This window comes from Phascolarctos cinereus, unplaced genomic scaffold, assembly GCF_003287225.1.
Source record: "Phascolarctos cinereus isolate Bilbo 61053 unplaced genomic scaffold, phaCin_HiC Scaffold_9;HRSCAF=440, whole genome shotgun sequence".
NCBI lineage: Eukaryota > Metazoa > Chordata > Mammalia > Diprotodontia > Phascolarctidae > Phascolarctos > Phascolarctos cinereus.
In genome coordinates this window covers 5639074-5920321 of record NW_027556402.1, presented here as the reverse complement: position 1 = coordinate 5920321, position 281248 = coordinate 5639074, and the positions used below count along the sequence as shown (strand labels likewise).

The 281248-nt window shown below is 43.9% G+C and overlaps 5 protein-coding genes, 1 non-coding gene and 1 pseudogene across 16 annotated transcripts; 3 read left to right on the top strand and 4 right to left on the bottom strand.

Annotated features, from left to right (window-relative positions):
• The first annotated feature begins 20905 nt into the window (after window positions 1–20905).
• Window positions 20906–21005, top strand: LOC144455574 (U6 spliceosomal RNA; annotated as a pseudogene).
• A 16684-nt stretch (window positions 21006–37689) lies between these two features.
• Window positions 37690–114921, top strand: PRSS12 (serine protease 12). Of its 3 annotated transcripts, XM_021008240.2 has the most exons (13): window positions 37692–38113; window positions 60142–60280; window positions 65958–66139; window positions 69249–69399; window positions 72570–72748; window positions 78180–78321; window positions 81235–81431; window positions 86411–86552; window positions 90955–91160; window positions 99263–99341; window positions 100861–100983; window positions 111448–111728; window positions 114227–114921. In XM_021008240.2, the coding sequence occupies exons 1-13, from the start codon at window positions 37768–37770 to the stop codon at window positions 114532–114534; spliced, it is 2475 nt and encodes an 824-aa protein (XP_020863899.1). In that variant the 5' UTR covers window positions 37692–37767; the 3' UTR covers window positions 114535–114921. The 3 variants fall into 3 exon arrangements, with proteins under 3 accessions (XP_020863901.1, XP_020863899.1, XP_020863900.1); XM_021008242.2 differs by lacking the exons at window positions 111448–111728; window positions 114227–114921 and adding an exon at window positions 107381–111392 and having other exon boundaries at window positions 37690–38113; XM_021008241.2 differs by lacking the exon at window positions 100861–100983.
• A 1314-nt stretch (window positions 114922–116235) lies between these two features.
• On the bottom strand, window positions 116236–129361 carry LOC110222948 (endogenous retroviral envelope protein HEMO). 3 transcript variants are annotated; one of them, XM_078148517.1, is made up of 5 exons: window positions 129258–129361; window positions 128638–128676; window positions 128324–128494; window positions 126956–127958; window positions 116236–118687 (listed from the first exon to the last, which is right to left on the bottom strand). In XM_078148517.1, exon 5 carries the CDS (start codon window positions 118333–118335, stop codon window positions 116836–116838), a length of 1500 nt encoding a protein of 499 aa, XP_078004643.1. In that variant the 5' UTR covers window positions 118336–118687; window positions 126956–127958; window positions 128324–128494; window positions 128638–128676; window positions 129258–129361; the 3' UTR covers window positions 116236–116835. The 3 variants fall into 3 exon arrangements, with proteins under 3 accessions (XP_078004643.1, XP_020863902.1, XP_020863905.1); XM_021008243.2 differs by having other exon boundaries at window positions 127821–128494; XM_021008246.2 differs by lacking the exon at window positions 126956–127958.
• Window positions 128754–128884, bottom strand: LOC144455521 (small nucleolar RNA SNORA24). Its single transcript, XR_013484242.1, has one exon. It is a non-coding gene; the product is annotated as a small nucleolar RNA SNORA24 (small nucleolar RNA).
• A 657-nt stretch (window positions 129362–130018) lies between the features above and the next one.
• POFUT3 (protein O-fucosyltransferase 3) lies at window positions 130019–158909 on the top strand. 4 transcript variants are annotated; one of them, XM_021008311.1, is made up of 6 exons: window positions 130019–130208; window positions 138922–139252; window positions 144126–144417; window positions 149457–150292; window positions 153859–153938; window positions 154664–154753. In XM_021008311.1, exons 2-5 carry the CDS (start codon window positions 139172–139174, stop codon window positions 153892–153894), a joined length of 1245 nt encoding a protein of 414 aa, XP_020863970.1. In that variant the 5' UTR covers window positions 130019–130208; window positions 138922–139171; the 3' UTR covers window positions 153895–153938; window positions 154664–154753. The 4 variants fall into 4 exon arrangements, with proteins under 4 accessions (XP_020863970.1, XP_020863966.1, XP_020863968.1 ...); XM_021008307.2 differs by lacking the exon at window positions 153859–153938 and having other exon boundaries at window positions 154664–158909; XM_021008309.2 differs by lacking the exons at window positions 130019–130208; window positions 153859–153938 and adding an exon at window positions 130333–130876 and having other exon boundaries at window positions 154664–158909.
• Window positions 158910–199331: 40422 nt separating this feature from the next.
• Window positions 199332–202042, bottom strand: CLDN23 (claudin 23). The gene has a single exon (XM_021008316.2). It carries the CDS (start codon window positions 201594–201596, stop codon window positions 200763–200765), a length of 834 nt encoding a protein of 277 aa, XP_020863975.1. The 5' UTR covers window positions 201597–202042; the 3' UTR covers window positions 199332–200762.
• A 27304-nt stretch (window positions 202043–229346) lies between these two features.
• On the bottom strand, window positions 229347–241046 carry LOC110223017 (uncharacterized). 4 transcript variants are annotated; one of them, XM_021008347.2, is made up of 7 exons: window positions 240895–241046; window positions 238724–238933; window positions 238425–238599; window positions 238196–238287; window positions 235836–235962; window positions 234376–234474; window positions 229347–230978 (listed from the first exon to the last, which is right to left on the bottom strand). In XM_021008347.2, the coding sequence occupies exons 4-7, from the start codon at window positions 238226–238228 to the stop codon at window positions 229483–229485; spliced, it is 1755 nt and encodes a 584-aa protein (XP_020864006.1). In that variant the 5' UTR covers window positions 238229–238287; window positions 238425–238599; window positions 238724–238933; window positions 240895–241046; the 3' UTR covers window positions 229347–229482. The 4 variants fall into 4 exon arrangements, with proteins under 4 accessions (XP_020864006.1, XP_020864005.1, XP_020864003.1 ...); XM_021008346.2 differs by having other exon boundaries at window positions 238771–238933; XM_021008344.2 differs by lacking the exon at window positions 238425–238599 and having other exon boundaries at window positions 238771–238933.
• Between the last annotated feature and the right edge of the window lie 40202 nt (window positions 241047–281248).

Genomic DNA, 281248 nt, shown 5'->3' with positions numbered 1-281248 from the left:
TCTTGAAAGAGGTGATTCTTTAAAATCCAAAGACAATTGCACAAGAAATGTGAGGCAAACACAGATAATCTTGAATTAGGAGTTGATTTGGGAAGGTTTTCTGACACCATCAGCTAGGCATATTTTAATTATACACTTTAGTAAAAAAGCCTTAGTTTTCAATTCATGAATTGCCTTGAAGGTTGACTATTGGGTCTATCAGGAGAAGAACACATTTAATACACAATATTCCTCCTCCCCATTTTTAATCCTGATGTAATATATATCACCCCATAACAATGTGTAACCAAATGTTGCTCTATCAGGTCTAATATAACAGGGGCAATCCCTGTGTTTATTAAGGATCAATAATTGTAGTGTCGGTAGATGATAGGGGTAGAAGCCAGATTGCAGAAAGTTGAATATGGATAGTTGAGAGTAAGTAGTGAATAGAGCTATAACTTGGGTAAGGTTTGGTTCTAGGCTCCACCATCTGTGGGGGGGAGGCTCATTTATTGGATGAAGAGAGTACATACTTCCTCCTCACTGGGGCTCAGTAAGTGCTGTCCCTGCACCTCTGAGGATTCTACCAGCTGATACCCCAGCAAGCCTTTCAGGGAAAAGTGTCCCATGAAATTAGAGGAGATGATGGGAGTGTGGTAAGGATATTTAGGTGTCCAAGGGACTACAAGGAATAGAAGCTGATTTATTTGGGGAGGTAGAAGGGTTTCTCTAGACTTGGGCTCCTTGAGGAAAGGGGCAGCAAGCTTTTGAGAAGTTCAGGACCAAGCGGCCAACTGGGTTCCAGAGGTTCTGGGAAAAGTGTAGCCCAGTGATCAGTTGAAGTCTGGGGCTAAGGGTAGATTTCCTCATTCGCGATGGACCCACAGAGAGGGGGGCATTTCAGAGGCTGCCACATGGCACTCACCGTGTGGATGAGGTGCAGTAAAACTTCAAAATGAAAGAGAGACAGCAGCCGTTGCCATGCCTTTCCATGGACACCTTCAGAACTATAAGTAGGGGAGAATCCAGCTGGGTATTTCCCAAGGATTCCATCAGCCCTTGCAGTAATTTAGCAGCATAGAAACAACTGAATTTAAACAATGCTTTGTATTTAGTAGGCACTTAATAAATATTTTTTCATTCATAAATTCATCTAGTCACAAAGAATAATGACAACCTAGGAAGCTACACGATGTCCCCTTGCTCCTTCCATTGGCTTCACCCCGGGTAAGATCTTCCCCTGAAGCTTTCTGGTGTCCCAGAGTCTCTTCACCTTCCCCCTCTTCTGCCACAAGGGCACTCTTTGTATTGCTGTCCATGAGTTAGGCATAGACAGCATTATTCAACATGTGAAGGAGAAGAGGCCTTGGGAATCACAAGCTTCTTCAAGAAGAAAAACTGAAAATGAGTAGGGAGGAGAGCTGGGAACTATCTGTAGTAGATCAAAAGAGACCTTTTTTGTTTTGTTTTGTGAGTACTGGAGATGCTTGAACATATTTGTAGATAGATGGGGATGATCTGGTGGGGGGGGAGAGTTTGAAGATATGTGGATGAGTAGGTATAACTAGTGAAGTTAGTTCCTGGAAAAGTTGTAAAGGAACAAATAAATAAGTGAGTGAACGAATGAAGGAAAAAATATTAAGTGTTCATTATGTGCAGACACTGTGCTAAGTACGATAGATACAAATACAAGTAAAAAAGACAATCTTGGAGGTGATAGGAGCCACCATAGTTAACAGAATGAAAGGGGCGGGGCATAATATGGTCAGGCCTCCATTTTAGAAGATCAGTTTGATGGCTGAATGGAGGAAGGACTGGGGTAGGGAGAGATTTGTGGCAGATCTATTGCAGTAACCCATACCTGAGGTGTGAAGAGCCTGCATGGGTGATGTCAGCGCCAGAGGAGATAAGGGGGCAAATATGAGAGGTGTCAAAAAGGTAGAAATAATAAGATTTGATAACTAATTGGATGGGGTGGGGGGATGCTGTGAGAGAAAGTGAGGAGTTGAGTATGTCCCGTAGGTTTCCATCCTGGGAAATTGAGAGGAGGGTAGTACCCTTGACAATGATAAGGAAGTTAGGAAAAGAAGAGGGTTTGGGAGTAGAGATAATGAATTCGGTTTTTGACATGTTAAGTTTAAGATGTCTATGAGATACCTAGTTTGAAATGTCCAGTAGGTATTGGAGGTATGTGACCATCCAACTAGAGGTCAGGGCTAGATAAATATATTTGAGAAGCATCTGCCTCAACATGATAGTTGAAACTATAGAAATTGATGAGATCACCGAGGGAAATGATACAGGGGGAGAAGTGAAGATGACCCAGGAGAGAGCCTTGGGGGACACCCATGGTTGATGGGCAAACCTTGGATGAAGACCCAGCAAAAGAAACTGGGGAGGAATGGTCAGAAAGGTGGGAGAAGAACCAGGAGAGAGCTATGTTATTAAAAAAAAAAACCTAGAGGGAAAAAGGTATTGAGGAGAAGAGACTGATTGGCTCTCTCAAAGACTTCAGAGAGGTCAAGAAAATATGTGGCTAGTAATACCAATGCTAGTTTAAAACTATGCATTCAGGTTTTGAGACCGAGTTGATGGGGTGGGGGGTGGGGGTGATGACAGGGACAGATCTGTGCTTTAGGAAACTCACTTCAATAGCTGAATGGAGGATGGAGAGAGAATTGTGGCAGGCAGACCAAATAGCAGGCTACTCAATAAGACAATTGGTTGGTTTAGCCTTTCCAGGAATGGTGGTGTTGATTTAATTATCGTTGTCAGAATTAGGGATGGAAATGGGCAAAAAACAATGCATACAGGTGACAGGAAGAAGATGGTGAGTGGGCATCCATCCATAAGCATGATAATTAACGCTCACTAACCAGAAGCTGAGGGTCCTGGGATGAGAGTTTCAAATTGGAGCTAGAGATAGAAGCTGGAGGCCAAGTGGCCTGGCAAGGAGATGGCCCATTTTTGTGGCCAGTGAGAAGGCAAAATAAAATAAACTAATATAGACATTTGTATAACATTTTATAAATTTTGAGGCATGAAGAGGCAGATTCAGGGACCTCATTTCAGATGGCATCAGTCTTTTTAGGGATAAATTAGGCAGGGTCCTTTGCTCTAATCATGGAGGGTGGAGTGTGGGATCTAAAGGAGGAGAATTAGCAAATCTGGCATGGTTGAAGCCAGTCTGTTCTTTTAACTTTCTTCCTTGATATCCAGCAACCCTGGAGGAGAAGTGTAGAAACTAGGCAGTGGGGATGGCCAAGGGTTAAGGATTCCCAGGCCAGGAACAGGAAAAGGTCATAGAAAAAAAGCTCCAAGGTAATATAAGGTGAAACAGTAAATAGCTGAACCATGGAGTCAAGGCCAGGAATAGAAGCAAGTGAACCCAGAGTTGGGGAAATGGACAGAAAATAGGGTGGGCCAAGGGAATAATCACAGGGCAAGGAGTAGGTTTGGTTTAGGTGAGAGAATGGAAGAGGTAGAAGGGTAGGAGGCTGTTGTTACAGAAGGTGCTTTCAAAGTTCTAAATTTGAATATTGCTAATGCCAAAGGATTGAGAGTTGGGACATTGATCTGTACCTATGGTAGCGGAAGGGGGTGAAAGAAGGAAGTCAGTAGAACTAAGGTTGTCAGAGGGGCTGTCCAAATGAATGGTTTAAATTCTTAAGGATAATGACAGGGTGTGGAAGAGGATAATGAAAAGGAGATTGTGAACCTGATATTGTTGTTAAGAAAGTTGGTAGAAAGACCTAGAGCAGGTGTTCAGTCCTTTACGTTTGTGTGTGTAATAGACTCCTTGGGCCTATTACAAGGTAATAGGTGAAGCCTATGCTATGGACCCCTTCTCAGAATCAGGTTTTTAAATGCATAAAATCAAGCATGTAGGATTACAAAGGAAACCAATTATTTTGAAATAATTATCAAGATACTAAGAAAACTAGTTCTGAGAGAAATGATTATTTCTCTCTCATATTAATAACCAATTATTAAAATTGGGGAAACTCATACTTTTTGTCCCTGTCCTATTTCCTTGTCCAGTTTCTCCAGGAAAGGGCTGATGGAAGATCAGATTTCTAATCTAAGGTGAAACTCTTGGCCCATTGTCTTCTGCTCAGGCTTGGGTTGGGGATATAGATTCTTTGTTTAGATTGCCCAGCGCTGGCTGTAATTTATAAGCAAATGCCATAATCAAAGTTCATTAGAATAGGTCCAGCCCATTGCTGTAATATTCATTCTCTCTCATTACTTATTAACTAATCAGAGTTGTTTGTTACCCTCTGGAATACCCACTTTACCAAGGCCATATAAACCTTTAGCCTGCTGCCATGAAGGTCTTTGGCATTCGAGAGAGCTACTGACCTCTTTCATTAAAATGCTAGTGTTATTAATAAGATGATTAATTACCCAGAAATTTATCTCTTAAATTTTTTGGACACCATAATTCACAGACCCTAGGGCAAAAGGCAGTAGAGATGGATTGTATGGACCTCAGAAAAGGAGAGGCCACAGAAGGATGGACTGGTACCCAAGGAGTTTGCCCCCACCACCTCCTAACTCTTGCAAGTTAAATAAGGCTGTCCTAGGGGAGTGTTGTGGTTGTAAGGGACATGGTATCCTGGGTGGTGGTGGGGAGGGGATTAGAATTCTGTTAAAGTAAGGGAGAAGGGAATGTTGGTTGTAAAGATCAAGGATATGCTCTAGGGGAGTTTGTAAGAATTTCATAAGGACTTCAAAGGGTGGTGTAATGGGCCTGGCAATGGGCATATCCAGGACTTGGGAAAGCACATAGGGCTAACTAGAGTAGGGATGAGAGTTCAGGAGGAGATACTGAGGACATGAAGCTTCATCTAGGGCTGTGAGATTAGAAGACCGGGACTGGAGAGATAATATGTCTCATGCTCTGGTACTACCCTCACAACCTTTCACAAGTACTGAAGAATGTTAAGCAGCTAGCTAGAAGGAAATGAGGAGCTTGACACAGATCCCTAATAGTGGAGGGACCTGGGGGCTTGAGCTGATAGCAGGAGATGAGAGATAACACCCACAATACTCCAGGGTATTCTGGAACTCTGAGGGAAGATCTGGCTGGCCTAGCCTTGAGAGAAGAGCATGTGAGGCAGGTAGGTGGCGCTGTAGATAGAGCATGGGCCCTGGATTCAGGAGGACCTGAGTTCAAATCTGGCCTCAGACATATAACATTTACTAGCTGTGTGATCCTGGGCAAGTCACTTAACCCCATTGCCTAGCAAAAAACAAATAAAAAAAAATAAGGGAGAGAATAGCATGATTGCTTAAGAACAGCTAGCATTTATATAGCACCTACTATGTGCCAGGCACAGTGTGAAGTGCTTTACAAATATTATCTCATTATCTCATAACAACCTTAAGAAGTTGTTGTTCAGTCCTTTCAGTCATGTCTGACTCTTTGTGACCCCATTTGGGGTTTTATTGGCAGAGATACTGGACTGGTTTGCCATTTCCTTCTCCAGTTCATTTTACAGATGAGGGAACTGAGGCAATCAGGGTTAAGTGACTTGCACAGGGTCACATAAGCTAGTAAATGTCTGAGGCTGGATTTGAACTCAGGAAGATGAGTCTTCCCGACTCCAGGCTGGGTACTCTATGCACTATGGCGCCACCTAGCTGCCTCATAGGAGACCATGACTAGGATCTAAGCAAGGTACAGAGAGGATAGGAGGGGAATGGCAGCAGATCACCTCAATCGCGTATTATTGGGGTTGATCGCATTCCTTCTCTCTCTCACCACCTTCTTGTTCTTTGTAATGCAGAGTGTTGGGGTCAAAAGAAAAAGTATAAAAGGATATGATGGAGGGAAATATATAAGTAACAGTCATAAGAGTGAATGTGAATGGGATAAACTCACGTGTAAAGGAGAAGATAGCCAAATAGCTTAGCAGACAATCCCACAACGTGTTGTTTATTGGAAATAAAGATTCACACTGAGTTAAGATGAGTGGCTGGGCCAGAATTTATTATGCCTCAGACAAATTTAAAACAAAAACAAAAGTAGTGATTATCATCTCAGACAGGACAACAATAAAAATAGATATGGTTAAAAAAGAGGGGCAGTGAAATGACATCATGCTTCAAGGCACCATAGATAATGAAATAATATCAGTGCTTAATATATACACCAAACTAAATAGATTGAAGTAGTTAAAGGATAAGTTCATTGAATTTCATGGAGACAGAGTCAGGAAAACTGTAATAATGGGAGACCTCATTTTGCCCCTTTCAGACTGAGGCAAAACTAATAAGAAAGAAATTGAAAATATGAATAGAATTTTAGAAAAGTTAGCTATGATAGGTCTCTGGAGATTAATGAAGATAAATGGAAAGTAATATACATATTTCTCAGGCAGCCACAGTACTTTTATGAAACTGACCATCTGCAAGGACATAAATTGTGGTAGAGGATTAAAGACATTCTTTGTGACTAAAATAAGAAAATTATAATCACTAAATGACCTTTTGAAGAAAGGATCCAAATATAAATAGAAACTAAATAACTAAATCCTAGAAAAATTTGATGTCAAAAAATAAATCATAGAAACAATAGATAATTATAGTTAAGAAAATAACAAGCATGAGACTGCATACCAAAACTCTTGGGACACATCCAAAACAGGCCTTAGGGCAGAAGTTACGTCTCTCAACATTTTCATCAGCAAAAAAGAAAAAGAAGAGATAAATCAATTAGGCGTACAATCAGCCTAAATGAGCAACAAATAGAAAACTCCTAAATGAACACAAAAATGAAGTGTGAAAATCAAAGAAGAGATACGCAAAACGGAAACTAAAGAACAACAATAACATCGAATTGATAAATACAATTGAGATCTGTGTTTTTAAAAGCTAATAAAATCGATCAGTGGTTAGTCACCCTCATACAAGAGGGAGGAAAACCAAACTGCCAGTATCAAAAATGAAAATGAAGAATTAACCACAAATGAAGAAGAAATGTTAAATCTGTTAGAAAGTTTTACCCAATTATTTTCCAACACATTGACAACAAATAAAATGATTGCATATTTACAAAAATATAAAACAGCCAGTTTAACAGAAAAGGAAATAAGCAGTTTTAAATGGCTCTATTTCAGAAAAAAAGAAATTCAAAGGGCCATAAAATAATGCCCAAGATAAAACTGTAAGACCAGGTAGATTTATAAGTAAACTCTACCAAACATTCAGATAACCACTAATGCCAGTATTACAGAGATTTTTGCAAGAATAGGAAAAGAAGAAATCCGATGGAATTCCTTTTATGAACTAGAGATTGTTTTGATACCTAAACCAAGGAGACATAGAGTAAGGAAAGAAAATTATCAACCAGTATCCCTACTGAAGATTGACACAAAAATATTGAATAAAATACCAGCCTAGAGGATGTAGCAACAGATTGAGGGTTTTTTGTTTGTTTCAAAAGACTTTGATTTGTGGTGCCCCCAAAATCAAAGTATCAGAAAACTATCCAATGCACAGATTGTTGTTACACAGTCATGAGCAACTCTTTGTGACCCCATAGACCAGGGGTGGGGAACTTGTAGCCTGGTGTCCACATGTGTCTGTCTAGGTCAAAACTTGAGGACCTAGAGGGCCACATGTGAACTTGAGGCCAAGGTTCCCCACCCCTGCCATAGACCATAGACTCTGTGGACCAGACTGTGCGTAGGGTTTTCTTGGCAAAGATACTAGAGTGATTTGCCACTTTCTTCTCCAGTGGATGAAGGCAAACAAAGGTTACATGACTTGCCCAGGGTCATATAGCTAGTAAGTGTCTGCAATTAGATTGGAACTCAGGTATTCCTGACTTCAGGCCCAGTACTCTATCCACTGAGCCACCTAGCTGCCTCACTGCAGAGATAACATTCTGTAATAATTAGTATCTGTATCCCTTTCTTTCCATATAGTATATATGCTTTGTCATATGAATATTTAGGGACAGGTTTCCATGTATAGATATGGTTGTTCATCCTTCATTTTTGAAGAGGACTGATGACATCATGGGTGATGTCTTGACTCCTGCATGAACTGGATGGAAGTGAAGCAGAGCTGCGCTAAGTCGTCTGCCTCACTCTCTTCCGGAGTCATCAAAGTCCAGTGGCAAGATGACTGGTGATAGCCCAGGATGCAGTAGATGACCTTGGCCGCTTCAACCTGCTTCAGATACCTTCATGGCTGTTGGAAGAAATTGTTCTCATGTGCCCATTCCACCCAAGGAAGTCTTCACATGCTTGGAGTAGACATCCTCCTAACTCACCAATGGCTTGGAAGCCTGTCGGTTACCCTCAACCTGGTGCAGCCCGTCTGCAGAGATGGTTTACCAGGACGCGGCTGTGGCACGTGCTATACCTTCTCGGAGCCACAGGTGAGAGTTGAGTGACAGGTGGACACCAAAGACTCAGGAGCCCTCACGCCAGAGGGGCTAGTCCTCCCCAAACACCGCCCCCCACCCCTATGTGCAGATAAATGACATGTTTAAAGAAACACCCGTAATCATTTCTTCTACCATTCTATGCTTCCTAGGCAGTCCCTAAGAAACTTACTCTGTATTCTCAACCACATGTGCAACATTGCATAAGAAGTTGTATGATTTGTGTATCTTTTTGGTGACTAGATAGATTCTTCAGTGGAGAGGATTTAGAAAATTATGTGACCTGCAGTTGAAGAAAATTGTCAGCTGTAAAAACTCAGCCATTTGTCGTAATTGCTGTTTGCTTGTAGATCTCACAATTTTAGCCTCCCTTTGTCTTGCAAAGCTCGCAGAGTGAACAGCTAAAGAACCTGGGTTTATATACTGTTGGTGTGACCCTAGGCAAGTCATTTAACTTCTCTGTGGCTCAGTTTCTTCCTCTGTATAATAATGAGATTAGAATGGTGGCCATTCAACTCTAAGCCCATGACTCTAGACCATGATGGTGCTGTGAGCACTTGGTTGCTAATCTCAGCTCCCGCAGTACACAGGGCCTTCACGTAGGCAAAGCTGGCATTGCTCTGGCTAGTTCGAAAGGGCAAGACCACTTCGCCTGCTGCGTAAAGTATACCTTTCCTGCTTCCGGCAGCAGTTTGCAGGGAGGTCTTGGACCTGGAGGCCCAGCTCCCACTGGCTCAGTCGGACAGAAGAGAATCTTTGTAACTTCCTCAGACATTGGTCTCCTGAGTGAAGCATTCATGTCTGTGCTGATTTTGGAGTAAGATGAAAGGAAGTGACCGGAAGCTTTTGTGTCGGATGTCAGTCACAGCTCTTCCTTTCACGTGGTTTTTGATTGGCCGGCATGATTTAGCGTAATCACAGTAGAAAGAATAGGGATGTCCCATAGGGGAGGACAGGCCTGCTTCCCTCCTCTGGTTTCTGCATTTTGAACAAAGCAGCTTGTTGACTCATTGAAACTTCTTAGAAAACCACCCACACCATTTAAAAAAATGCCTTGCTGTCCCTTCAAGTCGATTTCAAGAGACACAAAAATACAGTTGCGTGGTGGAATGAGTGCTGAACTTGGCATCGGAAGACCTTGGGAAATCCATCAACCAACAAGTGTTTATTAAGCTCCTACTGCATGCCAAGTGTCGTGCTAAGCACCGGGGCCAAAAAGACAGGAACTCGTCGGCCTCTGCCCCTGGGAAGATGTCTGTTGTTGCTTGTCCTTTGCTCCCTAAGAGGGCCAGTGACATCAGAAGGGCTGTGTCTTGACTTGCAAGGGAATTGGGTTGAAGCGAGGCCGGGCTGTGCAGAGTCGCCAGCCTCACTCTGTCCTCCAGCGCCATCCGGGTCAGGCGGCAGGACGCAGGGCAGGGCCGCTGGCGACGCCCAGGATGCTGTGGGCCAGGCCTTTCCCAGGCAGGTCTCAGTTTGTCTGAGGCAGCGCCCACTCAGCAGTTACAGGCTAGGTAAGAATGGAGGCAGAAGCCGCCTAGTTTACTTTTACAAAAGAATCATTCTGGAGGCGGAAGACCCTCAGAGTTTCTGGCCGGAACAGAAACAATTGCTGTTACATTCTGTAAAGGACGTATACAAAGACTGCGCACACAAGTACATACATCAGTCCGTACAAAGGCTATGTGAAGTAAGCACATAAAAAGGTAACGGAGGGAGCGAGGAGCTCGAGCAGCGGGGAGGGGTGGGGGCGGTCAGGAAAGGTCTCGGACGGTGCTTGAACTGAACTTGGAGAGAAACTGAGGGTTCTGAGACACAACGAGGAAATGGATTGTGACCCCGCGAGATGCAAAAGTGTGGAGAGAGGAGATGCGATGTTATTTGTAGGAAAGGAAGCAGGCCAGTCTGGGACTTTGAAGCCTTGAGATGAGGAGAGGAAGGGAAGAGGGTGGTTGTTCAGTGGTATCGACTCTCCATGGCCCCCTGGGGACTTTGTTTGCAGACACTGGAGTGGTTTGCCGTTTCCTTCTCACTCTATCCACTCTGCCACCACACTGCTGAGAGAAGGGGGACTTTGCCTCAAATGCTCTCCATTTCCTTGGTGAAGTATGAAGCAAGGCTCATGCTATACATGGTGGCAATAGGGACTGTTAAAAAGTTGTGTTTTTTTGTAATACCTCTTGTTTTTGTATTCCAGTCCTTTCCAGATACACACTATGTGTCCCTCGTAACAACAATAACAAAAACAAAAAGCAAAAGCAACTGTCAGTGCCTGACCTTGTATACACCATTCCCCGCCCATAGTCCTCCACCTCTCCAAGGAAAGGAAGGAGGTGCACTTTCTCAGATCTTGTCTGGGGTGAGTTGTGAACTTCTGCCACGCAGTATGTTTCTTAAAGAGTTTTGAACATTTAAAAAACATAAATAATACAGTCCATTACCTGTGCCTCATAAAAGAATGAAAAGAAGATGAATGAGCACTGAGGAAGTAGTTGTATGTATCTGCCTACAGCATAGGATGTATATCATCTGAAGGGAGTATTTAGTGGGCAGCACACAGGAGGTATTAACTCCATTCACTAAGGGAATTTCTATCAGTTTTCTCTCAGAATGCCAGAAGGTTTAGCAGGAAATACTACAAGTGCCCAAGCAGTATTGTCATTGATAGCTTGTAAACAGTTGGACTTGGAAAGGGAAGTGGGGCGGGGGGGAAGCTGTTCTTCCCCAGTGATGGGCCACGTTCTCTAGCGTGAGCCATTATATTATTATATTGTCTTTGTATTCTTCAGGATAATGAATGACGATGGCGTAAAACTGACACAGCACTAGAAAACTATGTCACAATTCACGAAACATTTCTTCCCATTAGAATGTCAGCAAATACGTATTTAGGGAAAAATTGAAATGCCTTCAACAATTTCGTGCAGATATTCAATAAGCACCTGCCAGGTAGCCAGGGTCCGAGGTAAAAATCAGTCCAATCCTCTTCCTCAAGGAGCTTGTATTCTGTTTGGGGGAAGGTGCAAATAGAAGTAAATACGAGGTAATTTAACGAGGGGAGCTCACTAGCAGCAGGGCGGCTTCCTGGAGGCAGGGGCCCCTAAGCTGAGCCTTGACACAAGATAAGGATTCCAGCAGGCAGAGATGAGGGGATTGCACCCAGTGCGATGGACACCATCCCCTTTGCCCCTGCTGCTCTGCCTGGTTGCAACCCCACAGGATTGGAGGAGGCTTATCACTCCTATACTCACCCCCATGCTGCTAATGCCAGCCTTGATTGACACCTTCTCAGTCAGCCTCCTCTCCCTTCTGTTTGGAGGGGCTGGAGGGCAGAGCACTCCATTCCTCACAAGGCTTCCCTTTATAGAGGGCAGAAACTGGACTCTCAGAACACTGCACTTTGTATCTACTGCCCTGCCTGGTTTCAGCTCCAGAGAACCAGATGCCCCTGGCCCAGTGCCCAAGCCCGTGTCTCCCCACCCCACCTGCCTTCCTGCCTCCTTTTGTGTATTGTCTCACCCTTCAGATTGTAAGCTTCTCGAGGGCAGGCACTGTCTTTCTTTTTATTAATTTTGTCCTCAGTGCTTAGTGGTATTATCTATATCACTCATTCCACGAAGCCATTGTTGAATCGGGAAGAAGCTGTATTAACAACCTGGGAAGGCTGGGCTTCCCCCATGTGAGAGCACGTGTGTCGACAGATGTCGACAGACACCTTTTTATTCCCTATTCCCGATTTGAATTTCCTTCCCCTGTTTCCCCACTGGCTAGATACTAAACCTATCTGAAGTGCCCAATCTCCCCACATGAGTCTCTGTCTCTAATTACATCTCTCACTCCCCACAATTCGACTACCCTAGCCCTTATTTACTTTTGCCCTTATTTGGGTATGCCCACACCCCCTCTGCCTGGGACACGGATGTGTCAATCCACACCCAACCTTAGAACCGGCCGTCAATGGCCAGTCCATTCACCTACCAGTTCTACTCCATGGCCCTAACCCCCGGACTGCACCCCTGTGCACTCTCTCCCAGTGCAAAATGATTCCAGTGCTGTCCCACAGGCATCCACCCCTTGACTGAGTGACATGCAGAAGCAACATCCCCAACCATTTTCCACATTAGCATAATCCCTGGCATTTTGTCAGCACTTAATAAATGGAGTGGGTGCCATTGTTATTGCCATTTTACAGATGAGGAAACGGAGGCAGCAGAAGTTAAGTCCCTTGTCCAAAGTCACACAGGTACCAAGAACACGAGGTTGGATTTGGACTCAGTTTTTGTTTTGTTTTGTTCTGTTTTACTCCAAGTCCAGGGCTCTATCTACCTGGTGCCTCATCCTTTGAGCTGTAGAGTCCCCTTATTGGCCACAAAGTCAGAAGACCTGATACAGTAACCAAGTGGATGTTTGAAAGGGATCACCCTCCCACCTCTGGCCTCTCTCCGTTTCCAGCAGCAGATTGTGGCAGACTTCTTTCACACGGCTTCCTAAGAGGGGGTCAGCAGAAGGGACTCTTGCCCTGTCACGCATCCCAGCCTCTATATGACTGTGATTACATATCCCATCTTGGTGAGCCAGGCCTGGACTGGGGCTACGTCTTTTCTGTTTGTCCTTTCCTTTTAGGCAAATATTAGCCCAAAAGGGATACTGCCAGACTTGGAGGTAACCTTGGAAGTTTGAGAGGTCTGAACATCCTAGGTCTCAACCTCCATGCTCCCTGTAGCTGGAGGAGTCTCCAATGAGTCCCCCAGAGCTCCTGGAGATGATTGCTACCAATGAGAGCTTTGGCCAAGCCTGGCCCAGTACTTATTTGGAGTACAAAACCCAGCTATTTCTAGAAGCTTACAAATAAGAGGGGGGCAAGAGGATGATGGCTGTATCCTTGTTTTAGAGAGGAAAGGAACCCAACCTTGCTCACTTTTCAGATGAGAAAGCTAAGGTCAGGCGTGATGGGGTCGTGGCTCATCCAAAGTCACACAGGCAGCCAGAGGCAGAGCTGGTCAAGTACAAGCTTCTTGTCTTGTTTTTAAAGAATGAAGGGCATCCAGGTGTGTTTTCAGGCAGAGGAGAAGAATCGAGTGGATAGAGACTGAAGTTGGGAAAGAAGGAAGGGATGATAATGAGGGAAGGAGGGATGGGGAGACAGAAGAGGCAGGCAGAGCCAGCCTGGGAAATGAGAAGGGCCCACCTCTTCCTCGGAGCCTGAAACAAAGGAGAAGGACAATACTGTGGTGTGGAGTAAGGAAGAGAAGGGACCTCACCCCATGTGGCTGTGCTGTCCCAGGAATGCAGGTTAGGTTCGCTGCTGAGAGAGTGGGGCCGGGAGGCGTAGGATGAGGTTTGAGCAGAGAAGAGAGGATGTGTGATAGCCACTGTGAGGAGGGAGATAGGGAAGCTCTTAGAAAGTAAAAGGATTTCTGTGCAGAGTGAGAGCCTAGTTTTAAAAAAGTGTATAAAATACACCATCCTAAGTGACTTCTAATAACTCGATCCAGCAGTCCATGATTAGGAGCAGACGAAGGTGGTGGGGGTCACCCAGAGATGGAGTTTGTTTGTCGAGATGTCAGCAGTGAGAGGTCAGGCCCAGCAAAGGATTCAGAAGTAGAAGACAATGTATGGTTAACATGGTGAACAACCAAATGGAGACCAGGAAGGGAAGAAAATGAGGTGAAGCAAGGATGATGTCCTGGTAGAATAGAGGGGATGGAGGAGTTGGGTGTCAGGGGAAGGACAAAGCTGAGATCAAGAGGAGTGAGGCACAGAGGGACGGAAGGGGACCGAGGCCCAAAGGCAGTAAGTGACACTAAGTGTGGCTACATATATGTGGCAAGTGACAAATCAGGGCTGGAATTGTTTTTATCGATTGTCTAGACGTAAGAAAATATTAGCAATGCAGATTAAACTTAGACACGTATCAAACTTCCACTCTCCCCCCAGCCCCAGTCAGAGAGCCAGTGGTTAAACATTTACGAGCATGCCCCTGACCCAAGCCCACTACACTACTTCAGGGCCATCTCCAAGATTTGTCACAGTAGGCTCACCCTTCCCTTCCCCCTCCCCAACACTACTGCCTTCCCGTAATAAGCATTGTCTTCCCATTAGAATGTAAGTTCCCTGAGGGTAGGCAGTATTGCGTATTTGTTTTGTTATCCCCCAGCGTTGCAGAGTGCCCAGTATATGGTTGTAGCTGTGTTGGTGGTGTCCTTTGTCCCTCATTCTTGAAGAGGACCATGACATTGAAAAGGAGGTGTCATGACTTGCAAATGAATTGGATTTAAGTCAGTCAGGACTGTGCAAAGTCCCCAGCCTCACTCTCTCCTCAGGACTGGAAATGGCCCCAGGTGCAGTGGGAGACCTAGCCCTTTTTAAGCTAAGGTCTTTAATGGTCTCAGTTCCACTGAGGCAATGCCCATTCAGTGATTAAGGCTAGGTAAGAAATGAGGCAAAGAATAGCCTCTTTTACCTAACAGCCCCAAAAAAATCAGCCTGGGAGGGAAGTATATAGTAAGCACTTCATAAATGCTTTCTTCTTTCATTCATCTATGCATCCATCCATCTGAGACTTGTTTCCATGACCACAGGCTGTAATTCTGTGACTTCAGAAGCCCTGGTTGGGAGTCTGGCAGCTTTCCCAAGGACATCTGCCAGGGCACAACTGATTGGTGACAGAAACGAATGTGACTCTCTATTTCTGTGCTGGAGTCAGGAATTTGCCATTTTAAATGGACTCCGTGATGTATTTTGGAAAGAATGTGTATATCATGGCTAATGTCAGACCTCCCACTGTGGGAGAGACAGACTGTATTTTGTGCGTACCTTTTTTATCCATGAACCCCATCGTTCCGCATCCCTCGCTCTTAATCTCTACCCTCACGGAGTTCTCTTTTTTTGGTTTACAAGTTTAGTTGTATCTTATCAATAAGCACAAAAGCCAGACAGGCTAGAGTCAGACGTTTTGTCTTTACATCCTGATGGACAAGCAGACATTTCTTGGCTTGTCTTGGTCCCGGGAAACTCAAACCAAAAGAATAGGACTGATGCCCCACTTTTTAGTTTTAAATTCTGATTCACCATCCTTTTTCAAGAATAATGATACAATTCACAATAATAATAATAATAGCTAGTATTTACGTAGCACTTTACAAATATCTCATTTGATCCTCATAATAATTCTGGGAGGTAGGTGTTATTATTATCCCTATTTTACAAATGAGGAAATTGAGGCAGTGGAGATTAATGACTTGTCCAAGGTCACCTAGTCACGGTCTGAGGCTGGAGTTAAACTCAGGTCTTCCTGCCTCCACGCCCAGTGCTCTATCGGCTGTGGCGCCACCTAGCTGCAAAGGCCATGGCACCTGTTCCAGAGCTGCCCATCCCTACCACTTCCCCTACCCCCAAACCAGGGTGGGGAGTGGGCGAGCTCGGTTGGCGACCTTAACCTCCTGGACACACTAGACCCAGCACCTGAAATGCTTACCCAGAAATAGACTTCCCCATCTGCAGTTATCCAGATGCATCTCTTCCATTCAATTTAATTCAATACAGAAGCATTGATTTAGCACTGACCAGGTGCCAGGTGCCATGCTAGGCTTTGGGAACAGAAAGACAGAAATGAAATATGTCTGTCCTCAAGGCACTTCCGAGAGAGTCAGGGAGACAAAGAGAAAAAGGGACAGAAAGAGAAGGAGAGAGAGCTTTCTGAGGACAGGGACTATATCTTTTGTGTGTATATGTCTATATACACACACACACACACACACACACACACACACACACACACACACACACATATTCTTATAGCTCAGCACAGCTCCTGTGATAAATAGGCAGTTAATAAATGTTTATTAACTATTAAATACATTTAATGAATTTTTTTCATTTAATGAATTTATACGTGTGTTAATATACGCCTCTACAATATAAATATACTTGTATTAAACAGACATGCTATATGAATATATTTATGTTCTACAAAGCACTTGACGTGTTTAACGTCATTTGACACAACAACCCTACGAATCAGGTGCTCTTATTCTTGTTTTACAAAGGGAGAAACTGAGTCTGAGATAGGCTTGTCCAAGTTGCTCGTCCAGGGTTACATAGCCAGTGTGTGAGGCAGAATTCACACTCAGATCTTCCTGACTCTGGTGCTTCTCCTCGCAGCCTGCAGCAGCTTCCTCCTGCACTCGCTCTCCTGTCCAAGACGTCCTATCCTGAGGCCTCTGAGGCAGCATTGCAGGGTCAGAGGGTGGGTGACCTGTCCAAGCTCAAACAGGCGGTCAGTGGCAGAGTTGGATTTTGCACCCATGTCCTCGATTCCAAAGCCAGCTTCCTTCCTGCTGTGCCAAGATGCTTTCATCCTCCCTGCTCAATGCTCAGTGTCTATTAAAAACCTATCAGTCTTTGTTTTTATTTCCTTTGTGCCTTCATTTGCACACTCAGCAGACCTCCAGGGTCACCTGAGTTCTATTACACAGCCTGCCCCCCTGATGCTGCCGATAATGGAGAGTGCACTGGCCACCTCATCAAGCTTTCTCTCAGAAACCCTCAGGCCACTTCTTATGCACAACCCACCGTCCTAAGCCGGGCCGCAGCCTACTCACTGTGCTCTTCCTCTCAGAGACAAAGACAGCCTTCTTCTCCATCGTCTCAGCCCACACCAGGGTCAGGCAAATCGAGCTGGGCGGGCTTGTTTTCTGGAGAAGATGCCAGGATTAAATATTATTGCTAACCATAGGTTTATATCCTCAAGATTTTGTGGGCTGACTTATTGCAGTGAGAGGGCAGGAAATACTGTAGGCATTTCCCTTGTATGAACAGTTAGATTGCAGATAAAGTATTTCATAAACATATTAGTTATAGCCTGATTCCCATGCTGGAGACAAATGATGTGGTCACCGAATACTTATTTTAAAAAATCATGTTCTGTTGTTTCTAGTATTGTTCTCATGATGATTTTGCTTTAATGGAAACATTTCACTCATTTAGCTATGTCCTCTAGTGGGGCTTCTCCTAAGCCTACCATACCTCAACCTGTGTGACTCTGTATTTTCCCATGAATCCTGACACTTCCTCTCTCAGGCTACCTTGAATCTACTCTGTATGAATCTTATATGTGCTGATATAGCAAGATTAGAGGTGTGTGTATATATAGGTATATGTATATATGTATGTACATATATAGTATATGTGTGTTGGAAAATATATACATATACACATACATTCATAGATGTTCAAATGGAAACTATATAGCATATATAGCAGATTGTGCGTTATGTATTACATATACAAATTTTCCCTATTTGAATGTATGAAACTATAATATGCAATATCTGTTTGTTATATATTATATAGAATACATGTAAATATATAATTTATTTTCCCTATTTGTATATATGGAAAATTTGCATATCTAATATATGTAACATTTTATGGTATATATATTATTCCCCCTATTTGAATATATATGAAACCACTTGCAAATATGTAATATATTGTGTATATATACACAAGTTGCTTTTTACTACTTGAATATCTACAAACATATGAAATAATTTGTATGTATACAATATATCATATATTGTATATTTTTATTAAATATATTGTATATGTTTATATGTACACATATAAATTGTTTTCCTCAGTCGAACATATATATGTATATGTATGAATATGGAAAATAACCTATACATATACACAACATATATTACATATAGCCTCACTCTATATACACACACACACCTTTTTTTCCATTTGCATATGTATACATGTATATATGGACACACACATACATATTGGGCAACAGTACATTGCACTGCATGAAGTTGTTTTTCAGTATTTGAATTTAAGGGACTGTTTTCCCTTTTTTCTCATATTCCTAGCACTCTACGGGGCAGCATGGCATTATGGATAGAGATCGGTCCCCCAAGCCAGCACAGACCTGAGCTCAGGTCCTGCCTCCAACCCATACTGCCTGGTTGTCAGACCCTGAACAACTCCCTAAGACTCTCAGGAGTTCTAGGAAGCTTTCTAGGATTATAAATAGCAGAGAAGGTATCAACCTGCATTGGTGGAGGGGCTCCCTCTCCTGGGAGTTCTCTATGCATTGAAATCACAGACCCAGTCCATATCCTTCTCAGCACTTAACATGGAACCTGGCACATGTAACTACTTAATAAATGCTTGGTGATCAATTGACGATCAAACATGCTGGAAGCTTCTAGGTCTTCAGTTAGACCTTGTTCTTCATATGTGACTGCTTCCCTTCTCTGTTTCTAATCACATGTTTCCAGCTTGATGCCACTTTGTCACATCTTCTGCCTACTTCACTGACAGAAATGAGAAGCAGTGGAATGAAAGTCCCTGTGTGTCTGTCTGTTGTCCTTGGGATCACAGAAGCCACCGCTTCTTCCCAGATTGTGGACTTGGATGGTTCCCCACCATTTAGCATTGCCAGGAGACCACTGGTGTTAAAGAGGCAATTGCCCTGAGAGGTTGACAAGGCCCTCCTGTGATAAGGTTCGTTCATTCCTTGTTAAGGCTGATTCCCAGTGAACAAGGTTGAGACTGTAAAGCCAGGTGTGAACAGATCTAAACTAGAAAGAAGTGTTGATGCTTGCAAGAGAAACACTGGATGGGGGCGAGAGCTGATGAGCACTTTGATAAGAGACACCCACCAAGACTGAACCCAGACCTTGGAGCAAAAATCATTCCCTGCCTTCTTGGAGTTTACGTTATAAAAGGAAGGGGGTGGGGTGGGGGCACCCCATATAAATCAGACCATTGGAGATATACGGAGCAGATGCGAGGTAATCTGAGAGGAGATGGCACTAGCAGCTGGCGGAGGCCTCCTGGAGGGTGTATCAGAGTCTTAAAAGAAGACGAAATTCTAAGAATTGAAGGTTGGGAGGGAGAGGCTAACAAATATGGGGAACAGCTTATGCTAAAGCAAAGATTGGAGACATCTTGTGTGAAAGGATCAGCAAGTGGGCCGGTAGGGCTGGATCACAGAGTGGAAAGAGGGGAGCAGAATGTAAGGAGACTGAAAGGTAGGAAGGGACCAGATTGTAAAGAGGGCTAAATGCCAGAAAAAAGGACTTGCTCTGAACCTGGGTGTAATAAGGAGCCACTGTAATTTATTTAGTAGGAGGGTGATACAGTCACATCTACACTTTAGGAAAATCACTTTGGTAGAGGGTAGGTTAGAATGGAGAGAGACGAGGCAGGGAGATCAATGAGAAGACTTTTGGAATATCCAGGCAAGGGTCTGGACTGGCATACTGGCTATGTAAGCAGAAAAAAGGAATCAGGTGGGAGAGATGGTGTTGAGAAAGAAATGACGAGGCTTGATTAAGCATGCGGGATGTATGAAAGGAAGGAATACAGGATGACACCAAGGTTTGGAACCTGGATAATTGGAAGGATGGTGATGCCCTCAACAATAAGAGGGAGGTTGGGGTGAGGGGAGGAGGGAAGAGAATGAATTCTCTCCGGGTCATGTTGAGTTTAAGATGCCTGAGGGACATTCACTGTGAAACGTCCAGTAGACATCTGGGGACATGTGTCTGGAGCTCTGAAGAGAGACTCAGGCTGGGTGAATAATCTGGGATCATGAGCATAGAGATGATTCCATGGAAACTGATGAGGTCACAAGGAAGGTAATAGAGAGAGAACACAGAAGAGGGAACAGGACGGAGACTTGGACACCTACAGTTACAGAAAATGCACTAAAAGTGACTGAAGAGACAGGTAAGAGGAGAACCAAGAGGAAGGCTGGCCAGGAAAACCCAAGGACAAGACAGTATCCATGAATAAAGAGAAAGTGATGCTTCAGGGAAGTCAAGAGGGATGAGGCTTGAGAAGAGGCCATCAGTAACACTGGAGAGAGCAGCTTCGGTTAAACGATAAGTTTGGAAGCCAGATCCAAGAGGATTTAAAAGAGGTTGAGAGGAGAGGAGGAGGAGGTGAGGAGAGTGGGCACGTTAGGATCTGGTGAGGTGGAATGCAGAAAATATCTTTGCATCAGATTTCTCAGATAGGGGTTTTGTATGTAAGATATATAGACAACTGTTACACATGTGCACGCTATATAAGTATGTGTGCATATGTGTGTATATGTTTAGATGTGTACATGTGTGTATCTGAAACCAAAAGTCATTCCCCAGAAGATAAAAGATCGAAGGATATGAACAAATATATGTCAAAAGACTTGTAAAAGTGTTGGAAACTGTATGGAAGAATGCTGCAAATCACTAAGAATAAGAGAGTGCAAGTCAAAACAACCCAGAGATTTCACTTCAAATACAGCAAACTGGTGATGACAAAAGATAGGAATAGTCAGTGTTAGAGGGTTGTGGGAAGATAGGCATTCCAGGGGCATTGTTGGTGAAGCTGTGAACCAATGCAACCATTTTGGAAAGTCATTTCGAATTGTGCAAATAAAGTGATTAAATATCCATACCCTTCAATCCACAGGCAGCATGACTAGGCATGTGTCCCGAGGTGACTGGCAAGAAGAAAGCATCTGTGCTTGCCGTGTCCGCACATATGCTAAGATACTAAGAGAAGATTAGCATGGCCCCTGCGCAAGGGTACCGTGCAGATTTGTGCTGTGTTCCGTATTTTTGCACTGTTGGTGGAGTTGTGAACTGACCCAACCAATTGCTCTGAAGAGCAAACTGTGCATACACTTTGTCCCAGCAACATCGCTTCTAAGTCTGTGTCCCAAAAAGATAAAAAATAAAAAAGGGAAAAGAACCTGTTTGTACAAAACTATTGATAGCAGCTCTTTTTGTAGTGGCAAAGAATTGGAAATTGAGGAGATGCCCATCAATTAATTGGGGAATGGCTGAAAATTTTGTGGTATATAATTGTAGTGGAATACTACTGTGCTATAAGAAATGCTGAGTAAGATGTTTTCAGGAAAACCTGGAAAGACGTGCATGAACTGATACAAAGTGAAGTAAGCAGACCTAGGAGAATGTTGTACACAGTAACAGCAATGTTATACAATGATCAACTGTGAATGACTTAGCTATTTTCAGCAATACAACGATCCAAGACAATTCTGAAGGACTTATGATGAAAAATGCTGCCCACCTGCAGAGAAAGAACTGATGGAGTCTCAATGCAGATCAAAGCACACTGTTTTTTTCTTTTTGTGTGTATGTGGCTTTTTGGAGGTCTGTGTTTTCTTTCACAACACGACTAATATGGAAATATGTTTTGCATGGCTGTGCATGTATAATCTATATCAAATCTCAGTGAGGAGGGAGAAGAGGAAGGTAGGGAGAGAATTTAGAATGCAGAATTTTTAAAAAATGTAAAAAATTGTTTTTCCATGTAAGTAGGAAGAAATAAAATATGAAAAGAAAAGAAAAAAGAAGAAAGTGCCTATATTCCCAAAAATATTAGTAGCACTTTGGTAATAGCAAAGAACTGAAAACAAAGTAGCTACCCATCGATTAGGGAATGGTTAAACAGTGGTACATGAATGTAGTGGAATGTTACTGTGCTGACAGATATGATGAATATGCAGAAGCATGAGAAGACTAGCATGTACTGATGGAGAATGAGGCAGAGCCAAGAAGACAATACACACAATGACTCCAACGATGGAAACTGAAAGGAGCACCACCACTAGATAATCAAGAGTGAATGTGCAAAATGACCAAGAGCCAGAGCAGCCCCAAAGAAGAGATAAGAGAAGCACCTCCCCCAGCCCCACCTCCTTTACAGAAGTGAGAGGTCCACCAAAGGGGAATGTTGCATACTTTTCAGACTTTTTTGGTGCATTGATTAGTTTTGCTCATTTTTTCTCTCTTCAATTTTCTTCCTTTTTTTCCTCTTAAAATATTATTTGATGTATAAGACAGCTCAGTGGGTGGGAGTAAGATTGGAGGGTACTGGGGAAATTTTTGGTAATGTAAGAGCAAAACGAATTTGTTTCTAAAAAGAATGGGGGAGACAAGAGTATGTTTGTGGGCAGCAGAGAAGGAAGAGAGCATGGTTTTATGGTGGGGGGTGCAATCTGCTGGAGAAGACACAAAGAGATGAGATAATCTACTGGAACGTGGGGAATGAGATCAAGGGGTTGGCCTTGGCAAGCAGAGGGGCTACCTCATCATTAGAGACTAGAATGAGGGCGATAAGGAATGGGATGATGTCAGAGGGATGGGAGGAGCAGGAGGAGGAGGGGTAAAGAGGGAGCCTTTGGCAAATAACCTCAATATGTCTCAGTGAAATAAGAGGTGAAGTCCTTAGCAGAGAAGGTGGAGGGAAGGAGTGATAGGGAAGGCTTGAAGACAGAAGACTTTGGAACAACTGCTGTGGTAAATGGGTTAGGGAATCAATTGGGTAGTAAGAGAGTATTTGCCTTGCTGTAATGAGGGCATAGTCGAAATCAGCTTTATTTTATTTATTTATTTATCTGCTTGTTTGCTTATTTATTTATTTCATGAGGCAATTGGGGGAGATTAGCTTTAATAAATTTGTAGTGGACACAGCATGGTTTCAAGATTCCCTCCAGTTCCAGCAGCACATGACTGGGAGCAAAGGAGGAGGATGGTGGGAATAATCCAAGGTTGGGTTTTAACAAAGTGTGATTGGCTACAGGACAAAGGAGCAAAGAATTCAAGAGTAGGGAATAATGTAGAGTTGAACTGGTTCACCAAGAAGTCAGAATTAAAAAGGGAAAAGAGTATGGCCAGAGCAGGGGAAGGGATGGCCTGGGATAGCACGAGGAGCAGAGGGAATGGAGGGAAGGATGAGGACAAGGATAGGTTTTAAAGCTGCTGCTGTTGTTGTTGTTGTTGTGTTTGTCCTTCGTTCTTGAAGAGGACCATGACACAGGGAAAAGATGACATGACTCGCCATTGACTTGATCTGAGTGAGGGGGCGCTGTGCAAAGTCATCAGCCTCACTTTCTCCTTCAGAGCCATCTGGGTCCAGTGGCCAGATAGTCATCAGGACGACTGCAGATAGCCTATGATGTAATGGGAGACCCTGGGCCTTTTAAGCTAAAGTCTTTTCAGGTTCTCAGTTTTAGTGAAGTAATGCCCATCCAATGAATAGGCCCTTTAAGAAGTGAGTCTAGGGGTGGTCCCTTTAATTAAAAAAAATCAAACTGGAAGCGGAAGATCCTCAGGGTTGCTGGCCAAAAGAGCAACAGTTACTATTTACATTCACTCTGAGCCAGGAGGGCCCAAAAAAGAACCATGAAGTGGTGCTTGGGCAGGGACCTCTTGTTGTCCAATCTATGAGCTTCAGAGTGAATTGGATTTAAGGCTTGCTACGGAGGTTCTAGGAAGGAATTCACCAAACTGAGTTGGCCTCAGGGTGGATGAGCATAGCATGGTTGTGCTGGTATGCGTGTAATAATAGAAGAACCAGAGGAAAGCCGAGAATATGTTGGTTTGATCCTCCATGGAGTGCTTTTGGGAGGATCTCAAGAAGGATCACACAGGACGAGAAGGCTCAGAGGCATCATAACTTGCACTGGTGGAGAGTACACACACTGATAAAATCACAACTGCATAAAAGTTTCATTACAGTATTAAAAAGTCTCTGTGTTGCAAATATGAATAATATGGTGGCACAGTAGACCAGATACAAGACAGAAAGGGCTTTCCTCCCCAGCTTAATTTGGATGTATAATTAAGAAATAAAACCACCAATGGAAATGAAGACACATCAGAGGTTTAGGTTTTCTTCTTACAGAAAGTCTGGTTTTTGTCTCCCTCCTTACCCAGAAGCATAAGATGAGAAACAGACACTTAGCCACTTTCATCTTTTTTTTTCCCTCCCTCCCTCCCCTCCTGAAAGGCAATTTTTTAGAAATGTAATATATTTCACAGAAGCCTTAAACTTTAAAAGAAGAATCTTTTTGATGATAGGGCATTAACATAGGGAAAGAAAATTCAAAATGAAGAATTTTAGACCCATTAGCATTTCAAGGGAAATTAGGGATAATTTATTGGTGTCATGAATAGAGCACTGGCTTTGGAGTCAGCCAACCTAGACTTGAATCTTGGCTCTGCCACTTACTTAACTGCTTGTGCAGATCTGGGCAAATCCCTTCCCTGTCCTGGTCCCAAGTTTGACCAGATTCAATACATTATACCTCTATAGGCAAAGCAGGTTGGGCCTACCCAATGTGGTTTGATCCGCTCAACAAAGCACCTAAGAAAACACATCTTTCTATGAGAGTGCTTGCCTTTCTGTCTTCCACAAATTTCCCTCTATTAGAGTCATACCTTTCAGTTCAACAACATGTGTGTATATGGTCTTCAAAAAGCCACAGTTCTGTGAAGTCTGGATTCAGTGAAAGGGCCAAGCTTGAGGACCTAGAGGACCACATATGACCTCAAGGCTGCAGGTTCCTCACCCTGTGCCTACACCTATCCAAGTTAGGGTGGTTTTTCCTTGAAAAGTTTTGAAACCATCCTCCAGACTTGATTGGCTCAGGTAACGGGCCACAGCTGTTGATATTGTTTCCTGGTTAGCTGAGGATAAAACAACTGTTAGGAGCTTCACGAACTCTTCTTGATGACTGGCTACTGGACCACCATGGCAGATTCTGAGACAGGAGCTTGGTTTAGCTGGCTCAACTTGGGGAGCCCCAGTGCTCATCCTTGTTGAACACTGTTTTCTGGCTATGGTTGAGTAAATTTATTTTTGTTGTCTATTGAATGACTTGTGAATGGCTCATTTTTTTTAAATATAAATTTATGTATTTGTAGTTTTCAATATTTACTTCCACAAGATTTTGAGTTCCAAATTTTCATCCCATCTCACCCCCCCATCCCAAGATGGCATGCATTCTGCATATCCCTTCCCCTAGTCTGTCCTCTCTTCTATCTCTCCCCGCCTTCTCTTATCCCCTTCCACTTCTACTTTCCTGTAGGGCAGGATAAACTTCTGTACCCCATTTCCTGTATTTCTTATTTCCCAGTAGCATGCAAAAATATATTTTTTTAAAACATATGTTTTTAAAACTTTAGGTTTCAAATTTTCTCCCTTCCTCCCTGTCCACCCACCCTCATTGAAAAGGCAAAGAACGCAATATAGGTTATACATGTGCAGTTATGCAAAACACTTCCAAAGTAGACATGTTGTGAAAAACTAACTCTATTTCCCTTAATCCTATCCTGCCCTCCCATTTATTCTATTCTTTCTTTTGACCCTGTTCCTCCTCAGAAGTATTTGCTTCTGATTACCCCCTTTCCCAGTCTGCCCTTCTCTCTATCATCCACCTGCTCTCTTGTCCCCTTCTCCTCCTATTTTCCTGTAGGGTAAGACAGATTTCCATACCCCATTGAATGTGTATGTTATTCCCTCCATAAGCCAAATCCTATGAGAATAAGATTCACTCATTCCCTCTCACCTTCCCCTGTTTCCCTTCCAGTATGAGAGCCTTTTCTTTTCTGTTTTTTTTTGTGAGATAATTTACCCTATTCTACCTCTCCCTTTCTTCTTCTCCTAGTATAATCCTCTCTCATCCTTAATTTTATTCTCCAGATATGACCCCTTAATCTTCAACTCACCCTGTGCCCTCTATCTATCTATCTATCTATCTATCTATCTATCTATCTATCTATCTATCTATCTATCTATCCATCTATCTATCTACATACATACATATAATTTTTTCCTCCAACTACTCTAATACTGACAAAGGTCTCATGAGTTATAAATATCATTTCCATGCAGGAATGTAAACAGTTCAACCTTAATAAGTCTCTTATGATTTCTCTTTCCTGTTTACCTCTTCATGTTCCACTTGAGTCTTATATTTGAAAGTCAAATTTTCTATTCAGCTCTGGTCTTTTCATCAAGAATGCTTGAAAGTCCTCTATTTCACTGAATGACCATTTTTTCCCCTGAAGGATTATACTCAGTTTTGCTGGGTAGGCTCATTTTGTTACAATATCCAATGTAAACTATCAAGGGAGTGACCTGGGTCAGATTCAGCCTAGAACATCCGCTTTCAAGGACCATAAGTAAAACATTAAGGCCAAATGCACCAAATAGCATAGCTTCCAAATTCTTGAAGGAAAAGTTAAATGAGTTATAGTAAAAAATAGATCGTAAAACTGTGCTAGTGGTGTACTTCAATTTACCCCTTTCATATCTAACCTAACCATAAAATAAACAAGAAAGGAGTTAAGATGAATAGAATTTTAGAAAAGTGAGATAAGGTAGACCTCTGGAGGATAATGAGTGGGAATAGAAAGGAATATAACTATTTTCAGTTGTGCATGGCACCCTCACACAAATTGACCATGTATCAGAACATAAAAATCTCATAAACAAATGCAGAAAAGCAGAAATATTAAGATAAGAGAAGATTCACAGTGTGGATTGAATAGCAATGGATATGAGGTCCCTGGAGGAAGCAGGGAGTAGCTCAGCCCAGTTACACAGTCAGAACTAGATTAGGCAGAAACTAGTGGCTGCTGTTGATGAGATGAAGTGGATTGCAAGTTCCCGGCTTCTTTCTTCCTCTGTTTCCATAGGCTGCTTTGCTGAAGAAGCTCTTGCTATTTAAAAGTAAAACAAAACTGTTCAATCCCCATTTCTTCCCATTCTCTTCAGATCAGTTGAGAAGCGGGAGAGGGCAGAGTAAAAAAGAGGAAGAGGACAGAACCAACGCATGCTTCAATGCTGGTGCAGCCTGCTACTTGAAGCATGGTTCTGAAATGTTTATTTGAGTTTTCTGTGTTTGTGTTGTTAGCAAAAATATCAAAAGATGGGAATAGTCATTGTTGGAGGGGCTGTAGACGTAGAAACACAATAATACACCATTGGTGAGCTGTGAATTGATCCAACCATTCTAGGACACAAATTAAGAATGAAAATTGCTAAAATGATCATACTCTTTTACCCAGAGTAACCAAAGATAGAAAATAGGTGTCATCTATACCAGAATATTTAGAGCAGCACATTTTGTGGTGGCAAAAAATTGAAAACAAAGTAGATGCCTATCAATTGGAGTATGGCTAAATAAATTATAGTACATGAATTTAGTACACTGTTCCTGCAACTATAAGGAACAACAATTGTAAGGAACACAGAAAACTGTGGATAGACTTTAATGAAAGGATGTTTGTTGTTGTTGTTCAGTTGTTTTAGTTATGTCTGACTCTGCGTGACTCCCTTTGGGATTTTCTTGGCAAAGATATTGGACTGGTTTGTCATTTCCTTCTCCAGCTCATTTTGCAGATGAGGAAACAGAGGTAAACAGGGTTAAGTGACTTGCCTAGGGTCACACAGCTAGTGAGTGTCTGAGGTGAGACTTGAACTCAGGAAAAGGATTCTTCCTGATTCCAAGCCCAGTACCCTATCCATTTTGCCACTTAGCTGCCTTATGAGAGGATGATCACAATGACTACAACAATATAAATGGAAAGAAAAAAGTGAAAACAGGATACTTTGCAATTATAATAACTAACCTTAGTTCTGAATAAGAGATTTTAGAAAAGGTACCTCTCTTTTTCTGTAGTGCTGAAGACCAAGGGCATGAAATACTGTATGTGCTATTCGATTGAGTGGTTGATGTACTGGTGTTGAAGAACTGATTTTCTTTCTTTTTTTATTCTGTTCTATAAGAGATGAATCTAAGAGTAGAAAAGGGATGTATCAAGAGATGACAATAATGTAAAAAATATCGATAAAATAACTAAACTTGGGAGGGAGGAACCATATAAATGGGTAGTGCTCACTGATTAGCTGTGAAGTGCATTTTTATAAAGGAATGTGATCCTACAATGAAACAATCTGGCTGGGTTACCTGAAACACAAAAGTGGGGGGTGTTGTTTAGGGGGCACCTGCAATGTGCTGAGGGATAGTGAGGGCTAAGTTTGAGTTGAGTTTGCATCATGCTCTGACTTCTTCCCTCTGTGAGCTGCACACCAAAAGCTGAGTAAAGCTATATCAAATGTTCACCATCAAAAATAAATAAACTAATCACATAGTCGTTAACAGTGAATTGTTAAATCCTGTAGGTATGGGGGCTTCTGATTCAGAAAATTGAGATGAATTAGAGAAAATATCAATTGAGAAAAATAGGGACACAAAACAGTAGTAGTTGAAATTGTCACTGAATAAGTGTTTAGAACTGTGGTTAGCATCATACCACCAACCAAAAAATAATTTAGATAGGGACACTTTCTGGTTTTGGGTGGGAGGAGAAATTTTTCCTTTTCTTAATCACTTTTCTTTTAAGCAGGTGTAAGGAAGGTTGAATTTCAGTGTGTGTGAGGTGGTTTTTTGTTATTCTTTCTTAGACTTTTCTTTCCAGTATCCATAGCCATACCAATCTCTACTTCCCAGGTGTTAGATATGAGTTCTCTCAATCATGGTTCAAAACAGTTTCTACCACGCTTGTGCAGTAGATATAGGGATGAGGTGATGTAAAATTGTGAGGCTCTTGCTGGCAATATGCCTTCTTTTTCTGTTACCCTATAAAGCAAGTGGGCATTGGTCAGTGAGTGGGGACCCCCATAGGGGTGAATGTGCAGGCTGATTGCTGTGGGTGCCTTGATCAGCCCCCATCAAGGCTTGGGAGGGGGAATCTATGTGTTTGCTTCAACCGGCCCCCATTGAGGCTTGAGGGGATTTAGGGGAGTGCACAAGCTGTGCTGGTCTCAATTGACCCCATGAGAAGCGGGGTAGTTGCCTCCCCCCCCTTCACTCCAGCCCCTGTGAGAAGAGTTGTCAGGGAATGCTGTAGAAGTTGGAGCTCCCATTATCAGAAACTCCCTTTGAGAAGACTAGATTAGAATAAAGTGAGCTTATTGAACCCCTTATTATGACTTCATTCCTTCTGATGGGATCAAAATTGAACCTGCTAGGGAGAGAGGTGCTAGACGCCCACCTATGTCTCCTTCCTAAGAAATGGTGCAGTGGGTGTGTTTACTTGTCCAACAGCAGGTCTGCCTCAGTAGCACAAAAATAATAACTGAGGATACCTTGTAAAAAATATTTTTCTTCAATGATTTTGAGTTTTAACTAGAATTTTAGGTCAATTCCTCTCTCTTTTTTTCTGGAATTTTCTATTTTTGTTTCTTTCAGATGCTCATTTTAGAAACATTTTCTTGGAATTGTCTTTCAGTTCTGATTTTATTTTGTTTTTATCTAGCTTTCTTATTGTAATTTGTTATGTTGTCCCATATATATTCTATAAATCACAATCAACTCACTATACTTTGTAGAATTATAAATATAGACTGTGACTGCTGGAATGATTGATTCAGTAAACTATGTATTTGATAGGCTGCTGCTCATTGGCATGCAGTTTTGAACTACTGGTCTATTTATATGCTAATTTTTTATATCTACAGAGTGATGTCATCTACCTTTGCAAGATTCTGTTCAAGTGCCTTTAGAGCGTTACTAATTTGAATTACAGTGAATTACAGTCTTACAGTGATATTTGCTACATCTAAATCATAAGCTACCATTGCTTCACTCTTTTGTTACACATTTATTGTGTGCTTTGGCATCATCTGTTGCTGAATAATATTTTTATGAATACTTGAGCAAAAATAGAGGTCGATTTTTGAAAACTATCGTCATGTGAAAGGAGGTCTATCCACCTGGGTCCTCCCCAGTACACACAAATAGGTCAGGCTGTTTTTTCCCTTAAAGATGCCAGAGCTGTACTCTGGGTGTGAGCTAAGGCTCAGGTAATGCCTCCCTTGACTGCAGATTCCTGGTGGCTGTACTGATGTGGCTTCCTACTCACCCAGGGCATAAAAAGCCCAACCACCTGTAAGCAGCATCTCCCCAAGGTCCCAAGAATCACCAAGTCCTGCCCTGTTGACCAAACACCCAAACTAAGTGTGGCTGTATCTTTGCTAAATATCCTTTCTGTGCCATGGCTAAGTAAATCTCCAGTTGTTACCTGTTAAAAGACCCGAAAGTGCCTCATTTCATTCCAATATTGCACTCAAATTAACAGGAGACCCACCTATTAAATCATGTAAAGGACATAGGGACACATTTAGTCTCTAGATCTGAGGAGTAGGTTCTAAGTGTGAAACTGACCTTTCCGCCATCTCCTTCACAGGTTCCTTCTCATTTTAAATCTTATGATTTCTTCACCTTTAGGACTTTAATCTTAATGCACTGGAAGGGCAGATCCTGAGTAAGAGGTTCAAATTGAGGCCAGGGGAAAAGGACTTCAGTGAGCTAAGGAAAGGACAACAAACAGGGCAGCTGCAAACACTCCTGGCTAATTGGTGGAAAGCATGTTGGGGAGTCAAAGGAGACTTTTAAATTTCATTAAAAAATTTTTTTTCTGAACTAGACAAACATTATCAAATATTAGCATTTCCACATTCCAGGAAGAACAGAAAAAGAGCATTGTGCATTAAATTGATTCTCCCTTATGTACGGTTTAAAAAAGCAAATAATAAATTCAGCATATTGCTTCCAAAGGTATTCTACTCTTTAGTGTTTCCATCTGAGCCTCCCAGGGCTTAGCACCATGACTGGTAGTGCTTAATGTAGGTGCTTAATGAATGTTGATTGGCTGACTAAGCCTCCTTTCTGTGCATTTTTAACATTCCATTGACCCAAATCATGCCTTTCTCTTTTTTTTTTTTGCATCACTATCACTAGTCCCTCTCTTCTACCCAATTCTACCTCCCCAAATAAAAAAAACCCTTCCTTATAAACAGTAAGTACATTCAAGCAAAACCAAGTTTTAAAATATCTTTAAAACACACTTGTTTCATTCCACAATTCTCATTGCTATACCAAGCCGTTTTTTGAGTATGTGTGTTCAACCCTTCTTTGTTTCAGATAAGGGTGAAATTCATTGGAAGGCCACACCCATTGCACCTTCCTCCATGTTTTTATACTCTTCTTCCCATGCCTTCCAATTATGAAAAATAGCAGGTTCCCAACTTCTTCTTCCTCCTTTATGCACTAATACATTCATATCCAGTGGTCTGCTGGTAAATGTTTAACAACTGACTCTCCAGAAAAAAAAAAGACAAGAAACACTTAAATTTAATCTTCATTATTAACACTGTCCTAAGTCTAGAATCTAGACAATCAGCAAAACAATAAATTAAGCCCTGATTTGTAACTTTATGATTTCTGAGGTATAAATGTTCACACTCCTTCCAAATGTTCATATATATTAACCTTCCTAGTGTAATGGGGAGGGGGTCTGGTACATGCACACGGGGCTTCAGATGCTACCTCCATGTGCAGATGAGTGAGGAGCTGCTACCAGGAGAGCCATGATGACATGAAAGAGAAGTGCCTTGAAGAGATGAGGCAGTGTCTAATGGCTTCCAGTTGGCTAAGTGTGGTTAGGAAGAACAGTTTTGGACTGGATGCATAGCTGGAACTGAAAGCATCCTTAATGCCTGAGTCAGCACTGGCTAGTTCTTTTTCTTTGTTCTTGTCTGGGGGAGCTCAGTAAATCTTTTGTTCACAGTGTACTGGAGTAACTATGCTGTACTGGGAAAGGTCTCATGCCATATCATCTGATATTCCTCTGATGTCATATGGTTCCTGAGAAATGGGTCTGGGTCCTTGTCCTTTTTTTTTTTCGGTTCTATTCTAGGCACAGGGAATAGAGGCTCCAATTATGGGAGAGTGAGCTCCAGGAATTAGAGGAATCAGAATGCAGGCTGGTGTTTCAGCCAACCCAGTATCAATGCCTTAAGCAACAAGAAGCAATCTTTGAGAGTGACCTTTGGGTGTTCAGCAAGACTTATGATTTTGGACATGAACTTAGTAGTACCAAATGCTATGAAGGACCTGAGTTGTTCTGATTTGCTCCTCTGGAGGTTGAGATAGTTTAGGAGAGTGTATGTCCTAGAATAATTGGGGAAAATGCTTTATTCTTTTTATTGTTATGTTTTGGAAGTAAATGTCCCATTGTGAAAGAAATGTGATATTAAATGACTAAATAGCACAGAGGCTGCTGGTCACTGGCTCCTAGCCAATGGGGCAACAGAGGTCATCGAGGACTGAATTCATGGTTGTAGAGAAGAGATGCTCAACAACCTTCCAGTGTTCCTGGTGCCCTGAGGGGTGATGTGACAAGCTTGCCCCCGAAAGAGTGGGTCCAGAAAACACTTGTGATGCTGCTTCTCTGCACTCCTGTGCTGGTATTTCAAAGTTCTTACACAGCTCTAGTCTTTTCATTTGAAATGCTTGAAAGTCCTCTAGTCCGTTAAAGATCCACTCCCCCATAGTGGAGGTTATACCCAATCTTTTATTCTTGATAAATCTTTATCTTTTGTCTTTTGGAATATCTCATTCCAAGATTTTCTTTCTTAAAAGAATAGCTGTCAGGTCTTTTGTGATTCTGACTCTTGTTCTGTTATACTTGAACTCTTCCTTTCTGACCCTTGCATTCTTTTTCCTTTGGCTTAGAAGACCCATGTTTTAGCTGTGAGATTTCTAACAGTTTTCATTTCTTTCACGAAATGACCAGTGAATTCTATTTTTACTTTGTCCTCTGTTTTTAAAAAACTGGGTTGATTTTCATTTATGATATTCCTGTGCTTTTACTTTGAAAAACAAGAGCACAAACATTTCTTCCCAATATCCCGAGGATCGTCTCCCTCATAGCGCTTCAGTCTCTGGGGGAGGGTGGGCTCAGACTTAGCAGTTTCTATGTGGGGTTGGTCTCACCACGTTTAACTCTTCATGCAGCACTGCTACTGGAGAGTAGTCACCTCCCTTACTGCTACACTGGTCCTTGAGGTTGCCCCTCACTCTGGGACATTGGTCCTGGGCCTGTGGCAAAAGCCCACATTGCCTGGACCTGTAAACTTGCCAGGCTGCCAGACACTCAGCTGCCTGGACGGATGGCTCTCCAGACCTTTTGGAACTCAGAAGATCAGAACCTCCAAGTTAATGTTCTTTACCTAAAACAAAAGAACAAACAGAAACAAAGGACAGAGGCTCATTTTCACATTGCCAAATGTCAGCCTAGGGGCATAGGGGGCCCAAGTCCTCTTTGCCTCTCACAGGACACTATGGCTCAGGAGTCAGACCAACAGCACAGACCCACCAAGAGCAATCAGTGGAAGAGAATGTCATGGTTTTCAAGGAGTCTGATAATCCTTTTTTAATTTTTTAATTAATTTATTTAGATTTATCAACAATCACTTCCATACACTTTTGAGTTTTAAATTTTTCTCCCCCTCCCTCCCCTCTCCCTCCTCAAGACAGCATGCAATCTGATTTAGGCTATTCATATACATACACATTCCTATGAAACATATTTTCACATTAGCCATGTTGTAAGGAAGAATTAGAATCAATAGAAGGAACCAACAGAAAGAAGAAACAGAACAAAACAGAAGAAAAACAAAAAGAGCAAATTGTGTACTTTGATCTGCATTCCAACTCCATTGTTCTTTCTGTGGATGTGGAGAGCATTTTCCATCATGAGACCTTTGGAGATGTCTTAGATCCTTGCATTGCTGAGAAGGGCAAAGTCTCTCAAAGTTAGTCATCAAACAATGTGGCTATTACTGTTACAACATTCTCCTGGTTCTGCTCACTTCACTCAGCATCAGTTCATACAAGTTTTTCCAGGTTTTTCTGGTCAGCCTGTTCATCATTTCTTATAGCACAATAGTATTCCATTACATTCATATACTACAACTTGTTCAGCCGTTCCCCAGTGGATAGGCATCCCTTCAATTTCCAGTTCTTGGCTTCCACAAAAAGAGCTGCTATAAATATTTTTGTACGTGTAGGTCCTTTTCCCATTTGTTTGATCTCTTTGGGATACAGCCCTAGAAGTGCTATTGCTGGGTCAAAGGGTATGCACATTTTTATGGCCCTTTGGGCATAGTTCCAAATTGCTCTTCAAAATGGTTGGGTCAATTCACAACTCCACCAACAATGTATTAGTGTTCCAATTTTCCCACATCTTCTCCAACATTTATCATTTTCCTGTGTTGTCATATTAGCCAATCTGATAGGTGTGATGTGGTACCTCAAAGTTGTTTTGATTTGCATTTCTCGAATCCATAGTGATTTAGAGCATTTTTTCATATGACTATAGATGGCTTTAATTTCTTCATCTGAGAACTGTCTGTTCATATCCTTTGACCATTTATCAATTGAGGAATGGCTTGTGTTCTTATAAATTTGACTTAATTCTATATATATTTTTGAAATGAGGCCCTAATCAGAGACACTGGTTGTAAAAGAGTCTGATAATTCTTAAATTGTCTTTCTGATGTGTTTCCCAGGCCATTTGTTTTTAATGGTGTATACCTTATGTTTTCTTTTATTTTTTCAGTCTTTTGAGTTATCTTATTATTTCTCGTTGCCTTATTGCATCACTGAAGCTCTGTTTGGGCTGTTCTAACTTTGAAGGAATCTATTACTTGGGTAAAGTTTTGTGTCTTCTCCTCTAAGCTATTTGTTCTCCTTCAGATTATTGCCTCTATAGCTTTTATCTCTCTTACAATCCCATTTTTAAAAAATTTTATTAATTTATTTTGATTTATCAACAATCACTTCCATATGCTTTTGAGTTGAAAATTTTTCTCCCCCTTCCTCCCCCCACCTTCCCCAAGACGGCACACAATCTGATATAGGCTTTACATTTACCTTCCTACTAAACATATTTTCACATTAGTGAAGTTGTAAGTAAAAATTAAAACCAATAGGAGGAACCATCAGAAAGAGGAAACAAAACTCAACAGAAAGTAAAAATAAGTGATAGCGATTCGACTTCCATAGTTCTTTCTTTGGATGTGGACAGCACTTTCCATCCGAGGCCTCTGGAGATGTCTTAGATCCTTCTTCTTACAATCCCATTTTTTAAATATCTTGCCTCATTTCTTCCAGTTGTGTCTGAAATCCTTATGGCCAAACCATTGTTTTTTTTTAATGAATGAAAGAAAAAAGTGCTTGATAGGATGTTCACTCTCTTTGACCTATGCTAAGCTCTGATGATACAAAAGTAAGACAGTCCCTGATCTCCAGGAATTCCCATTCTAATGGGGGAGACAGCACATAGGGCAGGTGCAAGTCAAGTCCCATGGTACTTAGGGTACAGCAGCAAAACGCATCCAAGCCTCTTCTTTCAGGTCATTTTGCACCGAGGGAATCACTTCAGTTCCTGATGGAGAATTTGTTTTCTTTCTCTGAGGCTCTGCTTGTAGTAGATGTAGATGGGCATCTTTGCCTATTAAGAGTGTTCAATGTCTATTTCCATTTACTCATACCTCCCACCACACTACCTGACTTAGGACTATGTGACAGGGTCAGGATCCACACTGTCTCTCTCTGGGCTGGCATACTTTGGTCCTGACCTCCCTTCCCCGGTTTCCTGGAAGCTGGTTGACTTCCCCTTCCTTGGTGTGCCTGTACCCAGAATGCTGGAAGGATCCGAGACCTCAGTCACTGCAATGGAGTTGGTTGTGCCCTGTCCAGGTGGTGCTTTCCAGGGCTTCTCTGGTCAGGACCCTGCCAAATCTTCCCCATTTCTGTGGCCGGCCTGTGCTTCCCGGCTGCTGACCTATGCTGCTGTTGGCTGCACCCGAAGAACCCCCTTTTTTTAAGCATCAGGAGTATTCCGATTCCTTTATGTCCAGTTCTGGGCTGGATCCAGGAGTTTCCTGGTGTTTCTTTTTGGCTTTTTTTTGTTGCTGTTGCTTTTAAGTCTGGTGATCTTTTGACATCTCTCAGAGTAAAAGTCGGGCTCCCCTGGTACCTTTCACACCACCATCTTAATTAGTAGACTTTGTGAAGAACGATCTCTTGGGGGATGGAGAAGAGGCCACAGTGTCTGCTCAGGACAGAGAGGAAACTTGGTACTAGTAATGCTTCATTGAATCCCCCTCATAACCAAACAGTTGTTGTTTACCTAGGCCACTGGGTGGAGAGTGGGAGGCCAGGAAGGAAGCAGCAAACTCCTCAACAGCTGCTCCTTCTCCAGGGGTGCCCATCCCCCATGGCTAATTTGGGATTGCCTTCAACCTCCCCCTTGCCTGTGGGATCTTGGAGTCCTGAGCTTGGACAGGAGGATGTGCTCACCTCTGGCTCCACTTCATCTGTAAATAGTGCAAGAAAGAAAGAAAAGGGGGCAATAGAGACCCCCTGTCTGTGTCAGCCCTAAGGTTCAGGCTCAGGAGCCCGATTTTGGAGTCCCGGATAAGGTATAAAATGGCAAGGGACGGGGGTGGAGGTCGAGCTGAGTGGAGGTGCCTGAAAAAGCATTTATAAGGGCTTTCTATGTCCCAAACACTGCGCAGAATGCTGCGGATGCCCCTCCCTTTAGAGTTCACTTTGTAGGGGAGACAAGGTCCAGAGAAGGGAGTGACCGCTGGCCATTGTGGGATGTTTCTGTCTGGACAGTCGTAGGGATGGGCAGCGGGACGGTGTGTGCGGTGTGGGCAGTGAGGTCCTTGGACAGATCCTTTCCGGAGACAATAGGGCAGTTGATTTGATTATTCACATGTCAGAGTTCTTAGAGAAAGCAGTAGAAAGCGCTTGGGGATGGTAAGTCTGGAGAGAACTCCGAGTCCAATTCCTTCATTTTAAGGAAAAGAAGCTTCACTGATTCCTTTACTGTTTGTCATCAGAATCTGAGCCCTTGCACGCACTTGTTTAACAAAGAAAACAAAAACAAGCCGTTCAGCTGCCTCCCTCTGACTGTGTGCGAAGCTCCTGCTTTGTAGTACCCATCCCCCGCCTCCCCCTCCCGGCCCCGGCCCCGGCCCCGCATCTCCGAGCAGCGGAAAGGGGTATGCTTCGTGTATCTGTTCTCCCGGACCATTCTTGGTTTTTCAGTTACTCAGACTCCAATTTCCTTTCAGGCACGATTATGCTTGTGACACCGCTCCCACCCCCCATTTTACACAGGAGGAAACTGAGGCCTGGAGAGGTAAGGGTAGTTTTAAAACAAATTAAAAAGCAGCACCTGGCTCGACCCGGGTCCTCTGTCTCCCCTTCTAGGGCTCTTAGCTCTGCACCGCACTACCCTGTTGGCACCGGGTGACTCCCGGTCGGCAGCTGCTCCTCCTACGACCTCTGCCCAAGCTGAGTCCAGTGCCTGGCGCTCTGCGTGGGCCCGTGCCCCTTGATTGACCGTGGGGTGAAGCCCCAGCTGTGCGGCGGCTCTGGCCCCGGCAGGTGGCAGCCCCTGCTAATACCTGGCTCTCCTGCCCCAAGCCCACCTCTCCGTTCCCTGGGCGCCGCTCCCTCCCTCGCAGCCACCCGAAGTCTCCGCCCACGTCCAGGGTCCTGTCGGGAGGGGCGGAGGGAGGCCCCGCCCCCGGCTCTCGTTTGTGCCGGCCCGCCCCCCAAGATCTTCGGAGCCTAGGAGAATGGCCCAGAGGCCGAAGCTGCGGCTGCGGCGGCGGCGGCCACGGCGGAACCCGCGGGCACCATGACTCCCAGCAGCTTCGTGGCGGCGCTGATGCTGGGGACCCTCCTGGGCGTAAGCGACGTGGAAGGGAGCCCCAAGCCCCCCGGGCCGCGCCGGCCCCCGCTGCCCGCTGCGCTGCCCCGGCCCCCCGGCCCCGTCCCGCTGGCCCTCGGAGCGCCCCGACGGCCGCCCGGCCTGCCCTTCCAGCGCCGCCGGTCCCCTGCCTCCGCGCCCCTGCGGCTGCTCTCGGCCTCAGCCCTCGGCCCAGGGCCCCACCGCTTCTCGGGCAGGAGCCGGGACGTGGGTGCAGGGGGCGCACAGTGTTGCTTCCCTGGAGACCCTCGGGACCGTTGCGACTGCAGGCACGGTGAGTGGCCCCGAGTCTGGCTCTGGGGTCAGGGTGTGAGTGTGGACAGGTGAGCCCGGGTGCGAGTGAGGTAAACGTGATGGGCTTGCATGGCTGGGGATGGAAGTAGCTTCCCGGAGTCCTGGAAAGACCCGGGCCTGGAGAAATAGCTAGTCCGTCCCCTTTATCGAGGCCCAGAGAGGGCAAAGGACTTCTCCACGATCACACAGCTGCCACACAGTAGCAAAGTCAAGCCTCAGACCTAGGTCTTGAGATCCCCTAGCTACTGAGCTTTCCTGTGCCTAACTGCCTTACTTTGGGACTCGGAGCCAGGCGCTTTCGCATCTTTCCGTTCCCTTCGGAAACATGCCTGCTTCTTGCCGCTCGAACACTCGGTGATTCTGAGTGTGTATGTTGCAACTGCCCCACTGCGTGCTTTGTCACGTATATTGGCGGCGAGCGATGTGTGTAACTGAGCGAGCGAGCGAGCCGGGCTGGTTGTCAGCCTGCTCGGGGTACCAGAGCTGGCCGAAGGGGCGGGAGGGCTCGAGGCTCGGCGCTTGGCGCTGGCTGGGGCAACGCTGCGATACTCTGTTGTCCGGGAGTTGGTGTTCAATGGGAGAGCTTCCCAAAGACTTTGTCCAGCAGGGACCTTCTATGTTTTTCATAAACCCAAATCTCGGCCTTCCCTCTGACCTTCTTGGCCAGTGCTTTTGGAAAGAATAACGTTCTTCCTCGTGGTGGGGTTCATTGCCCAGAATCCCAGTAGCTGGTCCTAGCTCAGTTCAAGAGAGAGACAGGGGCATTTCCTCCTTACTTAGGAGATCCTAGAAAGCCCCTTAGCAGAGCAGAGCCCACGTTTCATTCCTGCCAGTGCCGGAGGCAAGCGACCTGCTTCTCGGCTGGAGCAAGAACAAAGCCAGCCCAAAGAAAATGTTTTGGGAACCAACCAAAGGTTCTCCTAGGGATGGGAGAACCTAGTTGTAGGCACCCAGCCATTTGCTTAATTCTAATCTATAAGTGGGCAGCATTGATGAGAAAGATAAGTGTAGGACTCAAAAGACTAGTTTCCAGTTACTTTTCGTTTTAAAAAAACAACAAAACAAAACAAAAAATAACGACACCTACACACACACACACATACACACACACACACACACACACACACACAACACACACCTTGAACTCTTCCTCTTAGATTTGGAATTTCAGGCAGTCCTTTTTTCACACCAGGGTTCTCTCAGTGATTTTAGTGTTTAGAATGCTAGACTGAAACTAACTGTGTGACCTTGCCCAGGTAATTTCACCTCTCTCCATGAGTTTCCTCCACTTTAAAACATAAGGGTTGGGCCAGAGCTTCTCTGACGTCCCTTCAGATCTAATATTCTAGTAGAATGTTTTCAGAGGCAGAGGCATGGTCTAGTGGATTACAGGGTCAGACTTGGAGTCAGAAGAACCAGAAATCCTGCCTCAGATGCTTGGTGGCTATGTGACCCTGGACAAGTCACTTGACTTCTCTCATGGTTAGAATACTGAACTTAGAATGTGGAGGACTTGGGCTTATATCTGGCCTCTGATATTTACTAGCTCTGTGGCCATGGGCCAGTCACTTAATTATCCTTGTGGTAAAATGGGAACCTCAGTTTCTTTGTTTCCATTAGAATTTCAGTACAGTTACGCCTATGTCTATGATGTCAGCCAGAAGGCAGACTGAACAAAGAAGTTTGAACCATTACCCTATCAACTGTGAGATGATAACTGTAGTAAAGCCAAAATAACATGTATGTAACATCCTTTCCAATGTTTAAGAGCATGCAAATGTCACTCTTATTGTGTAGTTACTGAAAGAAAGGTCCCATTTCCCTCTTTGGGGGCTTACCTTTCCCTTTTATATTTGCTTGCTCTCCCTGCCCACCCCAGAGGGAAAGGAGTGGGATGGAAATCCATTTCCTTTCATTTGGGACCTGAGGAGTACCTCATCTTGTATCCTTCAGAGGCTGGCTCAGCTTGTCCGGTATTCTGCCCAAGTGCCTTTTACCTCTGCCTTTGGTTGCTAGAGTCTTTTGGGCTATAGGAAAGTCATAGCAAGGTTAAGATCAATGATTTCTGCTCAGGAATGAAGTCATCACTACTATATTCATATTCCATGGCAAGAATGTTGATGGGCTTGTAATGGCCTAGAGCTGGCCCCAGCTGGGAGCTCTAGAATTTCCTTGCTATTTACTATAAGGCATATCTATAACTTCAGTATTAAAATTCCTACATAGAGCAACACCAGTAAAAACAGCTGAATATCACACCACCACCACTACTACTACTACCCCCTTCAAAACCTAACCCATTCTCTATGCCACAATGAAGGTGAGGGGGCAATGGCAAAGGAACGGGATGACAGCCGAGGAGGTATATATTGGAGAAGGGGGGTATGTATTGGGGACTCTGTCCTCAAACTGATGTGAAGCCCATGAAAGAACCCCGATGCCCTGATCCCATTCAAGCTCTGGCAATACTACTGATCGACATAGCACCCCAACCCTTTCATAAACCCAAATCCCGGCCTTCCCTCTGACCTTCTTGGCCAGTGCTTTTGGAAAGAATAACGTTCTTCCTCGTGGTGGGGTTCATTGCCCAGAATCCCAGTAGCTGGTCCTAGCTCAGTTCAAGAGAGAGACAGGGGCATTTCCTCCTTACTTAGGAGATCCTAGAAAGCCCTTTAGCAGAGCCAATGTCTCATTCCTGCCAAAGTGAACCTAGCTGGTTCTCTTGCCAAGCTTTTAAAAATCTGGTTCTACTCTCTATTGCTTCTCTCTGCTGTAAGAGATGATACTTGTCCTAATCATCCATTATCCATCACAAAATTTTGCAAGTGAGTTTATATGTATAATTGGTATTGCCTTTATCATCCTTCATAAGCTTTTTTTTTTTTTGGTGAGGCAATTGGGGTTAAGTGACTTGCCCAGAGTCACACAGCTAGTGAGTTTTATATGTCTTAGTCAGATTTGAACTCAGGTCCTCCTGACTCCAGGACCTGTGGTCTATTCACTGCACCACCTAGCTGTCTCCTTCATAAACTTTTAAAAAATGAGTCTATGTTCTAAACAGGTGCTTCCTTTGGACACCATCTCTCTCTCTCTCTCTCTCTCTCTCTCTCTCTCTCTCTCTCTCTCTCTCTCTAATGACCATTTCTCTTAATTGGCAAATAATTCAAGTATTTGCTGCCTGAGAGACATTTTAGAATCTTTTTGGCCTCTTTATTATGACAAATGATGTAAATCAGTTAAATTTCTCTATAATTGGTATTATTGTAATTTTTACTATTGATTATCCATGTTTCATTATTAATAACTTGCATAAATACATCAGAATTGAGTGTTGTTTCATTGTCTGTGATCTCTTTTTCTGAATCCTTTCTTCAAGTTTTGTATTAAATTTGATCTTTGCTCTAATAAATCAGTGGTCTGAATGCACACAAACAGCTGATTCAAGGAGTCCTTGCCCCCAAGAAGCTTACCTTCTATGAATATGATAGAATACAATTACAAGGTAAGAAACCTAGGAAGAGGCGCAGAGTGAAGTAAGCAGAACCAAAAGAATAATTTATACAATAACAACATTATTGTAAAGACAAACAAGTTTAAAAGACTTAGGAACTCTGGTCAACCCAATGACCAATCATAATTCCAGAGGCTCGTGATGAAACAGGCTACCCACCTCGAAATTAGATAGACTCAGGGTGCTGATTGAGAAATACTTTTTGGACATGGCCATTGTGGGAATTTGTTTTGCTCGATTATATGTGTCTTGTAACAGGGGATTATGCTTTTCTTGTTCTCAGTTTGTTGGGGAGTAGGGAGGAGGTGGGAGGGAAAGAAAGAACCTTCTTTGGAAAAAAAGTTAATTTAATAAAAGGAAATGAAGAAGCTTACTTTCTACTGGTGGTGGAGGAAGAATAGAACAATATACACAGATAGGGAAATATAAGGTAATTTTGGGGTGGAGGGAGCATGAACAAAGAGGAGGATCACAAAAGACTTTAGGTAGGAGGTGGTATTGGCACTGAGCCTGGAAGAAGGCTAGGTGTGGATTCTAAGAAGTAAGGGTTGAGGAAAGAGTATATTCCAGGCATGTGGAACAATTTTTACAAAAACTCAGATGTGAGAAATGGGATGCCAAGGTCAACTAGTTTCACTGGAATGTAGAGACCTTGAAGGAGATTAATTTTAAAGCAGAAAAAGTAGGTCAGAGCTCAAGTGTGAAGGGCTTTAAATACCAGGCTGAGATGTTTGGTTTTTATCCTAGAGGCAACAGTAAGCCCCTGAAGATTTGGGGGCTAGGGATTAACAATGGGGCTTTAGGGAGATTATTGGGCAGCTTTGTGGGGGTTGGATGGAAAGGAAGAGACTGGAGGCAGATTAGCCAGTAAGGAGTAATAGGGTAGATAGCAGGTGATGAAGGCCCTGAGTAACAGTGGTAGCCTTCTGACAAAGAGAAAGAAATGGAGGGGAAAGAGGTGGGCAATATAGAATGGCCAAGACTTGGGAACTGAATGGGTGCGAAGGGGGAGGTGGCATAAAGATTCAAGAACTGCTCTCAGGTTTCACTGTTAGGATGGTGGCACCCTTAACAGAAAGAGGCTCGCTAGGAGGAGCAATGAATTTTGTGGACATCGGTGAGTTCTTTCCTGAATGCACTGAGTCTGGGAGGGAAGTTTCTAGCAGGCTGTTGGTAATGATATACTGCAGCTTGGGAGAGTTGGAGAGAGAGACAGAGATAGACAGACAGAGACAGAGATAGAGACAGAGAGAGAAATGTTGGCATCAGAAGATCACAGACCTAGTGCTGGAGGGGACCTCAGATACCATCTAGTGTAAGTCCCTCATTTTACAGATGAGGGAACTGAGGCACAGAGAGGTTAAATAAATTCCCCAAGGTTACCCAGCTAGTAAGTGTCAGAGGTAGGATACAGATACAAGTTCTCCTGATTCCAAATTCATCACTCTTTCCATGCTGTGTTCTTAGCCTTCACAAGATAGATGTTATTGCTATATGTAACATTTAAGATTTCCCCAAAAGAATCATTCATGTTTCTGACTTACTGTGCTAATCTATACTGAGTATAGCTTATTGAACAGAAGACTTATGAGCACATTGGGTTTGGAGTTTGGAGACCCAGGTTTGAATTACAGTGTGGTATTTATTTGTCTTTTTGAACCTCAGTTTTACTCATCTATAAACTGGAGTAATGATACTGGGACTTCCAGCTGGGTTGTTGTGGAGACAGTACTTTGTAGGCCATACAGTACTACTAAAAAGACATATAAATAAATAAATAAATAAAAGGCTTGAGATTGAAGCCAACAGCTATTGCAGGAATTGTAAATATTAGCATTTTGGTATAAAAAGAAGACATCTGGAACTGGCCCACCATTGACAGGCTGTGCTCTTGGAAGGCTGTCTCTTGTCCGAAGTGCATTGGAATGACCCAGTTGGCCTAGAGGGTTGGCCAGCCCTCTGCTTTTCCCCCTTTCTTCCTGCTCCATCTTGTCTCTATGTTGTTGGTGCTCATGAGATCACATAGATTTACAGCAAGAAGAATTTTTACAGGTCATGAGTCCAAACGTTTCATTTTAAAGATGAGAAAACTGAGGTCCAGAGAGGTTAAATGATGAATCTGGGATTTGAACTGAAATTCAAGTCTAGTGCTGTATCTACTATACTACACTGCCCCTCAAAATAAGTACAGAACTTTCTGTTCTTTCTTGCCTGGTTTACAAAACTCTCAATTCTTGCCTACCGTTAACGCTATTGGCAGATAAAAACCACTTTGGATTTGGGGCATTGACCAGCTGGAAATAGAGGAAGCATGACTCAGAACTGTTGACTGGCAGAAGATAAAAGTTGTTCAGTTACCTGGGCTTAGATAAACCAAAACCCATTGGCTCATAGTATTGGCTCATCTTCAGCTGTACTGATCACCCTGGCATTGTCTTCCGGGTGATTCCCTGCCCAGGCCTGGGATGGTGCATGTTGATTTTATGACATATTGATTTTAAGCCTGCTTCCTCATTCTAGTCAAACTCTCTTTGCTCTTGGCAGTTTTATTCCTTTAACTTTTTTTAATTATGAATTTACAAATCACCAAAAATATGAACAATATGCAAAGAGCATATTTGCATATGAAACTGAAAATGTGTTATGTAATTTGGTTTTTTAAAATATATGTCAAATTTAATGCAATAGTAATAAAAATTGTCTTGTTTGTCCTCATAAACTTTTTTCTTCTGTGTATTTTTATGTGTGTTTGTTGTTATTCAGTCATGTCCAACTCTTTGCGACCTCATTTGGGGTTTTCTTGGCAAAGATACTGAAGTGATTAGTCATTTCCCTCTCCAACTAACTTTATAGGTGAGGAAACTGAGGCGAACAAGGTTAAGTGACTTGTCCAGGGTCACACACCTAATAAGTATCTGAAGTCAGATTTGAACCCATGAAGATGAGTCTTCCCGTCTTCAGGCCTGGCACCTAGGCACTATGATGCCACCTAGCTGCCCCTTTATGTGTTTTATTGATGCTTACTTATTTTTGTTCTTGTCTAACACTACCCACTAAGTCATAACCAAGGGGAATATGTTGCACCTTCCTTACCTTTACAGGCAGGCAGGCGGTCAACAAGAATTTGTTAAACACCTACCGTGTGTCATGAATTCAGCTGCTCAGTCCGGTATCAAAACTTATGTCTCTAGTATAAGTAGGGCGGTCCAGTGGAAAGAGCCCTGGATTTGGAGTCAAAAGATCTCGGTGAGCCAGGCTCCCAGTGGCACATTCCTGTAATTCCAGCTACTGAGGAGGCTGAGGCTGGTGGATTTCTTGAGCTCAGGAGTTCTGAGCTTCAGTGGCCTAAGCCAATCAGTGTCCATACTAAGTCTGGTACCAATATAGTGGGGGCCGGGGGAAAGGGCACCAGGATGCTTGAGAAGGGGCAAATTAGCCCAGGTTGGAAGCAGAGCAGGTCATAGCTTCCATGGACTTGATTTACCTGTGTGTACATGGAGGGGTTTTGATCCTCCGTCACTCAATTTTTATTCTGAAATGGATAACTATGCCATTGAACCCCATGGGGTGGGGCAAGTCATTTACTTTAGGCAGCATATACATGAATGGAAAACATTGGGACTACACAGAGTGTTATGTGGGACCTCTTGCCTTGTAGATGCTGTCACTTTATTGTGTCATGACTGCTTGGCAAGTGGTCCTGGGAATATGAGAATACCCACTTATCTGCACCAGCCCAACTCAGTCTCAGTGTGGCTGAAATCCTTCTGCCTTTCAGGTTCCCCCCCCCCCACTTCATTGGATGCTTCTTACAACAGGGAATAAGAAATCAGAATTAGTTTAAGAACTGCTCCCTTTGGGGTGAGACAGCTTCTGAGTGGGGGTTTCCATCTGCTCTGTAAGCGAGGCATTGCCAGCCAGAGGGATAAATGATGCTGACATCATCCTTGGCAATGGGGTTAGCTCTGCCACCGTCCTTTTTTTTTTCCCATCATGAACTTGACAAACATCAACAAACATGACCTTTTCCATACACAAAGAAGACCAGAAAAAGATGACGATTATAAATGAAATTGTGAATCTTGATTAAATAGAGCTTATTTTTTGAAGTATATGTTAGATTGGCTATCACTGCCTGTTTGTCCATCTCCCTTTGCACTTCTGCTGTCTTCTGTGTATTTTTAAAATGTTTTATCAATATTCCTTTATTTTCCTCCCTTTTTTTTACATCACTATCACTATCACTAGCCCTTAACTCTACCCCATAACTCTTCTTCTACCCCACCCCATCCCAAAGCCCTCTTTTGAAATGCTTAAGCATAGTCAAACAAAACAAATCTATACATTGGCCATGCCCCAAAATGTCTCATGTTGTACCTCTAGTCTGTTGCCTCTCTGCTATGATACCTGGGAGCATCCTTCATTATCAGTCTTTTGGAGCTATTTCCAGTTCCTGTATTCATCAGAGCTCTTAAGTCTTTTAAAATTCTTTCTTCTTTGCAGTCTTGTTATCATTGTATAAATGTTTCTCCTGGTTTTGCTCACTTCAGTCTGCATCAGTTCGTAGAAGTCTTCCCAGGTTTCTGTGACTCCATCCCTTGCATCATTTCTTATGGAACAACAATATCCCATTACATTCCTATCCCAGTGTCTCTGGATCTAAGAGTATGCCTCAGGGAGTAAGGTATAAGAAGACTGGAAAGGTAGAAGGGAGCTAGGTTATGAAGGGTTTTGAATGGCAAACAGCATTTTGCATTTGCTTAGGAAAGCAATAGGGAGCCACTAGGATTTATTGAGTAGGTGGGAAGAGGGTGGTGAAATGATGTCGGACCTGCATTTTAGGAAAATCATTTAGTGGCTTAACAAAGAATTGGAGTAGGGAGAGACTTGAGGCAGGCAGGCCCACCAGCAGCTATTGAGGTAATCAAGGAGTGATGTGATGAGGGCCTATACCAGTATGGGAGCAGCGTCAGAGGAGAGAAGGGGGCATATTTGAAGGACAGAAGGTGAAGTCCACAGGTCTTTGCAGTAGCTTAAATATGGGGCTGAGAGAAAGTGAGGGGTCTAGGATGACTCCTAGGCTGCAAACCTAGGGGATGGGAAGGATTATATTGCCCTCTATAATAACAGGGAAGGTTGGAGGTGGGGAAGCTTTAGGAGGAAAGATAATAAATTCTGTTTTGGACAACTTGAATTTAAGATGGCTACTGGACCTCCATTTTGAGATGTCTGAAAGGCAGTTGGAGATTCAAGTATGGAGGTCAACAGAAATTGGGGCAGGAAAGGTAGTTTTAAGAATTATTGGCATAGAGATGATCTATCTGTTGACTTAGAGCAGAACCGACTGTGCATGAGTATACCTGTCCTCCCAAACTTCTCCAGCAGTTGGCTTTTTTTTTTTTTTATCATCCTTGTCAGTCTGTTGACTATGAGACAGAAAGAACATTGGAGTTATTTTAATGGACATTTCTCTTATTATCGGTGATTTGGAGCACTTAAAAATACGGTTGTTTATAGCTTGCATTTCTTCTTTTGAGTATTGCCTGTTCATGTACTTTAACTGTTTATGTTTTGGGGAATGGCAGTTGTTCTAATTTATTTGTATTCATTCCTTATATATCTTGGGCACAGACTTTCAGCAGAAAAATATGCTATTAAGGCTGAACACCCTACCTTACTGTACAGTTAAGAAAAATATGCTGCAATTCTCTGCTAATTTTAACTATCTTGATTTTATTTATGCAAATTTTTCCATTTCATATGATCAAAGTTGTCCATTTTATCTACTATCACCTTCTAAGTCCTTTGCTTGATCAGTAACTCTTCCCTTATCCAAAGCTGTAGATACTGTCTTTTTCTTTTCTCTTCTATTTTGTTGATGATATGACTTTTTATATCTAGGTCATGTATGCACTTGGAGATCTAAACCTATTTTCTGTCAGACTGCTTTCCAGTTTTCTTAGTAGTTTTTATCCAATAGTGAGTCCTTAACCCACTAGTTGGAGTCTTTGGGTTTCTCGAACCCTACGCTACCATGTTTGATTGCTTCTTTTGTTACTAAACAGTTCCAGTGATCTACTTTTCTGGTTTCTAAGCAATACCAAATATTTTTGATGATTTCTACTTTATAGTCTGGCTTGGGATTTGGTACCGGAGAAATGGGTATATTCCTTTCTATTTACATACAGTGGTTACTAAAAGTGTAATATATTTAATTTTTCTAAAGCTACATTCCGGTCCTCCACTTCTATATTGTTTATCTTTTTGTTAGATTTCTCCAGGTCTGAAGTGGGCGCATTCTGAACTATTATGATTTTATTCTCTATTTCTCCCTGTAATTCAATCAGCTTTTCCTTTAAATAGGTGCCATGCTGTTCAGTGCCAATGGATAAATAGATAGATAATTATTTCATTGTCTAAAGTTTCTTTAAGGATAATGGTTTCCCTAATTATCACTATTAATCGTATCTATTTTTTACTGTTGCCTTGTCTGAGGGGATGAGCACTATTTCTGCTTTTAAAAGTTCACTAAGGCATAATAAAATCTGCTCTAGGTCCTCACTTTGACTCTGTGTGAATCTTTATGTTTCAAGTGTGTTTCTTATAAATAAATGAGATAATTATTGACTTTTGCTTTTTATTTTTTTCTGCCACCTTTCTCATTTTATGGGTAGATCAATCCCATTCATATTCATGGCTGTGATTGTTAATCGTGTATTTCCTGCCATCCTGTCTTCTTATATTTTTTCCCCTCTTTTTGCCAGCTATCCCCCTCTTTACAAAGAAGGAAAATGAGACAAAAGAGAAGGAATGTGCTCAGCACTAGTGTTCTGTGTAGCTTTCTTCCATTCCCCAGCTTCTCTCTTTCTCTAGTCCAGACCCACAATCACTGACTCTTACCCCTCCTCTCTCTCCCTTTTCATCCATCATTTATGATCCACAGCTGATGATGGAATTTGTTTTGCTTGTGACTATTTCCTCCCTGTGTCTACCATCTTTGTAAACCACCTTCTCCCCTCTCCCCATTCTCTGCTGATTTTAATTTATTTCTACACCAAACTGTGTATCTTCAACCTGCTTTTGCCTAGTTTAGATAAAGCGAGATTAATGAGCTGTTTGCTCTTCCCACCCATTCCTCCATGTCTGTACTCTTTCCTTCTCATATACCTCAAGGAAGCCCAATAACACTTTCCTCCCCCTCTCCCTCAATATATGACTTTCACTCCCTTTTCATTCCTCTTACAAAACAGCAGAAGAGAACAAAAACATCCGTGGCTGCTGTGGTTGTCTCTCAGCTCCATGACCCTGATGACAGCAGGACTCTGAAAGGACGCGTGTCTCTTCTCCTCCCTTTAGAACAGAAGCGCTTCATCACCATTTCACCCTCTCTAATTCCTCAAATGTGTTTCCCTTTCTAGGTTTTTCTTGCTTCCTATATTTGCATTTCAAAGACTCTACCCAGCTCTAATCTTTTCATCAAGAATGCTTGAAGGTCCATTTCCCCCGTAGGATCATGATGAAAAGGGAAGTTATCCTTGGTTGTAAGTCTTTATCGTTGGCCATTCAGAATATCATTATACAAAATGTTCCCTCCTTTATGCCAGTCCTGGCTTTGTCTTTTGTGATCTTACATATGGTTTCTTAGTACTTACCTTCTCTTCCTGGCTGCTTATACTACTTTTTCTTTGACCTGGAAGCTCTGGATCTTGGCTATGGGGTGTTCTCAGTTTTCAGTTTCTTTCAGGATCTGACCAGTGGATTTTAATTTTCATTTCATCCCCTATTCTAATAGATCTGGGTTGTTTTCTTTTACGATTTCTTAAAATGTGGTATTTCGGCTGTTATAGTTCTCAGGGAGCTGGAAAGTTCTTAAATTATCTGTCTTTGGCCTCTTTCCCAAGTCAGTTGTTTTTGATAATAGCTAGTAGATCATGCCTTACATGACCTTTTATTTTTTCAGTGTTTTGGCTTTGTTCAGGGGGTTCAGAAAAGGCTTCATTTTAGATCTTTGCTCGGCGGGCAGGGGTAGGTATGGGGAAAAAAAAAGCTGGGCTCTTTTACACCCTCTCAGATTCAGTCTAATCTTAACTTGAAGTGTCAATTTACTTTTTTTTCCTGACAATTCATTAATTATTTCAACCAGTGTTTGTAAAGCATTAGGTTCAGTTGGGGTTTACAAAGACCTCTGCTCAAATCTTTACTCTGCTCCATGCTATCTGTGTGACCTTAGACAAGTCACTTCTCTTTGATGATTCTCAGGTTCTCTGTGTATAAAGTGAGGGAATTGAGTGAGATAATCCCTAAGGTCCCTTCTAAATTTAAACTATATGTATAATATGACGAAAGCACAGACCCTGAATGCCTACTATGTGTGAGTTTTATTTAACAAACATTCATTCAGATCCAACCATTTTGGAGAACAATTTGGAACTATGCCCAAAGGGCTACAAAAATGTGCATACCCTTTGATCCAGCAATAGCACTTCTAGGGCTATATCCCAAAGAGATCAAACAAGTGGGAAAAGGACCCACATGTACAAAAATATACATAAGCAGCTCTTTTTGTGGTGGCAAAGAATTGGAAATTGAGAGGATGCCCATCAACTGGGGAATGGCTGAGCAAGTTGTGGTATATGAATGTAATGGGATACTATTGTGCTATAAGAAATGATGAACAGGCCGACTTCACAAAAACCTGGAAAGACCTATATGGTCTGATGCTGAGTGAAGTGAGCAGAACCAAGAGGATTTTGTACACAATAACAGCCACGTTATACGACGACTAATATTGTTAAACTGAACCCTTCTCAGCATTACGAGGATCTAAGACATCTCCAGAGGCCTCAGGATGGAAAATGCTGTCCACATCCAAAGAAAGAACTATGGAAGTCAAATCGCTCTCACTTGTTTTTACCTTCTGTTGAGTTTTGTTTCATCTTTCTGATAGTTCCTCCTATTGGTTTTTATTTTTACTTACAACTTCACTAATGTGAAAATGTTTAGTAGGAATGTAAATGTAAAGCCTATATCAGAGTGTGAGCCATCTTGGGGAGGGTGGGTGGGAGGAAGGGGGAGGAAAATTTTCAACTCAAAAGCATATGGAAGTGATTGTTGATAAATCAATAAATTAATAAAATTGAAAATAAAACAAACAAATATTCATTCAGCACCTCCTACGTGGATGAGTTTGTGTGGAAAGATAATGAATTCTGGTTTGTAGATATTGAGTTTGAGATTTCTACAGAACATATAGTTTGAAATATCCAATAGGCAATTGGTGCTATAGGACTGGAGCTCATGAGAGTGATTAAGGCTGAATATCTAGATCTTGGAATCACCTGAAAAAAATCGATTATAATTGGACCTGTGGGAGCTGATAAGATTACTGAGTGAGAGCATGCAGAGAGAGAGAGAAAGACACAAAGAGAAATAGAGACAGAGACAGTGAGAAGGGGGGGGAGGTCCTGGACAGAGTCTTTGGGGAAAATGGGAATATTTTACCTATTAAATACAGTTTGAAGTGATATACCCCATCATAGAAATTGTTTCTTCTTAGTACTAGCACTAGCACAAACCAATGTCTAAATTCTCTAAGCATTTGTCCTCTCCCATAGTGTTTGAATACATTTCAGCTTAAGGTTCAAAATTCAATTATTTTTAGATTCTTTCAATATGTGGCTTTGGAAATTTCATAATCCAGGCAGAAATGTAGCCTCCCCTCCTTTTCAGCTGGTGTCGGATAGGAAGGACTAGAGTTATTGCTTAACAGATGTGTGGTAACAGGAACTTTTCTATTACTCTACTTGGTCAGTTATTGGCCATGTCTCAAAATTTTCAGAAGTCTCTGTTTTCCTCAGGATCATAACAATAAGATAATCTCATCCACATGGCATTGCCCCATAGCCCTAGACAAGACAAATGACTAGGGTGTGTACACAGTATAACACACAATGGAATGGAAGAGATTTGTCTCTCCTTCAGCCTGCCTTGGGAGAGGGAATTTCCAGGTCACGTGGTCGTATGGAGCAGAATAAAGATTTGAACAGAGGTCTTTGTAAGCACCGGCGGAACTAGATGCTTTACAAACACTGGTTGAATGAATGAATGAATTGGCAGGAAAAAATAAAGCAACATCTCAAATTAAGATTCGACATCATGAGAGGCTGTAAAAATGCCCAGATTTCTGCATACCCACTCCACTAGCAAAGCTCTAAGGTGTGCAGGGGTGGGGAACTCAAGGCCACGTGGGGCCCTCTAGGTCTTTGAGTGTGAGTCCAAACTTCACACCCTCTTCTTTGCTCCTCAGACGACATATTTGAAAGGTGTTTTTAAGAGCCACCCAACACAAAGTCCTAACCCCCTCCCTTGCTGTGCTGTGGAAGTAGCCCAGAGGTCTCAAGGACTGGATCTGAAATGTACTTCCAAGTTAGAAGGGCTTCAAGAAGGTCCTGGGGCCAAGCTCAATCTGAGGGCAAATCTACTTAAACGGAGGATGCTGTCAGCTTAAGGGAGAGGTTCTAATTGTTAGGTTTGGTTTTTCTTCTACTCTAGACTGTGAAAGATTATTTTGTCTGCACACATTTCAGTCCACTTTATTTCACTGGAACTAATCTTATTGCTTATCTGCATCAGGGGAGGGTGTTTCCACACCAAGAGTTCCTTGGAAGTGTACACTGCCCCGGCCCCCCCAGTTCTATTACTGTCTTAGTGTGAGCGGGACACACATGTAAACAACCCAGTAAACATGAGGGAACCTCCTCCCTGGTCCCACCCTATGACCTGTGAATTCTTGTGCTCTCTCTGGCATCTCAGTGGAGTGGTAGGGCCCTCCCAAGCTCTGGGCTTGGGATGGCCTGGTCTGAGTCCTGCAGCATCTTGGTGGTGCTGGGCACTGCCTCCTACAGCTTTCTGGGGTCCCCAGCCTGGCGCTTTCTGAGCCCCGTGGGATCTCTCCAGGCAGCCCTCCACTCCTCCTGCCTCTAGACACGGACCCTTGTAGCTACACCTGTCCTGTCTCTGGCCAGGCTTGCTGTGCTGGAGGGCCTCCCTTTTCTACTGCCAGTGGGCTTCTGGCTAACTTTTTGTGCCGTTCTGGGGTGGAAGAAGTCACCTCCTGGAGTTTCCTACTGGATTTTGAAGAATCGATATTCAGTCTGATGGGAACTTAAGTGTTTTGTCGGAGTAGAAATGTGGGAGCTGGGCACCTGGCCTCCACTGAGGCAGCCATCTTGGCAGGAAGTTCAACTAGGTTGTTTTTCAAGCCAATTTTGCTGATTCTTTCGCGGTGTCTACTATTGTCTTCCAGAAGAACAGTTTCTCAGTGAATCATCGTTATGACAAAATGTTTTCCACAGATATTTCCAGGTTGTTGAGCTCAGTCATTATTTTTGTCTTGCTTCCTCCTAAATAACTTTATTTCTTCCTTCGTTTTCTTTGGTGCATTTATTACCTCGTTGGTATGTCTTCCATTAGACAGAGCTTTGTTCCTGGGACCGTCGCTGGTGTTAATTTATCCCATTTATTCCTACCTTCTAGTGACTTATTATGCTGGAGCTTTTGTTTTGTCTGCTCAGTTTTTGTTCCTTCTCTTCTGAGAATTTTCATTTGAGTCTTTTTGGTCAAAGAAGCCGCTGCTTCCTTCGATTGACCTTTCTGTTGGTGTTCTTGCTGGGATGTGGAAAAGTCAGGCTGTGCTATGGCCTCTTACTCTGCCCTCACACCTCATAACCAGGAGTCCTGAGGCCATGTTTTGGGATCAAGATGAGTGTGTTCTTCCAGGTCATTGGAGCCTTTGGGAACCACTTAGCTTCATTTAGATGAATGAACACAGGATCTTGGAGCCTAAGGACAGTTACATCCTCAGAATCATCTGGTGATTCTGTGGCTGAGTATTAGTAACCATGAGGAGCAGCCATGGTATGGTGGCCAGATGGCCTCTGCCCCAGCCCGGAAAACTTGGGTTCCAGTCCTTACTTTGACACATGCAAGCTATGGGCAAGTTACTTCATCTCAGCACTCTTGGGGAACTCTCTAAGATGAAAAGTTGCTGAGAAGTGCCGACCTGTATTGGTGGAGAGAGTTCTCTCATTTGGGAGTTCTCTGTATCAATGAAATAACTGGCCCAGGACCATCCAGCATGGCATGCCCATATCAAAGAAGGGGCTGTGTTCTATGAGCAAAGCAGAATTGAATAGGTCAAAAGATATGTGAAATGCACAAATTTAGAGCCATCTCCACTCCGAATGTTCATGTGGCCTATTTGTGCCCAACCTGTGGTAGAGCCTTTCGAGCTCATCTTGTTCTGATCAGCCACGGTTGGACACATCATACCTGGACCTCGACATAGTGATGCCATTTTGGTTCTCTTCGAGCACCAGCCACCAGCTCTGTGTGTCAGAATGGGGACTCAAACCTTCATCCCCCTTACTCCAAGGTCAGCTACTTATCTACTGTGTTGTAAGGATCAAATGAGATAACATTTCTAAAGTACTTCACAAACTTCAAAGAATTATAAAAATGCCAATGATGATGGTGCCTTGCCTGTCTCTCTTTCCCCTGTTTTATGCTTAGCTTGATATAGACGCTCAAAGGATCAATGAACAAAGTTATCTGTCTGGTTACAGGATTTTCTATGATATTAACATGAGATGACAAAAGATGGGGAATTAGTTGAATATGGCTGCCATGCGTTTGCTATCTCTGATAAAATGCACAAGGCATAGGACTTGGAGTCAGGAAGATAGGGGTCTCGGTCATGCCTCAGACACTAGCTAGATGACCCTGGACAAGTCACTTTTCCTCTTTCTGCCACAGATTCTTTATTCTGAGATTTAGGGGAGGTGTGTAACTTGTTAACCTCTTTTAAATCTGAATCTATGATCCTATGATATAATACTTGTCTTGAGGGAGCTTACACTCAACCATACACAGTGCTTTCCTTGAGGTTACCTGGCAGCATGGACATTCTTTTTTTTTTGGGTGAGGCAATTGGGGTTAAGTGACTTGCCCAAAGTCACATAGCTATTGAGTGTTATGTGTCTGAAACAACATGGACATTCTTTAGTAGAAATAAAGTCAATGCCCATTGATTGGGAGTGGCTAAGCAAACTGGGGTACATGAATATAATGGAACATTACTGTGCTATAAGAAATAATTAGCAGGATGGATTAGCAGGGGGAATGTAGTGGATAGGACACTGGCCTTGGAGCCAGAAAGAACTGGGTTCAAATCCTACCTCATACACTTTACAGATGAGGAAACTGAGGCCAACAGGGTGAAGTGACTTGCCCAGGGTCACCCAGCTAGTAAGTGTCTGAGGCTGGATTTGAACTCAGGTCTTCCTGACTCCAGGCCTGGCACACTATCCACTGTGCCACCTGGCTGCCTTATGAATGGGAAGATCAGCAGCAATAAAAGCAGTCACAACAGAAAGCTGTAAAATAGAACGGCCAAGCTTTTCCAAGAGGCAGTGGGAGGGAGAAGACCCAGCTCCCTCCCTCCTTGCCACCCCCTGCATCCTGCACATGGTGTCAGACTCTGGGGTGTCTCGGTTAGTTTGATTGACCTCCTGTTTTCTTCTTCTTCCTCTTTATTGTAAGGCATAACTCAAGAGAGATTAGAGGAATACAGAAGGAAGCAGGAAATTGTGTAAGAACAGAAGATGTTAATAAAATCTTATTTGAAAAACATGTACAGTCTTTGGCTTGATTGCAAAGTGCTGGCATCTGCCGTGCATCAGATGATTTATTTCACTGAAGAAGCTGGCTTGAGGGAGTCGCAAAACTCCTTTCAAACCGTGGGGAGGAGATCATGAAGGCACTTCTGTTCTTACTAAATCTCCAACTTTGAACCAACATGGTTCTTGGCTTCCTCTCCACCTCCCACCTGCACACGCAGGCCCAGACGCCAGACGCTGGCCGCCTCTTCCTAGTCAAGGGTCTAGGGGTGACCCTGAGGGCCTGGGATTCCTGGTAATGTAACTCATGAGTGCCTGTTCTGTGGGCTCTGTTTTCAATCGAGGAACCAAGTCCACTGGTCTTTAGAAAAGGAAACTGCCGAGAAGGCATAGCAGCAACAGGACATACCACCACAATCCCGCCCCCATCCTGGGGAAGCACGCAGAAGGTCCCCGGGAAGAGTGATCTGTACTAGGGAGGCAGGCACAGGTCTACACGGCCAAGGGGCGGCTCCCTGGCCCGGAAGGCCTTTCCTGTCTTCATGAAGGCCTCAGGAACGCTCCCCCCTCCTCCCACCTTGCTGGACTCTGAGGGTCAGTGTCTCTGCGAAGTCGGTGGGCAGCACCACCTCTCTCTGCTGTGAAGGATCACAGTGCCTGAAGCTGCTGCTGCCCTCCGGAGGCTGCCTTTTCATCGTTGTCTGAGGGTCCTCGCTGCCTTCTTTACTCCACTCCTGGCGCTGGCTGCCCGCGGGACCTCGGGTGGATCTGCTGGTCACCTGGCCTTCCTCTCTCACAATCACTGCCCACCTGAAATCAGGAAAGAACGACCATAAGAGAAACTGAGGCAGTATGTGTTTACTGACCCACGGTGACCAGGTGGGGGACGTGACGGCTCAGCGACGGCGCCGGCACAAGGGCAGATCGCTGCTGATATGCCCACTCAGTTATGGCTCTGCAACTATGGGCCCGCCGACTCTTCCATTTCCTCAGCCAGCCGCAGTCTTCACGTAGAGCTGAGTTTCAGTCCTACCTCAGGCGCTCGCTAGCTGTGTGATGCTGGGTAGGTCATGGAACCTCTCTGGGCCTCAGGTTCTTCATCTGTAAAATGGGGATACTCATAGTACCTTCCTCGCAGGGTTGTGGTGAGGATCGAATTGAGTTAACATAGGTAATGCTTGTACAAGCCTTGAAGGGCTCTGCAGCCTTTTGCTAGCTAGCTCTCCTCCTCCTCCTCTTCCTCTTTCTCCTCCTCCTCCTCCTCCTCCTCCTCCTTCCTTCTCTTCTTCTTCCTCCTCTTCCTCCTCCTCCTCCTTCTCCTTGTTCTTGTTCTTCTTCTTCTCCTTGTTCTCCTGTTCTTCTTCTTCTTCTTCTCCTTGTTCTTCTTCTCCTTCTTCTCCTTGTTCTTCTTCTTCTTCTTCTTTTTCTTCTTCTTCTTTCTTCTTCCTCCTCCTCCTCCTCCTCCTCTTTCTCCTCCTCCTCCTCTCCTTCTTCTTCTTCTTCTTCTTCTTCTTCTTCTTCTTCTTCTTCTTCTTCTCCTTGTTCTTCTTCTTCTTCTTCTTCTTCCTTCTTCTTCCTCCTCCTTCTTCTCCTTTTCCTTCTCCTCCTGCTTTTTCTTTCTGTTGTTGTTGTTACCAGCCCCTTAGTTGCTCATGCCCAGAAGTGGGCTCACCAAGCCTTCTATATTGGAATGGAAGCAGACATGGACTATTTGAACTCTGCATAGCTGACCAGGATGGGCTCTAAGAACTAATACTTCATTGGATGGTCCCCACCCCCATTACAAAAGTTTTTCTTTGGAAGTATTAGTCATCCCGATTGACCAATCAATTCCTTCCATTTAGCGAGGTTCTAGAGGTATAAACTGTTGGATGATCTGTGTCTTCGTTTATATGCATCTTTGGTTCTTCCTTGGGCTGGAATTGAGAGAGAGGATAGCATGAGACTTGAGGTGTTGATTAGCCTCCTGTTTAATTTCAGGCAGCTAGGTGGCCCAGTGAATAGAGTCTCAGGCCTGGAGTCACGAAGACTCATCTTCATGAGTTCAAATCCAGCCTCAGACACTTGCTAGCTGTGTGACCCTGGGCAAGTCACTTGACCCTGTTGGCCTCAGCTCTTCCTCTGTAAAAAGAGCTGGAGAAGGAAATGGCCAACCACTGCAGTATCTTCACCAAGAAAACTCCAAATGGAGTCATAAAGAGTCAGACATAACTGAAAAACAGCAAACTTATTTTATTTTGGCCAGAGGCTGTACTTGAAAGGAACCTGGAATAGGTGTGACGGAGCACCAGCTGAGGGTCTGTCTCAAAGTGATGTGGGAAAAAGGGGTGGACCATCACTACACCAGGGCCAGTTTTTAAAACAGTACACACGTCACTACAATGACTTTTTAAAATTACTCTGAGGAAATATATATACATATGTATGTATGTGTGTGTGTATGTATGTGTGCATGTGTATGTGTGTGTACGTGTGTGTGTGTGTGTGTGTGTCTGTGTTTTGACTCACAGGCTGCACGAAAAGGAAAGAACATGGCGCATGCAATCAGAAGACCAGAAGTCCCGCCTCCCACACTGGGGCTCCTGGCCTGAGGTCTGTGGGATTCTCTTTCAGTCACCCAACCTCCTGAGGCCTCAGTTTCCTCATCTGTGAAATGATAGGGAGTGACCATTCGGCCTCTGAGCCCCTTCCGGTTCTAGATCTATGCTTCTACTATGTTTGACCTTGGGTGAGTCACTTAGGCTCCTCTGTAAAATGAGGGGGCTAGGATAACCTGGCGCCTCCACCAGCTAATCTTGGTAGGATGAAAAACTATCCTCAGACAGCCTTCTTTTTCCCATAGCTTACGGGTTCTTCCTTGTTTACCTGCTGTCTCTCCCATTAGAATGGAAGGTCCTTGAGGGTAGAAACTATTTTTGCCTTTCTTTGTATCCTCACAGAGTAAATGCCTAATAAATGCGTATTGACTGACCAAGTGACTGGACTCTGAGGTTGTTTGCATCTCTAGATAGATCTTGTCTTGATGGGATAAGAAATCTGCTGGGAAACGTTAGAGACAGAGAACATGAGAAACAGCTTCCGGTGAAGTTTAACTCTAGATTTCTAACTTTCGGCTTCAAAAATGGATTTTTTCCCACTTTGTGCCCTGGAGTAAAGGACAGGATTGACTAATTGTACACACAGTTTGGCTGGGTCAGTCAGTTCTTCTGAGCTTGGGTTTCCTTGGGGGCCCTAAATCTGCCCTTATTGTAAGCAGTCAGCCTGGCCTTCCCTTCCAGAACCAGGCCTGCCACAGCTCCCCCTTAGAATACGAGGGTACCCTCCAGCATCAGGAATCTGTTCTCATTTGCGTTGGGCTCAAGCCCCTGCCAGCTGTGACCCTTCCCTGGACCCATTTATCCACTTAACATTCCTTGGTTTTTACAAAGCAATATTTCCTTGAAAGCTCCAGCAAGGACAAAGGGATAAACATGTCCCCAGACGCCTCTGGGCAAAGTCTCCCCTGAACCACCTCTGTCTGGGGGAGTTGACTCCAAATGTAACTCATTATGCTGCAGAGCACCCTGCCAGGTTCACGTCCAGATGTGGCCTTTCTGCTGGGTTAGGGATTTCAAAAGTCAATCCTAAAGATTGCTTCTGGGGACATCGATGTTGCCCTGGCTACAAAAACCGGCCTGGAACTCCCAGGGCCAAGGTACCCTGAGGACCCCTGTCAACTCATAAGGTTGTGAGGTGCCACTCCGTCTCCCTATAACAGAAGCAGGTGAACCAGAAGGCCAAGGATTGAGGGCCCAGTCCTGGGGGTGGGGGGAACATGGCATCAGCCTGCAAGAAGGCCCTATGGCCATCGCCCTTGACTCCATGGTCTCTCCCTGAATGCCCTAAGTAGGAGTTGCTGCGCCCCCCCAGACACAAATGAAACAAAGATTAAGTACAGAAAGCCAAGTGGCCTTTTGGAGGATGCTCACAGTTCTTCCTAGAGTCTAAAAAGGTTCTCCCCAGTGAGCCAGTTGGAGCCCCTTAGACAAGGTCCAGCCATGCCACATTCGCCTTGTGTGTCCTTGTGATTCTACCACGAGAAAGCTCCCTGGTGCCTTCCGTGGGCAGTGATGGCATCAGATCAGCCCATCAAGCTCATGGGGCTTGAATGCACCAGAGTCCCATTAGGCTATGAAACACCTGGGACCCCTTACTTACTACGTGAGAGAACCGAGGCCCAGGGTGTGTATAAAATGGCCAGCTTCAAAGTCCCACAATTAGTCATGGGCCTAGAGGTGAGCCCTGACCCCTGCCTCAGGGCTGCTGTCCACCTCACTTGAAGATGGCCCAACTTCCCTTCCAGGATTGTGGCTCCCCACAGGAATCCTGCTCCTCTCCACCCCCCACTAAATCTGAATTCAATTGTCTGCTTGTCTAAAATGGCTGGCAGGTGTCTGAGCTCCACCATCAGCATACTAATTAGCAGCTGCTTTCTAAATCCTTATTTAAAGCCATTGTCTCATTCTGTGAACGGTGGGGAGGAGGGGGTCTTAGAATCTGTCAGACTTGGGGCTGCCTCCATTGCACGGAAATCACAGGCTATGGTCCATCAAATAGTCAATAAACCAACAAGCATTTATTGAGTCTATTTATTTATTAAGTTGCTAATTATTGCTAATAATATTGCAAAATATTATTATTTAGCATTTATTATATGTTAGCAATATAGATATTGCTAAATGTTATTATTTAGCATTTATTAAGCCTACCAATGCCTGGCCTAGCCTGTTCAAATGGGTTCTTGTACTAAGGAATTTGGGCCTTTTTTTTTTTCCTCTTTAGGGTCAGTTCGTCTTCGAGGTGGGAAAAATGAATTTGAAGGGACTGTGGAAGTGTATTCCAGAGGAGTCTGGGGAACAGTCTGTAGCAGTGATTGGGATGATGGTGACGCAGCTGTCATCTGTCGTCAGCTGAATTTTGGGTGAGATTCCTGGTTAATTTAATTCCAAAAACTTTATATTCCTCCTGTGTGCCAAGCAGTGGGCAAGGCAAAGGCAGTAATGAAATAGGCCTTGCTCTCAAGGCTTTAGATTTGATTGGGGGGGGGAAGAGGGGGAGAGAGAGAGGAGGGAGAGAGAGAGGAGGGAGAGAGAGAGGGGGGAGAGAGAGAGGAGAGAGAGGGGGGAGAAAGAGAGAGGGGAGACAGAGGGGAGAGAGAGAGAGAGAGAGAGAGAGAGAGAGAGAGAGAGAGAGAGAGAGAGAGAGAGAGAGAGAGAGAGAGAGAGAGAGAGAGGAGGGAGAGAGAGGGGGAGGAGAAAGAGAGAGGAGGGAGAGAGAGGAGGGAGAGAGAGGAGGGGGGAGAGAGAGGGAAGAGAGAAAGAGACACACACACACACACACACACACACACACACACACACACACACACATGCAGAGGGGGATCGGGAAAGACCTTGTGTGATTTAGTAAGAGGCTGGAAGGTACAGAGAATCAGAAAGACTTGGGTTCAAATCCTGCCTTTGAAACTTCTTAGTTATGTGACCATGGGCAAGTCTGGGCCTCAGTTTCCTCATTCATAACATGAAGAGGTTGGACTTGATGACTTCTAAAGTCCCTTCCAGCTGTATGATCCCAAGGTAAACCTAGAGGATTCTTTTGGTGTGGAAAATTAAAATCTAGCCTTCCCATTGCCCATCCTTAAACACCACCTCTAAATAGAAAAGACCCAGAGACAAGCACACCTGAGATAACATGGGTTGTGCTAAGCTGGTCGATGCAGCAGGTGCTAGGAACTGAGCGATACAAGGCCTGCTCTGGCCTTTAGAAGAAAAAGTGCATTTTTCAGGACTTGGAAGCTTGTGCTTCTTCTACTACTCACTATCCCACACCATCCTGAGGCCAGTTTTTGTGTGTAACCTTCTTCCACTGCATATAAAATATTTGAAACCAGGAGACTGGTCCCTGTGTCTGTCCCACAAACGAGGTAGGTAGAAGTCCATGGCAAGGTCTCCTGAGTGTCCCTTGGGTGTGGTCCAGGCCTCCATCAATATTCCCCCCCCCCCAGTTAATCAGTTCACCTGCCTGGCCCTCAGTTTCCTCATCTGCAAGAAAAGGGGAATGGGATACCCTGGTGCCCCCACCTGGTAATGCCTTCACCTCTCAGATTGCTTTCCATGTGTTCTGTATATAGCCGGCACGTACCTATCATTGACCGTTGTTTCTCCCCTTGGCTGCAAGCTTCTTGGGGGCACAGGCTGGTTTTGCATCTCTCTGTTCATGTGTAGTAAATTCATAATAAGTGCTCCTTGACTGACAGACTGGACTCTGAGGCCTTTGGCCCTCTAGATGTAAAATCCAGTGAAGTCTTCAGATTTCTGCTGACAACCATGTGAAAGACTGGGATGAGAAACAGATCTTTTCAGTGACGTCTAACTCCGGATCATTAACTTTTGACCTCAAGAATAGATTTCTAATTATGCTTTGTGACCAGTCGGCTCAGGGGAGCAGGGACAGGGTTAATGAAGTGCAAGCCAAATTAGCACATAGACGCTTCCCCTTGGAATGACTGCCCAGGAAAGAGGAGGCAGTGAGGGCAGACCCTTTTAGTCAGTCACGGCTGAGATGCTTCCCAGATGGTTCTTGCCAATTGCCGGGTGTGTGTGGACAAGTGACAATTGATGCTCACCTAGGAAAGCAGACTTACTCCCTTACTTCCTGAGAAAATCCCCCTGGCCTGGTCAATGCCAGGCGTTCCTTTATGTGGCCCATGAAGAACCTGGATTTGGAGTCTGGGGGAGCTGGTTCCTCTCCTGTGTTGAACCAGTTCCACATCCACCACATAGTTGGCGCCCATCCCCAGAACCACAGAATGTGGGAATCGGAAGGAACCTAAGGAGCTGTCTGGTCCAACCCATGCACAAAAGACATTTCCACTGTAATGTACCCGGCAAGTGGTCGCTGGCTTCTGCTTAAAGGCCTCCAAGGAGCCCTAGCTCCACTCTCTTATGGCCGCCATTTTAGCTTGGGCCTTCATCCCTGAAATCAACCCAGTGCTTGTCCACACTCCCTTCCTTGTCTAGATGTATTGGCCCACACTGTCCTCCTTCCTGGCATGTGTTTCCTTGGCACCTCGGCCTCTCAGAATCCTGATCTTCCTTCAAGGCTCTGTTCCTGCTGCTCCTTCACCAGTTACTAAGGTTCTCCCTCTAACTTATAATCCAAAGAGAAGAATGCCTGGTCACGCGGCAAAGAGGAGTGATGGCCAGTGGACTGCTCATGGGCTCCGATAGTATCTTCATGATGTCAGCAGAAAGTGAGGAAGGCCTCTGCGCACTGGGTCATTTCATCCTGACCCCACCCCAACCAGTGAATGTAATACAGGAGTATGTGGACAAGTGTCGCCCAAGATGGGTTGAGATCATAGTTTACATGAGCATAGATCTAGATCTAGAAGTGACCACCTGGTCAGGCCCCCTTATTTTATAGATGGGTAGATTGAGGCTCTAGAAGTTTGAGAGAAGATCCATGTCAATGAGATCTGAGTGCTTGCCTGTATACCCCAGGGAGAATGTAAGTCCCTTGAGGGCAGAGATTGTTGTGTTTTTGTGTGAATTCTTAGTGGTCATTGCTCTTTATTCAGTATGACCTTGGGCCAGTCTCTGCATCTTCTCTGACCTTCTCCAGTTTCCTTTGGTGTAAAATGAGGGGATTCAGCTACGTGACCTCTAAAGTTTCTTCCAAATGCATAAATGAGATGTGTATACATGATTTCCTTTTAAAAAACTCATCTCTGCAGGAAAAAATAGTCTTATGAATTGAGTCATGAAAGAAAGAAGAGCAGAATACTGAGACTGAACTGGAGAGTTTTAGAGAAGAGAAGGAACATGGCATGGTGGGTAGGGCACAGGCCTTAGAGTTAGAGAGGTCTAGGTTCAAATCCTGCCTTAGATACTTAGGAATTGAGTGACTCAGGGCAAGTCACTGAACCCCTCTGTGAGCCTTGGTTATGAGGAGCATGGTAATGGCTTGGAGTGGGTTGTTTTTAATCATTTAGAAAAACCATGACATTCCCAGAGTTCAGTCAGATTGCTCCAGCCATCCCTCAGCATGCCATCCCTTTCCTCTCTTCGTTCACCTTGGGCCCACCTTGGGCTCACCTTGGGCTCACCCACCTTTGTTGCTGCCATAATGGATAGTCATGGCACCTGTTGCAAGACCTTAACTATGTCACTGGATCTGCCGGCAGGACCCAGAGTGGCATCATTCTGGGTGGATGCCTGTTAGAATAAGTATTTAGAGTACTTCATATCAGTCTGGATTCATCCAAAGCAACTTCTTTAAAATCTGTGAATTAGATGACATGAGTCGGGATCCATCTGGATCCAGTTCTTGGGTCATCAGCTTCCCATTCTTCCTGGGCAATGCTCATTATTTTCTTCAGGAGCCGATCATCTCAGATCATTTATTTAACTTTTAGCTTTGATAGTAATTGTATATGCAAATTCTCCCCAAAATGGAACCACGGAAAGGACATTGGAAATGTGGCGTTCCAAGGCTCCATTATATTCCTGTAGTCATGGAATGTGGGAGGATGCTGGAGTGGAAAGGATGTTTAACTTTGATTCAGAACAAGTAGGTTCAGATCCACACTGAGGACCAGGTGTGTGCCCACGGAGGCTTGTGTAACATGCTTGAGCCTCATCTGTACATTGGGGGTGCTAATACTTACAGGGTTGTCAGGACAGCTGTTTCAGTCCTAGCTAAATGTGAGGGATTATTATAAACTCTTTCACACCCTGTAATGGCCCCAGGATCAGAAGACTATAAATTTAGAGCAGGCAGGGCCTTTAGACACCATCTAGTCCAACACTCTTGATTTCCAGAGGAGGAAACTGAAGCCCAGAGGGGTTAAGTTATTTATTCCATGTAGCATGGCTGGAAAAGAATTTAGAGATCACGTGATATACACCCACTTATTTTACTGATGAAGAAATGGAGGCCCAAAGAGATTGTCATAGTTAGTGACAGAAATAAAACCAGAGGTTTCAACAAGAGCTGGTATGGTGTAATGGGCGCTGCTCATAAAGTCAAGACAAATCTTAGCTCAGATGCACGCCAGCTGTGTGACCCTGGGCAAGTCACCTAGCTGTTCTGGGCCTCTGTTCTTCAGCTATCAAATGAGGTCCTTGGACCAGATGGTCTCCACTGTCCCTTGTGGCCCTAAATCCACGAGCATTCTGCCATGCCTTTTCTCTCATACAATTCTGTTCACCTGCTCCTGAAACGATGCAGTTGGCACCGTGTATGAAGCCATCCATTTCTATCATCTCCCTCCTAGGGAAAAGGCTTTGCCAATGCTACTGCCCATTCCCATCATTTCTTTGTTAGGACAAGGACACTCATCTTTGTTGGGGGCCAGGTGAGGCCAGTGCCCAACAGTCCATAGCTTCAGGAAAGGGCTGCTTGGGAGCAGATATGAAACCACCCGTGTGAGAAGTTGGCCTCTCTGTCACTAAGTCAGTCAACAACCATTTATTAAACACCTACTATGTGCCAGGCACTGGTACCGAGTGCTGTGGATACAAAGAAAGGCCTGAGGCAGTTCCTGCCTTCTGGGAGCTCACAGTCTAATGTTTTCTTCACCCCATGACACAAGATGGGACATTGAACAAGCAGTGGCACGGGGGAGTAGGAGCTAACATGGCATCATGCAAGGAGGGCCGGCTAGGAAGACCTAGGTTCCAAACGGCCTCTGCCGCAGCTGTGGAACTGACTCGCCTTTCAGAGTCCTTGGCTACTCTGTAAGCTAACGACGGCAGAAGAAATTCCCTATGCCAGTGAAATCACAGGGGCGGTAAAAGAAAAACGAAACTTGATTATATAAAACAAGCATTGAAAAAGCACCGCTATGTGCCAGCTGCTCAAGAAACAAAGCCAAAGGCCAAACAGTTCCTGCCCTCAGGGAGCTTATACTCCAACAGAGGAAACAGCATGTGTGTGTGTGTGTGTGTGTGTGTGTGTGTGTGTGTGTGTACGTACGTACAAGATACACAAAGCAGAGAACAGGGAATGGCAGGGAGGGGCAGTGGTCATCAGCCAGAAGCTGGTGCTTGAGCTGAATCACAAAAGAAGCTGGAGACTTAGGGCTGCAGAGTCAAGGAGGGAGGGCATTGCAGGAGGAGGGGACAGGCGGTGTGAAGGCAGGGAGACAGAAGATGAGATGACGTGTGGGACAGTCACCAAGAAGGCCATTTTGTCCGGACCAGGGAAGGGAGAGGAAGAACTTTCACTACGAGGCAGAGCAGTTTCTATTGGATTGTAGAGGTAATACATAGGGAGCCATTGGGGACTATTGAGGAGGAGGGTGATGTGGGCAGAGAACCACGGCTTACTTCTGTCTTTTAATTAGGGGCTGTTGGCAAGGGTCCCTTTCTGCCCCCAAATTGAAGAGCTAGTTATTTTAAAAGGTCTGCAAAAATTAAAAGTCTTGCAGAACTAGTGAAAAGAATGAAGTTATTGTGGCTCGTTTGCCCAAGCTTTGATCTGACATCTTAATTTCCTTGAAAGCTCTCCCCCTTTCCTTCCTTCTCCTGTTCCCAAACCCACACGCGCAGAAGCTTATTTATTTCATAACTTAACTGTGGTTTTCTCCCTCCCAGGGCAAAAGGGACAGCCAAACAGACCCCAATGTCTGACCTGGGCCTCATTCCCGTTCACTGGAGCAGCACCCACTGCCGGGGGGATGAAGACAACATTCTGCTTTGTGAACGAGACACCGTGGGGCCCCCAGGGACGTGTCCACAGAAGATGGCAGCTGCAGTCTTCTGCAGCTTTTACCAGGGTACCCCCAAATAACCAAGCGCTCCCTTCTTTCAATTTTAGCATCTTTTCAGCACAGGGAAACAGCCAGGTTTGGCATCAGGAGGATACTTCCCAGAGAGGATATCACCAGCAAATCACCCAACCTCTCTGAGACTCAGTTTGCTCAGCTATAAAATGGGAATGAGAATACCTTTAGCAAATAACTCATGGGTTGTGAGGTTTAAATGAGATAATATATGTAGAGTGCTGCATGAACCTTAAAATGAGATGCACATGTATATATGCATAATATAATATTTTATACATTATATATAATTTACAATTGCTAATATATAATTATGTATAACAACCACTGAAATGTATATTATATATGCATATAGACATATATAATAATAGCTGAAATGTATGTGTGCATATATACATATATAACAATAGCTGAAATGTATATTATATATGCACATCTACATAATATACATTTCAGCTATTGTTATAATCACAAATGAGCAGATCTGCCTTGCTTCTTTTCTTAGAAGTGTCACTTTAAATGCAGTATAATTTTTAAATATCAGAATTTGTAGTCTTCTGAAATCTTCCCCATAATGAGTATAGCTAAGAGTTCAATCACAATTTCCTTGGTTTTTATATACTTATTTTCTGAATTTTCCATTATCAACAGAATGAAAAAAAATGATAGGCAGTCTTCCCTTTGGCAGCCTGGTGTCATGGGAAGAGCATTGGATTTGGAATTCACAGACCTGGATTTAGATCCTAGCTCTGCACTGACTTCCCATATGAATTGAGGCAGGTCACATCCCCCCTCTCATCTTTAGTTTCTTCTACTATAAAACGAGGGATTTGGACTTGCTAGTGTCCAAGGTGCTTACGAGTCCTAAATCCTGTAAGCCTTGACCCTTCAACCCCCACATCCCATCAGCTGCCAGTGCCTTACCAGTCTGTATTTATAACATCCCTGACAACAATCTCCCCCCACCCCATGACTTCGGGTCCTCATCTCCTCCTGCCTAATCAACAGAACGTTCCTCACTGGTCTTCTTGACTCCATTCTCTTTCCTCTCCAAACCTCTTTTCATATAGCTCCCAAAATGATCTTGTTAAAACATAGCTTTAATACCTTTACTTGGCCGATCTACAGTCTTTTAAGTAGGCATTGGTCAGTAAGATAAAATGCAGACTCTTTAGCATGGTCTTGAAAGCCCATTTACGTTGAGGCTCAGACCAAAATTTCCTATTTATTTCACAGTATTCCTATTCACATGCTCTCTGTTCCAGACAAACACTATAAGTAGCCAGTTCCATGTTGACTTCTGTTGATTCCTTGAATATATACAGGAGGTCTCTTGGACCTGGACCATACTCCTTTCTCATTTCAACCTGAGGAACTTTTTCTTCCTCTTCAAAACCTAGGTCAAGTCCCACTTCTCCAAGCAGCCTTTCCTGATCCATTCCCAAATCCAGAAGTAATCATCAATTTCTCACACCTTTGCATATCTTAAACCCACCCCTGTAATAATAACTAATATTTGTATGGCAGATTAAGATTTACTGAGCACTGTAATCTTATTTGATGCTTACAACCCTTTGGCATAGGTACTATAGATATTATTGTCCCTGTTTTACAGATGGGGAAACTGTGGCTCAGAGAGATAAAGTGGGTGGGCATCAGATGGGCAGGCCTGACTGTGCCTGGGCCTGATGCCCTTCAGCTCTCAGTAACACTTGTCAAACCCGGGTTGTTCCAGGATTAGTCTTTTGGAGCTCAAGATTGCCTCATCCTGGGGTGAAGCATTGGAGGAAGATCTTAGGGGAGAAGGCAAATATAGTCCAGGAGTTCAAGGCTTTAATTAAAATAATTGGTAGGAAGACCCACTTGAGATCTCAGTTGGCTTAGATTTGGGAAACCCAGATGACATACAGTGTCTCCTGAAAGTCTTAATGCAATTTAACCTACGGAAGCACAGGACTGAGACTTTTGGGATACCTTGCATTTCTAAATGTTTTATTATCTTTTACAATAATTACATTTCTGATTAAAATTTTTTAATATTGCTTCAGTCAATAAATGAAACATGACTAGCATTGAAGTCTAAACTACATTTAGCGATTATTAGATTTGTTATTCTCTTCTATGCTTTTAAGAAGTATCATGTGCATGATTTCTACCAACCTGTTATAATTTATTGGAATGACTCATTATGTTATTGCTGGCAATGTAGCCTAGGTCTCAGGAATCCTAAGTCAACAAAAATGTATTGCTTGTCTCTAAGTGCTAGGCACTGTGTGAGGTGTCAGGAATCCATATCCAAAGAACTAGCCATCCCTACTCTCAAGCAGTAGTGTTGTCCACACAGCAGGAACATTTGTCACTACATACAGAATAAATGTGAAGAGAAGAGATACTCATGAATACAGTATGGTTGGGGGCACTGGCACTGGGTGCACAAGGAAGGGCCTCACGTCAATGGTGGTGCTTGAACCACGTGTAGAAGGAAAAGAGGGTCTCTGTGGCAGAGGCAAAGAAGGAGGGGGATGTCCCTGGGACACCCAGATTGAAAGGTCCGGTGGGCAGTTGCAATTGGTGGTGCAGGACTGACGTTTGAGGGAGCTGTTAGGGCTAGATATTCAGATCTGGGAGTCATCTACATAAGGATAATGATTCAGCCTACGGAAGTTGTTGAGGTTACCAATCCATCAATCCATAACTTTAATTTTCTCAGTGAAATTAAGAGGTGAGGTCCTCAGCTGAGAGAAAGAGAGACATGAGACACTTGAAACAGGAAGAAAACATTTAGAATAGCTCTTGTGGGAAGTGAGATAGGGAGTCAATTAGGGGACTATGAAAGGACTACCGTGGTCAAGTGAGGGCCCAATTAAAGATGGGTGACATGAATTTATAATGTACTTCATCCCCACTGTTCAGTGACTTCCTCCAGCTCCATTCAGTAGCCCACGAGGAGGAGGAGGAGGAGAGGCCAAAGGTGGGAGCAGGCTAGGGCTGAAGTCTGGCAAAGAATAAGAGGCAGTGGGACAGGAGTGCTGGAAAGTCCTGGGTTCAAGTCCCACCCGCATCTGGTGACCCAGCTTTCCCTTCTCTGTCTTTGGACCCACAGCTCCTGCCTGGACACCCGTGCGGCTCGTTGGCGGACGCGGCATCCACGAGGGCCGAGTGGAACTCTACCACGCGGGGCAGTGGGGCACGGTGTGCGATGACCAGTGGGACGATGCGGATGCCGAAGTGGTCTGCCGCCAGCTTGGCCTGAGGTTTGGCTCGCTGCTTTACTTCCTTCTTTGTTCGTCTGTTTGTAGCCTTGGGGACCAAAATCCAAGGGCCCTCCTTTTCCAGTCATGCTGCTGAAAGACCAGACAGACACCGACCTGTGAAATCATCTGGTCCAACCCATTGCACAGAGGAGGAAACTGAGGCCAAGGAAAGGATCATGACTTGCCCAAGGCCACACAAGGAGCACACAGCATGTGAGGGACCTGACCCCCGCCCTTCTGCCCCCATCACCTCCTTGTTCCTTGTGGCGCACTCACTGGCCCCTGGATGGCACGAAGGGACAGTTTTCTGCTTCTGTGTCTCTCCCGTGATCCGGCCAATCAGTGTTTCCCTGGGCCCTGACACTCACCAGGCCGCCTTCCCATCTGTGCCTTTGCCCTGACTCACCCTGGAGTCGGCTCACTTCATACGTACATCTCATAGAGGGCCCCTCCCTTCCTTCAAGACAGAGCCCTAGCACGGCTGTCTGCTCCTGGAAGCCTTCCCTGGTGCCCCGTTGCTAGCGTGGCCCCTGAAGACGAGCTGGCTTTGGATAGCATTTCCGTGTCTTTGTATTTATTCTCTTGAAATGTATTCTGTATATACCACGTACTCCTTGGCTGCACCGTTAGAATGTAGATTTTTTTCTCAGTAGGGATTACTTTATGCTCTGTACTTGGACCCCCAGGACTCAGAACAGCGACTGAATCGCTGTAGGTGTTTAATGAATGCGTTTTGATTGATGACTTTCCAGACTGGCTGTTCCCAACAGCCTTTCCTCCACCCTGCATCCTTTGTCAGGAGTCACCCAGCTGTCTCTATGGCTCTCTAGTTTCTCAGGTCCTTTGACCTCTTGTTTCTCTAAACTTGCTTCCATAATTCTTTTTTCTTAATTTCACTATAACATTAAGAATGAACATATTTAACATATAAATGTCTTTCGATTATTCCCAACAGATGGAATTACTCTGAATTCACAGGTGACTTGGGTGCATAAGGGATATTTATTTATTTCATCTCCCACAGTCATTGAAATATTCATTTTTACCTTTTTATCCTAAATATTATATGAGAATATTGTCTCCAGGGAGCCTCTTGTCCATTGGAAGGAAGCAGTGAAAAGAACTTTAAGATATTCAGCTGTCTTAACAGCCCAATTGTGTAGAATAGCAAATGGTGAGAATCCTTTGGGTTGTGAAAATCTTTGCCAAGGGGATAGGGACCGACCTGTGATGTCAGTGGGGAAGGGGATTCCCTCTCTCCTGATGCAGGGCAGCATCTCCTCTCCCTCTTGGAACCTCCAAGAGCTCTCTAGACCCCTGAGAAGGCTGGGGACTTGCCCAGGGTCTCAGCGCTAGTGTGTCCTAGGTGGGACTGGTGAGGTCAGCTCTGTACCCACTATTCCTCTGTTTGCTAAGAACCTGATTGTTTTCTCATTCATCAATCATCCCACAGCATTTATTAAGTACCTACTGGGCACCAAGACTGTGCTAGGGTATGCAGAGATGAAAGTAAAACAACCCCTAAGACTCACCAGACTAGGTGGGGAATTATGTGTGTACATGAGTCTGCAAAGAGATGCCAGGTAACTAGGTGGGGGAAGGAAGGCACAAGCACCTGGGAGGAGGAGAAATGCTAAAAATAAATGAATAAATTGAAAAAAATACTGTTAAAAACACCCCAATGCTCTCATTTATTTTTTTAATTTTTTCCCCAATTTTATTAATTTATTGATTTACCAACAATCACTTCCATATGCTTTTGAGTTGAAAATTTTCCTCCCCCTTCCTCCACCCACCCTCCCCAAGACGGTGCACAATCTGATACAGGCTTTACATTTACATTCCTATTAAACATATTTTCACATTAGTGAAGTTGTAAGTAAAAATTAAAACCAATAGGAGGAACCATCAGAAAGATGAAACAAAACTCAACAGAAGGTAAAAACAAGTGGGAGCGATTTGACTTTCATAGTTCTTTCTTTGGATGTGGACAGCATTTTCCAACCCAAGGCCTCTGGAGATGTCTTAGATCCTCGTAATGCTGAGAAGGGTTCAGTTTAACGATATTAGTCATCGTATAACGTGGCTGTTATTGTGTACAAAGTCCTCTTGGTTCTGCTCACTTCACTCAGCATCAGACCATATAAGTCTTCCCAGGTTTTTCTGAAGTCAGCCTGTTCATCATTTCTTATAGCACAATAGTATTCCATTATATTCGTATACCACAACTTGCTCAGCCATTCCCCAGTGGATGGGCATCCTCTCAATTTCCAATTCTTTGCCACCACAAAAAGAGCTGCTATGAATATTTTTGTGCATGTGGGTCCTTTTCCCATTTGTTTGATCTCTTTGGGATATAGCCCTAGAAGTGCTATTGCTGGATCAAAGGGTATGCACATTTTTGTAGCCCTTTGGGCATAGTTCCAAATTGTTCTTCAAAATGGTTGGATCATTTCACAACTCCACCAACAATGCATTAGCGTTCCAATTTTCCCACATCCTCTCCAACACTGATCATTTTCCTGTTTTGTCATGTTGGCCAATCTGATAGGTGTGATGTGGTACCTCAGAATTGTTTTGATTTGCATTTCTCTAATCAATAACGGTTTAGAGCATTTTTTCATGTGAATATAGATGGCTTTAATTTCTTCATCTGAGAACTGTCTGTTCTTATCCTTTGACCATTTATCAATTGGGGAATGGCTTGACCCAATACTCTCATTTAAAAAGCATCATTAGCCACCCTTGCCATAAGGACTCAGACATGGGCCCTGACCGCCATTCCCTTCTCTTCTGGGCCTCCTCACAACAACCTTAAGAAGCAGTTGCTATCATTGTTCCCATTTTACAAATGAGGAAATTAAGGCTGAGAAGGGTTAAATGACTCTCCAGGGTTACGTGGCTCATTAGGTATCTGAAACAGGAATTGGAGTCAGGTCTTCCAGACTCTGAGTCTTTACTGTATCCACCACAGCACCTAGCTGCCCCATGGATTACTCGGACAGGCCTGTTAGGAGGCTATTTGGGAACAAACCCGTTACCTTTTACAGAGAGCAGCCACGGCCTTCCTCCGCATGTCCATCAGTGTCTCCGACAAAAACACCGTTGCCTGGGCAGGTGCCTGGGTCACACTGGTGGTGATTGATTGTTTTGTTTTTCGCTTGGTTTAGCGGGGTTGCCAAAGCGTGGTCCCGGGCCCACTTTGGACAAGGATCTGGCTCCGTCATGTTGGATGAAGTACGGTGCACCGGAAACGAGCTTTCCCTTGAGCAGTGTCCCAAGAGCTCCTGGCAACAACACAACTGTGACCACCGGGAGGATGCGGGGGTCTCGTGCACCCCTCTGACAGGTACGCGGGCCGGCAGCTTCACCCCTCGGTGCCACCCGTTCTTCCCACCCCCACATCAGCCCGGGGGGAAAACACAGCCTCCTAGAATCCGTGCACGAAGGCAGCTTGGATTAGCCTGAGGCTCTGAGTCTGTCTTCTGGCCGTGCAGATGGCTGCTGTTTTAGTTCAGAGGAAGTTGTTTCACTTTTGTCTTTGTGTTGAACACGGTGCCCTGCACACAGTAGGCCCTTAGTATTGACTTACCAAACTGAATGTGATTGAGGGACATATTGTTACTTTGTTGCACGTTCAACAAGCAGCAGCAAAGAGCAGAACTGATGATCACAGTTAATGATGTTCATTCATCCGCTCCCTTGTGCTGTCCAAGGAGGATCTCAGAACTTCCAGCAGGACTTGACCTTCAGAGAAATGGCCATGCCAAGGCCGGTAGGAGTCTGGTTGCCACGCTCACTGGGTAGCAGAGCTGATGACAGATGGCGCCACACTCACTGACCGCCTTAGCTCCTGGGTGTTCAGCTATCACCTCTATCGTGATCATTCCCAGACCTCCCTATTTCCGGTCTCTCTCCTGGGCTCCTGCCTATGGGACATCACAAACCACATGCCCCAGACACATCTCAGACTCAGTGGGTCAAAGGCAGAGTGCTCCCTCTTCCTCCAAGTCTGCCTCTCTTCCAGACTTGCCCTACGTCTGTCAAGGGCACCGCCATCATTCCACTCCCTCCAGTTGGCCATCTCACTGTTCTAACTTTCCAGTCTTATTTCCCCTGGTTCCTCTTCACTCAAGCTATGTTTCAGTCGAACCACCCTATTCCTGGACAAGCTATTTCTAGCCTCATAGCTCCCAGCCAGGCTGTGTCCGTGCCTGGAATGTACTCCCTCCTCACGGGCACTTCTCAGAATAATTGTCTTCCTTCGAGGCTTAGCTCAGGCGTCCCCTTCTACTTGAATGCTTCTCTCAGTCACCAGTACTCTGTCCACCACTATTTTCCTTGTAGAATGCTTTCCAGAACTGAGAACTAGACAGAGACCTGGCCCATTTGTATGAAGTGATGCTCACTAGGTTAGGGAGAATAATAGAATTCTTTCCTCCACACACTCAAGGAAGAGATGACCCTTTAACTCTGAAGACAGAAAAGAATAACAATGGTGCAGGACAACTAGGTTCATGCCTGGGCCCTTGTTTCCCTACTCAGTCAGAGGGTCTGGGAGCACTGAGAACATTTTGATAGAGAGACAAGGGATAGTCCAGAGACTTCTGTCACCAGTCAGGCAAGAAGCAACGAGTGTCTCTTGGTGAGACTAAGATAAGGTGGTGCCTCTTTCTCATCTGAACACTTTTATTAATAGAAAAGGGCAGAAAGTGAACCGTTGTAAACAGAGAAAAGACAATCTCCCAGAGTAAAGCTGGCCACAGTGTATGGTTTCCCAGCATCTAACTTACACACGAATGATAAGAAAACTTTAGAGATGGGAGCTGGGTAATCTTGTTACCTAGAACTTATTGGGAACTGTAGAGAAATTGTATATTGCCTAGTTGTGGTTGAGCTGATGGAAAAGTGGATTTTGGTTTCTCACCATAAGATTGAAGTGAGTCATTTCACACAAGAAACCCTGCTTTAGAGCAGTAGGCTTGGTCGAGACAAGACCTTTGAGGGTCAAGACTAGACCTTTGAATAGATGTAAGAAGAGTCCTCAGCCCTGGGCCACAGCAAGACCTAAGATCTCACACTGTCAGCTACTGTTTGGGAAACCTGATGGGAGGAGAAGCTTTGCTGCTGGGCGGAGCTGATTGGAGAAGGATCTCTCTTTGCCTTTTCCTGCAATGCCTGAGAAGAGAAAACCCTTCAGAATCCAGCCAAGGGAGTAGACCTGGAAGAGTGCTAGTCTTCTGGCTAAGAGTTCTGCTATACTGAGTCTAGTCCTGGCTCAGCAGGGCCAAAGGGGAGTGTTCAGGGGCAGCTAGCAGAGCAGGGCAGAGAGGCTCAGCAAAGGAGTGTCCCTGCACATCAGACACCAAGGCTCGAGCCATCTAGAGCAGTGCGTCCTTCCAGGAACACGTGGTCCCTACTCATGTCCCTGCGTGCTGGGGTTTTCTAAGTTTATATGTACTTTCCCCCATGGATACTGTGTACATTGGTGAAAGAGTTTTTCCCTAAGTTCATTGGTGGAATGTCATGCTTTGATTATTCTTGTTTTGTAAACTTAGTTCAGTAAATGTTTGGAATTAGTGTTGTCATCTTGGACGATTTGTTAAATGGAAAGCTTTCCAGTGGGGGCTCGAAAGCCATAATTGCTAGTAAAAAATACGTAGTTCTTCAACACAAGAGTCACCTCCTGAAGCCCAAAGGTGAGTTGTAGTGGTGTGGCCACCCCTCCTGCAAACTCCCGATTTGTCAGTGTGAGTACAGGATAGCTGAGGCAACCAGTCTAGAGAGTGGGGCGGGGTCACATTCTAGGTCTCACACCCATGCCATGCTCACACTGCACTAGCTGGGGTTCCCCTTGCACTCTTCTGGGAAAAGAGAGTCACTCTGTTTTTATCTTCCTTCATCTATTTCCTACTTTTCTCTATCCCAAAAGGACAAAGGGTAGAGAAAGGGAAGAGAGAGAAGGTCCAACCAGCAACTCGCAATATATGCAATTTCTCCATAGTCCCCAAACAGTTTCTAGGTGTTAGGATTATCCAGCTACCATTTCTAAAATTCTCATATCACTTGTATCTCATTCTATCTGCAGAATAAGCATGTTAACTATCATTTCTTTAAGTGATAGTTTGGGTTCCTTGGTACGTGTTTGAAATTGAATGGAAAGCAGACAGTGCACCCCTCATAGAGACGGGAGGTCCATCCATAGCTTTGCATAGTGCATGTTTTTGGACTTTTTCAAAGTATTGATGTGTAATGTTTATTTTTTTCCCTCTTTTTTTTTGTCTTTAAAAATACTATATGTTATATGGGATGGTTCTGGGAGGGTGAGGGAGAAGGATACTGTGGAAAACTATACTGATATAAAAAAGCTCACAGAAGACATCCATAAAAACTTTTTTTTAGAAGGAAATAGCTAGCAAGTGTGCTATACTGGGAAACTGGAAAGAAGGAAGGAAGGACAACCTGGTAAGAGAAGGAGGTCTAAATTATCGGGGCTTTGTAAACCAGATTTGAATTCTGCCAGTGAAAACTAGCTGTGGTTTTGGAGCTACATGCTTAATAGAGATGAGAACTTATTACTTAGTTTTTAATGATTGTTGAGAAGAGGAAGGAGAATCGCTGTGATGGTGCCTCTAGCAGATCTGAGCTGGTACAGGCAAGGAGGTGGGAAAGTGTGGACCCAGGCAGCCATTTTTCTTCTTTCTCCCTGAAGGGCCGTGTGCAATGAATTTCACCACACCAGAGGGGAAATGAGTTCCCACGGCCTTGAGACCTGGGCCCAGGCCCAGCATGTTTGATAGCCAGGCCTTCCTTGCTTGCCAGTGCCACCTAATGGTTATCTGTGAACTATATTTATGCTTGTACACATCGTATCCCACCAGAAGAATCCCACCTTGAGGGCTGACATTGTTCTCATCATGTCTTCACGTACCCGGTGACTACAAGTTGTGGGGTACCTGAGGTCTAAAGGTTTAAAATTTAGGCTCACCCAAAGGATGACAGAAACACATGCTGGGCTTGGGGGAGCTATGATACGTTGCCAGCCAAGAACGTTTAAAGGACGTCTTCAGAGAGATGTAAGATTGGAAGAGGAGATGGGTTTGTGATGTAGAGAAATCCGAGAATACCCAATGGACACCTCCCACACCTACACACACCCAACCTTCCAGGATATGGAAGTGCTCAAGATGAGACAACATGGATAGGCTATAGTCTGCATCCCTGGAGGGATTGCCAACATTGATGAGGTCACAGATAGACCAAAGTATGAAGGATACCGGATGCCTCGGTGGCACAGTGTCTTCTGCACGCTTAATATTTGCTGACTTGAATGAAGTTTACCTTAGGATGTTGTTAGAGTTTTAGTCATTCCTTCTAAAGTGTTTCTTCTGCCCAAGATTATTACAAGTGCCACTGAGGGTTCTTTCTATTTGGGCAGAATTTGTGCAGCACGCTCTTCTGCAAGATTGCAGACGTCTTCATTTTTGTCCTTGTGTTTCCAGTCCCTGGCTTTTGTAGCTTCTTGAAAGATCAGTCTTTGTCACTTAAATTGTTGGACTCATTTGGTATATTCTTCTGGCTCTGGTTATTTTACTTTGCATTAGTTCGTATGGATTTTCCCATATTTCTCTGAATTGCTCATTGATTTTGTTTTTGTTTTTGTTTTTTGCTTTTTGCTTTTTGGTGAAGCAATCAAGGTTAAGGGACTTGCCCAGGATCACACAGCTAGTAAGTGTCAAATGTCTGAGGCTGGATTTGAACTCAGGTTCTCCTGATTCCAAAGCCAGAGCTCTATCCACTGTGCCAACTAGCTGCCCCTTATTGATTATTTTTGCTGCATAGTTATATCCAATTACATTCGTATATTACTTTTTTAAAAGCCATTTCCAAGCTGATGAACAGCATATTTTTTTTTCATTTCTTTGTTACTACAGATGTTGTTAGGAATATTTTGTTTCATATTGGACCTTTTATCTCTGACCTCCTTGGTGGGTGTGTGTGTGTGTGTGTGTGTGTGTGTGTGTGTGTATATATATATATGTGTGTATATATATACATATATATACACACATATATATATATATATATATGTATGTATGTATGTATGTATAATAGTGAGATCACAGAATCAAAGAGAATGGACAGTTTAGTCACTCCTGGCCCAGGATTTATTTACCAAACAACAAAGACCTCACTCGGACTTCATTTGGGGATCTAAGACACAAACAGATGCCTGAGGCTCCTGAGGAATTTATTGTTACTACTTTGAAATCCTTCTTTATACAACACAACTCTTTGTTGTGTCTGTCCTTCCCCTCAGAATAACCATTTCTTATCTTTTTTCATTTGAGACCTTGAGCTGTTACTAAGCTCCTCTGGCCTTATCCTTTGGAGTCCAAATAGCCTGTGTCTGTGGGTGATGGATGGATGAGGCCAGAACAAAGAAGGTGCAGATTTCCCACCAGATAGTTTATCCCTAGGAGGAGGAGATTCGAAGTTGTCTTGGGGCCATCTGTGTTCTTTGATATTCAGGAGATAAACAAATAGGAAAGAAGGTTTTCACTGTTAGAATGGGTGTAAGGAGGGAGATTGGGGCCAACCAAGGAGACATGCAGAATTGATGAGAACAGGCCACAGTGGCAGGTCTAGGTATCCATCTTGTTATCTGGCTCTTCCCCCTAAGCCAGGGTAGCATGTGAATAAGAGAAATTTCTTAAGACCTTTTTGGTGAAATCAAAAGGCCTCTCTGGCTGAGAACTGATTCTTGCTTCTTTCCACAGATGGGGCCCTGAGACTAGCTGGCGGAAAGGGCAGTCACGAGGGACGGTTGGAAATACATTACCGTGGCCGGTGGGGAACCATTTGTGATGACGGGTGGACAGAGAAGAACACCCTGGTGGCTTGTCGGCATCTGGGATTTAAGTAAGAGTCCTTCTTACCATGTAGCAGAACTCCTGGTGACCTGAGTGTACTAGCTGCTGAAACTCCCGACCCTTCATTACGTCACGTCATGTCCACTCTAGGTCATTTCTTCGGTAGTACCCCCAACCAGAGTGCTGGTTTGGAGGAAGAGCTCTGGGTTCAGATCCTGAGTCCCCCTGCTGCTTACTACCTGGGTCATCTTGGGCAGGTCACTTCTCTCTCCAGGCCTCAGGCTTTTCCTCTGTATAAATAAGGCTATTGGACTGATTGATCCATAAGGAGGGGCCTCCCATCTCCAAGTCCAGGATCTGGAGAAGAAGAAGAGCAGGAGAACAAGCACATCCACAAGGAGAACTTTTCCTCTCTCTCATCCTCTCCTTCCCCACATTGATCATAAGAAGACCTCTGTAATTGCCAGGAGCTGCAGGCCACATTGAGGCCCCTTCCTGGCTTTTCAAGTCCCTTCTGGGGTAGCTGATGTGACTGGCAGAGTTTATTCTAGAAGAGCATCTCCTGTGTGTGGTCCTTGACCACTAGGGCAGTCCTGACGTCACAGGCCAGAGCTAGAGAAGAGGGCAGAGTTCACCACCTAGCTATGACATCATCCTTGGCCTCAGAATTGGATGACAAGGGTCACTTTTGGCTCAGGACAATAGTCCTCCTTGTCATGGACAGGACCTCCAGACTTCCCCCTTAGCTTCCCAGTCTGGAAGTCTGAAAGCCATCAGTCATGGTTCTGTGGGAAGTGTTTCATGGCTCACACATACCAAATTCCTGAATGGCGGCTGTGGGCTATGAGTCAAATGCATTTGTCTCTTGCTTCTCTCTATCTCCCTGCCTCATGCTTGAAAGATAAATAAGATAAAGATGATAATTTTTTTCAAAGACAACCATTTAAAATGTTATCTCAATAAGTGTACTCAAAGCAGTGGCTTGTTAAGTCGTTTTTCAGTTGTGTTCAACTCTCCATCACTCCATTTGGAGTGTTCTTGGCCAAGAGCCTGGAGTGGTTGGCCATTTCCTTCTCCAGCTCATTTTACAGATGAGGAAACTGAGGCAAACAGAGTGAAGTGACATGCTCAGGGTCACACCACTAGTAAGTGCCTGGGGCCGGATTTGAACTCATGAAGATGTCTTTCTGATTCCTTTAACATAAAAGACTGAAAAGTTGTACAAATCCACTGTCATTCAGGCAGAGAATAAACATTGTTGCTACACAACATTTCAGTTTTTGAAGCCACCTTCCCTGGTACACTCTGAGCAATGAACACATCTTTCCCTGGGCTCAGATAGCAGATACGTGGTAAGCAGACCTGCATGTTCTTTACCTTCCATGTGAAGCGTTTCCTGAGCCCTCCACTGCTCTTCCTCCCAAATTGCCTTGTGTCTAGGGCCATCACCAATAGACTTGACTCTTGTCTTGCCACTGGACTCCGCTGACTCGGGAGGAGAGAGTGAGGCTGATGACTTTGCATAGCTCTGCCTCACTTAAACCCGATCTACCCACAAGTTAGCATCACCTCATAAAGTCATTGGCCCTCTTTGAGAAAGAAGGACAAATGATATTTAATCTTTACAGAGTGGACTTGGAACGAGGTTTGAATCCTGCTTCATATCCTGTCTAGCTGTATGACCATCCCAAGGTCATTTCACATCTCTTACTCTGTTTTCTCATCTGTAAAATGGGAATCTTAATGCCCTGAGCAATTATTTCACATGATCTTTGTGGGAATCAGATAAAAATATCTGTAAATGCCTTGGAAACCATAGAGCACCATGGGAACAGCAGTTGTTATTTTCTTTGTTATAAAGTCAGTAGGACTTCCTTATTTCCCAGTTATCCCACTGTCTGGACCAGGACCATCTTGGAAGGCTGGTCAGCAACAGCTGTGCTCACTCCCTTGAGTCACATGCCTTTTTCCTTATCGGGGATTTCATGAACGGGAGATGACTTTTTCCAGTTCAGATCAACAGGCTAAAATCCTAAACACTGTTGATTTTTCTTTTTAATGTTGAGGATAATGTATGGACAAATGAGGATTGACACCATGTATCAAACGGAAAAAAGGTATCTAGAGAGACCATGAAGAGGAAGAGGGCTCAGCTATCTCCAATGGGAATTACCTAGTTCACTGTTGATAATTCAGGGACCAGAGAGAAGCATGGGAGTAGATTACTCCAAACATGGATTTTTCCCATTAGAAGATGGGGAGTAATTTTTAGCCTTAATTAAAATGCCTATTTGTTATTCCCATGAGAAATCATAGTCACTTCAACATAACATTATTCACTTTGCAACTGCGGTGACTGTGTGAGGTAGGGAGGTGGGAAGTAGTTGCTCTGGTCCACATGGAGCAGTCCAGACACATGTGCAGAATAATCTGAAGACACTGCAATGATAATAATATTAATAGCAATAACAATAGCTTGTATTTTCATAGTTCTTAAAGGCTTGCAAGGCATTTTACAGGTTCTCTTATTTTTTTATCTCATTTAATATTTTTACTGGCTCTTATCTCATTCAATAGCTTATAGCTGCAGCAGGGTAGAAATCTGCCAGCATGCTGAGTCAATATTTAAAGACTAATTTGAGGTTTATCTCTTATTCCTTTGTGTTTTTCTGGCAGAAGAAGCAAGATTGGGATCTAGATGTCGCCCAAACTTGAGAAAGGAAAAAGGGGACTTTTCATAATCTACAAAGTGCTTTATCTACTTCCCAAATGACAGATTATTAATATAAGACTGTATGATAGATATTCTGGGGAGTTCCTTCTTCTTAGGTTTCTGTTTCCTGATTGGAAGAGGAAGAGGATGAATATTTAACCCATCTGAGTAACATGAAATTTAATTAATACTCATTAATGTTTGGGGTTTAGAAAAGTTATAAAAAATAGTCTTACTTCCTTATCCCAGGTATGGCAAACAGGCCTCTGGTCGCCATTTTGAAGAAAGCCGGGGCCTCATCTGGTTGGATGATGTCAGCTGTTCAGGAAAGGAGACAGCTTTCCTTCAGTGCTCCAGAGGAAAGTGGGGAGAGCATGACTGTAGTCACCAAGAGGACATTCACATTACTTGCCATCCAGACAACGATATGAACAGATTTTCTCTGGGTATGTTAGCTCCTTTCCCTCTGACCATCGGGGTTCCCTTTGCCTTGGACCTCAATGAGTTCCTAGCCTGACTTCTTACTTCCAGTATAATGTCATTACCAACTCCCATGCCTCATGTTAAGGATTAAATAATTGTTTCTGTCCAGAAGAGTAGGAACTGTAAATCCTGACACCAGGGCTAAGCCCCACTAAGGAGAATCATAGCAATTCACTTTTTAAAAACTTAATTTTATCCTTTTCTAAATAATAAGCATTTATTTTCTCTCCCTACCCCAAATTAAACAAAAAAAGAAAGAACATCCTTGTAACAAGAGTATGTATTCCCATATTGTCCATATCTACGAATGTGTCCCATTCTGCACACTAGTCCATCACCTCTGTCCGCAGACGGGTGCCATTCTTTGTCATCATCCCCCTGGAATCATGGTGTTTGCATTGGTCAGAGTTCCTAAGTCTTTCAAAATTGCTCATGTTTGGTGGTATTGTAGTCTAAATTATTCTCCTGGTTCTGTTGACTTCCCTCGGTATCAGTTCATACAAGTCTTCCTCGTTTTCACTGAAACTGTCCCCTTCATCACTTCTTACAGCACAGTCATGTTCCATCACATTCATATACCTTAATTTGTTCAGTCAGCAATTCGTTTTTTAAAAGACAAATTCCACTGCAGCAGGACAGAGATCTTGGACCTCAAGACAAAAGGTTCCATGAGAGTCAAGACACAGCCCCAGGATGAAGCTTTTCATGTCTCAATTCATCAGTCAATAGCATTTAATAAGGCCCAGGTACTTTACTAAGAGCTGGGGGTGCAAAGAGAAAAGGGAGATGGTCCTTGACCTCAAAGGAGATATTAAGGGAGAAAAAAGGCACATTTACAAGCACAGAGAACATTTTTACAAAATAAATAATCATTTTGGGGGGAGGGGGAGGCATGACATGTCGATAAGATCAGGAAAAGCTTTCCATAGAAAGAAGGTGGCTTGAAAACTATTTGAGATGCTGTGGAGGTAGAAATGGAAGACTTGGCAAACGTCTGGCTAATGTGGAGTGAGGAACTGAGGTCGACTCTGACACTGTGAACCTAGTGCCTGGAAGTATGGCCGTGCACTAACGTAGGGAAATTCAGAATAGAAGTAGATTTGGGGCATGTTGTATCTGAAATGACGATGGGACATCCATAGAATGGGTGATAGGCAGTTGGTGCAGCAAGACTGCAGCTCAGGAAAGTGACTGGGGCTGGAGGTAGAGATCGGCGAGTCATGTGCATCAGGATGATAATCAATCCCATGGAAGCTGACGCTGACACTGAGAGAGAGGATGTAGAGAGAGAAGAGAAGAGGGCCCAGGACAGAGCCTTCACTTGAAGCAGTGTCAGGAAGTGAGCCCTCTCCAGGGAGGAGAGAAATACAGCCGTAGACTCTGTAGAGGCCCACTGAAAGCTACACCTCGGGGGACTTTATGAAGACCCCACGAAGGGAGAAAAGGGTGTCTAATTATCCAAAATTAGTCTAAGCACAGCCCACTTTTCCCTGGATTCTCATGCAGTTGTGGGAGAGTACAAACCCCTGGTTTGAGGGTTGCTTGGTACCAACTATAACCACTTAGCAAATCTCCCTTTGTAAAAGCTAGTAGATATCAATTGACTGATTGGGACTGGGAGGATGTTAACCACTTAATTGGTATTAGGGAGCACACCCTATCAGGGACTGCACTCAAAACTACCCTGCTCCTCAAGGTTTTCCCCAGGTCCCTGAGAGGAGCAGCAGCCAGCCATCCTCTTAGAGGGCCCACCCTGGCCACACAAGGCAGGAGAGGGAAGTAGTCCAGGGGAAGTATGCTACACAGTATCTTAAGGAAAAGTAGGATCTATTGATTTTTTTTTTTTAAGATGGAAGAGACCTGGTCATGTTTGTAGGCAGCAGGGAAGGAATCCATAGATAAGGAGATATTGGAGAGATATAGATTATGGAGGGGGGGAAGATATTGGAGAGACAGAAACTGGAGAGAAACAGACTAGAGAAAAAGAAAGAAATTGGAGAGAAAGACTAGAGAGATACAGAAGGACAGCTATGTGGCGCAGTGGATAGAGCATTGGCCCTGGAGTCAGAAGGACCTGAGTTCAAATCCAGCCTGAGACACATAAAACTCACTAGCTGTATGACTCTGGGCAAGTCACTTAACCCAGTCGCCTCACCAGAAAAAAAAAGACAGATACAGAGAAAGACACAGAGACTCCTTTTGAAGCCTACTGAGTGAACAACATTCTTGGTTCAACAGCCAGCTTCTCTGGTGCAGCTTTGGGGCAGCAGCCTTCCCCACCACCACCTGTACCTGTTGTTTGCTGGGGTGGGAGAAACCAAGGGACCATGCAGAGTTCTCTATCATCCCAAAGCACTAACCCCTACAGTGCTGAACCACACATGTCCCCAGTAGCTGCAAGTGGAGCTTCAGGCTCTGAGAGTATACTCCAACCCAACTCTGAATAAAACTGACTGATTGGTGAAAGGTAGGTTGGAATCTGATTATGGAGGAGCCTAAAGATCAGAGGGGGAGTTCCTCTTTTGTCCTAAGGAAACAAGGAAGAGTCAAGTTTTTGCGTAAGAGAGGGCTGTGCCTTGGCAAGGTTGCATTGGCAGCAGTGTGGAAGGTGGAGTAGAGTGAAGGGACAGAGTAGAGAGGCTCAGAAAACTGGCATATGAAATGGAACAGGTGAGAAGCAATGAGGTCTTGAGATTAGCTGTACCCTATTTTCAAATGATGGAACCGAAAATGTCTTTACTTTGTCTTCCCTAATGTAAGCTCCTCATATGTTAAAGCCAAAAGTCATGAAGCATCCTTAGACATACATTTCAGCCTTTCAGATTTACCAGAGTATAGTTTTCCATATATAAGGGGCAGCTAAATGGTGCAGTCAATAGAGTACTGGCCCTGGAGTCAGGAAGATCTGAGTTCAAATCTGGACTCAGACGCTTACTAGTTGTATGACCCTGGGCAAGTCACTTAACCCGGTTTGCCTCAGTTTCCTCATCTGTAAAATGAGCTGGAGAAGGAAATGGTGAACTGCTCTAGTACCTCTGCCAAGAAAACAAACCCCAAGGGGTTATGAAGAGTCAGACATAACTTAAAAAATGATTTTAAAAAACTGTTTAGTTTTTCATACTCTGAGATGTAAAGCTCTAATCAGTTACAGAACGTGAGAGTAGGAAGCGATCTCAGCGGGCCAAATATAGAAATTCCCTTTGTGACTGCCTGGATGGGCACTCACATAGGCTTTGTTTAAATGCTTCCATTAGGGAGGAAGCCACTGCTTTCCAAGGCAGGTCACGCCGCTTTTGTAGACCTGCATTTCTGAGATGTTTTCCTGACGTCACCCTCAAATATGCCTCTTTGACAGCATTTCCACGGCTCTCACTTCTTACCTCTTGGGCCAAGCCAAACAAGACAGATTCTTCCTCCACATGGCAGCCCTTCACGTCCTGGAACACGGCTCTCATGGCTCCCATCCCACCCCTATCCCATGTCTTTTCTCCTCCAGGCTCAACACCCCCAGTTACTTCAAACGATTCTCATAAGAAATATATTTCTGACCTTTCACCTGCCAGGCATCCTCCTACAGATGCCCTCCATCTTGCTTTTGTTCTGCCCAAAATGTGGCTCCCAGAACAGAAGGCAATCCTCCAATGTCATCCTGACCAGGGCAGCATATAATTAAATTCTCACTTTCCTCAGCCAACAGGGCTTCCTAATTTTTTTTTTGTGTCATGGATCCCTTTAGCCATCCAGTGAAATCTATAGACCCCTTACCTTCTCAGAATGATAGTTTTAAATGTATAAAATAAAACACCCCCGTCTAGACACTACACCTTTCTACGCAAACTAGAACAACCAAATTGCTGTTATGAATCCCATACCAACCAGCTTCTGTGACACTTATTAACTCAGATCAGTGCCTTACATTAGGATGCAGCAGCGTGCAAGGCCCCTCAGTGGATTCTTGGTGAGGTTTAGATTGGACTGGGTGGCCCCTGGAGGCTAGGCCAGTTCTGAGATCTGAGCATCCTAAAATAAGCCCAGGCAAGTAGGTTTGAGTCAGATTGGGCATATTTGTCCAGAAACAATGCCAAATGGGTGCAAAAATAGGCAGCTGACATATCATCAAGATGTTATGATTCCTTGTGCATGTTTTCCCAATCAAGGAGGGATCAGTACCAGATAAAAGCCCTAAAGGGCAACATATGATGATCTAAGAATGAATTTCAGCTACAATTGTTTTGTCTGTGAGGATGCATTTCTTGTCTCACCTCCTGCAAATTGTTACAAAATTTCAGAAAGTGTTAGTTTGGAATATTTATTTTTCCAATATATGTGACAGTGCCCATGTATATGAGGAAACAGAATTGTTAGATTTTCCCAGAAGGGAGTGGGGTGATGATGGGTGTAATGATTATATTCCCTACCTAAATTCAATTCAGCGCTCATTTACTAATCACCTCCTTTGTACAAGGCCCTGTGCATGGTGCTGGAGATACAAAGACAAAAATGGAATTGTCCCTGAGCACAAGGAAGTTGCCATTCCATTGTGGGAGACTCCATGCGCACAGATTACAGCATCCCAGGACACTGGAGGAGACAGTAAACATTAGTGACAGAGGACTGGGGAAGCTCCATGAGGAGCTGAGCCTTGGAGCTATGGGAATGAGGAAGAATGGCATGTCACCCAAGAGAAGTTCAAAGGCCCAGAGAGGATGTTTCAAGTTTGGGGAATAGCTACTATACACTTTTGTGCACACAATGCTCTGCATACAGTGGGGGCTTAACAAACGTTTGTTGACTTGACTGTGGGATATGATCACCCACTCCCCAAGAAAATATTGCCTGGGTAAGAATATAGCAATTTAGTTTTAAAAGAGTGCTTGGTACAGCACAGCCTCTTCTGTTTAGGGTCCAGTTTTGGCCCTCATTCCTCTGGGGCTTATTTCAGGTCTCCCTATCAGGCTGATGGATGGAGAGAACAAGAAAGAAGGACGAGTGGAGATCTTTGTCAACGGGCAGTGGGGAACCATCTGTGATGATGGATGGACTGATAAAGACGCAGTTGTGGTTTGTCGGCAGCTCGGCTACAGGTAAGGGACCTCCTTGTGAATGTTCACATGTCCTCACTTTTCTGTCTGCAGCTAAGGCCCTCTCCTCACTACCTCCCAAGGCGGCTCATTACACCGTGGGCAGCTCCAATGGTCATCAGGACAAGCTCTCCGTCAAGCCGAGATCCGCCCCCATCTGTTGCTCCTAATTCTGGCCTCTAAGGCCAAGTAAAACAAGACTCATCCCTTTTCCACATAATGGCCCTTCAAATGCTTGAAGACAACTGCCACATCCAATCTAAAGCTCCCTACTTCTTTTAACCGATCCTCATATGGCACGGTCTCCACTCCTCTCACCATCCTGGTCACCCTCCTCTGGTCATGCTTTTACCTGGTCTATATGCTTCTTGGAATATAGTGCCCACCTTCCTGATCTGCCCTGCTCGGGCAAAACAAAAGACAACTACCCAGAACCAAGTAGATTCATAATCAAACACTCAACGAATGATTGATTCCAACAGTACATAAGCTGTTTCCAAAAATAGGAGAAGATGGAATCCTACTGAATTCCTTCTATTATACAAATACGGTCTTGATACCTAAACCAGGGAGGGTCAGAACAGAAAAAGAAAACTATGGACTAATACCCTTAATGAATATCAATGCAAAAATTTTAAATTAAATATTAACCAAAGCAGAAGCCAAAGAGAAAACAGGCATTTGCCCGATCCTTCTGACAATTACACTAACATATTTGCTCAATCCAGAAAAAGGCATCACTAAAACCCAGCATGTGAGAATTTCATGTCCGATCTCAAGATCTAATGAAAGATAATGTTTCATCTTGCTGTCAGGCTGAGTGGGGCTTTAAGCTTCCCTGTTGTCTGAATGTTTGATAATTCCCCCCAAATCAAAGGGCTTTTATCTGTAGCTTTACCTTCTGATTTCCTCTTCCAGATGTATTAGTGAGAATCTTCTTTCTTTCATGACGTGACCTACACAATGTGATCCCAAGACAGAAGTCAGATTGTACCTCAAAGATCCTTTCTTAGGCTACTTAAGTGGAAAATTATGGACAGATCACCAAGAAAACAATGGGGGGGGAGGAAAAATGGGTCTGGAGAAGTTTATTCTGGACATTTTGTCCTTTAAACAAGTGTTTTCTTTCTTTTCAAACAATATTTTATGAATGTTTACCTACTGAGCTTTGATTTCTATACATAGTCTCAAATCAAGGGAAAGAGGTTTTTTTTACAGGTTTGTGTTATTTTTTAAACAGTTTTAATGAATATTTCCGTTCTTAGGGATTTGTGATATCATTGTGTGAGTACTTCCATCACTGACTCAGAGCACAGTCCTTTCCTCCTCTGCCTTTGTAGATAAGCTTTAAGAGTTGAAGTGTCAAAACCAAACCCACCACTTGGCCCTTCTGGTGAGTCTGCCCATTTTGGGGAGGCTTCTCCTGGGAAGACAGGCACACAGATCATCAGCAGAGCCATTTGGGGGAGGAGGGGCCACTAATTTATTTTATGAACATGGGAAGAGGTAATACAATAGTGGGGCAGAGAACAGCAGGACAGAAGAGGGAAGTTCACTGGATATAGTGGCCAGGGCCTGGTGCTCCTGAAGAAGCAGAAATTGATTTTCAGTTTAGGCTCCTTCTCTTTCATGGGACAGTGGGAGAGGGGCCTCACAGGAGTTGCTCAGTTAATGATTTTCTCCCACTTGGAGGTGGAGGAGAAGGGCAATGCTTCTGAGGATGCTCAGGTTGGCTAACTGATCATTGTTCCTCTCAGAACAACAAGTATGGGGACCTACTCATGGTGGCATCTCTTCGAAGAAGGAGCCAGGAAGCTAGAATGCCTGGGGTCTGGGCATCTTCCCACATGTCACCCAGAGGGAGGATGCCCACAGGAAGTTCACATACCTGCTTCCTTACTCTCTTCTTTCCTTTCCTGCATCTTTCTCCCAGAATTCTCTATAAAAACTTTCCCCAGCAGTCCCACTTTCAACATGTCACAGGCCAGTGGCTGTTGGGTGGCATCTCCAAGGCAGCTTTGGGCTACATAATAATGATAGCCAACATGAATACAGTGCATAAAGGTTTGCAAAGTGCTTTACACATATAGAGGGTGTCCCAAAAGTATTAGTGTAGTCAAGCTTACCAGATTTTTGGAATACTCTCTACATTACCACAGAGGGTTCTACATCTCTTGATCTTGCCCACAAGGAGAGCCCAAGAGACTTTTCAGTATTAATGCAATACAGGTCCAGTATAGAAATTTATTTCCTCTGGGGTTTCTTGAAAACACATTGAATCGTAGATTGGAGCAGGAAGGAATCTTAGTGACCATCAATTCCAAAATCCTTCTTTTGCCAATGAGGAAACAGAGGCCCAGAGAGGTCAGGTGACTTGCCCAGAGTCATATAGGTAGCAAAGGACAAGTCTGGGGCATGGAGCCAGCAGAGCCATGCTGCAAAACTTGTGCCTGGCAGGAACTTCCAGAGCTTTTGCTCAACTACCTTTGGCTTTGAGAACCCAAGACCACCTCCACACGTTGGTGAAGTATTGGAGGAGGGGGTTAGAATTAAGCTAATTGAAAAATAAGCTTCTAGGGGCAGCTGGATGGCACAGTGGATAGAGCACTGGTCCTGGATTCAGGAGAACCTGAGTTCAAATCTGGCCTCAGACACATAACACTTACTAGCTGTGTGACCCTGGGCAAGTCACTTAACCATTGCGTAGCCAAAAAAAAAAAGAAAAAAAGAAAAATAAGCTTCTTTCACCATATTAGAAAATAAGTATTGTAGCGAATGTTCTATTCTATATTTATGGTACAGTGGAAAGGTCCTTGGAACTGGGGTTAGAGGACTTTTTTCAAATCACTTCACCTCTCAACTTACAGCTTCCATCTGTAAAATATGGTGGTTGGACTAGATGACCCCAAATGTACTTCGTAGTTCTAAATCTATGTTCGAGCAGCTAGGTGGCACAGTGGATAGAGCACCGGCCCTGGAGTCAGGAGGACCCAAGTTCAAATCTGGCCTCAAACCAAACACTTGACACTTACTAGCTATGTGACCCTGGGCAAGTCACTTACCCCCAAATGCCTAATAACTAACTAAATAAATAAAGATAAATCTATGTCCCTATAGGCAGTGAGGTGGCATGGTGGATAGAGTGCTGGGCCCACAGTCAGGAAAACTCATCTTCCTGAGTTCAAATCTGGCTTCAGACACTTACCAGCTATGCGACCTGAGCAAGGATCATAGTAGCATGTACCTCCCAGGGTTGTAACAACAACAACGATGATGATGATGATGATGATGATGATGATGATAATAATAATAATGAATGTTTATATAGTGTTTACTAGGTGCCAGGCACTGTGCTAAGCACTTACAAATATCTCATTTGATCCTCACAACAATCCTGAGAGGTCGGCACTATTATTATCCCTGTTTTACAGATGAGGAAATTAATCTTTTAGACTCCTTGGAACTTTTCCCTTATGTCCCTACACCAGGTACCTCTCCCCACTTCCTTTTTATGTCTTCCTCCATTAGACTGCAAGCTCCTTGAGGACAGGGACTATCTTTTTTTCACACGTGTATCCTTAGTGCTTAGCACAATGCATGACACATAGTAGCTGCTCAATAAATGTTTATCACCTAACACTGACAACTAAAGGAAAGTTGTAGAGGGCTTCATTTTCAATGACCCCATGGATGTCCCCTTCTCCACTATCCTCTCACTCAAGATTTTGAAATTTAACATAGATATTTACATCTATTTAAGTTCTGTCTTTTTTGGCACAAAAGTAACTTGTAGGCGAATACAAGAAAAGGGTTATCAGGGTTGCACCACTTTGGCTTTGGACAACAATAGTCGTCATGACGCAGCCTGCTCTGTTCAAGCTAATTAGACAAGTACATTGTTATCATTCCCTCTCTTATTTACCTAATAATAAGTTTTTCAGTAGAACTTTGTTTGGGTTTAACCTGGACTTGTGATCTTATTTTAAAAAAATTATTTATTTTAAAATTTTTAGTGTGTGTGTGTGTGTGTGCGTGTGTATGTGATCTCATTTTTTGTAGGGAATTCCCTGTGTGGAAAGTTTCTACCTGAATGCACGTGAGGGACTCATTTGTATGTCATAGACCAAGAGAGTTAGGCTATTTGTCCAGGGCCCCATAGCCACTGTATATGAGACGAAGGGCTTGAAACTGGAATCAGGAATCTTCTAGAAAAATACATTATTTTAGTAGGCATCTGCACTGGCTGAAATCATGAAGAAGATGATAGAGAAGTAATGAATTATGAAACGAAAATAACTCACAAAGTAGGGCTGGTTCTAGATGAGTGGTTGATGTATTAGGGAAGGATGCATGTCCTTTCCCGAATCCAGAAGAGCTCACCGTGGGGATGCTGCTGTGTTTGCAGGGGTCCTGCCAGAGCCAGAACCATGGCTTATTTCGGGGAAGGGAAAGGGCCGATCCACGCGGACAACGTGAAGTGCACAGGGAGCGAGCGAAACCTCGCCGACTGCATCAAACAAGACATCGGGAGGCACAACTGTCGCCACAGTGAGGACGCCGGGGTGATCTGCGACTATTTTGTCAAAAAAGCATCAGGGTCCAGTAATAAGGGTGAGCGTCCTTCCCCGAGGCATGGGGGAGGTTGGGGACTCGACTGGGGGTTTCACGGCCACAGGGACTTCCTGGGCAGAGCGTCAGCTCTTTGGTCTTCTGGAGTTGCCCAGAGCTCTCAGGCAGCTGATGCGCGTCAGAGGCAGGTCTGACCACAGCATATGTCCGTAAGTAAAGGTCAGCAGGAAGAGAAACGGGGCCATTTGTGGCAAAATGTTAACCTCCTCAGTGGAGTAAAGCAGAGGAAGGAGAGCCAGACCACATTAAAATGGCATTGGGAACATTTAACGAAATAAATAAAAATTCAATCCAACATAAATAATGACAATTTGTGGTTTTCTAAGTCAAATATGTGATTCACAGGGCTCTATTTAGGTGGCACGCCAGTGCTGTAAAGGACAACCTTAGTGCAGTAGAAAGAGCGCTGGGCCTGGAGTCAAGAAGACCTGAGTTCAAATCCTGCCTCAGACACTTACTGGCTGTGTGGCCCTAGAAAAGCCACTTAACCTCTGACTGCCTCAGTTTCTTCATCTGTAAAAATGGGGATAATAATAGTACCCACTTCCCAGGGTTGTTGCAATGATCAAATTAGATAACATATGTGAAGCACTTTGTAAACCTTGAAGTGCTAAATGCTAATTATTACTATTATTATTACTAATTATTAAAAAAAGAGGTCAGCTGGTTACGTAGGTTTGAGCCTCTCATTACCATTGCTCTTTCCATTTATATCATTGATTCTGGTTTTGTTGTTCTGGGTGTTCAATCATTTTAGTTGTGCCCAGCTCTTCATGGCCCCATTGGGGTTTTCTTGGCAGAGATACTGGAATGGCTTGCCATTTCCTTCTCCAGCTCATTTGACAGATGAGGAAACTGAGGCAAACAGAGTTAAGTGACTTGACCAAGGTCACACAGCTATTAAGTGTCTGAGGTCGGATTTGAACTCGGATCTTCTTGACTCCAGGCTCAGCGCTCTAGCTACTGTGTCGCCTAGCTGCCCTTTGCATCAGTTCATATGAATCTTCTCCTGTTCCTTTGTCTTCATCATCTTCATCATTTCTTGGAGCATGGTAACATTCCATTCCACTGTGGACCACTGTTTGTTTCGCCCTTCCCCAGCTGATGGGCATCTGCTTTGTTTCCAGTTCTATGCTGTCGCAGAAAGGGCCACTCCAATATTTTGGTGTCTTTAGGGCCTTTCTTTGTGTCCTTGGCTGCCCCGTTATGTGCCTAGCAGTGAGAGCTCTGGGACAAGGCTGTGGCCGTTTGGGTCTCTCTTGGTACCTGGTTCTCTTTGTTTGCAGGTGACTCTCCTTCCGCTGACCTCTTTTGGCATTACTTCACAAGTCTACGGCATTTCTTGGTGTCCTTCATGTTTTTTTCATTTTGATGGCAAGTGACTTCCTCTAAGAGTGAATTATTTTTGGCTTGATTCTTGACGTATCCTTTACCCCTCCATTACCTCCATCATAAAATAAACTTCTCAGCCCGACGTTGGAGTCCTCCAAAGTCTGGCTCCAGACCACCCCTTTCCTGCCTTAGTTCACATTACTTTCTTTTGTATTCTCTCCATTTCTACCAAACTGTACTGTTAACTGTTCTGTGACGTTGGCATCCCCTCTGTCAACTCTGTGTTCACATAGGCTGTGCTGTGCCTGGCATGCCCCTCCTCCCAGAAACCTCTTCTTCCTTTAGAGTGGAGCTCAGCTGCTCTTTCCTTCCCCAGATTGCCTTGGGTTAATTTCTCTGTGGCCATGACATGAAGGCTCGTTCTGATGCTGTCCTTGGCGTTTGTGTAGGGGCAGGGGGCAGGGGGCTGAGGACCTCCTATTCATTCTGCTCCCTCATTGCCCTGGAAGAGAAAAGGCCATATTCTACCAGTGGGGACACCTAGATACCTTTTCTATATTTGGGTTTAGCTTGTTCTGTATAAATTTCATCATAAGGAAAAACAAGCTCACATTTTGAGCCTTCTAAGACGTATGACATATAAAAAGTTCAAGAAACATAGTTTCTAGGTAATTAATCATTTTATTAATCATGCTAGCATATAATTAAAAAAAGGGGTAAGTGACATTCTCAAATGGCAAAGACCCCTCATGGAATCCGCTCGATGTTCATATGCCTGTGGAAGAGTGGATGTTCCTGTTTACCTATCAGATCTATGGAGAACAGAAGAATTCATGACCAAACAGGAGATAGAGAACATTATGAAAAGCAAAATGGATAATTTTGAAAAGTTTTTGCACAAACAAAGCCAATGCAAGTAAGATTAGAAGGAAGGTAGAAAATTGGGAAAGAATTTTTACAACCAGTCTTTCTGAAAAAGGCTTCATTTCTAAAATATATAGAGAATTAAGACAAATTTATAAGAACACAAGCCATTCCCCAATTGATAAATGGTCAAAGGATATGAACAGACAGTTCTCAGATGAAGAAATTAAAGCCATCTATAGTCATAGGAAAAAATGCTCTAAATCGCTATCGATTAGAGAAATGCAAATCAAAACAATTCTGAGGTACCACATCACACCTATCAGATTGGCCAACATGACAAAACAGGAAAATGATCAATGTTGGAGAGGATGTGGGAAAATTGGAACGCTAATGCATTGTTGGTGGAGTTGTGAAATGATCCAACCATTTTGGAGAACAATTTGGAACTATGCCCAAAGGGCTACAAAAATGTGCATACCCTTTGATCCAGCAATAGCACTTCTAGGGCTATATCCCAAAGAGATCAAACAAGTGGGAAAAGGACCCACATGTACAAAAATATACATAGCAGCTCTTTTTGTGGTGGCAAAGTATTGGAAATTGAGAGGATGCCCATCAACTGGGGAATGGCTGAGCAAGTTGTGGTATATGAATGTAATGGGATACTATTGTGCTATAAGAAATGATGAACAGGCCGACTTCACAAAAACCTGGAAAGACCTATATGGTCTGATGCTGAGTGAAGTGAGCAGAACCAAGAGGATTTTGTGCACAATAACAGCCACATTATACAATGACTAATATTGTTAAACTGAGCCCTTCTCAGCATTACAAGGATCTAAGACATCTCCAGAGGCCTCAGGATGGAAAATGCTGTCCACATCCAAAGAAAGAACTATGGAAGTCGAATCGCTATCACTTATTTTTACCTTCTGTTGAGTTTTGTTTCATCTTTCTGATGGTTCCTCCTATTGGTTTTAATTTTTACTTAAAACTTCACTAATGTGAAAAAAAAAAAGAGTGGATGTTCCTGAGAGTGGCAGTCACCTCTGACTGGTTAACAAGTAATGAGAGAAAATGAATATTGTAATGAGAGATGGACCCATTCTAATGATAATATGGGGGGCATGACTTTGATCATGTTATTTACTTCCAAATCATCCCCAGCTTTGAGCAATCTAGACAAAGGATCTCCCCCCCTGCCCAAACCTGCCTGAGTGGAACACAATGGGCCAGATCACCTTAGATTTAATTCTTTATAAGGCTTCCTAGTTGGGTGAGGCAACAATTCCACCTAGGTAAGATAGTCTAGGTGGGGTGATTTGGGGGAAAGGTCAGGGATCTCCCCAATAATTTGTTACTTAATAATCATTTTTCTCAGAAGGATGCCAATACTACCATCATTAATAGTTAATAGTACCATTAGCATCCTCTTTCTGTGTTTTTCAATCAGAGTTGAAAACTTAAGAAGTAGCATCATGAAAATTTCCCTTGTATTACTGTAGCTCTGGGCTCAGAACACACAGGTTCAAGTCCCACTTTTGATGCTTACTGCCTATGTGACCTTGAACAAGTAACTTTCCACCCTTGGCCTCAGCATCCTCACCTGTAACATGGCCAGCTCTAGATCTGGGGTCCCATGTTTGGGTGCCCCCTCCACTGGTACGGATCACCCTGCATCCTTTTGTACTTTCTCATCCTGTGGGATCCTTGTCCTTCTCTTCCTTCCACCTTCCACCTCCACATCTTTGTCTTACAGCAATAATCTCATGTCCTATTTGACTGAAAAATCTGAGGTCTTCCAGGGAGGAGAGAGGAGAGGCAGGCTGACCATTCTTCATTCCACTTCCACTTCTGCTTCTGCCTCTCCAGACTTTGGTAGGCATTTCTCCCTATCCTCCAGTCTTCAGCTCCATTTTCTGTATTGTTTCCCCTCTTATAATGCAAGCTCCTTGAGGTCAGGGACTATCTTTCTTTTTTTGAAAATGTGTATGTTTTATTTTTCCCAATTACAGGTAAAACCAAATTTTTACTTTTAACTTTTTTTTAAATTTTGAATTCTAAATTCTCTCTCTCCCACCCTCCTCTCCTTCTTCCTTGAGAGGGCAAGCAATTTGATATAGGTTATACATTTGCAATTATACAAAATATATTTCCATATTAGCCATGTTGTAAAAGAAAACACACACATAAAAAGAAAAATAGACAAAAATTTTAAAGTATGCTTCAATCTGCATTCAAACTCTGTCAGTTCTTTCTCTGGAGGTAGACAGCATTTTTCCTCATAAGTCTTTCAGAACTGTCTTGGATCACTGTGTTGCTGAGAATAGCTAAGTCATTCACAGTTGATCGTCATACAGTATTGCTGCCACTGTGTACAATGTTCTCCTGGTTCTGCTCATTTCACTTTGCTCCCCAGTAAATCCATCTCAGCAGATGGGCTAAACCAGGCTGAAGATAGCCTCAAGCCCATCAGTGAGTTAGGGGGATGGCTACCCCAAGCACATGAAGAGTTCCTCTGGTGGAATGGGTAGATGAGAACAATTTGGTCCAGTGGCCATGAAGGTAGCTGAAGCAGGCATTGTAAAGGGCTTAGAGCTTGGTCAGGCATCAAAGATGCCTGGGTCATCCGCTGCAGCCTGGGCCATCATCAGTCATCTCGGCTTTTACCTTTATCTTACCACTGGGCTTGGATGACTGGAAGAGAAAGTGAGGCTGACCACCTCACTCACAAGTCAAGACATCACCCTGCAATGTTGTTGCCCCTCTTTGAAAATGGACGAATGATAACTTCACTTTGCATCAGTTCATACAAGTCTTCCCAGGCTTTTCTGAAAGCATCCTGCTCACCATTTCTTATAGCATGATAGTATTCCATTACATTCATATACCACGACTTGCTCAGCCATTCCCCAATGGATGGGCATCCCCTCAACGTCCAATTCTTTGCCACCACAGAAAGAGTGGCTATGAATATTTTTGTACTCGTGGGTCTTTTTCCTTTGTTTACATCCCTGGCAGTACTATCTTTCTTTTTGCTTGTGTCGGTAACCCCCACTCTTAGCGCTGGAGATGCTTGGTGCCTTGCTGTTCATTCCCCTTAGAACTGCTCTGCCTCACCACCAAACTCAGGCTCTAGAGAAGAGGTGGATGTTCTCCTCAAGGCTAAGCCCTCTCTCTGTACTCTTGATCTCATCCCCACCCGATTATTCCAGGAGCCAGCTCCAAAGGTCGTTCTTGCCTCTCTTATCTTCGGAATCTCCATGTCTCCTCGATCTTTCCCTGCTGCCCACAAACATGCTGCCCATCCTTCAAAAACTTCACTCAGCTCTAGCTCTTTCCCTCAGTTTATCCTCCCATCTTCCTTCCCTTTTACTGATAAACTCCTCAAAAATAGTCTCTATCACAGTCCCCCACCCCCGCTCACCTCTCCCCCACATGCAATTTAGCTTTGGACTCTATGACTCAACTGAACCTGCTCTCTCTGAGGTCACCAACAATCCCTTAACTCATCCTCAGCCTCTGTAGCTTCTGACGCTCTCAGCTACCCCCTGTTCCTAGACATCTTCCCTTGGTTTTTGCAACACTCTTCTTCCCTACTTCTCCTCCACCCGGTCATCCTTAATTTCCTTTGCTGGGAATTCCTTCCCCTAAGCACGGCTCACCCCCAAGGCTCTGGTCATGCATGGTAGGGTCATGGATAGAGAGTGGGAAAGGAGCTCAGGTGCCATCTTGGCCCACTCTCTCATCTCACAGATGAGGAACTTGAGGCCAGTGGGCCATATTCTCTCTTTGTATGCTTTGTTTCCTTGGAAATTTTATCTTTCCCTAAGGTTGATAGTCAACAAGAATTTATTAAGTATTCTCTATGTTCTAGGCGCTGTGCTAAGTGCTGGGTATGCAGAAGAAGTATAATAATAACAGCAATAACAAAAATAACAAAAACTGATATTTATATAGTACCTACTGTATTCCAGACACTGTGCTAAGTGCTGGATATACAGAGGTATAGGGGCAAAAACACAGCCCATAACCCTCAAGGAACTCACTTTCAAATGAGGAAGATAGCTTGCTGACAACCTAGCACATAAAATACATACACACACACACACACACACACACACACACACATATACATAATGTATATATGTATACACACACACACATATACATAATGTGTGTATATATATGTACACACACACACACATATACACAGCAAACAGGAGGGAATCTCCAGGGGAAGGGGCTGGGCCCGAGTGGGGAGAGGGAGTCTGGGAAAGGCCACTTCCAGAAGGCAAGATTTGAGCTGAGTCATGAAGCTGCATCACAGATTTACAGCTGGATGGAACCTTAGAGGTCACGTAATCCCTTCATTTTGAAGTCTGAGGAAACGGAGGCTTAGAGAGGTCATACAGGTGGAGAGGAACAGGCCGGAATGTGAAGCCAAGGTCTAAGATCACAGGGTTATAGATTCAGTCATGAAAGACCTTGGATGTCATTTCACCTACCCTTCTCATTTTACGGATGGGAAAACTGAGGCCCAGTGAGGCAAAGAGACTTGCCCAAGGTTGCATGGGTAATAACTATCATTTACATGGTGCGTTCCATGACAGAGTCAGGTTCAAACCTGACTTCTCTGACTCCACATCCATGGCTCTTTCTGTTCCCAAGCTGCAACCTCACCCTCCACCCAGGCAGATAGCTGCCAGATCTATCTATTTATCTAGTCCTAGTTTCTCTCCAGAACTCGAATCCCACATCCCTTCTGCTTGCTGGAGATTTGCAGCTGTGCCTGGAATCTGTCATGTCCAAGACTGAACTCATCATCTGGCTTGTCTTAAAACTGCCCTTCCCCCAACCTCCCTCCTTCTCCTGAGGGCCACCCAGTCCTCCATGTCACGGTCATCAGCCAGATTCTTTGACATAGATGCTGGCTCTCTTCTTGACATTCTTACAGTTAATGTCCTCTTTCAGGCCCTCATCCTCACTCCCCCAATTGTTTTCCCTGCCTCCATTGTCTCTCCTTAATTCATCCTCCTGGCAGCATGACCTCTAAAGTCCCTTCCAGCTCAAGACTGCTGATACGCAATCCCACTAAGTGAATACCCTCCCCTGTGCCTGGAACGCAGGCTTTCCTCACCCCTGACTCTCAGATTCCTGAAAAAGGCTCAGGTTGAGCCTGAGTCCCCCGAGCCTTTCCTGGTCCTCCCTACTCTTAGGGCTCCCTCCTTCCTCAAATGACCTTGCATTTTACTAATCTGTGCTCCTCATACCACTTTCCCTCTTCCTCCTCCCTACCAAGCAGATTGTAAACTCCTTTAGGTCTTGGCTTAGTTGCCCCAGGCCTAGCACACTTTGTACATAGTAGGCTCTTAATAACTGATTGTGGAATTGAATTGAATGACCCCTTTCTCACCTCCCACTGAATCACTACTAAAACCTCTCTCCTGAGCTTTCCTGACTTGAGGTTGTACCCACTCCAGTCAGTCCTCATATTCTCACAATTAACAATACTTCTATCATGCTATTCCCCTGATGAAAGCCTTTTGCTCAGGATCTCTGACCACAAAGCCAGCACCCTTTCTCTAGAAAGAACCCAAGAAGGGGAAGATATTGCTAGAGAGAGCATATTGGCCAGAGCAGTCTCTAGAGGCTTTACTTAGTTCCCTCAGGGTTGGGAAGGAGGAGGCGGCTAGGAGAAGTACAAAGCATGTTGGCTGACTTAGAAAAATGCAGGCACTTTAGATAAGAGGAAAAGTCCTTTTTTTCAAGGAAAGATCCAGTCTAGCTTGTGGTTTTAAATGGGTGGGAACATGCATGTCCCTGGTTTGTGGTCCCTCCAGCAGTAATACGAGAGTTTAATGAATGGCCTATTTTTACTCTAGGTTCCCTTTCATCTGTTTGTGGTGTGAGGTTACTCCACGGAAGGCAGAAGAGGATCATTGGTGGGAGAAACTCTTTACGGTAAAATGATACTCAACAGAGGAATTGTCCTTAGGGGCCAGTTAAAAAAAATACTCTCATAGGGTTACACATTGCCCTCATCTCTCCAGTTAGATTCTATTTCTACCTTAGCCATTGTGTCTTCCATGTTAGACATAAAGAAAGGAGCCATGGCTGCATTGATGGTTAATGAACTGTGTGGCTCTGGGCTTCCTCCCATCAGGGAGTGCCAGGACCCTGGGCTCTCCAGGGCTTGCCCTTGTCAGTGCTAGCTTCTTTCCCTCCTGGAAAGATTTGGGGTGTGGCTGGGCAATAGATTTCATCTGCCATCCCAGTATCAACCCCACTAAGTCTGGCCAAACCAGTCTCTACGTTGGTCTCAGGGTGATACTGTGTTTGACCACAGGTATTCTTGACAACCATCTGTGAAGTCATAGAATGATAGATCAAGGACTGGAAGGGATCATTTTGCAGATGTGGAAACTGAGACCCAGGGAGGTGAATGATTTGCCCAAGGATACACAGGGAGCAAGCATCAGAGGCGAGATTTGAACTCAGGTCCTCTGCCTCCAGGGTCAATGTTCTTTCGCCTGTACTATGCTTTCTGCCTAGAATAGAGGGAAGGGTTGTGATTTGAATCAGTGAAGGGAACATCCCCTCCAGTGAAATCATGGATTTTCATGTTTAAGTGTTGTGGCATGGAGAGGAACAACCTATGTTTCTCTAGTCCTGAAAGTTCACAGCTTGTTTTTCTCACAACAGCCCTATGAGGTATCATTAGAGAGGGGGCAGTGATTTGTCAAAGGTCGAGTTACCAAGTGAGTGGCTGGGATTTGTAGCCAGGTCTTCTGACTGCAGGCTCAGGGGTTTCTCCACTTCTGTACCAGTATCCCTTGATTTCTGAAATGAAGAGTTTCCAAAACCAATGTGACAGGACCAAGGTGACGTAGCAGTGGACATCCACGATCTGTCACTGCTTGGGCTCGAATAGCAAATAATGCATGGCCAAGCTCCTTCCTTTCTGAAGTCCTCAGTCCACTCCCTGTGAAATGAGGATATCAGTCCTTTTATTCCAGGGCTGCTCTGAGAGAAAGACTCTGTGAAGTGGGAGCCTCTCCAGAAATGGACACCCTTCTAATGGGGAGATTTGGAGAGGTGCAGCTTCCTCGCAGTGAGAGGTACCCGTCTTCTGTCAGATTGCTTATTCAGGCTTAGGCGAGGGGGAAAAGTAGAGAAAGGGCAACTTTGTAGAATACTATGAAACTTGAGAGCGGATTAAATGTGTTTTTCCAGTGGGCTGGAGGAAGCGGGGAGGACGGAGCCTGTAAGCAGATCTCAGGGGCTGCTGATGGGTGACATTGTCAGGTTGGCAGCATCAAGGGGATTAAGTCATGTCCCAAACCCCATGCTCCAGCCCCGGGGCCAGACACCTCCGAGACATTCCAGCCACTTTTTGGCCCTCTGCTCCTGACCCCTCCCCCCTTTCTGTATTATTCGGTAAATGGCACAAACAGACACGCTTGGCATCTCTGCTCCTCAGTGGCGGCTGGCCCTGGCAGGCGGCCCTGCGGCTGAAGCTATCCCACGGAGACCGCAGACTCCTTTGTGGGGCCACACTCATCAGCAGCTGCTGGGTGCTCACCGCAGCTCATTGTTTCAAGAGGTGAGTATCCCTGTTGTCTAACTAACAGAACAATAATAATACTGGTAATACAGAGTGGGATGCACACAACATTATATACTAGGACTGCAGAACTGTAAGTGGGAATAATACCCCAAAAGACACCAAACTCTGAGTAACTGTAATGATCAGTGTCCCCATCTTGGCATAGTGGTGGGGACAATGGGGCAGAATTGTATATACAGTGTCAAAAGTTGTTACCGGATTAGTGGTTTTTGCTTACTTTACCTTCTGATAAGGGAGCATATAAGGTTAACAAAAGGTTATTATCAATAGAACATCTTTAACGTAGTAACACTGAACAGTCATTTATAGTGTCATACTGAACTGCATAACAACCTGGGAGGCAAGTTCTACAGGTATTATACCTCCATTTTACAGATGAGGAAACTGAGGCTCATTGAGGCTCAGTGACTTGCCCCTGTCACACAGTGACCAAGCTGGAGGCAGGGTCTGAACCTTTGCCCACCTGCCTCCCACTCCAGCATTTGGTCCGCCATGCCAGGCTCCCCTTAGCATCCTGATATCCTTGCATGGTCTCAGACCCCTTGTTTTTGCGGTCATTTTCCCTTTCCAGGGGGCCAGACAATGAGTCATGGTCTAGTTAGAGGCCTCTGGACTCGTTGTCATGGAGGATGATGACAGGCGGATGGTGATAGGCGGAGGTCAGCCTCCTGAGGAGGCTGCTGATGCTAATGATGCACCTAGCCAGGGCTGGGGTCTTCTGGGAAGTAAGAATGAACAGGAATGTGGAGGGAATGAGCACTGAGAGATGTCTCCTCCTCAAACAAGGATGGAAGGCACCCAACAAGGGCCAGCCTAGGCCCTTGCAAATCTGATCGATTTAAACGGACGAGGGCGGAGGAAGAAAGCTGCCCACACCGCTGTGCTTACAGATGGTATCTCATAATGCCACAGAGAGTAGCAGGTACACTAGTAGAGAGAGAGTCTCCAAAGAGACAAGCAGAAATTCACGGGGGACAAGAGCCAAGAAGAGCTCCCCCAAGATGGGCCGTAGCTATAGGAAATTAAACCACCTACGAGCACGAAGTTATGGGAGATCCAAGTCAAGGACTCTCCCTGACCATATCACGGCCCCACTCCCCATGCAGTCAATGTCAGTGGCTGCCTGTCACTTCCAAATTCCCGTTTGGTTTTTAAACCTCTTCCTCACCATCTGGCCCATGTTCCCTCTGCAGTCTTCTTCCACATTCTCTCTGTCCAGTGGTCTGGCCTCCTCTACTCCTAAGTCCACAGGCCGTCACCTCCACGAGCCACCTCCCAGATCTGAAATTCTCTCTCCTCATTTTAGCCTCGTGGTTCCCCTGGCTTTCTCCCAGTCTCAGCTAACATCCCACCTAGTGTCCCCCTCAGTTCTAGTGCCTTCCCTTTGAAATGACTTCCAGTTCACCCTCTACATCTCTAGATCGAGTATGTCTCTTTCCATCTGGTCTCCCCCATTCGATCGTGAGCTCAGTGAGGGCAGGGAGGTTTTGCCTTTCTTGGTGTGCCCAGCTCTCGGCAGAGCACTTGGTATAGTAGGCACTTAGTAAGTGATTATTTGTTTGACTTAAGGAGGCAAATTCAAATTTATAGTTCTATCACTGAGACTCGAAATGAGTCTAGTAACTAGAATGTTTATAGAACAAATATCATATCTAAAAGGAACAGGGTTGATTTTTAAGGGGGTAGGTGGAGAAAATAGAGCAAGAAGGTCAGAAGACAGATTCCTATGAGGAATTCCAAGAATCTGGGAGAGAAACATGACAGAATACATTTGGGGGAGGATCAGTGGAGGAAGACAGAGAGGATTTTGCTCGGGGAGTTTGCTATGGACCACTTGGATAGGATGAGCAAATAAACAAGGGATTCTGGAGACAGATCACAAACCTGGCACGGAGGGCTAATATCTGACTTCTGGAGGCCTGGGTTCTCTGGACAGCTGCGAGAGCTCTCTCTCTCCCCAAAACTGAGCAACAAATCAACTTTTAATTTGCCTCAATAATATAATTCTTCAAAAGATGGAGGAAGCAACGAGGGGAGCTTCTTGTGTGAACCTGATGATACAAAGTGGACCTAGAGGCTGAAGCAGAAAGAATAGGCACCCCGAATGGCCCCTGCCCCACTCCCTTGGGATAGAGATAGGATAGAGAAGGGGTAGAGGAGAGGAAAGCCAGTCAGAGTCTGGGATATGCCCTAGGATTGTGGAAAGCAGATTTCAAAGGGCTCAAGGGAAGAAGAGAGGATCCCAGGGCTGAAAACTGGACAGGAGAATCCAGTCTGAGAGGGATGGGGAACTCAAGAACAAAACGAGACATTTATAGACAATGAAACCAAGGGCATGAAATGGAGGACAAATACACTATTCTTGGAAGAACGGCATCAGAGATGGTGAAGCTCAGGAAAGCCAGGCACAGCAAAACCTTTCTTTTCAGCTTTGCCGGAGAAGGATCGATGACCACAGCTTGGGCTGGATGAGATGATGACAGACGACCAAGAGTAGGCAAAGGAATCAACTTTTGCACGAGTTCCTTTGGTTTCCTCTGCCAAGGAAAAAGACTTTTAGACTGGAAAGATCAGAAAATCATGTGCTTGACAAGGAATTGAAACCCAGCTGCCTTTAGGGAGCCCAGGTTACTGAAGGAACTGATGGCTGTGATTTCTGAGCAATCACTATCAAGGATCTCAAGATTGTGGAGAGCAAGAGAGGTGCCATGGGTCTTAGGAAGGACAAATTTCCCATTTTCCAAAACAGGAAAGAGTCTAGAATCTATAGAGATCAGTGCACTTCCCTTTTATTTCCAGCAAAATGTTAGAGTATTAAATTATTAATAGCGAGTATTAAAGTATTAAATATTGACAATTAACTCTATGTCGATTATTAAAGGGGACAGTTATGTGCATTCAAAAGGGAAACAGCCCGGGTGGCAGCATCATGACTTCATGCAGACTAACTTCATTTTTGTTTGCTGTCAGAGTTATTAGCCTAGCAGATTCAGGAGGATTCTGTGGATAGAGTTTACCCAGGTTTCAGCAAAGCATCTGAACAAATTTCTCCTGTTATGCTTGTGGGAAAAGATGGCAAGACAATAGCACAGTAAAGTGGATTCAGAAACAATTGGATGACCAGACTCAAGGAGCAGCTAAGTGGATGTTGTCCTGGAAGTAAGTCTCTAGTAAAGGACGTCAGGGATCTTTCTTTGATGCCGCATTGTTTAAGATTTTTATGGGATGAAGATACATATGACACGCTTGTGAAATCTACAGGTGGCATAAGCCTGGGGGAAGATTGCCAATGTAACGCATGAGAGAGCCAGGATCCAAATGACCTTACTAGGCCAGAATAATATGCCGGTTTTAAAATTACAGGCTTAATAATATTTATTCATTTATTGTTTATTAATTTATATTTACTAATTAACCCATTGCTCATTACTTCCATACTCCTGTAATACCAATGAAGCACTTGCAGTTTCACTGAGATGGGTAATCTCTCCACAAAAACAGACCATTGGGTTCAGAATTGGAAGAGACCTCGGATCTCCTCTAGTCCCAAGTGAGACTCATTCTACAAGTGAGAAAAAACCGAGGCCCAGAAAAGGGGCCTCCTTGCCCTGCACACGTAGCAACGCAGACGCTGGTGTGTGCACATTCACAAGTGGCTTCATGAGTTTCTGCAGCAAATGTTCCGGTTGTCCCCAGAGTTACTGAGATAGAGTGCCATAGCTGGGGTAGCCTTTCCAGGGCTGGCTGAGCCTTGCCGCCATGCTGGCAACGTTTTTGGTGACTCAGTGTCACCTTCATGCCGCCATTGGAGGACGGCTCTATTGGAGCGTCTGAAACACATCGTTCAGATTAACATATCAGGTATGCGTGCACCTTCCTGATGCCAATCATGTGCAGGTCAATGTCTCTTTTATATTCTAGGTAAGATGATTAAAATACTGATTGGAAAGATGACAAGCAGATACTCATATTCAGTAAAGAGTTACTGGGTCCTTAAATGTGATCCAAGATTCTTTTAATAAACTCTGAGGAAAGGAAGATTGTCCTTGGGATATGTCCCACTGGTTTTGAAGCCTGTCTCAGGTTTCATGTGACTTCCTGTTTTGTAATTTCTAAGGAGTAGGTCAAGACCTATTATGAATAGGAAAGTTGTAAGAGTCCTAGGACAGGCTGCCCACAAAAAGTGAAGCCAGCATTGTGTTTTCTTGGGTAGTATGGGCTCTGGGCTCACTCTCCCAACTTCTCCTTCCATTGATGGTCTAGGGTCCCAGAGTCTACTGACTGACCACTTCTCCCCTCCAGGATCTAGGGAAAACCTGGAGGAACTGAGGGTGGTTTGCTCAAGAGTCCCCTTTCCTATGGGTATGCTGCCCATTGATTATCAGTTGATATCAATTAACTGGCCAAATTTAGTTAGCTTTTAGAAACAGATATTTACTAAAGTACTATAGTAAGAACAATTGGTATAAAACATCCCTCTAAAATGAGGACACACTTCCCCACAAGGATATTTGGAGTCCAAGGGAAAGTGGGCTCAAGTTGAGGGAGAAGATGTGACAAAAGTGTAATTCATGGTTCTTGGCTGCTGGAAGACCCTCTGTCCTTTGTGGAGCCTTCATAAAGTCCCCCTCAGTCATAGAGTGGGTTTTTTTTTTTATTTTGCCAGTGTGGACAACATTAGCACACTAAATTGCTATCTAAAGTCACCAAGACATTTAATTCAACAGATATTCATTTGTGTGGTTGGCATTTATTTAAAATAACGCAGGGATTGTATGTGTATTTGGTTTTCTTTAGTTAGCTGCACTGAAGACATGGTCACAGTAACACCACAGAAATCCGGAATATTTTTTTTTTCACTCATCACTCTACTTGAAAGCAAAAGGCAAGTTAGTTATAGGATCATAGGTTTAAAGCTAGAAGGTCCCTAGAAACTATGTGGTCCAAGCCTCTTATTTTATAGATGAAGAAACTGAGACCCAGAGAAGATGAGTGATTAGCCCAAGGTCACACAGGTAGTTTATCAGAGGTGAGACTTGAACCCAGGTCTTCCTGACTGAAAACCATTACTCCTTACACTGTGCTAAGAGAGTTCATTGCACTTTTCTTCCCCCAATTTTATTAATTTGTTGATTTATCAACAATCACTTCCATATGCTTTTGAGTTGAAAATTTTTCTCCCCCTTCCTCCCACCCACCCTCCCCAAGATGGCGCACAATCTGATATAGGCTTTACATTTATATTCCTATTAAACGTATTTTCACATTAGTGAAGTTGTAAGTAAAAATTAAAACCAATAGGAGGAACCATCAGAAAGATGAAACAAAACTCAACAGAAGGTAAAAACAAGTGAGAGCGATTCGACTTCCATAGTTCTTTCTTTGGATGTGGACAGCATTTTCCATCCCGAGGCCTCTGGAGATGTCTTAGATCCTTGTAATGCTGAGAAGGGCTCAGTTTAACAATATTAGTCATTGTATAACGTGGCTGCTATTGTGTACAAAGTCCTCTTGGTTCTGCTCACTTCACTCAGCATCAGACCATATAGGTCTTTCCAGGTTTTTCTGAAGTCAGCCTGTTCATCATTTCTTATAGCACAATAGTATTCCATTACATTCATATACCACAACTTGCTCAGCCATTCCCCAATGGATGGGCATCCTCTCAATTTCCAATTCTTTGCCACCACAAAAAGAGCTGCTATGTATATTTTTGTACATGTGGGTCCTTTTCCCACTTGTTTGATCTCTTTGGGATATAGCCCTAGAAGTGCTATTGCTGGATCAAAGGGTATGCACATTTTTGTAGCCCTTTGGGCATAGTTCCAAATTGTTCTCCAAAATGGTTGGATCATTTCACAACTCCACCAACAATGTATTAGATTTCCAATTTTCCCACATCCTCTCCAACTTTGATCATTTTCCTGTTTTGTCATGTTGGCCAATCTGATAGGTGTGATGTGGTACCTCAGAATTGTTTTGATTTGCATTTCTCTAATCGATAACGATTTAGAGCATTTTTTCCTATGACTATAGATGGCTTTAATTTCTTCATCTGAAAACTGTCTGTTCATATCCTTTGACCATTTATCAATTGGGGAATGGCTTGTGTTCTTATAAATTTGTCTTAATTCTCTATATATTTCAGTGCACTTTTAAAAAAGTGTTTATTTTTTGAAAATGTTTTTATTCAGAATGTAAACATGGTATAGCTTTCTGCTCCTTTTATGCCCTGGAAGTTATCTTTCTTCAACGTACCTACTTTGTCTCTGGTTCCCTTCTGGGACACATTGATCCTAGCTATGGTGGATGCTACCACTGAGACCTGGTCTTCCATCTGTCAAAGTTGACAGTGTTCTCCTCCAATTAATAGGGTGAGAGGAGGAGGAGGAAGCAGAGATTCTCTCCTCGGACCTTCTCCTTCCCAATGGATTCCCTCCCAAGAGCTTGGATGGACCTACACCACCTCTAGACCACTCAGTCATGGTCAGACTCTGAACTGGCTCAGCCCCACAGGGCAGAACTGACTCTTCTTCTTCTCACCCAACCATAAGACATTTTTCTGTGTCGTGTCATACGCTTTCACCCAATCCCGCTAAAACATTTCTCCTCCTCCCAACTAGTTTATTGATTGACTCAGTAGAGATGCCCAGGCTGGGTCAGCATCTCATTCATTCCTTTGATGGACTGATCCGAATGAGACATCCTGATCTTGTGTGTTCTTGGGGACAGGCTTACGGAACACCCTGACCCCTGAAGCATGGAAACACTGCTTAGATCCAGCCCTCCTGTTGTGATGCCGACAAGCATTTATTAAGCACCTACTAGATGCCTCCCTGTGAGGTCTTGTTGATTTAGTAGTAATCACCAGTATTTATGTGGCTTTAAGATTTATACAGACTAAGCGATGCAGTGGATAGAGCATGGGGCTTGAAATCAGGAAGACTCATGTTCCTAAGTTCAAATCTGGCCTCAGACACTTCTTAGCTGTGTGACCCTGGGAAAGTCACTCAACCCTGATTACCTCAGTTTCCTCATCTATAAAACAAGCTAGAGAAGGAAATGGCAAACCACTCCAGTACTTCTGCCAAGAAAACCCCAGATGGGGTCACAGGGAGTTGGATATGACTGAAAATGACTGAACAACAAGAAAAAAGACTTGCAGAGCGCTTGAAGTCTGCCGTCTCATGTGACGCTCAGCAACCCTGTGAAGTATGTGCTGTTTTGATCCTGCCACGCAGCTGCCTCATAAGCTCAAGATTTAAGCGCGGGAGATGCGGTCCTCAGCGACGGCCAATGCAGCGGTTGCCTTCATTGCATTGCTTGCGGGAGGAGCCCTCCACTGAGGGGTCAGAAGATCTGGGTTTAATTCCAGGCTCACGCATCTTCCTGTGCGGGCTCTAGCAAGTCGTTGTCCTGCTCTGGGCCTCAGTTATCTCACCCGCGAAATGATGCGCACCCCTTCCTGTTCTGCCTCATATGTGGAGATGCTCACTTTCGGCGGGGGAGGGTTCCCAAGCTTAGAGTCAATAAAATGTAACATGTGTTATTTGATGTTTCTTCAGTTCATAATAAATTGTGTGTGTGTGTGTGTGTATCTATATATAATGTGTATATATACCTACACACGCACAGGTACATTTTAAGCCCATGGAGATGAATTAGCTTGCCCGAGGACCTCTAGGTAGCAAACATCCAAAGTGGGGTGTGGAGCCAGCTGGGAAGGAGCAGCTGTCCCTCCGGATTGTGGTCAGGTACCCAACAGGCTACATCCTCCTCTCCTTTCCCAGGTGGCTGGCTCGGACATCTCTTCCCTTTCTCCCCACATCTGTCATGATGAAAGTGGAGTGATCCCCATGGTGATGGAGGCATCTTACTGTGTCTCCTCCTTCCGGTCACCCACCTGGTGTGCTGCTGTAGGTATGGACCCCAAGCCTCAAACCTTCCACTCATTACTTGTCCGTTCAGCCACTAACAAATGTTTGTCCTGCTTCCGTGCAGGATGGGACGTGAGATAGGCTCTGTCCCCTCATCATTTCAGCTCCATATTTAGCAGAATTCTGAAATGCCTTCCTCCACATGGACAGAAGGCCCTGATGTGTACCAGAACAACGCCAGAGCCCGGCAGGTACCTGGGTCCTGGCTGCTGTCAATAGCATGCTGGAGAAAATGAGCAAGCAGAGACAATTTAGCCCTGCTGTCTGCATGGAAAAGCTAATAATTTGCATCTATTTTAGTCCCTGTCCCAAGGAGCAAGTAACAGGGATACTGACTTTCACAAGGTTGCTGTGTCAGATGTTTCCTAGCCAAAATCTGTTTGGAAATGTCAGGCAATTTTTGCTATCTCCAAGGCTCGGCCTCCAGAAAATGCTTAATAAATGCACTTTTCACTCATTCCTTCACTCCCTCCTTTGGACAAAGGACACACCAGAGTGAGAGAGCTAGCACCCCAAACCTGCCATGTTTGACTTTGATAAACAAAGGTTATTAAAATCGCAGCAGGCCGGCTAGAGAGTCACTCATAAATTATTATTTGGCAGGAAGGAATCCTTTGCAAGTTCCCCTCCTAACTTCCAGACACACTAATGAAGACTTTCAGCAGTCACTGCCTAACAGGCTTGTGCCTCAGCCAGAACGTGGTCCCTTTCGTGTGTAACCACATGCCCTGGGATCACTGACACCAGATGACAGATCTTTGGCCGGCACCCTGCCTAATCCACTATCACGCTCTCTGAATTCCAAGCATGACATCTGTTCCATTTATAATCTCAGTAAATGGAGGACGGGCTTGGTGAGTTTGCTGCATAGAACTGGGATATGCAAGACACTAGGGGATGGAAAGGGAACTTCATTTTGATAGCGTATGAGATGACAGAAGATTTTTCTGTTTAAGAGATATTGTTAATTCCCCTCAGGCTGGTGAGGGAGGGGTCTGGTGAAAGCTGACAGATCCACACCTGGCATGAGAGGGGGGAAGAAAGGAGAGGTATTCATGTACTAGGTGGCTCAGTGAATAGAGCGCTGGGCCGACAGGCAGGAAGACCTGGGTTCAAAGCTACCCTCGGATACTTGCTAGCTGTGTGACCTTGGGTAAGTCACTTAACTTATTTGTCTCAGCATCTTCATTTGTTAAAAATAATAATAATAATAATCAGGATAAGAATAGCACCTGCTTCCTAGGGTGGCCATGAGGCTCAAGGGAGTTAATGCTTGTAAACCGCTTCGCAAACTTTAAAGAAAGCTGTCATTGGCACTGCAGGCAATCTCTTGGCCTCGGGCATCCAGTGCTGGACACAGCTGCTGCTCGTGATATGGAGAGGGGAGATGCCCTGTGGGCTCAGGGATGTCCCCTGCAAGAGCTCAGACAACAAATGCCGTCAGGCCTCTATGACTGGCTGCCCGCAGCAAAGCCTTCCTGGTGTTGTCGGGGTGTAGGTGTGATACAGGAAGTCTGGGGTTTGGCTGGACACTGGCCCTTGGGTTTTCCTGGGGTCAGAAAGCTCCCTCTACCAACGTGGGTCTGCTGCTCTTCTGCAGCTCAATCTCAATTAAGTGACCTGCCCAGGGCTGGGCCAGTGGGTCAGCATCAGGACTACAGTTCAGGTCTGCTGGACCCCAGGGCCGTTTCTCTAGGGTGCCATGCCTGCCTGCAGGAAGCCTTTAGTTTTAAGGAACAACTTCGCCACAGAAATGACCACACCAGTGGATGTTGGGTGTGGGTGTGGAACCCTTCTAAGAGCTGTGGTGTCCAAGATACCAGGGCTTAGGCTCTGTTCAGAAGAGAATGTCTAGTTCAGCAGTGTTTTGTTCCTTCTCTGTCCATGGCCAGAACCCTGACCTGCTCCCCACAGGTGCTTCATGTAGCGTTGCTTTGTGATCTACGGGAAAAGTAGTGACTCCTCAGTCGGGGCCCTGGGTTCAAATCCCACTTCTGGTATGTACTTCCTGTGTGACCTAGGACAACTCACTTAACCTCTATGGGCCTTACTTTCCTCAGCTAAATCTTTGAGATCCCTTCCAGCTCTAGAAACTCCTGTGATCCCCTTTCACACGTGATATAAAATGTTTACATTTACACATGGATTTACCCTTGCATTCTAGCCCATCAATTACTCAAAGACTTCCCCGAGGTTAGACTGAGGTGGTAATTAGTGAGAAGGGCCAAGGGTCAAGGCAAAAGTAGAGCCCTGCCAGTTGACTGGTGAGGGCCACCATTACTGCTGGTCTGAGCCATAGAGTTCTTCTCTGTTAGAGAAACAAATATGTGAAGTTTGGATTCAGTCAAAGGGCCACACCTGAGGACCTAGCGGGCCACACGTAGCCTTGTGCCTGTCCTAGAGGTTAGGCCCAGAACTTTGGAGATAGTTAGTTCTTAATGATTGCTTGATGAGTCTTCTCACAATCACCACTTTTCAGTGTGCCCCTTCCCCTGACTTTCAGATATGGTAACAACACTCGGAACTACATCGTCAGAGTTGGGGACTATCACACCCTGGTGCCAGAGGAGTTTGAAGAAGAGCTCGAGGTCCAGCAGATTGTGATTCACCGGCAGTACAGGCCGGACAGCAGTGACTATGACATTGCCTTGGTGAGGCTGCAGGGACCAGAGGAGCAGTGTGCCACATTCAACAGCCATGTTCTGCCTGCCTGCCTGCCCTTCAGACGAGAGAGGCCACAGAAGACTGCGCCCAACTGTTATATCACTGGATGGGGAGACACGGGTGAGTGCCAGCCACTTAACATGTTAATGTGACCTTGTGGCGGAGTTTCTGGGGAGCTTCTCACTTCTCTGGCTCATTTCCTTTTTACCCACAGTCTGGCCCAGATAATTTCCATATGGCCTCTCCTCTGGAACAAGGTGACCAGCTGTACCTGGTGGCTTACGCTCCTCTCTCGGGTTCTTACTCTTCTGTTTCCAGGAGCCTTACTAGGTCCCCTGTGTCAGTGCCTGGTTGATCTCTGGGGATATTTCATAGCGCGGTAGATAGATTCCCTGGAGTGTACCTTGGTGACCCTGGGTGGTGTGCCTGTCTCTTTGTGGGTGACCTCATGTTTCCAAGGACATCAAGACTCCATGGCAGGGCTCTCCCCTCCTCAAAGTATTCAACTTAGCTGTTCCTCCCTAAGCTGTCCCGGGCTGAGGCCACGGCGATTCAGCCCCGTGACATAGGGGCCGTGAGTCTCTGCATCTTCTCAGACAAAGCACAGCTTAATGGGAGGCTGAGGTTCCTGCCCAAACATCAACATTCACCAAGAAAAGCATGCATGCAATCAGAGGCAATGCTGGAAGGGACCTCAGCCTCTCTACATCAACCCCCATCCTCATTCTCCAGAGAAGGAAACTGAAGCCTAGGGAGGAAAAGGGACTTGCCCAAATTCATCAGAGGGCCTCTAGTCACACACAGCACCTAGGACTGATGACAGATACCACCTAATGACATCTTATCAAGCGTTCTTCTTGCCAGGGTGTGACTGAGTGCCAGTGTGTTTCTAGACTCCTTAATCCCTGCCAGGGGGAGCATGACTTGGGTCACTTACTTTCAAAAGCTCAGCCCTGATTTGAGTGAACCCTGGCAAGGAAGTCATCGCAATCACAGCTGACCTTCACAGAGCACTTCAAGGTCCCAAATATGCTCTCTGTGTGTTATTTTGTTTGAGCCTAGACCACCTATTCAAGGGGTATTGTGGTCATTACGTTCCCCATTTTACATGAAACTGAGGCCTGAGCTGTGCGTGGCTTGTTCAGTTATAGCTGGTAAGGATCAAGAGCCAAGGTTACAGCCCAGGTCTTCTGGAGTTCAGGGCAGTATTCTCTTCACTATTCCATACAGTCCCACTGGGGAAGCAGAAGAGGCCACACATAGGACTGCCAGTTTTATGAGTCACCCTTGCCAAAAAATTCTATCATCTAGTGCTCATCCTTCTAGTGAAGAGGCTGAAATCAACTAAGCTGAATTAACAGTAGAAAAAAAGAGTAAATGCTCAGGGTGGCAGGCTCGCCATAAGATGACAGGAGGCATTACGGTAGTGTCCACTGTTGGACACGGAGGTAGGAAGACCTAAGATAAATCCCACCTCTGATATGTACTAGCTGTGTGACCCTGGGCAAGTTGTTTAATCTGACCTTAAGTCTTCTCCTGTGGAAAACAAAAGGATTGGGCAGCTGCCCAACAGCTGATCTGATTAAACATTTTATCATCTAAAATGAAGGGACTGGCCTCTAAGGTCCAAAAAGCATTCCCCTCTGCATGCTGGGTTATGCCCAGTAGGTGGCCCAGGAGCTGAGATTCCGTTGTCCAGGACTTGAATTATCCCTGTGCAGTCTCTGCAGCCTGAGAAGAAGCATCGGGGTCCAGCTGAGCCCCGGCCACTATGACCTCTACGGATGGAGGGAGCTCTCCAATGAGTCACAGATCCATGAGGATATACATGGGGGAATTATATGAGAAAGAGTAAGGGGGCATATTAAATCCTTACACTTTACCAGGCAAGGACAGAGGGTCATATTGTCATAGACTTCCAGGGGAAAGTGATCTTAGAGGCCGAGTCCAATGTCCTCATTTTATAGAAGAAGAAACTGAAACACAGAGCTGTTCTGGGCAGTATTTGAACCTGGGTCTTAACTCCAAGGCCGGTGTTCAAAACTTCACTGCATCTCAGAATCTTCGGGATTTCCATCCAGAATCATACACTGCCACTTACCATTTATTTTAGTGATGTGAAATCTTTTCAGGGATGATTGCCCAATTTGATGATAGGGAAATCTTCCTTCAGGGAATATCAGTTCTGAAAAGCTAGAATCCTAACATGCTCTGAAGCATTTCCATTGAGTACCTGCTGGGGGGGGATCATGGTACATGGCTGACTCTTGAACCAGAGAAGCTGGGTGCAAATCTTCCCTCTCATGCTTACTACTATGTCCCCCTGGGAGCCTCATTTCCCTGTCTGTCAGATGAGGAGGTTGAATGAGCCAGCCGCCCACCCAGCTCTAGATCTCTGATCCAAACCGTATAGGCCTTCTTCTGGTGGGAGTCCTGCTACCCTGCTAAGCCTATCAATGCCTGAGACTGACATCACAAAGGTGGGCAGGAATCTGTTGTCATCCCAGTAGTCCAAAGGGTAGGGTAGTTTCTCATGGCACACAGGGCTTCCCATATCTCTGAACCATCGCTGTGTAGCTGGGTGTTGACTCAACCTGCTGTTTGGTCTGTCTGGGCAGGACAAGCCTACTCGAGGACCCTGCAGCAAGCAGCCATCCCCTTACTTCCCAAGAGGTTTTGTGAAGAACGCTACCAGAGTCGGTTCACAGGGAGGATGCTATGTGCTGGAAGTCTGCAGGAGCAGAACCACGTGGACAGCTGCCAGGGAGACAGCGGAGGCCCTCTGATGTGCCAACGGCCAGGAGAAAGCTGGGCTGTGTATGGAGTCACTTCCTGGGGTTACGGCTGTGGCATGAAGGATTCCCCAGGTGTTTATACCAAAGTCTCGGCTTTTATATCCTGGATAAAAAGTGTCACTAAACTGTGAAGAGTTCAGCACAGGAACTTCAGAAGAAAAGGACACCGGGATTCAGTGGCACTTGAACTGAACTGCTAGCCCACAGTTTAAACGAGTGACCAACCCACGAATACTATTCTGCTTGGTGTTGTGATTTTCATATTTAAAAACTGAATGTAAGCTGAATATTTGTTACTTTTGTTTCAGGATTCCTGTGCACAAAGAAATTACTTAACATCAAACTGAGGCAAATTTTGCAAAAGCCACAGAAGAGGTTGGGGGTGTTGGCGATTCCAGGAATGCCTCCATTTCAGCACTGACTTGCAGAAATTGGGATGAGTTTTCTATCTAATTTGTCTCACCTTGGTAGAGTAAATTCCCTGTTTTGCTATTTGCCAAACTGGGCCTTATTTATGATCTCATCTTTTTTCATAGCATTTTCTCCCAAGAGGAAAAAGATATTAGGGTTCAGGTCTTATTTCTGTATAACCTCAAACATTTATTCAGATTTTGGAATGACTTTTTATATTTGTCAATCACCCAGTCTTGGTGTTGATGCGACTTTGATTCAAAGTACATAAAATATTTTGATTCAATAGGGAAAACAACTTGCCCTTCAATTATTATTCCCAAATATGGCATGTCGGAAAAAACATCTATCCCTGAAGACAGGAATAGGCATGTTCGAACCCAGCTTCTGATATATTCTGGCTGTCAGGCCCTGGGACAAGCCCCTTCCTCTGTCAGTGCGCTAAGCTGCCAACCTGCATTGGTAGAAAGCATTTCCTAGCCTGGAAATTCCTTAAACCAGTGAAATGAAAGACCAACATCCCTAATATCCTTCCAGTTAGTATGTGGTTAAGCAAGGCTAAAATCTGAAGGCCATTCCGCATCTTCCCAGTAATCTATAGACAAGGGGGAAGAGATGCAGAGCAGATGTGTAAGCTTACATTCACAATCTGCAGAAATGTGATGAAGGTGGATCTTGGCCTCGAGACCCGCTGGTCAACCCTGCTCCACATGCCTGCCTCAAGATCCTTGCAAACATGTGTCCACTCCACCAGTTGTCAAGATTCATGGCAACTCCTCAGAGGAAATACATTCGAACTGCCTGCCCCCCCAACCCCAGAATGCTGAAGGGTGCTGTTCAAGTCATAATGGGAGCCATGATACAATTGCTTATCCCTGTATCTTGTATTTATAATGTTGCCTTGCTTTTGGCTCTTACAGTATCTCTCTATGTAACAGAATTTTTCCTTAGGGGGACATTCCTTGCAGGGACTGTCCAGTGAAATCTAATGGTCAAAGGGTTGTGATTAAGGGGCCCCAAAAGAAGATAGTGATATTAGTGGCATCATTCTCTCCAAAAGACTGCATATTAAATTCTGTATCAGAAATATTTGGGGGCAGCACGTTTCAGCATGTACAAGGGTAATTCACTCTATTTTGACTAAAAGGTTCCCTGAGGCACACCATGGAAAGCTCTCCATCTACCCATGTATAAGTAGGATGCAAAGTAGCTCAAGAAATAATTGCATTTGGAGTCAGAAGACCTATGTTCTAATTCAGGTTCTGTCAGGTTCACTCCTTATGGCAAATAATTTCAACAGTTTCTCCTCTATAAAACTGAGGATGTGGGGAAAGGGAGAGAATGGATGACAGACTTAGACAAGATAACTTGTAATGTCCCTTCCAGTTCTAAATCTGATTTTTTGATTAAGAGTGAAAATGTTTCATTTTAAAAACAACTTTTTACTTATAAAATCATTACAAGTTTCAGAAGTATTTAAGTCAAACTGTACGTCCCTTTACACTATTTTTCATCAGAAAAAAAGCAACAATTGGATGATACGGTACTTATTAAGCAGACACTGCGTACAGAGTGCCCTGCTGAATGTTGTGGAAGCTACAAAATGTATATGGCAGCCCTCCCATGGAGCTTGCAGTCTAATAAAGGAACTGATTGAGAATCTCTCAACCTGAAATCCAGAAGAGCCCAGGGAGAATCTCACCTACCAGCTGGGTCAGTAACTTCAGGGACCAGCTGAAAAAGGAAAGATTACTCAAAGCTAAGTAGGGGAGCCACCAACTAGAAAGTGACTCTTCAAGCATGGGTTTGGTTTTTGGTAGCCCTTGTACTAGAAGGTTCAGCACCGTAGCAGAAATGACAGGCGACAGGCAGCATACTGCAATAGACAGAGACCAGTTGAGTCTCTACTAAGGCTAGCCACATTAAGGCACTTCCTAGGGCCCTCCATGGAGGCGAGGGCACTCTTGCTTGCATCCTACACTGTTTCCCCCGAGCTCCTTTGGAGTCTCGCCAAGCCAGGACTACTCGGGGTCTGTGTTCATTAAGGTTTTCCACTTGGTAACATTCTGACTTATCTGGTTCTTTTTATCAACATAGAAACAACACATGGTGTTGATAAATGCACAAACTCCTCCTTGTTGCGCCCGTTTCATGTCTAGCGCCATCCGACTCTGAACCACCACCTGGGACAGGGGGTCTACCTCCAGCCGCAGGTTGGAAATGGCATCCAGGGTGGCGCTGAAGCCTTCTTCCACGGCTGCAGACATATTCACTATTGCCTTCTCAATTTCCAAAATCCCAAGCCATGGGAACAAGGCTCGGGCAAAAGCATGGAATCCTGAGGGTTTCTCAGCCAAAGGATTAGTGGTACGTTTATGAAACCGATTAATGAAGCTCCCGGGGTTGGGAACAGATGTAGAGGTCAAGGTCTTGTGAATCTGTAGATCAGGGACTAGATAAGCGATGGTGCATGTTCCTCCCCACCCTGGAGGTAAAGCCTTATAAGCATAATCACCACAAATGAAATAAAGCCCCGGCACTCTCACTAGGGACAGAGTAAGCCTGTTGCCAGAATATTGGGCCCAGGTGGAATTTGGTGACCATCGTTCTTTCCCCTGTATCATCAGAGTACCTGTTTCAAAGTACCACGGGCATCGCTTGTCAAAGTTTTTCCACAAATGGGTCAAATGGTGCCAAGGGGTGTCATTATAGGCACAAAGTATAGACTCAAACATCTGGTATAAAAGTGTAAAGTTGACAAAAGATCCTTCCCCAGGGCAGCTTGACATATTGAAGCTTGCGTGGACAATCTCTCCCCCTTCAGCGAGCACATACAAAGTGTCATTATGATAGTTCTTTGTTTCACTTTCCCAGCCAGCAGAGGTATAATTGAGGGGGAGGACGGTGAAGTTGGAGTAGCTCTCTTTCCCCCAGAATGTCATCGGGGAGGTCTTCCCGCATTTTAGGTTTCCTCCGCTGTTGGACCCAGGGTCCACTTCCCACGTGCCATCATCAGTATCAAACCACAGAGTCTGGGCACATCTCTCCTCCGGAACATCGCCCAAGTACACAGTTCCATTGTCATTTTGGATACACAGCGGATACTGACCTCGGTGTTGTATTCGATATTGTGGACGTCCTGCAATGTGGTAAGTGTAAAAGGAGCGGCTCACGTGTACTTTGTATTTCAGTCCTTTCCCATATTCAGGGGAGAGGGGCCGGCCTGTGTATCTCCACAGATACTGGTATTTAGAGTAGGAGGAAGAGTAATACACGCCGTATATGGATTCGTTGACCCAGTGGGAGAGCGGAGCTGGAATGGGGATCAGGGAAACCTCACTTTCCATATTACCCACTTTATAACAGACCCAGCAATCTGTTAAGTTTGCAGCAGTAACGGCCCTTTGTATCGATGTGATAAAGGGATGCTGTGGAAGGGCATGAGCTGCCAGGCCAAGTCGTAGGAGCACCGTGATGACAATGACGCGTATGTTCATCATCTCTTGCTTCATTGTGGGCATGGATGCGATTTACATTAGTCTGGAGTTTAGCCACAGGACCAGGGTAAATGCCAAGAGCACTAATAGTTAAGGAAATAAAGGGTGGGATTCCACAGAATCTATCTAAGGTGACCCAATTCCTACTGACAATGCACCCAGAAAAGGAGAGCCTCGGGCTTGGCTCGCAACTATCTACACAGCTTTTCCTCTGGCTCTTATTGCAGCGTGACTTGTCAGAACAACTCAATAGGGGCCTTTCCCACCAAAGTTCTACAGAGGACTTCCAAAGGCGAATTTGATCTGGACTTGGTTTCTGGGCCAGATACTGGGAAAGGGTTGTGTTTTAGGCGTCATCCAGGCATCCTGGGCTTTTCTGCACAAACAAGAAAGAATGCCAGTTAGAGGACAGGATACAGCTTGTGGCTCCCTCAATTCATACCCCAACGGTAGGCCAGGTGGCATGGCTCAAAAGGCAACAAAGTATGTTTCCCGCCTTGGGCGTTGCACAACTTCAAGAAAGCCAGGTGTATGACTACCAGCCATTTCAGAATCGTTACAGACCTTTCACAATACTCATTTAATGTCCAGGTTCTCTTGGTCTACATGTCCAGAGGATCAGGGATGGTAGGGAGTGTGAATTAAGAGAATACAAGGGCTTTAGCCATCTTGTGATTAAGACTGGAGGTGAAGTAGGTCCCTTGGTTGGCTCCCAAATTGGGAAATAAATTGGAGGCCCATTTCTTTGCTACTTTGATGAGAATCAGCTCAGGGGCAGCTAGGTGGCAAGTGGATAGAGCACCTACCCTACAGTCAGGAGGACCCGGGTTCAAATGTGGCCTCAGATATTTGATAATGACTAGCTGTGTGAGCCTGGGCAAGTCACTTAGCCCCCATTACCTCACCAAAAAAAAAATCAGCTTTAGCAAGCTAACATTCTACCATCCACTAAACACAAAAACAATAACCAACAAGCAATGAAACTGATCTGTCGTGCTCTGAAGGGTATACTTGCTCAGAGAGGGATGCTTTCATCAATCCCTTCTCCTGAGCTACAGTGGAACTCTTTCCAGGTTGCCCATTGTTTTGTAACAGAAACAAAATTTATGACTGTTATGACCAAACCTTTTATACTCATCCTTCTGCCTCTGCACATATGGCTCATTAGATGGGACGTAAATATCAGTAGAGAAGGGGGCACTGACTGGCAGGAAGCTTGTTTGGACTATGAAGCCAGATGGGAGGGCTCAACAAGACATGGGTTTCCATTTCTCATGTTTCAGATAAAGGGTGGGATGGTGGGCAGAGATGTGGTCCCTCACAGACCAAGGGATATAGCAATGAGGATAAAGGGCAGAGGGATACTAATGTCAACGGCAGCCTTGGCAGCCCCCAAATTTCCTCCTCCATTGTACTGGTGTGTGTTGGACGGTGTTCAAGGTCATGGTGCATAGATGGATGGCCTCAGCTTAGGCTACTAGGTGGATATGGGATGACCAGGTGATGGCAAGACTAAGGAATCCAGTTCTTCCAGATCTTGCCCAATGTGAAAGTAGCACGTCACAAACGCCCATTTATAATCTGTGTAAGTGTTAACAGAAACATCAGACACAAGGTGGCAGGCGTGGGTTAGGGGAATAGGTTCTGCCACCTTGGCTGGCTCATGGTCAGAAGTTAAGTGGGATATAAACAATGTAGGAGGCAGCTAGGGCAGCAGCAGCACTTGTAGGTGGACCACAGAAAAGGATTTAATCTGAACTGGCAAAACGGGTGATTACAAACTCATTGCATGGCTTTTCAGAGCCAGATTCTCTGGAAAGAATGAGATAGCAGGTCTGTATTGAAGTAGGAGAGGATTATGGAGTGAAGTGCCTGCTCAGTGTTTCCAGGTAGGTGCCGAGTATGATGGAGCAGAGCAAACAGCACAGGGAACAGAAATCAGAGAAGTGCCTGAATGTGCACTGAGGGTAGGGGTAGCCTAGGAACAGTCAATGGTGGGAATCCTTGGGCATTGGGCGTTTGTGAAATGTTGCATGAGCTACATATCGGGACCAAAAGGTCTGCACAGAATGGCTACAGCCATCCTAGCTCCTTTGTGGCATTAGTGGTCTGGGCTTTATCAAAATCTTCGTGTACCCTGACCCTCAAGATGGGACCCAAGAGTAGCCTCCTAATTCCCGAGCTGGCCATCTGTAGTATTCACAAATGCTGGATTACCTAGGAATGGGACTCCAAGCTATAGGCCTGAAGGGAAATTCCCTAACTAACCAAGTAGGTGGCAGTCTATTGCACAAACTAGGGCTTGGACCTGAGGCCTTAAAATCCTTCTCAACCAGTGACGTCAGCAGCTACAAACAGAATCCCTTTGGCTGCTACGACAGCCTATCAAGGTACTAAACAGGCAGCTGGTTGAGGAAGTAAGGGTTTCATTTGGGAAAGAATACAACTTTCCCTTAAGTTTGATTATGGAGGAAAATGTCAAGGCAACAGTAAGCAGGTGGTGCAGTAGATAGTGTTCTGGAACCAAAATCGGTTCAAATTCTTCCTCACTAGATTGTGACTGGGGGGGGGGGAAGAATCAGTTTGCCCCTAGTTTCCTTAATGTCATCTCAGGATTTGAAAGTAAAAAACCCAACCTTGGATAAGATGCATACAGAGGGGAACTCGGTTCCTGGGGCTGAATTCCGGGCCTCCTGATTTTAAACTGAGAAATGACAACCCTGGGGAAAGGTCAATACCAACTTTAGATGATTTTGGTTTATAACTTGCACCACAAACCACTTCCCATTAACTTTCTATGTGTAAACAGTGACATTCGTCAGAGGTGCCCAGCAGAGTAAGGGGATCAAGACAAAGGACCCCCAATCCAAAGGCACATGCATCCCTGGAACATGGCAAGTAATCCTCATCAAGAAATTCCATTCCGGTTGGATAGTGGAGTGGGTGGGGTCCCTTTAAGAGTGGAACTCAAAGGTTTATACAAGTGCTGGGTTCACTTCCAAATGTTTAATAGGGCTCTGTTTTATCTCTAAGGCACTGCCAGTCTTAGCTCCTTTGATCCTTACACCACTGAGTGGTAGGTGCAATTCCCCATTTTACAGATGAGCAGTGAGCCAAGTACGTCAGCCCAGGATTACACAGCTAGGTGTCTGAGGCTGGATTCAAATCCAGGTGTCTTCCTGGCTCCAGACCCAGGGCTCTACATCCATTGTACCTTCCAATGGCCTTCTTTGTTCTCAGCTTCTTGTGGAACGTTCTCAGAAGGTGGTAGTCTGTCGACTGTTTGGGTCACGTATGACCCTTATCCCGAGAACAAGTTTCAAGGTAAACTTGATGTTTGGGAACAGATGTTCACCCAGGGCATCCGTCATCTTGCCACTGGACTTCAGATGACTGAGCGAGGCTGACAACTTTGCACAGCTCTGCCGCAAGTCCAGACATTACCCTCCTGTTGTCATTGGTGGACTTCAAAACAAAATTAAAACCCACAAGGACATGACTCTTACGTTCTTTGGTGTCTGGATTTAGTGAAGTTGACTGTTATTCATGGCACCTATCTTCCCTCAGTCAGGGCAGGAGGAATCAATCACTGCCCCATGGGTACTTATGTTCTCACTATCTGATGGCAAGATAAGCCACAAAAGCCAATCTAAAGCCTAATTATGGACTACTATTGACCGAACCAGTTTCATTTTTTTATTATCAGTCACTGTCTGAGAAAATATAAAAGCAGTGCTCCAGAAACATCAACACAGTAGGTTGAATAGCCTCAGTTTACTAGATACCCCAATTTTCTTAGAAAGAGGGGTTAAATCAACCTGATTTCTTCTCCATTTGGGATAAAGACAAATCTTTTGACGAATTCATCTTCATGGGCATTACCTTGAATCCCTTTTATTTTTCAGATCAGGTCTCACTCATATTTGTGTCTAGGCTTTTTAGAAGGGTACAGAAGGGGCATAAGAAAGGGTTAGAGTGGGGGTAGAAGGGGAGCAGAGCAAACTCAGTTCCAAAAGTCCTTCTCAGGGAGAAGTATATAAGAACAGGTCAGAAGGGAAAAAGAAAGAAGGTAAAGGTTTTCTTGCAAAAGTTTAAGGTGGTGAGAATTTGGGATACATGTTTCTGGGACTCAAGAATTTTTTGCTATTATGCTATAAATTTATTTCAGACTTGTTAGGAAATCCTTCTGTAACGCTTTCCAGTCTTTAAAATGTACCCTCAACCCCTTCCCCCTTAGTAACTAATTTATCTTGGGTGGAGTCTCCTCAAAAGTCCATAAATAGGTCATTCAAGTCATGCTCTCCCTGAGTTGTACATTTGAAATCATTCTTGGTATTCCGTCTGGCAGACTGGCTGACTGCAAAGTTTAGTCATTTATGACAATGGAGTCCCTAAGGCTGGGCGTACAGTGCTAAGCACTGCCCCCTCAGACCTCTATCTGAAGGTGTCACAAAATGATTTCTGCAGAATCTATCCTGACAGTCTTGCCAGGTACTTGGGCTCATTTTCTCAACACTCACTGGCAAGCAACATGGAGTTAATGAAGGAAGAGGGACTAGAGTCTCAGAAAGTCTTCCTGAAGGGGGAATTAGAGCTAAGTCTTGAAGGAAGACAGAGAAGCCAGGAGGTAGATGTGTGGAGGAGAAGTATTCCAGAATGGTTTATACGCATATGTGCTTGTCTGGGAAAGACTGTTGCAAATGTAAAATCAACTGCGTTTGAGAACATGAAGCAGGCCAATCTAAATGGCAAAATAAGAATACAAAAGGGCAGTGAAATAACTGGAAAAGGCCAGGTTGTGAAGGTGTTTGGAGTTGACAGGGAGCCGCTGGAGTATGAGTGGGGGAGAGGGATGACGTGACGGGGACCTGCACCAGGGTGGCAGCTGTGAGTTAAGAGAGACACAAACACACTAGATATCTCTGTGGGGTCAATGCCAGTCAGGGAGGACATCTGTCTGAGGCCACAAGCTCACGTGATCACGGAAGACTATACCTTCAACAATGGAGAAACCACAAGACGGGAACAATTACATTTGGGGGAGGAAGATGATGTATTCTGTTCTGGACATGAAGTTTGAGATCAAAGATTAGGGCTGAATAAGTAGATGTTGACAATCATCTGTGCCAAGATAACTGAATCCATGGAACATGATGAAATCCCCAAGTGAGATAATAAAGCAAAAAGAGAAAAGGAGAAGGGGAAGACAGCAGAAAGAGGAAATACAGGGTTCTCCAAAATTCTCCCATAAACAAGGTACAAAACAACCGAGCAGGGGGAAGACTGACGGCCCCTACGCTGTTGAGGGAAGCCAGGCCCAATTATGATGACTAGAAATGGTCCCTATGGCTGTGGGAGGAGCAACCACGTGTGAGCACATGCCCAGTGGGTGTGGTAGCAGAGGAGGGCAAGGACCTTGCAGAAGGGCAGAATCCCAGGTTTCAGTTCCAGGGCAGAGGAATGAGCTCAAGTTTGCAGCTACAGGAGGGCCCAAAGGAAGCAAGAGCCCTTGGTGACAGCATGGCTGGGGGCCCCGGTCATAGATAAGACAGAACTCAAAACAGTACAAAAATCTGAAGCCTGAGGTACCCCCCACACACACCTTGGTACTAGAACTTGACTGCCACCAAAAAAAGAAAGCAAAGAAGAAAGAACTTAATTGCAGATAGTTACTATGGGGATAAAAGAAAGTTAAAAAGCCACTCCTATTTCAAAGAAAAATGTCAGATGGTCACAAGCTAAAGAGTTCTTGGATGGACTTAAAAATGGATTTAAAAATAAGAGGCTGAGGAGAAAAAGCAATCCAAGAAAATGAAGGAAATTATGATGAAAAGTCAACCAATTAGAAAGAGTTCCAAAAACCTAAGAAAAATTTACCAATCACCACTTGAAAGACATCCCAGGATGAAAAGTCAGAGGAATACACACTATAGCCCAGTTTTAAAGCTCCCAGGTCAAAGAGAAAAACAATTTAAACATAATGGAGCTAAACACAGGCAAAATAATGAAAAGATCTAGCAGCTTCTACATTAAAAGACCAAAAGGTGTGGAACATTCTATTTCAAAAAATAAAGGGGCTGGGTTACAACCAAGAATAACTTGCCCAGCAAAGCTGATTATAATCCTGAAAGGGGAAAAAAAGCCCGGAACTCCAATTACTTGGGTAGTTTGAAAGAGGTTACATAGATAGAAGGCTTGGGTTTGAGTTGAGTATGACAGGATGATTCTAAAACATAAAACTAAACTGGGTAGGGAGAGCATTAGAACAATTATTTCCTATAAAGGGGGAACTGCTACAGAGGAAGGTGGAGGGCTAGTAGCTCTGGAACTTTGTTCTCATCAGAAGTGGGTTAGAAAGGAAATAATATATACAAACGTAGAAGTCTTCTAAATTTATATAGAAATAGAAGGGCTAGGGGACAGAATAAGGGAGGGACTTTTAGAAGGGTGTGTAGATCAAGAAGCAGGAGGGTGGGGGGAAGAGGATAAAGGAGACTCTTAAGAGGGGCGGGCAGATCAAGGACTAGGAGGGTAAAGAGTACAAGTGAGAGATTCTTTAAAGAGTGTATATTGGGGAGGGAGGCAGTGGTTAGAAATAAATTGGACATGTGTGGAGGATAAAGAGAAGATAAGGATAACAGTGAGGAAAAACAGGATGGAGGGAAATATACAACTAGAAACAATAACTTTGAACGTGAATGGGATGACTTCACCCATAAAAACTAGATCGGCTGGCAGAATGGATTAAAAATATCAGAATCTGACGATGTTTACAAGAAACACATTAAATGAAATACACAGAGTTAAAAAAGGGCTACATAGAATTTATTATGCTTCAGTGGATATAAAAAAAAAAGCAGGGCTAGCAATTATGATCTCAAAGTTAAGGCTAAAATAGATTTAATTAAAAATAAACACGGAAACTACATTATGATAAAAGTACCATAGACAATGAAGCAACATCAACTAATCTATATGTACCAAATGCTATAGCATCTAAATTTTTAAAGGAAAACTTAAATTACAGATAGAAATAAATAGTATTATAATAGTGGGGGATTTTACCCCTCCCCCTTTCAGAATTAGATTAATCTAAACAAAAAAAAAATTAAGAAGTCAAGGAGGTGAATAGAATTTTTAGATAAGCTAGACAAGATAGACAGCCAGATAGAACTGAATGGGAAATAGAAAGGAATACAGCTTTTCCTCAATAGTAAATGGTACCTTTACAAAAACTGACCATATAACTAGGGCATAAAAAGCAGTTAAATGCCAGAAAAATTAAATGCATCTTTATCATATCACAACGAAATAAAAAATTACTCAATAAGGACCATGGAAATAGATTAAAAACCAACTGGAAACTAAACAACCTAATCTTAAGAGAACAAATCATAGAATCAAAAACTTCATTAAGGAGAAAGACAATGAAACTAGATATCAAAACCTATGGGATGCAGCAAAAGCAGTAATCAGAGGAAAATTTCTATCTCTACATACTTACATCAATAAAATAGAACAGACCATTAATTGAATGGTATATGCAATTAAAAAAAACCTAGAAAAGCAAATTTAAAATTTTCTATTAAACACCAAATTGGAAGTCTTAAAAACTTATTTTCCCTAAGGTAGAAGCATCTACCTAAAACCACCAGCAACCATTATTTGTAATGGGGATAATCTAGAAGCATTCACAGTAAGACCACGAATGAAATAAGGATGTCCACTGTCACCAACATTACTCAATATTGTACTGGAAATCCTAGCAATAGCAAAAGTAATTGAAGGCATCAGAATAGGCAATGAAGTAATAAAAATCATCAGCATTTTTATATATCACCAACAAAACCCTGCAAAAAGATACCCCGTTTAAAAAAACTGTGACCAACATAAAATACGTGGGAGCATACCTACCACAACGAACCCAGGCCAGGAAGCACATAAACATAATTATAAAACATTTTATATAAATAAAGTTAGATTTAAATAATTGGAGAAGTATTAACTGTCCATGGGTAGGCAGAGCCAACATAATAGAAACGACAATTTTATCTAAACTGATTTATTCAATGCCAGTCAATTAAATTACCAAAAAATTTATTTTACTGAGGTAGGGAAAAAAACAAAAAACAAAATTCATTTGGAAGAAAAGGCCAAGAATATGAAAAGAACTAATAAAAAATAATCAAAGAAGGTTAGGCAGTACCAGATCTTAACCTATATTACCTATCAGAGTTATGGACAGAATTTATAAATAGAGATAAGGGAACAAAACTAGATATAAAAGGGATAATTCTGATTACGTTAAATTAAAAAGGTTTTGTACAATTAAAAACAATGTACGCAAGGTCAGAAGTAGAAAATTGGGGAAAATGTTTAGACAGTTTTTCAGATAAAGGTCTCATCTCAAACATACAATACAAACCATTCATCAATTAATAAATGGCCTTTTAGAAGAAATAAAAAACAGTCTTGAAAAAATGCTGATTAGAGAAATGCAAATTAAGACAACTTTGAACTACCATTTTATACCTATCAGATTGTCCAAAGAGTTATAAAACTGTGTATACCCTTTGGCTCATCAATAGCACTATTAGGAGGTCTGTTTCCCAAGATGATTAGGGAGAAAAGGCAAAGTACTTACATGTTCTAAAATATTTCTAGAAGCTCTTTTCTTTGTGGTGGCAAAGAAGTGGAATCAAGGGGATGTCTAAAAAACATGGAAAGACTTAAATGAAGAGTGAAATGAGCAGAACCAAGAGAATGTTGTAAAAAGGAACAGCAATATTGTTCTAGGCAGTTTTGAAGGACTAAAGTCATTTGGAGCATTATACTCAAAATCAACTATTAAAGATGCTATCCAGTACAAAAAAAGATGAACAAGTATGCACGGTACAGTTTTACACACACACACACACACACATATATATATATACACACACACACACACATAGTTGTGTCTAATGGTAGACTTCTCTAGAGTGGGGTGCAGAGGGAAAAATAAAAAGCACACAGCAGAGAACAAAAGAAAGCTTAGAAGGAAGCAAAGAAAAGCAAAGTTTTCAAAGCTATGTGTAGTTCTTTTCACATTGTTTCCCAAATAGAACTTCACAATTTTAAAATGAATCTTTTTATGCTGTGCTGTGTACACTGAAATGCTCGTCTTCGGTTTCAAAATTATAAAAAAAAGCCAAAAGTTATTAAGTAGCAGGGGAAGATAAGGGAGGATGGTCAAGGATAGTCAGTCTTGGGTGATGTGCCAGTATGAAAGCCCCAAAGAGACCTGAGGAAAGAACCAAGAGCAGCCATAAAACCGCAGAGAGCGTTCAAAAAGACTGACAGGGTCAGATTCCGCAGAGCAAGGCGCAGGATGATCGAGAAAACGTTAGATCCGGCTATCGAGATGACTGTCACTTTAGAGAGCAGTTTATTTAGAGGAGACCAGAGCCAGGCTGCAGAAATGCAAAGGGTCTGGAAGGGACTGAGAGCCAAGCGAGAAGAAGAGGTACCTTACAAGTGCGGATGGCTGCAGACAGCTCTCAATTAACTCGGCAAATGAAAGGAGGATTTCGTCTACGCCGTTTTCAGAATGATTTACGGGGATGTGGAGCCTCCTTCAGAAGTCAAGAGGGGCTGACAGGGGAAGTCTGGAAGGGGTCAGAAATTTTTGCTCAGCAGTAGACCTCAGAGATCCCTGCTTCTCTTATCCTCCATGGCTTCGGAGGAGTTACAGTCATTCCAATTCTGACACCGAATTGCTGGGCATTTCTCAGCCTGGGATCCGGAGACAACAGCACACAGTCACAGCTGAGTGCAGAGACTGAAGGCCTGTCACTCCAGAGACCAGCTGAAAAAACGGGAGGTTACAGTCCTTCAAAGCGGCTGCAAAGTTTATTCAGCTTTCGGAAGACAGCGGGCTGCTAAGAGCCCCTCCTAAAAACCGATTCAGCCAAGGAGCAGCGCAGCGCGGCAGGGAGAGAGAAAGAGACCATCGGGGCACAGACATACGCACCGAGGGCCGCCTACGTGCAGGTCTAGGGCACCTCGCTCTCACGTAAGCCAGCTACGAGCACAACGTCATTTAAACGTTCTGGATCAACACAAAGACAAGGTCTTCTAGCCAGCGCGGCCACAGTAATCAAAGCCAGGACCCTTCACTCTTACCACCTCCAATACCGCGAGCCTGCAGGAAAAGACGGACACGAAACTTAGCGTGAATGAACTCACGGACCGGCCAGCCGAAGCTTCACAGAACTTTATTAGTGAGCGAGCCTTGCGTGCTCTTTCTCACTAACCCGACAGCAAGAACCAGGAAGGCATACTTACTTTGGCTCTTCACTTCCATCTCCCCTTGGGTCCGGGCACCTGGAAGGGCAGCACAGCGTTAGTCCGCGCGCCCCGAGCCCCGAGTGGCAGCACACTCGCACTCACTCACGCGACACGCGTGTTACTTGCACAAGTCAGAATCTGATACCAATTAGATGGTGACAGCTTTGCCAATAAGCAAGATCATGCTCTTCCATGGCTAGGAAGGGAGACTGCCACAGCCGGCAGGGCCCAAGGATTCATGGAGATTCGCGGTCCCGGGAGGCCTCCGCCGCCTCCTCCTCGTGGGGTCCCCCCCCCGGTGGGGGGCCACGGACAGGCCTCCCCCTAATGCAGGGCCGCCCCACTCGGGACGCCGTCACCGCCTCCCGCACCCCGCAAACACAGGGGGCTCCCCGCCTGTCCCCCGGCCACGCCAGACTCAGTTTCCCCTTCGGCAGGCTCCGGAGTCGCCCAGCACCGCCACGTGAGGCTACTGACCCGGACCACCTCGCGGCGCATGCGCCCCTGCCCGCCCACCCCACGCGCGCGTAGATGGGGTGCGCGGCCTCCCCGCCTTCTGGCGCGCTAGCGGATCACCCACACGCCCCCGACGGAGCCCACACCCGGCGCTCCCTCACCCAGGTCGGCCGGACACGGCCAGTGCCGCAGCCTACACGGCCGTAAAAGAGCCGCCAGCTGCTCCCGCCATAGAAAGGCCGAACACGCCTCCGCGTACGGTTTTATAGCGTCGGTGACGTCCTTCCGGCCCGAGGAGGGCGGGGCCCGTGCCGCGCCCACCTCCAGCCACTTATCTGGCTAGGGACGCTTAAGGTCACGCCTTGGTGGGCGGAGCTTGGGGGGGCGAAGGTCGCTGTGTGTGGGGGGGTGTAGGGGCGGAAATTGAGTCCTGCGCGGGCGGGGCGGGGCCTAGGCGTTGGTGGGGGCTTACGGAGCGGCGTCGCTGCGGCTGCGCGGGAAAGGGACGTGGGCGTGGTTTGGAGGTCTATCACGTGGGGAGGGGGACCAGGAGGCGTGATTCAGGAAGCGGAATCTGTAGACGGGCGTGGCTTGAAGCGGCGGGGCGGGGCTTGGTTGGGTGAGCTTTGGCCGCGAGTTCTTGGGGGGGCGGGGCAAGCCTGGGTGGGGATACGAATCGGTGCTCTCCTTCAGTGGCTGCGCAGTGAGGGGGAGGGACGTGGCTTGAAGAAGCCATTCTCTGCGTTGGCTTTTCTGTGACTGCGTGGAAGCGACGAGAGGAGGCGGGGCGTAGCTTAGGGGGTCCGCCTCTGTGGCTGCGCGGAGGGCGTGGTTTGGGCGGTGTCTCTGCGGCTGCGCAGGGGGCGGGGTAGCTTCTCCGTGCCCGCGGGGGGCGTGGCTCGGGGAGGGGCGTCTCTGCGGCTGCGCAGGGCTGGCCACTGGAGTGCGCTCCGCAGCTCGCGGCAGCGGTCTGCTGCGTGGTCCTCGCCCAGCGCTCCGCAGATTGGGGCTCGCGGCGTGCTCGGGGTTGGAAGAGCCCAGAGGCGGCTCCCCGCGAGTGAGCGTCGGGGCCGGGGGTGGGGAGCCCCGCTGACGTCTCCCTGAGCCCCGAGGTGGGTAACGCGGACGTTGTTAATTACTCTCTTTTACTGGGGCCAGGGCGCAGCCCTTGCTCCGCCGGGAGCTGCGGGACGTCCTGCCGGCGTGTCCCGGGAGTGAGAGGGGCGGGGGAGGGGCAGCTGTCCGAGCGTCCGCGGGCTGAAGGAAGGTGCACTTATTAAGCGCCACCTGTGTGCGTCCGCGATGCTGATGCTAGCCGGCCAGACCGTTAAACCCCATCTGCAAAGGGGCTTGCTTACCTTCTGATGGAACCATTGTAGGGCGTCCAGGGCTGGAAAGGGGTTCGGGGCCGGCCGGTGGTGGAGGAGCCCCAGCGTAAGTAGTGGCGGGATCGTTGGTTCCTCCTTCCCCAAGGGAGGAAGCCCGCCCGAGAGGCAAGCCCCGGGGCTCTGGGAGGACAGGGGATGCTTCCCGAAGTCAGGCCCGCCGTCAGGCCAGGCTGCCTGGTCCCAAGGCTGGAGACGGGGATGGGAAGAGCCGGCAAAGCCGGGCAAGCCGGCAGACCTTCAAAGACCTTTGCATAAGAACGCAGAGACAAAAACAAGACTGACCCTCCCTCCAGCAGCCTGCTGCCTTCCCCAAGGAAGAAATACGCACCCCAATAAGAAAGTAAGGAAAAGAGGAGCTCCCGGGGCCGCACTGACCGCTGGGGCTTCAGGAGGTAAGAAAGGGCTCCTTAGTCGAGGGGAGCGTGAGCCTTCTAGGCATGAGGCACACCCCATGCAAAGGTTCGGGAGAAGCCTGGACTGAGCAGCTGTAAGATCCCTAGGAGCCTTCTAAGATTTAACGGTTTGCTGGACATTCCCGTGTAACCGTGATCTAACATCTCATTCACTGAACCCAAGCATATAGAGTTGGTGACTGGGAGGATGATGGTGACTGAGCTGAAATACAGAAAACGAAGGCATGTCAGAGTCTGAAACTAAGAGAGCTTGGTAGTCTGACCTTTTGATTTGGCCTGTTTAAAGGAAACCCCCAGAGAAAAGGCCATTTGTGAAGACTTCCGAGGAGGTCGTAGGCAGGACAAGCAAGGGAAGGACAGCAGGGCAGCCTCCTGCCCTGCCCTGTACACTGAAGCCAAGACTGATATCTCCAGGCTGGGGCAGCCCAGCGGTCCCCTCATCTTGGGACTAGAATTGACACCACACTGGACCAGCACATCAAAATCATGGCATGGCTGGGACTGATACCTGCCAGTGTGAGCCAGGGAAGAAGCAGAGAAGTTGTCAGGGGAGTCTTGGGCACAGTGGGCTTCAGGCTTTGTCAGGAAGACGATGTCCAGGGTGGCCCAGCAAGTGTCTGCTCCCAGGACTTGGTGTGGGATTGTGCTCCTTTTCTCTGCTTCAGAGTCATGACCATTCCAGAAGCAGGCAAGCTCAGGTCTGGTTTGTAGCATAGGAAGGATGCAGTCCTGCTCAGGTGGGTCTGATTAGCTTCTTGCCTGGCAGGTCACAGGTGGGGACACACAGTCATTTGGGGAGCTGGATGTAGTCAGAGCCACAGGAAGGGCAAATGTGAGAAGGTTCCAGAAGAGGAGCCTGTGAAATAGAGAAGGACCAGGTCCAGACAAAAAGGAAGGTGAGGTTTAAGGGGAAAGATGAGAAATTCTCCTTGGAACCTGTTGCATGGGAGATAATAACTTACATAACTCACTGAAGTTTGCAAAGCATTTAAGCTGTGTTTTGTTATTTGTGCCTGTCAAGCACCAGTGTGAGACGAGGGAGCACAGTCACCCTGATTTAGAATCAGAAGCCTTTAGGTCCAGAGCTTGGACCTGAATCTTATGTCCCTCATCTGTTCTTCAGTTTCTCAGAACACCCTCACGTAGCTGATAAATGCTTATTGACCGCTGACATCCTCAAACTGTGGGCTTGAGGGTAGCCACTTGGTTCAACAGGTGGCTTCTGCACTGGGTGGGCCCGGCTCTGGCTGGCATCCTGTTTAGTCAGGACATCACCCTCAGGATGTCATTGGTCTTCTTGGAGGATGAAGAGGGAACGACAACAAAGTTTGGCATTGAAACGACATGAGACACGTTTACCAGTTAACAAAGTGGGGTTTACTTTGTCATAGAATGATGCCCTGCTTAACCTGGGCAGACCAGCATCGTCCTTCATGTGGAATCCTGGCTAGTTAGCGTGGCCAGGTGTGGTCACTCACCTGACCTTGGGACATCCACCTCTGCTGGGCTGCCACGGGTGAGGGGCTTTGGCTTCAGGGTAACCCTTTTATGCCCTTAGGGGACCAGGAAGCCATGTTAGTGTGGTCAGAGGGCACTAGGCACAGCTTAAACCTTCACTCCCTGGACCAGGGAAAAACTGTCCTAACTTGTGATGGGAGGAAATCATGGTAGACTTTGATCCTATTATGGCCTGTGAGGTTCCTTCCAACTCCTAGGTAAGTGATCCTATGAATGATGCTATTAAGATTAACTTCTGTAATTCAGAACAAAGATTGAATCATATACCTGTATGAAAATATGGGTTTATCTCTCTGTCTCTCTGTTTACCCATAGGTAAATAGGTACATAAATATGTAGGTATTTATCTAGTCGCGGCCAGTGTGGGAATTTGTTTTGCTTGAGTATACACATTTATAGTGGGTGTTAACTCCTATGCTACCATATATACATAATTCTGAGTTTTATTGATTTGATTTGAAAAGGGCAGATCCAAAGAGTCTCATCTTGTATGATTCTCTCTTTCTGTGAATTTCCCAGGGTATCTTCAGAGCACAACTGAGGACTGGTTGCATAGCTAAGCTATTGCCTCTTATCCATGAACCTCGATCCCTGACTGACCCCTTGCTAGGTGACTGGCTGCTGCTTCCCTTTTTGATCACATGTGGCCTTTACTAAGTCTTTTTTTTTTTGCCGTTTCTTGTAGTCGGTCACCAGTGGAGATGTCTCATAGCCTCCCTACACTGAGCACATCTCTTTCCACTGCCTTTTGGGTTTTTTGCAGTTTGGATTCTTCTAAGAGAATGAGATTTGTTTGTGATTCACAGCCCTGAAGCATCACTGGGAGAATGTTAAGATCTAAAGAGGGTCTGAGGCATTAGGGAGCAGGTTTAGACCTCTCAGAAGCACCATACAGTTTCCCCATGTGACCTAGCCCAGTCTCTTTCTCTTGGTTCATTTCTGGGCCTAACTCAGCACACATTAAAAATCAAACAAACAAAACCTCAGAATTTAATAGGGATTAATGTAAAATCCTGTAGTTAGGATTCCTTTTTTTGTAATTAATGGCACAAGACCAAGATGAGAGGACATGTCATTGAAAAAGACTGCAAGCTCAGTACAAATTACCTGCCAAAAAATATAATGTGATTAGCAATACTGAATCTCAGTCAAGGGGGGTGGTAGTCCCACATGTACCAATGCTGCCTTACCAACTGCCTCATGGACATCCCTCTCTATCTTCCCTAACTTTCTCATCTTCCAGACTTCTCTTTCTGGGAAGGTACTACCATCCCACTAGTCGTAACAGTTTTTAACATTGGGCTTGTCATGGACTCTTCTCTCCTTTCGCCCTCCTCGTGCCCAATCAGTGACTGAGTCTTGTTGATTCTACCCCTGCAGTATCTTTCCTATCCTCCTGCTCTCCCAACCACCAAATCTGTCTGGGCGTCAGAGCTCACCTGTTACCAGCAGAAGCTTCTGAATTGGTTTCCCTGCTTCCTGTCCCCAATCCATGGCACACCACTGCCAAGATAATCTTCTAAAGCACGGCTCTGACCATTTCAGTTTCCTGCCCAAGATTCTCCATTGGCTACCAGTATTGTCTCTAGGATTAGGTACATGCTTCTCACTTGGGCATTTAAAGTCCTTCCAGATTAATTTCATATTTCTTCCCCTAATAGACTTACACTCCAGCCTCATTGACCTTTTCCCTGCGTTCCCATTCCAGAGGGTGGAGTCAATTATGACTTCAGAAGATTGATGCCCCAGTGCCTCTCAGTTGAGGGGTAGAGGACAGTAGCTGCTGAATAAAGCATGTTTTGGAAACTGCTAATATGGTATTTATTCTGCTTGAGTAGATTACCAATAAGACATTTTAAAAGGAAAAAAAAGCCCTACATCATTCCCTCTCTCCCCCCCATTCTTGGAATGCCTTCCTTCCTTACCTCCTCCTCTTCAAATCCCCAGCTACCTTCAGAGCTCAGGGTCACCTTCTTAGGGGAGATGAGGACGACTTTCCTAGCTATCCATGTTCTCTGCCTCAAATTGTGTCCTGTTAACTTATCTTTGAAATTGTTTTGTGCCTCTGCAAAGTACAAGGTCCTTCAGGGCAGAGACTATTTGCCATTTTGTTCATGATTATGTCCCTGGTGCCCAGCACACAATAAGCCTGTAATAAACAATGAGAGTGATGTGGCCTCTAGTCCTGGGGCCCACATTGATGTCCTGAACTGCACATCAGGACAAGAAGACTCGAAACCATGCCATACAAACATTGGTTCAGGGAACTGTGGGAGTTTAGCCTTGAAAAGAGGAGATTCTGAGGGATTTTTGAAGAGATGTCCCATGGAAAAAGGATTAGGTTTGAGCCACCCTCCCTGGGAGGGCAGAACAAATACCAGTGGAGGGATGTTACAAGGAGACAGATTTTAGCCGAGCCTGCGGAAATATGAAAACTGTCTAAAATGGTGGCTCTGAGGGAGTGAGGTCCCATTCCTGGAGGTCTTCAGAAGAGACTAGAGAGGACCACTTGTTGGGAGATCCAGCCTCTTGTTTTTGTACTTGGGCCCTCCCTGAGGGACAAGGAGGCTTCATTTTTGTATCCCCTCTGTAGTAAGCACTTGGTCATAATTTGGAGAATCAGCAGGTTACACTGAAGTCACAGGACCTGAGTTCAAATTCTGACTGTAATGGTTATTACCAGTAGGACACTGACCCTCCCTGGGCCCTAGTTTTTTTGTTTATAAAAATAGCAGATTAGATGCCTCTGAGGTCTCCTTCAGCTGTATTTGAGTTTCTGTGGTTTGGGACCAGAAGGCCCCTGGGCCTCATTCCAACATAAAGAAAACTGGCCTTGCCGTGAAGTCTGCATTCATTTAGGAAGTGCTTAACATGTGTGTGCACCACACCCTCCCTTCCTGGAGCCAGGAAGAGCTGCCTTCAAGCCTGCCTCCAACACGTACTGGCTGGATGTCTGCTGCAGAGATGTTGACCCGAACCAGTAGAGAGAGCGTCTTCCTCTGGAGTTACCAATATTAATGATATCTGAGGCCAGTCATTAGCCTGACATTCTTGAAGTTAATTTACTCTGTAAGTCCTGGGAAAGTCAGGGGTGCACGGCAGTCCTGGCACACTTTGGCCTGATGCTGGATTAAAGTTGCTTCTGGCACCATTTGACTTTGAGCTCCCAGAGTCCTCCTGGCGTGTTGGAAGATGCAGCTGGGAAGCATGCCTTCCTGCCTTTGGAATTCGTTTTAGCTGCTGCCTTTTAAGTTAAGGAAACATTCACAGTGGGAACCTCAGAGATGGGGGAGCAGAACTTTGCAGAAGGGCAGTTCAGCTGGCTGGGGAAGACTTGTCCACCATCTCCAGTTCTATTCCAAGGGTCGTGAGGTGGAATTTGTAAACTCAGAGCTCAGGGCAGCATCAGCATCAGCTGGGAAGTCAGCCACCTTAGAAAGCGTCCTTTATAATGGCAGTAACGGGTGGGAGGTGGAAGGCAAGACAGTCCTGATAGGGACTTTTTCCAGGCAAGCTTCACTAGCAGAGGGTGAGAGGGCATGCAGGAGCCCAGCAGTATTTAGCAACTTCTAGCTTGCCCAGAACCTTTTCCCCTTTTACTTGCCCAAGGAGTCTCTAGATAGAAGTTGATGGTTATGGACTGAGAAAACATCACTCTGTTTGAGGGCTGCAGAAAGGAATCCCTTTACCTGGCCGGACTTTAGTTTCCATCTGTAAAAGGATCATACTGGCACTGGGTGGTCTCTAGACCCCCTTAGAGAGCATCGCGAAGCATTTTCTAAAACTAGCGAGTGAGATTTGGGGAGGGGGAGGAAGGGGTGATCCCGTTCTCCTGAACGGCAAGGGGCAGAGGGGAGCCAGCATGGGGGGCTGGCTGGCGCGGTGGAGGGAGTCCAGCCACCTGAAGGCCACTCGCTGCTCCTGGCTGTTGTGGCTGACTCAGTTGTGTCCTGTCTCCCCAGAATTTACTTGTCTTAGACGACTACATTAAAGAAAATAGTGCCAGACGCTGACTGAGGTCAGTTCGACATTCCATAAGCAATGATGCGCCTCCTCCCATCCCTTCTATGGAAGCATCTTATTTCTCATGGGATCGTAGGATTTAGAGCTGGAAGGCACCTTTAAGGGCATCTTTTCTACTCGGAAACTTGGGATCCAGAGAGGGGAAGGACTGAGTGGTTTGCCGTTTTCTTCTCCAGCTCATTTTACAGATGAAGAAACCAGGGCAAACAGCTAGTAAGTGTGTGAGGTCAGATTTAAACTCATGAAGAGGAGTCTTCCTGACCCCAGGCCTGCCTTCTATCTCCTTTGCCACCTAGCTGTCCTGTTCATCAGGCTACTTGAATCCAGATTAGCTGCTTCAGAGCTGCCCGCCCTCTGTATTTACAAGGCATTGCAACTGCTCAGCTGAAATCCGTTTAATCATAGACTCAGTATGAAGCGCCTGTCTGGTATTGATGGAGGTCACTTGTTTGCTATCTTGTACAGTGTCCATCTTGGGAAGTACCTGCCTCTGTAGGCAGGCTTTGTGTATCATAGAATCTATAACAAACCATCACCTTGAGTGGCCTCAACTCACGTTATCTTGGAACTTGCCACGAGGCCAGCCTTAGGGCAGACTAGAAAGTTGGCAGTATTTGTTTTGTGGTAACCAGGACTCCTGCTGTTTGCCCTCCACTGGCCACTGATTGTGAGGTGCCCCTAGATTTCAGGCTATTTTCTATACAAGGTAGATTGGAAAGGGTACTGGTTCTGGGGTCAGAGGATGGGGTTTCAAATTTGCTATTTTAGTGCCCCCCAAGTGAGTCAGGGTTGCTCAGGTTTGTTTCCAGTTCTTGGACGTTACAGAAAGAGCTGCTACAAATATTTTTGTGCATGTGGGTTTTTTTTTTTTAATCTCTTTCGGGTATAGTTCTGTCAACGATATCACTGGGTCAGAGGGTGTGCACAGTAGTATGACTTGGTGTGGCTTGGTTCCACAGTTATTTTCCAAAATAACTGAACCAGTTCATAGCTCCCCAAACAGTACAATAACATACCTGGGTTCCCACAGCCCCACCAACAATTCTCACTTTCCTTTTTAAAAATCTTTGCCGCTCCGATTATTGTTTTAATTTTCATTTCTCTAATCGTTAGCAGTAATTTGGAGCATTTTTTCATCTCACGATTGATAGCGTGGACGTCTTCCTTTGAAAACTGGCTGTTCTTATTCTTTGATCTTTGCTGATTGTCTGCCTTTTTTAGGGGAAAGATAGCGTAAGGGGGCGGGACCTTTCAGTCTTACTGCTGAGATTCCTCAGTGCTGTTCCTAACACTGGACAGAAAGACAAATGAAGCAGTTCCTGCCTTCAAGAACATTGTGTCGGAGGACCTTATGTTCTACTTTTGGTTCCATCAGTCTGAGCTATAGATTGAACTTCTCTGGCCATTTTATGTTTGTGAAGCTTGGGTGTTTAGACAGTTTTTGCTGTCTGATTCAGTTTCATCGTTGCCCAGCAGTCCTTTCCTCCTTTGTTATCCCATCCCCTTTTCTTAGAAGAGCAGTAGTAATAACATTTAATGTTATTATTTTGGAAGGAAAACGTCACGGTGCCCTGGAGTCAGGAAGACCTAGGTTCACTGGCCATGGATGCTGGAAGTTCAGGATGCAGATCTTACCTTTTGACTCATATTAGCTATGTGCCCATGGGCAAGTCATTTACAAGTAATTATACTATCCATACATGTGCATTGTGTTACCGTTATTTGTATGTATTTCCTCTCTAAGCCTGGGCTACTTTCTTAGACTAAATTGTAGATCAGTGGCTACCTGACTCGGGTTCCTATGTTGCCACACTGCCCTTGATTTTTTAGAAATTTTCCTGATCGGAAGGTTGGCCACAGTAACATCCAAAGGCTGCTTACTAAGCCATAGTGGAGTTTGGATTTTGATTGGAAGAGAGGATTGTAACCTGTCCTAGTGAGTGAGACACTTGGGATGGAGAAAGTAAGGACCTGAGACTGGGGATGGGGGACAAACCCAAAACAGCACTCTGTATATGTGTTCCCAGAGAGGGGCCCGGGGACTTTCTATTCGTTTTACATGCATAATTGAAGGACTTTGAAGTGTGTTCAGCCCTGGTGGCCTGGGGCAGCAGTGGGGCCAGACATTCACCTGGGACAGCGTTGGGCCCGCCAGGGAGCTTCCAGGTCACCCTGACTCATTTAGGCCTGTTGGCACTCATGTCACCTCGAGCAGATGAGAGAGGCTGCAGACCAGTCCGCTGTTGAACAGCACTCATACAAAGACATTTTTCTTGAATCCAGCCTGGATTCTTGACCAGCTGTGTGGGCAGTCTGTTTGACCCGTCCAAATCTTGGGGAGCTCTTCTGCCTAGGCTCATCTTCCTGGAGGAGGGAGGGGACCGTGAGCCTTTGTCCCTTCCTGGTGAGCCCCATAGGACTTCTCTTGCCAAGTGTCCTCCACTGCCTGTTAATCGTCTGCTCCTGGCCCCTTTTTTTTCCAGGATTACCTGGTGCGTGCTGCTGGGGGAGAGCCAGAGAAAAGACCACCCAGGGCCCCCTAGATGTGGAGTCAGCCCCACTCGGCACACCAAACCTTAGTCCTTCATGGAGACCAGCTCCCAGCCAGAATGGCAGTGGAGGAGATCGGCTTCCCAACGGGCGCCTGGCAGGAGGCTGCGGCAGGACGTGAACTGCAGAGAGAACAGCTGGTAGGAAGTCTCGGCGTCTATCTCTCCTCCTGGGCAGGGCAGCATGGCGAGAGTGTGGAGGAAGAAGCTCTGGGCATCCTGCCTGTGCGTCACGGTGGCCTCCTTCCTCCTCATTTCATTCCAGGTACCGCAGATGGGGTGGATTCTGGGGTCTTTGATCTCTGAATGCTTTACCTAAGTCTTCAGATGAGCCCCTGGCACCTCTTCCTTCCCTCGTCTTTATATTTCTCATGTTTATGTGTTGTTGGGTTGGTTTTTTACTCAGAGATGTCATTGTGTCAGTGTAGGGAGCTCCTCTCCCAAGGCAGGGGGCATCTTCTCCGGTGGCCTGGGGCAGCAAGTGGGTTTGCCCAGGGTCATAACAGATAGTCAGTGGTACAGATGGAACTTTAGCCCTGCTCTTCTCTGCCCTGATGCCAGCTCTTATGCATTGTGTCCTCCCCCTTGTGTCATTGTATGTTAGAATAATGTGTGTGTGTGTGTGTGTGTGTGTGTGTGTGTGTGTGTGTGTGTGTGTGTGTCCTCCTGTTAGATGGACGTGGGGGGACGAGGTCCTGGGTCTTATCTCAGCCTCTGGAGCACACAGTAGGTACTTAATGAACGTAATGTTATGCTTCAGGAATCTGATGCAGGGAAAGGAGAGAGGATGAATCTTGTCATCTTCACTTGAGAGTGAGGAAATCCTGGCTCTTTGGGCACATCTGCTAGAAAATGAAGCCGATCAGACTGAGATCCCGAGTTCAGGACTGGGCTGGAGGCCGACAGCCGCAGAAGCCCACCTCCCTTTCCCATTGGAGTCCTGCCTGCCTGCAGCCCTGGCTTCTGCTCTGGAAGATGGCAAGATGCCAGGAATGGGCTTGCCAGGGCCAAGCGTGGTATCTGGAAAAGCAGTAAAAGTAGTGTTAATTGTATGCCTGGTTAAGAGCAGATCCTCGGGGGAATAGTGATGTCATAGGACTCTGGGGCTCCTAGATGCACAGGCAATACGGCCGCACAAACTGTGTAGAATTATTTAATATAAACTGTCAGAACTTAGCCGTGGAGCCAAAGACGTTGCCAGAATGGACGAGCTGCGTGTGTCACGCCGGGAGAGGCGCTGCATTTGGAGCCAGAGAACTCCGTCTCGGGTCTCACTTGCTGTTGGCGAGACCGTGGATGGGACATGTCCCCTTTCCGGGCCTCGGTGACCCTCCATCTGTGACCCCCTCATCTGGTGGTGGTCCTCCTTCCCCAGTTCCCACCCCCAGCTAAGTACTCCAGGCTTCTCTTGGTGACCACTGAACAAGCGATGGAGAAGCAGCCCCGTCCGCCCTCCTCTTCGTCTTCATCCTGCGTTCAGAATCCTCTCTTGCTGTTGAGTCCTCAGAAGCCCTCGCTGCCGGCTGAGTCAGCTCCTTGGCCCGTACGGCTCCCTGTAATTCAGCAACATTCCAGCCTGACCCATACCACTGCCCTCCCTCCCCCTTAGTACGTGCCAGGGATGGGGAACCTGCAGCCTCGAGGCCACGCATTTAGGGTTATTTTATTACAGGGGTTTGTTCTGTGAAGTCTGGATTCAGTCAGTCGAGCACCTAGAGGGGCCTCAGGCTCCCCAACCTGGCTGAGCCCTGCTTTTAGATGCTGAGGGAAGGAAAGAAAGATGAGTAGGGCACCAGATTTGGTCCTCAAGTAGTTTACAGTTGTACAGTGGAGATAGTGTATGTGCAAATAACTGTAACACGACGCACACATGCGGTACAATTCGCTGCATGACTTCAAGATCTCTCCTTCTCTGTCTTCCAGTCTGCGTGGGTAGAATGCATCGGAAAAGGTGTGCTATTGCCGTCATGTTGTTATTTAACTCCTAATGTCTATGCCGTGTAGAACAGATGTCCTGGCCCCAGGGAGCGATGTCCTGACCCCAGGCCCCCATCCAAGTCCAGCTAGTTCTCCTTAAAAAGTATTGAAACCATCCTGGAGACGTACTTTCTTTGGGGATTGGAGGCCACTTGCTGGTTTTCAGAGTATAAAGCAGACCGCAGCCACCTGGGTGCGCCCACCAGACTCCCCAGCTGCAGTGGGAGCTTGGCCAGGCTCCTCTGCTGCGGCCGTGGCCCCTCCTGAGGCTTGGCACACCTCGTGGCTTGAAGACGAGCCCGGGGGTTGCGTTTTATCTCCTTTTCATTCCTGTACTGTGTCTTTCAGCCTCAGTGATTAAAGCAGTCTTGATTAGATTTTAAATCTGATTTCACGGCTCACAGATGCCTACTGCATTTTTTACGCCGTGAGCATGATGGACGTAACTCTGCGGCTGGTGAGCCTGCCTCCTTGCCTTTTCTTGGCCTCCGGGTCTCGAGCTACAAGATGAAGAGGTCCCACTATGTGCTCTCCAAGAGCTTTCCAATTTTCTGATCTTGCGATGAAGGGAGAGGGGCATTGGCCCCAAAGTCCAGCCAGCCTCCTCAGTTTGGAGAAAGCCCAGTAAAATGTTCTGTCTGTCCGGATCTGTCGGGGCAGCGTGTTGTAGCTCGGCATTTCCAAAGCTTGCTTGTCTCAGGAATTCCCTTGGGTTTGAAATATATTGAAAGACTCTCTAAATGCTAATGTAAGAATCCTGGAACACGAACCACCTCTTTGACAAAGGGACACTCATGAAACTTGGGGGCACCAATTTTTTTAGATGATTTAGCATGTATTAAGCACTTAGCACAATGTCTGGCACATGTTGAGAACTTAGTGAATGCCAGTGGACTGACTTACTATGGGCTGAGTACTGGAGATACAAAAGAAAAAAGTGTGCTGTCCCTGCCTGCAAGGAGACTGCATTCTGATGGAGCTGCCTGATTCCCTTTTCTTTGTATCGCCAGAGCTTCGCACATAGTAAGGCCATGATGAATGCTCCTGGTCACGTAAAAAGGCGATAGAATATGCTTAGGTGAGCAGAGACAGCGTGAGTACAATGTAGGCTTGGGAGGGTGAACGCTGGGCCCAGCGGTGGAAGTGTTGGTAAAGGGTTAGTGTCGAGCCAGGGGTTCCAGGAGGCAGAGCTGAGCAGAGGATGCGCCCCAGGTGCGGGATTCCACCAGCGCCCAGGCCAGGCAGGAGATGGAGCAGGAGCGTGCAGGGCAGGGTCAGAGGAGTTTTAGGCTTCTCACTGGCCGAGCGTCATCGCTGTGTTCAAAACTTGTCACTTTGTAGTTACTACGGAAGAAAAAATGGCGAGCTTCATTCTTCCTCCCAGAGCCAATCTTCACATAACACAGAACCAGGCTGTGAAGAATGCAGTTGGGGAAATTCTGATATAGATGGCTGGATGGACTTCTTAAGCGCTTCCTATGTGTGCTTACAAGTTTTGATCCTTACAACAACACTGGAAAGCGAGTGATGTTGTTATTCCTATTTTATACATGAGGAAACTGGAGGTGAAATGACTTACCCAGGATCACACAGCTGAATTTGAACTGGGGTCCTTCTGACTCCAGGCCAGCAAGCCGCCTAGCAGGCTCTGCTGCATTGTGTCTGTGGTCTTGGGTAAGTCCTCGGTTTCTCTGTTCTTTGTTTTCTTTTTTATAAACACCCCAGATCCTGTTCCTCACTGTGACTGCGAGTGCTTTAGAAGGTTGGGAGGAAGCTCAGATCTGGAAGAGACCGTTGAGGTCTTCTGTCCAGTCCCTTCATTTTACAGATGAGGAAACCGAGGTCCAGAGAGGGGGTGCCACCTGAACTCAGGCCCTCAGACTCCAAGCCCGGCAGTGTCTCCCTCTGGCAGAAGGACTGTAATAGTCATCGTTAGTGATGTTATTGTGTTCACCTCCCTCATTCACGGTCAGAGCAGGACCAGCAGTGTGATGCCTGGTGAGAAAGGAACAGAGGGAGCAGACAGCCTTTGAGCGTCTGTGAGTCCGACCCAGAGAGAGAGCGTGGCGCGGGGCAGCTTGAGCTCAGGGGAGGGCCGAGCCCCTTTGCGGCTCCCCAGATTCCCAGGCTGCCAGGCGGCAGATCTGAGAGGAGCAGGACATGCGCGTGCATGGTTTCCCTTCTCTCCCCAGGAAAAGATGCGTGGCTTGAATCTGAGCGCATCATCATGCATTTGGTAAGTGCTCTCTGTGGACCAGGCACTGGGTTACAAAGACAAACTGAGTGACCTTGGGCAAGTCACAGAACTTCCCTAGATCTTCTATGAGAGGGCTGGACTTGAAGATGACCTTTAAAGTTCTGTTCAGTTTAATACACATTTATTAAGCGCCTGCTGTGTTCTTAGTGCTGGGGATACAGAGAAGAAAAAGATGGTCCTTGCCCTTGAGGAGCCTACCCCCCAGTGGGGGCAGATGAGATAACCCACCAAAGAAGCTGCAGAGTGAGGGGTACCCAGTGCAGGGGCATCCCAGGGTTTAAGCCGAGGAGAGCAGGGGTGGAAAATAGAGAGATGGTCTCTTCTCTGTCCAGAATCCCTCATCCTGAATGGAAACAGCCTAGAATGTGATGCTCAGGGTTGTTGGAGAGGGCATGCTTGTGTACCTGTGGCTTGGACTCAAGAAAGACCATTTCCAAGGTGGATTTCGTGATTCTCTACAATCCCCCACGATGGAGAAAAAGGGAGAAGGCATGTGCTGTTAGCACCAATGAAGACACGAAGGAGATGGCCCTGCATTCTTTCTGACGGGTCACCCAGGGGGAAGGTCACTAAGACAGGTGGGCAATTGGCACGTGGTAGCCCAGTGATCTGACAGACGACAATGTGCTTAGTCTTTGGGAGCCAGCTTAGCGTAGGGGGAAGAGGGCTAGACATGGAGGCCGGAAGAGCCCGGCCCACCCCTCGCCCCTCACACTCGCTGCTGAGTGACTCTGGACAGATTGCTTACTCTCTGGGAGACTGTTTCTCATTCTGAGGGGATGGTGCTTTTTGTAGTGCCTGGCTCGCAGGATTGTTGTCAAAACCCTAATGAGTTAACGTATTCCGAGTACTTGGCGGACCTTGGATTGTCACACAAACTCAGGCTGCTGTTATTCTTTCCCAGGTGGTCAGCGAGCTTGGCAAATTTGAAAGGCTGAAGATAGAAAACTCCAATCTGAAAGACGGGCAGCAGAAGCCTGAAGAAGCCACCAAACATCTCCATCCATTTCTTAAGAAAGGACTGTACCAAAGCAAGAAGAAGGTAGCCAAGGCAGACAGCTATCCCATCATGCTCTGGTGGTCCCCACTGACCGGGGAAACGGGAAGGTTAGGTCACTGCGGAGCGGACACTTGCTTTTTTACCATCAACCGGAGCTACCAGCACCACCATCTGACCAAAGCGTTCCTCTTCTATGGTGAGTATTGGGTTTGCCTCTTTTTTGCTTCTTTATGACTCGTTTTTCAGGGATCAGCTACATGCCAACCCCTACTTCTCCAGAGGAGTTTCTAGAACTACCTTAGCCTGAGTTGTGGCTGATCTGTAGGCCCTCAGGTGCTGAAAGTCAAGGCACTCGGGTCTGCCTCATGTTGGCTGAACCCTTGTCCACTTACTGGATGGAGAGTAGAGACAAGAACGCCTCTACCCTCTCCCTTTGGCATAGATGTACGTGAATTAAATACCTCAGGGAGGTAGGGAGTCACTGTAGACTGCACTTCAGCAATGTGCGGTCAATTTAGATAGCGGTACTTAATGTTTGGATACCTCTGAGAGAGCCAGGAGACTTTGGTCTCAGCCGTAGCCGTTTGCCGTAGACATTAGCCAAACATACTTGGACTGCTGAATTAGTCAGAGACAGAAAAATAAAATTTTAGATCATCGGTGTGTCTCAGACTTCCTAGGTGTGGGAACTCTCTTCACTAGTGCTGAGCTTAACCCACCTATGACTTTGGAGCTAAGGCTTAGGTTTACCATAAGCTCACTGTGGTCGGTTGCCAGGGTCACATGGCTATAAGTATCAGAGGCTAGATTTGAACTCGGGTGTCAGGGACCCCAAGCCCAGAACTATCTCTGATGCCATGCTGACCCTATAATGATGAGATAAAGGTTGAAATAACTTTCATTCATTGTCTTCCTGAAAGGCCATCAGGGCCAAGTCATGTTCTGAGAGTCTGGTATCCTTAGGGCCCTCCAGAGCAAGTTATCCTATGATCTGGAAGTTTGTCTTAAAAAATATTTTAATAATTTTATTTCAGTAGTATTGGTTTCCTCCTTAATAGTATGCATTTTGTACATTTCAGATTATTATGTCTGGGAAGGGGTCTGTAGGCTTCATGAGGCTGGCTGTAAAACGGTTCAGAGCCCTGGCCTAAGGAGGGGGCCTGAGGTGCCTGTAGGGCGTGAAGTGACCACCAAGTCCCTGGCTCAGGAATCAGAACAGCTGCAGCTTCCTTGCTCCACTACTCACTGGACTCTGGGCAAATCCTTGACCTCGTCAGCCTTGGTTTCTTGGTTTTTTCCCCTGCCCCGGAACAGTAGAAGCTACCTTGATAATATTAAAAACTTTTTTAAAAATTCTGAACTTAAACACCAAATAAAATGAGCATTTTTAAGTACGTAGAACAGAAAAAGGTTGTATATGAGACTGTGAATCTCTAGAATCTATATCTTGCTTTTCTTTTTAAATATGGTAGAGTAAATTCAGCTTATAACTCTTAAAGCTGTACTACAGTGTGATTCTTTCTGTATATCTTCCTCTTCTCTCTGTACATTTTTCAAAAGTGCTCCAATAGCTCTCTTTAATTTCTTTTCTTTTTCTCACACTATCACTAAACTTCTCCCCGCCTTCCCTCCATTAGGGGGGAAAAACCCCAAAAAGCAAAACAGAACCCTTGTAATAAAAATATAGAATAAAGCAAAACAAAATCCACCATTGCCCTGTCTGAAAATCTGTGTCTTACTCTGCATTTTGAGTCCATCCCCTCTCTCTCAGAAGGTGGGAAGCCCGGATCAGCATTGGCTCTCTGGACTTGGCCTTGCTCCTTGTATCCATCAGAGTTCTTAAGCCTTTCAGAGTTCCATTAGATTGTGATTCCCTTGAGGGCAGGGAATGTCCTTGCTTCTTTTTGTCCCCAGTGCTTAGCACTGTACCTGGCAAATAGTAGGCACTTAATAAATGTTTATTGATTGTTTGTCTTTATGAGGTTGTTGTCATTATAAAAATTGTTATCCTGGTTTTACCAAGAAGCTACAGCTTGCGCAGTGGCCACACCCCAGAAAAACTGTCCTGCCAGACAGGCTAAACCATGTTGAGGGTAACCAACAGGCCTCAGACCCATTGGTGAGTTAGGGGGTGTCTACCCTAAGCATATAAAGACTTCCTCCAGTGGAATGGGCAGATGAGAGCAATTTGTGCTGTGGAGAGCTTAGATCGTGGTCACACATGGAAGACACCAGCATCATCATTCAGTGCATCCCAGGCCATCGCTAGTCATCCTGACCTTGGTCCTGCCGCTGGAGGAGAGCGGCGCTGGTGACTTTGCCCAGCTCTGCCTCACTTACACCCAATTGATGAGTGAGTCAGGACATTCCCCCATGATGGCATTGGTCCTCTTTGAAAACAAAGGAGGAAGAACAGCTCCGTGCAGGTCTTCCCGGGTTTCTCTGAAAGCTGCTCTTTCGCCCTTTCTTGGGGTAAAAATAATTTCCATTTTATTGGCATACTCTCATTTGTGCAGCTGTTCACCAAGTGACGGCCCCCTCAGGTTAGAGTTCTTCACCGCTAAAAATGAGCTGCTAGAAATAGTTTTCTAACATATGGTTCCTTTTCTTCCTTCTTTAATCTTTTTGAGGCATAGGCCTACTAATAATGTCACTTGGTCAGAGGTATGCACAGTGTAGTGACTTTGGGCCTGTAGTTCCAAGTTGCTTTCCAGAAGAACCGGACCTATTCACAGCTTGCCCAACGTTGCACCAGTGTGCCTGTTTTTCCACAGTGTCCCTAACAATTGTCAGTTTCCTTTTGTCATCTTTGTCAGTTTAATAGGCGTGAGGTAGAACTTAAAAATTGCTTTAACTTACACTTCTCTAATTATTAGTAATTTAGAGCATTTTAGAAAATATTATTGATAGCTTAGATTTCTTGCTTTGAAAACTACCTGTTCATGTCCTTCAACTAATTTTTTTTGTTGGAGAATGGCTCCTGTGGTTATAAATTTGAATCAGTCTCTTATATATCTTGGATATCAGACCTTCATCAGAGAAAGTTGTTTTGAAGATTCCCCCCCCCAATTAAATAGGGGCAGCTAAATGGCACAGTGGTTAGAGTGCTGGTCCTCCTGGAGTCAGGAAGACTCATCTTTGTGAGTTCAAATCTGGCCTTAGACACTTACTAGCTTTGTGACCCTGGGAAAGTCACTTAACTACGTTTGCCTCAGTTTCTTCATCTGTAAAAGAAGCTGGAGAAGGAAATGGCAAACTACTCCAGCGTCTCTGCCAAGAAAATCACAAATGGGGTCACAAAGAGTTGGACGTGACAAATGACCGGGCAACAATTAGTTTTGTTTGTTCAGAAATTTTTAAAAAATTTATGTAGTAAAGATTGTGTTGTCTGCTGGGATCTTTTCTAAGATCTGTTGTGAATTTTTTCCTTGTCTGTTGCTGCCGAAGATACACTCTTTGTTGCTCTCGATGTGACTTTTTATACCTAAGACGTGTATCTTTTGGAGTTTATCTTTGGTTTGTGATGTTAGATGTTGCTCTAAACCTCATTTCTGCCAGGCAGTTTCCCAGTTCCTGGGCAATCTTTTGTTCGATGGCGAGTCCTCACCCCATCCAGGGGCTGGGGTCTTTGGGTGTGTCAAACACTGAGCTGTTGGGTTTGTTTGCATTGCTATGGTCTGTGCCTCCTTGGTTCCGCTGATCAGCCTCTCTGTTTTTGGTCCAGGACCAAGTTGTTTGGATGATGACTGCTCTGTAGCCTTTCTTCCCGGTTTTTTCATTATTTTCCTTGAGATGCTAAACTTTTTGTTTCTCCGGATGAGTTTGCTTTTTTTCTTTCTAGATCTGTAAAGTAGTCCTTTGGTAACATGTTACTGAGTAAGTCGATTAATTTAGGTAGTAGTATCATTTTTATTATGTTGGCTCAGCCTACCCACGTGCATTTAAGGTTCCTTTAATTTAGATCTGTATTTCAGAATGTTTTCTGTTTTATTCATCTAGGTCCTGAGTAGAGAAGTAAACTCCCAGGTGTTGGATACATTCTGTAGTTACTTTGAATGGGATTGCTCTGTCTCTTCCTGCTTTGTTTTGTTGATAATATATAAAAATGCTGATAGATTGATATGGATGTATTATATCCTGCAGTTTTGCCAAAGTTATTAATTATTCTTTGTTAAGTTTAGCTGAATCTCTACAGTCTTTAAGTAAACCATTATATCTTCTGCAAAATGGGATACTTCTATTTCCTTTCTGCCTATGCTGATTTCCTCAATTTCTCCTTCTTGTCTCACTGCTGTTGCCACTACTTCTAGCACTGTATCAAATGGTAGTGGTAATAATGGATATCTTTGCTTTCCCCTGATAGTAGAGGTCTTCACTACATATAATGCTGACTCTTGGTTTTAGAGAGATGCTCTTTACCATATTAAGGAAAGGTCCATTTGTTCCTGTGCTTTCTAGTGTTTGTAATAAAAATGACCTGTTTGTTTTTTGAAAGATTAAATTTGGATCTGCATTGGAAGAAGGAGTTTTCTTAGCTCAGAATTCTGTCAATCAAAGAAATTGAAGGTCAAAAAAGAAAAATGTCACTTTCATTCCAGTAAAACTGTCACTGTGCCCACGGGAATGTGGTGGCGTGTGAATTCTTCTTCCCCAGTCACACAGGTAGGAAGCCGTTACCATGTCCAGAAACATCACCGTGTTTCTCTGCGGAATCCAAAGAAGTGACAGTACTTTTGTTGTCGAGTCCTTTCATCATGTCTGACTCTCCATGGCTCCATCTGGGGTTTTCTTGACAAAAGTCCTGGTGCGGTTTGCCATTTCCTCCTGGTAATGATGGCTGACGTTGTAAGAGCACATTCAGTTTGTGGAGCATTTTACAGAATGGTCTTGTTTGTGTTGGTAACAGCCAATCAGTGAACATTCATTAAGTCCCTGCTCTGTAACAGTACCATGATGTGTTTACCTGAGATCTCATTTTCTGTTATCCTGCCTTCCTCACACTGGGAACGGGATTTATATGCTAACATTTTTAAATTTACTTTTTGTTTTTTCTGCTTAAAGATTTGTGGCTGTTTTGCCCGTTTAACTCATTCCAATAGTCTGGAAAAGAAGAACAGAAACGTGGCTGGGACGGAGGAGCTGAAAGCCCCCGCGTTCCACCTGGTTGGAGCGTGCGTGGTCGTTTGGGATCCCTCTGCGGCTGAGGTTCCATCGTGTGCTGCTTGTCTTTTCCAGGTACTGACTTCAGCATAGACAGCCTGCCCCTGCCGCGGAAGGCCCACCACGACTGGGCCCTCTTTCACGAAGAGTCCCCCAAGAACAACTACAGGCTCTTCCACGAGCCCGTCATCACCCTGTTCAACCACACGGCCACCTTCAGCCGCCACTCCCACCTGCCGTTAACCACCCAGTACCTGGAAGGCGTGGACGCCCTCAAGTCGACCAGGTACATGGTTCCTCTGCACACCAAAAACAGCCTGCGACAACGCCTGGCCCCACTGGCGTACGTGCAGTCTGACTGCGACCCGCCCTCGGACCGGGACAGCTACGTGCGGGAGCTGATGAGTCACATCCAGGTGGACTCTTACGGCGAGTGTCTGCGCAACCGAGATCTCCCTCCGCAGCTGAAAAACCCGGCCGCCATGGACGACGATGTCTTCTACCGCATCCTCGCGCAGTACAAGTTCATCCTGGCGTTTGAGAACGCGGTCTGCGACGACTACATCACCGAGAAGTTCTGGCGCCCCCTGAAGCTGGGCGTGGTCCCTGTCTACTACGGCTCGCCCAGCATCCGCGACTGGCTTCCCAGCAACAAGAGCGCCGTTCTGGTCGCCGGGTTTTCTCACCCGCGGGAGCTGGCAGGCTTCATCAGGCAGCTGGATGACAATGACAAGGAATACGAGGCCTACCTTGAGTGGAAGCTGAGGGGCGAGATCTCCAACGGCCACCTGCTCAGGGCCTTGAAGGAGCGCAGGTGGGGCGTGCAGGACGTCACCCAGGACAACTACATTGATGCCTTCGAGTGCATGGTGTGTAACAAGGTGTGGGAAAACATCCGGCTGCAGGAGAAGGTGAGCTAGCGGGGAGCTGGGGAGATGGGCCCTTCTGCCCATGCAGAAGGCCAGGGTGGGTTTGGAGACTCTCGGCTCCAAGGACGGGTCCTGCCGATGTGGTCCCAGGCGAGTCGCCTGCACGCCCAGGGCTCTCGGCTGCTGTCTGAGGCTAGAAGGTTCGCAGGAGGTGCTGGCCTGCATTTCTTGAGGGAGTTCCCTAGATCACTAAAGGTACTGTCCCCGTCCTTGTCCCTCCGCCCCAGGGCAGCAGCAGCAGCTCACATTCATGGCGTGCCTCACAGTTAGCCACTTTCTTCCTAACAGCTTTGTAGAGTATGTATGGCACGTGGTACTGTCCCTGCTTCATCGCTGAAGGTGAGGGAGCCTGACTTATTCCTCCAGGGTCATGTAGCTGCTCTGATGTGGTAGACTGTAAGCTAACACCGCCCCGGGCTGCCGTGACTGGCCGAGGGTCCGGGACCCCAGCAGAGGCGGTGGTGGGGGACTGTGAGAAGGCGGCTGCAGATAGTGGTGCTGGCTCTGGCTGCCTGCGGGCCCTGGGACCAGTCCCTTGTCCTCACTGGACTGCCTTGTTTTTTGTGACACGAGGAGTTGGGTAAGCTGATGTAGCCATAAATCTTGATCTGTGAACGTGTGGAGTGGAGTGGTGAGATAGGGACACGATATTTTCAGATGGACGTGTCACAGTGGAGCTTTCCAGCAGAGACAAGGAAGCCAGGATGGGGAGGGTCTTGCAGGGTTATTAGCATGCTCATTCTGGAAAAGTGGAGATTTGGGGGAGAGGGAGCGGAGTTCTCATCAGGGCTTCAGAAGGCCACCATGTGGAAGGAGATACCCTGCTGGGCCGCAGATGGCAGAAGTGGGAGCGGGGTGGACGTGACGGAGAAGCAGGCCAGCTCGATGGGACCAAACACAGGAGACCTTCCTCAGAATAAGAGCTGCCTAGGAAGGAAAGGGGCGGCCTCTGGAGGGCTTCTGCGTATTGTCTAGTGTGTTGCGTCTGTGCGGGGGTCAGGTGGGTCAGAGGGAGGCTCCGAGGTCCTTTCCATTTCGGACATTTGGTGTCCCCGGAGGCTGCCGCCCATCCCGGTGTCTACAGGGCAGGCCTGCGCCGTCCATGGCATCATCGGTGTTCTTTAGGGATGGAGATCTCCTTCCTTCCTTCTGAGGGCAGGGCAGTGGAAAACCCGGCTCTCCCTTATCCCTCAGTGCCTTTCACTTCCTGTTGGCTCTGATAGAGTTCTTCATGTGTTCGCGTATACACGTACTTACATACGCACACATACAGAGCAGTGGCCATGTAATGTTTGTGTGTATATGTGTATGTTTGTACGGTATATGTTTTTATTTTTTATACTTGTGTTGTTTATATTTATAGGCACCTAGGTAGTGTAGGGGGAGAGAGCAGTAAAGTTGGAGAGAGCAGTAAAGTTGGAGACAGGAAGGCCCGAGTTCAAATGCAGTGGCAGACATTTACTAGCTGGGACTCTGGGTGAGTCATTGATCTCCGTCTGCCTCAGTGTCTTCATCTGTAAAATGGGGATAGGAACAGCACTTGCAGTGAGATGCTATTTTTCAAGCACGTGCCATGTGCATGCTAGCCATCATTGTTACTCCTCTTCCCCATTGGAGGGTAAGTTCCTGGTGGGCAGCTATTGCTTCATGCTTTGAACCTGCACTTGTATCCTCACCACCTAGCGTGGTGTCCAGCGTCTGGCAGGCTCTTCATTGAGGCTTATCCTCGGTTACTCTGCACTCATCCAGATTACGTTGGGTATTTAGAAGGAAAGAAAAATGGAACAAGGAAGACAGCAGCGAGAAGCTTGTCTTCCTCCTCCAAATCCTGTGAACTATGAAAACTAAAAAGACACGTTTCTGTGGGCTTTGCTTTACAAATACTTTTCTAGAGTAATTTCATTTGAATCTTATAACTGTCCTGTGAGGTAAGAAGTGGATGGACCTAATTTTTATCCCCATTTTACAGATGGGAAGACCAAGACTCAGGTAAATGATTTGCTTAAGATCATACAGTTAAGAACTACTGAAACTGATGGGTGGATTTCCTCTCTCTCCAGAATCATGCAGTTCTGTCTTCAGAATTTTATTTCATTTCTTGATGCCCTCCCCGACTCTTACTTCGAACGATAGGAGTGTGGGCTTAGAGCTGGCAAGGACCTTAGTACATAAATGAGTCTGTTGCAATGATCAGAATACATAATTTTCATTAATGTACTTTGAGTTATTTATCAGGAGGAACAACAGATGTAGCAGACCTTCCTTGTGCCAAAATAAAAGTGTCGTTTGGTCAGCAGTAAAGAAGACGCCGCCTCCATTGGCCGAGTGGTCAGTAAACTCTGCTCTGTTGATCTGGAAGGTTTGTGGCTCGGAGGGACTTGAAGAAGACAGATCCTCTGCCACCTTGCCAGTGACGGGGCCCTCAGCTTCCCTTTTCCGGGGAGTGACCGCCACACCATTCTTCCGTCACCCAGCAGCACAACCTCAGGGCCATCTTTTGCCTCTTCCTCTCCTTTATCCGTCCTCCCATTTTGTGGTTCTGCCTCCACCGTATTCCATCTCCTCTCCTTTCCTTGGCCCCCGCCTCATCCTGCACCATTACAAGGCTTCCTCTTTGGTCTCCCTGCCCCTCCCCCTTTGACCCACCCTCCACACCGCTGCCAGATTGGTGATCCTGAACCTCATCTCTGATGGTGGCGAGCCCCTGCCCATCTTCTGTGTCTTCTCCTCCCTCCAAATCTCTGCTCAGGCTGTGCCCTGGGCCCGGAATGCCCTCCCTCCCTCCCTTAATTGAATTTCACCCTGTCCTTAAAGCCCAGCCTTGTGCTCCTGTTCCAGGCAGCTTCCCCCCATGTCCCCAAGGCAGAGAACTTCCTCCCTCTTCCTCCAGGCCTCGTGTACCTTTTGTTTTCTAATTGTGGTGGACTTTTTATCATGTCATGTGTAGTCTATCTCTCTGTTGCTGTTTAATTCTCCTATGAGCCTGAGCTCAGTGAGAGCAGGGACCATGACTTGGCTAATTCTCTCCCCAGCATTCAGTAGATGCCTGATGTAAGAGAGAACACAGAGCACAGTCCCTGAAGTTCACCTGCTCATCATCTCTTATAGCACAATAGTATTCCATTACATTCATGTCCCACAACTTGCTCAGCCATTCCCCAGTGGATGGGCATCCCCGTAGCTTCCAATTCTTTGCCCCCACAGAAAGAGCTGCTATGAATATATTTGTACACGTGGGTCTTTTCCCCATTTGTATGATCTCTTTGAGATACAGCCCTAGAAGTGCTATTGCTGGGTCAAAGGGTATGCACAATTTTATAGCCCTTTGGATATAGCTCCAAATTGCTCTCCAGAATGGTTGGGTCAGTTCACAACTCCACCAGCAGTGCATTAGTGTTCCAGTTTTCCCGCATCTTCTCCAACATTGATCATTTTTCTGTTTTGTCATGTTGGCCAATCTGATAGGTGTGATGTAGTGCTTCAGAGCTGTTTTGATTTGCATTTCTCTAATCAGTAGTTTTTTAGAGCATTTTTTCATATGATTGTAGATGGCTTTAATTCCTTCATCTGAGAACTGCGAGTAGGGCACTCTTTTCCAGCTTCTGAAGACTCTTTCAGCCAAAAATCCGTGAGCCTCTTTTTATCATTGTTCTGACTGTAGTCTGAGCATAGTTATTGCAGCTACCGAAAACAGTCGGGAGAAGGAGATTAAAGTATGGATCTATACACCCCCAAGTGTTACATGGATTTACAGTTTGTTAGAATATACATAAATATGTGTGTGTATTTATATGGAATATATAAGATACATAAGTAACAGTCTATAAAATAGTCATATCAATATTAATATAAGTATTATGTGTGCATGTATGTGTGTGTATTTTGATAAAACTATACTGTTTGCTTCTGTGTCACCTTTTTAATGTATTTCTTTTTTATATGTAGAAACATTGATTTTTTTTCTTCCATGTACCTTTTTGTGAATTTTGTCACTATTTGTATTGGATTTTTGTGTGTGGGTGCACTGTGACAGGCTGCCTTTATGTAGTTCATAGTTACTGTTAAATGACCACCTCGGAATTCGTGAAATCTGGTTGTGGTCTGGAAAATATGATATTTGCTTTAAAGTCCACTCCCTGTTCCAGGAAGCTTCCCTGCATGTCCTCCAGACTGGTAGCATCCTCCCTCTTTCTCTGTTTTGTAGTGCTTTGTCTAACTCTTTGTAGCCCTTTTAAAAAGGCTTGCACCCAGAGACTGAGGGGAGGGGAGAGAGGGCCTCCTTCTGTAGGTAGCTCGCCTTGCGTTGGGCTTCTTCATCACGTGCCTTTCTCTTCCTTCTCCTCTGGTTCTTAGGGCTTCCTCCCAAGGAGGTGGAACGCAGATGTGACGCACCTGAGCTGCCCCAGACCTCAGGCTTTTGCCTTCCCTATCCCAGCTCTGCAGTGGACCTCTCTTCGGGAGATGTGGATCCCGAGCTTTGAGCAGTCCAAGAAGGAAGCCCGAGCCCTGCGGCAGTTGGTAGAGAGGAATCGGAATTTCACCACCCAAGAGTTTTGGGCTCTGGTGTTCAAAGACTGACTTGCGAAAGTCATCGATTTAGAGCGACTGGACACCCTTCCTAGCTGTAGGCCCGACCCAGACGTGAGCCACAGAATGGACAGTGTTTGCCTCATGGCTGTGGGGTGCTGCTCTTGATTGCCTTAATGACATTGTAAATCAATAATGATAAGAAAGTGGTTTGTTGACTTATCCCTCTAGGACAGGAATTAATCGGTGCGGTACTCACAAGGAGCCCTATCGAGTAATTCCCATGAAGTCTTCTTAGAGTTCACCCTTATAGTTTTGTATTGAAAAAGTATTTCTTGTAGGCATTCGTTTTATCCACTTTAAATGGCTAGATTAAGATTCCTTCTGCCTTTCTATTGAGGTCTACGTCTGTGAGCAGTGGCCATTTCAGTGCCTGGGGCAGATGGCAGGTGGAAATGTTTTGTATGTTCTGTGTCAGTCGTCCCTACCCTCCGAAAGACCGTTTCATGGATGCTAGGGATCGGTCTTTTTGTAAGCCAAGGTCGACAGAGAAAGGCGTGAGAGCGTGGTCCTGAGAAGTCCCATCTCTGGTGTCCGGGGAGCCGTGCAAAGTCGACTCGTGATCTCTCTTTGAGAAACCTTCAAGCTCTATGTGAGTGGGAGTGATTTGTATTGTTAGCCACATTGAGAACCCGAGTGTCTCTTCAAGCTGGCATGACAGAGGCAGCGCTGGACCTGGAATCAGGAGATCCTAGGTTCAAATCCTGCTTCTGAAACCTAGTTCTGGACCCTCAGCAGCCTCTCCAAGCCTCCGGTTCCTCATCTGTGAAGTGGGGATCATAATACCTATTTCATAGGGTCGTTGTGAGGGTCAGATAAGCTTGCGTATGTTAGCTTTAAAATGTTACAGGAGTGTCCATTATTATTAGTTCCCACCTCATCCCCCAAAAAGCATCTGTGCGCCCTTGGTGAAGCCGAATGATTGTGCCTTCTGGCTTTGCTGGCCCCGGAGTATTCTACGATTTAGAGCCGAAAGACCCAGAGGCCACCGACTCCCTGAAGGAGAGGCAGGCAGGCGGGGGGGGGGGATGACGGATCGGGCGTCAGTTTGGGTCCCGGTTCGGTCCTTTCCTACTTGTGTGGTCTTGGACAAGTCGCCTTTCCTCTCAGGGAACAGACTGGGGGTCTTGATTTCCTTCTCTCTAAAACGACGAGATTGAATGAGACAGCCTCCAAATCCCTTCCACCTCTGATCCTTCGAGACATGGAGTCGGGCAGGCGAAGCGAGTCACCAGCCAAAGGAGCCTCCTGGCCCCTGGCTCACCGGGCAGCCTAGCCAAGATTTGTATCCAGATCCTTTAGCCCTGAGGCCACTAGTGTTCTCCACACCGTGTCTTTCCCATAGCTAGCCATTGGGTTAGTGCTAAACTTCGACTAGAACCCATCTCCTGCCTTAATTCAGGGTCCTTTCCTACGTCTTCATTTGCCCAGCTCGGGAAGAAAAAGAAACACAATCTGTACCGACGACGACCTGGCATTCTAATGGGGGGACGAGGAGTACATTCTAGAAATACTAAATATGTAGCAAATGAATAGTCGCAGCTGCTAACTACAAGGTAGTTGGGGGAGGGCAGCTCTAGCACATGGGGGCCCAGGCGGGGCTTCATGTAGGTGGTGATGCTGAAGGCGCATCTTCAGGGAAGACGGCGGGAGGAAGGAGGGAGTGTGTTCCAGGCAGGGGGCACAGCCAGTGCAAACACATGACGATGGTAGATGGAGCCCTGCGTGTGAGAGGAACAGAGAGGAGGCCAGTGTGGCTGCCTCAGAGGGAAAGTGATTTCCAATGAAGAAGGAAAGATTGGGGCCAGGTGTTGTTGGTCTTTAAAAGTTAAACAGGGGCAGCTAGGAGGCACAGTGGATACAGCACCAGCCCTGGAGGAGGGAGGACCTGAGTTCAAATCCAGCCTCGGACACTTGATGCTAGCTGTGTGACCCTGGGCAAGTCACTTAACCCCATTGCCTAGCCAGACAAAAAGTTAAACAGAGGAGTTTTGTATTCTGTCCTAGAGGCAGTTGGAGTATTTGATCAAGTGGGAGCATCACATGGTCAAGATCTATGTGTAAAGAAGATTTCCCCCTCTTGGAAGAGGCCTGGCAGGGGGATGGCTTTGGGCCCGGCTGGAAGAGCCTTCTCTTTTCTACCTTCATCACAGACAAGGTACTGACGGTTAGCCCCTCCTTGTTACATGTGAGAATGGAGCTCAAGAGACTAATTTCTTTAGGAGGGAAAAGAACCTGGGTGAGGTCCTGAGAACCTGAGGTCCTGTGCCAGTTCTGCCCTTGGCTAACCACGGGATCTCAGGTAATGCACTGCTCTTCTCTGGGCCTCAGCTTCTTCCACTCATAACAAAGCTATTGGCTGAGATAATTGTCGAGGTGACTGCCCGGCCTAGAATTTCTTTTGCAACATTGATAGCTAGCTTTTATGTAGTGCTTTAAGGTTTGTGAAGCTACCCACATCTGTGGAATGAATTTTAAAAACCTGGCTAAATAAATTCCTAGTTCTGAGCCTCAAACGTGTTCAAAGAGGCATGATGGGATAGTGGGCAGAGGGCTGGGTCTGGCATCAGGAGACCTGAACTTGGATCTTGTTCCGATTAAGCTGTTGGCTGTGGGTTCGCCCTGCCCACTCCAAGCCTCAGCTTCTTCATCTGTAAGATGGGGTTTAGTAATACAGTACTGACAGTCTCCTTCACTGACTTGTGAGCAGTACCCTTTGTAAATCACAAATTGCTGTAGATGTAATTGTGGAGGGATGTCATTTTATATTAATAGGACAAGAACGGAAGTAGAAACATTCCCTAACCCACCCCCCAACATCTGGGGGCACACTGCTCTATGTCGTTTCATTCCCTGAGGATAATGGGGTCAGTGCTGCAAAGTATCCCCACTCCTACCTCACCAAGTTCCCTTCTGAATGCAGCCCGGACAAAGAGCAGGGTTCATCCCTTACTTACTAGACCTGTCATCTTCACTCTGGAGTCAGTCCCACCCTGATCTGGGTCCGGGTGGCTCATCCCACCTGTGCTGGTGGATTGGCCATCTGCAAACCCTGGCATGGACTCTAGAGTTCCAGGACCTCTGGTGGCTTTCCCTACCTTCCATAGTTCACAAGGTCTTCTGTCTTCCACCCATTCGGTCTTCAGTATTCCCTCCCCCAAGGCAGGGGGGAAAAAAAGACTCAATAGAGAAAGAAGCAACAGCAAGACTGTAGCTCAGGGCTTTGTGTTGACCTGGGTTGGGAGAGGAGGCCACTGGTGCTGCCCCTTTCAGCAGCAGCAGGATCAGACGCTCTGCATGAGGTGAGGGAAAACCTGGGGTCTTGGAGGCCCATGGAAGCTCATCTCATAGCTGGACACCAGTGACGGAAAGGGGGTGTGCTGGCCTTTTGTGTGCAGCTTAGCAAGCAAGGTCTTCCTTAAAGGGCAGCAGAAAGTTGTCAGTAGGGTGTACAGATGAAATGTGTGCCAAGTTCTCTTCATGCCTAGCACCGGGGAGCATACCCGGCAACATGGCTGGGGTTGTGTGCCTATAGTTACGTATTATTGAAGGGAAGAAGGGAAGTTGTTCATCCTGCCACTCGAAACCCCACCAGGGTATCTGGAGGGCTCTTGCTGGGGCCAAGCAGGGCTTCCCTCCCCCTTCCCCATCTCAAAGCCCACCCCCAGCCCTCCTGATCCTTCCCCTATTGTCCTTTGCTACCCAGACATGGTTCACCCCATCCTACCCCTGATGGAGGGAACCCAAGAATCCCTCTGCACTCTAACTCCATCCCAGTCTTCCTTTACCAGTGTTGGTGGGGCAGACACCATAATGCGTCCTCAAGGATTCCTGGGCCTTGCCACCTGCCTTGCAGCTACACCCTCCTATATATAATGTCTTGTCCAATTAGAATGTGAGCTCCTCGAGGGCAGGGATTATCTTTTTTTCCGTTTGTGTCTTCAGCACTTGGCACAGTTTACATTATTTAATAAGTGCTTAATAAATGCTTTTTCATTCATTTACCTTTAAACTGACTTTTGAGCCGTCATTTAAAAACCTTACATGCCAGCTTTGCCCATGCTCCTTTAGAAATAAGTTTCTTAAATCTATTGCCCACATTGAAGAAATTAAAAACATGCAGTCCATCCCACCCTGCTTTGCTCTATCGTGGGGTTATTCACTGAGTTCACTATAAGAAATTAAGGGCAAACTCTCCTGAAAGAGCTGACTCACATTGTCATTGAAGAAGAGTAACAGCCTAGCAGAAGTGAGATGGCAAAAGACCCCCTTCCTTTGGTAAAAGAATCCGTCAGTCACCTCCTGAAAGAAATCCAAAAATGAAAGCTCCCAGGAATATTGTAGCCAAAATCCAGAGTTCCAAGGTAAAGGAGAAAATACTGAAAACAGCCAAAAAGAAAGAGTTCAAATACTCTGGAGCTACAGTTAGCATCACATATAAAATTTAGCAAGTACCACTATAAAGGAGCAGAGGGCTAGGAAACCAAGAATAATCTACCAAGAATAATCTAAGCATAATCCTACAAGGGAAAAATGGATATTTCATGAAATAGAAGACTGTCAAAGCATTCCTGATGAAAAGAACAGGGCTTAATAGAAAATTTGACATTCAGACACAAAACTCGAGAGAAGCATAAAAAGGTAAACATGAGTGATAAATCATAAGGCATTTTACCAAGGTTAAACTGTGTTCCTGTATAGGAAGATGATGTAAGAACTTTATCATCATTAGGGCACTTGGATGGAGTCTGGAGACAGAGGACATGGGTGTGAGTCAATTATGTTGGAATGACGTCAAAAGAAGAATTAAAGGGTGGGAAAGAGGTATGCACTGGGAGAAGAGGAAAGAGAATAAGAATGGGGGAAATTATCTCACATAAAAAAAGGCAAGAGAGAAATGGTTTTTACAATGGAGGGGAAAATAGAGGGAGCGGGAAGCAGGCAATACTTGAACTTCACTGTCATGTGAATTAGTTCAAGAAGGGAAGAATACATATACACACACAGCTGGGTACAGAAATTCATCTTAGCCTATGGAGAAATAGGAGAGGGAGGAGCTAAGAAAGTGTGTGTGGGGAGGATTGTAGGTAGAGTAGATTAAGGGAGGCAGTAAAAAAAGAAAGAAGAAAATAGGATGGCAGGATATGCAGCGTTAGCAGTCATAACTGTGAATGTGAATGGAATGAACTCACCCATAAAGCAGAAGCAGAAAGCAAAATAGATTAGAAGCTAGAATCCAATAATATGTTGGTTACAGGAGACATACTTAAAACAGAAAGACACAAACAGAGTTAAAATAAGCTGGAGCAGAATCTGTTATGCCTTGGGTGAAGTAAAAAGAAAAAGGCAGGGATAGCGATCGTGATCTTGGGCAAAGCAAAATCAAAACTGGATCTGATTAAAATAAATAATCAGGGAAACTATATTTTGCTACATGATACCATAGACAATGAAGTAATATAAATACTGACCATATGTTCACCAAATGGCGTAGCGTCCAAATTCTTGAAATTAAATGAGTTATGAGAGCTTTCCCCCTTTCCAGCAATGGAGAGGCTCAAGAGTAGAGACAGAAGTTTTCCTATTTTGTTATTTTGGGAACTTATTCTAGATCTTGCTGCTAGTTCTCAGCTGAAGTCAGGGCCAGCACCCAGTGCGCCACGTTCCTGGTCTAAGAGTTGGGTGAGCACTCTCTGGTAAGCAATAGTGATTCCGTAGCCTTTTAGAGAAGTAATGTTGTTTGTCCTTCGTTCGCAAAGAGGGCCATGACATCAGGAAGGTGATAGTGGGAATTGGATTTAAGCAGTATGTGATCACTGAATACTTTTTTTTGGGGGGGGGGGCCTAGGCAGTGGGGTTAAGTGACTTGCCCAAGGTCACACAGCTAGTAAATGTTATGTGTCTGAGGCCGGATTTGAACTCAGGTCCTCCTGAATCCTGGGCCGGTGCTCTATCTTCTGCACCACCTAGCTGTGCCTGATCACTGAATACTTTGAGAAAGCCACTTGACCAGTGGCCTCAGGGGATCAAATTATAATGATGCTCACTTCTGAAAGTGAAAGAAGATAAAATTACTTATGCCTTGCTAAAAATTACGAACGAAACACTCCTCATCCTAAATTTATATTTATTCCATACGTTATCTCACCTCAGTAATATGGTCGACTGTATAGGTGGTGCAGTGGATGGAGTCCTGGACCTAGAGTCAGGAAGGAAGTTTTCCTGGGTTCAGATCTGGCCTCAGACACTGATTAGCTATGTGACCCTGGGCAAGTCACTTAACCCTGTTTGCCTCAGTTTCCTCATCTGTAAAATGGGCTGGAGAAGGAAATGGCAAACCGCTGCAGTGTCTCCGACAAGAAAACCCCAAATGGGGTCACAAAGAGTCAGACACAACTTAACAACAACATAACTTTGTATGTCTCCGTATATTTGTATATGCTTCACCTGGTGGGTCTGTAAGATTTGTATACCTCTGACTGATTTTCGAACTGGATAGGGCAGTCTTAGACTGGGTCCCAGTCCCAAAGAGCCTCCCAGAACTCCACTATCACTGGGTTACCATATTCTCTACAGCCTTCCTGTGTCACATGCTGGCACACTAATTGGTATTTTTCAATTTTTCCCAATATGGCTGATTGAAAAGCAGAGTATCCATTAACCAAAAGTACAGTTACATCAGTGACATCAGCGGTGTGGGTCCTGTGGTCAAGGATGACCAACATGCTTCCTCTAACCTCAGAACCATCAAGTTTAGCCAACTTCAGTGGTTTCTGACTTTCCTTAATGTATTTGAGTACAGCATCATGCTGTTGAGGGATTGCAGTGGTGAAGGACGAGGGGGCACTAAGTCTCTGGGCCCCATTCTATGAAATATGGCCAAGCTGGGCTTTCTGCATCAAACTCCCATCTGCAAACCTGACAAAAGATCCCTCAATCATAAACAACAACAACAACCAGGCCAGAACCATGGAAGGGGAGTACAGCTTCCCCCATCTGGTTCATACACCAGCTGTTGTTTATAAAATTGTCTAAGCAAGTGCTTTCAGTCCTCCCTACCCCTCCTGGGGCCACAGGGCCGTCTTTCATCCAGCTGGGGTAACACCTGATGGCTGCCCGCCGCTTGTAGAATCTTTGCAGACAGCCAAGAGACTAGCCGTCGGGGGACCAGTCTTGCTCCCGAGAGCCATTCAGGTGAATGACGAGGTCTTCTGGCCCAGGATGGGGCTGAATTCTGTTCCTCACCCTATCACTAAGGGAAGAGTGAGAAAGCCGTACCAGGTGCATTGTGGCCGGTGCTCTCGCCCCGGGATCCACCTGTCCGAAACCCAGCACTGCAACTAGCTTCAGTAAATTCATCCCCTGCACCTCCCCCACCCCCACCCCCAAAGAGGTTCAGTGTTGACGCTTTGTGGGAGGTCTAGCCACATCTCCCCATCCTTTTAACTTGTCCTCTCCTCTATTGCTTTTTGAACGCTACAGCATTTTGGAAAAGCCGTGCACGATCTTTGAATAGCTTCGGAAAAAATCCCTTGGCCGGTGTGTCCTGAGGTGGTGCCACCTTGTGTCCAAATTATGTACTGCATTTCCTCTCTGGTCAATTAAAGCATCTAGAACTAAAGTGACAGCCTGCTTTTCAGTAGGCTGCGAGCCAAGTGTGGATTGCTAGTGCTTCTGCAGCCTCACCAAGTGCACACCTAGCCACCGCAGCTGTCTCACTTCCAACACAGGAATCTCCCTTGGTCTTCCCGGGACAACAAGAGTCATGGCAGAAAACAAACTTGACAGACACCGACAAACCATGATTGTTTCTGTATAAAGAACAGAAAACAACAACAACAACAACAAAAGATTGTATAGAAAACCATGAAAATGCTGTTAAAATTAGCTTGGGTTCTTAAAAATGATGTAATCGATTGACCACGTGGGTACAATGCCGTCCTGCTTGTTGGCGTTTCCTCTTCCCCACAGTTTTCAAAATGAATATCTTCTTGCAGAGATTTGTGAACCTCGTGAACCCCTGAGCCCACGTCATTCCCTCCTGCCTCTGGACTGTTTACCTCCAATGCCCTAAGTAGAGGAATGTGATGTGTTAAATTGGGGACAGATAGGATGCTGTGAGATGAGTAAGATCAGAAAGTCATGATCTCCTCGTGTAGGAGAATGTAGTGCTACATGTCAGGCCGACCCTCTTCCTCAGGGGACCGTACTCACTTTTTGGATAATTACTGCTGCTGCTGCTGCTGCTGCTGCTGCTGCCCACAACAGCACGATGAGGAGTATATTGCAGCTACTGTGTGTCAGACACTATGCTAAACATTACAACCCTGGGAGGTAGGAGCTATTTTACAGATGAGGAAACTGAGGCAAACAGAGTTAGTGACCTGCATAATGTTACATAGCTATTAAGTGTCTGAGGCCATATTTGAACTCTGATCTCCCTGACTCCGGGCCCAGATCTCTGACCGCTGTGCCACTGAGCTAAATGTATGGAATGGCTATTGTAGTGCCTCAAACCTTGACAGGTGGATGCCTGCTCACTTGGCTTACTCACTCCAGCCTTTCTTCATACTGACAAGTGTAGATTCTGAAAGAAAGACCAGCAGGTGGTTACATTCAAGGTCTCTCAGAGTCCTACTCAGTCCCCCTCCTCATCACTGCTGATGATCTTCCTTTAGCACTCACAATAATATTTTTAGATCTGAAACATAACCATTTACTTAGCAAATAAGAAAAATGAATAGTACCACAGGTATTCCTGTATTAGTTTATGAAAATGCAGAAGAATCAAATACATCACAAGCCACATAAAACCAGTTTCACCCTCTCCCACCAATCACTTAGAGAAGCCTGCCAAGACAGAACATGAGTGAGGAAAACCTATGTTCTAGCCACTGTAGAACTGTCAACTTTGATATCCACCTTCTGTCTCAGAAACTGTCCATAAAAGTTACCTGACGAATGAAGTTCTACCTACAAACTTTCAGTGCTGAGCTCGACACACCACACTTGGCTAACAGCTTGCTGGGAACAATGTCTCAGCCAAGTTAGTTGATCCCTGATTGACTTGTCTGATTCCTTGTTTCCAAACTGTTCCTCTGTTCATCTAGACTTCCTCTTCAATAGCAACTATTGTATCTATCACTTTAAGCTTCAATGATGACTCTGTCCTTTCACGTTTCTCTTCTCTTTTTGGAATCAGACTCTGAACCCTTTCTGCACATGGCCATAAATCATATTTCCATCTCCTACTACTATCCGGTAAATTACGTTTGTCCTGTAATCATACAAGATCTATATCCATGTCTCCCCATTTTACTGTAGCCTGACACAATTCAAAACTCAGCGGCAAAGTGTCTCAGAAATCTGAGTCGAAGAGTGTTTCAGTAACTATTCCTCAGAGCTACTGTTTCTCTTACATCTCCGAGCAAATCAGCCTCAACTCAGCAACAAATATTAAAGGGACCGTTACAGAATGTTGCAGTGGTATCATAGCATGATCGATTCGAGATCTGAAAGGAATCTGGGAGGTGACTGAGCCCAGCCCCCTCATTTTAGTGCCGGCTCCATCATAGAGCGCTGGATTCGTAGTCCATGAAGATCTGAGTTTAAATCTTGCTGCAGATACTTAGAACTGTGTCCTGGGCAAGTCACTTAATCTCTGTCAGCCTCAGTTTCCTCATCTGTAAAATGAGGATAATAATAACACCAACCTTACAGGATTATTGTGAGACTGGAAGGAGATGACATATTTAAAGAGCTTTGCAAATCTTAGAGCTCTGTATAAATGCTAGCTGCTATTATTCTACAAATGGGGAAACTGAGGCACAGAGCGTTTAAGTGACTTGTCCAGGATGACAAAGTTAATAAGTTTCTGAGGTCAGGGTTTAATTAATTTCTCCCTGATTCCAAATCCAGCATACGATACTGTCATCCCTCCTCTGCAGTGTGATGTCATGGGTGGCAGGAGACCTGGGTTCTCATCTCAGCTCTGCCATTAGCTAGCTGTCGGAACTTGGGCAAATCCCTTCACCTTCAGCCAGTGTTCCCATCTATAAAATGAAAAGCTTGATTCCCTAGGGTAATTTTCACCTGAAACACTACGATTGTATGAATTCAGGGGGAATTTTATGGCAGCATTCTGGAGAGATAAGAGGATGGGAAAAGCTGTTTGCCTGTTTGCTCTGGGATTCTTCCAGTCAGAGATTTGGTGCTGGTTGGAGTTTCCCCTTCTAGACTCCAGACCTAGTTTCCACTCCGAGGCCTCCTCTACCAGCCTCATCCCTTCCACGTGGGGGCTGAGGGATGGCGATCCTTCTCCTTCTGGAAACAGAGAAGGCTTCCAGAGAACAATCAGGTTGGTGAAAGGTCTTGAAATCATGTCATACTCTATGTGTGTATCTATATACATCATATAAATCATGCTGTACTCTATGTGTTTGTGGAAGTGCACATTTTAATTGGTATTAATTTCAGAATTTGTAGAAGTATAAGAAAAGTCATTTAGAAACAACTTAGTGGACAAATTATCTTTTCTACTTTCACTCTAAGAAACAGTTGCCTTAAACTAGACAGTCTCTCTGATCCAGTGCCATCTTAATGAAGAGAAGTCACTTTAGTAGGAACCAAGAGCACCTTCTACATTAGCCATTAAAACCCTATTTTCAAGACTCAGGTATATTTCAAATAGTCTTTTGTTTCAGGTATGCCAGTCCAGGTATTTCCTGAAAGTGTATTTCTAGTCTTATACATAAAATACAATCTTTTTTTTGGTAAGTCTCACTTCAGTGAATGAACGTAGGAGTGCTCACCTACCTTGGTACTGTAAGCACAGAAATGTCAACAAGCCAACACTCATAGGATCCTACATTTCCAGTAGAAAGGACCTCAGTGGTGAGCTAGTCCATTCCCCTCATTTACAAATGATGAAACAGATGCCCAGAAATCTGTCCTCTGGAATCGTGCTTGGTCATTGCGTTGATGAGAGCTCCGAAGTCTTTCAAAGTGATTTACCTTTACGATATTATTGTAAATTGTAAATTGTCCTGGTTCTGCTGCTTCTTTCAGCATAGGTTCATACAAGCCTTCTCAAGTTTCTCTAAGACTGTTCCTTCATCATTTCTTACAGCACAATAGTTTTCCATCACATTCTTATGCTACCATAATTTGTTTTATTTTGTAAACTCAACCGCCATTGTGATCCACCCAAAGGAATTAGAATAATATCTAGGATTGGGCCCAATTATCTCTCCCCTGGAATTAGTTGTACTGTAGTTTATATCGTAAAATCAAGGCAATGTGAGGCACTGGAAGAAATATTCATTCAGAAGCCCCAGGTTAGTGGCTCAGCTCTGCTGCCCATTAATGCAAGGGGACCTTGGGCAAATCAGTTTCCCTGAGCCTTAACTTCCTCAACTGAAAATGGGAATGATACAGCTTGACTCCTAGGGTTATCCTCAAGAAAGCTTTTCATAAACTTGACACTGAACTCTTGAGTTTGTCTAAATGGGCTGGAATACTAACTTAGTCACTGTTTTCCTCCTCACTCATAGGATCATTGATGTAGCACTAGAATGGGACACCCTCGTTGTGAGCAAGTGGAAAGACAGGGAGGTTAAATTACTAGACCAGGGTCACATCGCTTTTAAGTATCTTTAGTGGGATTTGAACCCAGGTCTTCCTGACTCATGCTCAGCCCTCTACCCATTACAACATTCTGCTTCTCAGCTACTTCAGAATCTAAGTGCTAAGAGTCCTACATAGAGATGAGGACCACCCCTACTGGCTTGTACACAGGCCATGCTTACCAACATGTGTTAACTTGTCTTCCTTGGGCTCAGCCACCTGGACAAAGGGCATAGGTAGCTATAATCCAGGGAAGTGCTTCCTGAGATCCTTAATATGCAATGAGGTCACAGGCTGTCTAAAGGGAACTGGGAAGCCAAGAACAGGTGGTGAGAAATCTGTCTCCTTTTTATGGATTGGAAAAAGGGCTAGTGGATAGGGCACAGGGCCAGTGTGGAGGAGCATGAGCAGGTAGAGGAGGGCAAAGGCAGTGAGGAGGGTGCTCTATGTCTCACCATAGCTTGGTCTGACATTTGTATCTCATTCAAATATTTGCTTAACTGAGGTAGAAACACCATTACCACATTTAAGTTTGAGCTGGGAAAATCGGTTCTTTCTTCTATACTCTGAAGAATGGCAGTCACTTGGGGGCAGTGTGAGGGCACAGACAGGTGTAAGTGTTCGTGTGATGTTGGATGGCAATTACAACCATTTGGGCTGAGCTGTATGGGTATGGCCAGCTCTGATTTGGTTTGCCCTTCCCTTTTCCCTTGGTTGGGGGCGTAGGCTCATTATGAATGACATTCTGTGACAGGAATGGAATCTAAATCAATAAATGATATCTGAGGCAGACTAGTGCAGTAGATAAGGTACTGGCCTTAGAGTCAGGGAGACCTGGGTTCAAATTTGACCTCAGACATTTACTACCTGTATGATGCTGGACAGCTCACATAACCTCTTTGTGCTTTCCTCAGTTTCCTCACTTGTACAAAAGCTGTTGACCTAGAATAGCTCCAAGGTCCTTTCCAGCTCCGAATCTATGGCCCAATGAACTCTACCAGCTGGCTTTTTTCTGCAGGGCCATGATGACATGGGTCTAGTCATTTGTTCTTTGTTTTGAAAGACCAGTGACATCAGGGCTTATGTCTTGACTTGAGCATGGATTGGATTTAAGTGAGGCAGCTACACAGTTGTCAGCCTCGCTCTGTCTTCCGGAGTCATCAAAATCCACTGGAGGACAGAAGTCAGGACGACTGGTGATAACCCCAGATGCAGGGGAGGACCTTGGTATCTTCAATGTCTGACCAAGCTCTAAGCACTCCCCAGAGCCTGCTTCAGCCACCTTCATGAGCGTTGGAACAAACTGTTTTCATTTGCCCATTCCACTGAGGGAAGTCTTCACATATTTGGGGTGGACACTACCCAACTCACCAATGGGTTTGTGGCTCATCAGTTACCCTCAACCTCATTTAGCCTGTGTGCTGAGGCGATTTACTAGGGTGTGGCTGCTGTGCATGCTACAGCCACAGGTGAGAGTTGGGGGCCAGGTGGATACCAAAGGTGGATGAGCAGCCTGAAGAGGGCTCCCCAAGCCCTCACACCAGAGGTGCCAGTCCTCCTGAACACCCATGCACCCTGCTGAGTCTAATGCTTTCTAACTAGGAGATCTGTAGAGTTACTACAAGGGACCTTTAGCCAACAGCTTTTTAATGGGTACTAATTGTACAAATATCATGTTGGAGGGCTATGAAACTTTGAAGTTAAAAAAAGACCTTCATACCTTAGGAGTAGGAACCCTAGACAGGCCTGTTCAGGGGCCATGGGTGGGAATTCCAGCTGTAAAGGGAGCTCACATTTGACTGCGGGAAATTCACCGCCTCTGAACCAGTTTCATGTCTGTAAAATGGGAATAACGTTTGGACCTACTGTTAGTCTTGTTCAAAAAGAATATGTGCAAGACATAAAGCACTACAGAAATGTGAGTGCACACCCCCTTCCTCATAGGAAGTTGAAAATAAAGCTGAATACCCAATAAAAAGGTATGAGCTAATACCCACATTTACAAGATTATATGGGAAAAGTAGATTATATGTGTTGGGACAACTAATAGAAATTTCTTGGCAAGAGATGATTTGGTTCTAAAGTGTAATGTCACCTAAATACTACCTGCAAGACGGAGTTTTCTCTTACCCTCAAGGTGATTATGTTCATTGGGCAGCTGGGTGACTCAGTGCACAGAGCAATATGTCTGAAGGTGAGAAGACCCGAGTTCAAGTCTAGCCTCAGACATTTCCCAGCTGTGTAACCCTGGGCAGGTCACTTAATTGCTGTCTGCCTCACTTTCCTCAACTGTAAAATGAGGATCATAATAGTATCTACCCAATAGGGCTGTTGTAAGGGTCAAATGAAATATTTGTTAAGTGCTTAGGACAGCACCTGGCACGTAGTAGGTGCTTAATACATTTTTGTTCCCTTCCCGGTCCCTCCTTTCTATAGTAACAGGCAATTGGGTCTGTCTTACCAGATTAGACTCCTTTAGAGCATAAGTAAGTGGGCAGCTAGGTGGTGCCATAGTGCACGGAGCACCAGACCTGGAGTCAGGAGGACTCATCCTTCTGGGTTCAAATCCAATCTCAAGACACTTGAGATTGTATGACCCGGGCAAGTCACTTGACCCTGTTTGCCTCAGTTTCCTCATCTGTAAAATGATCTGGAGAAGGAGATGACAAACCACTCCAGTATCTCTGCCAAATCATGGAGAATCGGACGTGACTGAAATGACTGAACAAAGACCATCGCTGTGGTACCTGATCTCTCAAACTAAGAGTTCCCCATCTAACTAGAATCCAGTGTGGACTTGGGGCTGTGGAGGCAATTCTGGTTTTTACAATAATCAGTATGATATGTGTAATGCAGATACCAATAGATTAGATTTTGCAGAACTGCCTTTTCCACTTGTGAGTCAGACTGCCAATGCAGCTTGAACTGATCAATTGCACCTTGGCAAGGGTCACAATCACTGGCATCCTTCTGCCTGCATGCCTGAAGGGAAGTGAACAAAGTCTGTAGAACCTGTTCCCGTCACAGAACTCTGGTCCTGTGACCCACCAAGTAATGACCCCCCCAGGACCTGGGCAATATTGCTCCCACAGGACTCCAGAATTGTTGTATTGTCTTCCATTTGTGAGTTTGTCTTGGGAAGTCACTCTGGCCCTGGGAATGGTTGCTTGTAAGCCACCTTCTTCTGTCAGTTCCTACTTGTGGTTTATGTATATAATCTCTGTCTAAACTTAAGAAAGTGAGAGAGAAAATGTTAATAATGGAGATTAAAACTCAAAATGTGCCATGCATACAATTCTGCCTCTCCCACCAAAGAGGTTATTAAACATCTACCAGCATACTACTGTGTCGATACCTATATATATGTGTGTGTGTGTATGTGTGTGTGTATGTATATATGTATGTATGTATGTATGTATGTATGTATATGTGTATATATATGCATATATATACACATTCATATATATAGTTTATAAAACTTATTTAATTCTATACTTTAACAAAAAAGCATATGAACATCTAATTGTTCTCTAAACGATTTCTTTACCAAATACCAACATGGCTACTTCTTTGGATCCTTTCGTATCATATCAGAGTATAAATTACTGTCTTGATTCTACTTACCTCACTATGTGTCAGTTCATATAATTATTCCCAGGGTCAGTCTCCTTTTAGTCTGTGACCTCAGCAGATTTCATCAAGTAACGTCTGTGATCTTTTTTTGAGGGGGGAGGGAAAGTAGATCTCTGGGCACCATCGATGTCCAGTGTCGAGCATGTACTGAGACCGCATGGGACTGTGGGTGTCTCAATCGATTGTGCTCCAGCTAGTCACAAAATGGTGTCATTTGCACCAAAGATATTGGCCACTGTCATAGAAAATATCTAACAGACCTCAAATGGCAAGGGATTCCCTCCCTATACATGGTAAGACCTTCTAGATCATTCTGATGTCCTCACATAAATGCATCAGAGCCCTGGCAGCCACTCACAGGATTGGCCTAACTCTCCAAAATGAATTGGACCAAGAATGCTGGTCCAGATGGTGACCTGTAGTTGGACAGATAGCCCAGATGGGCCACCTGTCCGTCTAGCTTAGACAGGTGCTGTGGATGGACATTGAGCAGGGCCTAGAACTACATACACATGAGGGATTTGACTCATGCTTCCATTTTCATGTAGCGATTCTAAGCTGCTCCTTGACATGGGCCCGTGTCTTTAATACAAATATTCTTCTAATGGTGCTGCTCATGGCTAGTGTTGGGATTCAGTGGGCATTTCCCAGCATCAGAGATTTAGAGCTAGAAGGAGCCTTAGACGACATATAGTTCCTCTGCTCTTATTTTACAGATGGGGAAACTGAGGCCCAGAGAGGCTAAGTGGCTAGTCCAAGGTATTGCAAGCAGGAAGCCTCTGTGATTGGAGAGCTGAACTTAAACACTGTTCGTTAATATTTCCGTGAAGACCCTAGCGGAGTGCTGCAAGGATCTGTCCTTGCTCTGAGGCTGTGTGACCTTGTCAGGGATTTGAACAAAAGCATACATGATGTGCCTTCAGATTTGGGGGGATGAGGCAAACCCAGAAAGGACAGTCAATGTGGATAGCAGGTCTAGAAATCCCAGAAGGCTAAGTTAGGCTTATTCAAAGACCAAGCAAAGTCATCTTGGGCTCCAAAGCACAAACAGAAGTGGGGAGGACCAGGGAGGGTAGCAGGAGTCCTTGGGGAGAAGAAGCCCCTGTGTTCCCATGTTAATAAAGTGTCTTCTTATTGTGACCAAATCAGACCCTCCAATTTAATAGAGGTTCCATTGCTTTCTCTGGTTGGCATTTGCTTGACCCAAGACTTAATCTGCAATGCTTTCCAGCCTGTCTGAGGGTAGCAGATGCCGCACCTTTGCAGAGATGCTTCTGGAAGGCCAAACCCCAGTCCACCTGTCTGTATTCGAGCAGAAGATGGAGCCCTCGTCCATCTCCCACAGCTCTCCAAATGATAAGCGACTATAGCTGAATGTCAGGATAGACTCTGTCTTAGTTCTGCACAAATTCTGGCAGCCCAAGAATAACTAGAGGAGCCCCATGGCTGCAGCCTTGTCTGACATCACCATCTAGTCACTGGACTTGGTAGTCGGAGGCTGAGTAAATGTGTTGGCCCCATTCTAAGGGGTGTTGGATTTGCGGTCAAAGCCTATGTTTGAAACCAAGTTCATAGGTCACACAATGGATACAGCAGCATCCCTGAGGTCAGGAGCACCTGAGTTCTAATCTGGCTTTGGACCTTTACTAGCTGTGTGACCCTGAGCAAGCCACTTTTAACCCTGATTCCCTCGAAAAGAAAGAAAAAGAAAAAAGAGACCAAGTTCTACCCGTGTTGTTCAGTAGCTTCAGTCATTTCTGACTCTTTATGACTCCATTGAGGGTTCTCTTATCAGAGATACTAGATTGGTTTGCCATTTCCTTCTCCAGCTCATTTTACAGATGAGGAAACTGGGGCAAACATGATTAAGTGACTTGCCCTGGGTCACACAGCTAGTAAGTGTCTGAGGCCAGCTTTGAGCTCGTGAAGATGAATCTTCCAGACTCCAGGCCAGGTGCTCTGTCCACTGTAGCGCCCTCTAACTGGCCCACTGCTTATTATTCGTGTGATCTTCTGCAAGTCATTTAATTTCTTTGGGCCTCTGCTCTAAAATGAGGCAGGGCTAGATGACCTCGGAGGGACCTTGCAACTCTATACCAAAACTCCTATGGCAGACACATGTGCTAGGAGTCCTTTGATGTAACCATCATGTCCGTCTTTTATGTTGAGGAATAAAAAAGGAGACTCTGCCCTTGCTTCTCTGAAGCAAATGTGGACTGTCACATGAACAGATAGGTGGTACAGTGGATGGAGCACTGGGCTTGGAGTCAGAAAAACTCCGACATTTACTATCTGTGTGACCCTCGGCAAACCATGCAACTTCGGTCTGACTCAGTTTGTCAGATGTAAAATGGGGGTAGTGTTAGCCCCTGCCCTGGTTGTGGTGCACATCAAACGAAATAACATTTATGAAGCATTTAGCACAGCACTTCTGACAAAGTACATGCATCATGAATTCTTCTTTCCTTCCTTGAGTGCTGAAATCTCAGAATTGGGAGTCCAGTAAGTATAATTGACCTAGGATGTTGGACAGTGATGCAAATGAATGAGAATTTGAACCTTTACCATTAACTCTGCTTCCAGATCAGTAATTCCAAAAAGAGTTTCCAAAGGGGGATTAATCAATGGGCATTTTATTTAAATGCTTACTATTGGGAGGCATTGGGATATAAATATTAAAAAAGAAAGAAAGAAATAGTCCCTGCTCTTAAGGAGCTTATATTCTATCAGTGGACATATCATTTGCACTTAAAGGCAAATACAAAGTGTACATGAGGTAACTGGTGAGAAGGAGGAGGAGCAGGAGGCGGCTCTGGAATCTGGAGAATTTGGAAAGGTTTCTCACAGAAGCTTGAATCAGATCTTGAAGGGAGGGGAATAATAGGTCAGAAGACTGGATAAGTAGGTTAAGGACAGGTCGTGATGGGTGTTGAATGTCAAATGGAAATTCTTTTTGATCCTCAAGATGATAGGGCTCTGCTGGTAATGTAGACTTGTGCTTCTGGGAACTCACTGTGGCAACGGAGTGGAGAACAATGGATTTGAGGCAGGAGAGAGCGGAGTCAGCAAGACCAGCTAGAAATCTATCACAATGGGCCAGGTCAAAGACGATGGGTGCTTCAACTAAGGTGGAAGCAGGGAGAAGGGGAGAGGCAGTGAGAGAAGTGGAGGAGAGAGCAGAATATTTGGCAGCTGAATAGACACGTTGGGTGAAGAAGAGCAAGCAGTTAAGGAGGGTGCTGAGGTTGCAAACCATTGCTAACCAGGATGCTTGGGCCCTAGAGAGGAACAGGGAAGTGAAGAAGAAGAGTGAGTTTGGGTGGGACAGATACAGAGTTCTGTGCTGAACACATTGAGTGCGAGATGTCCAGAGTACTGGATGAATAGGGCAGGCTACAGAGACCATTCAACTCATTGGAGCTAGGGAGGTCCCCAAGAATACCCCAGGCCTAGCCATGTTCTTGGCTGAATCTTACTCTGGTGAGGTGGGTTGGGACAGAAATAACTTTACTATCTCAAATATAGGTGGCCCTGTCACAACTGGAACAAGATGAATCAGGAGGCCATCAGAGTATGTCAGATAGCAGAATGAATTCTGGCATGTGAATCTGATAATGTACTAATGTGTTATAAAGAGATTATCAAGGGAATAGTATCAGAGAAATCAGGAAAGACTTGTGTGAACCAGAAGAATAATTTATACCATACCATCGTAAAGACAATCAACTTTGAAAGAACTAACTCTAATTGATGCGATGACCAGCCATGGTTCCATTGTTAATGAAACATGGTACCTACACCCTGATAGAGAGATGATGGACTCATGCTACATACTGAGACTTTTTCTTACATGGTTAATACAGGAATTTGTTTGATAATGAAGAACTTACACAAGTTTTCTTTTCTTTTCTTTTCTTTCTTTTAAATGGGGTTGGTAGAGGAGAGAAAAGAGATATTAATTGAAAAAAAAATTAAAAAGATAAGTTATTTCTCTTGCTCTACATTGTCACTGAAATCTTTTCTTCTGATTAAGGGACTCGGTTTGGCCAAATGGCTTTTGGGCTGCTTAGGAAGTCAAATGCTTGCAGAAATAAAAGTACCTTGTACTTTCAGAAAGAAGAGGGAGCTCTTGTGACACCTTTGAAAGTGGCATTAACTAGCGTTTGGCCCGTGTCACTTACAGACACCTATGAAATGGAAGAGGGACTTCCCTAACCCAACTGTGTTCCTCTGAGATAGCAGGCAGCAGCACTCCAGCATCTCCTCCAGATTCCTGTAGCCACTTCTGTCTGTTTTCACCTGTTCACCCCAAAAGCTACGAGTATGCTTGCCCACAGGGAGCATGTGCAGGTGAGTGTTGGACGAAACAGGCTTGTGGCTCGAACTCTTCTAGCTTAGTGGTCTCATAAATGTTGGCTGATATTTCCGAGGCCCCCGAGATCTTCCCTCCCACTTTTAATTTTTTTGTGGGGGAGCTGTTTAACAACACCTCCCCCCGTTACTTTCAAATCTCGACCTCCTATCACATTACACTAGCTTATCAAGCTGGGAACTCTTTTGAATGGTATAAAGTAGCTTATACAATGTGTCACTTGGACAATAGCTTGTCACCAGTTTCGGATCTGGCTGTGATCCCAGAGCAGATGTGAAGGGCAGATCAGGGCTCTAAAGATTTCCATTTTCTTGAGTGTTTAAAAGCAGATCTGGGCTGAAGCAGCAAACTTTAGCTCTGGATTTAAATCTCATACCCTGTGGAAATATGGCTCTATAGGCTTACCTATTTCGACAGATCTCCAAAGGAGAAAGGTTTTGTTTATTTATTTGATTTTGGGTTTTGGCATGATGAGAAGCACTTCTAGACATTAGCTAGAGAGGCAGCCTCTGAGTCTGGAAGATCCGCCTCCTTGTACGTATTCGCTGTGTGACCCTAACAAACTCAACTGCCCTCGAAATGCGAGGGTAGGGGTGGGGGTGAGGGGTGACTCTTGAAGACTGAATTATAAGGCAAGCCCAGAAGTGCAGCAGAGAGGTTATTTTCTTACCAGGAGTTCCCTATGCCAATAAAATCACAGACATGGTGAAAGGAAGGAAGGAAGGAAGGAAGGAAGGAAGGAAGGAAGGAAGGAAGGAAGGAAGGAAGGAAGGAAGGGAGCCACTAGATGGCACAGTGGATAGAGCACCAGACCTGGATTCAGGAAGACCTGAGTTCAAATCCGGCCTCAGACACTTGACACTTACTAGCTATGTGACCCTGGGCAAGTTGCTTCATTCCATTGCCTTGCCAAAAAAAAAAAAGAAGAAGGAGGAGGAGGAAGAAAGGAAGGAAGTAGGAAAGAAAGGAAAGAAGGAAAGGAAGAAGGAAAAAAGAAAGGAAAGAAAGAAAAAGAAAGAAAGAAAGAAAGAAAGAAAGAAAGAAAGAAAGAAAGAAAGAAAGAAAGAAAGAAAGAAAGAAAGAAAGAAGAAAAAGAAAGAAGAAAAAAGAAAGAAAGAAAGAAAGAAAGAAAGAAAGAAAGAAAGAAAGAAAGAAAGAAAGAAAGAAAGAAAGAAAGAAAAGGTACAGCTGTCTGTCCAAGCATTTGGCAACACCACTAAATTCACAGAATTAGAGTAGGAAGGGACCTGAGTGTTCATCTGGTTTACCCCATAGCTGAAAGGACTCCACAGTATAACCCTCATCAAGGAGGAATCCCTCAGATCTCACACTGTACTTTGGGAGAACACTAGTGGTTAGGAAGTTCTTCCTGACATCAACTCAAAATTGTCATCTTGGACTCTCCCCCCATTGCCTTGTGGGGCCAAACAGAACAAATGTCATTGCGTCAGCTGTGTAACAGCCCTTCAGATAATTTATAATTGGAATCCACTTATCTCTGAGTTCCCCTGAGTCTTTGCTTCTCTGAAGTAAACATGTACATTTCCTTCCATGGAAGGATGGCCCTTCACCATTCTGGGGGCCCTCGTCTGGGAGCTGTCTAGCTTGTTTTTCTTTCTTAAATTGTGGCACTCAACATGATATTCTAGGCCAGGCTGATGAAGGTGAATCTCACTGGTATCATCGCCTCCGTAATCTAGGAATTTGTGCTTAATAAAGCCCAAGATTGCATTAGGTCATGAAGCTGCCCCAGAACAATAAATTGTGGTGAGCTCTCAACCCATTAACCCCCCCAGTTTTTGTTCAGAGTTGTTGTCTAAGTCTCTTCCATCTTTCACTTGTGCATCGGATTTTTCTACCTTAGTGAAAGACTTTAGGTTTGTCCTTATTGAGTTTCATCTTACTAAATTCAGCCCTGTTGCTCTAGTCTGTCCATATCTTTGTGGACCCTGGCTGTTACACACTGTGTTAGCTAGCCCTCTTACCTTGGCATCATCTGCAAATTTGGTGAATGTGTCACCTATGCCTTTGTCCAAGGAGCTGGAAAAATGTGGAGCATCACAAGGCCAAGCAGAGATCCCTGTGATACTGCAACGGAGACCTTTTGGCATGTTAACATTGAATCATTAATAATTCGTGGAGTCTGACCATCCAAACAGTTCTGAATTCCTCTAACTCTTACCATTTAGCTCACATCTCTTTCTTCTTCAAGAGAATGGTCTACTAAACACTTTCCTAAATTCTAGGCAAACTATTTCCAGAGCAACCCCTTTCATCTACTAATTTAACCCTGCCCCAAAAGGAATTTATGTTAGTCTTCCATGAGTGATTGTTAGTAAGACCACACCAGCTCTTTGGAATCACCACTTCCCTTTCTAGATTGCCACTAATTATCTCTTTAATTATTCATTCTAAAAGTTTTCCATGAATTGAAGTCTCACTCACTAGCTTATATTTTGCACACTGCCCACCCCCCCATACCTGCTTTTGTTAATGCCAGCATTTGTCCTTTTCTCATCTTGTGCCATGATCTTTCAAATAACCACTGATGCCAGCTCTTCACTTCAACATCTGGTGAGCAGTGGAGCTGAGGGTAATCTTGAGCTGAACCTGGGAGAGAAGATGTGAGCTAGGGAGAAGACAGCAGGCTGCACATGCCTGGTTCTTCTCTTCCTTCTGGAGGATTGTAGCTTCCAAAGCTCTTTTGAGATTTGCTTGGGAAGGAAGCAGCTCTAGGGATTTCTTCCTCCTCTCTCTCCATTTTATGTTCTGTTTTTCCATATTAGACTGTAAGCTCTTTGAGGGCAGGGGTGGACTCTCCTTTTGCATTTATTTGTATCCCCAGCACTTAGCATAGTGTCTGGTGCAGAAAGTACTTAACAAATGCTAACTGGCTGGCTGCCAGACTGCAGGTGAGAATTCCCTAAGAAGAGTGGAGACCTAACTGGATCCTGGAATCAGGATGCTATCAAAGGTAAAAACTTGGTCTTCTCCATTGGGGCTGTAGCTTCTCTTGGCCTCTGCCAACAATGCCTTCTTGCTGAAAGTTGGCTTCATGGCTCTAGTCCGGGAACATCCACATAACATGTGCTTGTTGGACCTTGACTGGAAAGGGGACTCAGTCTACATACAATGACCTGGGATGGCTCATGTCTTCATCTGGCTATTCTGGAGAAATGTAGGAGATCCAGATCAGTCATCAGGGGATGTAGCTGGTGCACACGCTGCGACTTTGGGGAATTAGTCCAATGGTAAAGTAACCTAAATCAGGAAGAGTAAGAAAAGACAAACAATCTCAGGTCATCTCTCTATTCACTCAGTGGACTTAGTTCCAAAACTTGAACTTGCAATCTAATAACATAGCTTGTATTCCCCAGGGCTCTTTTAACCCTTTGAGGTGGGACAGGCTAGAATAAGGTCTAAAAGGGCAAGGCTTCTTTTACTTCTGGGTGACCGGCAGTAAGGGCTGGCCCTGTGGTCTATTTTTGGAAGGCTTTCATATCCCACCTCACAACAACCCAGGGAGGTAGGGGCTGTTATTATCCCCATTTTACAGATGAGGAAACTGAGGCAAACAGAGGTTAAATGACTTGCTCAGGGACACAGAGCTAGTCTGAGGCTAGATTTGAACTTGGGCCTTCCTGACACCAGGCCCAGGACTCTAACCACTGCACCACCTAGCTGCCTACAGATCACCTGGGCCCAGATTTAGGCTCTGCCACATACTAGCTCTTCGACTTTAAGAAGTCTCATCCCCTCTTGGGGCCTCAGTTTCTTTGCCTGTACCAGTTAATACAGCCCAGTTCGGGAGAAGGAACCTTGAATTGGAGTCAGAGAACCTCATCTCTAATCCTGCCTCTCTACTCCACGGCGATGTTAGACAAGCTCCTAGACCCCCTGGGCCTCAGTTTCCTCATTTGGAGAATGGACCAAATGATCCCTGAGATCCTTCTTCCTGTAACCTTATAGAGGATCCTATTATGTCTTGGGTTTTCCGATAGACTTGGCTTGAGGAAAAGAGAAATGTGTTTTGACTGAGGCCTTAGGAGAGGCCCGTTCTTTGTCATGTCACAGCCTGATGCTTGGTTCGGAAAGCATAGCCATTCTACTAATGGACACCACAGTGCCGCTAGATTTGGCCCGAGGAGGAGCTGGGTTCCTATGCCAATTCTGCTACTTACTGTGTGTGTGATTCTATGATCCTGTGGCCTCACGTGGATCTGCGTGGAATGCAGCAGGAGCCTTTCTCCGGGCCCAGGTACCCTTCACTTTTGGCCTGAGGCTCTTCCCCAGAAACTGCTCCTCTCTGCATTTAGGGGGTGGGGGTGAAGGGATCTGGAGGAGAATGTGGAAGGCAACCCTTTTCAGCGCATACCTCTCTTACTGCTACCTGTTTGAGCAGCTGTTTGCCCTGGGGCCTGAAACTGCTCACAGAAGAATAATCAGCATATCCATTTGTCACCATGTTTTACTGACATAGGGGAATAGATTTAGAGCTGTGTAAGGGCTGCAAGAAAAACCACTGAGGCAGAGCTCCAAGCCAATAGCACTTTATTAAAAGGTCCGTGGCCCCCCTAAGGAAGTGAGTTCCAGAGCTTCCTCATGATCTGGGATCCCCCCCCCCCCGCCTCCAGGACTTCAGTTTGTTATCCAGACAATACAGATGAAGCAAACTAAAAATACAGAATCTTATTGGCTGATAGACCTTGCCCTTGACCCTCCAGGAGGGTCTACACAAAATATAGAACCCATTGGTTGACAGATGAGCCCATGAGCAGACCTCTCTTGACCTTTCAGGAGTTCCTGCTGAGCCAAAGAACAGACCCATGGGCTGGGCTGATAAACAGATATCAAAACATCTCCATGGGGTACCACATCGCACCTATTAGATTGGCCAAGATGACAGAACAGGAAAATGATCCATGCTGGAGAAGATGGGGGAAAACTGGAACACTAATGCATTGTTGGTGGAGTTGTGAGATGATCCAACCATTTTGGAGAGCAATTTGGAGCTATGCCCAAAGGGCTATAACAATGTGCGTACCCTTTGACCCAGCAATAGCACTTCTGGGGCTATATCCCAAAGACAGCATACAAATGGGAAAAGGACTCACATGTACAAAAATATTCATAGCAGCTCTTTTTGTGGTGGCAAAGAATTGGAAACTGAGAGGATGCCCATCCATTGGGGAATGGCTGAGCAAGTTGTGGTATATGAATGTAATGGAATACTACTGTGCTATAAGAAATGATGAACAGGCTGACTTCAGAAAAACCTAGAAAGACTTGTATGGACTGATGCTGAGTGAAGGGAGCAGAACCAGGAGAACGTTGTACACAGTAACAGCCACGTTGTGTGATGACTAATATTGATAAACAGAACCCTTCCCAGCAATACAAGGATCTAAGACATCTCCAGAGGCCTCGTGATGGAAAATGCTATCCACATCCAAAGAAAGAACTATGGAGTTTGAATGCAGAGCGAAGCAGACTATTTGCTATTTTTTCTGTTGAGTTTTGTTTCCTCTTTCTGTCGGTTCCTCCTATTGGTTCTAATTCTCCCTTACAATATCACTAATGTGAAAATATGTTTAATAAGAATGTAAACATATAGCCTATATCAGATTGTGCACTGTCTTGGGGAGAGAGGTAGGAAGAGAGGGGGAGAAAAATTTTAAACTCAGAAGCATATGGAAGTGATTGTTGATAAATCAAAATAAATTAAGAAAAAAAAGAAAAAAGCATCTCCATGGGCTGATGGGCCAGTAGACAGGAAGGCCACGGACTGGCAAACAGGGCCACTTGTTGGCCATCTCCCCATGTTGGGCAATAGAAGGATGATGAGAGAGGGAGTGGCAACAAACATAGCTGGGGGCCTTTCCATGTCATTGAGCCACCTCTGCCATATGGCTTGGTCATCATAACAAGGCAAGAACAAGTGTGGAGGTCCTCTGGTTAGCTTCCTATGGTTAAGCAAGTGAATTCACCATCTGCAGTTCACAGCTCTGCAGCCCCATACAGAATTTATAATCCCCCCTGCCATGGAATCATGTCAGACTGATTAATACTGATTGCAATAAAGTAGGGGTCCAATTAATCATCTATCACAGCTGGAAGAGCTCTTAGACAAGACAGACCTTTATGTCCAACCCTCTCGTCTTACAGATAAATGAATTAAGAATCAGACTCCAAATGCAGAATACCTTCTACTACGTCATGATGCCATCCATGACTTTACTTAATCCACTCATCTGTGGAGTAGGCACCATTTGGCCAAAGAGTAAAATGTGCCTGAGAAAGTCGGGTGATATTAAATAAGTAGGTATAGAAATGCACTGCTAAAAAACTGGTATGAAGTGTCTTAAGCTCATGGAGAGAGTTCTGGGAACAACTCAGGTTTGAATCCCACCCTATAGTACTTAAGAGCTGTGTGACTACAGATGAGTGGATGAACCTGTCTGAGATTCAGTCTTCTCATGAGGGGATGAGACTAGATGCTATGTGAGGCTCCTTTCTAAATCCGTGATACTAAGGTGTTGTTCAGTCATGTCCGAATCTTCATGACCCTGTTTGACGTTTTCTTGGCAAAGATCCTGGAGTGGTTTGTCATTTCCTTCTCCAGCTCATTTTACAGATGAGGAAACTGAGGCAAACAAGGTGAAGTGACTTTCCTGGGGTCACACAGCTAGTGAGGAATATGTGTCTGAGGCTAGATTTGAACTCAGAAGGATGAGTCTTCCTGACCCCAGGCCTGGCACTCTATCCACTGGGCCACCTAGCTGCCTTGATCCTAAGGTAGGTTAAGACAACTGGGGATTTGGGACCTGGAGAAGAGAGGACTCTTAGGATAAGGGACCTGATAGTTGTGGAATAGAATGAGATTTCTTCTGTTTGTCCCCAGAAGTTAGAACAGAAAACAGTGGTGAAAAATGAAGAAAAAGAAAAGTGAAAATGCAGATTTAGGCTGAGATAAAGGTATTTCCTAACAATGGGAGCCAATCAAAGTCAGAGTAGGCCACTTAGGAGATGGTGTTCCCTTTCTTTGTAGGACTTCAAGCAAAGGATGAGTAGAGATCTATTAAGCACATTATGTATGGTTGTCAATATCCACTGGGGCTTGGACTAGATGGCTGCTGAAGGCCCTTCCAACTTGAGGGCGCTGTGATTCTGAATACTTCCCATGGCTGCATGATTAAGCAGCTGAAACAGGATGCAAGGTTGCAAAGATGCCTAAATCTTAAGGTTTACTGGTGGTCCCAAAATAACTTCCATTCTACCTACACTTGACAATCTGTCTCAGCTGACTTGAGGAATGAGTAAAGCAAAGTGCCTGAATTGTCCCCCATGGGGAAAAGATGTTGGAATGCAGTTATGTTGGGTGAGGTTAATGAGCTTAGCCTCTTAGGTGCCCATTGGGTTAAACTCTTTATTCATTCTAAAGCCTGCTCAAAAACACTAGTTAACTCATGTGACTTATTAATAGCCCATTTTATTTGTGTTCAGTCTGCTTAGCACATTTTACTTGTTATAGTTTAGGTTTTTTCTTTATTTCCTGCCCCACCCCCACCCCACCCCAAGATTAATTAGCATAGCTCATAGAGTTGAAAGGGAATTGAACAAGCTAGCTGCCTCACTTTAAAAACCACAGGGTTCTAGATTTAGATTTGGAAGGGAACCTTAAGGGCCACATCATTTAGCCCCCTTATTTTTACAAATGAGGCGGTTAAGGCCCGGAGAAATGGAATGACTTGCTCAAAATTGCACAGCTATTCTGGAGCAGAGCTGGGGTTGAGCCCAGGTCCACGGATTCCAAATTCAGCACTCACACCACCATGCCATGCTGCCTCATGGAAACAAGGGAGGGCAAGAGGAAAAGTGGTCTCCCCTGGTCATCCAGATGGGGAGCCACTGAGTGAGGATTCACACCTGGTCCCTTTGGCTACAGATTTAGGCACCAAGGCAACGTAATAGCCACAGTGCTGGAGGTGGAGCTGCTGGCTGTCTACTGACCTCAATGGGGTATTGGCCATTTGTGGATACAAGCCTTCCATGTGCTACAATCTATCTGTAACTATGGCTGGAGATCCTTGTAATCTTGCGTGACTTTCTAGAGGACAAAACCTGTCCTCACTTTCCTTTCCCATCCTTGGCTCCCCTTCTCCTTCTCCATATGAATCTTCTCTGTTCTGTCTATTGACCAATCTTTGCTCAATCTTACCTTCTGCCTTGAGCTCATGTTGTGCCTTTTCTTACAAAGAGGGTACTTTCTTCTCTGCCTATAGCCCACTCATCCTTTGTTAGCCTAAACCAGGAGTGGGGACCTTTGACTGAATCCAAACTTCACAGACAAATCTCCTTAATAAAAGGATTTGTTCTGTGAAACTTGGACTCAGTCAAAAGGCTGCACCCCATGCAGATCAATGAACTCATCTCTAACCTCACTTTGGAGTTGCAAGGGATTCCAGCTCATTAAGAAGTAAGGCTCTGAAGATGACAAAAGGGAAGAATCCCCTCAAGTCCATTTGGAAGAGGCCTTGTTTCGACCCGGTCGCTCAATGATCTAAACTTAATTAAGCCGTCTGACATCAGTCCCCTTGTGACTTCTGAAAAATGGAAATCTGGTTGAAATGTCCATTGTGACTCCGTGAGAAGCCGTTGTAAGCTAGACACTTGAACCGTTCTGACTGCAAAGAAGAAAAGCTCCTTCCTGTCACCGGCTATTCTTTCTTGATGTAGCTTGCCTCCACTGTTTCTGAGGCAGTGCCTCCCCCACTCCTTGTGTGGCCATCCTAGATCTCAAGTTCTTGCTTCTTTGTTAAATGTTTCCTGAACCGTAACTTCTCTGCCAGAAGTGACCCACAGGATGTGAGCTCAGCCTGAGTTTGCAAGCACAGGAAACTTGGGAGTGAGAGCAAGAAGCTACGCACCTCACTCAGCCTTTGGAATTGTCCCATGAAGGTAGCTTAAACAGGAGAACTTAATCGTGCCTACAGTGCCCCTGGCCCTTCCCCCTCCTCTCCCAGGAAAGCTGAATGTGTAGAGTAGCTTGAGTCAAGAACATCCGCTTGCCCTATGTGCCTCATTAAGCACAATAACTCTTCTGGCCGAACTCTTGGGAACTCTCATCTCCTCTAAGCTTACACGGTCGGAGTCTTCAGAAAGGCAAATCGTATGCTGTGTATACAACCTGGCTTTCTGGGATGGTTGATGCCCATGAGCCCTACCTGGTTACAGTGAACAAGAACACTGGTAGATTGTGGAAGAAGAAGGAGCTGAGATCCCTTTCTGGCAGAAAGAGAGCCTTGGCTGGGGAATGGAATTGTCCTCCTGACAAACCACAAGTCAACAGGAGAATTGCTCTCACCAGGCTTGCTATGACTCCTGAGATCCTGCTCTAGATCCCTTGGGACCCTGCAGCGCTATCTTCTCTGAAGGCCCTGTAACTGTGATGGTGTGTAGTTCTGTGACAAGAAGAAAGCCAGCAGAGCATCCCACAAGGCCTTCGGAAATCATCTTCTTAACTTCACCCCAATCCCAATGACTCATCAAATGGAAACCAGTGCTTGCCTCTTTAAGACTGTCATAGTCTAAAGAAATTCAACTGACCGTCTGAAAGTTACGTGATCTCAGACTCAGGAGTGTATGAAGGTGGCTCATGCCAGCTCTGAAGAGCTGATTGTTAAATGTTCAGTGTCACTATTTGTCCCTTGGAAACTGGCAGATGATATAAATCAGGGCTTGGTTTATTGTTAGTTGTCCAGACTCACAGTGATGGGGAAGATGTTAATAATGCAGATTAATCTAAAAGTACGCCCTGCCTACATCCCTCCCCACCCCTCCTCCCCTAGCCTGTTGTTAAATATTTACCAGCACACCCATGCCTAGATTTTATCCCCAGGGCCTGGAACATTCTAGGTCCTTACTACATGCTTGTTGTTTGAATAAAAAACCAAAGAATTAACCTGCTGTAGGGTGGCTAAGTGGCGCCATAGTACGTGGGGCACCAGACCTGGAGGCAGGAAGACTCATCGTCCTGAGTTCAAATCTAACCTCAGATACTTCCTAGCTGTGTGACCCTGGGCAAGTCATTTTACCCTGTTTGCTTCAGTTTCCTCATCTGTAAAATGAGCTGGAGAAGGAAATCTCTGCCAATAAAACCCCAGATGGGGCCAGGATGAGTCTGACACAACTGAAAAGAATAAACAACGACAAAGCCTGTATTGTCAAGTCCCTTACATTCTGATGGGGAGACAAATATTTACATGATTATATAGAGAATGAACCGGGTCAGGAATAGAGATCACTTTTCTGACTTCTTCCCTAAAAGATCCTGGTATTAACACACCACTCTTTACATTACAAAGGAAAGTAAATCAGTCTATTGCCACTGTACTCAGGAAACAATTCCATCATCTATGCAAGTGGCACGATTTATAGCTAATTTGTTAGGCAACGTCAGGCAGCTAGAGGGCGCCACAGTGCACAGAGTGCTAGACCTGGAGTCAGGAAGACCTAAGTGCAAATCTTGTCTCAGACACCGTGCAGCTGTGTGACCCTGGTCAAGTCACTTCCCCTCTTCTGCCTCAGTTTCTTCATCTGTAAAATGGGGGTAATAATAATAGCACCTACCTTCTGGGGTTGGTGCAGGGATCAAAAGCTATAATATTTGTAAAGCACTTAGCAAATCTTAAAGCCCTCATTATAAGTACTAGCTTTTGTTCCTTAAAGAAATATTGCATATTTCATGATGGGGGGGCGGTGTGTGTGGGTGTAACAGGTGTATTTTTCCTGACTCTTCCTTTCTTTATTTCCTCAATTTAACAGTAAACATTCTTGGAGAGTGGTAACTGACAATCTTACAGGTGATACCTTTAAAAAATAATTGGTTGTTTAAACAAAAAAATTGAGGCCAGAAGAGATGGTGGATTACCTTTTGATTGTTCTAAGCCCATAAGGGTTTGGCTTAATACCCATATGGTTCCTGGATCAAGGCCCAGGCCTCAAAAGTCCGGAAGTAAATCCTTAAGTAAATGCACCTGGCATTCCTCAGTGTGAATCACCGTTGCCTGCAGCCTGGTTGGGTGTGTTCACCCCAGGCTGGCAAATGGTCTAGGAATCGTTTTTCTTCTTTAAGTAGCTGGTACAGTAGTTCAACGTTGTTATCATTGGGGAGTAAACATTATTTGTCTCATTCTTTGTATTTGTATCCTCAGAGCCCAGCATAGGACCTGGTATGTAGTAGGCACTCAATAAATGCATGTCATTTTGTTGAATTGTGTCACCAGGGCTTAGTATAGGGCCAGGCACATAGTATGTGCTTAAATCAATGTTTTGGTAGATTGTTAGTTGGAAACCAACAAATCATGACTTACTGACACAACTTTGTGTGCACTCCAGCCCACCCCCGATGGCTTTGTTCTGCTGCTGGTCTCTTATGTCTTACAAGGGTGGGAAGGAATGAATTTCGTGGGTTTGCCTCTGGGTTTGGGAGAAGGAAGTGGAGATGAATCCACTGAAGAAAAGTGCTCCCACTCTGCAATACCCTTGGTTCATATCACTTATAAGTCATGAAAGACCTGTGAATTATGTTTAACAAATTTCCAGCATGCCTTATGAAAATAAGAATTTGGATTTAATAATCAACTATTCATCCAATTAGCTTGAGAATTCTGGTTTCTCTGGGCAGATTCTGAAATTTGATGTCTTATTTTTTAATGTATTTATTTTTTATTTTTAAATTATGGAATAAAACAAGCATATCCATAACATAGTATAATAAAAAGATGATTGTACATGAAACTGCAAATCTATTATGTCCAATCTGTTATTCCTTTTAAATTCATAATAAAGTTGTCCTATGCATTTCTTTTTTTCTCTTTTTTTTTTCCTTCTCTCCTTCCCCTCCCCAAGGTGGCTACTGTTAGACACAAATAGACACAAAATCATTCTGTATATACTTTTATTCATCAGCTCTTTCTCTGGAGGCAGATAGCTTCTTCCTTCATAGGTCTTTTGTAATTGATTTGAGTATTATAAAACTCAGAATAAGGAGCCACCTCCAGTCATTCTGATCTATATCTGGCCCCTGGACCCAGATGGCTCCAAAGGAGAAAGTGAGGCTGGTGACTTTGCACAGCCCTGCCTCACTTAAATCCAATTCATTTGCAAGTCATGGCATCATCTTCCTGATGTCATGGTTCTCTTGGGAATGAAGCACAAATAACAACAACTCAGAATAACTTAGTTGTTCACAGTTGTTCTTAAAACAATGTTGCTGTTGCTGCGTACAATGTTGCCTTGGTTCTGCTCATTTCACTCGTCATTATTTTGCGCAAATCTTTCCATGTTTTTGTAAGATCACTGAGCTCATCATTTCGTATAGCACAGTAGTATTCCATCATAATCATATAACCCACTCTGAATTTGCCTGAGTAAAAATACAACTATAGCTACTCATGGTCTTAAGTCACTGTCCTAAAAGTAGCACAGGGTTAGCATAGGGTAGCATGGTGAACATGCCTGATTTGGAAATGGAAGACTCACCTCTGAATGTGTGCAGATGAGGAAAGTTGGGGGAGATCTAACTATACAAGGTTCCAAGGTCTTTTCTACATTTAGGTCTCATTTCTTTGAGCAACCTCACTCCAACCAGGGCAGAGGTATAACATGTTGCATGACAAGACCATCTGGTAGCCCCACCAACATGCCAGGCAGTGATGGTTAAAAATAAATGTTACTCTCTTAGATTGTCATCACAGAGGAAAACATTAGGGTTTGTTTATTACATGATGTGGAGTCATTCCTGTGAGTAGCTACCTCATAACCTGAGCCTCTGTCAGGTGAATGGGTTTTAACTTCCTCTAGGAACCAAGTCTTGCATAGCTGTGGCCTGACTAGGGAAGATCCTCTCCTGGACAGACGACACTGCTGGCCAGATCCTGGCCATTCAGCCGAAAGCTTTTTGGAGGGGAAAGGCAGAATGTCACTGTCATGGGTAATGATATGAACCAGACCTGGTCCCTGGCTTCGGACATACTTAATGGGTAAAATCAGACTCAGTGATTTTTCTCTACTGATTCTAAATAAGAATCGTGAAACAGTTGCCAGATTTCATTCTTCCTTAATCCAAACCTAGTTTTGATAGCTGACTTTCTGTAGTCAATCTGGAGGGAATCCTGACTGATGCTTTAACTTTGCTCTCTCCTCCCCTCTCCCACCACCATCACAATTGATTTGGGTCAAACATTCTAGTACCTTTCAAAGTTTCTAGAAAATACTATTCTCTTGCCAAAAAGGAAGCAAGCCACTCCTCTGGGGCTTTGGGGGCTGGCAGGGAGGTGCTGTGTGTCTGTTTACACTGGCAAACGAACAGCAGCGTGGCTTGGCTTCAGTGCAGAAAGAACAAACTTTGAGTGTATTGACATAAATGCCCTATGATCCATTAATACGACACAGTGGGGTTCTCTGAAACTGGAATAATCTTTGGAGAGTGGAAGTGGGGGGAGAATACTTGGAGGGTATAGTCAGAAAGAATGCAGATTCAGTGCTGATGATGACCCAGCTCCCTTTCACTCACATTCACCGTGTTGTGTGAGAAGGAAGTGGGGAAGGGAGGGAGGTGGAGGGGTCCTTGCAGCTAGCTCAGGAAGGTGGCTGAATAACAAGCCACTGTTCCCATTTAGTCAGTGTTCAGCACTAACAAGAGGCCAGGGACAGCAAGACTGCAGTTGTGTTCACTCACAGACTGAGAGCTGGGAGGCGCCTCAGAATGTGGAAAGTCTAACCTCTTTTATTAATAAGGAAACTGAGGCTCAAGGGGATTTAAACTCTTATGTGGCTGACTCTGAGTCCAAAGCCTTCCCAATTTCTCTACCCTGATTCTCAGGTTAACAAAATTCCTTCTTTTGGTCTTGCCAGTTTCTCTCATGGAATAGGAGTTCCTTGTTGATCTTCCTAATGTGATTCCTTAACAGTAAAGAGTGTGGAGCTTATCTCCGGGTCATATCCCTGGTGTTGAAGAATCTTTGATAACTCAACCTCTCTGCTCATGCACCTTGGGAGGAGAATGCTTTCCACACAAGGGAAGCTAAAAGTCACCATGAAATAGAAGAAAGAAATTTACTTTTAGACACACTTTTTACAAAATTCAAATTTTTAAATTTTCTGTTCCAAATCCCCTCTCACTTCTCTCTCCCTCATTAAACACCAAGAAAGGCAAAATGTATATACCATATACTATCTATATCTAATATTATATATATAATACTGATCTGTACACATATATATTATACTCTACTGTATCCAAGTAGATTTAGTAAAGCAAAACAAATTCCCATATCAGCCATGTCCAAAAACCCCAGAATTGCTTCAGACGGCACCAGGCTCGTCTGCTGTCTCTCTGGAGCATATTTCATCAGGAGTTCTTTGACACGCCTAGTAACTGATCAATATAATGGCCAGTTGCAATTCCAAAGTTTATCATCTTTGCAATATTGCTGTTATGGCACAAATTGTTCTCCTGCTTCTGTTTGCTTCACTTTTCATCAGTTCGTCAGTCTTTAGAAGCTCTTAATATGATATTAATTAACTGATACTGGGAACATATTCTGTGACTCTTAAAACCCTTTATTTGGAAAGGCCCTCAAAGGCCTTCTAGCTGACTGGTCCTTTAAAGAGAAGATCCTGGGAAGCATCCAAGAGGTGGTCATCTGGGCTTTGGGAGACCTGCAGGTCTTTTAGCAATCAGCTGCTCTCTAGCCCATTCCAATTCTGTATAGCACTGGGTTCGGGTTGCAGAGACATTTCCGTCTAAAATCTGCCTAAACTGTCAGAGAGACAGCTCTTCTCACCCAAATTCCTAACATTTCTAACTCAAACTAGAACTTCCTTGTTGGTCTCAATATACTGGAGCCAGATTGTAGAGGGCTTAATTGTGCCAGAGTCTGAGATTGCTTTGTTATGGTTAATAGTCTCTGAAGGTTGGCGTGTGCAGGTTAAAGACGGTCAGACTTGTGTATTTTGGCAGCTCTGTAAGGGATGACAGAGAGGTGAAACTAGAAGCAGGAAAACCAGTTAGGAAGTTGTTATAATAATCAAGGCTAGAAGTAATAAAGGCCAAATCTTTTGACTCCTACCCCATGGATCTTTGCTCTAGCTGCCTAGCTTCTATAAAATTGTAAGATCCCGTTAGCTGGGGGTCCACTCAGTGGTAGGCAGCAATGAGGAAAGTTGAAATGTAATTTACTCTATGCCTTAATTTCTCTCTGTGTTCTTGTGGCTTCCAATTGTCTTCTGGAATAATTTGAAGTAGAGTAATTTGAGTTAGACAATAGAATTCACAATTATGTGAATTTGCAACTGGTTGAATGGTCGGACCCAAAGAGTAGTCGTTCTCTGATGTCAATGTAGAATGAGGTTTCCAGTATCCAATAGAATGGGCCCAAACTCTGGCCCTGTACCATTTAACTTCTTGATCAGAGACTTGGACAAAAGTATGATGGTAGACTTCTCAAAACTGTGGTTGGCACAGAGCTGAGTGGAAGAGCTAAGAAATCATGTAATATCTATATCTAGATTATATATAGATTAACAACAAACGTAGAATTTAGCATTTGGTTCAAAAATCACTTTCATAAATACAAGATGGGGGAAGTGTACTTAGATTGTTTTTCTTTGGAAAAAGATGTGGATTGAGGTGCTTCAGAGGACTTGCAGAGGACTCAATAGGTGTCAATACTATAAAATGCCAGTGAAAGAAGCCAATTCATTTTAGGGGGCTACATTAAAAAAGCGTAGTTTCTCCATGTAAGTTGGTAACCCTATACACATGTGGTGATCAGTTCTGGATGGCACATTTTGGGAAAGATATTTACAAGCTGGGGAGACCCTATGGGAGATGGCAAACAGGACTGTAAAAGACCTCGTGAGGATAAAGGAACTTGGGGTGTTTAGTCTGGAAGAGGAAAAAATTGGGATGTATGGATGGCTGAAGGGTCTGTAGATGGAAGGAGGAATTTTGTTCTGTTGGTCCCAGAAGGTAGAACTAGGGTCAATGGGTAACTGCTGCTGCTTCTACTGCAACTGCTATTACTACTCCTGCTGCTACTGCTGTTGCTACTGTTACTACTCCTGCTGCTGCTGCTGCTACTGCTACTACTGCTACTGCTACTGCTGTTGCTGCTGCTCCTGCTGCTGCAGCCATTGTCATATTTTTTAACATGCAGGAGACTGAAGTTTCCCATTCTGCTGAATGAATGGCAGAAGAGAGGACTGAATAAAAAGTCTGAGATTTCACCTCCTTAGCAAAGTGGGTTCAACCTTTATCTTTCAAGGAAGAGAATTCTTGATAAGCCTTTAATTGGCATGTGGAGAGAAATGAACTTGGATATCATTTCAGAACAGAGAAGTCACTTTCACTGGTTAGAGGCTGATTTCCTTCTCCAGGCAGATACAGTGTGAAATAGTTGTCAGTATTGTTAATAAATTCTATAGCTTGGGACATTGTTAATCAGTCCTAAAGCCAGTACCCTTGCCATTTAAGTATCAGATACTAGGATGTGTGTGTGTGTGTGTGTGTGTGTGTGTGCGCGCAAATGTATACATTTACTTTTAAAGTTTAAGCTGTTAAAGCTTAAAACTACACTAAGATGTTTTGGGACACGATGTTTGCAACATTTGTATATATATATATATATATATATATATATATATATATATATACACGTGTGTATATGCACATAGGAAACTAGCTAGAAATAGAGAGTAAAACAAGGATTTTAGGTATACTCTTTTTTCGTGGGGTGGTATCTCCTCTCTAATTTCTGTTGGTCCATTTTCTAAATTCATTCTCAGCCCCTATTCTAATCCAATCAAAAGGCATGTTGATATTTCATCATAAAAAAATAAACTTGCAATATCTGTAGGGGAGCTAATTAGTGAGAGAAAACCCTAAATGTTCACTGTTTGGGGTTTTTTCCCCTTCCATGTTAGGTTCTGCCTGACTCTTTTGGTGTCTGGAGAAATAAGCTCCTCTCTTGGGCTACCTTACCTTGTGGGACCATCCTCCTCTGAAGACTTCTGGTCCTCTCAGATTTTTACTGTATCCCATTCACTGATTCATAGTATTCATTTACATGGTAAAGGGTCAGAGGCTTGAGAGACAGATCTACTCCCTCATTTTATAGCTGAGGAAATCAAGCCTTGAGAGGGAAAGGGTGACTCTAAGTTCCTTAAGTAGTGTGCAGACCAATTCATTAGGAGCTTTTCCTAAGCTCCTAAAAATGAGTCAGATCCTGAACAAGGTATGGGGCAAGGTGTGAAGAGGGAAATGAAAGTGGCCTTTGACCTCCAGGAGCTTAGCCTGTGACAGGGGAGGGACAAGATAAGCTAATAGGTTGCTTTTGCTATTGTTTTACACTTCTAGGTGGGGTTAGAGACAGAGAGAGGATCTGACCCCTCTGTGGGGTCAAGATCAAGTCCTGGTGAAAATGAGTTGGGGGGAGTAGTAGGGCCAAGGGTAGTGGTGCCTCAGTCTTAGGATACATAAGAAAATGCAAAATACACGTGAAGTAGATAAAAGGTAATTCCAGAGGAGCACTAGATAGGAGGATCAGGAAAAACCTCATGAGAAAGTGGCCCTGGAGATAAGCTTTGAAGGAAGCTAGATTATTTGTGAGGCAGAGGTGAGGCCTCGAGAAGTCCCAGGTATGAGGAACAGCCTGGGCAAAGGTGGGGAGATTAGAGAAGGAACGTCATTTGTGCAGAATAGCTGGTTTAGCTGATCTGTACAGTATGTAAAGATGGAGAACACACCTGAGAAGGCAGCCTGGACTCAGATTATGAAGGATGATGAACATCCAACAATGGAAATTGCATTTTATCAAAAGGGGATCCGTGGAAACTCCTGAGCAGGGCGCTGACAAGTTCAGAGCTGTCCCTTAGCAACATTATTTTAATAGCTGCATAGAGAATAGATTGGAGAGATTTGAGGCAGAGAGTCCACTGAGAAGGCTACTGCAGTGAAATTGGAACACTTTTGCCTGAACAAAATCAATGCAGCTTGGATTAGGGAAGGTGTTAATTGGGGGGGAAATCTGCATCAAATATCTCTGATAAGGATCTGCTGTCCAAGATATCTAGGGAGCTAAGGCAAGTATATGTATATGACCAAGAGTCATTCCCCAAAGGATAAGTGGTCATAGAAGATGAACGAATAGATTGCAAAAGAATTACAATCTATTGACAAATATGTGGAAGATTTCTACAAATTGTTAATAATGAGAGAAATGCAAGTCAAAACAATTCTGAGATTTCACTTCAGTTTCAGGAACCTGACAAAGATAATAGTCAATGTGAGAGGGACTTCAGGAAGACAGGTATATTAATACACTTGGTGGAGCTATGAATTGGTCTAAATGTTTTTAGAATGTTTTCTTTTGTAGCAAACTATGAATTATGGAAATTAGGAATTATGCTTTTAAAAACGTGATTAAAATTCCCCTACAGTTGGACTCAGAGAGCCTGCTGCTAGGCATATAACCCAAGTAGGTCAAAGACAAAAGTAATACTACTACAAATAACAAAATATTCATAGTAACATTTTTTGGGGGTGGCATGTGGTAGCAAGGAATTGGTAGACAAAATAGCTGTCCATTGATTGGAGAATGGCTAAACAAAGTATGTTATTTTTTGAAAAAAATTAAATGTATTTTATTTCTCCCCAATTACATTTTAAAACAATTTTTAAACATTTTTTCTTAAGTTTTGAGTTCCAAATTCTATCCCTCCCTCCCTTCCTCCCTCCCTGAGATGGTAAGCAATCAGATATAAGTTATACATGTGCAATCATGTAAAACATTGCCATAGTAGTCATTTTGTACAAGAAGGAAGGCTTAAAAGAAAAAGAATGAAAAAGTGAAAAATACTGTTTCAGTCTGTATTCAAACAACACTTCTTTCTCTGGAGACGAATAGTATGCTTCATCATTAATCCTTTGGGATTGTCTTGGATCATTGTATTGTTGAGAATAGCTATGTCATTCACAGTTTTTCATTGTACAATATTACTGTTACTGTACAATGTTCTCCTGGTTCTGCTCACTTCACTTTACATCAGTTCATGTAAGTCTTTCTAGGTTTTTCTTGAAATCATCCTGCTTCTCATTTTTTATAGCACAATAATATTCCATTACAATCATATACCACAGCTTGTTTAGCCATTCTTCTGTTAATGGGCATCTCTTCAATTTCCAATTCTTTTTTTTTTTTAGGCAATTGGGGTTAAGTGACTTGTCCAGGGTCACACAGCTACTAAGTGTCAAGTGTTTGGTCTAAGGCCGGATTTGAACTCAGGTCCTCCTGACTTCAGGGCCAGTCCTCTATCCACTGCACCACCTAGCTGCCCCTCAATTTCCAATTTTTTTAATATTATTAATTTATTTTGATTTATCAACAATCACTTCCATATGCTTTTGAGTTACAAATTCTTTTCCCCCTTCCTCTCCCCCACCCTCCCCAAGACGGCACACAATCTGATATAGGCTTTACATTTACATTGCTATTAAACATATTTTCACATTAGTGAAGTTGTAAGTAAAAATTAAAACCAATAGGAGGAATCATCAGAAAGATGAAACAAAACTCAACAGAAGGTAAAAATAAGTGATAGCGATTCAACTTCCATAGTTCTTTCTTTGGATGTGGACAGCATTTTCCATCCTGAGGCCTCTGGAGATGTCTTAGATCCTTGTAATACTGAGAAGGGTTCAGTTTAACAATATTAGTCATCACATAATGTGACTGTTGTTGTGTACAAAGTCCTCTTGGTTCTGCTCACTTGACTCAGCATCAGACCATATAAGTCTTTCCAGGTTTTTCTGAAGTCAGCCTGTTCATCATTTCTTATAGCACAATAGTATTCCATTACATTCATATACCACAACTTGCTCAGCCGTTCCCCAATTGATGGGCATCCTCTCAATTTCCAAATCTTAACCACCACAAAAAGAGCTACTATATTTTTGTACCTATAAGTCCTTCTCCTCACCCCCTTTTTTGATGTCTTTGAGATATAGACCTAGCAGTGGTATTGCTGGATCAAAGAGTATGCACAGTTTTATAAACCTTTGACCATAGTTTCAAATTGCTCTTCACAGTGGTTGGATCAGTTCACAACTCTACAAATAGTGCATTAGAATCTGTTTTCCCACATCCTTGCCCAACATGCATCATTTCCCTTTTTGTCATATTAGCCAATCTGATAGGTGGGATGTGGTACCTCAGAGTTGTTTTAATTTGCATTTCTCTAATCAATAATGCTTTAGAGCATTTTTTCATATGACCGTAGATATCTTTGATTTCTTTATCTGAAAACTGCCTGTTCATATCCTTTGAGCATTTATCAATTGGGGAATGACTTATATTTTTATAAATTACACTCAGTTCTCTATATATTTGAGAAATGAAACTTTATTAGAGATACTTGTTGGAAATTTTTTCCTGTTTTCTGCTTTCCTTTCAATTTTAGTTGCATTGGTTTTGTTTGTGCAAAAACTTTTTAATTTTATATAATCAAAATTATCTATTTTATATTTTGTAATGCTTTCTATCTTTTGTTTGGTCATAAATTCCTCCTTTATTCATAGATCTGAAAGATGCTCTCCTAATTTGCTTATGGTATCATCCTTTATGTATAAATCATGTACATATTTTGACCTTATCTTGGTATACAGCATAAGATGTTGGTCTAATTCTAGTTTCTGCCATACTATTTTCCAGTTTTTCCAGTAGTTTTTGTGAAATAATGAGTTTTTGTTCCAAAAGCTTGGATCTTTGGGTTTATCATATACCAGATTACTATGGTCATTTATTATAATATACCTAATATATTCCACTGATCCATCGCTCTGTTTCTTAGCCAGTACCAGATTGTTTTGATAATTACTGCTTGAAAATACAGTTTAACATCTGGTATGGCTAGATTGCATTTCTTCACACTTTTTTTCATTGATTTCCTTGATCTTTTGTTCTTCTAGATGAATTTTGTTATTATTTTTCTAGCTCCATAAAATAATTTTTGATAGTTTCATTGGTATGGTACGGAATAGATAGATTAATCTAGGTAGAATTGTTATTTTTATTATATTGGCTTGGCCTACCCATGAGTAATTAATATATTTCCAGTTGTTTACATCTGATGTTATTTGTGTGAAAGTGTTTTGTAGTTGTGTTCATTTAGTTCCTGGGTTTGTCTTGGTGGATAGACTCTTAAGTATTATATATTATCTATAATTATTTTAAATGAAATTGCTCTTTCTATCTCTTGCTGCAAGACTTTGTTGGTAATATGTAGAATGCTAATGATATATATATATATATATATGTATATATATATATATATATATATATATGAGCTTATTTTGTATCCTGCAACTTTGCTAAAGTTGTTAATAATTTCAAGTAGTTTTTAGTTGATTTTCTAAGATTCTGTAGGTACAACATCGTATCATCTGCAAAGAGTGAAAGTTTTGTTTCCTCACTGCCTATTCTAATTCTTTCATTTTCTTTTTCTTCTCCCATTGTTATAGCTAATATTACTAGTATAATATTGAGTAGTAGAAGTGATAATAGGCATCTTTGCTTCACTCCAACTATATTGGGAAGGCTTCTAGCTTATCCCCATTCCTGATAATGATTGCTGATGGTTTTAGATAAATATTACTTAGCATTTTAAGGTAAGCTCCTACCTTATTCCTACACTGTCTAGTGGTTTTTTGTTGATTTTGTCTAGTGTTTTTAATGCGAATGGGTGCTGTATTTTGTCAAAGGGTTTTTCTGCAACTCTTGAGATAATCATATGATATCTGTTGGGTTTTTTATTGATATGTTCAATCATGCTAATAGTTTTCCTAACATTGAAGCAGTCCTGCAATCCTGGTGGACATCCTAACGGGTCATAGTGTACGATCCTTGTGCTGTATTGCTGTAATCTCTTTGCTAGTATTTTATTTAAAATGTTTGCATTGATATTCATTAGGGAAGTTGGTCTATACTTTCCTTTTTGTGTTTTGGCTGTTCTTGGTGTAGGTATTAGCACCATATTTGGGCCATAAAAGGAATTTGGTAGGGCTCCTTCTTTGCCTATTTTCCCAAATAGTTTATGTTTGGTAGAATTTGCTTGTGAATCCATCTGGCCTAACAAAGTGTGTTATACAATGTAATGGGCTATTACTGTGCCATAAGAAAAAATAAATGTGAAAAATTAAGAAAAAAAAACTTAGCAAGAATTAAAAGAATTGATACAGAATGAAGAAAGCAGAGTGAGAGGAGGAAAAATATATAACTATAGCATTGTGTGGGGAAAGAACAGAAAAAAACAACTACAAGCCATGTAATTGTTATGACCAAGCTTGTCTCTGGGAATGAGGAGAGAAAATATATTTTCTTTTCTTTATGGTGGCATGGAACTTGGGCAATGGAACAGTTTATGTACTTTCAGACTGAAGTGGTATTCTGGTTATTTTTGCTGAACTGCTTTTCTTCTTCTATTTTAGTCTTAGTTATAAGGATGTCTCACTGGGCTGGGGAAGGAGGAGGGATTTATTCAGATATAAACATTCAAAAGTTATCAATGATTTTAAAAGCCTACTGCAATAGTGCAGGTCAGAGGTAATTAAGTCCTGAACTAGGGTGGTATGTGGATAGGTAGAAAGAAGGGGCCATGGGATTGAGTGAAGTTGTGGAAGTAGAAGAGATGCTTGATAAATTCTTGGCTGGAGATGGGGTGGGGTGGGGTGCAGGAATTAGGGGAAAAATTGAAAATGACACCAAGGTTGCTATTCTGGGTAACTGGAAGGATGGTGATGCCCTCAACAGGAATAGAGAAGTTAGGAGGAGGTTAGATTTAGGGGGAAAGATGATAAATTGTGTTGAGTTTGAGATACCTTAGGGACATTCTGTTGAAAATGCCCAATAGGCAGTTGATGATGCAGGCCTCAAGCTTGAGAGAGAATGGGATAAACTAAGATCACAGCCTGTTCCAAACATCAACCTATTCTGGGGAATAGTGGAACAGGAAAACTAGAACTCCTACATAAGAGTACAGAGCCCCTAAGGCTAGAGGGATGCTCTCCAATAAGGACAGCATGGAGAAACACTTTCCCAGTGGGACAGTGCCAACTGATTAAAAGGAGGCTTGTAAAGAATTCACTGACCCCATATATGAGAGAGAGAGAAAGAGAGAGAGAGAGAGAGAGAGAGAGAGAGAGAGAGAGAGAGACAGAGAGAGAGAGAGACAGAGACAGAGACATAGAGAGAGAGACAGAGACAGAAAGAGAGACAGAGACAGAGAGAGAGGGGAGGGAGAGATGAGAGGAGAGATGAGAGGAGAGACAGAGAGAGACAGAGAGACACACACACACACATAGAGAGACAGAGACAGAAAGAGAGACAGAGAGAGAGAGACAGAGAAAGAGAGACAGAGACAGAGAGACAGAGAGAGAGAAGAGAGGGGAGAGGAGAGAGGAGAGGAGAGAGAAAGAGAGAGACAGACAGACATAGAGACAGAGACAGAAAGAGAGAGACAGAGAGAGAGAGAGAGACAGAGAGAGAGAGAGAGAGAGAGAGAGAGAGAGAGAGAGAGAGAGAGAGAGAGAGAGAGAGAGAGAGAGAGAGAGAATAATTTGGTTCTTCCTTCAAGCAAAGGTTGAATGACCTTTTTTTCCCCATGTGATATAAAGGGGATCTTTTTTTTCAGGTTGGTCTAAATGGCTTCTGAGAGTCTTCTAATTCTGTATGTAGACTGTCATTCTGTGGCTCCACGGGGTGTAGTTTCCTGAACTGAGTCTGAAAAAGGCCTTTGCTATGGGAACACCTGTTGAAAGAGCGCCGTATACCCATCTTCTCCTCTTGCCTCATTTGGAGAATATGTTGTGTCCCAAACCCCTCTGCTAACCTGCTCTTTCCCAGTGCACCCCTACTTGAACCAACTCCACTAATGTGTTTATCTTGATGAGTTTCAGATGTGAGGAGAAAGCTACAAGGAATTCTTTTCTTTTTGTACAGATGTACAGAATCTGACCAAGGCTCAAGGCAGGGCAGCACAGGATCGGAGAACCGAGAGAAGCTTTCTTGGGACAAGGTCTGGCTTGTTGACCCAGGGGCTTTGTCCTCACTCCGCTTGACCCCTCCAAACTCTGTGCTCTAGTAGCCCATCTTCTAGGGTCTCTGCTTTTTCATTTTCAGGGAACAACTAGGTAACCTGATAAATAAGACCAACTGCCTTCATTTCTAAGTAGCATTTGTCTATGAGACAACGATCAGCTTCTGTTGTTAGACTACCAGAGGAGTGACTTCTTGGCAGTCAGACTCCAGTAGGAGACTCTTATCTGTGTTAGGATGGAAGGGGTTGGGGGCTGATATCTCTCATGTGCTGGACCAGTTCTTCCTGAACTTCCTGGTCCCTCCGACCAGTGTGGAGATGGTGACCTTGGATTAAAGTTACCATGGCAGACTCCCAGGCAAAATTCTTTTGGTATCTTATCCCCAGTTTAGAAACATGCTTGTATGATTTTTTTCCCCAGATGGGTGCTATTTGTTTTAAATAGAAATTCACATGAAACCTGGTACCAAAGCAACAACCTCAGAAAGATGGGACTAGTGCCCCCCCTTTCCTGGGTACCTTTTATGCAGAGACAGAAAAAGACTTGAATGAAAAGTACGAGCTACAGTAAAGGTTGTAAGGGAGGAGGTACTAATGTTGGCAATACATGCTGGCACACCAGATGAGAACAAAGTTCATGCTGGCACATTTCAGGTGGAACAGATTTGGTTTATACAATATTGAGATATGAATGACAGGTTTATCTGCATTTTGTAATTCCCAGTAGATTGAACCCCCAGTTCTACAAGGAAAAACTCACAAAAAGAAAACCATCACCCATTCTCCTCAGCAAATGTCATGATAGGACTTCCATAAAACAAATTGCTATCATCCCTTACTGCCATGTCCCCAGTGGGTGATGGGAAGAGAAGCCTAAGTTAAACAGGGCTGCAGAGAGGTATGGGTATGAGGTAAGCCAGCCTGTGTCATTATCCACAGATTGCAAGTTTGCCAGTACTCTTGGCTAACTTTGGATAACAGATTTAGAGCTTGCCAGACACCTTAGGTGCTATTGAGTCCAATTTTTTAATTTTACAGTGGAGGAAACTGAGGTATAGAGTTGATATGCATTTTGCCCAGGGTCACACAGCTAGTAGCTGGCCAAGTTGAGATTTGAACCTAGGTATTCCTGACTCCAGGCCCAATACCACATTGCTTCTTATTTTAAGTCGAACTATAATCACCAATCTGGATGTTAGGAGACCTGGGTTCAAATCTGGATTCTGTGACTCAGTCTCACCAGCTATGTGTGGCTCTTTGAGAATCATTGCTGCTCTCTGGGCCTCCTTTTCTTCATCTGGTCCCCAAGGCATAAACGCTACAGTTATTATTTGATTCTATACAGTATCAGCTTTGAGCTGTAGAACAGGACAGGTGGATTCCAAATGACGGGATGGATGAAATGACCACAATTAGGCCTCCAAGTGTGATCTAAAGGTGTTCAATTGTCCCTGGGCATTTTTGTTGCTTTAAAGGTTTCAGATAATCCTTGAACAACAAAGACTCAGTGTTCCAGTAAGCATATCACTCAGAGCCCTAGGTTCTGGTCTCCCCTCTGTCACTTAGGAGCTGTTCAGCTCTCTGGACTCCTGTTAAGAGGAGGAAATGATATTAACCACACAGCTAGCATTTATAGAGAGCTTTGAGCTTTGGAAAATGCCTTAAAAATACTGTCTTATTTCATCATCACAACAACCCTGGGAGGTAGGTGCTATTATTATCCCCACTTGACAGATGAGGACCATTAAATGACTTGACCAGGGTTACACAGCTAGGAAGTGTCAGAAGACCGATTGCAACTCAGATTTTCCTGACTTCAGGTCCAGCACTTTATCCACTGTTACACTTAGTTGCTTCTAGGAAGTGGCTTGACCTACTTCTAAGGTCCCTTTTAATCTTAACATTCCGTGAAAACCATCGGCACCCCCCCGCAAAAATGTACTCCTTTCAAAAGCAGTAGGAGTCAGAATGGAAACCTGGCAGAAATGATGGGTCCCGGGCAGTCCTAGCATCTCTCCAGGGGTCCCACTGCATTCATTTGGACAGGGCCAGGACCAGAATCCAGGCAAAGGGCAGAAGCTACAAGTCTGAGTCACAGGGTAGTGTGGAAGTGGAGCCAGGGTGCGGGCCGCTGCTTTCCTCCCCCTTCAGTACATCCTCCGGGTTCGTGTAGGCTGCTGGCCGAGGCATCCTGAAGCCTACCCGGGGCTTAGGGCCACCCTGGGGCTGAAGCCGACCCTGGGTGCGCTGGGACAAGATCGACGGAAAGGTGGGAGCTTCGGGCCATTGGATCGGCACTGTGTTAAGGCTGCTGTGGCGCGGACTGGGGTACGCCTTACGGCGACGGGCGCATTCTTCGCAGACCAGGGCGAAGCTGAGTGCCAGGGAGAAGCCCCCCACCAGCAGTAGGCAACTGCCCAGGAAGCCGAGCACTACGCTGTAGCCAACCCGCAGCTGGACCGGGCTGGGCTCCGCAGGCAGCACGGTGCGGTTCTGCAGGACGTGGGTGTACCAAGCCACCGGGATGAGGCCCAGGAGGCCGGCGACAAAGAGCACGAGGCCCGAGGCTCCTGCTAGCCAGGCGCGGGGCGTCCGGCGCCAGCAGCGCACGCCCAGCGAGGCCATCAGCAGCCCCACGGCCGAGGTGGCCAGCCCCGTGATAGTCAGAGCGCGCGCCGCCTGCACCGGCTCAGCCGTGTAGTACCCCAGCTGGTCGGGGATCCCGCACAACCTGACTTGACTGCTCTGCTCTCTACACGTGTCCCACAGTCCCTGGGTCACCACCACGTCCACCGGCTGATCAAGGAAACCTGTCTTCTGCCGCCAGCCCGGCGTCAGGGTGCAGATCAGGCACAGGAGCAAGCCGCAGGGGACCAGCACCAAGCCCAGGGTCATGACCACGGGCGTCCTCATCTCGGCTGACGGGTGGCTGCTGAGCCCCTCACTTGGGCGGGAGGAAGTCTGGCCAAGCCTGAGAAATCCAGTGGATGACAATGTGGACCCCTCAGTGCCGGCGTCTCCGTCTAGCTCCTCTGTCTCTCTGTCCCTCGTCCCCCTCGGTTGTCTCCACCCTTACGGGGGCCGGTGCGCCCCTGGCACTGAAGTGCCTCTGGCGATCGGAGCGCCCTAATCAGGGCGATCTGGCTCAGCCCTTAGCTGCTCCGCGCCTCCCACCTCCTTCTCCTTCTCGTCCTCAATCTCTCCCTTCTATTCAGCCTCTCGCCCATCCCTCTGCTCGACTTCCTACACTACAAAGCTCCGCCCGTCGCTAAGCGAAACCAGAGCCCTGGCAGTCTCACCGAAACTGTACTTGCTCCAGAGTCCGCCCGGCCGGGAAGGGGCTGACCCTGTAAGGGCCAAACAGGAAGCAGCCACCCGGCCCTCGCTTGGTCCAGCCCCGCCCTTGCTTGCTCCTCCCCCCGGCCTTGGACAAAGGTTGAGGCCAGAGCTGGTGAGAGGGAGAGGACTAGGAGAGTGTGCTGCATCTGGCAGTGCACCTGTTCCTGATCCAGTCCTCCAGTCCGTGGGGCCGGGGCAGCCTCGTAGGCTACATCTGCCCACCCCCACCACTGCCCACTGCCCACTGCCCTGAGTGTAGCGCATGCAGGGCCCTGCCTCTCCGGGTATCTTATTTACCCTCGAGGAATTATCTGGAAATCTTTTGGCTTCATAGAGTCAGGTACCTTTTCTCCCTCCCCGTGCTCTTCCTTACTGCTAAGTTGGGGGTGGAGAGGGCCGGAGGTGGGTGAAGAATTCAAAAAAATCTCTACGAGTTCAAGTGTTTCTTTTAAAAAAAAATTGTCACAGAATGTAGCTTTTAGCCGATCTCTTTGGATCTCTAAGTCTGGTTCAAGTGGAACGACTGCTGGAATGTCATAGCTAGAAATAATAATAGCCCACATTTCTATAGCACTTTAAAAAACTTCACTGCCTCCTTTGAACCGCAAAGCTACCCTGGGGAATCCTGGAGTTGATTGCTTCCAGTGGCCAAATGGATCCGCAATTCACGCCTCTCTTTCCGCACAGTGCTCTAAGTGAATCACAAACGCCCAGTACGCTTGGTACTTCCTTGTTCAGTATTCTAATCAGAGTCTGAGAGAGGAAGACCATCAGATGTTGTGCTTGTGAAGCTTGGGAAGGATGGCTGACTTTTAATGACAGAATTAGCATCCAAAAATATCTTTCTGTGCTGGAGTAATGGACCAAATAAAATAAGATAAAATTTAAGAGGGATAAATATAAACTCATACCTTTTTTTTAAGTGAAGATAAAGGCAGGGAAAGAAAGGAAAAAGAAAAGTTGCACAGCATTTCTTAGTATAAGAGATAGCTGTCCTTGGAGGGCAAGAGAGCATCATATTTAGAAATAATCATGATATAAAAAGATAATAGTGATTATTGCAGCTAACATTTATTTAGCAAGATTTGCAAAGCAATTCCATGGGTTTGTTAACACATTTTATCCTCATGACAACCCCAGTGGATAGGTGCCATTATAATCCTCCTTTCACAGAGGAAGAAACTGAGATACAGGAGGTTTAAGTGACTTAGTCTTTGAGGTAGGATTTGAACTCATGTCTTCCTCACTTAAAGGCCTGCACTCTATTCACTGATGCATGGTGTTGTTCAGTCCTGTTTGACTCTTCCTGACCCCTAAAGACACTGGAGTGGTTTGCCATGTCCTTCTCCAGCTCATTTTACAGATGAGGAAACTGAGGCAAACAGGGTTAAATGACTTTTCCAGGGTCACACAGCTAGTAAGTGTCTAGAGGACATATTTGAACTCAAGGAAACTAGTCTTCCTGACTCCAGGCCCAGCTCTCTATCCGCTTCATCACCTAGCTGCCCCCTGCCTTTATCTTAACTTAAAAAAAGGTATGAGTTTATATTTATCCCTCTTAAATTGAAAATACAAATAAAATTGGATTTAAAAAATCCTCTTTAAACAGAAAGAAAAATGAATTCAGTCAATTTATCAGCAATGTCTGCAGAGTATGTGATGTCCCACACCAGTAGTTCCCTGTCTCTGCAAAGAAGGAAGATTTCATCTCCTCTCTTCGTTGAGGATGAGCTTCATCACTTAGTGGCACCTTACACGAACTGCCTTCCTACCTCAGCACTTACAGATTTGCACCCTGGCCCCAGGAGGCTAACTCCTAAAGGTTCTAAGAGCTCCCTATATGGCTCTCTAAAGCTATAAAGATCCCTTATACAATTAGCTCAAACCAAAGGCATTTACTAAAATCAACTAATAAGGCCAGGAGCTCCGACTCTTTCCACCCTGCACTGTAAACCTGGGTGCATTCTGACAAATGCACAACATAGCAGAGAAAACAGCGGGCATCAGTGTAAGGAATGCTCATGGTGGGGCGTGTGTAGGGAGCCCAGGGACAGTGCACCAAAGCACTCTGGTTGTGCAGGACCCCGGGTCTTCTTCTTCTGGTGTGCTCTGAATGCTCCCCCTGTGGGCAGAACTCTGCTGGGTAGGTTGCTAAGCTGGCCTCCCTGGGTTTGCTCCTCTCCACTGCCAGGCCTGGTTCTCCCTTGAATCTAGTTTGCTAGCCCTCTTTCCTCCTCCTGGAGGAGGAGGAGGCTTGCTACCTAAAACCTCCACTGCCACTATGTGTTTATGGATCTCCAGAGTGGGAGTTCTTTTTGCCTGCTGGATGCAGTGCCACCTACTGGACTCTGCAAGCCTCATAGCTGATGGGCTGCTGTTTAGCCATTTTCCATCCTGTCCAACTTTTCATGACCGCATCGGGGGTTTTGTTGGCAGAGACACTGGAATGGTTCGCCATTTCCTTCTCCAGTTCATTTGGAGTTCATGAGGAAACTGAGGCAAACAGGGTGAAGTGACTTGCCCAGGGACACATGGCTAGCAAGTGTCTGAGGCTGGATTTGAACTCAGGAAGATGAGTCTTCCTGACTCCAAGCCTTGCCCTTCATCCACTGTGTCACCTTGATGCCCTAGCTGATGGGAAGGAAATGGAGAAAACCCCTTGCCCCTTGCTGCCTTCTGAGGTGGGGGTCTCACTCTGCATAGCTCTCTCTAAGCAGTTCAGCTCACAAAAATATCAATCAGGACTAACGGTTTGTCTTTTAAATGCCACACAGGGTAGGATCAGTATTTTTTTTCCCCCTAGCCAAAGGTCAGTTTTCTTTGTGATTCAAAGAACTTCATATTTTTAATAAACAGATGACAAGGTACAGACATATCCTTGCATCATTCCATTCCTGGCTGTCCATCCAGCTTTCTGCAATCCAGTAGCCTCTGCTACAGTCTCACCCTGGAACCTCTCCCAGTGCCCAGGTTCTCCTCACAACTGAACATCCATCTGCCCAGCTGGGCCTCTTCTCCAATTGCTGGATTCCTCCCAGGGTTTCTGTCTTGGGGAATGACTGAGGTGGGCCAAACTTCATTCCCCTACCCCCACCCCAGCTGTGCTTCTGGCTTTCTGAAACTCACCAACATGTCCCCATGCAGCTAACTTCACCTCTTACCATTTTCAACCCCCTGGGGGAGGGGTGTCTTCCTCCATTAGAATGTAAGCCCCTTGAGGGTAGAGACAGTCTTTCTCTTTGTTCCTATTAGTATGCCCAGTGCTTACCACAGTGCTTGGTGCTAGATAAATGTGCCTTGCCTAGCCCTTCATTAGCAAATTCATACTTTATTGCTTTAGTTATCTGACCCTTTTATCAGCTGGAGGAGGCAACATATAGAGAAATGGTCTTGGACTCAGGGACACCTGGGGTTCAATAACATGTTTACATCTCTTGGATGTGTGATCCTGGGCAAGTCATTTAACCTCTCAGTGTGCCAGGCAAGTAGTAAGACAGTAAATAGCAAAAAAAAAAAAAAAAGATCTACTGCACTGTAAGGAATGATGAGCTCAATGATCTTAGAAAAACTTGGAAAGACTTGCATGAAGTAATGAACAGTGAAATGAGCAGAACCAAGAGAACACTGTATACAGTAACAGAATATTTTTCTAAGGATGACTTTCAGTGACTAATATCAATCACCCCCTAGATTCCCCAGGGTCACTTTGAGGTTCAGAGGAGAAAGTGAGGTTTTTTAGAGTGCTACATTAGTATTTCTAGCTATGACATTCTAGGAGTTGTTCCATTTGAACCAGACTTAGAGATCCAAAGAGATCCATTAAAAGCTATATTCTGGGACAACTTTTTAAAAGAAATATTTGAACGTGTAGAGATTTTTTTGAATTCTTCACCCACCTCCGGCCCTCTCCACCCCCCAACTTAACAGTAAGGAAGAGCACGGGGAGGGAGAAAAGGTACCTGACTCTATGAAGCCAAAAGATTTCCAGATAATTCCTCGAGGGTAAATACAATACCTGGAGAGGCAGGGCCCTGAAATGGAATTTATATTTCATATAGTCAACAAAACACATAGAAATGGGGACTTCACCAAATTGGCTAAAGAGAGAATAAAAGATTCAAATTCAGGGCATGGCCAAATAGTTCAAAGCTTTTTTCTTGCCCCAGATGTTTTCTTATATGGGTTTGTATCTCATAGTTTGAGTGACTATTATAAATATACAAATTAAAGATAAAGGACATATGAAGAAAGATGGTATCTGTATCCAGAGAAAGAACTGATAAATAGAAGTTTGTATAGAATAATTTTACACCAGTATACCTGTTTGTGTCTAATGGTAGCCCTCTAGGGTGGGGGGGGGGAGAAAAAATAAATTTACGTGATAACTTTATTATACATTTAAAAGCAATAGCAAGTTATACATAATAGATGTGCAGTTTCATGTGCAATTATCTTTTTTATTATACTATGTTATATAAAAAATGAAAATGCTCATCTAGAAGGGAAATTTCTCAATGAAACAATATATCTTGGGCTAAAAAATAGTTACTGGGTATATTGTTTTTGCAGCTTTTGCTTACTTTGCACTAGTTCATATACATCTTCCCATGTTTCTATGTGTTCTTCATATTCATCATTTTATGTTTCAGTAACAATTCAGTATAATCAGTTTTCAGAATTTGTTTAGCCACGCCCAAGCTGATGGTTGTCCATTATGTTTCCAGTTCTTTGCAACAACAAAAAGGGCTGCTATGAATATTTTGTTATCTATAGAAGCAGCAAGTTACCATGAAGGAGAGACAGGAGGTAGTGTGTTCTGGGCAAGTCAACCCCGCCCCCTTCAATTACCACCTTCTCAGATCCTGATGGAAATAGCCCAGGACTCTGAACCTAAAAGTCCCAGTCTACAAACCACCAACCTTACTTCTTGCCTGGACTCCAGAGCCATCATTGAGGGCAGCAATCCTTGTGGAGAAGGATGAAAGAAGGCAGCCTAACAGTACCAGATTTCAAACTACATTACAAATTGGCAATCATTAAAACAATTTGGCAATGGCTAAGAAATGGAGTGGTGGATGAGTAGAATAGATTAGTTACACGATGCACAGTATTAAATGACCATAGTAATCTAGTGTTTCACAAACCCAATGATTTGAGCTTTGGGGACAACAACTCACCATTTGACAAAAATTGCTGATAAAACTGGAGAGCAGTTTGCCAGAAACTAGGCATAGACCAACATCTCACACTGTATACCAAGATAAGGTCAAAATGGGTACGTGATACATAACAGAAGATGCCATAAGCAAGATATCATAACAAGAGCATGGAAAACTTTACCTGTCAGATCTATGGATAAGGAGAGAGTTTATAAATAAACAAGAGATAGAGAGGATCGTGGGAAGCATAATGGACAATTTTACAAAAATAATGCAGCCAAAATTAGAAGGAAAGAAGGAAATGGGCTGGGAGGGGGGATTACAGCAAGTTTCCCTGATAAAGGCTGCATTTTGCAAATACACAGGGAACAGAACCAAATTTACAATAATAATAGCATAGTATAATAATATATGCTATAATATATAATAATAATAGTATAATAATAATAAAAGCCATTCCCCAATCAATAAATGGTTGGAGGATTTCAACAGGCAGTTTTCAGAAGAAGAAATCTAAGCTATCTATAGTCATATGAAAAAAAAATGCTCTCAATTACTATTGATTAAAGGAACACAAACAACCGTAAGGTACCACCTCACACCTATTAGACTGGCTAACATCATAGAAAAGGAAAATGGCAAATGCTGGAGAGGATGTGGAAAAATAGAGGCACTAATGTACTGTTGTTGAAGTTATGAACTGGTCCAACTTTCCAAAGGATGCTTCCATCCTCCTTATCTTCACTTTCCCTCTCATGCTCAAGTTTACACAAGAATGAACCAAATGAATGAAAGGTTACCTTGGACCTTTCTTAGTTTAAGGGAGTTAATATTTTGAAAATTCTCTGAAGTACATAGAACTAAGGGCTTTGGTAAGAAAAACAAACTGTGGACAAATTTGCAAAGTGCTTGGATTTAATTTTACAGTAGGCATTTTTAGAATTTTTTCAGATTTTCTTCCATTAGTCACCAGAATTGTGGAGAACTGTTCTGAAAAAGTTGTACAAAAATTTTGTAAAATCAGTTTCATTATAAAAATATGGGTATAGCTGTGTTTACTTAAAAATAAATGAACAAAATTTGTCCAAATAAATTGATAATTTTTTTAAGTTGATAAATTTGTTCACTTAAAATCAGAAAGAAAGGCATAGTTCCATTGGTTCCAAAGAAAAAAGGAATTAGTCCAGTATCTTCCAGCACCTGAGAGTTAAGTATCTTGAGATCCAAACCTGAGGGGTACAAGAATGATTCCAGACATCTTCCCAGGTGTTTAAAGGGTACTCCTCTCCTTATCTTTCTGGGCACCAACAATACGAGGTTTGACAAAGTTAAACCCATAGAACCAGTTATTGAAAGCTAATTTGTGCACATTTCTTGATGCAGAAATTTGTATTCATATATTCTGTGAACTACACAGAAGTGGGAACTTAGCCAAATTATGTGTTTGGTTTGAATTTTGCAGTACCTATCTTTAGAATTTTGCAGATTCTCTTCAAAGTATTGTAAAAGCTGTGAAGCACCATTTAAAGAGTTGCCCCCCCAACAGAAAAACCAATGTCTTCATCAAAATATGGCTATAATTGTGTTTGCTAAAAAATAAATGAACAAATTTATCGATTTATTAAGAATGAATCAATAAATCTATTCATTTAACATCAGAAAGAATGAGAGATGTACATTTTTCTCCCCTGAAGAATGATGGAATTAGGCCACCCTCTGCTGGTGCCTGGGAGTTGAGCATCTTGAGCTCCAGACACAGGGGTGCAAGAATGATTCCTGCACCTTCACAGGTAACCTCAAAGGTATTTCTTGCCTCCTTAGGTGGTTGTGGTTGTTGTTGTTTTTTTCCACCAGCAAAGCTGAACCCATGGAATCAGTGATTGAAAGCTAACCCTAACCCTTGGTGCAATGAAATTCAAATTTCATATATTCTGCAAATACATAGAAGTGGGCACTTAGCCAGATTGTCTGAAGATTTTTCTTCCATAAGGTGCTTACATATTATTAAGCTTTTTCGGTAGCTTTTTTTTTTTTTTAGCTTTTTTGGTAGCTATTTTTAGAATTTTTTTGGATTCTCTTCCATAGGAAACAAGAGCTTTTAGCACTATTTTGAAAAAAAGTTGTGAAAAAAAAGAAAAATCAATTTATTTATCAAAATATTGGTATAGTTGTATTTGCTGGGAAAAAAATGAATCGCTAAATTTGTTCATTTAAAATCAGAAAGAAAAGCATTGGTCCATTGGTTCCAAAGAAAGGTGGAGTTAGATAGGCATCCCCTGTAGCCTGGAGATTGAACTTCTTGAGTTCCAGACATTGGGGGTAAAAAATGATTCCAAGCCCTTTCCCATGCACCCTACTTCTCTCTTTATTTTTTTGGGCACCAGCAATAAGAGGTTTGACAAAGTTAGACCCATAGAACCACAAAAGCTAACCCTGCACATTTCTTGCTGCAATGGAATTCATATTTCACATAGTCAATAAAACATATAGAAATGGGGGCTTAACCAAATTAACTAAAGAGAGATTAAAGGATTCAAATTCAGAGCATGGTCAAATAGTCCAATGCTTTTTTCTTGCCCAAGATGCTTTCTTATATGGGTTTGGACTTAATTTTGCTGTAGTTTTAGAATTTTTCCCAATTTTCTTACATGGGGCTAAGAAGTTGTCCAAAAAAGATATCCATCTCTTAGTAAAAATAAGTGAATGGTCTTTATCTTAAAAAATTAATGGATAAGATGAGCAGAATTAAGAGGCAGAATTAAGTTTAGGTCAGGAATTATATTGTACTTCCAGCTCTGCCTGGTTTCAACTTCATGGAAAAAGATGCCCCTCCCAGGATGAACTCATCCCTTCTAATTTCATCACCATACTGCTAATTCAGGTCTTTTTTTTTTTTGACACCACCTCCCTCAGCCTCCTCTCCCCTCTGAATCAAAGACTGGAGAGCAGAGTACCAAACTCCTCCCAATGCCTTCCTTTGTAGAGGGCAGAAACTGGACTTTCAGCTCCCTCCACTTTGTATCTGCTGCTCTACCTAGTTTCAACTGGTGGAACAAGACGCACTGGCCCAAAGTACTCCATGTTGTCCACCAGCTCCACTCTTCTTTCCTGCCTCCTTCTGTGTGTTGTCTACCTCCCCACCCCCAGTTAGATTGTAGGCTCCTTAAGGACAAAGAACGCTTTTATTTTTTATTAATTCTACCCCAGTGTTTCGCATAGTGCTGGGAGCGCTAATAGGAGCTTGATAAATGTTTATTGGATTGGATTGGAATGGGTCTGGAGTGTTTATTATTATTAGATTAATAAACAGTGTTATGGTTGGAGTTAGGGTTAGAATCAGAGCTTCAACATAAGATTAGGGTTAGATTCAGAATAAGAATTTATTTAAAATTATGAAAGCATTATACCATTAGTTCCAAAGAAAGGTTGACTAGAGCTCACAAAAGTTGTCCCACAAAAGTTGGGCATTTTGATCCTGGTACTGAGTGGCACAAAGATGATTCTTAGCAACTTCCCAGGAATCCTCAAGGGAAACTAGCTTCTCCATTGCATTTCCACCCATACTGTGAGGTTTTACAAAGTCAAACCCAACAAATTGAAGATTGAACAATAATTTTGATAGTTCTTGGTGCCCAGGATGTGATGTATAGAAAATGAAGTAATATTTTTTGGGTCATGGCCAAATTATCCAGTGTTTTTTTTCTTTTCTTGCCCAAGATGCATTGTAATATGGATTTAGATTTAATTTTGTCGTGTTTTTATAATTTTTTTCCAGTTTTCTTCCAAGCTGTAGGGGCTGCTGGGAAGCACCATTTTGAAAAAATTGTTCCCCAAAGTAGAGAAATCTATTTCTTTCTAATAATAAGAGAATAATGTTGATCCCCCAAAATAATAAATCAATAAATTGGCTTTAGAGTTGGAATCAGAGGTAGAATTATAGTCAGGGACCGAATTAGCCTTAGGATTAAAGTTAGAGTCATATGGATAGGTTTAGGGTTCGAGTCAGAGTTAGGATTAGTTTTAGAGTCGGAATCAGATAAATAGATAAAACGTTCATCTTCCATTTTCAAGGTAAGGGGGAAGGAGACTAGTCATGCTTGTGCCAGGCAGGCCTTGGCCACCTGAGGACAATACCAGACCGCGGCTCCTCATTCTCCCTCCCCCCACTCTTTTTTCTTGCATTTTTCAGGTAGTCCTAGCCCCCAAAGAGCAAGCATAATGAAAAGCCGACGAGATCTAGCCCAGAGATATTAGACAGAGAGGGACTGAACAACCTGCATGAAAGCCTGGGGTAGGTGGCCAGGCAGGTTCCCCAGAACTTAGTGAAAGTCGAGGAAAAGAGACACTTTGTTTCCCGAGAATGGATTCGGCCTGTGGGAGGCAAGTTCCAACTCAGCCTGGGGGGGCTGGGCCGCTGTAGAGGGGGGGCCCACTGCAGCGGGCCTGAAAATCGAGAGACCCGTGGAGCCACTGTGGTTTCAGATCTTGGTGGTAGTAGCAAACATTCCAACAAGAGCTTGGATGGCCAAGGGCGAGAAGGGTTCCACGTGAACAGCCGTCGAACATGGATCACTTGGCCCTGAAAGGTGATTGAAGTCCCCAAGGTACAGGTGATGGCCTCCATTGCCCTCAGCCGATTGAAAGGGAGATCCTATCCAGAATCCAGAGTGGCTGAGACGGTGCCATGAGGCATCCATTGTGGCAACTGGACGGATCCGGAACTGGACGGGTCCTGGAGAAGCCGATAGGAGCCCAGAGAAAGCTCTTTTTAGTTTGTGAAGGGCAGGGTGGCCTTGGAATGAGGTCTCTCAGCTCTTGAAAATCCGCCTGGAGGTACCTAAATCCGCATCAGGTCTCTAAGGTAAACAGTCTCTGGCATGTTGGAACTACCTGGGTAGGGGAAGATGGTAAGTAGGATCCTTTGGGATAAGGATTGGCCACGAGGCTTGGGACACTAAGCCGGCGGCTGGCCCGGGCACAGCCCCAGGCTTCGCCCTCCCCCTTCCCCCCACTCCAAGCGCTCTCCAGACAGCAGCTTCCCTAAAGGCCCCTCGGCTCTCCAGGTCTCCTTCGGCCTCCTCTATCCCACACCGCGGCTGCAGCTTCTCTCGCCTTTCCTCTCTTCCACACCCCACACAGATGTTCCTCTCACACCCTTGCTGTAGGGGAAAGGGAGAGTATCTGCTTCTGGGCGTTCCAAGTTCTCCGGGGCGCTGGAGCAGTAGGGGTTCTGGCTCCGCGTGCACAGCCCCCCTCCCCGCCAGATCTATGGCTGCCCCCTCTCCCCAACTCCCCTGTCCCCAGGGGCCGCAGGTGAAATAAGACGACTCTCCTCGTTTTTCACGGATCTGATGAGGGGGGAGGCTAGCCTTGAAGGGCTGGGCAAGACCAGCTCCAGGGACAGTCAGGTGGGGTTTGACTGGGGCGGTACAGCTGTCAAACCGTAACGCAGGTGTCCTAAGGCGAGCTCAGGAAGGACAGAAACTTCCCATGGAGCAGAAGGGCAAAAGCTCGCTTGATCTTGATTTTTCTGACCTTTGGGGTTTTAAGCCGGAGGTGTCAGAACAGTTAGCACAATTACCTATTACCACAACTGGCTTGTGGGAACCAAGCGTTCGTAGCGACGTGACTTCCAAGTCAGAATCTTCCCTACGTGTGATGATCTCGCAGCGCCAAGGAAACTCGTGGGCCAAGGATGTCCTGGCTACCCACGTCCTGCCCCCTCGCCTCGCTCCGGGGCGGAGCAGAAGGAAGTTTGCACTGGGTCCAGAGAACCACAGTGAAAAGGGCACTTCTTATTCGGAGTTCGGAGCATGTTCGTGGGGCACCTGGTGCTAAATCGTTCGTAGACAATCTGCTTCTGGATCAGGGTTAAGTACGTAGCAGAGCAGCCCCCTAGCTGCAATCTATTGAAAATCAGCCCCTGACTCAAGCTTTTACAATCCAAAGAGAAAAGAAAATGAAGAGGTCTCTCTTACAGACCTTTTTCGATCTTTTCCCTTCTGTTGGGTTTCAGCTTGTGACTGGGACAAACGAAACCCAGGTTGGAGGGGGGTGGGGAAAGAAAAAAAAGCGGAAACCCAACCCCCTGCTTAAATGTGAAAGGAGTGCTGAGGGACACAACTGAGGAGGAAAAAAAGGGAAAAGTTTCTCCGTCTGTACGCTTTGGTCCTGGCTCATTGGACCTTCTGTCGTCTGTTTCTTGCACTCAGTGGAAGAGTACACACACACACACACACACACACACACACACACACACACACATACTGACTCAACTTTGCCGTTCCTCTCTCCATCCCACCGTGTCAGAGAACCTTACCTTCAGCGGCTGAGCGCTGTGGGGCTTGGACGAGGGGCTTCGGGCTTCCCTGTGGTGAGGAACCGCCCTGTGCAGTTTCCCGGTATGAAAGGGGTGAAGGGATCATTGGGAGCATCGCACCCAAGCCCCCGCCGGGTCTGACTGGGCCGGAGGGAGTCAGTGCTCACCCCATCCTGGAAAAGTTGGGTGCTTTGTCCAAGACTCTAGCGTCTGGTCTGCTCTCCTGCCTGCTTGCCTTGCGCGCGAGACCCACGCACTCTCTTCTCTCACTAACCCGGTAGATCAGCAGTCTTCTGTGTTGGGATTTTGCTGGGCTCCCTCCCACACCAGACAGGGACAGCTAGCTCCACTAGAAAATCTCTAAGATTGTGGTGATAACCTTCCAACTTCTGCTCTTTCCTCTTCTTAGAAAACCTCTACTTCTTTCCTTCTATCACGAGGGAGGGCGGAACACTTCCACTTCGGTGTCGGAAAATCTCAACCAGGTCACTCTGGGACAGATCCCTTTTTACCCTCCCCTCCTTTTTTAATCTTTTTTAAAAAATTAAAAATTCTTTCTGCAGACTTCTACCGGGGTGCCCCCTGGTCTTGGTGACACTCTCCCTAGAGTGCCCACTGGCCTCAGTGGCAGGAGCTCAGATGATCTCATAAGAAAAATGGGAGACTGAGAAAGAGGGGATGATATGGGAGGAGGTGGGGAGAAGAGTGAGGAAAATTCTCTCTCAATAGAGGCTGGAAAGGAAGACATTCTTACACAGGAGAGGAGCAGAGAATACTTGAATCTCACCTTTACCTGAACTGGTTCAAAGACGAAGAATACACATATATAATACATAATATATACACACATATATCTACTATATATGCACCTTCTCATGTGTGTATATATACATATATAACATATACACATATTATATATACACATTGTATATATACACATATATAGTTTGCATGTGTGTATATGTAGAAAAGAAAAGGATAAATAGAACAATATAGGATGGGGGGAAATGCACAGTAATTACAACCGTGAATGGGATAAACTCCCCCCCCTCCCCAAAAAGGAAGCAACACAGAGTTCAAATAAAGGGCTGGAGCAGAGGCTATGATGCTTCAGCTAGAGTAAACAGATGGGAATAGTAATCATGATCTCAGAGCAAAAGCAAAACCAGACTGAATTAAAAGAGGTTATCAGGGAAACGATAAAAGCTCAAATGTACCATAGACAATGAATTAATATCAATGCTAACTATATAAGCATCAAAAAGTATAGCATCCAAAATCTTGAAGGAAAAGAGATATGAGTTAGGGGAGGAATAGATAGTAAAAGTATACCAGTGGGGAACTCATTTTATCATATATTCATAAAACCACAAAATACACAAAAAAGACATTAAAGAGATAAATAGAATTTTAGTAAAGTTAGATATTATAGACCTTTGAAGAGACTGGGGAAGAGAATATAGTTTTTCTCAGCTGCTCATGGCACTTTCATAAAAATTGAGCATGTATTAGGGCACAAAACCATCGCAAACAAATGCAGAAAAGCAGAAATATTAAATGGATCCTTTTCAGACTATAATGCAATAAAATTATATTCAATAAAGGGCCTTGACAGCATGGATGAAAAATGAATTGGAAACACTAATAATCTAATCCTAAAGAATGAGTGGGTAAAGGAACAAATCTGAGATGCAATCGTTTCATTGAAAAGAATGACTACAATGAGACAACATACCAAAATTGGTGGGGATGCAGCCAAATTGGTACTTAGGGGAAAACTTACACTTCTCTCTAAACACTTACATCAATACAAGAGAGAAAGAACCGATCAAGGAATTGTTTTGCATGACTTCATATGTATAAATGGGTATTATATTTCTTGCTTTCAGTGAGTGGGGGAGAGGCTAGCAGGAGGGAGAGAATTTGGAACTGAAAATAAAAATAAAACTGCCCATCCTCTCCCTCTCCCTCTCCTCTCTCTCTTCTCTCCTCTCTCTCTCTCTCTCTCTCTCTCTCTCTCTCTCTCTCTGTCTCTCCCTCCCTCCCTCCCTCCCTCTCCCTCTCATACACACACACACACACACACACACACTCACACACATGGAATATCCCTCCTAATGTTTTTTTCTTTAATACTCACCCCCTTCTCTTCATCCCACACCACTCTCTCTCTCTCTCTCTCTCTCTCTCTCTCTCTCTCTCTCTCTCTCTCTCTCTCTCTCTCTCTCTCTCTATATATATATATATATATATATATATATATATATATATATATATACATATTTAAATTTCTGATTTCTTTTTAAGTGAAGTGCAAATTTAATCTTACCTTTGTGAGCTGAGCCACTTTCAACAGAAGGGAAAAAAGGTCCTTGTAATAACACTGTTTTTTCCCCCGCCAGTTTACCTCAGTCTCCATTTCCCTTCATTCCACCCCTGTCTCAAACTGCACCTCAGGAGGATCTGAGTTCAAATCCAGCCTCAGACACTTACTAGCTGTGTGACCCTGGGCAAGTCACTTAACCCCATCGCAGAGAGAGAGAGAGAGAGAGAGAGAGAGAGAGAGAGAGAGAGAGAGAGAGAAGAAAAATAAAGGGAAGAAGAGTTCAGTGGTTCAGGTTCCCTGGTCTATTCTAGCAACGACTGAATGAAGATGAGGGGATGGACCCTGAAAAGCCTGGAGTCCCTGATCTAGCATGAGAGGACAGAAATGTTGGAATGAATGAACAGTGAACCGGAAAGGGTTGGGAGGGGGAAGAGGGAGAGAAAAAGTGGGCCAGGTAGGAAGCAGTTGGGGTGCCTGCGAAGGGTCTGACTTCGCTCAGCTGGGCGGGGTTTTGAGCAGAGGAGCAGGGGTTGCCAAGGCTGGTTTAGGCTGTGTGGATGTGGCTCGGAAGGGACGAGAGGTGGGGCCCGGGGTCCTCTTCCTCAGAAGGTGGGATTAGCTAAAAGCGGGAAGGGCTGGCACCTGTTCCGACCAAGGCGTCTCGGAATATCCTGACACCTGAGATGGGAGGTAAGGGAGGGGTGCGAAGAAGTGGACTGGGGAGCTCTATGTGGCTCAGGAATAGTGGGGTGTCCCGGGGTTTGGTTGTCAGCTGTTGGGCGGGGCACCAAGGAGTCAGTGTCCACTGGGACTCTGAATATTCCGAGCCAGGTGAGCCACCTCCAAAACAAGGGATCCTTCTGCACTCCAGACATGATGGAGAGGTCGGGTGAAAATCAGAGTCCCATTAGCGGCACCCCACTCCCTGCAATCTTAGCGACCTTCCCTCAGCCCTTTGGGGCTTCTGTTCTTGTCCCGACTCTCATCCCCTTCTCCCTCTGAATCTTTCCTTCACACCTCCTCCCTTAGGGTCCAAGACAGAAGCACAGAAGGGCAGTGGGGCACCTCTGTATTCCTAACTCTCCGAAGGGCCCCAGGTCCCAGTGCAGGCACCAGCTTATTTCTCTGTTTCGTGGTGAGGTAAGGAGCGCCAAGCTTAAAGCAGAAGAGAAGCCATCCGTCCAGTGAATCACTTATTCACTCACGCACTGACTCACTCAAACTTTTCTAGTGAGTCAGAGAGCTGGCCTGTGCTGGTTGGAAGGAGACAAGCAGATAGGCATGAGGGTAGAAGAATGGATTTCTGAATCCATGGCCAGGCCCATCTGGGAAGGAGTTGTTCCTTTACACGTTCCCCCCACCCCCCAGCCCAGACAGCTGTAATACCTTCAAGCCTTTCATTGAGGCTAGGAGAGAGAGAGACACAGAGAGAGACAGAGAGAGAGAACAGACCTTACACCTCATGAAAAACTATAATTTCCTGGGCGTGGAGGAGAGAGGCGTGATTGGAGTGTGCAGTAGGTTGACAACAGCCATTTATTTCCAAAAAACAATTAAATAAAGGGATGGATAATCCACAGACCATACCTGCAAACTAACATTCCTTGGTGGCAGAGTGAGCTTGTCACAGGAGACCAACCTAGAGTTAATAATGAATTAAAAACAATGACCACAGAGATGGACCAGACATCCAAAAGGACTAAGTAAATATCGATGTAAATGAAATGAACTGACTAGTGGAGTCATGTCTGGGCTTTAGTTCAGAGAGAAACAGACAGATACAATAAGGAAAGGCTTTTTTTTTTTTAACAGAATTGTGTGTTTGGGGAACAGAAGAGAGGAAAAGTTGGGGGAGGGTAGGGGAAGCCAAAAGGATTCCTCCATTCATGAACGCTTTATGTGTTGGGCATAGAGCCTCTAGTGAATTAAAAATCACACAAAAGATTTTTACTTAGACGTTCCTTTCTACTAGTATTTCTTTTTCTCAAAAACAGCTTACAATTTATCCTGATGTAAAAAGTCAGTCATTAGACTTTCGTGAAGTTAATGTAGCTGGAAACCTCTAGACAGACAGATATCTATCCACTCTTAAAGCAAAGATAAAAAGTTTTATACTATAAACCCCTAATTACCATAAATAAATTCATGGTTACCAACCCTCCCAGTCAAAAAGCATTTGCAATGGGTGGGGGTGGGAGATTCAGTTTTCTAAATGAAGCAATGCCACAAATAGACCCAATTAGATTGGCCGTATTATAATAATTCCTATGACCTCAATCAATAATCTTACAATTTTCATAAGTGATAGCCAAATAATTTTAGATGAAACTTCTTCCATACTATAGGCAAGTACCTCAGAATACTAACAGTTTTCAAACATTTTCTTTCCCTTTATCAGTTCAGCTCATAATGTAGCAACATCCAGATTAGAGGAAAAAAAACTTGTGTTCCTAACAGTATATCATAAACAATATCATAAATGATATTATGGATTTGAAATATAAAACAAAACCCATTTCTAATCAGAGTACCTCTATTCAGCATTACAGAATTTATACCATGTTACCAGAAGAGTTGAAACAAACTTATAAGCATGTCAAAACATCTTATTAGATGAAGCAATGAAGATTTCCCCCTCATTATTGTAATTCAAATAATATAAAATACTCTTTACACTGAAAGTATAATGTAACAATATCTGAAGTAAAAGAAAATCTATTTTTCTAATTATGTTAGTGTTACCAAGTCTCATAATATTGACATGCACTTAATTTTACATTTTTACATTTTTACATTTTTACAAAGTTTTGCCAGTTTGAATTCATACCTGTCACTATCCTGTAGGTTGAAGCATGCTGGGCTTAAATATCATAAGATTCTAGTGGGAGGATTGGGTTTTAGACCAGGCAAAAAAGACCTAAGGAGTTTGATCTGATGTTGGCAGGGCATGATCCATTTTCTACAGGTAGAAATCTTTGAGTTTTCACAGGAGTTAATGAAATAATTCTCAATTTGAACAATATAAGGAAACATTTAGGGTCCTATATAATAGTCACTGGCAGCAATAACCAATTTTTTTTTTACCATAACCAAAATTTAAATAGTGTTAGGTTTATAACATAGGCTTCCTACAGATCATCCCAGAAGGTGGGTGGACACAACTCATCAGGTGCTTATTAACCTTACTTGTAGGAGACTAAAGCCAAAGCTGAAAATCATTCTTAGGACAGTGTATACAATGGTTAGAGACTACATCTTTTTTTGAGCATTAAGAATCCTGAACAAGTATCTGTAAGTAAGGTGAATTTTAGTGTGTGTAAAGTGGATTTTTTGTTATTCTTTCTTAGAATTTTCTTCCCTGTATCCATAGCCATAACAATCTCTACTTCTCAGGTGTTAGATATGAGTTCTCACGATCAAGGTTCGAAACAGTTTCTACCATGCTTGTGCAGCAGATATAGGGATGAAGTGATGTAAAATTGTGAGGCTATTGCTGGCAATATGCCTTCTTTGTCTGTTGCCCTATAAAGCAAGTGGGCACTGGTCAGTGACTGGGGACCCCCATAGGGGTAAATGTTCAGGCTGAATGCTGTGGGTGCCTTGATCAGCCCCCATCAAGGCTTGGGAGGGGGAATCTGTGTGTTTGCCTCAACTGGCCCCCATTGAGGCTTGAGGGGATTTAGGAGAGTGCACAAGTTGTGCTGGTCTAGATTGACTCCATTGAGAAGTGGGTTGTTGCCCCCCTTCACAAAGGCACCTGTGAGAAGAGTTGTCAGGGAATGCTGTAGGAGTCGTGCTCCCATTATCAGCAAACTCCCTTTGAGAAGACTAGACGACTAAAGTGAGCTTATTTAACCCCTTATTATGACTCCCATCTGTCCCTCCTTGTGGTCCCATCTGATGGGATCAAAATCGAACCTGCTAATGAGAGGTGCTAGAAGCCCTCCTGTGTCTTTCCTAAGAAATGGCATAGTCGGTGTGCTTACTTGTCCAACATTATCTTTTCCTTTGCAATTTTTAGTTTTCAACTAAAATCAAATGACTGTACTTTTAAACTGAGCATGGGACTACATCTTCACATCTTAAAAATATCAATGCCTTGTTTGATTGTCAATCTGCCACAAAGCAAGCACTCAGCATTACTTTAAACTATTAGGAAGTCTAGGAAGATTTTAGATCTGCATTTCACAGATAAGGAAATTTCAAAGGGTTCCTTGCTATATCAACTTCACAGAAAACCATTGTGACTATCTTCTATATTTCCAAAGAATTTTAAAAACATATTTACATCAATCTTTTAACAATTAAATCCATAATCCAAAAGAATCAAAAAAGAGTTCACTTTTCTAATACTATATCAAATTAATGTCACAGTATCTTTATACACATTACAAGTCAAATAACTGAGGTAATTTGGCTTAAAACCACACAGCTGAAAAATTTCCTTATTCTCATAGTATAATGCATTCTAGGAGGGAAACATTTTGCTTAAAATGAGACCAGAATAAATTCAATTACCCCTGGATCTATTTTTCAAATGGTATCATACAGAATCTCAATTTATAATTTCAATTATTTAGTATTGTATTTTACATAAGGGCTATTTATTCCAAGCATTTCATATCATGGGGTTTCCTATTTCCTTCCAAAGATTTTTAAAGTGACAGTTATCTATTCCAATGATCACACTTAGGAACATCAATGACTTTTGAATCAAGCTACAAAATTTTCATTCTCAGTTCAAACTTCCTCACACCCTCTCAATATGCTTAAACTGTCTGAAGCTGGCACAGGGACACCCAAAGCAACTGTCAAGGGACAGGAGAGGCCTGGAGCACATGGGCTTGCTGCTCCCCTCCTGCTGTGTGCAGGGTATGTCTCCCATTTGTCTCCAAACCTGATCTACCTTTCATATTTTCCTTCAAGCCTTTATTTTTCTTTCCAAATCTTCCAAAACCATTACTCAGTTTACCCATTCTTCGCTTACATTTCAACCATATCTCAGACTGCATTCATTATACTGAATATTTCCTTCCTAACTTCAGCATGTACTGTTGTTAATCTTCCCAAGGTGTATAGTTGATTTCAATCCAGGTGATTCTCTTCCTCAATTTACCTATCATGATTATATCTGTTGCTTGAGCTATAATTCAGGTGTTCTGGATAGATCACAGGGCTCCAAGTCTCTCTCATTCTCCCCCAAATGAGATAGAAACCCAATATAGGAAGAAGTTTGTGAGACAAATCCTTTTAAAAAAATCCATTGATTAAAAAAAAAAGTACTTACAAAAACTTTAAAGAGGCCTGTTGAAGCCCAGGAGTGGGGTTTTGGCCTCTCCCAATCCTGTTCACAGTTGATCTGTTAGGTTATCTGCAGAGATCAACTCAGAGAAGTTTTCCAAATTAAATCATATTTCCTCCCTTTTCTGCTTACTTACTCTTCACTTTTCAGAATCTGGAGAGTGTAATTCATAAGTCAAGAGAGTTGCATTTTTCAATTTTTACAAAAATTCATATGCAAACAGCTTTCACAATGGTAATATATACATGTTAAACATAAACTGCTGAAATTCCAAAGTGATTGCATTTAAGACTACTATAGAAAAACTTGGATTAAATCTGTCTTAAAATATATAAACTTTTTTTTTTTTTGCAGTTTTAACCATGTTGTCCTGATGTCAGATATTGGATGGGCAAAGACAGTCTCCCAGACTTAAATTGAACATCACCTACAAACATTAGTTTTGGGATCCAAGTAAACCTGGAGTAATTATTCACTTCTGAAATTGGTGACAAGGTCACCTGGACATAAAAGCTGGAGCTGGGATCTTGGGGGCTGATCTTTCTCCAAGTCCTGCTCCTCTCTTCCTTTTTCCTGTCTCAACAGACGTACTATACCAACCAGGCTATCAGTTATAGGAAGGTTTTTAACAAATGGGTAGACCAAAGCGTCTCGCTAGCCTTACATATAGTACACACTTTGCATAGCCAGTTGTAAAAACCTTAGGATTCTCACCTCCTCCAGTACTGTTTCTCGAAACTTCCTTACTTCTTTCTCCAGGTGGAGCGATCGAAGGCAAGAAAGGTTCGTATCATCTAATAAAAACCACAGTAGCCTGGTTAGACAAAGGGAAGACATTTTAGTAAATCTTTCAGTTTAATTTAAATTTAGCCGAAATTCCGTCCCGAGGGGCCACGTAGCTTAGGACAGCTCAATTAGGCTGTCAAGCTCAATGAAGGTTGCCCCCACCACACAGAGCTGGGACAAATTGAGGCAGGGCTGAGCTGGGGTTGGGCTGCCTTTCCGGTTTTGCTCTGGGCCTCTGACTGGTCTGTGCCCCAACAAGCCCCCGAGGATCCTCCGGCAGATTCTGCCCCGCCTGCTCCCGCTCCGCCTTGGCCCCTCCCGCTTCTCCACCGCCGAGGACTGGTTGGATTGCCCTGTGTTAGGTCCGGGCTGAAAGAGGCAGGAGACGGTCCGAGTAAAGGTAACCGCCGTTTGGATACGAAAGACATGAGGCCCAGAGGCCGCTGCATCCCTAACAGTTTATATTTCAAAGTCACATTTCTGCAGCCTGTGCACCCTCCCAAGCCCAGAAGTAGACAAAGAGGCCGCGACGAAGGCCGGGGAAAAAGACGGCGGAGCAGCCCGATCTCGAGGGCCTCTGCCCAAACCTCTCACGGCCCAGGGCGCCGAGGCTTCCCGGGGTGCCCCCCTCCTTCCCGGCCACATCGCCACTGCTGCTGCTGCCTGGAAGCCCCGCAGCCCCGAGGCGCGCCCTGTGGCCCCGTTGTGGGGCAGTATTTGGGTGGTCAAGGGGTGGAGGCGTCTTCGACCGCGCTCCATAAGGAAAAGCCCCCAGGGCTTGGGTGCTAGGAAGCCCCCGGTGCCACCCCAGCCCAGGCGGTCAGCCCCGTTCTCCCTGCAGATGACCTCTGGCCCCTTGGTCACTTGAGTGGAAGATTAGTGAGAATTGGTTAATGGGTTTTGATGGTGATGGGAATTGATGGTCAGTGGGTTATTGATGGCACCCAACAGGGATTGGCCCCTCTAGGTTGTTGTTATTTGTCCTTCGTCCTCAAAGAGGACCTGACATCAGGAAGGTGACGCCATGACGAGCAAGAGAGTTGGATTTAAGTGAGGGAGGTCTGTGCAGGGTCACCAGCCTCACTTTCTCCTCTGGAGCCATCTGGGTCCAGCGGCCAGATATAGATCAGGCCAACTGGAGATGGCGCTGGGGGCACACTAGGGCATGGTGAGGGTGGTACTGATTGCTCTGACAGTCCCTGCCCTCAAAGCACTCTTACTCTCTTTGGGAGAGAGAACACACTGAGTGGAGTGGCATTGGAGACTCGAAACTAGCAGGCTTGAGGCTTTGTGGGGGCCCCAAGCTTGCTGAGAGGGACCGATATCAGTCTGTTATCCATCTGTGTTGAATGTCTGCCTGTGTTGGAAGCAGATGAATCATTCCAGTAACTTAGGTAAATTGTTACAAATCTATGATTAAAGCTCATTCTTTATTTGCAGTAAGGATAATAGGCCTTTCTGGGGAATAAAAGTCAATGGATTATTAAAAATATCAAAGCCGATATTCCTCCGTATCAATTCTTTCAAATAAGCTCTTTTACAAAATGGGTTTCTTGATGATTTTATAGGTAGGGCAATATGATTATGAAGTTGGTATCCCATTTACAATCTTTCCTCTAGAGGAGGAGTTCTTAACCTGGTAGTCAGTGGAAATTTCAGAATATCCATGAACTTGGATGGGGGGAAAACCCTATTTCATTTTTTCATTTAACCAACTGCAAAATGTCGCCTTCTGTGATTATTCTTTCCTGATCCCCCCCCCCGCGTTTTCACTTTCCCTTTAACGTCATCAACAATTCATCCCATATATATCTTGGTTGTATGTGGTCACATGAGTGTTGTTTCTTCCCCCCCCCAATTATGAGCTCCTTGAGAACAAGAACTAGTTTTTTTTTTTTTTTTGCCAGTTCTCTGAATCACCAGCACAGTATGGGGCATATAGTATGCATTCAATAAATAATTGCTCCCTTGACTTAACCTCTCTGAGTCTCAGATTCCTGTCTATAAAATGGTAGGTCAAAGACTAGTTGACCTTTGAGGGTCCTCCTGTGTCTAGATGTGCTTCTATGATCCTTTGCGTATTTATCTTGTCTAAACTAAATTGTGACGATATTAAAGTCAGTGGCCTGATTTCATATTTCTTTTTTCTATACTTGCCGTCTCCCATTGGGCTGAGCACAAAGAAGCTATTCAACAAATTGGATTACCACCCAATGTTAGAGCTGGAAGGGACTTTAATTTCATTTGGACCCCTTCATTTGGCACCCCTTCATTTGGACCCCAGAGCAGGGAAGTGACTTGTCTAGGCACACAGTGAGTCTCAGAACCAAGACTGGATCAAGGATTTTTTTTTCTGCCAGTACAAGGGCCCATTTTCTCTAGAACTCCCCCCACAATCTCCAGCCCAGTTTAGTACCTTGGGGAGCAGGAAGGGTGAGATGACTGAGGAAATCTGAGGGGTTACTGCCAATTTGGGGAGGAAGGACTTTTTAAAAAAATGTTTTTACTCTCCACTTGTTTTTTTTTTTTTATTAAAATGAAGCTGCTGCCTTTGTGAAGCATTTGGAGGTGCCACAGAATGGCTGGCCAGGTAAGTGACCCCTCTTAATCAGGGCAGACTCAGTCATCTTTTTTTCAGGACTTAACTAAAAGAACTGATGAGGTGAGGGAGGGGTGGTAATGAGGAGATTCGATTTGGATATGGTGACATCTACAAAGGACAGTTCTGCACCTAAGTGTCTACAAACCTGCCCTGAGAGGTCTTGGGTTTGCATCCCTATTCTGTCATTGACACCCTGACCTTCAACCTTTCACTCTACTTTCCTCACTGGTAAAAGCTGGGGGCTAGATTAGATGGCCTGAACAGTGCCTCCCAGCTCCAGGGCCATCCCATGTGTGAGCTTTGACCTGTGACCAATGACAGGAGGAGCTTAAGCTGGGGGTACCTTATCTGGGGACCAAGTGACTTTCACCACCATTGTTCCAATCCCCATAATGTGGGGCTGCCACGCCGGCCTCTCCATAGGCAGGAGGATATGGACTCTTCCCAGAAGAAAAGTACAAGAAATAAGCTTTGAGCCAAATAGCTGATTGTGGGAAGCTGCAACAGACCAACTCCAAGGGCAGAGTTTGCTCTGCCGGGTTTCATGTTCTGCCGACTGCCAATCCCCAACCTGCTGCATTTTTAATTTCATAATTAATCAGCCAACAAGGGGATACTTATTCTTGCAGTATTGTGCAGTAGAGAATATAGTGAGCTTGAATGTGAGTCCCAATCCCATCTGTCACCATCGCTTCACCTACCTTACTGAGTCTCAGTTTCCTCACCTTTTAAAATACGGATACAATAGCTGCCTTATCTACATCATGAATTTATGAGAAGTGTTTAGACTGATAGCTATTGTTATTGCCAAATGATGGAGTTGTAATAGATTTCAGAGCTAGGCAGGACCTCAGTACTCATCTAACATTGAGATGGTGTTTATCATGTGCCAGAAGCTGTGCTTGGTACTTCACAGAGGTGAAGTGACCAGGTCAAGGTCACCTAGCTAGTTGTGTCTGAAGCTGGATTTGAACTCAGGTCTTCCTGAAGTTCACAGCCAGTTGATGGCATGAGATGTGACAGGACCTTGTGATTCATAAAACATGAATAGCCTCTGCATGTAACCAGCTTCTTAGCTCTTTGACCCCCGTAGGTTCCCTGTAAACAGGCAGCCCCAACAAAGATGTTGGAGTTCAAGTATCCAAAGAAGGGAATGTGAGTCGTGCTTGGAGTTGAACCTGATGGACGGCAACTCCACTGGGTGGGTGGAGGGGCTGGGCCAGATCGTTCTCAAATCCCGTGATTTGGAATTTCTTCCTGTGAGAAAATGGGAAAGCTTTGGAGCCCTCCAGCCTTCATGCCTTGTCTCACAGTGCCATCTAGTGGCCAAGACACAGGTGGCAGGTGTTCGGACAGAGGCATATTCTGTCCATGGAGTGAGTTAATAAGATACATTCCCTGTGCTCGAGGAGCTCACAGTCTAAAAAAGCTACAAGACACCAAATGCTAATGACAATCATCTTTTAATTTATTTTCTTTTTATATTTTGAATTTTTTTCTAAGCATAGGCAATGGGGTTAAGTGACTTGCCCAGGGTCACACAGCTAGCAAGTGTCAAGTGTTTGGTCTGGATTTGAACTCAGGTCTTCCTGAATCCAGGGCTGGTGCTCTATCCACTGCGCCACCTAGCTGCCCCTAATTTATTTTCGATCAGAATTAATAATAGATTCCTTTACTTGACCCTTTCCTACCTTTCCAATCTGCTGTCTTATACCTTTCTTCTCTCAGAGATCCAGTGACGTTGGATATGAGCATCCTCCTCTTCCCTTCTTCCCTCTCCTTACCTTTTAAGCTTTTATAAAGACATATTTTCTTCACACATACAAAATCTTAGTCCACCAACATGTGGGAAGCATTATTCCTAACTCCCCCATACCTCCTCAGTCTCTTAGGAAGGAAAGGGAATTATTAGGTCCAGTGCTTAGCTCAGTTACTGTACACAGCCCCAGTTACTAGGTCAAAGCCACTTCAGGCTTGAGTTCTAGGCACCCTGGTTTCTCTGCACTTCCCTTTCAGTCTGGCTCACTGCAAGATTCTACCCACAATCCTGTCTTTAAGGTTGCCATGGCTCAGAGTCCCAGATTTGATGGGGATTTACTGTCGACAACTGAAACTGAAGACAAAGGACACGGAACAGAAACGGACACCCCTGTACCTAGAGCAGAGGAAGGAAGTCCTTCACTTCTCACCAGTTCTGTTCATGGCACCTTCACTGTGGGTGAACTGAGATCTTCATCCTGGAAGTAGCTGGAGAGAGCATATGGGGAAGAGCTTGAGCCAGAAAGAGCTATGGATGTTTCCACTGGCTGTCCTCTATGCCTTGAACATTCTCTCTCATCTCCACTTCCTGGCTTCCTTCAGTTCTAAGCTAAAATCCTGCCTGCAAGGAGGCTTTTCTGGTCCTTAATTTCTTTGTGCTAGGCACTGTGCTAAACACAAGAGGATACAGAGTAGGTACTTAATAAATGCTAGTTGACTGAATGACAGGAGACAGGCACACAGCATCTGTGTTAGTTAGATCCTAACTGCTCTCAAAGAGTTCCAGTTATCTAGCTTTGATGCACTGTGTCTCTAGATACTTAAAGAACAGACAGATAGGATTCCTATCCCTCTACCAGTGGTGAGAAATCTTGGCAAATGGGAGATGTGCTGCAGGACAGCAAGATGTTCAAATGCTATCCTGGTTTTCAGAGTGGAAGAAGGGGAATCCTAGAATGCACTGTTAAAAAGAGAATTGTTTTTTAAAATCTAGAAAAGGAAACGGTGATCAGAAAGAGCCAGCGTTGCCTCGTGGTGAACAAGTCCCTGGTGCCTTTTCACTGGCCACCCCTGTGCCTGGAATGCTCTTTGTCCTCACTCCTGTCTCCCGCCTTCCTTCAAGGCTTGGCTTGAATTGTGCCTGCCCTCCGAGGCTCTCTCCCATTTACGCTGTTGACACCTTGTACATGCATAGCTGTTTGCAGGCTGTCTCTCCATTAGACAGGTACTTGAGACCACTGGTTCGTGTTGTTTCATTTTGATTTTTGCTTTTCTTTATAGCCTTACCTTAGCACAGTGCTCTGGCACACAGTGTTATTATTTATATCAGGGCTTCTCCTTACTATGATTATATCTAACTTTTTGCAATGTGGAGGAAAACGTAACAAAATAGACGCCCATTTATTGGGCAAGGACTAAACAATCAATGTACATGAGTGTGATGGTGTATTGCTACACTGTAAGAAATGGTGAATGCTATGAATAAAGAGAAGGATGGAAAGACCTATATGAAGCAATGCAGAGTGAAGACAGAAGCATCAAGAAAATAATATTCACAGTGACTATGCCTGTGTAAATGGAGAGGACATCCCTCCTTCCCCCCAAATCAAAAGGGAACGCTGAAAAACTATAAGGAACAAGCATGGCCAAAAAAAAGATGAGAAGAAACCCCCCACCTGTCCCTTGGTAGAGGGTGCAGGTATACAAGTGCTGCCCATTGCAGCACATTTTTAGATTTTTTTAAATGTACTAATCACTTATGCTGATTTCCCTTTTTGTCTTTAAAAATACTTCATTATAATATTTTGCATGACTTCACAACTATAATTGGTATATTGCTTGCCTTCCCCAAAGGGAGACAGATAATTTGGAACTCAAAATAAAAATGAATGTTGAATGATAATCTATGATATGGGATGGCTCTCTGAAGACAACCTATAAAGAGACATTTTATTCAAAATAACCACAATTGGTTATATACTTGGTAGTATATCTACCAACATGCACTGAGGACCAATATTATATTAATCCAACTGTAAAACACTCTTTGCAGAGATAAAGCTAGATCTAAATAACCGGGGGAAGAGTTAAATCCAAGTGACTGATAAAAATGTTTAGACAGCACTGATCACTGGAGCACTCCACTGCATACTTCCCAATGTGACAATCAGTTGTTTGTCCTTTGTTCTTGAAAAGGACCAGTGACATCAGGAAGGTGATGTCTTGACTTGAAAGTGAATTGGATTTAACTGAGGCAGGACTGTGCAAAGTCACCAGCCTCACTCTCTCCTCTGGAGCCATCTGGGTCCAGTGGCAAGATATAGATCAGGATGACTGGAAATGGCCCAGGATACAGTGGGAGATCCTGGCCTTTTTAAGCTAAGGTCTTTCCCAGGTCTCAGTTTGTCTGAGGCAACACTCAATCAATGATTGAGGCTAGGTCCATCAAGTAAGTAATGATTACTCTGGGGCTGATCATTTGAATGGTTTGAGACCCATCTAATTGTGCTAATATGTTTAACCCATCTCTCATGTTTTCCACAAGATTAACAGGAGACTATACAATGTTTAGCTAAAACCTAGGTAAATCCTGCATACAATATTCCTTTAGATCTGCCAGTTAAGTAATCCTGTCAAGAATGGAGATAGGCTGATTCTAGCATTACTCATTCTTTTAAAAGTACATTGTCACATATCTATAATCTCATGTCTCTGGGGGAAAAAAAAAGGCAGGTGCATATTCTCATTACCAGTTGCTAAGCTGAGTGATTCTGTCCTTACCCCTTCCATTGGGATTCATGGCATGAAGAGCAAAACAGCCACAAAGACATGGTTCTCCTTGCTTAGGTTGCCGAGGGTGGCTGGCAAAGCATGGCCAAGCCTCACTACCTAATGTAACCCCTTCCCCTTTTCTCCTAAAAGTATAAGAACCTTCTCCTGTGAGTCTGCTGGGGTGACATTCCCCAGAGTGGCAGGTTTGCTACCATATCTCAATTAAAGATGCTTTATTCCTCCACTTATGAGTTTAATTTATTCAGTACTTTACAATATTCAGTGTTTCTGACAACAAAGTAATATTCCATATTTAGGTACCAAAGTTTATTTAGCTATCCCCCAATCAACAGGCATCAATTACAGCCAAATATGTTCTTGGTGAAAAAACTGGCTACATTCAGAATGTTTCAACTCCTTATGAGTTCCCTAATGTTTAGCAAGGCATCCCCTCCCGAGTCTGAATTTTCTGATGACAAATGAGGTTTGTCCTCTCACCAAAAGCTTTCCCTCTGTCATTGCATTCTAAAGGTTTCACTTCAGTATGTGTTCTCTGATGTCTAATAAGGTGTCCTTTCTGGATGAAACCTTTTCCACATATACTACACTCAAAGGGTTTCTCTCCAGTATGAATTCTTTGATGATAAATGAGGTGTCCCCTCTGACTGAAGGCTTTCCTACACTCATTACATTCAAAGGGTTTCACTCCAGTATGAGTTCTTTGATGAGTAATAAGGTCTCGCCTTTCACTGAAGGCTTTCCCACATTCATTGCACGCAAAAGGTTTCACTCCACTGTGACTTCTCTGATGGGTAATAAGATGTCCTCTTCGACTGAAGCCTTTCCCACATTCATTACATGCAAAAGGTTTCTCTCCAGTATGAATTCTTTGATGGGTAATTAGGCTTGCCCTTTCACTGAATGCTTTCTCACATTGATTACATGCAAAGGGTCTCTCTCCAGTATGAGTTCTCAGATGAGTAATAAGGATAGCCTTCCGGCTGAAGCCTTTCCCACATTCCCTACATTCAAAGGGTTTCTCTCCAGTATGAATTCTTTGATGATAAATGAGGTGTCCTCTCTGGCTAAAGGCTTTTTGACAATCATTACATTCAAAGGGTTTGACTCCAGTATGAGTTCTTTGATGTCTAATGAGGTTTGCCCTCCGGCTAAAGGCTTTCCCACATTCAGTACATGCAAAGGGTTTCTCTCCAGTATGAGTTCTCTGATGATAAATGAGTTGTCCCCTCTGACTGAAGGCTTTTCTACATTCATTACACTGAAAGGGCTTCACTCCAATATAAGTCCTCTTATGTTTAGTCAAGCTTCCCCTATGGCTCAAGGTTTTCCCATATTTATTACATTGGTCATGTTTCTTGCCAGTATGAAATGTCTGTTGTCCAGCAAGATTTGATCTTCTGGAAAAGGCTTCACCACATTCGTAGTGTTCTTGCAGCTTTTCTCCAGCATGTGTTCTACGAAATTTAATTAGGTCTGAATGGTAATTGAAGGGCTTTTTCCATTTTTTATACTTAGAAAGATTCTTCCCTAAAGGGAATATATTACATGGAATTAGGTCTGAAAAATCTCTGAAGCTCTTTTCAAGTGTCATGTATTTATGGATACTTCCTCCTACAGTTTCTTTCCACAGTGCATCAAAGACTGATCCCAAATGAAAATGCCTCCCAAATGCATTACACTGATGCACACTCCCTTTCTTAAAAGCTGTTCTGTGAGTGCTTGTTACTTGTCTGGATGGTCTCTCCCAGCTCTTCTTTCCTTTCTCTGAATTGATGTCATATCCTTCAGCTTCTCTCTTCTTAGACAGCCAGGGACTATTGTTTGGCAGTCTTTTCCCAGATGATACTCCTATGTAAGTGTCTTGTATCAGACTTGGGTCGAGGGTTTCAAACCAGATTTCATTAAGGGAATCTAAAAGAAAATTTTTTAAAAGTCACTATCTGCTGTTGATTATGATGTGAAAAAAGGTCCTAATTTAGAACTAATTCTAGCTTCAGTCCCATCCATCAACAAGAATAATGTTCAATCTAGACCAGCTAGAACAAACTATTTTTTTTGGTGGAAACTGAAGATAAGGGCAGGTAAGGGAATAGTAAAAGAGTACCTACCTTCTCAGGACTAAATGAATTCCTTTTCAGGGCCCTGAAAGCATTTATATATGTCATTAAAAAGAACATCCAATGAAAAATTGTAGGATGGTCCTATATATGCAAAAATATTTATATCTTCTCATTTTGAGGAGGCAAAGAACTGTAAATTAAGAGGATGCCAATCAGGGAATACTTGAACAAATTATGGCCTGTGAATACAATTGGATATTATGTGTTGTAAGAAATAGTAAAGGGTATGGTTTTAGAAAAACACAGGGAAACACGTAGAGTAAAGAAGGCAGACCAAGACTAACATTTATACAATAACAACACTCAAAAAGTGAACAATTTTGAAAGACTTAAGAATTATGATCAATACAGTGATCATCCATGACACCAAAAGACAAATGAAGGATCTTACCTACCTTCTGACAGAGAGGTGATGGATGTTTATGGTCAATATGAGAATCTGTTTTGCAAGACTATGCATGTTTGTAACAAAGGTTGTGTTTTCTTTTTTCCCCCCAGTAAGGAGGGATGAGGAGCAAGAGAAAAATAAATGCTTGTTTATTAAAAAAAAAGTGTTTGAAAAGCTATGAAATTTGACAACTTTGGAAAATTTAAATACAAGGGAATTTTTGAGCATGAGCACTTTAAAAATATCTTTGAAAAGAAATTAAAAAGATGGTGTATTGGGCCAAGGAAAGAAGGTGCAATCTCAAAACAAAATCTCCTCAAGTTGTCAGAGGATGTCTTCACTTTTATCACCCTGTTTATTTTATTCATCTATGCAAAAAAGTGTTTACTGAACCATAATTAATTAGTACTTTACATACGACTTTAAATCCGCTTAAACTCTTCAGTTACTAGAAACAAGGCTCTGACAGTGACTAGGTTGCACGAGTATGTGTTGTGCATTGTCATTTTTTTCCACAAAGTACATATCACAGTTGTTCTTCTGACATGGTTTTTTGTAGTAACTTAGCTCTTCCACTTTGATTGAAATTAGTCCTGGAAATTGTGATGATGTAAACTGTATTTTTTAGTTTAAAATTTTTATTTTCAGTTCCAAATATCCTCCCTCCCTCTACCTCCTCCCCACTTACTGAGAAGGCAAAAAACATAATATCCATTATATGTATAAAGTCATACAAACCATATTTCCACAATAGTTATGTTGCAAAAAAAAAATCAAGGAAGATAAGTGAAAAAAATATGCTTCAGTCTGCATGCAGATCAACTGTATTTTAATCTTTTGTTTTTATTTTTTTAAGGTTTTTTTGTTGTTGTTTTGTTTTTTGGCTAGGCAATGGGGTTAAGTGACTTGCCCAGGGTCACACAGCTAGTAAGTGTCATGTGTCTGAGGTCAGATTTGAACTCAGGTCCTCCTGAATCCAGGGCCAGTGCTTATCTACTGTGCCACCTAGCTGCCCCTCAACTGTATTTAAAAAAACCTTTTTTGTTAATGTCATCTGTTCTTTCCTAAGCCATTGTCTTTCTATAAAGCCAAGGTTTAAACTTTGGGTGTTCTGACTACAATTGAATTAGTACAACATCTTGCCTTTGTAGACCTGATAGTTACTGCTTTGGAATGTGGGCAATAAAACACCTTTTTAAGCATTTCCTAGTTCTGTAGACTGGTTTGTTGTGCTGCCATTAGTGGGACAAGTATGTATTAAGCTGTGAAAATTTTATTTCGGTTTTAGAAATAGAAGAGCCTGCATAGAAATGTCTGGCTTTGACATTTTTTCTCAATTAGTGAACATTTAAGAATTACTGGGCTTCAAAGATCCCAGCTATTGGGGCAAGAACTCACTATTCAACAGAAACTTTCGGGAAAACTGGAAAGAAGTTTAGTAGAAACTAGTTAGAGAATAACATCTCACACTACATACCAAGTCAAGTTCCCAACAGGTAAGTGATCTAGGAATAAAGGGTGTTATCACAAACAAATTGAAGGAGCATAAAAGAAATCGGTCATGAACTCTTTCACTACCCATAGATCTGACAAATGAGAGAGGTTGACAGGAGGTAAAGTAGACAACTCTGAATAGGTAAAATTAAATTTTTTTTACATAAAGACAAAGCAAAAAGTAGAAGAGAAACAGGGAAATGAGGGAAAAATATTTGCAATAAGTTTCTCTGATAAGGGTCTCATTTCTAAGATGTAAGGAGAACTGATTACTCTTATAAATGTCAAAGGCTATGAACAGGCAGTTTTCAGATGAAGAAATCCAAGCAGTCAGAAGTCAGATAAAAAAATGCTCTAAATCACTAAAATTAGTTAAATGCAAATTAAAACAACTATGACCTATCACTACTTACCTATCACAGTAGCAAAGATGACAAAAAAAGGAAAATGACAAATGCTGGAGGGGCTGTGGGAAAACAGGTAATGAATACACTGCTAGTGGAGTTGTGAACTGATCCAATCATTCTGGAGAACAGTTTGGAACTATGCCCAAAAGGCTATAAAAGTATTTAGACCCTTTGATCCACTAATACTACAGCTAGGACTGTATCCAAAAGAGATCAAAGAAAGAAGAAAAGGACTCGTATGTACAGCAATATTTACAGCAGCTCTTTTTGTGGTGGCAAAGAACATGATGAAGGGGATAATTTCAGAAACCTGGGGAGACCTGTGTGAGGTAATGCAGAGGAAAGTGAACAGAACAAGAACAATTTAGTAACAACAATAAAGATAAGCAGTCTTGAAACACTCTGATCAATGGCCTGACCAACCTCAGTCCCAAGGAATTTATAATGAAACACGCTACCCACCTCCAGATACAGACGTGAGAACTGGTGTGTGTCACAATCCTCTCTCTCTCTCTCTCTCTCACACACACACACACACACACACACACACACACACACACACACACACACACACTCTGCTTTTTAGTTACTCTACACTTAAAAAAGCATGGAAAGTGAAGTAAATGGACATTCTGATGCATGATCTTTACTTTACAGGTGTCTGACTATTTGTTTTTGTTGATGATTATTAAACTTCAAATATATGTTTAAAAATCCAACCAAAAAATAGGGACCATACCTTATTCCCTGAGAAGGGGCTGCTCTTGAGCACAAGATGAAGCTCATGTGAAAGAGGGAGTCCAGGTCTTCCCCCCAAGCCTTGGGGCTTGTCCCACAGTGTCAAGGTGCAGCCCTCCCCACGTGGTCAATCAAGCTGTTGGGTGTCATGATGCACTCACCTGGACAAGTGCTTTGTGGGCTTTCTTCTCCTTCTGGTTTCCATGATGCATTTCCTCTTCCCAACAGGGAAAGCACATCCAGTTTAGAAACGGGAAGCCCTACACATAGGAAGAGAAATGGGAAGGTGCTGGGGGACAGAAAGCTATTTAAGCATTCAACTCTATTCATGGCCAAGAGGGCAGCTAGAAAGTACAAAGGACCTCTGAAGAAGGTGCTGCTTTGTATTCCAAGGGAAGCTAGGTTAACGAGCTTATTTAGATTCAGAGAGAAAAGTGGTTCATTCAACCCACTCTGTGCTAAGAAAGTGAGGCCCTTTCTTGGTATCTCACTTGGGATTCAGTTATCTCAATCAGATAATCAACCAGAATTTATAAAGCATTTATAAATTTTATAAATTTATATATATAAATTTATAAAATTTATATATCTAGGCACCGTGCCCCCAAGGAGCTTCCATTCTCTCAAGGGAAACACGTACACACAGATGCCAATACCAACTCTGGAGAAAATAAAGACCATTCCAGGAAGGAGTCTGCAGCAGCTGCAGAGATCACGGGAGGCCTCATTTGGGGGGCGACATGAGCTGAGTTATACGAAGGGATGAGAAAGCACATACAATGTCCTAAGTGCAGTAAAGCAATGAGACCAGTAAGGTAGACAACTAAGGGGCGCCCCAGAGTGCTGGGCCTACAGTTGGGAAGACTTCAGTCTTCCCCGGGTAAGTTACTTAACCTTTCTCATCCCAACTTTACAGATGAGGAAACTGAGGCTTAGAAGAGCACCTACCTCCCCGGGTCTTTGTGAGAATCAAATGTGATAACATACGTAAAGAGAGCCTGTTGTGAACCTCAGAGATACAGAAATGCGCACTGTTATTGTCATTACTATTACTATCATGGGGCATGATGGTGAGTAATGTGTAATAGACCTGGAAAGGTACACTGAAGCTGGGTTACGAAGGCCAAACGGTGGATTCGATATTTTATCCTATAGGCAACAGGGAGAGATTCAAGGACGTGTGGTCAGACCTGAAAAATCTTCCCTGGACTCTGTGTGTGTGCTTTCAATTTATCAGCAATTTATTTAGTATTTACTGCACACTGTAAGAATTGCCCAGGGAGATACCAAGTTTAGCTAAGATAATCAGTGCTTGCCTCACGGGGATTCTGGTCTAGGGATAGTGAAATCCACATAAAGGGAGAGAGAAAGAGAAAGAGAGAGATAGAGGAGGCCTTCCTGGAGCAAGGGGTCTCCCAGCTCCCCTGGGGCCTTTAGCCAGAATCTCTGACAACAGGACGTAGGGAGCATGGAAGCTATGGGACTGCATCCCTTGGGATCTGGGATTCTCCACATGCCCCGAGCTCTTGAATAGCCCTGCCGAGCCAGCCCAACTTCAGCTAAGCTTTTTTGGCCCCCCTCAAAGCCAGAGGTTCTGCGTCCAAGGCCAGAGCCCCCTTACCCAGTGATACGAGGTTCTCACAGTTCTCCAGCGTCACGTGCCAGTACAGGTCCTTCTGAGTTGGATGAAGATGGCTCCATTCCTCCTGGGTGAAGTGTATGGCAACATCTCTGAATGACACCAATTCCTGAAACAAACACATACCTGCCTAGCCAGGGACCACGCAGTCAAACATTTCTTGGTGATGCATTCACTATGTGCCTTCTCTTGTACTGGACTACATAGGAAGTTGATAATTTTAATCCTGTCCACAAATGAATCCTGAGAAAATCGCAAACTTTACCTAACACTGATCCTGGTGCTCACCCTCCTGATAGCCAACTGTTAAAAGCAAGCATTCTCCAGTAAGGATCCACGTGTCCTGACATGGACATCCACGAACACACTTGTTCTTTTTTTTTTTCCAGCCAAAAACAAGGTTTATTGAAGATTCGCCATATTAGCTAGACTCTTAAGGAATCTGAACATCTATGGATGTTGGCTAGATTACAAAAGTCTGCACTGCGATCACACTTCTAATCAGTTGTATTATGGTCATCATCCTCCATTAGGGATCAGCACGCTTCTCAAAGATTTAATCGGGAGGCAGTAATCCACAAAAGGTACGTCGTGCTAGGTGTTCTCCCCATCTTCTGACCACTGAAGCCACGTGGCTCTCTGCCACAGATCACTCTTCCTTCTGCACAGCTGGGCTATGATCCCACTGAAGTGGCCCCACTCTTAAAATTCACACTGCACACTTTCATCTGGCTAGAAACGATCATATTTCACACAACTACAACCTCGAATAGTGCAAATCCAAACCCACTTCATGATATTCATTACTCGCTAAGTTCCTAGGAAGATATTTCCTGCAGTCCTTCAATCAGACTTGTGACCATTCTGATGAGAGCACTCTTTCTAATGGTGAAAATGGTAACGCATCTTAGCCTCTGTGATTCTTGCCTCCATTTTCCCAGAAAAACAAACCACACCAACAAAGAAACCTTCAGGGGGGGTTCCAGCCAGTAAGTCCTGGGGCTATCGGATCTCCTCTAGGGCTCATCAGACAAGGGAATGAAACGCCAGGGGCTATGCGTCTAATCTTAGCCTTCATCCTCCCTAAAAGATCCGTCAACCTGTTTCATGATGTTCCATCCACGAGTACTCATTGGTAGCGTGGTACAGTGTACTGATGCCCATAACATGTCCTGCTATTGTCCTCTCGTTGACTAGCAATTTCAAATTTTCAGAGGTAGTAGTATTCTTTGATTCAAACACCACCAAACAAGGATGATGTAAGAAGATGGTCTTTTGCTAGTAAAATTGACAAAAGAGAAAAATGACAATGCTGGAGGGGCTGGGGAAAAACAGACACAGTAATTCACTCTTAGTGGGGAAGTGAACTGGAAGAGGTAAAAGAAAGAGGGAAAGGGTCTATGTTTTGCAAAGTATTTATAACAGTTGTTTTCATAGTCGTAAAAAATTAGAAACTAAGGGGAAAGCTTCTTATTGGGGAATAGCTAAAATAAATGGTGGTGTACCATGAGAAATGGACAGTTTCAGGGGAAACTGGGAAGACCTATGAGCTGATAGAACATGAAGTGAACAGAACCAGGACAATTTACAGAATGACCACACTACTATAGAGAAAAACAACTTTGAAAGATTTTAGAACACTGACCAATAAAATGGTAAATCATGAGTCTTGAAGGCTGAAGATGAAACATACTGTTCAGCCCCTGCCAGAGAGTTGATGAACTTAAAATACAAAGAGCAACATGTATTTTCAGGAATGGCCAATGTAAAGAGTTGTTTGGCATGGAGGTTTGTTGTTTGTTTTTATTTTCTCCCTTTTTTTTCATTTAATAGTATTGTATTTTTTCCCAATTACATGTAAAGACAGTTTTCAGCATTCACTTTTATAAGGTTTGGAGTTCTAAATTTGTCCCCCTCTCTCCTCAAGGCAGCATGCAATCTGATATAGGTTATACAACTACATTAAACACATTTCCACATTAGTCATGGAATACTCTGCCTCCTCTTCTCCACCTCAAGGCTTTCTCCAGGTCTCAGTGACGATCCTGCCCCCTACAAGAAGCCCTTCCCCATCCCCATTAACGCCAGGGTCTTCCCCGAATGTGTCTTGTATGTACAGGTGCTTGTGTGTTATCTCCCCTAGTAGCCTGTGAGCTCCTGGTGGGCAGGGGCTGAACTGTACCTTTCCTTGACCTCCAATGCTTAGCACAGTGCCCAGTAGACAGCAAGAGCACATTAAATGCTCTGTGCCTGACTAGATGTGTGATCTGTGACCACTGAAGGAAGGCAGTAAAATGATGAGAAATGCTGTGGCATGAAGTGACACCCAGATAAGAACTTACCTGAGCCCTGGCCGTGACAAGCCCAGCAAGCATTTCCTCCTCATCCTCGATTCTCTTGTTTTGGGGAAGGGGAAAGTCTTGAACAAACTTATCTGGATAAGAAGAAAGAAGTCCTGGGGAGAGATGAACCCTGACCAGGGCCTCACTAGCAGCCTGGACTCCCTCCCTCCCTGGCCCTTCTTTGCTATCCGTCCTGCATCCCAGACCCCCTTCCATCCACTTCCTTGACCTTCCTCTGGAGCTGGCCCTTGCTGCTGAAGGAGGTCACGAAACGACGTCTTCACAAAGTACACAGAGAATTCTTTCTCCCTTCCCTGGTCCCCATCACACACTGCTAGTCCTTTCCCTCGGCAACAATACTTTCTCAGTGCTTCCTGACTGACTGCCTGGAAGGACCGATGAGCCTGGAGCAGACAACGGTGTGTACTGAGTGGCGCAGAGAAGGGGAAGTTGGAGGAGCTGCTTCTCTGCCCTCCTGGGCCATCCCCTCACACACCCTCCCCTCGGGTGCCTCTTCTCCTGTCTTACACGCTAGGCAGGTCCCCCCTTCACCGTCGCACTTCAGTAAGGTTCACCTCTCTCCCCAGAGGGGAAGGCCAAGTCTCCCATGGTCACTTCCTCCTCGCTCGCTGACCGTTGTGGCTTCACGCCAATGCTCTCTGCTCCGCCAGATGGTCAGGACTTGCTGTATCCCCAGGCTCCAGGACTGGTTCCTTTCCACCAGGCGCTGCCCTGAAGCTGTGGTGAAAGGACAGTGAAGCTGGGCCCTGTGGGCTCCAAACCAGCACACGTGGACCTGGGTCCTGCACTGTGGGGCTCAGATGCTCGGCCCCAGCTCGGACCTCTGCCTCTGGCATTCCAGGCTGGGCCCTGTCAGATTCCGCCAAAAGCTAGTCATGCCCAAGAATGAATGGGGGCACCAGGAGGAGCCAAGAACTCAATCACACATTGTTACTTAGGGAACACTAAAGACAGTCACAAGCCTTGGCCATACAAATGGGCACAGTCATCCAAGAAACCTTGGCCAGAAAGGCACTGTGTGCCACACAAGGGGGTGAGGAGTGAGACAGGGGCGAGGGTGTGTAACCTAGTGCAGGACTCAGCATCCACCAGAAGCTCGGTGCTCACAAAGTATTATTTATTACCATGACAACCAGCATTTATATAACACGTTAAAGCTGGCAAAGTACTACACATAGGTAACCTCATTTGTCTCTCACAGCAGCCCTTCAAAGTAGGTATTGTTATGAGTCCCATTTTACGGAGGAAGAAACTGAGGCAGACATTGGTGACATAGCTAGTAAGTATCTGAGACAGGATTTGAACTTGGGTCTTTCCGACTCTAGGCCCAGAGCTCTACCTACAGCACCACCCAGGTGACGAATGTACAACTGGATGGTGAACTTAAATTTAAGTAAGACCTTTCATTGAGGGGATCTAGCTCTGACCCAGGAAGAGTGGTTCTGACAGTAAAAGGTAAGGCTACACCTCTCTACTCCGCCACCTGCTTCCTGGGAGGTGGGAAAAAAATAAAAAGCCCCAACAAGTCCAGGTCCAGCAGTGAGAGCAGAATTGGAGATTTTGCCAATTATAGATACAGGTGTCGGTGCAGATGGATGCAGGAAGAGGAGACTTTGGCCGTTAACCAGGGGCTGCCCTGCTAAGGAAGGGTCTTGAAGAGATCAAGGGATGCACCTTGTCCAGCCGAGGCATGAGCTAGCCATGCCCAACATTCGAGGGACCTTGACTAGCAATGGAGTCAGCCACCCAGCACCGGGGAACACAAATGAGGGGCCGGTGAGAGAGAGAGGAAGCCAAGGAGAGACAACAGTGAATCCGTCCACATGGGACTCCTCATCATGGCACTGTGGCGTTCTGCCCGCTTCTCCCCACTGCCTCTACACGTGTGAGGGGCAGACTGTGCCCGAGGTTCTCAGCCTTGCTTGCTAACTGCCGCTCTGGCCGTACCTTCTGAGTAAGATGCCTTTGGGAGTCAAATGAGTCTACTGGCTGAACGCTAACTGCAAGCCTGCCGATGGGGGCTCGGGCAGAACCCCGGCACCAGCTCCCCGGCTGATGGACCACAAGCTCCCCGGGGGAGTTGGGGGACAGCGCGCCCATAAGGGGCGGAGAACGGTGGGCACGCACTCCACGGGTGCCCACACTTCCAATTTCAGATGCAAACAACTATAAGCACGCGCGCGCGCGCGCGCGCACACACACACACACACACACACGCCCTCTCACAAGTATTCAAGCACACATTTGCACTTGACACAAGCAAGCCCCCATCTCGGACATGCGCACTCCTTCCCGCCCTCCCTACTTGGAGTGGGAAGAACCGGGGCGCACGCGCAGTCATCTCTACCCTCCCTCATTCCACCGGTTCACTCTTAAGCTAGGAGAAGGGAGAAGGAGGGAAGACTATATGGGGAGCTGAGTGCCGTGCATGCATTTCTAGAAGCTTGGTGAAGGAAGTGGGGAGGGGGTAGATGGAGCAACACCTGTACGTTCTCACCGATGGGGGGAGGGGTGTTGCAGGGCGGTAAACGCATGCGCATTCACAGACCTCAGCGCTTGGCTATGAGAGGAAACATAAGACACGCGCATGCGCACGCACTAATTCCCTCTTGCCCTCCCTTGCCCCAAGGCGTCAACAGGTCGGAGCCGCTACGGGACCCTAGGCCTAGAAGTCTGACCTTTAGGGAGGGACGGCTGCATGGCATTCCAATGGCCCGAGGAACAATGACCACAATGCATCAGGCTCTGCGAAAAGCCGAACGGGATGGCCTAGAGCCGCCATTCTGCCTCCGACGCGAGATCTCTGGAGGCATTTCGGGAAATGGAGTCTCCGCAGGGGAGGGCTCCCGGCCTCCTGGCGCGCCCACGTGATACGTGGACTACATCTCCCAGAGGGCATTGGGGCCTTCCGTTCTCCTTTCCCCAACCCGGAGCGTGTGCGCCTGCGCCCCGGGCCTGCGGGTGGGTGCCACCTCCTGCCCTTGGCCTTGGCCCCGTAAGTGTTGAACCCCCTGAGGTTAAAGGACCCCGCGACTCTCCCCTGGCCGCCCGCCCTCTGGTCCTTGTCTTCGCAGCCGCGCCAGGAACGGGCCGGTGCCGTGTTTGATGAGAGCGGCTGTGGAGGCCGGCCTGGAGCGAGGGCGAGGGGCGCCGGGGCCACGTGTCTGCCCTGCCCCGAGCGTCTGATGGTTTTGTCTGTTATCGTATCATTATTATCATTATCATTACAGCTGCTGCTGCTCATGTAGGCTCTTGAGGCCGGCGTGTCACTGCTGCCTCCTTGTGGGTGGGCTCCTCTGAATCTCTGGTTCTCGCCTTCCTGGATTGAGGATGCCTTTTTCCCCGTATTTTATGTTTTTAGTAGGCCCCCCCCCAATCTTCCATTTGGAGCACAGAGCCCCCCCCACGCGGCTTCCCAGGACCCCGTACGGCCGGTGCTCTGTCGGTGCTCCTTGGACGGTCCCCATCCTGGCCCACAAGCCCACTTTCCCCATCTTTTGAGTTGTGGTCCACAAACTGAAATGGTTTTCACTCCCCTGCCTTCATCCGAACCCTGGGGATTGCTGGTGTCACCGGGCCGCGGAATAAGCAGCTCCAGGCCAGCGTGTTCATGGATGGCTCTGTCTCCTACCTCCTCCATCAGACCACGTATTTACATTGCATGGGGGCCTTCGGTGCTTTCACCCAAGAACGGAAACTTGAGGCTACCTCCTCTACTGTATATCAGTCTGGGAACCAGAATGACTGGATAGTTCGGTTACGCTCCCGACTTCGTGCTGTCTCATCTATGAGCTGCGTGTCCCAGAATATATATGAGGAGCCTCAAGGCTGAGAGGGGAAGATCAGTGCACGTGGTGCTTCTTTCCCGGGTAGATGTCTTACCGCAACTGTTTGTCCGGTGCATGAGCTCCGAAATTACTAATCACACGCGGCTGCCGTTTCTCCCTTCCCTCTCCCTTACAACCTGTAGCCCTGTTTTTCATCCTCGCCAGGATCTTTAATCTCTCCCCTCTTTAGCTCTTTCCTAGGCCACTGCCCCTACTCTGGTTTCACTCACCTCCTTTCCCTGCCTTGATCCCTTGGTGAACAAGTTAAAAGTTTTCCTCTTTCCCTCCCCTCTTCACTGCTTTGAAAATTCTCAGACTTCACCAAGCCCCAGGAAGCTAATTGTTAGAAGCACCTTATCCTCCTGCACGATGCCATTAGCCTCAGGACTCCAACCTCTGTCCCTTTGACTGGAGGGTAGAGCCATGACCTCCAAAATCCCCATTTAAGGAGGGAGCCCAGGCCAGACATCTCTTCATTTCTCACCTGGCTGCACTACTCTGAGTCTTCTCTGACTGACTTCACCATGCCCCCACCCTTCAGGAACCTTTTCACCCCTCCATGCTTTTCAGCTTCTTTTTGTGTATGTCTTCCCCATTACATTGTAACCTTCTTGAGAGCAAAGACTTTTTTTTATCCCCTGTGCTTAGCATAGTGCGTGGTATATAGTAGGCACTTCGTAAATGTTTATTGATTATTGACCAAAACTGCAGTGTTCTTTCAAGTTCTTTACTTCTGTATCCTATCAAAGGTCTTGTCCTGCCAAGCCCTAGTTTTGAACCATTTCCACCATCCACTGCCTTTTTCTCCATTCTCATGGAGCAGCACAAGTAGGAGCATCATGAAACTGTGTTAAATAGGTCCACCACAAATTTGTGTTACATCATCTCGACTGGACTTTCACTGTGGCATATCTCCTAAACTGGCTCACTATGCCATTTCCCCACAGTAGCTTTTCTGAATCTTTTCGTTCTTTCTCATACTGCTCATGCAGTACCCCACCTTCCTCCCTCTCTCTCAGCTGAGAACCTGGCCTCATATTTCATTGAAAAAATTTAGGCAATTCAGAGAGCTCTCTCCTCCCTTCCTCTTCTCACTTCTCCTAAATGCTTTCAGCCATCCTCCTTCACCCCTGTCTTGTGGAGAGTTGGCCTTCTCCATACCAAGGTTAACCCCTCTACGTGCACAAGTGATCCCACATGCATCCTGTCACCTCCAGTAGATTGTCACTTTATTGTCTCTAATTTCTCGCTTATCTTCTATGTCTGTTTACTGGCTACTCTCCTGCCTACAAACATGCCTGTGTCCTACCTACTTTTTAAAAATAGTCACTTGATCTATCCATCCCCACTAGTTATTGTCCCATATCTCTCTTCCCTTTTGTAGCTAAACTCCTTGAAAAGATCATCTTTATTCTGTGCTTCCACTTTCCTCTCCTTTCCTTATCTCTCTGAAGTCTGGCTTCTGACTTCATCATTCAACCAAAAAAACTCTGAAGTTACCTGTGATCTTTTTTTTTTTTTAAGACAGTCCTTAGCCAAATGTGAATAGGAGGTAATTGATGCTTTGTCTCCATGTATTACATGGGTAATTAAGGCCATATAATACTCATTGTAAAAGATGAGATAGCTCTGAGGTGCACAAGATCACCTTACTCATCATCTTGATTTCCAGGGTGTTGTCCTTGTTCAGGTAGATATGCCAGGGGATTGGCTGATTCCATGCCTTTGTCATCACCATCAGCCTCTTTGGGGAAGTCAGACTAGGCTATCTTTTGCCTCAATTCTTTCTTAGTCTTTAATCACTGAGTGGGTGTTGCCTCAGACAAACTGAGATCTGGGAAAGACCTTAGCTTAAAAAGGCCTGGGTCTCCCACTGCATCTGGGGCCATCATCAGTCATCCTGACCTGTGTCTTGCCATTGGACTCTGACAACTGGAGGAAAGAGCGAGGGGGATGACTTTGCACGGCCCTGTCTCACTTAAATCCAATTCACTTGCAAGTCAAGACATCACCCTCCTGATGACATTGGTCCTCTTCAAGAATGAAGGACAAACAACAACATTGCCACCAGGCACTTGCTGATTAAGGTGTTCCACTGGGTCTTGATGTCTTTGTCTATTCATCAATAGGCCTGTGTTAGCCAGATATTTGGATATCGGATCCATCAGCATCACAAAACTGACACATACCTCAGCAGTGGGGTCTACATCGAGATCGAGTGCATCCTGAGATTGAAAGTATTCTCTAATGATAGAATCCACAGAATTGTGATTATGGTGGTCTTCCACAAATCCTCAATAGTGAGATAAAGTCTTGTCTGCACTTTGTATCAGGAGGCATCTGCGTGGCCATGATAAACTCCTAAACTAAGTGTAATCGACATGTGACAAATTGCCGTGATTCCCATAGTATGGATTACCTTCCATCGTGCATAAAGCTGGTGTCACATTCTTCCAGTCTTGAGGGTACATGCTCTGCAGCACTGTCGTGGGAAAGTTGGATGTTTAAATAGGACATCAAGGCTGCTAAGACTGACTCCAGCGGCTTGCCTAGTTGTATTGCTGGTGCTGGTGTGTGTTCTAGCCAGTGACATTTCACTGAGGCAATGTTGTGATCATCAGCCAGATGACTAAAATTGTGCCATGTGAGTGTTACATCAGTGCACAGTGGCTGCTCAGCATTTGGTGTAAGTTGCTCCAAGTCCTATTGAAGACATGTTGACTTGCCTGGGATATTTTCCCTCTAAGAGAAAATAAAAGCAAGCACAGAAGAACAGCATAGGTTACCCACTCATGAGCACAGTCGTATAGGTTATACACAATCAAGCCCAAATCTTCCAGTTTCTGAACCAGAGTAACATTAGCTGCCCAAGCCCTTGATTCTGATTCTATCAGTTGAGAGTTTGAATTTGATCGGCTTGATTTGCAGTCTTAATGTAGCTGATGTTTCAGTAAACCATAGCCAATTACATATTGTATTAGTAATTTAGGATGTTTTCCCCAGCAGCAAAAGATAGAAGGAGAAATTCCATTTAAAATAACTGTAGATGATATAAAATATTTGGGAGTCTACCTGCCAAGACAAACCCAGGAACTGTATGGACACAATTACAAAACACTTTTCACACAAATAAAGTCAGATATAAACAAATGAAGAAATATCAATTGTTTGTGGGTAGGCTGAGCTAATATAATAAAAATGACAACTCTACCTAAATTAATCTATCCAGTGCCATACCAATCAAACTATCAAAAGGTTATTTTTATTAGAGCTAGATAAAATAATAACATTAATCTGGAAGAACAAAAGGTCAAGAATATCCAGGGAATTAATGGGAAAAAATGCAAAGGAAGGTGGCTTAGCTGTACCAGACCTAAAACTGTATTATAAAGCAGCAACCATCAAAACTATTTGATACTGGCTAAAAATTAGAGTGGTGGATCAGTGGAATAGATTAGGTATGAAAGACGCAGTAGTCAATGACTTTAGTAATCTGCTGTTTGATAAACCCAAAGATTCCAGCTTCTAATATAAAAACTCACTATTTGATAAAAACTGCTGGGAAAGCTGGAAAATAGTATGGCAGAGACTAGGCATAGAACAATATTTCACACTGTATACCAAGAGAAAGTCAAAATGGGTACATGATGTAGACAAAAAGGCTGATACCATAAGCAAATTAGGAGAGCAAGAAATAGTTCAGATTGAAGTGTCAGATCTATGGAAAAGGGACAAATTTATGACCAAACGAGATAGAGAACATTGTGAAATGCAAAATGGATAATTTTGATTACATTAAAAAGGTTTTGTATAAACAAAACCAATGCAACGAAGGTTAGAAGGAAAGCAGAAAACTGGGAAACAACTTTTATAGCAGATGTTCCTGATGAAGGCCTCATTTGTCATGTAGAGAACTGAGTCAAATTTATAAGAATACAATTCATTCCCCAGTTGATAAATGGTCAGAGGATATGCACAGGCAGTTTTCAGATGAAGAAATTATAGTCATATGAAAAAAATGTTCTAAATCACTATTGATTAGAAAAATGCAAATTAAACCAACTCTGAGGTACCACCTTACATCTGTGAGATGGGCTAATATGAAAGAAAAGGAAAATGATAAATGTTGGAGAAAATACAGAAAAATTTGTACAGTAATGCATTGTTGGTGGACTTGTGAACCGATCCAGCCATTCTGGAGAGCATTTTGGAACTATGCCCAAAGGGCAATCAAACTGTGCATACTGTTTGATCCAACAATACCACTACTAGGTCTATCCCAAAGAGATCATAAAAAGGGAAAAGGACTTACATGTACAGAAATATAGCAGCTCTTTTTGTGGTGGCAAAGAATTGGAAATTGAAGAGATGTCTGTCAATTGTGGAATGGCTCAACAAGTTGGGGTATATAAATGCAATGGAATACTATTGTGCTGTAAGAAATGGCAAGCAGGCAGATTTCAGAAAAACCTGGAAAGACTTATATGAACTGATGTTGAGTGAAGTGAGCAGAACCAGGAGGACACTATACACAGCAACAGCCACTGTGTGAAGATCAACTAAGATTAACTTAGTTCTTCTCGGCATTCCAATGACCCAAGACAGGTCTAAAAGACTCATGATGGAAAATGCTATCCAAATCCAGAGAAAGAACCCATGGAGTCTGAATGCAGATGGAAGCAGACTATTTTCACTTTCTTTGCTTTTTCGTGGCTTCTTCCTTTTGTTCTTTTTCTTCTTTCACAACATGACTAATGTAGAAATATGTTTTACATGATTGCATATGTATAACCTATATCAGATTGCTTGCTGTCTTGGGGAAGGTTGGGAGGGAGGGAGAAAACTTTGGAACTCAAAATCTTATAAAAAATGAATGTTGAAAACTATCTTTACATGTAATTAGGAAAAAATAAAATACTATTTACAAAAAAATTTTTTTCAAGATTTTCTTGAGCTTGCTATTCTGGCAATACTCTTCTACTGGAAAGAAAGGCACCATTATTTTTTGCAATTAGTTGTTGCCAGGCCTCCTGAGATTGCAGTTGTAGTTACCCTGGCTTCAAGCTTTAGAAGTTTGCTTGGGCTACATGAAGTACCTTTGCTGAAGGCCCGTAGGAGCCAAAACCTTCTGGGGGCTGTAACCCCAAAGCACTACTGCTGCAAAGCTCTGAACTACTTGTTCAAAGGACATCACAAAACTCTGTGAATTGCTCGTGCAGGGCCAGAGAACTGAGAAACCGAGGGAGTGGAACAGGTGACCAGGATGGGAGATTGTGCACGTGGGGGTCTGTGCTGCAGTCTGCTAAGCCTGAGGGAAGGACATGGCATGTAGCTAGAGCCAAATCTGACCTCTTAAAAGTCATTTGGGGACAGAGATTTAGGTTGGGGAACCATGAATTTCCCAGCATGGGGGGAGCTGAGACATTTTGTGATCCAGTCCCCAAGGAAACCACTGACAGGGAAGGGAGTTAGAAAGTGAGTGATTCATAATTTCATTCTTTTTTTCCTCTTAAATTTCCCTAAGATTTCAGGAACAAGAAAACTTAAAGACATCAAACAAATACATAAGTCCATGGGAAAAATAGTAACAACAAAAGGAATTATGGCTTCCAGATCTAGTAAAAGATTTCAGGCATCTATGAATAAATACTGCAAAACAAAAGAAAATGATTTAACACAGGACTCTATTGAATTTAAGGAGAACGTGGAACTATAACGCACTGTTGTTGAGTGGTACAAAAAAGGAATGAGAGATATGAGAGTAGAATTTATGTCTGACATATCAAAAATAATGAGCAGAATAGAAAAACTTGAATCTACTATGACAAGACTCACCAAAGAAACAAAAGAGAGAACAATAGATTAGGAATGTAAATACACAGGAAAGTAGATTAATTTAAAAGATAAGTTAAAAACTCTAAGAACATTAAAAGAAAATGTGCTAACTATGGAAGTAAAATATGCTGATCTTGAAGACAGGATGCAGAGACAACCTAAGAATAATAGGTCTCCCAGAAGAACATGACAGAACAAAAAACTTTAACACCATCATGGAGGTCTAGAATGTCTGAACATAGAAAATGAAATTCCAATGGAAAGAATTCACAGAACATCTCCAGAAAAAATGACTAAGACTGTAAGCTCTGACACATAATGGCTAACTTTAACAATTCAATTCAGAAACAAGAAGTTCTAAAAACCATTAGGAGAAAGATTTTTCAAATACAAAGAAAAAGATATTTGAATAATGGAAGGCTATTCTGTACCCAATAGAAAACATGAGGGAAAAAATGGAATAATATGTTCCAAAGGTCAATAAAACTCAGGATGCAGACCAGGGTGACCTACCGTGCAAATCTCAGCTTAACCATAAAAAAAAAAAAGATGGACATTTAATAATAAAGGCCAGTTTGAGAAGCAAATAATTTCTTCAGTTCTGGTTTCCTTTCTAAAAATGTTTTGAACACCCCAAAAAACTAATTCAGAAGTTCATAAATGAAGCAGATAAAGACAGCAAATGCGAGAGTAACAACAGAGAAAGCAGTAAAAGATTTCTTTCTAAGTGTACCTAAGGACATGGGGCGAAAGTGGAAATCTGATAGTGATAACTGAAGAGGCAAACATATAAACAGAACCTGGTGACACCCTGCCTATAGGTAAGTTGATGCTTTTTTGGTGGGACTATGATACAAACACATGTGCATGAAAAGAGGGGAGTGGAGAAGATGGATAGATAGGATTTTGTGATATGCCAGGGTCAAACAAATGGCTAGCAATTAAGGGAAGGTGACTTCTGTGGTCTCAGAAAGAGTAGAGCCTAGGGGGGAGTGGGTGAGGAAGCAGGGGGAAAGATAGAAAAGGGGAGGAAAATAAGGAAAACTTATTTTGGAGGTGAGAAAGAGTTCCATTGATGAGTGCTCCTATGTATGAGAGGAAATGAAGACCTTTTATTGGATGAGAGCTGGGGGATTTGGTGCCTGAAAAGTCTACTTATCCTGGGATGGGGGAGTTGGAACCCCTGAGGGCAACTGGCACCTGGAGGAGTAGGAGAGCTTGGGCATGGGGAAGAGATTTCCAGGCAAATGTAGGGGAAAAAAAAGGTCTACAAGAGAAGGTATAGATTAGTGTGGGAGGGGAAGGTGCTTTACCATGGGGCAGTGTTCTTTGCAACACTTGAGATAATTGGCACTGTTCTGGAAGTGAGGCAGTGAATTCTTTGCTTTTTTACTTTCCCTTCTGGTTCTGTGATGTCTGGGTAGATTTTCTTTTGTATTTTCTTGAAATATGGTGTCTAGGTTCTTTTTTTAAATTATGGCTTTCAGATAGTCCAATAATTCTTAAATTACCTCTCCTCAATCTGTTTTCTAGGTCAGTAGTTTTTCCTATAAGATATTTCAATTTTTTTTCATTCTTTTGACTTTGTTTTGTTTCTTGATGTCTTATGGAGTCATTAGCTTTCACTTGCCCAATTCTAATTTTTAAGGAATTATTTTCATCAGTGAACTTTTGTACCTCTTTTACCATTTGATCAATTCTGCTTTTTAGGGAGTTACTTTCTTTAGTATTTTTTGTGCCTTTTTTTTTGTTGACAAGCTGTTAATTGTCTTTTCATAGTTTTCTTGTACTGCTCTCTCTTTCTCTCTCTCTCTTTGTGAGGCAATCAGGGGTTAAGTGACTTGCCTAGGGTCACATAGCTAGTAAGTGTCAAGTGTTTGAGGTCAGATTTGAATTCAGGTCCTCCTGACTCCAAGGCTGGAGCTCTATCTATCCACTGTGCCACCTAGCTGCCCCCTTTACTGCTCTCATTTTTTAACCTATTTTTTCCTCTAGCACTATTACTTGATTTTTAAATGCATTTTTTTGCTCCTAAAAAACAAAGAAACAAAACTCTTTAGCTCTTCTAGGAATTCTTGTTGGGTTTATGTCTAGTCTGTGTTTTTATTTGAGGCGTTGCTCGTAGATGATTCTAAGTCATTGCCTTCTGAGTTTGTGTCTTAAGCTTCTTGTTTCTTGACTTTGGACTTTATGTTAGAGTTGGCCTCTGTTTACCTATGGGTGGGAGGTGATTGGTCTGAGCTTCTGACTTTCATGACCGTCAGTTTTCACACCTAGGCCTGGGGGAGCCTGTGAGTTTGCAATAATTCCAGAGTGGTATGATCCAGGGAGTGATCTGGTCACTGCCATTCTGTCTACATTCAGTCCTTACCTAGGTAGAACCCCTGCTTCCTCATGACTGCAACTGCAGTTGCTCCTTTCTACTCTGAAATTGTGACCTGAATATGGGTACTGGGTGATGGAGCTGTGAAATGGTGTCCAATCCTGCACCCAGTGCTAGCTCAGGGGTCCCTGCAATCTCTTTCTGATCAGGTGTTCAGTCCCTTTACTGACCTTGGGTGTTGTATGTTTCCAACACTGTTGTGCTGCTGCTACTGCTGCTACTGCTGTCACCATCTCTAAGGCCTATAGCAGGTGGCACTTCTGCCAAGCTGTGCTCTGGGCCAGCTGCTACCCCAGTGTCCACATGTCTCGCTTCCTATTCTACTCAGTTTCCCTGGGCTGGAAATATGATTCACTGTGACTTTTTCTTGGCTATCCTACTCAGAATTTGGTATGGGGTCCTTTAAAAAAAGTTGTTTAAAGGGGTGGATTGGGAGATCTCAGCAAAATTACTGACTTTGCACCACCTTCTTGGCTCTGGCCTCCATTCAAATTCATAAAGCAAACATTATTCAAGGTTTAATAAGATATAGACAATAACATATTAGTGACAGGACACTTTAATATCCCTGTATCAGTTTTGGACAAGTCTAACAGAAAGATAGACAAAAGGGAAAATATGGAACTGAACAAATTTCTTGAGAAATTAGAATTAAATGACTTACGATATCTTTTAAATGGGACAGAAAAAATATACGTATGTCTCAGCATCTCATGAACTTTTAAAAAGTTGATCATGCACTAATGTACAAAGATATCGCAAATACATGTGAAAATAGTTAATATATAAGTGACAAGCCATAATGTGATAAAAATAAAGCTTTGTTCAGGGATGACAAAAGATATAGACTGAAATGGAGACTTAATGAAATCTCAAATGAGTAGATAAAAGGAAAAATGACAATGAGTAACTATGTAAAAAAATGATGATGATGAAACAATATACCAAAATTTCTGGGATTCAGCTAAAGCAGTACTCAGGGGGAAAATAATATCCTTACAAACATATACTAACAAAATAGAAAAAGAGGATTGATGAACCTGAATATTCCTTTAAAATTAGAAAATCAAGAAATAAAATGAGCACAAAAATGGATATTTTAAAAATTAGAGTGGAAATAGATAAATCAGAAACAAAAAAATAGAAATGATAAATAAAACTAAAAACTGGTTCTTTGCAAAGACTAATTGGTTAAACCCTTAGCCAATCTTATTGAAAAGTGGGAAGCAAAAAATCACATCAATAAAATAGCAAGTGAATAAATGAAGTTATAGCAAAACCAGAAGAAATGAAAGGAATAATCAGAACATATAAACAATTATATGCTAACAAACTGAGGAAACACACAAAAAAATAGAGGAATACCTTCAAAACTATAAAATACTCAAATTCTCAGAACAGATAAGGATGTTAGATAACCAGACCTCAGAAGACAAAGTAGATCTAACTGTAAAAGAATTACCAAAGGTGGGGGGGGCATGATGGGGAGAGGAAGGACAAACTCCTGGTCCTGATGGATTCACAGGAGAATTTTATCAAATTTTTAAAGAGCAGTTAGTTCTCATACTTCACAAATTATTCTTAGAAATTGAGAATGAAAGCACCCTACCAGAATCTTTTTATGAGCTAAGTATAGTTCTAATACCTAAACCAGGGAAAGATGAAACACAAAACACTGTAGTCCAATGTCATTAATGAATATTGCTTAAAAAAATTTAAACAAAATCCTATGGAGCAGACTACAGGGATTTTTCCAAGAAATCATCATTACTTTCAGTTGGGATTTATACCACAGATGCAACGTAGTTCAGCATTAGAAAAACAATCAACAAAATTAATCATATCAAAAACAAAATGTCCAAAACCAAATAATTACCATAATAGATGTATTTTCAAAGTACAGCACCCTTTTATTCCAAAAACCCCTACGAAGTATAGACATCAAGTGGCTTTTAAAAAATATCCTGAAAAAACATCTATCTAAAACCAAAAGCAAACATCCTATGCAATGAGGATAGATTGGGGCAGGTAGGTGGTACGGTGAATAGAGTGCTGGGCCTGGAGTTGGGAAGACCTGAATTCAAATTCAGCCTCATATACTTACTAGCTGTGTGACCCTGAGTAAATCACTTAACCTCTGTTTGCCTCAGTTCCCTCATCTGTAAAATGGGGATAATAATAGCAGGGTTGTTGTGAAGATCAAATGGGATACTGATTGTAAAGTTCTTAGCATAATGCCTGGCAGATAGAAAGTGCTGCATAAATACTGGTTATTATTCTTATTGTTGTTATTGTTATGTTTTCCCCAAATAAATATGGAGATGAAGCAATGATACTCATTCTCCCTGCTGTTATTTGATATCATTCTGGAAATTGTAGCAATAGCAGTAAGACAAGAGAGAGTCATTAAAGGGATAAAGGTGGGTGAAGAGGATGTAAAACTCTCCCTGTTTGTCAATGATGTAAACATTTGCTGATTCCCTAGGATTTCCAAAGTAGAGATATTAATTGAGAGAATAATGGCTTCAGCAAAGTCATGGGCTACAAGAAAAAGTCCTCAAATCATCAACATTTCTATAATATAATAATAACAAAATACAAGAAGCAATAATAAAAAAAGAAATTGCATTCCAAATAACTAGAAAATGTGTGAAGTATCTGAGAATCAACCTCCCACAGCACACGGAAGACTCAAATACATTCAATTATAAAGTCCTCTTTAAAGAAAGAAGGAACAACTTAAATAGCTGGGGGAATAGTCAGTATGGGGCCAGCTAGGGGGCTCCACAGTGTGCAGAGCACCGGGTCTGGAGTCAGGAAGACTCATCGTCCTGAGTTCAAATGTGACCTTCGACATTTACTAGCTGTGTGACCCTGGGCAAGTCACTTACCCTTATTTGCCTTAGTTTCCTCCTCTATACAATGAGCTAGAGAAGGAAATGGCAAATCACTCTAGTATCTTTGCCAAGAAAACCCCAAATGGGGTCACAAAGAGCCCGATATGACTGAAACAACCCAGCAACAACAACATTCGGTGCTTATGGCTTGGCTGTGCCAATGTGATAAAAATGACAGTGCTACCAAAATTAATTTACTTTTAATGCTATACCAACCATATTACTGAGGAGGTACTTTGCAGAAAGAGGAAAACATCTACACAAGAGAGGAAAATGATGGATATTGTATACAGTAACAGTAATATTGTTTTAAGAATGACTTTGAGCAAATAAGTTATTTTGTCTATTGTAAATACCCAAATGAATTATAAAAGACATATGAAGAAAGACACTATCTCTATCCAGAGAAAGAACTGATAAATAGAAGCATATATAGAATAATTATATGCATATGTATATATATATATACATACCTACCTATTTGTGTCTAACAGTAACCATCTCTAGGGTGGGGGAGGGAAGGGAAGAAAAAAGAAAAAAAAGAAATTCACATGATAAATTTGTTTTTTATTTGAAAAGAATAGCAGGTTGTGCATAGCAGATTTACAGTTTTGTGTACAATCATCTTTTTTATTGTACTATGTTATGGAAATGCTTGTTTTATTCCATAAATTAAAAAAAAATGATGAAAAAGAAGTAAGAAGGAACAGTCAATAGCACTTCCAGACCTCAAACTATATTATAAAGCAACAGTCATCAAAGCCATCTGGCATTGGTTAAAGAATAGAGAGAGAGCTCAGTGACAAAGTGGAAACCATAAATTATTGAGGGGAAAGCTCCCTAGTTGATAGAAAAAAACTGCAGGGGAAATTGGAGATCAGTCTGGCAGAAATTCGGCTTGCATCACAGGTGTGAGTTGGAGATGCATTTATAACCGAACAAGAATAAAGGTGATTACAAGAGATAAGATAGGTTAACTTTGTTTACTTGAAGCTAGAAAAAGCTTCTGCACAGAACGCATTAACGCATCTAGGATAAGATGAGAAATGGTTGGATGGGGAACAATCTTTGTCAAACTCCTCTGATAAGACTTTGGCATCCAAGATATAGGAATAATTCATCAGTATCTATATATACAACTAGCCGTCATTCCCCAGTGGACAAATGGTCAAAGGATGTGAGTAAATGGTTCTCAAGAGAAAGATTGCCAAGTATTCACAGCCACATGCAAGGATGCTCCACATCACTAATAGCAAGAGAAATGCATATCAAAACAACCTTGAGGCTTCACATCACGCCCTGCAGATTGGCAGAAATCACAAAGAAGTGGCAGCTGACAGCGTTGGAGGGGCTGTGGAAAGATAGACACACTAATACATTGTTGGTAGAGCTCTGCCATTTTGGGAAGCAGCTTGGAATTAGGCAAGTAAAACCACTAAAATGTCTATGCTCTTTGACCCAGAGACTCCGTTGCTGGGCTTATACCACAAGAAAGCCATTGATAAGGAAAATGTCCCCATGCACTCCAAAATAGTGACAGCAGCACTTTTTGTGAGAGCTAAGAACTGGAAACAAAGTAGATGCTCCTTGATTCAGGAATAGCTAAATAAACTGTGTCACATGAATGTCGTGGAATATTACTGTGTGTGATGTGACACGTGCAATGAATACAACGCAGCCTAGAAGGAGCTCTATGAACTGATGCAGAGAGTGAAGTAGGCAAAGCCAAGAAAATGACGTACCCAGTGAGCCACAGCATTTTAATTGGAGGAATAATGAAATACCAAAAAATCAAAAGTAAATGTATGAAAATGATGCAGCTCAAACAGGACTCAAATGAAGAAATATGAGGAGACACCCCCTACTTACCTCTTCATGGAAGTGGGAGACGCACATGTTACACAGTGAACATATTTTAAGAGTTTTCAATGTATTGATCAGTTGTGTTCATTTTTTTTTCCTTTCTAAAAAATTTTTGTTTGTCTTATGGTATACCTCTCTGGAAGGGGGAGGGACATAAGGATAACTATGGTGACATAAGAAACAGAAAATATCAATGTAAACTCTAAAAATTGAGAATGACCGTGAACTGAGTGCTACGTTGCAGAACATGTTACTTGACTTATTTTTGTTTAGTTTATTTTTTTCTACTAAGGATGATCATGAGACTGGGCAGGGCAGAACAGAAATAATTAACAAGGCTACCGTAAGTGAGCAGATAGTTAGAGAATAACTATCAGCCCTTGCTGAGTTTAATTCATCTGACCCAGATGAACTGTAATACAGTCTATACAAAGAACTGGCTTATGTGATTACTGAGCAACTATTGGTAATCACTGTAAGATGCAGGAGAAGTGGAGACATTCTGGAGATCTAGAGTAGGGCAGATAATCTGATTTTCAAAGAGATTTAATGAGCTAGCTGGTGGCCAATGAGCTCGTCTTGAATTCCTTGCAAAATTCTACTATGTAATTATTAAGAGGATGTCTTTCTGAGTATTTAGAAAGGAAAGCATGTATCACTGAAGTGATTGTAGTAGGCTACATCTTCCCTGCGAGTCATTAGTGTGATAGAGAAGAAACCAAAGGTCCTGTGATCCTTGACTGCTTTTTTGAGGAATAGCAGACAGAAGGTGGGTGATGCTGGCCTGGCTGATTTCACTCCGGTCAGATATATTCATACAATGGTTAAATGAACAAGCAACCAGGGAATCTGATCACATCTCACGTAAGGGGATAAATAACCAAGTACCTGATAATATGAAAAGTGCAACGTGAAACCGAAAGAGAGAAATGGGGCATCTGTTCATTTCACTCCTAAAATACATCTCAATTAAACATTTTCAAACATTGCACATAAATCGATAGACACAATTGCTTCTCACAGTATTCTCAAAAGCTCATTCTGAGTACTGAATATTTCTTTCATACGTTCAATGTATATGTCTGTGCTTCATCTGGTAGAATCTTGTGTCCTCAGCTTCATCAGGCTAGCATACCTCAGATTAATCTTTAATTTATTTAAAAAAAATTTTTTTATTCATTTTGAACATAAATACAAAAAAAAAATTCCATTTACACAGCACAATATGAAGAGGAGTCAGCATGAAACCATGAATCTGCATTTCACACTGTTTGCTTTTTTTAAAAAAACTGTGTAATAAATACTACACATTGTTTTCAAAGCTACCCTGCTTTTCTATGCTTTCTTCTGAGTTTCTATTGTTCTCTGCTGTACACTTTTAATTTATTTTTTCTCTTTCCCTCCCCACCCTGCACTAGAGAAGGCCACCATTACACACACACACACACACACACACACGCACACACACACACACACACATTCAGAGTATTTATAATATTAAAAATAACTTAATCATTCACAGTTGTTCTTCAAACAATATTGCTGTTACTGTATGACATTCTTTTGCTTCTGCTCATTTCATTCTTTATTATTTCCTACAAGTCTTTGCATGTGTTTCTAACTGATCTTTAATTTAGATAACATGTCATTAGCTGGATCCCATCCTCCTAGGGTTCTCACTGTCAGTTCATTGCATTATACCCTGTAGCCTTCCTGATCCAGATGCTGACAGACCATCTGATATTTCTCATTCTCACCAGGCTGGGGTGATTGGAAGGCAGGAGTATCTATTTTCAAAGGGTATGGTAATGTCTATAATAGTGATGGTACTGTTCTTATTGTCTAAAACTAAATCTGGCCTCAATGCCTCTCCCAATTCTGGAACTGTTGAATTTACCTGAGTCTATTTTTTTTTATGACACTTTGATAGCTTTAACAAGTCTATTTAAAATAGCATCATGCTGTCAGGTAATAACCCCATGCAGTTGAGGATCACAGTGACAGAGGACATGTCAGAGCATTTTATTTGATGTCTCTTATGGATGACAGCATATGTCTCCAGAGCCAAATCCCCTGGCTCCATTCAATGGGTAGCAATTCAGTCTGGCTCTGTGAATGAATTACCAGTCTGGGAATTGGGTAAAAGATCCTTCCCTCATAAAGAAATTTGAGGCTGTAGCCATCAAGGTAATGGAATATATTATACCCTGATCAAGTTTGCAGACCAGTTGCTGTTTAAAATGATATCTACATAGATATTTCAAATTCCTCTCCACTCTTTCTAAGGCAATCAAACTGTTATTCAGCTGTAGTGCCAAGACACCATCATTTACTCTCCTCTCAGTTGAGACTGAATTGAGCTGACAGTCGTCAGGAGGTTACCCATAGCTGGGACCAGATGTTAGAGATGACTGCACTTTTGTTTCCAAATTCTCCTCCCATAAAACCATGTAAATAAATAGCCAAGTTTTCTGATTGAGTGTCATTTTTGATTCTGTTCCTCAATATATCACTAAGTGAATCGTGTAACAGTTGGCCCAGACTTGTTGATGCCAGAAGCATCATTCCATGAGCCTGACGTCTTCTGTTACAATTAGTGGCAGCAGATTCATGCCCCCATTTTATAGGGGAGATAGAGGGGTTCAATACTGGCTATCTGAGGAGAAGCATAGCTATCTCTTGTCATCTGTTTAAATTGTTCTGTCCGAGAATTTGAAGACACTCTTGGGGACCAAACCATTCTTAAGGTGGAATGAGATGTAGGGTAGGATAAAAGCATTTATTGCCTGTTTTCTTCCAAGGAGCCAATTAAGACTTATCCATGAGGTCTCAGTCACAGTCAGGTTGGTTATCATGTTCTTGGAAGAATTTGTGGTGTGGAACTTCGTGTGGCTTCCAAGGTAAGAACAGGTGTTTTCCCCAGACTTTGCAGAGATCCTCTGATTTTGTATTGAAATTGCATAGGAAGTATCTTCTTCTGGCCATCAATCAACAATGATACACATTTGGTGCCATTAAAGTGTAGTCCTGCCCACGTGGCAACCTCATGTACATTGTCTAGCATTTTGGTCAGGGAGTCAGGGTACTGCCACTATGGCTGAATGGTCTATTTAATTTGTCGTTCAGTCATTTCAGATGTGTCTGGCTCTTTGTGAACCCATTTGGGGTTTTCCTGGACAAGTGGTTTGCCACTTCCTTCTCCAGCTCATTTTATAGATGAGAAACTGAGGCAAACAAGGGCTGAGTGACTTGCTTAGGGTCACATAGCTAGTAAGTATCTGAGGCCAGATTTGAACTCGTGGAAGATGAGACTTCCTGATGCCCAGCCTAGTGTTCTATCTACTGAACTACCTAACTGCCCGAGTCTGCTTACACCAAGAATATTCATTTTCCTGTTGTACAAATCATACCCTAGCCCTGTCCTCATCAGGGCACATGTTATTAGTTCCAGTGTTAAGTTAAAAATTATGAATGGGACTAAGAGGGCAGCTCCACCTCATCTCTGCCTGGAAGTTAATACTCAAAGGTCATCTCTAGCGGGTGTAGAAATCTTACCATCCTGGTAGACTTTGTCTATAATGCTAACTGCTTTTCATGCAAACTTCATTTTAGTGCCAGTCATACTGTTTTATGTGACACAGAGCTAAATGTGTTGGTTACTTTAAGCCAGGTCACTGCAACACTTTCCTTTTCTGTTTGTCTTTATCTGAGATGGACTGCAATAAGAAATCATGCTCACTGCAGCTGTCAGTAGACAAAAAGCCCTCTTGATGCCTGCTTATGCATCTATTTGTCATACTCCAATTGATGAGTGTTTTAGGCAGGGCAGAGGCATACATCTTACCCATGGGAAATAGGTCTCCAGTTCAAGGACAGATTCCTATTACCTTTCTTTTTGTAAAAATAATAAAATAGTTGTAGATGACTGCTACTCCTTCAGGTCATAATGATATCTATATTTTTATTTATATATTTATATTATATTTTTTATATATTTTGATTTTTATTTATATTATATTATATATGATTATATTTCTATGATATGCTTAAAACAGTGGTTAATAAACATCCCTCTGGATTGATCTTCCTGATCAAATATTTGATGTCACCTGGTCCAAGAGCTGTGTTCTTATACCACTTTAGTTGACCCCATATCTCAATTGGAGTAAATGGATTACCAAATGGATTCCTGAGTCAGCAAGAATGTCATGATTATGTATTAAAGTATGCATAACTGTATAAGGGGTGGCACTGAGTCAGAATACTTTTTTTAAAAAGTATTCATGCAATATTTGGACTTGGAAGAAGACAGAGCTAGAGAAGGTAGGGGACTGGGGCTAGCTTTTAGAAGGTGGTGGGGGCTTGTTCTCTGACTTGTGAAATATCTGCAGGGATTGGAGAGAGTTTGATTTCCTTTTTTTTTCTCTCTCTGTATTGCATTGTTTAATTGCACAGGCAGGGAGTTTTAAATCCTGAAGAGGACCATGACATCGGGAAGCTCATGTCATGACTTATAAGTGAATTGGATTTAAGTGAGGGAGGGCTGTACAAAGTCACCAGCCTCATTCTCTCCTCTGGAGCTATCCAGTGGCAAGACATAGATCAGGACGACTAGAGGTGACCCCAAATTCAGTTACAGGCTAGATTAAGGCAGTTTTAAATAATAAAATGGAGAAAGCATGTCCCAAAGCCAAGCTTACATTTGAGGCTATTGGTTCTAGGCTGATCTTAAATACTATATATTCTAAGTTAAAGAGAATAAAAATTAATTTTAAAATGTGCTAATAACTCCTTACTCCCACTAATTTAAAATCTCTCCCTCTTTTTCTGACTCATTCAAAATTTAACCATGTCCCTTATAAAAATTTTCAACTCTCCCAGTTTACTAATCTATCCCTTACCTAATCTGGACCTTGTGGACCATCCTTATTTGTTCTTCTGTTACCACTCTGCACATATTTCTACTTCTTAGTCTGTAGTAAAATCTATGACAAAATATATGTATTTTTAAAAATACTAAAATTAATAATAGTAAAGAACGAACCACTGCTATCTAGTTGATGACATCAAATATCATAATAAAAAGAGATTATCATAAAGAATAATCAAGTCAATACTAGTTAAAATAGATCAAAGCAATCACTTTTTTTAACTGGAAAAATTAATATACTTTCTTTAAAATTAGAGTGTAGGGGCTATTAATATGTATTATGTATATGTACAACTGTGAAAGTATAAAAATTGCAAACAGTTTAAATTATTTTTAAAAAAAGGTAAAAAAGAAAATAATATAAAAGGGAAATCAAACACCTCAAGTATAGGGTAGGGGGAGGAAATTAATTCAGAATAGTATAAAATCTTCTATGAAGGTAGCAGCCTGTTATAGGAATGGTATATAAGGAGACAGGGGTAGCAGTAGTTAATATAAGCTGGTAAAAATTCCTAAGAGCAAACAAAAAACAGGTTTTTCATGTCACCCTCAGCAGATTTCTTCATGATTCAGGCTAAAAGACTTAAACCCAGGTGGCTATGATGTAGTGCCAGCTTCCATAACCAATGCTCTTTCCACAAAGCTGAAGCCCCTTCCAGGTACAACCACAAGATCCTGGATATTTGAAATTAGAGATGTAGTTTGTTACAAGCTTCTTGAATGCCCTAGTGCCTTGTCAGAGCCCTGAGCCATAGAAAAGGATGGGGGAAAAATGGTTTTTCAATGTAATGGAATACCTCTTGATCTTAACCAAAAGGCTGAGAAGTGATGTGTGAGAAGCTGAATGCCATAATGTGAGAAGCAGCATGGTACAGTCAAAGAACATTGGATTTGGAATCAGGTGACATCTGGGATCCAATCTCACTTCTGACACTTGCCAGTTTTGTGACCATGTCTAGTCCCTTAAGCATCCCAAGCTTCTATTGCCTCATTCATCAAATAAGGATAATGATCATATCTCCCTCCCAGGGTGGTTAGGAGGATCTGATGACACAATGTATGAGAAGTGCTTTGCAAAATTTAAAGGGCTATGAAAACACCAGTTATCAGTAATCAGGGATTGTAGGATGTGATGCACTGGAACCTACCTAGAAGAAAGTGGTGAGACTGGGCAGAGGGCTAGGGCCATGTGACCCAAGGATTGATTGATTGATGCAACTAAGGATACTTATTTTGGAAAAGAGAAAACGTGAGGTAGATATGATGATGGCCTTTATATATTTAAAGAGTTGGGTTTTCTGTCTGTCTCAAGAGCAAATGAAGAAGAAATAAGAGTCAGTGGAAGGTACAGAGCAGATTTAGGATCAATGTAAGAAGGGAGAGGGGGAAAAATCCCATAAATATTAGAATTTGAAATTTGAAAAAAATGGAATGAGCTTTTCCAAATGGGTGTCTTAGGATTTCTCATCACTGTAGATTCCCAAACCAAGCCTGGCTGACTCCTTGTTGGTGCTGTTGAAGAAGGGAATTTTGGTCATGTTTGTGTTGAGCTAATTGGAAGACTTAGAGGATGTTTATACCTCTCAGATTATTATACTGGGATTCTTTGGGTCCAGAGGGCAGAATTAGGAGAAATGAGTGGACATTATCAAAAGGTAAGGCAGATTTTGGCATCATGCCAAGAAAATACTGTGAATAATCATTGTTTTTCGTGGTGAATAGTGAGCCAGGTGGCACAGTGGATAGAGTGCTGGACTGTTAGGGAGACCTGAGTTTGAATCCTGCTTTAGATACTAACTAGCTGTGTGGCCCTGGGCCAGTCATTGAACCTCTCTGTGTCTCATTTTCCTCATCTGTAAAACAAGGATAATAATAGCACCTACTTCCTAGAGCTGTTGTGAGCATTAAATGGGATAATACTTAATGTGCTTTGCAAACTTTAAAGTACTATATAAATGTGTGCTCTTATTTCCCTTGCAGGGAGATGTCAAAGTGGTCCCTGGAGTAAGTGTATCATTATCTAGGATGTCATTGAGGGGTTGCTTTTCAGATACACATTAGACTGGATGAGCTCTGATGCTCTTTTGAACTCTTCATTCTCTGTCAACTTAATGGCCAACATTCATATTAAACAGAAAAATAATCTAAACTTCCAGATCCTTTCTACTTTATGGCTATTTGATATCACACGTAAGTCTCTTTCCTTTCTGTTATGTTCATTTAGACTATGTGCAAATATGAATGTAAATAAAGTGAACTGAAATGGTAGAACAACTGTGAATATAACCTCCCCCCACCCAACAGATAGCTGTAACGTATTAGAAAGCATTTGTGATCCTGTGTGAGCCTAGACAACTCAAGTAACTTGTTGGAGCTTCAGTTTCATAATCTATAAAATGGACTTAATCATTCTGAGGATTGACCTCATAGCCTTGTTGTGAGACTCACATGAAAGTGCAGATTTTAAAGCAATCATTCCAAATGTGCTAACACATTTGAGAGTAATTAAAAGCTTTGGTTGCTGGATAAACATAGATGATACCACATAGCAAATTTCTTGGTATTGGTGAAAGACTCAAACACACCTCTGGACCTATGTATAAAATAATAAGCCAGCTTGGAAATGCATAGTGATGGAAGACCTACTGGGAACTAGCTACATTAGGGGAGTAGGGGAGAGAGAAGAACATCTCACTCTCCCTCCCTCCCTTGCCCTCAGAAGACCATGAAAGTTCGGGAGATTCCTTCATTATTGACTAGATTCTGTGGCAGAGTCTGTTCACCTCTTTTTTCCTATGGCTCCTACTACTAATAGTGGCAATCAGCAGCTTTGAGGTGGACAAGCCCAGGCACCAGTCCTGAAAGCCCAGGAGAGAGAGTCACACTTAAGGGGGATTTCATGACAACTCCATAAAAGGGGGAAAAAAGATGATTAGTAACCAGTGCTTGTGATCTAACTCTTTAGCAACAGGTATTCTCTACATGTGTGCCTCACTAGCATCCTGCACTAAGTTTCAGCTTATTCTCACCATGGATCTTGTTTGTGCATATTCTCTCCGTAGGGGAAATTTTTTTGTAACACCTTCTTGCAGTAAATATGTTTTGTGAAAGTAAAATGAGGCTACTAGCTGATAATCAATAGGAACACATTGGTGGGGACTCATAACAGTAGTAGAAACCCTATCCCCTCTGGGTGACCCCTAGAACTCTGAGTAAAATAAATGGCAGCTATCCACCTAGGGGTCCAAACCTGTGCCTGTAAGTGTCCAGTTTTGAGAGTAGCCCAACAGTGGGCGCTACATCATTCTGGATTATAGTTCAAAATTTACATATTATCTTTTAGAGACTTAGAAGATAATTTTAAAAGGACACCAAAACTGTAAAATCCAGAGTTTCCCAAACATTCCCCATTCTTCACTTTTTGTACTTCCTACTCAGAAAATCCAATGGAAAAATTCATCTCAGGATTCCCAAAGTGACTTTCAACTTTCTACATGGCACATATTTCCTTCAGGCACTGCTCCCTGTGGTAATTGATTAATTTGAGTTAGCTGGTAATAACTAAACAACTGTGGCATGGGATCATGGAGTGGTCCAATGGCAAACCTAATTTGACAACAGCCAGGGGTGAGAGACAGAACAGCCTTTCTCTTTTCCCACCACCAACTTCAAACATTCAAGCTGAGCTTTTAAATTATTTCTTCATGGCAGAATGAAGTCACATATGGCTTTGGATAATGGGTGGTCTGTCCATTTGAAGACATTTATTGCTGAATCTCAAAGACTTTTTTCAGTCTTTCATTTTGACTTCTCTGCGGCATTTGACACTGTTGATTTGTCTTCTTAGATACTCTTTCCTCTCTGGATTTTAATTACCAAGACCTTTCTTAGTTTTCCTACCTGTCTATTTCTTCTCAGTTATCTTTGCTGAATGATCATCCATGTCCCCTCAAAATTGGGTGAATCCGAAGGCTGACCCCCTCCTCTCTCTCCAATCTCTCTTCATAACTTTATCAACTTAAATGAGTCTAATTATCTTCTCATGTTGATCACTCCTAGTTCTATCTATCCATTCCTAGACTGTCTCCTGAACTTTAGTCCTCTGTCACTAATTGGCTTTTAACTATATCCCAAAGGATGTCCCATAGACTATAAATTTAATATCCCAAAATAGAACTCATCATATTTTCCCCACAGACCTACCCCTTCTTCCAAATTTCTCCATTTCTATCAGGGCCCCTATCATTCTTCTAGTCATCCAGATTATCAATCTCAGTGTCATTTTCAACTCCTATCACCCCACATTTCCAAGGAGTCATTAAATTTTATTATTTCTAATTCTACAACATTTTATGCATCTGTCCACTTTTCTCTATTCACATAACCGCCAGTGTAGATGAGGTTTATGCTACCACCTGGACTATTTTAAAAATTTAATATTTTATTTTTCCCCAATTACATTTTTTTAAATTTTTGAGTTCCAAATTCTCTCCTTCCTTCTAAGCAATTTGATATAGGTTATACATATGCAGGCATGGAAAACCTATTTCCATGTTAATCATATTGTAAAAGAAAATACAGACAACCCCCCTCCCCCAAGAAAAATAAAGAAAGCAAAGAAAAAAATATGCTTTGAACTGCATTCAGGTTACATCAGTTCTTCCTCTGGAGGTGGATAATATTTTTTATCATAAGTCCTTCAGAATTGTCTTGGATCATTGTATTACTAAGAATAGCTAAGTCATTCATAGTTGATCATTGTAAAATATTGCTGTTATTGCATATGATTTCTCCTAGTTCTGCTCATTTCACTTGCATCTGTTTATGTAAATCTTTTCAGTTTTTTTCTGAGAGCATCCTGGTCATGATTTCTTGTAGCACAATGTTATTTCATCGCAATCATATACAACAACTTTTTTTTAGCTGTTCCGCAATTGATGGACAGCCCCTCAATTTCAAATTCCTTGGCACCACTAAAAGAACTATTATAAATATTTTTGTAAATATATGTCCTTTTTGCTTTTTAAAAAATCTCTTTGAGATACAGATGTATTGCTTGGTCAAATGGTGTGCATGGTTTTATAGTCCTTTGGGCATAGTTCCAAATTGCTCTATGGAATGGTTGAATCAGTATACTACTTTACCAACAGTGCATTAATGTCTCAATTTTCCCATATCCACTCCAACATTTGTCATTTTCTTTTTCTATCGTATAAACCAATCTGATAGAGTTGTTTTAATTTGCATTTCTCTAATCAATAGTGATTTAGAGTATTTTTTTTTCATATGGCTCTTACATAACTTTGATTACTTCATCTGAAAACTGCCTATTTATATCCTTTGACCATTTATCAATTGAGGAATGGCTCTTATTTCTATAAATTTGACTCAGTTCTGTATATATTTGAGAAATAAGGCCTTTATTAGAGAAGCTTGCTATAAATTTTTCTCACAGTTATGATTACTATGTATTCCCCCCATCCTATTTTCCCTATTCTCTGTCTCCTTTAATCCTGTCCATTTTCAAAAGCTTTTGCTCCTGATTTTTACCTCCCTCAATCTGCCCACTCCCCCCCCATCACCATTTCCCCTTCCTTTCTAACTTTCCTGTATGGTAAGGTAGATTTCTATACCCAACTGAGTGTGTATGTTATTCCCCTTTTGAGCCAATTCTGATGAGAGTAAGGTTCAAGTGCTGCTCCTCACCTCTCCCCTCTTTCACTGCACTATAAAAGCTCTTTTGTACCTCTTTTATGCTAGATAATTTACCCCATTCTACTTCTCCCTTTCCCTTTTTCCCAGTGCATTCTTCTTTCTCACGCCTTAATTTAATTTAATTTTTTTTAGATAATTATCCCATTGTAGTCAACTCATACTTGTGTTCTCTATGTATACTCCTTCTAACTGCCCCAATAATGAGACAGTTATTAGGAGTTACAAGTATTTTCCCATGTAGGAATGTGAACAGTTTAACCTTATTAAGTGATTTCTCTTTCCTGTTTACCTTTTTATACTTCCCTTGAATCTTATGTTTGAAGGTCAAATTTTCTATTCAGCTCTGGTCTTTTTGTCAGGAATGCTTGAAAGCCGTCTATTTCATTGAATGCCAATATTTTTCTGTGAAGAATTATACTCAGTTTTGCTGGGTAGATGATTCTTGGCTGTAATCTTAGCTCTTTTGCACTCCAGAATGTCATGTTCCAAGACTTCCAAAATGTAGAAACTGCTAAATCTTGTGTTATCCTGTCTGTAGTCCATGATAGTTGAATTGTTTCTTTTTGGCTGCTTGCAATACTTTCTCCTTGACCTGGGAGCTCTGGACTTTGGCTATACCATTCCTGGGAGTTTTCATTTTGGCATCTCTTTCAGAAGGTGATTGTTGAATTTTTTTCCCATTTCTATTTTACCCTCTGGTTCTAGAATATCAGTGCAGTTTTCCTTGATAATTTTTTGAAAGATAATGTCTAGGTTCTTTTTTTTCTTTTTGATCGTGGCTTTCAGGTAGTCCAATAATTCTTAAGTTATCTCTCCTGAGTCTATTTTCCAAGCCAGTTGTTTTTCCAATGAGATACTTCCCATTTTCTTTTATTTTTCATTCTTTTTATTTTGATTTATTGTTTATTGCTGTTTCATGGAGTCATTAGCTTCTACTTGCCTAATTATAATTTTTAAGGAATTATTTTCTTCAGTGAGTTTTTTTTTACTCCCTTTCCCATTTGGCCAATTCTACTGTTTAAGGAGTTTTCCTCTTCATTGGATTTTTGTGCTTCTTGTACCATTTGGCTTATTCTGTTTTTTTAAGGTGTAATTTTCTTCAGTATTTTTTTTTGTTCTTCCTTTACCAAGCTGTTGACCATTTTTTCCTAATTTCCTTTCATCACTGTAATTTCTCCTTCCAATTTTAGTCTACCTCTCTTACTTGATTTTCAAAATCCTTTTTGAGCTCTTCCATGGCCTGTGACCAGTTCCTATTTTACTTTGAGGCTTTTGATGTGCAGTTTTGACTTTGTTGTCTTCTTCTGAGTTTATGTTTTGATCTTCCCTGTCATCATAATAACTTTCTATAGTCAGGATCTTTTTCTTCTGTTTGCTCATTATTCCAGCCTATTTATTGACTTCTAACTCTATGCTAAAGTATACCTCTGCTTCCAGAGTGGAGGGGGCCCAAGCTTCAGGTTTCTTGTGCAGCTGTTTTCAGAGCTAGTTCTGGGGTTTTGTGAGTTTTCAGTTCTTGCAAGGTGGTATGATCTAGGCAGAGGTGTGTTTACTACTCTCCTGACCTGTGTTCTGATCTGTGAATGACCCCAAGCACTCTTTTCCACCCTGGAACTGTGACCAGAGTCCTAGTTCCCCTGTGGCTGCAAGCTCTGGTGTGCTAGTACTCCTCCTCACCCTTGGACTGAGACCCAGATCTAAGTATGAGCAATGCAACAGAGTCCTGCCCCTTCCAACAGAGTCCTTCCAGCAAAGGGACCCTTGTAATCTTCTTCTGACAAGTTGTCAGACCCCCTTATCATCTGTGGGCTGAGAGGTCCAGCAACCACATTCCACTTTCACCCTGGTGCAACAGATCTTTCCTGCCAATCCTCTAAGTTGTCTTGGACTGGAAAATTTTTTTACCCCATCCTTTTGTGGGTTCTGCTGCTGCAGAATTTGTTTTGAGGCATTATTTAAAGTTGTTCAGAGGGGTTTTGGGGGAGAGTTCCTGCCTTTTCTCCACCATCTTGGCTAGCTGCTCCCCCTACCTCAAATCCTACCTGGACTACTGCAATAGGCTCCTATTGTAACAGGCTCCTAATTGATATCCCTGGCTTAAGTCTTCCTTCCCTCTTCCCTCCCCCAATCATTCCTCCACACAGTTGCCAAAGTTGTTTTCCTAAAATATAGTTCTGACCATGTCAATAAACTTGCCATTTCCTCTAGGATCAAGTATAAATGTCACTGTTTGGCACTTAAAACTTTTAACAACTTGACTCCAGCCTATATTTCTATTATCACACATTACTCCCCTTATTGGATATCCAAACTGACCTCCTTGCATCTCCTCATATATTTCACTCCATATTTTGCCTCTGTGTCATTGCACAACGTCATCTCTCATACCTAAAATACATGACCTCCTCACCTCCATCTCCTCGAATACCTCATTTTCTTCAAGGCTCAGCTTAAGTGCTACATTGTACATGAAGCCTTTCTTCATTTCCCAGTTGTTAGTGTCTTCCTTCACAAATAATCTTGAACGTAATTTGGATACATTTTTATAAACCTGTATTCCATATGTTATCTCCTCCAGATAGATTGTAAACTCCTTAAAGGTAGGAGCTATTTGATTTTTTCTTTGTATTTGCAGTATATAAGTTGGTCCCAGTATAACCATGAACTCACATTTAAGTGTAGTGTAGCCTGTGAATATAGTGTCTAATGTGGCATCTCTACCCTCCCCCTAATCACTCTCTCTAGGTTGACTCACTCTATTTAACCAATACTCACTGGTACTGGTTAGTATAACTCCCTAAAGCCTAGGGCATTATCTGGATGGGTGGTCATGGTTAGGGACATGACCACATGGCTACAACTCACTATTCTTTTGGGTGCTTCTGGAGAGCAGTGTGTGTGTGTGTGTGTGTGTGTGTGTGTGTGTGTGTGTGTTATACCTCCACTCTTCACCACTGTAGATTTTGACACCTTCCCCATTTACATGAAATCAATGACCAGGAGATGATTAACCATAAAATATTTACTAAATTATAAGGCAAAAACAACAATAATAATGACATTAAATCAATAGGAGGCAAAGGGAGGAACATTAATACTTTTTTGTTCAATAGAAGATAAAAAAGAGGAATAATTTAAAAATAAGCATCCATATTCCCCTACCAATATTCTCATGCTTTCCCACTAATGCATGCAGTGTGGGCACATAGCTGTAGGAACCTAACAGGGAGGTACATGAATGAGGAGGAAATCCATGTGCCAAGCTCATGCAAAGTATAGCTTGCAAGCCTTGATGTCCTTGGTTTTTGAGAAATAATCAGAACCACATAAATCAGAACCACTTCTCTACTAGTTGTCCATTCTGATATTCACAACTCTCCTCCTTGGAAAAGCTGTTCATCTTCTGCTTTCAAGCCCTTAAAGTAGCAAGCTTATTTCACTCATAGCCATCCTAAATAGGGGACTGAGAATTCCTATGCTCTTTTTGCAAAGAAAAATAAAGTCAACATTGCACTCAGTGACAAACATTTTCCTTAAACCGGAGAACTGCAAAGCTTCTAAGGTTGACTCTTTGGGCAATGCTGAGAAGCCCAGTTTCCTCTTTACTCAACAGGATTCTGCTTTCTTCAATAAACTTCTAGCAAAACAAAGCTCATCTACAATAAACACAGTTCCCAGCAAAATAGGTACAAAGACTATATCTTTCTCTCTTTCTTCCTTTCAAACCACAGAGGGCAGAAAGGACAATCAGGTATCCTTAGAGGTGTTTCCCTCTTTCAAGCTGTAGATGGTGCTAGAGAGCAATAATCCCAGCCCGCAAGGAACAGAAATTGGAGGGGGGAGGGGGAGACAACAAGCATCAAACTGTACAAACTATATTCAGTAGAAATAGGAAATAATTCTAGCACCTCTTTTAACCAAGAGGGATTAGCAAAGGTTTCTTATAGAAAATGGGATTTTAGTGGGGAGTTTAAGGAAGCCAGGGAAGGCAGTAGGTGGAGGTGAGAAAGGGTAGTATTTCAGGTATGGAGGAAAGGAAGAGAAAATGCTTGGAGTTGAGAGACAGAGCATATTGTTTGGGAGCAAGGAGGCCAGTGTCACTGTATCAAAGAATACGTGTTGGGGAGTAAGATGGGAGAAGATTGGGAAGGTAAGAGGAAGCTAGGTTTTGAATCCGAAACAGAGGCTTTTGCCTGGAGGCAATAGGGAGCCACTGAAATTTATAGGGACAGGAAGGAGAAGGTTGCCATGGTTGGACCTGTGCTTTAGGAAAATCACTTTGGTGTCTCAGTGGAGGATGAGCTGGAGTTAGGAGCAGCTTGAGTCAGCTGACCCACCGTTAATTGAAATAGACCAACAGGCTATTGCAATAGTCCAAGTGTGAGGTGATGAGTGCCTACACCATAGTGGAGGCAGCATCAGAGGAGAGAAGGGGGAATATTTGTGAGATGTTGCAAAGGTAAGATTGACAGACTTTGACTAGATTGGATATGGGCCGGGGTAAGAGAATCTCTCTAATGAGGAGTCTAGGATGACTAGGTTGCAAGCCTTAGGGATTAGGAAAATGGTGTTGCCACTTACAGTAATAGGAAAGGTAGGAAGGAGAGAGAGTTTGGGGAAAATATAATGCACACTGTTTTGGACATGTTGAATTTAAGATGCCTACTGGACATTCAATTCAAGTGTAAGAAGAAGGTTGCTGGGGAGGAGGTGGAAAAGTAGTCTAGGGACTAGTCCTGGGCTGATCCAGGTTTCAAAAGAGGTACAATAGACAGCATTTAACACAATGTTAAATACTGATTCCAAAACTATGGGTGCATACACTCTGGAAAAATACCTTCAACCTGTATCTTGGCCACTAGATGTCACTGTGGGATAGGATAATTTTCAAAGTTTTCCTGGCCTTGCTATGGATGACTGGGATATGATTTGTCTATGATCTTTTTTTTTTTTTTAACTATGTTACATCTAGAACTGACCATAGTACTCCCAATGTGCCCTGACCATGGAACAGTATATGAGAACTTTCAGCTCCCTCAACTGGACATTAGCCATCTCTTAAGGCAGCCCCAAATGGCATTAGCTCTTTGGTTGCTGTGTCATCGAGCTTGCAGTCCACTAGAAACCCCAGATCTCTTGTTTTTTGTTTTTTGTTTTTGTTTTTTAAGAGGAACTGCTGTAGAGCCATGCCTCCTCATTCTGGACTCAGGGAAATTTTTTGTTTTGTTTTGTTTTGTTGGGGCTGACTTTTGGTTTTATTCATATTAAATTTCATCTTATTTGATTCATGTCACTTTTCTAGTCTGTTGAGATCATTTGATGTCTGCTTATGTCTTTATTCAAGGCACTTAGAAACACTAGGAGGACCACAGTCCCAGGTATATGCAGGACACCTTCCTGTAGACTCCCCTCCATTGACATTGACTCGTTCCCTTTGACACTGACCTGTTAGTGACTCTGGCCATTCAACCAGTGCTGTTATCAACTCAAATGTACTGTCATGTAGCTTGTGTCTCTCTCTTTCCAACAAGCTCAGCCTAGTAGATTATAGGAAAAGTATTTGACGAATTTCAAGGATGCCATTTTTTATAGCATTATTATCCTGACCCACAAACCTAATAATCATGTTAAAAAAATGAAATTAATTTGGTATTAACATCATTAACTAATATATATTCATTACATACTACTATGTGATAGGCAATGTACAAAGTGCAAGGAATTTAGAGAAAGGCAAAAAACATGTTCCTTGACCTCAAGAGCTCTCAGTTTAATGAGACAACATGCAAATGACGATGTAAATACAGGGATCTGTAAAGGGGAGACATTCTCAGAGTGAAGACATCGGGGATGGGAAGGGTGTAGCATGGGGAAGGGCTCATGGAGAGGGTAGGATTTAAGCTGAGTCTTGGAGAAAGCCAGGAGACAGAGGCAAGGAGGGCCAACATTCCAGGCCCGGGGTCAGCCAGTAAAAGGCACTGATGACTTGTTTGTGATGAGGTGATGCGGGCTCTTTGTAATCACCACTTCCTTTTCTACATTAAACAAATAAACACAAATAACAATCTCTGTAATAACATTCCAGAATCTCCCACCCTGGGAACTGAAGTCAAGGTTATTTGTCTGGAGCTTGTAGCTTTTCATGTCTTTCCTGCTTTGAAAACCAGGACAATTTCTTGTCTATCTTGAACCCTATGGCATATCTTCCATTCTCCAAGATTGAAGAGAAGTAGGAGTCAAATCTGACTGTTCTTTCAGTGCTCAGGGATGCTGTTTATCAGAGCTGGGTGATTCAAACATACTGCCAGGATCATGGAATCACAAATTTGGGGGCTAGTATGGTTTCCTGTCAGTCATTTATTAAGCACCTATTATGTGCCAGGCATTGTGCCAAGTGTTTGAGATACAAAGAAGAGCAAAAAACCAGCCCCTTATCTCAAGGAGCTCACTGTCCAATGGGGAGACAAAATGGAAACAACTCTGTACACACAAGACAGCAATCATGCAAATCATGTAAATCATGTCCCTCTCGGGGAGACAACACCAAGATCGAGGAGGACAGTAAGAAGCTTCTTACAGAAGGTTGTGCTTTAGCTGAGACATGAAGGAAGCCGGGGCATCAAGGAGGTGGAGATGAGGAGGAAGAGCGTCCCAGGCTTGGAAGACAGCCGGTGAAAATGCCTGGAGCTGGGAGATGGGCATGTAGTATGAGGCCAGTGTCCCTAAATCTCTGAGCACGTGGAAGGGATTAAGGGTAAAACTGATTGCAAAGGTGGGGAGGGCCCAAATATTAAAGGGCTTCCCTCACTGTTCTACTCTGCGCTGATCTGAATGGTGGAAAATCTGGTATTGCCTCTGGTATTGCAACTGATTTCAAGGCCAATCATCTTCCACACCTCAGAGAACCTTTTACATCATTCCAATCACTTAACATGGTAATTATTGTTGTCAGCACTGGTATCTTACCTACCTTTATGTCTTCAAGCTCCATAAACACAAGGCATGTGTCTTATTAAGCTTTGTATCTTCTTCAGTGCCAGCCCAGCACTCTGCACATAATAGGTACGTTACAAGCAATCTTTGAATGCTGAATGATGAATTTTCATACTATTTTAATACTATCCATTCTGTAAAAATACCTGCAGCCTGTGGTTGACACTAGATGTCACCATGGGCTAAGGCATGATGCAGGGGCCTCCAACTCTTTCTCATCCTCCTTCAAATAGAAGTGCAGAGTCACAGAACTGAGAATTGCAGCAGACCTCAGAGTATAACTGGTCAAGCTTACACATTGGCATGGTTGAGTTGCTGTCCATTAGGTTCATTTCTAACCATAACCAAGTTAACTTATTTGGTTGTGTGACCCTAGTAACCAACCAGGTCGCCCCGATAAAAACATTTACAGGGGGAAGAGAACCAAGAAACAAGTTGCCTGCAGAGGCCACTAGCAGTTTGAAGTTCACAAGGTCTTATTTCTTTTGATGTGAACTTGCTGTGAACCCAGGACAGCCACTCTCTGGACCTGTTTCTTCTTATCAGCATAGGTGTTTTTTATTCCTTCCTGAAAGGTATTAGGCAGCTCCTGTGCCCATATTTTAGAAATGATGAGACCAAGGTTCAGAGTGGGTGGGTGAATTGCTCAAGATCACAAAGCTGGTGAGGGATAGGATCAGTACTCAAATTCAAGCAAAATTGCAGAATATTGCCAAAATGAGTAGTCTCCTTGATAACTGATTCACTGTGAAATAAAAAAATTCAGTGGGTTAGCAATGATGCATTTGTATTATATGAATACAGGTTTTATACTTGCCACAACTGATCATTACAAGGGACTGCAAGGAGTTTTGACCTTTGGGAAGCAGGGAACCTGTTCCCTAAAGCCCACTGGCAGGAGACTTCGTCTTCATTGGTGGAGATCCATGCCCTGTGGGAGGGGCGGGGTTGGCTTTGTGAGAGTGGGAGACCACAGATCTGGTTTCTTCAGTCTCTTTGGGGTCTGTAGGCTCCAGCTTTGAGAAAGAGGATGGACAATGCCAACCTCTCTTCAGGTTCCTGAAAAAAGCAAACCAAAACTCTGGGATGAAGACAGCATGTAGAACTTTGATCATGTCCTTATTCTCAGCTTGCTACAATAGAGACTTTGGGGAATTTCACCTCAGGATAAGATCTCTCTCTGTCTCTGTCTCTCTCTCTCCCATTCAGAGCAAGGTAACTCACCTCAACAACCTGAATTGTCTGCTATGTATTCTCATATATGTACTTTCTTTGATTTCTGTTTTGCTATCAATTTAGTTAAATAGGTTTCTTTGCTTTAAAAAAAATTCTAGACATGGAAGACACATGTGAGGCCCGCCAGAGTTAACTCTATGGAGAGCAGGAGCAGATTGCCTCAGAGGGCAATCAGACATTTGGCCAGAGCATGCTGGGTAGACACTTTCCTGTATTTTTCTTCTGTGGAGAAAAGGCTGTGTCCTCCTACCGATGGAGAGGTTGCTTGTCAGCTTGACATTGTGCAAATTTGAACAGCCATGATGGAGGTCATCTAGTCCCCAGGCAAGCTATCCCTGAGCTTAAGCTCCTCTTGTCATTAGTCACATAGATCCGAGATCACACATAGGTCACAGAGCTAGTGTCTCAGTCACATATAAGTGACAGATCTAGTGTTTAGAGCTGGGAGGGACTGTTGAAATCATTTTATCTAGTCCCCTGATTGTAACTAGTTAAGAAAATGGGGCCCAAAAACATGCCCAAGGTGACTGAGGTTGTCAGTGGCAGAATAGAAACAAACCTAGAACTTGCTCACCCCTAAGCAGTATTGTAGACACCCAAGTGCAGAGTTATCCTTTATATGTGTCACAAATGTCCAGAGTGAATCTATTCCCATTCTTTCCTTCTTACCAAACATCAAGTTGCTTGTCCTGTCTCCAAAGTCCAAATACATAGAGGAAGCAAGCACCGTGGAGCAATCAGCTCTCCTGTGCTATGTGCCTCTAAAGTGAGAGGATTCTTGTTCATGTTTAGGCTGGATGAGCTGGCTTATGAAGTACCTTTCAACTCAGAGAATACATTATTCCATGAGCTTTTGAGAAGGTTGCAGTGGTCAGCTCAGCACTCTGAAATATTGTTGAGATCTGAAAGGGGATGAAGATTCAGTATCATTAGACATTTCTTTAGCACCTTCCATGTGCCAGGCATGGCATTCTATTTACCATGGAAAGATTAAATACACATACATACATATATACATGTATACATATATGTGTATATCTATATCTATATCATAGTTCCCACCATTAAGGAATTCATGATCTCTTACAGGAAAAATTGAGAAAATTCTAGTGGATTCAGCAATGGGAAAGGTCATGGGTGATAAATGTTACATATTTTTTAAACTGAATTTTATATTCAAGCAAAAATTTACCTCTGTATTTCAAAGGGCCCCTCCATAGGCAACATTCACGTAAACTCAACCAACAGCATGTTGACAAAGATGCATGGAACAATTGGCTGAGTTATACAGGTCTGTTTAGAGCCACAGAGGGACTTGGGGTGGGAATTCAGGCCCAGGTCATCACCACCAGAAATGATACCAGAGGACTATCTTTAATGATCTCCGACTTGGAGATGAGTGGAGATTGCATAGGCAGACATCTTTGGCTTTGTTGAATGTAATTGACAGTGTTTTATTTCTAGATGTAGCTTATAAAAGAGCTAGGATTCAGGAATGAAACCAAAGGGTCTGTCATTGGCCACATCAGCATGAGCAGAACCAGCAATGTTGACAAAGAGTGGTGGAGCAAATGGCTGAGTGATGGGATTTGCTTGTGGAAATGCAGAAGTTTCTGCTGGCAATTCATCACCCACAGAGATTACTCATGGGTGATTTTTATGGAACTTGGACTTAATGATCAAGGAAGTTTATACAAGGAAGTAGTAGATATTTTGCATCATGTTTCTGTAGGCTGAGAAAATTTCACACCTATCAGCTACCTAGCAAGAGACTCCCTGGGGGCTAGACTTAGGCATTGGAAACTTTCTTTCACGGACTGAAAAATAACAGATCCCCACCCTGGAAATATAGATATCAAAATATCCTGGACAATTTGACTAATAAACTACACTAGAACCAGACCATTATTACAGACCAAAATGTTGCCCACAATCATTTGGATATAACATCAATTCATTAACAAACACTTTAAGAACATTTTAAATAGATGTTATTACGTCAAATATATATAATCTCCAAGCTGCATGGCATAAAATCATGATTGGCGTTATTCATGACATTCACATTGGCATTCTCAAAATTACCCTAGCATTAAAATTATCAAACTCTTGGGGAAGAAATCAGAATCCTTTGGGAGCAGGAGAAGATCTATCTATCTATCTATCTATCTATCTATCTATCTATCTATCTATCTATCTATCTATATCTCACTTCTATTACTCCTTCTATTCCCGAAGTTGTACTGAGGATGCTTTCAATGAGCCTACAGAAGATTGATCTGACATCCCAATACATTTATTCCATAAGAGAAAAGAAATTATTTGGTCCAATTGTCCAATAGTCTGTGGAACATTAAGCAAGAAGACAACTCATCGCAGGGCTGCTTCTACCTGATCAATATTAAATAAGATGAGAGGAATGGGTTTTCACCAATGATGGGGATGGTAGGGATGATATGTACTTCATTTGGGTCTGACATAATTTTGATGTCTTCTGTTAAGTCTGTATTTTGGAAGCCTTTCATTCTACGCATCTTCATGATTAGAAGTCCTTGGCATAATGGTATCTATTAAAAGCATTGTTCTCATATTTTTGTGGATCAATAATAATCTGAAATCCATTCAGAAAAATGAGAATGAGATAATGATAATAATTGCAGCATATATAGGCTCTGTATTCATGGAGCTCAGATAATCTGTGGCTCCCTGTTATTAATCCACACTAGCATGGGTAACTTGAGTCCCCAGAATGAGCCCACTTCCCTTGTTATGGTTCTATGTACAGTTGGTATCTTTTTTCCTCATATTATTTCTCATGAGTCCTCATCTGGTGTCCCCAGTGTCATGTAACCAATTGAGGCCACTGGACTTCAGTGACTCTGGAGGAGAGAGTGAGGCTGATGACTTTGCACAGATCTTCCTCACCTAAATCCAATCCAGACATCACCCTCATGGTGTCATTGGTCCAAATTGAGAACAAAGGATGAAGTACAACAAGGGTTCTGCATGAAGACTCCACATGGAGTGTAAGACTTTCAGAGAAGGTGATGTGAGTTAGACCTTGTCACACACATTTCTTACATACATGTGTCACTACTATTATGGTCTAAGCTTCAGCTTACTCTTCTCATGTGTATTTGTGGGCAGGAATGAACCAAGTTTTTAGGAGATTTTATATTAACTGTCTTTACCAAATTATCTGAGAGTAGTAGTAGCTGTCTATGATCCTATGATTCTAAGAGGTGGAACATGGTTGAACTGAGATTTTCTCACTCCATGGTGTAAACTTTTTCTACTGTGCCAGCATTCCCCAAACTGTTCTGGAGAGCTGGGCTGTTGTGCATGAGGTGAATAGGGGGCCCCTATTCACCCCCACCCAACCTGTCCAGGTCTCCAAGATACTACCCTCTTCTCTTGTGTTTCCCATCCTAGGAGTTTTCCAGAGAAGCTTTACCCAAAGACAGAGGACTTCCTCGAGGGACTAAAATAGTGCATGGATTCTAGTGCAATAACCAGGTTTCCCCCAACTCCAATCAGGCTAGATGAGGAGCCCATTGATTCTATTTGGGAAGAGGCCTAATTTGGCTAGATTCCTCAGCCCGAAGCCTGCATTTTCTATTGCCTTTTGAATGTCTTGTAATTTTGATTGTGCAGAAACTATTATCTTCTATGATTTACAACTATCCTTGGGAGAACATTGGCATTAATAGTGTAGGCGCTTGTGCATGAGATCAGCTTGGCATAAAAAAGCCAACATGCCAAGCTTTAGGCTGCTGACAGGCAAAATCCCCTATGCCCCAAAACGGATTAAAATGTCATTGAGAAATATATAACAATTTAGCATATTAACATAAGTGATGTTTATATGCAGTTTTCTAAGTTAATACTTGACTGGCAGGGATCTCTTTCTGTTTGAGTTTGGTACAAGTGGTCTAAAGTATCACCCCACTTAGCCAGTGCTACCATTAAATATGAGAGCTATTTCAAAATATGAATGGCATTAATACCATCTGTTATCCTGGCATATTAGAGAACTTCTCCAGGTTGACCCATGGCCATGCAAAGACTCATTCTAGATAGCTACACAGGGGAAAAATTCCAACTGGATAAAAAAGTCTACTGTCCAAACAATGATGCTCAGTTGGTTGGGTAGTCCATTGATTGAGTCTACTTGGACAGGCATGTACTGTGGATGAGTAAGGGGTGGTACGCAGCATAGCCAGACCAAATGAATTTAGGAAAAACTGAGCAGTGTAATGTTAGCACTTTTGATTCCAATATTACACATGGAGATCTCCCTTATTTACTCAGAGCTGGAAGGTTGGCTGGATTACAGCACCAGTGTCTGCACCAGGGCTTTGATTCCTATTTGCCTAAATCTGAGATTCACTTTCATCCCATTCTCCTTCAGAGTGACACCAGCCCCTTCTACAGCCTCCACCATTAAGCCAGTAGAACCAATCCTATACGGAGACTTGCCAGCCTTCATGTTAAGAATAAACTGTATGGAGAACTCTGAATTTCTCTAATGGGCAGGCAGATCCAGACATAGAGCAGTCAGCATTATGAGAAGATAGAGTCTCACAATTTCTGCCATCCACAACAGCATTGCTGGGGGACAGAGCAAAACCAGTTACCTTGAGCATAGGCCACCAAAGAAAAGAACAGAGATGGTGGTGGAGTCGGGGCAGGAATAAGGGGCCCCCATGGCCACCTACTACAGACACCTTCACAGCATCACTGAATGCCTGGGAGAGACTGTAAAGCAGGAGGTGAATGTAAGGGCCTAAGAGTTAATCTAGTCCCAACTCACATTTTATTAATGAGACCCCCAAGGAAGGCCAAAGGGGAGAAGAGCTTGCTCAGGGCTGCACAAGTTGGGAAGGGCTGAGTAACTTTGCTCTTCCATAGGCCCTACAACTGAAGGAGGCTGGAGAGGGTCAAAGGATTTATGTGGATAAACAATTGACACCTGATTTTATAAACATTTTGTAAACTTAAATTATAACAATTTTAAAGACAGCACCTTTTAAGTAGTATCTTCTCCTTATGTGGGAAAATTCAGTCCTTGACTTCAGGAAGCTTATTTATTTATTAGGCGAAAAGGAATGGAATGTTACATACATACAATCTCTGCTATAGTCACTGTGGCCACTTTGGTATAACTGTTTTTCTTTGTTATGGGGAGGTCTCAGTGTGTGTGTGTGTGTGTGTGTGTGTGTGTGTGTGTGTGTGTGTGTGTGTGGTATTTATTGGGAAATAACTGCAATATGGAAAAACAAAAGGAATCAATAAAGCAGACAAAAAAGAGGAGAGAACCCTGAGTCATGGGGGCAGGTGCAGTAAAGAAGGCCTTTCACCTTAGGTGGTATCTGAGGTCAGCCTTGAAGAATGGCTTGGGATTATGAAAGGCAGGGATGCATTCCAGGCTTAGAGTTGCTGCCTAATTCTGAGAAGCCCCAAGTCAAGGTGAGATGGCAGTACAGAAGCCAGTATAATGGTATGTGGCATCTAGAAGTGACTAGTGACATGAGAAAACCCACCATCTTTAGCTACCTCTTCCTTCAGAATCTGGGAGGAGTCACTCTTTCCCAGCCCCTCCCTTAGCTGGCTAGGGGGCAGTCACCACATTCCTTTCATCCCCCAGTCGTTCAGAAGCACGTAGAGTCCTTTGAACTAGTTGAGAGAGGATAATGGTGGTGGTGGTGGTGGGGAGGTAGGGTAGTAAAATTCCCCTTCGTTAATTGTTTGCTAATTTCTCTTCCTTAATTGTGTCCTGTTTATGAAGCTTCTTTCCCCTACTTACACACACTCTCTAATGGTTCAGTCCTTGCCTAGGTTTAATGGTCTGGACTGAAGATTTTTAATCTTTCTCTGCTATTAGAAAGCTTATAGAATCATTCATAAATCAAAGTTCATTGAGATTCATTCCCATTTGGCTCAAGCCCCCAGCCAGGAGACTATGGCACTGTGGACCAAGGCTTGAACCTCTGTTACTTTTTTATCTTTGTCTACCACAAGCTATTCACCAACTCCTTTCTCTCTGACAATAATGAATCACATCCAGGGATAGTTAGGATCGATCAGATTTTTATGTAGAGTGAGCTGGCTTTAAATTATTAATTAAATCAGGAATTATGAAGTGAAATAAAGAATAGAGAAACCTTTGAGTAAATCTTCGCTCAGCTGGGCAGAGGAAAAGAGGGGGGGAAGGGAGATTTTAAAAAAGACCCAGGAGGGGCGTTAAAGGTCCTTTCAAAATGTCCTGGCAATATATAGTTGAGCCAGCCTCACCTTTCATCCGGGTCCTGGCGGTTGGAGATGGCAGCCGATGCAGCCAAGCCTCCTCCAATCCAATCTCTAGTCCCTTCAGCTCTATTTCTCTCTACACTCAACTCTACTGAAATCCAGCTCTCAGAATCTCACCTCTCTGTGTCTCCCTCTCCTCCACTCCTCCCTTTCCCCCATTTCCTTCCCTCTATCCTCTCCCTGTCCCCCAAAGCCCATCCAGGACAGGTAGAACCCATGCTGCATGACTACATTTCCAAGGAGCTCATGCCTCAAGAATCTGAAGTCTTCCCTATATTTGTGCAGAGATCCATCCCCAAAGCTCGCTCCCCAAATATGCTTTTCTTTCTGTCTCTTTCCCCAAATATTCCCGTTGTTGATAAATAAGCTAGGAAAATTGTAATTCTGCTACATTTGGAGCCATGTAAGCATTGCCATTATTATTTGACCCTCTCTCTTAGGTGGGAGATCCCACTGTTCCCTACCTTCTGCTCCCTCGTGGCATGTCCTCTGTCTTACAAAAGAAATGGTCTTCTTAGGCTTCGTCTTTTAAGAAAACAAGCCTGATCCCAAGGGTCCAATGATTCTGGGACAAGAAGTTTTTGATTTTCATGTCCTTGGGACTAGACATGATTCATGGTCTCCCACACTCATTTGAAAGTAAAATGAAAAGGAGTGAAACCAGCTCAGTCATCCACGTGACAGCTCCCTCTCCACCTGGGACCCTAGAACTTACTCAGATTGATTAGCATGACTGATCAGCACAAGGCTTTTCCCTGGCAGCAGTGGGGGAGTGGGAAGGCAGTCTAGGCAGAGGCTCTTGACCTGGTGTCTGTGGACTTAAAAAAAAAGTTGATGACTATTTCAATGTAATATTTTTTCCTTTGTAATTTTATGTATTTTATAAATTTAAAAACACGATTCTGAGGAGGTATCCATTGGCCAGTGGATGCCTTGGCCTCATCAGACTTGTCAAAGAGTTTCATAATACAAAAAAATGTTCAGAACCTTTGAAAGGGATAGCTCTCTCCTAAACAGTATGGTAAGGATGATTATTACTGCAGG

What these genes read in the sequence shown, in the direction of transcription:
- PRSS12 (XM_021008240.2), top strand. Translation starts at nt 37,768, where the DNA reads ATGACTCCCAGCAGCTTCGTGGCGGCGCTGATGCTGGGGACCCTCCTG. An exon ending in TATGAACAGATTTTCTCTGG is followed by an intron (nt 81,432 to 86,410) that starts GTATGTTAGCTC and finishes GGCTTATTTCAG; the next exon opens with GTCTCCCTATCAGGCTGATG. An exon ending in TGTCGGCAGCTCGGCTACAG is followed by an intron (nt 86,553 to 90,954) that starts GTAAGGGACCTC and finishes CTGTGTTTGCAG; the next exon opens with GGGTCCTGCCAGAGCCAGAA.
- LOC110222948 (XM_021008243.2), bottom strand. Translation starts at nt 118,335, where the DNA reads ATGCCCACAATGAAGCAAGAGATGATGAACATACGCGTCATTGTCATC.
- POFUT3 (XM_021008307.2), top strand. Translation starts at nt 139,172, where the DNA reads ATGGCGAGAGTGTGGAGGAAGAAGCTCTGGGCATCCTGCCTGTGCGTC. An exon ending in CAAAGCGTTCCTCTTCTATG is followed by an intron (nt 144,418 to 149,456) that starts GTGAGTATTGGG and finishes TGTCTTTTCCAG; the next exon opens with GTACTGACTTCAGCATAGAC. An exon ending in ACATCCGGCTGCAGGAGAAG is followed by an intron (nt 150,293 to 154,663) that starts GTGAGCTAGCGG and finishes TCTGGTTCTTAG; the next exon opens with GGCTTCCTCCCAAGGAGGTG.
- CLDN23 (XM_021008316.2), bottom strand. Translation starts at nt 201,596, where the DNA reads ATGAGGACGCCCGTGGTCATGACCCTGGGCTTGGTGCTGGTCCCCTGC.
- LOC110223017 (XM_021008344.2), bottom strand. Translation starts at nt 238,804, where the DNA reads ATGGGAGACTTGGCCTTCCCCTCTGGGGAGAGAG. An exon ending in TTGTCACGGCCAGGGCTCAG is followed by an intron (nt 235,963 to 238,195) that starts GTAAGTTCTTAT and finishes TGTTTGTTTCAG; the next exon opens with GAATTGGTGTCATTCAGAGA. An exon ending in CCCACAAAGCACTTGTCCAG is followed by an intron (nt 230,979 to 234,375) that starts GTGAGTGCATCA and finishes ATTTTCTTTTAG; the next exon opens with ATTCCCTTAATGAAATCTGG.